General features: G+C 39.9%; 4 protein-coding genes across 16 annotated transcripts; 2 read left to right on the top strand and 2 right to left on the bottom strand.

The window, feature by feature from the left end:
- The first annotated feature begins 77342 nt into the window (after positions 1-77342).
- On the top strand, positions 77343-89848 carry IRAK1BP1 (interleukin 1 receptor associated kinase 1 binding protein 1). 3 transcript variants are annotated; one of them, XM_052781671.1, is made up of 5 exons: positions 77547-77634; positions 83076-83292; positions 84139-84204; positions 88378-88508; positions 89530-89848. In XM_052781671.1, the coding sequence occupies exons 2-5, from the start codon at positions 83176-83178 to the stop codon at positions 89798-89800; spliced, it is 585 nt and encodes a 194-aa protein (XP_052637631.1). In that variant the 5' UTR covers positions 77547-77634; positions 83076-83175; the 3' UTR covers positions 89801-89848. The 3 variants fall into 3 exon arrangements, with proteins under 3 accessions (XP_052637630.1, XP_052637629.1, XP_052637631.1); XM_052781669.1 differs by lacking the exon at positions 83076-83292 and having other exon boundaries at positions 77346-77634; XM_052781670.1 differs by lacking the exons at positions 83076-83292; positions 84139-84204 and having other exon boundaries at positions 77343-77634.
- A 16076-nt stretch (positions 89849-105924) lies between these two features.
- On the bottom strand, positions 105925-227906 carry PHIP (pleckstrin homology domain interacting protein). 2 transcript variants are annotated; one of them, XM_052781667.1, is made up of 40 exons: positions 227706-227906; positions 227491-227549; positions 227266-227295; positions 227038-227097; positions 216378-216528; positions 216173-216271; positions 205710-205870; positions 191824-192045; positions 191119-191219; positions 184079-184149; positions 183172-183272; positions 183016-183056; positions 181769-181867; positions 179548-179701; positions 178475-178609; positions 162448-162576; positions 157029-157254; positions 153880-154017; positions 152636-152819; positions 151950-152073; positions 143267-143407; positions 142303-142379; positions 141319-141550; positions 137978-138097; positions 134219-134326; positions 133684-133808; positions 133397-133479; positions 128701-128812; positions 128426-128487; positions 126746-126901; positions 124660-124780; positions 122492-122617; positions 120450-120522; positions 120001-120051; positions 119553-119702; positions 117744-117896; positions 115411-115574; positions 114655-114935; positions 114181-114342; positions 105925-112308 (listed from the first exon to the last, which is right to left on the bottom strand). In XM_052781667.1, the coding sequence occupies exons 1-40, from the start codon at positions 227749-227751 to the stop codon at positions 111665-111667; spliced, it is 5472 nt and encodes a 1823-aa protein (XP_052637627.1). In that variant the 5' UTR covers positions 227752-227906; the 3' UTR covers positions 105925-111664. The 2 variants fall into 2 exon arrangements, with proteins under 2 accessions (XP_052637627.1, XP_052637626.1); XM_052781666.1 differs by lacking the exons at positions 105925-112308; positions 114181-114342; positions 162448-162576 and having other exon boundaries at positions 114616-114935.
- Positions 227489-230337, top strand: LOC128139388 (sterile alpha motif domain-containing protein 1-like). Of its 7 annotated transcripts, none has more exons than XR_008234360.1 (3): positions 227513-227569; positions 227902-228368; positions 229080-230337. XR_008234360.1 is itself a non-coding variant. In XM_052781668.1 (3 exons), the coding sequence occupies exons 1-3, from the start codon at positions 228548-228550 to the stop codon at positions 229559-229561; spliced, it is 360 nt and encodes a 119-aa protein (XP_052637628.1). In that variant the 5' UTR covers positions 228434-228547; the 3' UTR covers positions 229562-230337. The 7 variants fall into 7 exon arrangements, 1 of the variants encoding a protein (XP_052637628.1); XR_008234363.1 differs by lacking the exons at positions 227513-227569; positions 227902-228368 and adding an exon at positions 228432-228746 and having other exon boundaries at positions 229080-229209; positions 229498-230337; XM_052781668.1 differs by lacking the exons at positions 227513-227569; positions 227902-228368 and adding an exon at positions 228434-228746 and having other exon boundaries at positions 229113-229209; positions 229498-230337.
- Positions 230338-246392: 16055 nt separating this feature from the next.
- HMGN3 (high mobility group nucleosomal binding domain 3) lies at positions 246393-272330 on the bottom strand. 4 transcript variants are annotated; one of them, XR_008234357.1, is made up of 8 exons: positions 272115-272330; positions 257314-257364; positions 251377-251406; positions 250660-250707; positions 248223-248336; positions 247920-248105; positions 246976-247708; positions 246393-246553 (listed from the first exon to the last, which is right to left on the bottom strand). XR_008234357.1 is itself a non-coding variant. In XM_052781664.1 (7 exons), the coding sequence occupies exons 1-7, from the start codon at positions 272127-272129 to the stop codon at positions 247695-247697; spliced, it is 372 nt and encodes a 123-aa protein (XP_052637624.1). In that variant the 5' UTR covers positions 272130-272329; the 3' UTR covers positions 246393-247694. The 4 variants fall into 4 exon arrangements, 2 of the variants coding, with proteins under 2 accessions (XP_052637624.1, XP_052637625.1); XR_008234356.1 differs by having other exon boundaries at positions 246393-247708; XM_052781664.1 differs by having other exon boundaries at positions 246393-247708; positions 248006-248105; positions 272115-272329.
- Positions 272331-288358: the final 16028 nt, after the last annotated feature.

Below are 288358 nucleotides of genomic sequence, written 5' to 3'. Positions count from 1 at the left end.
AGAAGGTCAGCAATGACACAAGCCATTACTCATCTCTGGGACGTATGTTTTTACCTACCCCTTTTTCTCATTATTCCATCCAAGCAGAGAGAAGGAGAACAAAAGGGGGTTCCTTTTCTCTCTCTGCTTTCCATCAGGCTTCTGTATTACCCCTCAGCAGGGGTGAACACACATCTTTTATCACATCTTGAGTCAGCTGGACAAAACCCATCAGGCAACCTCCACCAGAGAGCATGCAACACAGAGTGACAAGCGATGCGAACAGGTCTGCGTGCTGCTGGTGCTAAAGTAACAGCTGACAGATCTTACTCCCTTTCTGGTAAAAGAAGAGTCACAAACGTGAAATAGCTATTGCTTGAAAAGTTGCAGAAAAAGCTAAATTCATCTCTGGGCCTGCATCCAAAATCCCAGGACACAAAATGGCAATGTTAGTACATAAAATCTGCAGAGCAAAACCATGAGCTCTGTCCATCTCTAGCTGAAACAAGCTCTGTGTGAAGCCAGCCAAGCCCAAGTGCTTGCTAGCACTTTCAAATAGGTCAGATCTCTTGGCTGCTGCTTCTGGGATCAGTCTTAGGGGCATCTGAACTCCAGACACCAGCTGGGCTGTCACTGCTAGCCTGGCCATTTTCTGTTGAGTCAGTAGTGCCAAATAAGTTGGTTGCATGGTTTGGAGCTGAGCGAGTTCTCAATCACACAAATACTCTCTGCGTTGCTGTTGTTTACCCCAGTTTTCAGACCAAAAACCTTTCACGTAGGTCATATTCAGTCTCCTCCCATTCTATTGTGCCATGAGACTTGCCAGTAAGCTCTGTTTGTTAAACAAAGCTGACTGACATTTCTGAAAACCTTTCTTAATGGACCAGCCTCATCATCATAACCTCAGCAGCTGGATGCACAAAGCTCAGAGAGATTTGGGAGCAGTGATCAGCCACTCATTCTCTTCTGCAGAAACCCTTGCAGCTTTCTCATTCCCAGAATGTCAATGTCCCTTCTGCTACTGCGTTAAGCAACACACTGGTCGGTGTTTGTGCACCCTCACTCCAGGCAGAAGGCAAAACTGTGTGCCTAATGCAATAATTAGCTGTGCATGTAGGGCACATAACGGACCTTACATGAGGACACAGAAAAAGCTAGCAAAGGAGCTGCCCCATCCACAGACACTGAAGTGCTAGAGGAACTGTGTTCTCAACCACGTTTCATCTTCTATGTTCACACAATCTTTCAGATCAGCTTAAATCCTAACTTCTGAGGGGCATTTTAAAGATAAAGCCCAAGATTTTGACCAAGATTCAGTACATGGAAGAAGTCACAGTGAAGATATCGGACCTCCCCACAATGTTTGTACTAAGCCACTATGATTGTTAAATCACTACAGTGAGATGCCTTGAGTCTGCAGTCTGCAGGAAAGAAAAAAGGCTTATTTAGGTCAATAGGAATGTTTTTCTGCTGTCAAATGATGGTTCAAATTTGGCTCCTTTAATGGGACAGATGCAAGTGTAATTTAGACTAAGATTAGGCACTAAGGATATATTTCAGGCACTATCTAGCCTTACTGTATCTCCTTCCAGTTCTACGCTAGCAGATAAATAATGCCTGTTTTTCTTGTTTTGATAACTCTATGGTATAGCCATTTATGTTCCTCCAGGGCCTGAATCTACAGCCTTGGATGCACATTAGCACCAGGCACTTGAGACTATTGTCACCACATTGACAGTTACCCCAAAGCCCTGATTACTGAAATACCTAGGAGTTTCAGCATTGCATTTAATGGGGGAAGTTTTAGATCTCGTAACACAGAAAATTCTTACCAGAACCAATATAAGGAAGTCAAACCTTAGTAAACTAATGTCAAGTGAGGCCAATAAACAATCCTTAGAAGCTAAAAATACAGATCAGCCATTAAGAGAAAACAGTTTAAAATTATGGGGGTTTTTACTATATATTTTTTTTAATTAATCATTCATTATATGAAAGGCCAAGAAGGAAATAGCACGCTTGCTAAACTACTTCACCATTGATTTTTAAACAGCCTCAGGTCATGGCCGCCTTCATCTTTGAAGCACCTATTGAAATAACTGATGTGCCAAGTTGGGGACGTACCAGTCCAAACTCAGAATTATGCCTCACTTAGCGTTTCAATGATTTATCTTTCTGGTTTTGAGGTGCCTGATTTCACTTTATGCTTCACTTTGGACAGATGCTATTGAATTTGCCTAGAGGGGCTGTATTCAAGGAAGTGAAAGATGGCCTTGTGCAGATATATTTCTTTATTACCGTGCTTCTGAAACAGATCAAAAAATTAAGCGCATGATTGAGTAGAATATCACTGGGAAATGAAGTATAGAGCCCTGCTGACTTATGTTTGATTGCACTTCATACTTCAGGGGTGACTCTGCCAGAGACAACAGTCTGCACGTTGCTGTGTCAGCTTCTATCTCTACAGAACTGAGCCAGCCTCAGATCAGGGCTGTAGAGCAGAAGGACCTCTTTCCCCAGGGTCCCTCCCCAAGGCATTCAGTCTTCTGTTGTCCACCAGCCTCAGAGCCAACTGGTGGCACTTGGGGAGCACTGGGCCATTCTGGTGCCAAATGCTCACTTCTCCCTAGCTGAGGAGCAAAGTAATTAAATGAGCAGAGTGCCCGGCGTGGAGGGGAGGACGAGGGAACTGATGTCCAAAGAGCTAAGAGTGACTCTGCAAAAAGAACTCCCAGAAAGCTCCTAGGCAATTTGAAAGTTTTAAACAGTCCTCAGGGGAGAAGGGAAGCTGAGCTGAAGTTTCAGGTGATTCTTACCAGGGAGTTTTGCTGTCATAGGTGTGGAAAAACTGGTGGGATGTTCACACTTATTAATGTAGAGTGAAAGGCTGCAGGAGCTCATTCAGCAACCACCTTGTGAGCTTCAAGGGAAGGAAGAATCAGCCAGAAAATTTTCTATTAATTCTCTCTGATTCTCAAATCTTTTATCCTTCCATCTTTGACAGGATGGGTGTAAGGCTGTGGATGCTACGCTATTTCTGATATCCAACCTAACGATTCAAACTGAAGCCTGGGAGAAAGAGTTTGCTCATCCCATACAGGGATAGTTCTGTCACCAGCTACCAGCTGACTCAGTAAGTGATAGCACGGTGTTTCTAACTTAGCCAGCTTCTGATTTTACCCAATGTTTGGAGTTAGAAGAATTAACACCAAAGTAGCTTTGCTTGCCACTAACCAGTAGGTGAGCAGCTCACCTTCTGGTCTGGAATATTCACCACATTTTACTAAAGCTATGAAAAAGTACCTGTTTTGCTAGGAATATATAGGTCACAATTGAGGTTCATAGATAATATTACTTGTTTCAGGACACAGGATAGCAAAGCAGGCAGCTGACATCTGATGCTGTACCTCTGAGAAATTGATGTACCAAATAAAACTTCTGCACATTTGCTGCAGCTGTGTACCTATGAAAGAATTCAGCTATGTTTCCAACCAGTGTCTCATGCTCCATGTTTTGGACAATAAACTTCCTTTCCATCTCTTAGCAGCTCTTTATTCCAAGAAAAAAAATTCTGAGTAAGGTTGTTTTGAATGATTCACTGTGAATAAATCTGACACATTTAGCCATTATCCTCTTTGCAAACAATCTTGTCTTGTATGAAAATGTCAGTTATTCTTGAGAATAAGAGAAGAATACATAAAGAAATGTCCGTTTCAGGTAATCCATAAATAGGTAGCTAATCTCTGCTTGGCGTGTGACTGGCTACGTTTCACACAATACTGTTTCTTCTCCCCAGACAGATCTTTTTAGAGATTCAGTGGAGAACAGTGGACAAATAACAACCATCTAAAACCAGCCAGCATTCTTGTTCCTCTGCAGCTACCACGTTTTTGACATGAATACAAGTATTCAGACATAGAAAAGACATTGTTTTACAAACAAAGAATTGTAAAGAAATACTTTGTCTGAGCAACCATTCAAACTTCTAATAAATGTTCACAATGTTTTCCCTATAATTCTAGTAATGAGCATTTTAAAGTATTATCATATTAGCCTGTGCACTTGCCTCTCTGCTCCTCTGTAATAAGGTAGGACAGGGTGTCAGATAACTTTTCAGTCTTCCCTATTACAGGTTATCAGGCTGCTGATGCCAAGAAGTGACAAGGGTGCAAGTACGGGCAGTGTCTGAGGAAAGTGCTGCACTCCCCAAATTCCCGCACTCCCCAAATTCCCACACTTCCATCCTGATAAACCATGAAGGAAGTTAATACCTATAGAAACACATACTTAAGATACACAAAACACTTAGACATGGAGCTTTTTTTGCTAAGCCTCCTCAGTGCATCCAGGTTTCAAAACACTACAGAAAACATACCTTGACCTCAAGAATTTAAGCGGTGATTTAGCTCTTCCAGTGTATTTTTCTCTAGGCTCAAACACAGTCTTCTAAAAATTTTGGATGTTTAATTTAGGGTGCTATGAAAAACATGCTGAACTGAATAGTATCAGCCACTTACTTACCAGTTTGAGTAATGTTGAATGGCCTTTATTATGTTCTGCTACCCTCTGTGTTCAAGCATCATCTTCTTTTATAGCCCTCCTATTACTCTATAAAGTGGAGGAAGACAATATGTTTTCAGAACTTTTCAGAACATACACGAGTCAGGTGCCTCTAACACACTTGTACCTTCTTTAAAACTACTGATTTTAGAAAGGATGAGCAATTCTTCATTTTCTTTATAGGGTGATTGACATGTTCATTTTTGCTCACATACATACGAACTTTGATAAGAATTATGATATAAGAATACTTCCCCACATTAGAGCAGCACTTTCACGTGGGAATAAATGCAGTATCTTGCCTAAAATACCAATAATTACACCGTAGCTAAAAGGTAAGCAATGTTAGTACCTGATATAGCATTGCTGCTACATGTTATTGAACAGCCACTTAACCACTGTTCTGTTTGACAACTGTAGAGTATAATTATACATTACTTGAAAATGTTTCTTTTGCAAAGTGCCACTACAAAAAATCTTTTTTATTTTAAAACGACTAAAACACCTCAAAAAAAAAAAAAAATGGCCTGCTGAGCTGAATGCTGCATTACAATCAAAAGTAAATCTGTCACTAATTGAATTAACATACAGGATGATAAATGTGGCTAATACAAAAGACCTATGGGATTGAACTCAGACAGGGGACCCAATGACCAGTTTTCACCATTCTCCAAGTGGATGTGCTGGGACAAAGAAAATGGGAAATGGAGAGGGAGGCAGCACACTCTGCAGGGCTAAGGTTAGGGCTGGATGCAGAAGAGACAGGCTGTAATTCAAACCCTCCCACTAACTCCCCCTGGGCCTTTGGAAAACATGTAACCTCACTGCTCCAACTTCACCAGTTCTGGAATGGAAATAGAAGTTTCTTCTTCAGAAGGATGTTAGGAGGAAGAGCTGGCTAATCCTGTGCTTGCACAAACACCCGCTTTTCTCAGTTTCAGCCTCAAATGGTAATCTGAGAACCATTTGAGGCAGGACTGCCTGCAGACTTTACCCATAGCTTTGAGCACCAGCCTGTTTGCATGACCTTTTGCCCAGGGCCAAGCTTGCTCTGCCTCCCTTCCCTGTGATGGGGACGCAGGCCAGCTGTGCCCAAAGGCACTGTGGTCTCCTGTCTCTTAGCCTGAGCACAGCGCCCTAGAGACAAAGCTCATCTGCATGCAGCGTTTGCTAATGATGAACATCAACAAAAATAGAGGAGGCTTTTTGGATGCAATGTAAACCCACTGGTAAAGGTCAGAAAAACAAGGTCTAAATATGGTTATTGTGAATTTTCCTGACGTCTCACTCCAGACCTGTTGCTGCAGGGCTATTTGCAGGTTTTTTATTCACCATCTAGTACCAACCGTTGTGTCCCCCTGTTTCCAGAATCTCAGGCTCCCCCTGATGTTGAGCCCAGCCAGCATCTGTGACAAAGAGTTGGACTACATTCCTCCTGGTCTGATCCAGAAAGAGACCTCTTGTGACCCCTCCTAGAAGTAAAATGATAGCAATATTTAAATTCTTAAGCACTGAATTACCACCTTGCTTACAGACACACGGAGCCAGGAGCCCATGAAGTAGTCTACCCATGAACAAAGACTACCAGAGTCTCTTGTTTATTTGATTGGAAAGCCCTCACCAAGAATTCAAGACAATAAACTTCAGGTCTTAGAGATCAGGTTATTATGTGACAGCACCCCCTTCTATAGTATATCCTAATTGAATTTAACATCGCACTACCTCTCTATAGAGAAAGGCAATGACAAATTTTATTTTGCTACAGAATACTCAGAAACATATCTACAAGATCACAACCAGATTACCCTCTTGACAGCAGTGATAAATGATTGTCATTTTCATCCTTTAAAGAACTTTTAAAGTAATAAACTAGTGATCCTAGTGCTCCAGTAAATAAGCGCACATTTTGTTAGCCCTCTGTCAAAACTAACAAAATGGCCACACTGTGATTGCCCTTACCAGAGACACAGCCAAGCGGGAAACACATCTGCACTGGTTGCCACTTTACATTACTTGATAGGACATATCTATCCTAGGAAATTTAATTAGTTATCTGCTTTCTGGACACTCTGACACTGACCCCAACTGGTACAGAATGGCTCATTACCATGCTATAAAATTCTTTTACCCTTATAAACAAGGTGGCACCATCCAAACTGCTTATTGGGAATGGGTTAGGCTAATTCCCAAGTGATGCCCGGGGATGGTTCAGGAGACCAATACTTGCCTCGGGCCAAACCCATTCAAAGGACCATTCTGACAATTCAAGAACATAGACAATCACAAAACCACAGAAATATTGTTTGAAGATGACTTAATCCAACTTCCTGCTTGAAACTGGACCATCGGCACCACTAGTTCAGGTCTGCCATGTCTTCATCCAGCCACGTCTTGAAAAGATCCAGGGTTGGAGATCTGACAGCCCCTATGAGCCACTTCACTATGCTTCTGGTGAGGTCATTTTTCTTACAGTCCAACCTGAACATCTGAATCACAATCTATGGTTATTACCCCTTGCTGCACCCTCTGAAACTACCAAGAAGAGCTTATTGACAACTGAACACAATTTCATTTACTAATCTATTTATCGTAAGAGCTGAGCAGAAGCTCTGGGCCTGGGCTCCAGAATATGGATGAGGAAGAGATGGAACCATGGCAGAAATAAACTGCACAAATTGGGGAGGTAGATGACTTGAAAAGGAGCCCAAAATACCTCACTTTTGAAAACACCATCTAGAGTGATTGCATCCACTAGAGATTTGAACAGAGATGCCTTTCAACCTATGCTATGGTTTTCCCACAGCACACCTCCTAGCCCCTTGACATATTCCTTGCCCTTCTCCCATCTTTGGTGCAGGAGGTCTTATGTCAAGAGAGAAAAGTTTGGGAAAATGTTTGTCAGCATCAGAGCCAGCAACCACAATAACCCCAGAACAAATTACAAGCCACTGTTTAGACTGGCAAAGCTGTCCATTGGATGTTGTCCAGCAGGTTTGATTGACAGATTATGGAGCATTGACAGATTATGGAGTACGACTGAGACTGCCGTGCAAGTCACTGGTGGCAAAACTACTGGCAAAACAGGGTGTAGTTTGGTGTCAGGAGGACACTGACCCCTGTCAAGAACAACATCAATGGCCACAGGGAGACACGAGTCAGGATGCGCAAGTTTGCCAGGTTCAGGGCGTAGATGCTGTCCATCGTTACTCCATCAGTCACAGGCTTTGACATTAACCCTCTTAGGGCTTTTTTCATGCACATGAACTATTGCATCAAATTGATGGGATGAAGAGAAGAGAGGTAGGACTGAGCACGCAGCGAGCAGCTGCTGGTACACACTGCTGCAAGTGTGCCAGCATCACTGGGAGGAAGGAATAAATCACCGTGCCGTCTGGCACGGCGGCTGCTGTGGAAGAATGGCTGCTTCCCCGCTGTGCCGAGAGGCGAGTACCGAGAGCTGAGACATGTGGTCACTTCCAGGTCTTCACATTCAGCGGTTTGGCTTGAATCCATTGCAGACTCTGTGTCTGCAGGCTGAGGAGTCTCACATCCACGTGCATCCCTCCTCCCCACGCTGCACAGGGAGTCCTCAGAGCCTGCTGGCACTGCCTGTGCCACCACCTCTCCTCTCTGCCGCTACGTCGAGCAAACCCAGTACACCTCAACCTGCACCAGTCCCCTCTGCACCCGTCCACCGGGCATCCTCTCAAAGAAGTTTTTGACACCTTAGAAAGAGGAGGGGGAGAAAGGGGCGGCGGGGGAAACTTGTAGAAAATAAGGAGTCAGCAAATCCATGTTGTTAAGAGCGCTGGTGAAATGCGCTGTTGCTGGTCTTCTTTGTGGGGTGTTTACACTACAAAGTATCGGTCACTACTGTCAGGCCTTAGGTATACATGTCAAATTTCCCCATATATATATATATATACACACTCACTTACTATATGAATGCACTTTAATTTTGTGCGAGTCCCTCTAAATTTAGCTGAACCTGAATACTTCAAAAAGTATATAAAAGAAAAAATAAAGTCTAAGCTCACATCAGCCTAAATTGCTAAAAAAACCCCACAACTATATCTGCAGTTTGCCATTGGTGTTCTCGCTGCAAGTTCATTCTACACATCAGTCAGTTAGGCATCAGAAATAATGCCATGTGATTCGCAGAATTAAACACAATAGTACATTTCATTTTGACAATACCTTACAAGCACTCTTCAAACATTTCAGGCCCAGTGGAGACTCACAAATAATCTTTGACAAATACAGTGGAAAGATTCTTTTTTTTTTTCTCCCTAGCCCTTTGGGAATATGAGGAAGAGACAGCCATCAGCTGTTAACCTGAAATCCTTTACCCCATTCTGCCTGGCCACATCAATGAGCTGCTGGATTTCAACCCGCTGCTAGTACGAAAGATACAAGCCTCAAATCTTGAAATAATCATATTCACCCAAAGAAAGCTGAGCTCACATGACAAAATACTCACAGCCATGCCTTAATCCAATATAACTAAAAAAAAAAAAAGGAAGCTATTAGTTTGGTTTCCTATCCTCTTATTTCCGGGAAATCTGTCCATCAAATTTCAGTTGCTGCTCAGTGTTGCCTTCACCACAAGACGATCAGCATGACATGGGAGCTGTCATTTGTCTTTCATTTCTAGACCGTATTACAGATGTGATGTTATGTGATTACAGGAGATCAAGTGGGTGAAATCCTGTTTCATTTCCCTGAAGGCTGCAGATCATCCTTATATAAGTTGTTGCGGTTTCTAAGTGCTTCTCCTGCTGCTGGCTTTCATCCTGTGGTGTAAATAGACCTTCCTTGTCCCTGGGATGAGGGTACCCACGGGCACCCCATGCAAGGACGCTGTGCAGGCATGTGTCCCCCGCAGCCAGAAGGCAGCAGGGGGAAAAAATCATATTTTGCTCTCCAGATTCAGATTTTGGACATCTTGCACAGTGCTTCCAGCACTGCACAAATTCTGTGAGATTCTGGCACTCCGTGGGTTGTCAGCAAGCCTTTATTAAACCTATTCAAAAACCACCTGTGAGCGTAAAAAAAATCTGAGCCAAGGGAAAACAAAAGCCAAACGGAAAAACCATTTCTCCCTTCATAAACTCTCATGGGGAGAAGCAGTTTCAGGTGTTCATAAAGTCCTCCCGCCAGGAAGAGAGAGAAAACCGAGCTTTGGAAACTGGTCCAGCTCATCACCTGGAATCCAGGTACGTCCAGTGCCCTGGCCACCTGCACAGCTCCTGGCCCCACTGCCCAGCTCACTTTCTTCTTCCAGGTGCGTGGTGCAAGCCAACGAGCAACTTAAATCAGGGTAGATGCAGATAACAGACTGTGTCTTCCCACAACACGCTCGCACACGACTGCCACCTGGTAGAACTAACCTGTCCGGCAGCAAGCGGCGGGGATGTGGCCCTACTTTTGGGGCAGTTCTCACATTGCTGAGCCTGACCAGCCCTGGCAGCAGAGCACCAGGACCCTTTGGGTCGCTCCATCTGGGTGTAAGTCACAGCCACCTAATGACATCTGCCCGGCTTGAACTAACCGAGGATAATTACATCCGTGCAAAAACAGAACCGAGGAAAGAAATAACAGCCTTTCCACAAAGCAGTAAATTGGAACTTGATCGAAGAGCCATGAATATGAAATCATTTCCACAGGAGTTACCTGATTGGGTCTGAAAAGACAAGCAGGAGCAGCCTGCTGGACACGTATTTATGAAGGATGACTCCTTCATTTTTATATACGTATATAGATCCATATACTTAATAATTAGTGTAGCGCTACAGAAGCAGTCTGAAGTGGAAAGCCATCATTGCTTAACTAATTTCTTGAAAAAATCTTTTCTGAGGAATATGAAGGAAACCAGGAATATGAGGAAACAAGGAATATGGGCCCTTCATATTCCTTCTCCACCAACATCAATTACAGGATAATCCTGCCCATTCCCTTTAGTATCTGTTCACGAACCTGTAGCCATATTCTTTTTTTGCCTAGTCCCTTTTTGAAGCTGCTGATAACCTTCTGCCTCCATTAACTCCCATGGCAATGAGTTCCAGGTCACTACGCACTATATAAAGACATAACTTCTCTTATGTGCTTCAAGCTAGTTTCTCACCAGTTTCAATGACTTCCCCAAGTTCTTGTATTGAAGGAGAATAACAGTTCTGCATTCATCTCAACCACTGTCTCCATGATTTTGTAAACCTCAGCCATATGCCCCAAAGCTTCCCCAAACTGAAGGCCCAGCTAGTCTGCAGCTCCTTCATCCCCTTCATCATTTTAGTTACCTTCTCTGTACTTTTTTAAAGTCCACTCTGTCCTTTTTGAGATGCAAACATGAAAATTGCCCACAGTATTCAAGTTGTGGGTGCTCTAAGGTTCTGTATAGCTGCAAAATGGTGTTTTTCCTTTTGTAGTCAATACCTGATGATATACAGTCCTTTAGGGTAAGATGGGAAGGATCCTTATCCTGTCTTCAGACCTACAATGGAAAGCTTGAAAACAGCTCTGTAAGTGTTATTTACTCATTCTACAATATTTTTGTGTGTGTGTTTCATGATCTGGAAGCATGTAGGGCGCAGTGTCTTTTAGCAGTATCTGTTTGTTGCCACTTTACAGGAATCTATCCTGCCTACAAGTTTCTGAGGAGTTTCTGAGCCCCCGTGGTCCCAAATCAAACAGCAAGGCTGAAGTTTGGAAGTGAAGCCTGTCTTCTTATTCTGTGTTTTTACTATGTTTATGGTCATTTTAGGCTAATATGCTTGACTTTGCAAATTAAATGAGCTAAGAGACATGGCTCGGCAGACAGGTGGTAGCTCAGCATGCCTTCAATAACCCAGTCCCTCTGGCCCCAAACCTGTCCAAAATTGGAGAGCTTAGCCTCTTGCTACGCTTTATGCACAGCCCATTGCTCACAGAAGCAATCACTTTTTGTATTTTTGGCTCTAAAATGTTCAGATTGCTTTGAGCTAAACCTAAGACCTACTGAATAAGTATTTCTAGCTGATGCCTTTATAATGTTTGTTGCACAGGAGGAAAAATTCAAGAAGAAAAATAAAAGCATGTCAAAAAGGATTTAGGAGTTTGCATGTATGCATATATGCATGTTTATGCAAAACTTTGAAAATGTGGATTTTAAGACCCTATTTTTCTTGGCAGCAGAAATATTTGTGTTTACAGGTCTTAAAGGACACACATCACTGAAAGTCACAGTACTAATAAGAAGCCTAGAACCAACAAAGGATCAGCCTTGAAGGAAAATAAAATTATTCTCAAGCAAAGGAAACAGTTAAGCTAGCATTTGATGTGCAAATCTTTGAAGGTGGGGGTTTTTTTTTCCTTCAAATTCCACCATAATTGGAGAACCAGGCATTAAAACCCACAATACGCGTTTCTATTCCTATCTAATTTTTCAAGAAATTAGTTAAGCAATGATGGCTTTTCACTTGAGACTGCTTCTGTAGTGCTAGACTAATTATTAAATATATGGTAGGCATTGAGCATTCCCCCCCATCAATATTAATGATGAATTTAGGTTAAAAAAATTGCCAGTTTGTACCTTGTGTTTCATGAGCAAATGCACTGACACTTGCTTCAGGATTCTTGTTCTGCACTCTGTGGCTGAATGCCAGGTATAAATAAATTAATCAGGTTATTAACTTGGCCCACACTATGAATTACAACTCAGCACACAGCAAGCAGAACATCTGAAACTTGCCCTTCTGACCTGCAGAATGGCTAGAGAATTGGCACAGCAGCTCCGAGGCACGGGTACACTTTCCAAGAGCTTTGAAAGTCAGCCAGCGCAGCAGCTCAGAGCACATGCCTGAATCCAGTCAAACCGAAATATTTTATCAGAAGCCCATCAGCGAAGGCCTTCACTCCCTCCTCTGACCTTTACCCCTTAGATGGGAACTGTCTCCAGTCACTGATCCCTCCAATTCATAAGAAGCAGCATAACTGACCGTGACTATTGCCATATAAATAATGAAAGTTTCACCTGGCGTGGCAGGTGCTTTTGATGAAGGTAAAGTTAAGGGCGGTTATTTGGGAAAATTATGCATTGTCAAAACATAATGAACATGTTTGGAAAGCAGAGATGAAAATAAGCCACTCAAAACAAGCCTGCCAAAAGAGTCAAAGGCTTAATATTAATCACATTTGGCATCCCAGCAGCAAGACCAGCAGATGGACTCACTCAACCTGTTGGTGTGGACTTGGTAGTAGGACCCGACCAAAAGCTGGAAGAGGATGGAGTCTGGCGCTGGGAACGACCCCTCTGTCATCAGCAGAGAAAATGCAACAAGCAGGCTCAATAACACACCAAAACGGTGTCGAAAAAGCACCACCCGTTCACCAGGTGGTGAAGACATAATATGGAGAAGACCCAGGAGGTGCAGAGAGCACTTCTTCTTGGCGCTGGGTCACTGGCCAACATGCGAGGGGGCTTAGCCGTAGGGTGTCCTGCACCCCCTCTTCTCCTCCCTCGCTGCAGGGTGAGTGCTGGGAAGCAGTCACAGCACAGCAGGGGCTCAGAGAACAGCTTGCCGCTTCCTTTGCCAGTGGAAAGAGAAGTTACGGTTTGGTCCACACTATGGAAGTAGTTATTTGCAAAGAGGAGCGGGAACTAAAGCTGGAGTCTAGAAGCATCTCGTGGAGTCCGGGAAGCGTTAAAGTGTGAGGGAAGACAAAAGGGCTGTGAAGGATAATGGAACAATATTACAGAACATTTCTGCTTATTTTTGCTTTGCTTTCTGTTTGCAAGTTCTGAAAGACTTCACACTCTATGCTAGTCAAAATCACAGGACCTTGAAAGTCTGATTTACTACAGAGCCAAAATACAAGTTCAGTCGTTTTAAATGATAACTTTCAATTAGTTTGAAACTGAAGTAGGTTAGACTCCAGCTTTAAATATTTTCTCATACACAAGCAAATATATGTGATTTACTGTGTATTGCTTTTATGATATAGTGCGACGGTTGTGCATAGCACTTTGATATATTAAGTGAACATTTCCTGCCTTATAATTTTATGCTGTAAAATGAAATATATGTATGTATAAATAAATATATGTAGGCATATACTTTTAAACACATAGATCCCAGTGCTGACAGCACAGAAGTAATGAAGTTGGCTTCCCACCTGCTTAAAACAGCTGTCAGCTTTGGCTGGTCTGAAAAAATCAAGAAGAATGTTGAAAAAATCAGAGGGAAAGTTGCTGCTATTGATGACAAACTGAAGTCTATGTTGGGGGAAGAAAATATGCCAGCTGAAAAAATAGTTTCTGAATTCTTGTGAATGAGTTGCTAAATACAAGCTTAGTCAATTAACAAGCCATTCTTCAGCTGCACAACAGATAGCTCAGCGCGGTCACAGCTTGCCTTGGCCCTCACGTTACGGCACAGTCTGTTTCCCGAGACAGTGCATGTGCAAACACACGCACGTTCTACCAGCTGCCTTCAATAAATGAATACAAATAGTCAAAGGCACTGAAAAGGCCGGGGGAACCTGATCAGAAATTAATAGCTTAGGTCAGGTTACCTTCAACCTTTCCTTCCAACATGCAGTACAGGAAATTTATGTATTTCCTCACAGAAGAAAATTGCCTTTGATGGGTGAAATACACTCCGTGTGTTCTGATTCAGCATCAGTTACCATATGTTGCAGGTTTGGTTGATTACCTCCTAGCTGGACTGTTATTAAGCTGCTGTGAAGAACACCCCAGTCCTGGGTTCCTCCTACGTGTCTCTTTACACCAGAAGTGTGTGGCGGGCTCTTTGCCCCATTAGCGTGCCTTGCAAACTCCCCAGGTAGCTGCCCCTTCTCTGGCACCATGAAATGGGCAGACCTACAGTCCGTATTCAATCTGGGATGGGAACATTTGCAGTAGTTCATGTCCTCCTTCTAACGTATGAGCAAACTTCACACCACTCACCCAGGCCAGTCCATCAGAGGACAACTTGGATCCTTGCTCTGGATTGCAATATCCCATATCCCATGATGTGACTGTGAACCCATCCTGGTATGTTCTCTTAAGAGTCTTCTCAGAATTTTCAGGACTTTGACCAGAGGTAGGACTCTGTGCTGTTCACCAACTGGTAGAGCAGAGGAGACCTCAAACTAAAGCAGATTCGCCCTTGCTCCACTGTCAGACTTTTCAACATCTCCAAGCTATGCAGCAGTTGAATAGAAGTTTTCGGAAGGCTAGTATGGATGTCAAATCTAATGATGACGAACACTTCTGAGCATTTCAGCTCTCTATCCTTAGATCACTTTCTTATCTCAGAGGTACATGCTAGGTTTCACAATAAACAAACTGACGTCTAATAGGAATGTTTCTTTTAAAATTACGAACTCACGGGAAAAGAAGGACATGGCATAAATAATTTCATAGCAACGTAGGAGAAAGAAGATGGCCAAGACTCCATGGGAAAGCCCATGCTGGAGCAGTCTGTGACTGAAGATCGGCCCACGGAAAGGACCCAAGCCAGGGAATTTTGGGAAGAGCTGAAGCTGGTGGGAAAGACTCACATTGGAGCAGTTTGTGGAGGACTGTCTCCCGTGGGAGGGACCCCACGCTGGAGCAGGGGACGAGTGAGGAGTCCTGCCCCTGAGGAGGAAGGAGCGGCAGAGACAAGGTGTGAACTGATCCCAACCCCTATTCCCCGTCCCCCTGCGCCACTGGGGGGGAGGAGGGAGAGAAAACTGGGAGTGGAGTTGAGCCAGGAAGGAGGGAGGGGTTGGGGGAATGTGTCTGAAGAATTGGGTTTACTTCTCATTATCCTTGCTTTGATTTGATTGGTAGTAAATTAAATTGATTTTGTTTTTTCCCCAAGTTGAGTCTGGTTTTTGCCTATGACGCTAACTGGTGAGCGATCCCTCCCTGTCCTTGTCTCGACCCACAAGCCTTTCTTTATATTTTCGCCTCCTCATCCCACCGGGGGGGAGGCTTAAACCACAACACTATGGAGAAAGCATGTTGACAGAGAGGGAAGAAGGGAAATAGGTACAGTTCCTAACCTGTGGTTTCCCACTGAGGTTAAAGGCTAGCCAGGGTAAGGCTAAGTTTCTTCTACAGGTACTTCCAGATGGTGACTCAGAGAACCTAAGTTAGGCTCCAGCTCTGAATTACTGTCAGAGGATGCTCATTTCTCCACCAACCACAGCTGAAGTTTTGGAAGACAATCCTCCTAATCTCGCACCTAGGCATGACTATTAAGTTTGGTAGCTGTAAACATCTCCAGTAGTTTCAGTCAGTCTTCGCATGTGCTTTCCTTGGGTCTGTGGCCAACCTACAGACAGTAGTCTTTTCCCTAATGTGGGGGAGGAAACTACTCTTTGGCTCAGTAATTTGGACCCATTTATTTCAACGTTGTTCATCATCCCTCTTGCCACCCAGGAAAAAGTGGAATTCCAAAGAAATTGAACTTCATTAATTAAGCCAGAATATTTTTTTTTCAGAACTATTACTGGAGAGGATGCAATAGGAATTGCAAATCATCTGTTACATGTCAGGAGATTTCGCCAAAATATTTTCAAAAATAATCATTTCACGGTGCCTGATTAAGTAACACAGTTTGAACATCCCTTTCCAAATACATGCTGTGCCTTTTTAGATTCAATTTTTCAGCCAAGTAAGTGTTTCTCTGTCACAAGCTCCTCAGCTCTTCTAAGAAACTTCTCTACATAAAATTATCCAACCTTTCTTCATTGATCACATGTGCTTATTAACTTTACCACATATTAACTCTACCAATATGTCTGCATGACACAATGCAGTGATGCACAGAGAAATCCAAACCAGTTCCAAAGAAACCAGAGAGGCACCTGGGGCTGCATTAACTTGTTCTTTACTTTAAGACTAAGGCATCCAGCCTTGCAAGTGTCCTCACTGCTCCGCACTAGGGCTGCCGCTCTGGCTCTGGTTCCCAAAGTAGATGATTCATTAGATTGTACTGCGTACATACCTTCTGCCCCTAGATTTCAAAGCAATGTTTTCTCTTGTATGGAGACAAAATAAGTGGGAGTTACCAGAATCCTGCAAAAAATATTAGGCCAATATTCATTTACAGAAAGTGGTGAGTACGAGACAACAAATCCCATGGAAAGACCCTCCAGTCAAACGTGGCATCTGGTGTCTCTATGCCCTAGGGTGGTGAAGGCTTCTTCCTTTTCCACATTTAGAGGTTTGGATGAGGAAGCCAGGCAGTGACACGCTACTTGGAGCTGTGCTGCGAGAAGGAAATGTGGCTGCGAGGCATAAATTAACACTAGAGTGAATAACATTAAATTATATTGAGAAACACTAACTTTAGCAGGCTGAAAGTTTAAGGCTGACATTTAGTCTAAGCTAGTTGCCTAAGCTCCCTCTTTCATGGGGACAGTTGGGTTCCTTAGAGCCTAATACTCATCCCAAAGTAAGTTGCTAAAGTAAATGGAATGAATCACTGCCTGTCTCTACATCAGCTAGAGAAAGAGCTTGGAAAGTACTGAAGCTGGTAGCAGATATCTAGGGGGGTGGAATTACACAAGATGGACATACGGAGGGCATCAGGCTTCACAGATGAACTATTCCCTTATTATCCCCTGGTAAGGACTGCCACATCTTTCAGATCCCTACCACGTGGGTTTCCCTTTAAGTCCCAAGGCAGAAAAAAAGTCTACCTGCAGGTTCCCTTCCGCACTGGGAAGCATCACACTCAAACAACATCACTTCTTATTCAAAAACCTTTCAACTGAAGCCTGCTTCAGACATCTCTCAAGATGTGGACTGAACAAAGATTTTTTTTTTTATTTGCTTTTGCTTCCACCTGATTTCTATTCCTCCCTGGTAAAATGTTACAAGGCCATTAATCAAATCTAAATTTAAATAAAAATCCTATTGCATTATCTTTTATTGTTGGTACTATTGCTCTCATAATGCTGAATAATGTTAATGATGTGCTTGTGTGCGACCAAAGGAAAAATTAAAAAAAAAACTCATAACTGGAACTTCTTGTTTCACATTGAACCTAGGAAAGCTTTTGCTGGATTAGGTATGGCCTGGACTATTTTATTGCAAAATAATTCAAATTTTCTTTTTTATTTGCTAGAAAGGCTACTGATAAACAATTATTTTATGCAGAATACCAAACAAACTATAGCCGTATACATATCTACATAACCCCGTTATTAATACATTCTTGATGGCAGTAGAGCACTTATGCATATCAATCCTCTTGCAGATAATTTATACATTTTCAACAGGGGTGTTGCATTTTTCAATGCAGGGTCTAACTCTAAGGACTGCCATGCCTTTGTACCAGTGCAGTCAGCATTTTGCCAGGCTGGTCCTTTTACCTCTTTGCTTTCATCCACTTCTACATGCCTTTTGTCTTTCTGTTTGATCCTATCAGCACTGAGATCAATGACAAAATTCCTGCTGGGAGCAGAAGGAGATGCTATCTTTGTGATGTCTAAATCCAATATTTGCCACCATTCTTCTCTACACACCAGCTGCAAACACACATCTGCTCTTCTAACTTGTCACTTTTAGATCTTTCACTGTTTAGGTCTTTTCACCATTTAAAACAAAGATGACAACAATACAAACATGAAAAACCTTTCAAATAATGCTGCCTTTTATTAATGTCCTCAGATTTTTGCAGTTTATTTTCTAATCCCATTTCATATGTACACAAGTGCACTACAGGTTTAGCTACAGAAACCCTGCAGTACAGAAGGTCAATTTCTCCATGGTTTTCACAAAAGCTGAGCAAGCAAAGTTCAAGTTAGCTGGACGTTTGTGGGTTTTCAGAGTGCCTAAAATACACCCACTTATAAAAAGCATCAATATGGCTATAAAAAGATATCTGACTTCAGCCCCTCAGATGAGGAAAACCGACTTGAAGATTTGCAGATTGTAAATTCGTCTATCTTGAAACTTTCTTTTTGTCCAACAGCTCCTTTGTTACAATACTGTGATGATTCCTCTTGAGAATAGACTTCTCATAGCCTTCACACAGGCAGAAAAAATTACATTTTTTTCCTTTTAATACCAGCTCACTAATAAAAGGAAAGTAATTAACAATTATGCGTATTCTCATATCATTTTTACCGTCAAAGAAGGCATGATACAAACACGATTGCTCATCTCACTAAACATACTTGTAAAATCACTTTAATAACGAATACTTGCCACTGGATATTGGTTTTAATCCAGTTAAGATTGATGGTGGATGAAAGAGCAGCAAAGTAAATACCATTTTAATCAAAACAACTGTTGTAACTGATCTCTGCTATTTCACTACTGCCATCCCCTTCAGCAAAATGGAAAATGAAAACTATTTCTCTGGTATTTTCACACCTAAAATTCAAGACCATCACTTCTGTAAAATAAAACAGAACTCTTTTCATTTGCTGTTTTTTGAATCCACGTTAATTCTTGTTGTAAAACAGACACCATGGGAAATATAAAATTTTAAGCTGCATTTTCTGTTGGACTGGTAAGTTAGCACACAATTCACTGATGTTTTAAGTTCCTATGTTATCACAGAGTTTAAGATACTTCTCAACATGGCAGTCCATTTATGTACGTGCAATTTCTACAGATTTCATTAGGTTTGCTTGGACCAGGACTGTTGCCTCCAAACAAATGTTAGAGAACCAGCCATGAAACTGGTCTGTGGATATGAATTTGATATAATTTGGATCACTGGAGGACTTTCCAGAAGATTGGAAAATCGCTAATTGTACACCATTATCCCAAAGGGTAACCAGAAATACAGGCATAATGTGATGCTCTGCAAAAAGATGGGATCATTTAGGAAGGAATTAAACATTCTAAAACCAGAAGGAGAAGTAATGCCCATCAAGATGGTTTTATGGAAAACAGTTCATTATCAAAACCAGTTTTAATTCTCTAATGACTTACATGATTAGTAGATAAAAGTAATTACATAGACATAATATATTTAGATTTTATTATTGTCTGTGACATAATATTATCTTCAGAGGGGGAAAAAAAAAAACCCCAACAGATTCAGAGGGTCACTCACAACTCATTCACAAAGTCCAGGAATAGAAAATAAAGAAAGATAGAACTGAAAAGTATTTTAAGAAGTCATTTAGTCCATCCTCTGCCAAAATGCTTCACTGTCCCAATGTCTTTCATGGAAGGGGTTTGTCAATCTTGTTCTTAAAACCTTTCATTATGGAGATTCCTTCAGATCTTTCACATCATTTCTATCTAAGTTTTCACAATCTTTTCTACAAGAGCAGATATCCCCCCTACTTGCCTCAGGAATCTTTTTAATCTGTGCCCTTTTTTTTTTTTCTTGAATCTGGAGCTTCAGCAACGTGAAACGAAACCACAAGGTTACACCAGACACGGTGTGCTTCCCTAGGAGGGATAGACGGATGAGGGGGTTAAAATGAGGACCACAATCCACAGGGAGTGTGTGGCTCTATGGAGCACTGTCCTATCAACATCAGCTTTGAACAAATGTTCAAAGACTATAAGGCAGGCAAAGAATGTTTTTTTTAAAGTTGTGTTAGAATTTGGGCTTTAAAAAAAAAAAATGCTGGTTTATTTTTACTTACATTCTAATTTGCCTTTGGAGTAAGTCTGAGTCATGACTTTGAGTTTTTCATTTCAATCACTACAACTAATAACTGTTTGGGGCGGGGGGGGTGTCTTTCTAAAATAAGGGAATCATCTCCTGTAATGACTTGTTTCCAGGAGCAAAGACTTTGACTGAAAACCAAACCACTGCATAATTTGAAAAATATTGTTCCTCATAAAAGAGCTGGCAATTTTGAGATGCAGTGCAGCTTTCCAGAAATAAGTGGGAAGCTGGAACTACATAGACATTTTATCAGATAACATGAAAGAAAACAGAAGCCATCTCACACTTCTTAGCAGGCGCAGAGGAGAGCAGGCGTCACTTGGCAGCTGAGGGATGGAAATGGCTTCCCACATTTCAGGGCTGTCCGGTGTCCGGAGCTGCTCCAAGTGCCACGGTTATTCACCAGCAGTGCTGGACCTGAGGATTTTCTAATATATCCTGGCCCTCAGAAATTTGGGAACAAAGATGTGGACAGAGAGAGCCAACATCTCAGAAATAAGGGTGTCTATTAAGCTTTCATCTCTATGCCTAGGGATCTCAGAAAGGCTTGGATCAAAAACAAACAGGGAGACGCCAGGAGCTTCTGGTGAGACACACAAAATTTCAAAGCTTATAAAAAGAAGACATTTAGTTGGCTCTCTCTATTACTAGTTACATGTTCATACCCCTTCAAAAAAAGATAAAGACAAAACCTAACCTAATGGTCTTTTTAGCATACATAGTTTCTGACAAGTTTTACTACTGTCTTTCTTATACAACCTAAATGGAAAATGGAGTTTAACCAAAGCTACTGGAAGGGGGCTCCTGCATGAGGGTGGGGGGCATTGTACAATTGTCACCTCCCAGCAGGTCTATAGCACTGTTTCATACAACGTCACCACCTGGGATGACTAGGAAGGGGACAGTCATTGAGCTACTACCTTGTGTCTGTGCATGGTGTAATTCAGTTTGACTGCCACAGCAAAAATGCAGCTCGTGCGAGATGCTAATGACAGGCTTCTGCAATTCATTGCTTTCAACAACAATTTATTAGCTTGGATAGACTCTAGTAGGGAATAAGGCATTTTACTTATGAGAATATATTGAAATAAAGGAGAAATAATACCATCAAAATGCAACCATGCTGTTTTCATGACCAATCTGTGGGGGCTTCCACCTATTTAAAATTCTAAGACTTTTTTAGAGCGCTCAGCAGTGCTAGTGACTAAAATGTTGGGAAATGGCTCCTAGGGCATAAAAAGGGCAAGGTAAAAAAGAGGGAAGACAACAAAGAGAGCTGTCGCTCCTCCAGGCATAGTAGCACTTATTCCCACCTTGGGATGCAGTTTGCAGATGCAGAGCTACTACTTGCCTTCCTTATCCACTATGATTTCCATCAGGACTTTATCCTGTTCTGTACACAAAGCATATTTAAAGAGAAAACACACTGAATATACACACAAAGCACTGGGCAGCAATTGTTCTTGCTAGCTAGTTACAGGCTCAAAGTGATGTCCAGTACCAGCAGGAGATAGTGCTGGCACTAGGGAGCTTACGCAGAAGATTCTTGCAAAATGTTTTTGGCCACTGGCCACTAAAAACCTTCATGCTCCCCTAAATATGAGCTGTTTTCATGTGGAAAGGCTTCAGTATTTCACAGGAGTGAGGTTTGCACATCGCAGGCAGCTCTTTACCCCCAGAGCAGGAGGAGGTCTGATCCCTGAGCATGCAGCACCTTGCTCCAGCTGGGGACCCCAAAACTTTCCCAGCAGACGGAGGAGGAGAGCCGGGCCATCCTCGCACACATCTACCTGGCTCACTCCCACACAGCAGACATCCAAACTGGGACGGCCGGCACAGCAAAGGTGGCTTCAGCATCACTCAGGTACTGAACAAATAACAGCATAAGAAGAAAAACCAACGTCAGCTAACCCAGGAGGCTGGAGACTGTGGAAATTTTGTGTCATTTTGTGAACGACAGTGCGGTGGCAATTGCTGAAGAAAAGGTGGAGTGGACGATGGGCAGTTATCTCCTCAGCCCATCTAGTGTCACCATTAGCTGCTTACAAGTCGGCTCCCACCGTGGGTGCGTGTCGTGCCAAAGTACCTGGAAAGAAGAGGATCCTTTTACGTTGTCATGTGCAAGAGCAACATAAAGAAATACAGACTTCCTACCCTTGCTTCTCTGTATTTATAAAACTACCTGCCTTCAAATAAAAGGAAATGTCTCTTTCTTTAAGCTTTTGATAGATTCTGTTACAAAAAAGAACAATACTGGAAAGAAAGTTGTAATATGAAATTGTCTAAATGGAGATACAATTTCATCTCGCATGATACATGAGCTGAACACTAATGACATCTCAAGAGTTTTTAATTCCAGTCAAACCAAAATCATAATTAATTACCTCAGGAGGCTGCTAAATGCCCACAGCACTGGAAAGCCTGCAGGAACTACTTCAGTGCATCTGTGCCATAAGACTTAAGTACAAAATCTTAAAAATGTAAATGATTAACGAGGTCTCATCAGCTCTCCTTGGAGTGCCAGGCTTCTCCCAGGTTTTCCTATGGAGCCCCACTCTCCCAGCACGCAAATACACACACACGCTGTTAGCATAACGTGGTTGCCATGGAATTGATTTTAAAAAGCAACATGCAACACAGCCCATTAGAAAATACTAGGAGACCTTGGGGGAAAAAATCAGCCTCAGTTCAAGCCACTAATGTTAGTGAGCTCTTGATGCAACATACATTTGCTGAAACCATCCACAATCAATTACTGAGACAGAAATAGGAGTGTGGAAAGCAAATGCCTTTAAATAACAGACTGTTAAACCACGACATGCACTTAAAACTGTTTCTTACTTTTCTTTCCATGGGACAGAGCCTCTTCAACTGGTTTATATACAATTAAACCCATATTTCCTATGGGGTCCTGGAGGCTTCTTTAAGAAGAAGCATCAATCACTTTTCACACTGTGGCAGAGTCCTGGTTAAATAAAAGGTGTAAATTTAAGGTGTAGAAGTGTTCCAGCCTCGGGTAAAAGTCCGTAAGATTTAGGAGTGTTATTGAGGTTTTTGGAAATGCCATGTTAGCATTTCCTAGCAGCTTGTTTCCCCGAGTCTCACTATCTATAGGTAAAGCAGAAGAGATTGTGAAAGAGCAGATCTATCCCAGCCATTTATGATGCTACCTGCTGCCCAGTTCTGCCTCCACGCAGGGGGGGCCACCAGGCCCAGCCCCACATTTCGGCCACTCACCAGAGCATTGCCTTGGGACTGCTGAATGCTGCACAAACTAGATTAACACGATTCATTTTTCTTCCCATCGCACAGGTTCTGTCATGCATGAGTTGAAACCAGCGTGCAAAACAAAGGCCAACTATTATGCAAAAGAAAGAAAAAAATGTAAGGTTTAAATTTAAATCTGTAAACAATTACCAAAAAAATCAGACTGACTACAGAGGATGGATAACCTTAGAAGTATGATGCTTGTGTTCACTTTGAGTTATATCTTGCTGTAATAACCTGGTAAACCAAAATATGAAATAGATACTGGCAAATTAACAGGTTATTCAATATTAAATTAACTGATAATTAATATGATAACCCCTTGTTTTCAGACACTACTTCTTTTATAAGCAAGTTTTTTGAATTTTCAGTATATATGATATTTCCAACCCTAAACGGTTCTCTTTCATCATTTAAGAGAAAGGCAAAGTGACTTGGAGCACAAGAGCAGGAAACCAGCACTAGAGAATTCCCTCTCAGAAGGCATTTAAATTTTATGTAATAAGCAAGGCCTATGACAAAAGTACGTGTAATGTAATGTAATTGTATCATTTTTCAAAGTTTTACATAATGACTTTCTGTTTCTAAATAGTACTTCATTATTGGAAGCAGGAGAATGTAATTGTTCTCTAGGTGCTGCTGTTAGCTCCTAAGGGCACGATCAATCCTGCTGAGACATATAATTCATGCACTGTTTGCTTCTGATACAGCTACATTTACGAAAGCAATGGAGTGATTAGATTCCTCCAGAACAAATGTGTCTATAAATCCCTGTGTTGCAAATATTATTAACAGCTACATCCAGCAAAGGACTTGGGCCACTGGCGTGAAGCTGAGGCAGAGCTAACAGACCTCCAACCAAACCATAATTTAAAAACAAATAAAAAAAATTAAAAATCCACTCCCAGCTATTGCTTAACCCTGGACACATTTACAGTTAGGAGGCACCCTCCTATCTAACTCTAGTCCATTCGGTGCCTGAGGTGCTGCTCCAGCTCCTGCTCAGCAGGAACTCTCCGAGCTTCGCAACCCCTTTTCCCACGTGAGGGAAACCAGAGTCACGACTTTAAGCATCCTTCTGCCACATTTTTGGAAAGATTGAATCTGATAGGCATTTAACGCAGCATGAGCAGAATTAAATGCCTTCACAAAAAGTAACCGAGGACACTCATAAAAAACCAATGGCTATTTTAGCAGTCAGCGGGTGCTCGTGAAGGGAGATCGCTCTCTGCAGCACCTCAAGCCAGAGGAGAACAGTGCCCACAGCTACGGCAGGCTAAACGGGACCCTAAGTAATGAGCCAGGTACACACAGAAATTACACAAGCTGAACAAAGGCTAAGATTCATCTCTCCAAATTAAGACATCTGCATCGGAGCTAGCTGGAGAAAGATGAGTGGTTTAGGGCATAATTCATCTCATTTAAGGAATGTACCTAAAACTCATGATGTGCATCACTCCTTGGGATTGTTTTTCTCACACTGACTATAAAGAGAGCCCTAAAAAGCTAAATCAGATATAAATGGATGCACTGCAGACTGCTAAAGTTAGCTGAAATCAGTCTTGCACCAAGCATTTATTAATAATTTAACTAACCAGAAACATGGATAAAAGTGAGTCAGTGCATTGTTTTAATATTATTTATGTTGCCATTGGACTGTGCAGAGAGCAGAAAGATGAAACAGAGACTGAAAAGACATAAATCTTTCCTAACCATGGAGAAAGCCATATTTATGTATGTCCTTGTACACAATAATACCGTATCGATTTCCATCAATTCCGCATAAGCCATTAATATACAGAAACTAAATTCTGAAGTCAACAATTTAAAAAACAACAAAAAAAGAGAGTGGGAGCTTTGATAAACCTATAGGCTCCTGTGACAGTCCAAAGAGATTTTCACATGCAGCTTTGTAACAGTACAATTTTTATTGAGTTCCACGGACACTGTCAGGGAATCTTCCCAGGACATGAATATAATCAGTTTGTTTCAGTACATTTCCAGATCATTCTTGAAGAAGACTGATATTATTTACCTTACAGTACAGAAAGGCTGATTCTCAGAGCTTTCTTCCCATTTGCAGCCAAGGTATATAGTGCTTACAACTGTACTGAGTTGCTCTTTCCACAATGGCCCGTTTCCAACATGTATATAATTTAAGAAAAGACCACCTATATGAAGGCATATTTCCAGTGTTCATGCAGCATCTAGTAGCATGGAACCTCAATCCCACATTTGCAGAATTGAAACCTAAATTTCCTGTAGGATGACATAGGCATTTTTATACTTTAAAAGCAAATGAGAACTACACATCTACTTTAAAAAAAAATACCAATGTCCCATACATCACCTCTTGTTGACAGTAGTCTCTAATTTAGAATATGTCCTCACCCGCCCCATGCATCTCACTAGTATATCTTTTGCTTTCTTTGGCACATAGTCTGCTTTCCAGGAAAGCATCACTGATTGTCTTCTGAGTGTTCAATTAGCTGGTACCTCAGACAGGCCCATATTGTAATTTTCCTGCAAATGACCCATTTAAGGAGAGCCAGAGATGATAACTATCACAATATGTCATAGAGAAAAAAAGACAAAAGAAACAACAAAAATCAAGGGAAACGGTTGGTAAATCCCCAACTGGGTTTTGCAGTCCTCATTAGAAGAAATAAAGATAAGAAGTAATCCTTAATTGAAAGAAAGCAGGATTCAGAGACCAGCACTCACAATTCATCTGTTTCATCTCTGCTTTCTCCCTGAGCACAAGCCAGCTCCGGCATATCTAACGTTGACTGTGTTGCCTATGGTCTTTTTTAATTACTCATATTTTAACTTTCCTCTTTTCATTACCTGTTTTCCCATACTAATCACAGCTTGCTACCTATTTTTTTTCCTTTCATCTGCTATCATCTCCTCTTAAATTTCATTTCGTTAGTGTTTTCTTTTTCCTGCTTCAGCTAAGCACCACCTGGTTTAGGTGTGAGCTCGCACACGTGCCCTCAGTCCGCGCGGTGCCTCCAGCACGAGCAGAATTTGGTTGCACAGCAGAGGCAGACCAGATTCGCCATGAGCGGAGGAAGGGGAGACGTCAGCAACAAGGATGAGCCTGTGGGCTTCGGGTGAGAGCTTGACACCCCCCAAAAAGCAGGAGTGAGTGACTGTCCGAGCAGGAGATGGGGATAAGCTAAGAGAGCTAGTCCTACCTACGAGGGCGTAGGCAGAGCGGGCATCTTGCCTATCCACCATCAGACAAGACCTTCTCTTTTTGCTCGCTCTCTCTTTGCCTTCCCAGCCCCCTGAGCACGCACCGCACCCCTGCGGTAGGGTCCCAAGGACGTTACTCGCTCCCTCATCGCAGCCATCCGGTGCCACACTGAGCTTTGCTCTGTGTTTCCCACACACGCGGACACGTAGGGCACTACCGTGGGCCCCAAACCAGCCCGCCCCGGGGTCAGTAGGGTGTCGGAGGGTGGGTATAGTCAGTCCCCGTGCCACTTTGGGACTAACCAAAGGCATCTGAGGAGGCATCTGAGGAGCCAGCACAGGCAGCGTGGCTGGCCACTTCGCAGGAGGGTGGGATGCTCCTCCGCAGCCTTCAATGCTATTGTGGCCCCGAGGCACAGCAAGACTTTCCCCCCCTTCTCTTTTTGGTGTCTCACAGCTGCTTTTGCTCTAAATCAATTTCCTCCACACCCAGCCATAAACTTCTCCCAGCTCCAAACATTGTCAGTGGCACGTTCTCAAAAAATTGCACAGGGAGGAGGAGATGGGCTTAATATATTTGATTCCCAGTTTGACAGATTGGGCCCACTCAAACCTCTGAGCAGTTTAACAGTAGTTATGTTGACAGTAACCACCCAGGAGCATAAATACAAACACACTCACACAGCACTCGGTAATCAAATGGAAGTAATAATTTAGCTCACCCAGTGGACAAGAAAAATTAAAAACCTCGGGGGAATAAAAATTAAAAACCTCGGGGGAGGACTTGTGATCCCCCAAGTCGTATTCAGTGGCATACCCTCAACCTCCTCGCAAACCCAACCACAGAAAGGCTAATTGTGCTGTGCTTGTCCAGATTAATGTGTTGCAACCCCAGGTAGCACTCTGAAGATTTAGCCTCCGAGCTTTCAGGCAGTAATTTTCACTCTCCCGAAGGAAAAGGAAAAGTCACACCGGTTTCTGCAGTCCTTCCACTATCAGCAACATACAGCAGCTCCAGTACCACACCAAATTCAGTCAGGGAACCACGAAGAGACATAAAACTTTGTCGGCCTTCCCCGTCCCTCTGTATTGTGGGACCGCAGCCTGAGGGAAGCTGAGGGGTGAAACGATTTAACTAGAGCTGGCCTGGCCTTGAAGAACACAGGCTGGGAGTCCTCCCAAGGTCCCTTCCATCCCTGTTTCCTATGATTGCTGACTGGTCAAAGTAGAGCAACTCCTAAATGCATGTTTAACTTCTAACTCTAACCTCTTAAAAAAAACAATTTAAAATAGGTAAGAAAATAGTCTTAGCCTTCCCTCTAACTGGAGGATGTCCCCCACTTTAAAAAGAAGAAAAGATTAGCACTTAGATGACATTCCTAAGACAAGTTCAGACACTACATGAATTGCACTGTTTCCTTAAAAAAGTTATAGCACTGGTGCTTTTTGCTAAAAATTGGTATTGCTTTTCATTTTCACAGGGACTTTTTATTTCTGGATCTCAAGGCCCTTGGCAAAGGTAAATAACCGCAAAATAAACCTTTGAAGGAGCACAGTTCTAGCAGCTATGTGTTGTATGAGAAATTGGTTACGAATGTATAATTTAGGGCTTCAAGGAAAATTTTAAAGCCAGGTATAAATTAAGGACCTAGTACTGCTCTCGCTGAAGTCTGTTAGAACATGACTGGACTCTAAATGACCACTGGAGGTTACTGTTTCCCCACAGAAATTCAATGAGTCCAGCATTATGCTAATTCTTTTCAATTATTAAAGACAGGCATCCTTAATATCAATGGCTGCAAATTGCTCCCACGTATGGCAAGCTGTGTTGAGTGTGTTTCGGGGTGGCAGAAAGCAGGGGGCAGGGAGAGGGTATTTGAGCATGCAAGCATAGAGATACAGTCGGAGAAAGATTTCTTGTTGCTTATTATTATTATTTGTTATTAATATATGTATTACCCCACAACCTAGAAACCCAACATTTACCAAGTTTCTGCTGTGTGAAGTGCTCTACAGGCTGGAAATGCTGCCCTAGCCACCCACAGCCTTAGCGAAGAGACAACAGACCGTTACAGGCGGATAAGAACCCATCAGACAGTATCGACTGGCGTGATAGACAACAGCATCCGCATGCCAGTGTCCTCATTGTCGCCACATCCTAGCAGAAATTACAGACGCAGAGAGCTATTTTAAGGGAAGATCCAAGGGGGCACAATAAAGCTGGTTTGCACATGTTTACAGAAGTTGCTCCGCAGTGCATTGGGCAGTATGAGCTTTACTGGTGTGCCCCTGAAAACGGGTGAGCAGGTAATCTTGACCTTCTGGGGTGACTGGGGCAGCAACCAACATCTTTAGTAGGAATGAGAGATGCCAGGCTGGCTAATACAACTGATTAAGTCTGTTTTCATGTGTTAGCCACCGTGGGTACCTTGTATTACTGCTTTAACATGCCACTTCACCTTAGAGGTTGTGAGAAGGTGGTTATTTTAGCATAGATGTACTATCATTCTCCTTTGCCCGTATTACTTCTATTCAGAGCTTGCAGAATTTTTCCGTGCAGCACTGGAGAGCTTTAGGTACCTGCTGCAAACTGGGGATAATAATTGCCTTTTTTCTGTCTCACTTGTTCAAAAGCAAGCTCTGGGAGGCAGATGCTGCCTTTTAATACCCATTTGTGAAACACCTGTATGACAGATCTGGACAAGGGCCCCCAGAAACTCCTTCAGTACAAGTAGTGAAAACAATAATAAGGTGATTCTACCTCTCAAAATATCTTCAAAGAGTAGACACGGACCATAATATTATAAGTCATGTCAGAAAGAGCCTAATGGCGGTTTACCCACAAGAACCTGATCCTCTCCCTCACTATTGGCAGCCAAAGGTGCCTAATGGCATGTTAGAGGCAGTGCAACAAGAGAAGATCAATGTGACACAAAAAGAAAAAAAACCCAACCCAGTGGTGTGTGGAGAAAGCATTCAGTCAAGCACAGGGGAAGCAGCTGCTTTGTCATCTGTAAGGCTCTGTAAAATACCACCATCTGAAAAGAATAAAAGAATTTTAAAAATAGCACTCCGTTTTCCCTTCTTTAAAGATTTGTCACTCCCATCATTTTCTCTTCTACAAAGTTCTCCTCACCATCAAAGCCTTTTAACTTTAATATTAAAGTGACATATCAGTTTTTTCCTCTTTCCTTTTATTTGCGGGAGTGGGGGAGGATTTGAATATTTTCCTTCGTTGTTGGATTTATTTTCTTCAGTCTAAAACCGGTTTTGAAATTCTAAGCAGGTTTAGAAGCTCTAGTAGAAATTCAACAACCTTCTGTTTATTTAATAAAAAAAAAAAAAAATCTGTGATTTAAATCTCTGTCATACTGTGCAAGGGCAGTAACATAGTCTTTGCAGCTATTTTATTGAAAGTCTTTCTGCAGTTAAAGCAGGACTAGGCACAAGAGGCAGCTCACCTTCCAAGGTGTTGGGTCTGGTTGTCTCCCAAACACCTTCCCCTGGCACAGACTGGCATTGTCAGTTTGGTAGTAGGATACACAGTCTTTCTCCTTCCAGTTGTCACTTTGCATCTGGGTGAGTTGGCGGTTGTTAGTAACCATCACCTCTTAAACAGGTACTGGATAAACACTGAAGGCCAGACTGTGCTTGGTATGAGCCATTTCGTAACCCTTCCACCAGGACCTGAGTGGAAACAGTAATAGGTGGGTTCACATTTAAGGGTAAATCACCACTACAGCATCATTCAAGTCCTCACCCAGAGACCAGGGAAAATTATCCTGATTCAATGAGCAGTGCAAATGACTCAGTGAGCAAACTGTCCCCACTGGCAAATAGGAAACAAATGGCTTAACAAGGAATATTTTTATTAAAGGCAGAAAAACGAAATGCCTCCAACAGGCAGATAAACAGGGTAACAATAAGTCATTCTCAAAGCAGAACCATAATTTATAGTCTTTTCTTCCACGCCAGCTGGATGCCTTTCCCCTTCTCTGCCAGCGTTCACCGACGGTGAGAGCTTTTTACAGCCTTTCAACGCCCCATCCCAGCTGAGCAGGCTGGTTGCGGGTGGCCCTCGGCTCTGCCCCAGTTGCTCCATCATCCACCACCTCCCGTCCAGTCCTTTCTGCTCCTCGGCCGGGCGTGCGCGTTACCTACACAGCACGGGGACATCTCCCCTCCCGCCCTTCTGGGTGGTGCGAAGGACTCGGCTGGAAGATGCCGGTTCTGCCTTTCTGAGCAGCCCATGAAAGAAAGCAGATGTCACCCACCTCTGAGAGCAGAGGCAGCCAGCGAACAGCCCCCGGAGCCGCAGGACGTGCTGATGGCTTTCCCATGCCTCAAGAAAAGCGACTTCTGGGAGGGAGGCGAGGAGGAAGCAGGCGGGGGCGAAGGGAGGAACGAGATGTGGGAGTCGGTCCCCTGGCAGGAGTGAGAACGAACAATCACGTCCAGATGCCCAAGCGGAGTCACGATGCTGAAACTTGAAAGGAAACAAGAAAACTCAATTAGTGTCATACTTTTTCTTTTTTGCAGGTCTGGGAGCTCCCGGAGCGGGTGAAAATGTAGCATACACGCAGCCTAGACAATATTGTGTTTTATCAAGGGCAGAATAGAAAAGAATTTAAGGATTCCTTGTTTCCAGTGGGAAAATCAGCCCTGTCCTGTACTGCAAGTACATCTCGGCAAAGAACGCTGCTACCGATAAAAGTTCATGTAAAATTTTGAAGGAACGATCCCCAAGAGCCTTGAATATTAACTTTATAGGACTCAGTTAATGTCTTTGTTGCAGAGAAATGTAAGGCTGATGGAGACAGGACTGGCAAGTTCTGAAGCAGCTCTTGTAACAGTAAAGAGTTGTCTAGAGCAAATAGCGTCATTATCAATAAAAATGCCATTTCGTTTACTGCAGTTTTTGTAAGGATGCCTATTCTGTTCACAGAAATCTGCTGTTGATTGGAAAAGCCAGCAGTTTTCAAAGTAGTGACAGAAATTACCTGCCCTTCTCTGTATCTAGCATTTACTTTCCCCCCTTCATTTAGCTGCCTTGATAGCAAAACTGATTTAACTAAATTACTGCAGCCTGCTCAGGCAGACACAGTTATATCAATACAAAGGTGTTAATATATTTATAGGTGGCATCAACTAATACATCAACATAGTGGTTATCCAGGTTTAAATACATTTATACTTCTCCCACAATCACTGGGTAGAGGCAAGCCTTCTGAATAAACAACAGCTATAGTAAGCATGCACAATAGTTGGTAAACTTTTAAATCAGCTTGATTTGATTGCCAAAGTTGAGATGAAAAATGTCCTCCAGGCTACTAACAGCCAGAAAAGTTTTTAAGGTGAAAAGTGGCATTTTGCTGGTGGATTTATTTTAACTCCAGAGCTAGACACGTTTCAGACAGTGCACACTGACAAAATGACACATTCAGTGGTTCCGCTTTGACTGTGACCATTACAATATTGCTTGATCCTGTCCCTCTTCTTCTAGTGATAATTTCTTTTATTTTTTTTCCAAGCAGAACAAACAAAGAGTGTGCGTGCCTTCTTGTTCCACCTTTGGGCAGCACTAGGGCAGTGGGGGGTTGGCTCATGATGATGTGAAATAACCAGTAAACAGATGGATGTATTACAGCAGAGCTGGCAATTATCAGTTGATAATGAAACTGTCAAGGGTTATCTAAGAGGGGAACATGTCCGGCCATGCAGAGTCCCAACTAATCCATAACTTTTGATTACCTTGTCACCAAATAGTTTAACATGTATTCAATATCATATTAAACTTAGCTCACAATAGAGGGGCCATATGTCAAAGCGTTCTTCAAAAATTTGGTATTGAAATTTTGATAACATCTTGATAAATTATGCAGTTAATTTGGCCGTATATTCTTAAAACTGACAGCAGCGGCTGTTTGAAGCTCTGAGCATGCAGTAACCATTCCGATTTAGATGAAAGGAGGAGCAGAGAGCACAACTCACCCATTTCAGAGAATGCTCTTCCTAATTGCAATCAAAGCCATCTAAGAGTTCTTTGTAGAGTAGGTGAGAAATTTTTCAATTAATGGCTCCCGCCTACCCAGTGGCAAATCTTGACTTGCTAAAAATTTTTGTAGAGAAGACTTAGCCCTGGTAGTTTTCTTCATATTAAAAAAAAAGGAAATGCAAGTTTTCAAATTGTTGTATGGCTTTATCTGAGGAAAAAAAGTTATAATTTGTGTATTCAAAGTATTTTGTTTTGAAATTTAAGCAAAACCACCATATACATTCACCCAAGCTGTGTGCTCTAAAAATTTTTAACCACAAATGTTTCTGAGATTTTAATTTTGCCTTGTAACCAAAAGGAACATTTTTGAAACTTGAAATCCTCCCACTTGCCTCTCTTTTTTTTTCCCCTTCTGACAATTAAGTTTTGAATAGTTTGCTTCAATGGACATAGAAGTCACAGGTGGGGACAACTGTCAATGGGATGTTTTGACATGGTCTCATCCTTTTTCTCCAAAATGAGTTTTCAGCAAAATAAATAAAATTTGAAAAGACAGTGAAAATATTCCATCTAATTTTTCTTATCAGCTTTGACCATGTTATTTACCTTTTCTTCCACTAACATGCTGCCTGTTTCCTATCTCTGTTTTGATCTCTTCAGGTTTGCTAAAAAAGCTTGGCTACAAAAATACTACATGAGAGAAGTCAAATATCTGAGTAAAAGATAAGCTCAGCTCATTAGTAAGTTGCCGTGCAGGAGGAGTCACTATGCCCCTCTTGCTGAACCATTTCCACGGGCAATGTATTGCAAATTTATCACGAATATCTTGAGACAGAAGAAAGTAATTACTGTAGCATTTTAAAGCCACAACACTTTATGAAAATTGTAGATATTAAATGTTATTGGTCCTACTAAATCTGAGATCATGCAGGCTGCAAGTTCGTCTGGTGAGAAGCAGAGAGATGTGTCCCCATAACTCTGATAGAGTACAGCTTTACTGCCACCTTTTTCCACAGCGCAAGTTAGGGACCTTATTAAAGGAAGCACGTAAATTCATAGCTTACTTCACTTACTTATAAAGGAATAAAACAAGTCTTACTCTTTAACACGTTATGCCACTTGGAAGGACTCTGGCAGCCAGTAGATTGTAATCTGGGTTTTCCAGAAAGAAGATATCTACTCAATCTCTTTTGATACAGCTCTCAGTGGAAATAGGCATTATGTCAACAAAATTACTTATTTTTATCATCGAATCATGTCTTGAAAAAGATGTGATGTTAAAGGTTTATCTCTTAGCTGAGAGAAGAAAAAAATAAAAAAGAATGGGACTATTATTCCATAGTCAATCTGAATCTAGTTAACTGTTACCTTCCTCTCTGGGTTATGACTTTCAGTTCTACCACCAACAAATTTCAGGTTTATCGTGGTTACAGTTGGGAACCTCAGCCCTTTTATGGCTGGTTATCTCAGTCTCACAATCCATTTGATAACAACCTAATCCATTAGTAGTTACCTTCCCACTTAGGACCACAGCCGTTATTTCCCCTCTGGTACATGAACAGACATAAAAATAGTGAAGAAAACTCAGGGAACAGACTCCACATCATAGAGGTCATAGTCAGAAGTCTTCTATGCAATAAGCAGCATCAACAATACCTAAATTAATCATAACTGACAGCGCAATACAATAAATAACTAAATAAAAGGTTCAAACACAACGATGACACAGTGGGAGTAAAGAAGAAACATTCAATGTTTCTCTCAGGAGAGAGAAATTAAATGCCTAGCTCTATGAGCAGCAGAGATGATGAAACCTGATTTCCTGCAGATCTGTATCTCGTGGCTGTGCTCTCCTCTGGACTCTCTGATGTCTAAGCAACAGGACTCCACATCAGCTTCTCCCCTGATGAACCTTCTCCTTGAACCTTCTGCCTCCTCTTCCTGACCAACTATTTTTACAAAGCTTGTAGGGGTTTATTATTTTTCTTACATCTTTACCTTTCTGACAAGCTTGGATGAAACCAGCTCACATGTCCAAAAGTTTGGGGCCAGTGTTGGCAGGACTGTGGACAACTGCTTAACAGCCAGACAGACAAATGCAGCATGTTTTCATAATTCTTGTTTGCTCAGAAAAAAACAGGCTAAAATAAAAACCTGTCCTTGAACCAAAAGTTGGACACGTCTGTTATTTGCAGGGTTAAATGGAGAGGGGGGGAAATAAAGAGAGACAAACAATGAAGTAGGGCTACATGTGAAATTATTAAGGGACTCAAAGAGATAGAGATTAGATACAGATATGGAAAAAAGGAATTAAATTCTGAGAATACAAAGGTTGCAGTGGGAAAGGTTGATGGGGAAGGTGAGCTGGCTGATGAGATAAGGGGCTCAGGACCCTGACGGCCCAACGTTGTCACAGCCTCCGTCACCTCACCTTTCTTCTGACTTGACTTCAGTGCCACAAAGAGGCTGCAAATCTGTCAACATCCAGAAAACGCAGCTCACAGATGTCACTATATGGAACTCAATGTGGGTCACAAAATTGCCCAAGGACAGAACCAAGCTCAAAATCAAGGGGATTTGGGAGGGCTTGTAGGGATTATTTATTTGTTTTTCCTGTTGTTCACATCTGACATCTTCCAAACCATGCTGCTTTTGATTTATTTGTGGGATGGGGAATGACTTACATGTCAGAGGAAGAGGTGAGGGAGGGAAATCACCCGGTTTCCTAAAAATTACAGAGCAGAACTAGCGTGCCTGTGGAGGCAGAGAGCAGAAGAGGTGCTTAGCTGCCATGTCACCACGTGCCATAGGAGGATACTGAGAGGAGATGGCCAGAAAACAGCAAAGGAACCTCTTGCTCCACACCTGAGGGTTGGGAAGAGAGGAAAAGCCCTACATCTAATGGAAAAAACCACTGCCATGTGAAAACCAGTTCCTTGCTAATGACAGCAGGAGTCTGCTTTTTGACAGCCCGAAAGCAAAACTCTGCCTCATCTACCCCACAAATGGTCTGAATCACGTTTGCTGAGAGTGAAGAAAGGAGTCACAGGCACTATAGGAGCTGCTTATCCCCGAGCTCTTCTGTGACTCGTCTGTTGGTACCATTTTTGTCTGAATGATTCTCAGAAAACTTTTGAAGCTTACTAAGCAAAAAAAAATGAAAAGAGGCAACGGCATTTGCCATTTAACTAACATCTCTCTTTCTTTGAGCTATTCCATGCAAGAAGAGACAAAGCGAGCTGTCTGCTTTCACTTACCAATAAACTAATGTTGAGTGAAGAAAGTAACAAACCGTTTTTATGAACATGCATTCATTTTGGGTAATGGACTTTCTATACAGGATATAAGTGTGTTTGAATGCTCCCACTGTTGACGGTGCAGGTAGAAGCTCTGCCTCCCTGGGCTGTGGTGCTCCGGAGTTTCTGTCTGGCTACTGCACTGTGCTGCTTGCACTTCAGTCAGAGCAAAGGGGAAGGTTGTGGAGGACCGGTAAGTGACTGACTCAAATCTAGCTTGTGTTAGTGTCCGACTGCTGGCCTGTATGAAACTAATTTGTCTCCATAACATTTCATTATCTCTTTAATGATTAAGCTCAATCTCATCTAGATGGGTGTTTGAATAACACGTAAATCAGAGTACCACTCTAGTTAGAAATGGGCCAAACTAGTGCCAAATTCTGTATCATATTAAGTTTTCAGCAGGTTGAATTTTGAGGCACAAATCCAGATGGCCCTCATCAATACTTTGCAGCAGATGAGTAATTCTCTTCTGCAGCAAGTCCTGGTAAGCCACGTCCAAACTTAGGAGCCCCGTTTCCACTTGGACAGAAATGTTGAATTCAGCCTCTCCTCCCAGGGAGGGGGAGTGCAAGAAAAGGCCCCCACGTTCATGAAAAAGGCATCCATAAATCCTTCCTTCAGCAGCGTGAGCAGACATAGGTGAAGGTAAAAAAGACTAGATGTGAGCCCAAGCGGATGTTCTGGCTTTGCCCACAGAAAGGAATGAATGCAGTACTTATATCTGTGTCCTCAATGATAGGTAGGCATCTGCCTTGAACTGGAGTCAGCAGAAGCTACACAAATATTTACCTTTCAGATTCTAATCCCTAAAGCTGTAAAGATGAGATCCTGTGAATGAGATAAAAACACAAACCCTATTTAAAACAAACAAACAAATTAACCAACTCCTACCTGTTCCATCCATCTCCAACTAAAATTTACTACCTTGACCTTAAAGTTAAGGCTTTAACAGGGATTTGAAGACTGAACTAAATTAACTTTTCTTGTTGAGATATAATCCAGTAAGAACAGCATCATTCGGTTCTGTGCAGCACAGATGTACTCCGAAAGGGTTTTTTACAGAGCTGAGAAATCAGGCTTAGCAACACGGTGTTTTTCCCTCTTAAAGTACTTCAAAAGCTTTGCCCTGGACCAAGGCTTGGCAAGTCCTGCTGCAGGACTTGCACCTCCTCAGTCCTCTGCTTGCCAGGACTGGCAGCACCGACCTCCTCAGGTCACTCCCCCACTGCAGCCTGCCCCACGTAATCCTGAAAAACATTCCCAGGACATGCTGAGCAGAGAAATTACATCGCACAGCCATGACTCGTTTACACACAACAGCTCTCCGGAAAACACGAGGCAACTTCTGGAAGAGTGAGCCCTTGTGTGGTTGAGTGTATGGCAAATCTCTCAAGCTTTAATTTCACCCTGCTCCCAGTGCTGGGGGGCTCTGAACTTCATCAGAAAAGATGCTTATTAATGATTCAGCTCTGGGAACTCCAACTGATTTAAAGGAAAAAATGTACGCTTTGAAAAAGATCTGATGGGAATCTTCTCTTTCAAATCTCTCCTCAAGACCTGCTTCTGCTGCGACGTCCATCAGCCAAACAACAATCCTTACCTGTTACCAGCAGTCAGGGACAACCCACATTCCTTATTAAATATGTTTTCTGATGATTTAGAAACACCATGCTGGGCCCACAGATAATTTATGTAATCTTGTGATACCATCCTCACCTTCTTTCCTTCCTTCCTTCCTTCCTCTTTAAACTTATTTGTTACATTTTTTACAAGACCCTGTCCTCCTCTGGTGTTAGGGCACCAGGAGATGCTAGTGGCACTAATCCTGCAACTGAAGTTCTGCACTGATATCTGGGGGGGGGGGGGGGCTATGTATACATACTTACATGCATGTATAAACACTCACAGGCAAGCGTGTATGTATATATGTATATACACACACTTTCACATGTGCCCTCTCCATGATTCATGCTTTATTTGTTTTAAAATCTTAAAAATCAAAAGTAAACAAGCCAAAATTCTCTTCAGTAGATTTTTAGTATGTGATGGGAAGAATATTCGGGTTTTTAAGGGATATGAGTTAGTTCCCTTAAATATATGTAATTACATCACTTGAGAAATTAAAAATACTTAGCAGGATCAAATAAGAGACTACTTGTGTCAAAAGAACTATCTTTAAGGAAAATGTTCGAACACAAAACTTTTAATACTTTTTTCCCTTGGAAGTCATACAAGATAAAACCAAATGTGTCATCACTCTAAGTGAATTTTAAGAGGTACAGAATCACTGCTTGTTTTACTGCCTCTATATACATTGTAGAATTGCTTACAATATGAAAGATGTTTGCCAATAAAGTGGTAGGTAAAGCATGACAAGCTAAGCTGAAAATGCTTTTAGGCCATTAGCGCTAGGGACAGGGGTTGTTTATTGCTATGGATGACAGCCAGCCCTCTTTGAAATCAGTTAGAGCTTTGCCACCTTGACTTCATCCAGGGGTCTCAGTTTGATTACCTGGCTTGACTACTTCAACCACATGGTGCATGGAAAAATCAAACATAAGCAATAATACCGGCTCATTATCACATTTGGGGACAGAAATCTTTCAGTATCCTGTCAAGCTCGCATGGATTCTGGCCCCATTTATACAGGTGACACCAATAAAGTCACTGGTGTATCTGAGGGCAGCTTTACTGATTACGCAGCAAGCTCCCAGTTCACTCACGAGTGCAAGATGCTGTTCCACGGACTGCTCCCTACATACAGCCTATTGCAGTGAGACTACAAACCTCTCCGTTTGGATGCCCATCTTCACGCGCTTCTTTAAGAGGCTGTCGGTGACTTTTCTCCACTGCTGAGTAACATCGGCTGAGCGGCGCGCTTTGGCCATGAGCAGAAAGGACAGAGCAGCACAGTCCCAGTCCCATTAAGACCTCAGGTGAGAGCCTCCTGGTCCCAGCTTTGAACACAGTACCGCTTTCCCTCCCCCCCTGAAAGCTCTTTAAAGCTTTCACACCCAGCTGAATGCTACATCGGTGGCAGATTACTTAATAAAAGCAGCGGAGTGGAGCTGAAAAGAGTACGGTCGGGGGGTTAGAACAGAGATTTAGAAAGTCTTTGGAACTGCCTGCTCACAACCCTGCACACGTTAGAGCAGCCTTACTGCCCACCACTTCCAAAGCCACCCTGGCACCGGGGACTTTGCCCACCCATAGGACTTTCAGCCACATACCAGCAACCAGGAGGGAGGTAAGAGCTGACGCAGTGGTTTCTTACTATATGGAAGTTTCCTCAACAAAGCCGAATTCCCTAATGCCTGAAAAAATAAAAAACAAGTGAGTTTCACACTGTCCGGACAGCATGAAGCTGTCTCCTAGAGGAGAGACCTCTGTTCTGTGCTGCCCTTCAGATTCCCAAATAGCATTTCCCTTATCAGGTACCAAGGAGCATTCTCAAAATTCACTGTTATCAGTCCATATGAGAGAATACCAAGGTCAGAGACAGCCAATTTGTAAAGCTGAGTTATGCTAAACAGAACACTATACTACAAATTAGAATATTATACTAAAACCTTTGCTGCTGGAAAGCCTCCAGACATCTTACTATGTCTCAGCACCGATCTGAAGGTAAGGATTACTCATCACCTTCTGTTAATCAGGCTAACAAATCAGGTTACACAGTAAAATGGCTTTTTTATTAGAAGCCCTTGACTGTCACGTAGATTGAGCAGCTGCTCAGAGGATGGTAGTAGCTGCTGTGGCTGAGACAGTGTCATTCTCAGCTCCCGTTTCAAGCCATTTGTGGTATTGTGGAAAACAGTATCAAAAGTACATGGCAGAAATCATTGCAATACACTCAAAGAGAAATAAAAACTGGAACAGCTGCACCAAGTTGATGATTTAAAATATATAAAAGCTATAGAAATCAGGTGTTAGGGAGTTAAAGTCTGGGGAGAAGCTTGCAAAAGCTGCATAAAGAAAGGTCAAAGCTCACCTCTTTCCATCTGCTTTTATTCTAGTTGTCTACTTGCTTCTTGGACCACGCAGTGTGTTTGCAGCCGAGTCTTCTCCTGGCTAAGCTGTGGATTTTCTCTAAAGAGTGTCTAATCTCCCTGACCAAAATCTGAGCCAGCACCTTGGGCTTCCTGAGCCGTAAGCCACCCAAATGCCCGTTTCTGTCTCTAGGGACACAGAAAATAGATGTTGTCCAGTAAACTACTTACCACTGTTGCTAAACTGCAGACCAACTCCAAGTTTTCATGCACGCACTAAATATTTTGCATAATAGAAGAGTTCAAATACACTGTTCCAATATAGTGGAAAAGCTCCCGAGCAGAATTTAAACAAGCTTATTAAACCAGACTTGACATGCCTCCAGAACAACATAAACCAAGTGGTGTTCCAAAATATGTCCTGAAAAATCACTATGACCGACAGAAATTACTTCAAAATTACATTATCTGTGCATTTAGGTTGCAACTCTATTCAGACTGAATTAGGTCCCATTGAATGTAATGGCATAGACTCACCACCTTCATCCTTTATTTGCTATCTCCTAGAGTTTGGGAATTTTTTTTTTTTATAATCTACAGAAAGGGACAGATGTTAGTGTCCTTGTAACTAGCAGGCTTTCCATATATACTTATGCCCATAATGCAGCTTCAGCACAGCTTAAGTATTACTTTTACTGTCAAAAAAACCCCGATAAGAACAAATTCACCTGAGGGTGTGCCAGCTTCCACCTCTTTACACCATCAGAAGGAGGAAGAACCATCTCCCGGTCACTCAAAAGGAAAACAAATTCCACAGATTCTCCTTCACTAGAGGGGAATTTGAGGGGTGTTAGGCATTCATGAGTCACACAGACTTCCACAAAATTCTCTCCTTACTATCTTGCAGGAAAGTCTACGTCCCCAGAGTGCATCTGCCTGCCAAAGGAGTAAGCCATAGGAAAGGGATTTATTCTATCCCCACTTAAATACTCATGTAAAATTAAATAAATATTTGCCACGCTCTGCTGCAACCAAGTACATGGGAAGAGCAGCGCAGTGCTCCCCGGGCGCACACTGCCACAGAGGTGGTGAATGGCAAACCGGGGCTGGGTTCACCAAAGTCCCTGAAACTGGGACAGGCATGAACCTGAAGTGTCCTGAGCAAGTCCCTGGCGTTTACCAGTCACCACCCTGGCTATCCTTTGTGTACCTTATTTCACAAGGTATTCTTTTGAGGAAAAATAATCTATCAATTTGCAAAAAGTGATTAAAGAAATCTAAAGGAAACTAAAGTTTCCATGTGTCTCTCAACTTTTGTAGCCTCCCTAAGAAAAAATAATGTAATAAATGCCTACCATTTGGTGCAATGCAGTGTATTCCAAGGGCGAGAACTTTTGTTCTTCAGAATTATTTTTATAATGTCACCTCTGCCAGGAATGATTTAAGAGCTTCCAGATAAAGGAATGAATTTCATCAGAGGCAGAGAGATCACCTCAAGTCTCCCTTTAGCTTCTTGATGAATAAAACACCCTCCCCAGTCCTCTCCAGCATCTCGCTGCTACTCTCAGAAGTAGGACTTTAAAGCAAAGGAAATTATTTGTGTCTCTGTCTAAAGGACATCTTTAAAAAATTAAGAGAGTAAACATAAATGCATGGAGTAGAGATGACTTTGTTGACTAAGCTTTAGACAGCTTTAAAAGTGAAACTATCTAAAACCAAGTGTATCCAATCTGCTCCTCTGAACAGCTATTACTACATAACACCACCGTGCCTGCTGCAAGTGAGAACAAATAGTACCTCACATTTTCAGAAATTGAAGGCTGTCATATCATTTCAGGTGTCTGGCATGTAGGAATTGCTACTTGCCATCGCCAATGGCTAATTTCCACTCCTACTTGCATGTAGGAATTCTCTCTCTAAAACTAACTTATACTTCTTCCAATGCTAGATACAGCAGAGTATCATCTGAAAACTTAAATAAAGCCAATTCCAAAGGGCTTTCAGTACAAATTTCCCTCTCTGAATAGGGAAGATTCCTGCTGAGACTCACCCACCAGGCACTTCCTTCTCCAGTATCTATCAGTTCTTCTTAGTAAATTCAAATAAATAGGCAAAGGAGAAATGGAGCTGGGAAATCATTTGCAATTCACTCCTTCAGCCAACAGAAGCAGCTGCTAAAAGAGTATGTGAATGGGATCTTCCCTCATTGTAATCCTTCTGCATAGCTCCAGTAAGGAAAAGGAATCCTAAATATTGCATGGTCCCAGCCACGAGTCACCCAAAAAAGCACTATGTTGGGTGGCCAGAGGCTGGGCTTGCAGAAGTCCCTTGGACAGGAGCAAGGATGAACCTGAAGTGTCCTACACAAGTTCCTGGGGTTCGAGGGGCACCACTCTAGCTGTTCATGTAGCTTATTTTGAATATTGAGGTATTCTTTTCTATTCCACCAGGATCTTTTCACTCGGAGATGCTTGATCTAGAAGGATATTTTGTACAAGTCTCCATAATCTCCATAGTCATCCTACTTCTTGTATACAGACAGCAGAGGAGCAGCATTGTTGGGTTAAGCTCTGATAAGGAAGGCCTCAGCTCACACAGCACTTACATTTCCTAACAGCTTATGTTAGAGAAAGAGAAACTCAGACTGGCACATGTTCAGGGAACACCGGCTAGAGGACTGGAAAAAATGGAGATTCATCTTATAAGGGGACACTATTACAAAATTACTTATTCAGCTTAAAAAAAGCAAAGACGCCACATCCTGAGACAGGGAGCGATTGTGCTACAAATACTTCAGAGAGAAAACAGAAGAGAACTTTCCAAGCTCACAGACAGTGTTGGCATATGAAGAAAATGGTTAATAAGAAATGAGATTTCCAGCCATCTGGAGACTGAAGTTCTGGAACAGATTTCCAGAAAAAAAATTCTAGGAACCAAACAAAAACCCCCAATCACTTTCCAAGATAGGGCTGGGTGTGTTTGCCAAAGGGGATTATTTGGCATGGTTTCTCACAAGGAAATCCACCTCAGTACTGTACCTGCTGTTCCCAAGCTAGGAATAACCTACAAACATTTCTAGGGAATCAGAGCACCCAAAGGCTGTTCAAGCAAACAATTGGTCACGTCAGCCTCCTATGAGGTACAACAAAGCATTATAAGCAAACAGTGCAAAATACCTAGGAAAAAATGTATCTGAAATATTTAAGCATGACGAAGACAAAATGAAAGCTTTAAATGTTCATTTTAGGGAAAAGAGCTATCTACAGTGCACAGTGTATTGAAAGGCAAGGAATGCAATTAGTGCTCGCTGCTGTATTTCAGGAGTCCTTGATCATTTCTTCTTTGCATGTAATTTACATATTAATACTGGAAATGCCATTTGTTTGTCCATTGCATTGTCACTCTTTGATAAGCATGTGTCATTAATGCATACAAATAAGGAGCTTCTACCTGTCTGCTAGGAAACGCAGCCAGAAGTTATTTACAAAGAAGTCATATTCAGTCCATTTCATACCATAATGAATCACCTGCCTCATTAGTGGACACCTTTCCTTCCTCCACACCAAGCAGGTAACGACCCTGACAGCAGAGCTTGCACTGCTTACCGCATGCTGGGTAATAACGCAAGAAGACTTTTGGCTATGAGACCAACATACAGATGTGCTGGAATTGTGCCCACGTGCCTCCTCAAGGCACCACCTTGTACTTACGTTCCTTACAAAAAACAGAAGTTAAAACCCAGCTTTTAAGAAAATCAAGGCTTAGGAGGCAAAAAGAACGTCCAAGACAGTGAGAGGAGCAGAAGCACTGGTGAAGCCTGAAAGCAGGGCTGGCTGACAGCTCACCAGAGCCACAATCTCCCGTTGGCAGAAGATCGGAGTCGCGGCAGCCACCTGAGTCCTCTGGCCCAGGCCAGCCTTTGGTCACCCAGTCAACAGTGAAGAACACTTTATCCATGTAACCAAGAGAATGGATGGGAGCATAAATATTTTAAGACACTTTGGTCAGACTAAAGGTCCATTTGTTCCTGTAGCCAGTCTCTGGCAGTGGCTATCAGCAGATGCTACTGCCAGGAAACATGGCACATAGAAAGCCCCGTTGACCACAGCTGATCTTCCCAGCAAGCAGGTGATTGAGGCTGCTCTGTGCCAGAGTTTGTTCTTGATGGCCTTTCTTCTCCAAATCCATCCAATTCGCTCAACGCATGTCTGCTTTTTACATCTGACACATCATATGGCGATGGGTTCCTGAGCTGTATTACAGGCTGTGTGGAAAAGTAGTTCCTCTTGCTTGTTTTAAGCCAGATGTCTAACAGCACCATTACACTGCCCATACTGCACAGGCTGTGAGAGGCAGGGAATGATCATCCCCAGCTGAACTGCACCACATACACCTCAGTAGTCTCTTTCCCAGGCTAAAAGCCATAACTCATTTAATCTCTCCATGTGCAGAAGCCATTTCAGATTCCTGGTTAACCTTATTGTCCTTCTCTGTATCTTTTCTAGCTCTACTATATCTTTTGAGATTAAGAGATCAGAAATGAGCTTTCTATTCCACACCCTGTATATGTAACAGTGACAAGGTGATGTTTTATCCTCCATTCCTTTCCTTATAACTTCTAATGTTCCATTTGTGCTTCAATTATCATTGATCATTATAACGATTTTTTTTACAAAATTATGTATAATAACTTCAAACTGTTATAGCTAATAGGAAAATTATCATTTTGTATGTATATTTGGGATTGGTTTTCCCAGGGGCATTACTTAAGGTGTATGGGCCCCAGGCTTCATCTGCCGTTTTTATTTTACAGTCATTTAATATCAAGAAATCCTTCTAATGCTATTTGCAGTTGGTCTGAGTTTTGGCTATTCTGAAATATTTTGTCTGATCAAGCACCAGTTGTCACCATATCACTCACCCCCTTTCTCAGATCTCTTAGGAATACACTAAACAGCACAGAGTCTGGGACTGTGGACACTCCTCTCTATTGTAAAACAGATCATTTACTCCTACCCCGTGGCTTCTTTCATTTAACCAGTTATTAATCCATGACATCTTAATGTCATCAAGAGCCTTTGGTAAAAAGCATTGCTGAAAGTTTTTGGAAATTTGTTATTATTAACTGCATCACCCTTACTCATATATTCTTCAAAGAACTAGAATAGATTTGTGAGGAATTACTTCAGTCTACGAAATCTGCTTTGACTCTTCTCCCTTATGTTGTATTTCACCTCTCTACTCTTTTCTGTCATTTGTTACAGCTTCTACTGATTTGTCCAGCACAAAAGTCAGAGGTACTGTTCTGTGGTTCCTCAAATTCTTTCTGCAGCCCTTTGATAAAAACTGGTGTTACATTTACCACTTCACGACCATCCAAAAGAAAAAGAACATTTTAAACAATAGGTTGGAAGCTACAATTAATTGTTCAGCAAATTCAGCCCTGAGTTCAGTGGGTACATACGGGGCTCATGCTGCCTGATGTCACCAGTTTGATTCTTCTCTTTCCACTGACTTTTCTAAACCCTCTTCTGGTGTCATTTCATATTGAGAGAGTTCCTCAGACTCACCTCCTATAAAGAAAGGTTTTACAGTAGGACATCTTCCCCAATGAATGTCAAAGAAAAGAATTCATTTTAAGCTTAGTTCCCTGCTTTCACTGGGATCCCTGTAATTGCCTTCTGCTGAGTTTGAGATGTCAGTATCTTCATTTAAAATCACATACTCTAGTTCATACCTCTTCATTTTTTAAACTTCTATTACTGGTAGAAAAGTACTCATATTCATATGAATTTTTCCAGTACATGTGAACTTGATCAGGCTGCCTATTTCTGTGTCTCATGCTTAAATAGATTTTTTTTTTTTTAATAATGAGCAGTGAAAGTAGGGACCTTATTTGCCCACACATGATCAGTTACACAGCCTCATGTTTTATAGCATCTTATACCTAAGTGTAGGAAATAGTCCATCCCAGAAGATCTAACAACCTCAATGATGAAAGACAACAACACAAAGAATAAATTCGAGACAGCTAGAACTTTTACTCTTCTGTAAATTAGTTGCTCCCCCCCCAAAAAAACCCAAACTATATTTAAATTAGAAGGCTAGACTATATTATTTAGGCACGCTCTTAAATGCAGAAGGAAGATTTATGTTTCTGCTCTGGGTTTATCATAGGTCCCTGAAGACACAGCAAATGTTCAATGTCATATTTTTACTGTCATATGCTGTGATTTTTCCTGCCTGAGAGACTCCAGGGAATATGCCCTCTGCTCATCTGCAGTTGTGAAAGTATTTAAGTTGCCATTTGTACGGTGAACAAGTAGAAGGGAATGAAAGCACTAAACCATCCTTCTAAAACCACACAAAATACCCTGGCTGAAATTAACACCACCATTTCAGTGCTTGCTTACAAAAAGGAAACACAGCGTTATCTCTCTCCAGTGATACTTTTTCTTTCACAAGATATCAACATTGGATATTACTTTGATGATGAAGCTGACAAATGATTTCTATTCACAGTTCAGCATCCCCAAATATTTGTCAGCAGCTTTTGCTTCTCCTTACTTCTAAGTAAATATTTTCCAGCAGCATTATGGCTAGATCTATTAACTCTAACGGCAATCTTATCCAGGCCTTTTAAAAAATATGATGGTGGGTTTTTCAGACATATCTACTGAGGAACTTCTGGCTCTAAACAGGCCCTGCCTCAGGCACACAACCACCAAGCTGCTTCACCGCCTGGGCCAGCACCCTGGTGTCAACAGCTCAGAACTGCTCTTCTGCTCATCTCTGACCCTGCACGCACCCACGTATCCGACAACAGCAGTGGGAAAAAAAGCCTGTATAGACACACATATATGTACACGTGTATGTATATCACCCTTACAGCCCAACAACTAACATGCTGCTTGAAGGTTTGGCCTGAGCTGAAGCCCTGAAGAAGATTTTCTCAATTATTACAGAGAAAAGCTATCTTGAAAGCAAGCAGAGCCCAGTCACCGTTAATAACTAGTGTGTGCCTGCATGCTTCTTGGGCAGCTCACAGGAAAACCACAGAAGAGCAGCCCACCAGCAATGTGAATGTCAGCAAGTTTATACAGAAAGAGTGCACGCACTTGGCATCACGGGGACACAGGTCCAAGCGCTCACTTCGCCTGATGTGGGTCAGGCTGTATGCATACCGAGAGGGTGCCTCTGCTACCCAGCTGCTGCTATTTGGGAAGGGAAATCTCATTTTCTTTATGAAGGACATTGGCGTAACTGCATGACTGAGATAAGCCTCGAGGAGCAAGGCCAAAGGTGGGGAGGAGAAGGGCACCCATTCTTGGGATCTCATCCCTCAGCAGCACGGGCAGACAAGGACTGAGCTTGCAAAGTTTGGAGAGACCAGAGCTACCACACTGACCAGCACTGGGGAAGCAGCAATACCGAGAGGTCACACCAAAGTAAATGCTCCTGCAGGTGTGGGCACCTTTTTGTGACTTACCTGGCTGCAAAAGCCCCTAGCTGCCAAAATCTATGATCTTTTCTCACTACTAACCTCAGTGGGACTACTTACCCAATTAAGGACTAATTGCATGAGAAGGGATGGCTTGATGAGGTTCTTAGAATTCCATGTTTCTGGTCAAGTCATCAACTGATGTAAATTAGCACAGCTTCAAAGAAATTAGTTAAGTGATGCTGAAGGTCTGGCTCCTGCTATCTGTGTGTTTTAGAGGGAAGGTAAGAGAGACAAAGAGATTTTGTATGAGAAAATTGTGTCTACTAACATATTAGAATTCTTGTCAGCAGACTAATAGGTAAAGTAGACTAGTAAGGTATAATTTATTTGGATTTTCATTAAGTTCTTTTCAAGGCTATTAGGGAAGCTAATTAGTCATGGGTTAAATGTCAAAGCTCTGTCCTGGGATTTGAAACTGATTAAAAGATACAAAGGTAGAGAATTTAGGCATGCAAATGGTGAGAATTTAAAAGTAGCTGTAGAGGGGCAGTATTATTTAGTATATTTAAGTTATTGGTAAACAATCAGGAGATAAATTGCTGGGAGTCTATTTGGATGACACAAAAATGTTGAGGTGCATCAAGTCTGAAGGAGATTTGAGGATTTAAAAAGGATGTAAGTAAATAAGCAGATAGTTATCATTTCTAAGACAAAGGGACACTGGAACAACCTGCTCGTAATAAGAGCAAGCACAGTCACCAGTTGTCCTGTCCTTAACATACCTGAGGAGCAGCTTGAGCAATTTAAAATGAGCCTCGGCTGAAAAGTGGGAGAAGTCCATCTCCTTTCACAGAAAATATCAGTTTGTGTGGTCATTGCTAAAGCACAAGTCAACACTGGAACACCTCTCCTATGAGGAAAGGCTGAGAGAGTTGGGATTGTTCAGCCGGGGAAGAGAAGGCTCCAGGGAAACCTTATTGTGGCCTTTCAGTACTTAAAGAGGGCTTATAAGAAAGATGGAGGAAGGCTTTTTACTGGGGCCTGTAGTGATAGGACAAAGGGTAATGGCTTTAAACTGAAAGAGGGTAGATTTAGATTAGATGTAAGGAAGAAATTCTTTATGATGAGGGTAGTGAAGCATTGAAACAGGTTGCCCAGAGAGGCTGTGGCTGCCCCATCCCTGGCAGTGTTCAAGGCCAGGTTGGATGGGGCTTTGAGCAACCTGGTCTAGTGGAAGGTGACCCTGCCCATGGCAGGAAGGTTGGAACTGGATGATCTTTAAGGTCCCTTCCAACCCAAACTGTTCTGTGATGCTATGAACACTGTTATCTTGGCTTGGTTTACTTTTTAATACACAACTGCTACCCAGGTATTTATTCTGACAGATTATGCCTCTGCGGCAGTGTCCTTCCTGCAAGCAGCAAAGGGGCGAGTTCTTGGGGAAGCATCTGAGCTGTGGAATCAGGAACGGGTCCAGTGACACACTGATTGCAATGCATGGTGATGCCTCCTCACAAGCTGATTTCCACACAGGGGAAACCCAGGTGCGGGGGTCAGAAAAAATTCACAGCACTCTCTAGCCAGGTCCTCAGACTGAAGATACAGAAGGCCCAAAAGCACGTCCCAAAAGTAACAGTGCAAGAAGCAGTACTGGACATTTCATGGATAAGCAATTTTGGAAAAAGCTACAGAAGTTATACATGAGTTGTAAGTATTGAAACCTCAAGTTTCTCCTTGTTTTTAACTGTGCTGTAGGTGGGGATCAGGCTGTGCCTGTGTGCCCACCCAGTCATGCCCAGCAGTATGCATTTAGTCATTAACTCCCTGCACGATCCATGAACTCCCCAGCCAGTCATCCACGTAGATGAGATACTGGACTGGCTTTAGAAAGGGACTGACTAGAAACTGGGTGACTGATTGAAGTCTCAGCACCCTCACAGCTAAGTGTTCAATGGACTGCTGCAGAACCCCTCCAGCTGGGGCTTTTGGACACTTCTAGAAGCAGAATTGCAAGTCCCAGGCAGCTCCTGCTCTGCCTAGTCCAATTTGTGTACTTGAAGGTCTTGTTTAATCTCCTGGATGGGGTGACCCTGCGACTACCAGGCAGTTCCTGCTGCAGAGGGGATTGTACTGTCCACATGGTGAGTAATTAATAAAAACTGCTCCTGCAGATGCAGAAATGGTCACATAGGACAGTCTCCTGTACACTGTTAAAATAATAGTGATGGACCATGCATGTGCTGGAGTGGTCACATAGGACCGTGGGCCAGCTGGGTTAGAAGAACTGATCAGAACTGCAGTCCAGAGTCTCACCCCATCCAGCTGAAGGCACTGCTGCAAAGACCTTTGCAATGGAGACTCGTGTCACCACTGGGCAACAATCAACTCCTGCTTGAGAGACATCATTGTCCATGACAGCATTACCCTCATGCAAGATCCCAATTAATTCGGGATTTTTTTTTTAACAAACTCTCTGTGAGTGTTTGTGCAACACAACAATACTGCTTGTCATGACGCCTGTTTTGCAGCTATTTATACACCAAATATAACCTTGCCGATTAATCCAGAGGTGACAACTCAACCAAATGGATTGGCCACTGTAAGTTTTGTTTATTATATTTATGCTGGGCCGCATCGGTTATGATGTATTACGACAGTATTTTCAACTTCCCTCATTTTGCTTTGTCTTCTCCACCTTCCAGAAACTGGCACCCCCCTCTCTTATGAGAGATAGAATAGTCCAGAAAAAGTTGGTTTAGTTTGGCTCCAAAAACACAAATATAATAAAATCAGCTGCCACATCCCAAATACATCATTAGAGCTAATGCAAGCCCACCACCAGGACACCCACAACTCTTATCTGAGACTATTGTTAAGTCTCGCCAGTGTTCTCCAGCAGCAGACTCTCAGCATTGCCGCCAAGATCTTCATGTGGCCTGAGCTAGAGAAGAGAAGCAAAGCTATAAGCCAAGTGCTTCTTTCAAATCAGCCCTTGTGTAGGAGCTGCCAGAAGGGGAAATGGGTCACGGCACACGACAGTCCTGAAGTGCAGTGGAGGGAACAACGTTTCTTCTTGCACCCTTCCCAGCACGCGAGGGCACTTGAGTTTTTCCTTCCTTCCTTCCTCCCTTCCTCCCTTCTTCCCTCCCTTCCTCCCCTTCTTCCTCTACTTCCCTCTACTATAAAATCTCTTTGGGCTGGACCACAACTGTTGTGGATCTGTTCAGAGAAACCCTGCAACTGCAAGTGTTGGTCTGGGAGAAGCAGCTGAGTGTAAAGGCAAACAATAGTTCTTTTAGTAAATTTTCTCACCGCTATTTCACACTTCTTTGGGCACAAGGGCTTCAAGAAGATGAAGGAGTCTTGCATACCAGCATTTATATAAAAAATTTTGCTCCCCACTGACCTTGAGTCTTGCATATCTGTGGGAGATGTACGGTATATAATAACAGCAGTGCTGGGGGAAGTTCCATTTAGCCAGTCATAGCTTGCACACAGGTAAATGCATTTTATCAACTGTAAGCTTTCATTTTCTCTCGTGGGTTCACAGGAGCCTCATATGACATTTTTTCTAAGGAGAAAACAGAACTGAATGATCTGTCAAGAAAAGAACCCCATAAAGCTCACAATTAATTCAACTCTGTAATATGCAGAACACAGGCCTGAAAGCCAATTTAAAATCTTCAACGTAAGTGTCGTGGTTTAACCCCAGCCAGCAACTAAACACCACGCAGCCGCTCACTCACTCCCCCCCACCCAGTGGGATGGGGGAGAAAATCAGGAAAAGAAGCAAAACCCGTGGGTTGAGATAAGAACGGTTTAATAGAACAGAAAAGAAGAAACTAATAATGATAATGATAACACTCATAAAATGACAACAGAAATAATGAAAGGATTGGAATGTACAAATGATGCGCAGTGCAATTGCTCACCACCCGCCGACCGACACCCCGCCAGTCCCCCAGCGGCGAATCCCTGCCCCCACTTCCCCGTTCCTATACTAGATGGGACGTCACATGGTATGGAATACCCCGTTGGCCAGTTTGGGTCAGGTGCCCTGGCTGTGTCCTGTGCCAACTTCTTGTGCCCCTCCAGCTTTCTCACTGGCTGGGCATGAGAAGCTGAAAAATCCTTGACATTAGTCTAAACACTACTGAGCAACAACTGAAAACATCAGTGTTATCAACATTCTTCACATACTGAACTCAAAACACAGCACTGTACCAGCTACTAGGAAGACAGTTAACTCTATCCCAGCTGAAACCAGGACAGTAAGATCAAAAACTACTACAAAAGGTTGTAAGTATTTTTAAACAGGAACGTTCTCTTTGGGAGTCAAACTACTCTGCAAGTTGACAACCTTCTGTGTTCATACTCAGTAGCTTCCCTTTGAAGCAACTTTTCACATTGAGATCTGACGGAATAACTTAACATTACAAAACAGGAAAGCACTATTAATTATGCTTATTATTTTGAGGGTTACAAAAATACAGTCACAGATAAAGACCTCAAGATGTGCACAGCCTAAAAAAAATGACTAGTTCCTGCCTTACAGAGATTATAGCTGATATATAAGAAAGCAAGTGGACAAAAATACACAGGAAAGCAATGCAATAAGGAAAAAAATATCCATTAATTAGCATCCTATTTCATGGGGTCATACATAAAGAAATAGCACGTCAACCAAGTATTTGTAAAAGTTCCCTCTTAAACCAATGTGTGGTTAGATTTGGGCAGGGACATTTGAAATAGGATGCATGCGCTGTCAGCACCTGCCAAATGCAACCTCATTATCTGAGAACAGCACGAGATGGAGAATGAAATAAAATTCCAAATTTAATCAATGTTGTCTACGAACCAAAAAGCACTGATAAGTAAATCAGTCAGATGACTGAACCGTATGAGTATAAATGTACAGTCAGACAGTGAGGGATATCAGCAGAAGAAAATTCTTGGCATTTTAACATTACTGTGATATTGCACACAGTAGCTATATTAACTTAGCTAAACTTAAAATTGCAAACACATAGCAAACCTAAAGCTCAAGTTCTCCTTAAAATCAGACAAGAAGTGGTGTTTAGACTTTTCATTAGCCTGCTACGCAGAAGTGGATTTCATACAAAATTTATATCATATCCATATATCCGTTTCTCTTGCATGTTTGCACCCACTGCAGAGCACTTTGTGAAGGATAAAGCTTCCCAAGCACATGGGTGCTTTGCAGCTAACTCACAGAATACATCCCTAAGTTTGTGCAGAATGTGTGGTGAAATCATGGCGTTATTTCTTCGGCATTAGTTAACAGCTCTCTGGAACAAAACACACACTTGTGGTTGCTCATGACATCTAACATACCACTAAGCCCTGGTCTGTGGCTAAGTCAAAGGATGAAGTCAACAAGAGACCCATAGCAGCTACTTAAATGTTAAATAAGAAAATTTTCATACTCATCAGTTAAAAATATAAAGATAAAAGTGTAAAGGAAGAGTCACTTTTTCTGACAGATAAAAAAATTGAAAACAATTGTTGTGAACTTCACTTTTGTCTGTAGCACCTCTTCCTTTAGTTCAGTGTTAGACTTGCAATTTTTTTTTTTTTAAAGGTGCTGGTGCTTCAGAAAAAATAAATGAACTGGGGCTATTTCAATGACTTCTGTGGTGGTTGGAACTTACCTTATGGGATTAGCTGCCCAGACGTGATATTGGAAATATGGGTCCTGCGAAAGAGAGTATACCTTTATTCAGGTCCAATGGCATGATATATTCGCTGCTTGGAAGGAAGGATTTGTTTAGTGACACTATGCAGTCTGATTATGTGACACTGTGGGGTACCAGGAATAAACAGAAATCAAAGACAGCACCATGAATGGAAGAACAGCTAAAAGCTTCAGCAGAGACACTCTGAAAAAAGGGGAAGAAATGATATAGTAGAGCCCTAAACAGCGTGTATCTCCAAGTAAACGTGTGCCAGAAAAATGGGAGGATTGTCAAAGGAGAGGTTTAATTCTGGCAATCTCTAGCTGTGAAGCAGCGGATGTGTTTCACGAGTTTTCAGTTAATTTGGACAGATGAAACTACAGTGCAAAGGAACTCTGCCTTCCATGCAAAAGTGATGCTCCTGGCTGGCTGGCCCCAGGCTGGACACCCCAGGGGTGGGCAAGCTGTTTTGCTCTTTCCTGGGACCCCTGTCCTACAGAAATACCTTAACGATTAGGTCAGTCCCATAGAATTTTAGGCAACCTTTAAAAGAGATGTAAATAACAGCCTTCTTCCTTCTGCCCCTCTTCCTTCTCTTTCGTTTCACATGTGCCAGAGCACCCGGTGGGAGGTGGTTCGAGTCCTTTGAGGTGGAGAAGGGAGTGGAATCGCACCCCACGTGGAGTACTCTGCCCACTCAGAATTACACAATAAAGACTGTGTGTAAAGAAGACACTACTACTTTCTCTGGTAAGGTCCTACAGGAGATGACTGTTGCTCCACGTCTGAAGAAAATTTCTGGGGCAAACAACTTAGTCCAGCCTGTCTGGAGGGCAGCACCTTCCTGGAGGCACAGCTTATTTCCAGTTACTCCTCGCAGTGATTCAAGACAACTTTCCCCTCCAAGTGCTGACCGTGAATCCCTTGGGAGGCAGAGGACAGGCACCGTCAGGCCCTCCGCCGTGGATGCCTGTATGGCAGCAGGAACCCTCAAGCTAGACTATACAGAGAGACCCTCAGCTCTCCAGCACCCAAATCTGTCGCTGGAGCTAGGCTCACGTCACCGCGTTGCGTCTCCTGGAGAACCCCTCGGGTTGGCGTTGACACACGATGAGTAGAGCGTACAGAAACCTACGTTACTGCTGCTGGTGCCACGCGGGGATGGAAAGGGTTTCTGTCACCACCGGGGCCAGGCAGTTTAATGTTCTTTGTGAGCGTTGTGTTTTCCTTCTTAAAAAATATTAGGATACTGACTTTTAATGCTCCCTGATTTGCATATAACTAAACTATGTTGTGTGGCAATTTTTGCTTTGTTTTCTTACGTATTATTTCTATTGTTGCCATAGTCTTTTGAGATTTGCCATCTGTGCCCTAAGCATTAAAGAACTCACTGGGATGCCACTTATCTTAATCTTTTTTTGACATTTTTCATATACAAAGTTCCCTGCATAGTGACAGGTTCAGTATTGTTAAAAAACAGCAGGACAAAAACCCAATTAAACTTGCAATTTTCCACGGAGCAAGGCACACACGCAATATGCCTGCCAGATGACTTGCTCTGTCCTTGCCTGTACAGGACATATCTACAAGAAGATTTTCCCCTGTGGGCACAGCACGTCCCATTTCCTTAAATTCTGCTATCTTTCTGCAGAAGAGAAATATAAATAAAACATATCCATAATGGTTTTCTTCACCTCAAATATATATACTGAATTTACATGAAGGGCTAACATTTCAGAAGGCTCTCCAGATCTCTGAAAGCCACCTGCGCTTTCTGTTGCAGCTTCCTTGTACACACAAAAAGAGTTACTGCTTACCATGTTGTTCAGGCTATTTTGGTGGGTAACTCCTCCATACATATGTAATCATTTCATTTCCACACATGCAAGAGGAAGACTGGACAGACGTTTATGTTCACAAAACTGGACTCCCCCTTTGAGATCCCATCTGCGCTTCAAAATCAATCATATTAAGGAACTCCCGGTGTGATTCACAGTGAACCTAAGCTCTGATTAGCAGACCTAAAGTGCAATTTGTCTCCCACCATTTCAGCTGTCCACAAGCTCAACACTCAGGGTAAGCAAGTCTTCTCCATTCCCTCCATACTCAAAGGAGTATTTTTCGACAGAGGTTTCTTTCTGCTCAGTGATTCATCAGCACCTCCTGTTTCAGGATGGGCTGAGTCATTTTCTGGCTGTCTCTCTCTCTGTCCACTGATTAAGAGCCTAGATCACTTTCTTACTAAACAGCTAACTTCAAAGCAATTAACATGGGGACAGATGAATCTTACCCCCAATTAAATTGTTGTTCTTCAATTCAGGTACTGGTTTTATGTCAGGGATGACACTATGACATAAATCCCAGGGAACTTGGGTAAAGTAACACTCCTCTGAGAGTCAAGAGTCCAAGAGTTTTGGTGTTAATCTCTGTTCCAACTATATTTATGCACTTATAACTAGAACGCAATTAGATAAAAAGCATGAATACTGATAGGAGTGACACCTTTCTCCCAAACTGTGGCTCTTACCACTACCCAGCAGTGTCAGGTCCCTTTTTCTCTGCATCCATGGAAGCTTCCACTCCTGGCTACCCAGTGGTCCGGCTGCAATGGGACAACTGCAGACAGCATTTGCTTAGAGTGGTAGTAACCCAGCAGAAAGGCACTTTCCATTTTGCCTGGCTGAGAGCTGAATTGTTACAAAAAGGAAAAACATCTCTATCACTCCCCGAAAAGAACATTAGTTTCCTATCCAAAAGCTCATCACCCGAGTCCATGAAATAGTTTCAGGCTGCAAATCCCACTCTCACCTAAGCATCAAGAGGATGAGGAGGCAGCGAGACGGTTCTGTTTCCACAGGCTGTTTCAATGTATCCCTGTGGGCTGTCTATTGCTAACACCAATCCTAGATGCCTAAGGGTCCCTATTAAATTCAGAAGGAAATTAAGTACTCAGCATGAGCTTACAAATAATATTTCCAGAACAGGTGCTTAACATGGGGTCCAGTGTAAAACATAGTACAGAATTTCGGTGCCTGGTCTGTTCCTGAATTGCTGAATATCACTTCCCTAGGAGTCTGGAGACACCTTGTGTGGAGATCACAGATAGGTACTGATGATCCCTTTTACAGACGGTAAGTGCAAAATCCATGAAAGAAGCCATAGCAACCATACTTTCAATGGATTGACTTTCATAGTTAGATAGAACATTTCTTTGGATGGATTATCATGTAGGCAACCTACTGATCTTTGGATTTTTTAAATAGAAATTTCCTTCAGCCATGCTAAAGAAAAAGCATGAGTATCCAAATTGAGATGGATTTGCTCACTGCCCTCCAACAGACTCATACCATGTAAGTGAATTTCTTTTCTTTTTAACTTAGTATCACGATTAGGAAAGGAATTCAGAGGGTCTGTTGACTGGAGGTCTATTGGCAGAGGGAGGGAAAATAATTCTGATCACTCTTCCAGACAGGCAAAGAATAATCAGACCTACAAAACAGTGGTATTTTAACCCTCCCAACAACCAGGTGTTAGACAGCTCATTGCAGTACAATCTAAGGGAGATTAAGGCATAAAATAACCTTTAAGATGGGTAATGCTTTTGAGGATCCTGCTGCACCAGACACAAGGTTTTCCTCCATCCTGCCTGCTGGGTATGTCTATGGCACACTTCAGCACAGTGGTACCCAAATTATCAACCTAGCCTGTTCGCCGGTAACAAGATCCTATTATCATTACCATAGCCCAGATATTCTGCTCCTCAGCATGAATGGCTCCCGTATCGCCCCAGCTACCCTGCTCGGGAAACTGCAGCCCTTCACCCGGGCTATCTGGCACAACGTTGCTTTGTGCCCTGCGCGCAGACCCCACAGTCATAAGGGAAGGGGAAACGACACCGTCCCAGAACAAGCTGTCAGCCCACCACAAACTCTTACCTGATAGCAGAGAACAAGAGGTCCTAAAAAAGCTGTACACACAGGGGGAAAACTTCCTGGAGGTATCTCCTGGATGGGCAAGGGCAGAATGAGCCAGGATCGCTTGCTGTAAATGACACAGTCCCTTACCAAGTTCTCCTTACTTGAACTTTCTCTCGCTCCTGGAAACTTGATATAATATCACTTTTATTAACCCAAGGCACAGCTCAAGAGTGATCGATAAAATAGACTAAACACATAAATCTTTATTCAAACATCTGAATTTGACAATCCACAAATGAATAGCATAAAGCAGGTGAAATCGGGCACGCACGTTGGCATGGAGAAATCCCCACAGAGCAGCGTTCCTCAACCTACAGTCTATAAAAGGTAAAATATACATCACCAAAGAAAAAGGGACGATTTCCATATTATGCATTCAAAAGATGAGAATTGCATTTCAAAGGCCTGAATGTGCTCCTAGCACAAGGGAACACAGCTCCTTTCACCTTCAGAAAGTGAAGCGTTTATTTATGCCAAAACCTTTCATCTGTGAAGCCACTGCTGGAGTTATATCAAGCATTGGACTAAGGACACAAAAGCACATGAATCCCCATTCAATATTTGGGTGAATACGCTTGCTCATGCAAATTGTATCCAGCAAACTCACTCCCAGCTTTTGTAAACATCAAGAAAAATGGTGTGTTTGGGAGGAGTTTATAACTTCAATAGTCAGACACCTTGTTCTGCGACTTTTACTCCCAGTTATTAACCCTTACGAACGAGGGTTGTTTGTATCGGTCTGAGATCCAAAACTGAGCCAGCAGAGTCGGTCTTCTATCATCTGCCTCACCACAACATTGCACCTGCATTAAAATAATGGCTCAGCATAAGAGTGGGCCTAAAATTCCAAACAGATCAAAATTATATAGAGATTTTTTTTACTTATATATTCATGTTTAATAATTTAGTTCATCTACTGTGACTAATGAAGAGCACACTTTATTTAACATGTTTGCTGAGTTACTAGAGTTTACAAAACCATCTGGGATCAGTGCTACTTTGTGTATTCACATTATTAATAAACTATACAACTGCATTTTCCTTTGCTCAGGGGATATGTGCAGGTCTATGTTTGAATCACATGTTTGTATTTGTGCTCCAAATCCATGAAGATACAGACACAAAGACGAGCACCCACAGTCGTTCTCCTGCAAACTCTAAATCCTTTCATTGGGCATGACATGAGCAGCAGGCTGTAGCTACACCAAAGGTAAAGTGTGGCGAGTCAACCCGGGAATGGATATAACTGGTTTACATAAAAGTATTTCCAGCTTCCTGCTTAAACCTAAGGAGGAAAATGTGTATGTAATTTGCAGAGTTAAATTTCTGAAATATGTTCTTCTTTCCTCCGTATTTCTCAGTCCAGGAAACTGCATGGATTACGGGCAAGAGCCTGCTCACCGAGGAGAATCGCTAGTGCTTTCTCAAGCGCTAGCCTCAAAACCAACGTAAGAGAGAAGGGAAAGGATTATTTCTTATTGAAAACACATGAAACGGGATTTTAATTTTTCTCTGGCATTCTTGCTTTTGGCTGATTCATTGTTGTACACAGATATGTTTATAAGGAACAAAGAACAATATTTATTCAGAACTCAGTTTATTCAGAACTGAGTTTATTAGTCAAGCTAACCCTCAAGCTTTGGAGGAATTAGTGCAGGGATTCAGAAAGGATATTGAAAGACTGTTTTGATGAGTACCAGTCAAAATATTTCTGGAGACCAGAAATCTAGGCATCTTCTTAAGACAATGAAACAGATAAAGAAAAATTTACCTTCATAAATTTTAACACCAAAGCATTCCCGCAACTGCTTAAAATTCTGGCTAACCCAACAGAGAACTGCACTGAAAAGAAACTAACTTATTTTTATATTTGGCAAATGTTTTTACTAACAAGCATTTTAATTAATTAATAATAATCTTTTTAAATATTTTACAATACACAGTGGACTATTTCATTATTTTATATATTTTGCTTTCACATTTTGCTGACAGCTCATATTAACTTCAGTAAGAAGCATGGCTCTACAACCATACCAAATAGCTTACTGTATTTTTTAGAAATACCCATAAGAGCAGAATCAAACATTCAACATGTAACTAAAATAAAAGTAATATTTCTATTTGTCACAGAGCTGACCTTTTCTTAGTAGATGGTGTAGGTAGGATCCAACTCCACTTGCTACAACAAAAGTGGCTTTAATTTACGTATCTGATTCTAGCGAAGAACCTGGCTCTATATATATTTAAACTACTGTCAACTTCAACCTACATTATGTCCCACCATAATGTTCACAGTATTTCATGAGCAGATGTATTTTATTTACAGTTATTTCTTCTCTTTTCTTGCCTTGCTGTAACAAACACTTTGTTCTCTCTCAGTGAAAAAAAGAAAAAAAGGAAAAAAGTACAGAAACCAAAGCCTCTATCTCAAATGATGATCATTTCCAAAACAGATCATGTGTATGTTACCAGAGATGCCTCCATTTGGACTATTAATTTCCTGAGAATTTTTGTTTTCAACGAACCAAAATGTAGCACTTGAATGAAGAGATATAGTCTACTAAAAATAATAGTATTTCTATTCTAATCAAATAACTTTATTTCAAAACTGAGTATGAAATCATAAATTAATTCTATATCCAAGTCTAAATTTTCAAAAGCATCTAAAGATTAACTACCTTTGTAGTGCAAATATATTTTCTAATTAAATTTAGAAGCTTAAATGTCATTGATGATCAATGAGATTGAGGGTCCAGTACGAAAATATTCATCCTTAAAAACGCAGTATTATGGAAAACCCCACTATGTAACCACATATATTTTTAGAAGCCAAATACCTTTAAGAATCCAGCTACCAGTAAAAAAATCGCCTTTGAAAATGTGAGAAAAATGAACTCAGCCAACTCAGTAACCAAGCTGTCTGAACAAATTAGGTGCCAGTTTTACTCCTCTATGGCAGTAAAAAGAGGGTACCTTTTGGTCTGAAGTGCTTTCCTTCTGCGTGAAGGACACAACTATACTCTGTTCTTTATAATAATATGAGGAAAGAAATGAAATAATTTCTGTACGCATTCTCCTGAATAACTATTGGGCCAGATTTCTAAAGATATGCACTAAATCCAAGTCAACTTTGTCAGTCTTTGATTTCAACAAGAATGTGTTACCTGGACGCCGCCCTTAATCCAGTCTTAAGAGCAGCAGCTGGCATGTAGGAAAACCATATTTGAATTCATGCTAACCTATTGTTAGAAGGGGTGGAAGGAATAATAGGAGATATTTAAACTATTCAGGAGGAAAACAGATGTGCAGCTGAACTTTGAGCTGTATTCTTACTGCAAGTAATCTGACTAAGAGTTTATTCAACGGCAATTATTACTCTTGAATCAGAAAATTCTGTTTTTTCAGAGAAAGGAGAACTTATTTCACATAAAATGACTAGATATCTGTTTCCTAGCTTAGATTTTTTAGAGGAAAGCATAGTGTAGACATCCCAGTGTATCAGAAGGGTGCCTTTTCAAGCCAGCAGACCTACCTGCAATACTGTCTTAATGGCTAGGAGGAGGAAAGGGGAGAGAGCAAGACAGCAGTAGCAACAGCTACTTCTACAGATTCCCTTGACAGGGATTTTCTAACTTTATCATCTAAAACTCAGCTGCCTAAATGTCAGCTAGTCCCCTGGGCTCCTTTATAGTCAAAGCAGAGAAAGAGGCACCTCTAGAAGGCAATTCATCTCATCCTAAAGTAGATATCTAAGACAGGTTCAATGAATCACAGTCTCATTTCTTTCTTATCCTATGGCTATGAAGGGAATGTGACAAGTTACTTTTAGATCCCCGAGTCTGCTAAGATGATTCCTGCCCTAGTGTCATTTTTCACGCCACTCTGAAACTGTTGGATTTTCTTCACCTTTGTGGTCTTTGGGTCTTGGTTCCCTTTCTTGCCACCGCTGCCAAGCTTCATGATGCCTGACCTGACCTCACTCACTGACCCGAGCCAAAGCCCACTGGAAGATCCTCTTTGCTGTGACCGATCTTTGGATCAGACCTTAAGGGAAAAGTAGTACAAGGGCAAAGGCACTCATCAAGATTATTACAGAACAGCAAGTCGGTTTACTCTCGTCTCTGCAGGTACAGTTCTCCCTTGAATCTTTAAGACAGGGCCAAGGTATTGATTAGCCCACTTCAGCCCAGAAGGTTAGCAGCTTTTTGACCTCATATTTTGTGCTGTCATACATAACTTGATAAACTGCATCAGAATTGCTCCATATGGTTGGCGTTCACTTCTGGCCAGTACAAAGGTCAATGAGAGGTGCAAGACTCTCTCAGAAAACTGTATTGCAAGAGTCTTTCTGCAACAGTTTGATGAAAAATGGACTTTCAGCCTGAATTCTAGAATTCCCTCTATTCTAGAATTAATCAGAATTTTATTAGATTTGGGCAAGATGTAAAAATGTTGTATTTAAATGTGTTCATGCTTGTCATTGAGGCAAAATCACATGATTAAGTGATATTTTTTTCCCTCTCTTGACAAGAGGATCAGTTGAGCACATGAACAGTCAACTATTTCTAGTATCATACAGCAGTATCATAAGAAAGCAATTATAGCAGAGGTTGCATTCAGTGACAATGTATGAAAATTTTCTCAAATTTTCCACCGTAAGATTAATGGCAAAGATTTCTTACTGAAATAAAAAATACTTTGTGCTGTGCATCAAAATAGCTTGTATCATTCAGAATTGTGGGGAAGAGGAGCCAGAAGATAAAATAATCTGGAAAACACGTTATCACCAAACAGAAGCTGTCAATCATGTTACTGCACTGAACATTACAAAAATGGCAAAAAATTGGACCCTGACTCAAGAACATCCATTCTCTCTGCATATATGAGAAAAACAAAGCTGTTTTATACAGATAATTTACTGACTTCCTTATATTAACAGAATTCTCATTGGAAGGCAGCTTTTATCAGAACAGGAATCTGAAATCTGGAAACTTGTTTGTAAATTATGGTCAAAAGTGGCCCACACCTGAAGTGAATGGGTAAAGATGGGTAAACATGAAATCCTCAAAAACTATGGAAGCCTACCTGAGAGCTTCCAACTCTGCAGATTCAAAAGGCTAAGAACAGGAATAAAAAGTACCACTGCCCTTGAATTTTCAGAAACTTACCATATAAATAATAATAATAATTTTGTGCAGAAAACCCATCCACAGTTCAAAATAATTTCTAAGCAGCCTGGAGGAAAACAATTCACACTTTTAGTTCAGGTATATTTACCAATGCATATGCTTCTATCCATCTATCTGTATGAATCTATGTGAGTTAAACACACCAAGGTGAACTTCATTAAATAAACTTTGATGTTCTTTACATAAGTGAATAAAACCCAAGGATCTTTATCACTTTGTCACAGTAAAATGTACCATTATTGTAATTTCATTATTATGCCATGCCATGCATTTACTATTAGAAAGTAAAATACCATAAATATTCAAATCTCCCAGTCCAACGTGGAATTTAACACCAAAGCAAAAGTATTAGCAAAAGGAACAGAAAGCAGTAAGTTACTTCTAAAGCTACTCTGTCTTTCTCACAAATGTGGAGTAAATGGATGATTTAAATCTCAAACTGGAGTCCATTTTTCCTACAAGTAGTCTTGTAATGAACATTTAAGTTTTAAACCTGGTCAAATAACTGTGAAGTACTTCTTATGGTGTATTTATTACCTTTGCTCTTCTACATCTATATGTATAACTGTTATGCTACTCAGCTGCATTTTTAATACGAAGGCTAATTATGTTTGAGCAATATTGTGCCACCCTATGCCATGTAGTTGAGTTTAAAAAGTCTTGTGCAGCTTTTGTCAATAGAATCATTCATGTCCTTGACAGTAGATACTGTCATCCCAGGACCATTCATCTATCTTAAATACCTGTCTCCAACAGTGTCCCATAGCAACTGTTTAGAGAAAAGACAAAAATACAAGGCATGAATAGAGTGATTTCTCCATGCTACACATCCCAAGCAACCAGCAGAGTTCTTGAGACTTCCTCTGCAGGAGGTCATATCCAGACCCTGGCCTCCATTAATTTATCATAAAAGGAGTTATTAACCCATTTATTAATCCATTTATCCTAGTGTAAATGTAGATAACAGGTGTGATGGATTCCATATGTTTTGTTCAACATTTGCTGCTTAATTCATGTTAATACAGCACACCTCTAGAGAATGACTGAGTCAGGTGAACTTGTTTGGAGAGGAAGACTGCTCCAGCACTGGTATACCACCAAGGGAGAGGAGATTGCAGGGTGGAAGAACATGAAAGAAGAAGGAATAAAGCACAAGGAAGAAAGGAGAAAGGAGAAAAGGGGAGAAGGAGAAGGAGAAGGAGGAGAAGGAGAAGGAGAAGGAGAAGGAGAAGGAGAAGGAGAAGGAGAAGGAGAAGGAACAACAACAACAAGAGAATGAATGCTCAGGAAGGGAAGACTACAGCACAGCAGAGACTCAGGGCGAGTCTATGTTAGGGTGTCTGTTTAGGCAGGAGTGTGCTTTTGAAGAAAATCTTTCAATTGTCACCACTTGGTGTGCTTTGGTTTGCATCATGGAGTGGTGGATAATTGGTGGATGGTTTGCATCATGGAGTGGTGCATCATGGATTCCTTTTGGATAAAAATAAATTGGAAGATGCCCTCCAGGACTTCAAGTCCTAGCCTTAAAGGAGTATTCTGTCCACAGGACCACACCAGACTTAGTTTGAAGTACCTATGCATAGTGTGGGTAGCGGGTCCTCAGCAGCAACGGCTCCGCTCCACAAATACAGCTACTGGCTCCCGCTACTTGCCTATGAAGATGTAGCCTGACAAACTCCCCAGTGGAGCAGAGGCTGGCACAGCCAACCCTCAAAGGTGACGGGGTGACCAGAAAGGACTGTACAGACTGTGCTGCAACCCTCTATGCCTCTCGGTTGACTGAAACCATGTTTGGAAGCCAGGACCTGCCTTCAACACCGCATTGGGCAGGGAAGATTTTTTCTTAAGATATTTTTCTACTCTGTTTCACCTAGGCACTTTATTTTCTTAAAAAAAAGATCAATTCATCTACTTTTATTCTCAAAAACCCCTGTTTTTTTAGTTTAAAAGCCCTTTTGGCCTTCAGGGAAGCTCACTATACAGAAAAATCCACAGCAGATCCATTCCGGACCTCTGGCCAGTTTCAGGTCCCATTACAAAAAATTTTAAAGGGACTTTTAAATAATAGATCATACAGTCCAATACTGATAATATTTATGACTGCAATCCTAAGCATCTAGGAGATGAAGCCCTCCTTTTTGTCAGTGAAATGAGAGTATAATCCATGCTTACACTTTGTTGATTGTTGCTAGTCTTCCCTCAGGACACTGGGATGATGCTTACTACAGCCATACGCATGAGTGGCATTACTGATACAGAGCCCACAAATGCTATATCATGGTCTACAATGCAGAGAAGCTGTCTACGCCACGTGTGAGCAAACACTGTGCTGAAAACACATATGAGAAAATACCCCCTTGACCTTCCCAGAAATATCATTATTAAAAAAATGCTGAAGTAATATCAATTGACTTTTGCTTTTTATTTCCTGAAATGTTAAAATCTTGATTGGAAGGAATCGGGTACATATGAACTACAGTGAAACAAGATATTATACCTCAAAGATGAAAATATTCATATCTGATTGTAATCCATCTCCCGGCTTACAGACCTTCAGGGAGCAGGACAAATCCACATCATCTTTCTAAATGCCAATTTTGTGTTTTGACTTCTGGCTTAGATATCAGATAAAAATCACACATAACCACATAACTCCCTAGCTATTACATTAATGCAGATGCTGAAAAGAATAATTTTGTTGAGTGAAAGTCATCATGAACTTAGGCAAACATAAAAATTTCTTCCACGTCTACCTTTCCCTGCTAAAACAGAGCTTAGGCAATACATTGCAAGTCATGTTAGAAAACGTTTATTGCTTACTGTTGCTTTATGTTAATTTTACTTTGTTTGATCACATAAAGCCCTTACTGGTAAGTGATATGTGCATTTATAAGGCACTTTCAGATCTAAGGATGAAAAGCACTAGCTAAAAATGCTATCATGATTTCCACTGCAAATGATTCAGAAAATGTGAATCTTTTTGTTTGAGAGGAACATAAAGTATACACCGGAGCTATAGAACGTAGCTTTAAATACTAATGTAAAGTCATTACTGAAAATTCCAACACAGATGTAATGAAATTATTGATGCTGAGAAATTACACACCTATATTTTGCAAGTAACCCATGCATTCTCTTTTTTAGCAATGCTTAAGTTGGAGAAATCCTACTGGGATCAGCCTCCTGAAATACAGCCCTCTCTTTTTCTCCAGCTTCTTTTCATATAGTTATCACAAACAGTAATTACATTTATATTCAAAACTCATTTCCCTGCCCAAGAAGAGGCAGTTGCGTGTGTCCAGGTCATAACTCTGGACTGAAAGGTTACGAGAAGACCCTAGAGCTCAGGTGCTACTAGAGCACCCAACAAAACTTTCCCCAGGGCTCACCAGCTCTACCCTCCTCGGGCCAAGCACAGCCCCTGGCCTTTGGCTAGATCTGCCAACATGGGTCTAAGCCCACAATAACCTGTCCTCCACACTGGAGTTTAGCGGTGGACGATCTTAACAGTCTCTTGTTCATGTTGCCGATGCTTCCCTAGGAAGGCTGTAAAGCTGCGTGTGCATTACTGACGTGGTTGTTTCGACCTACCTTGTTCCTATCAGCACATGATGTCGCATTTAATATGACTCTAAATTTGGAGTCATTTTCATATAGCACAGATAAAAAAGTATGAGCAGTGAATTTCAAGCGCTTTCACGCAGATGGCAATGCGGTGCGAAACACTATTCTATTTTCCCACACTCAGATACGAAAGTATAAATGTCACATAAACTGGAGATTTTCCTCTGAGGAAAAGAAAAATGCAAAAAAGTTAGAGACCACTGCCTAGATGGAGCTCAGCAACCCCCATTTTGTCACTTGTTATACAATCATGTTTACTGCAAGCCAGTGGGTTGATTCACTTGAATGTGTCACTCGAAACTACTATATTTTGCAATCTCTTACTGCCATCTTATGCCATTTTTTGTCACTGCACAACCCATGACATACTAAAAATTGTCAAAGAAATGCTTTCTCATATACAACATTTCCTTTCGTGTTTGTCATCCTATCAGCTCATTATCATCTGGCCCTCATTTCTGCACCCCCAATTCTGCAAGAAAATACTGAACACTGAATTCTCTTTGAAGTTGATGAGAACCGAGAATGCCCAGCACCTTTGAGGATCATGTTAGAAAGGCTAATAACAAGCTCTCCCGTTCAAAACTATTGCTTTTCAGACATGTGGCTTGATTCTCATTTGCACTGATTGACTCCACATTTCCCATTCCAGTACTGCATAGGGACTACAAAGTAAATGAAGGCAGGCCTGTAGCTTTCCTTCTGTAAAAAAGATGCCTATAAATGGTGAAAACAGATTCACAGTATAAATTATTCAAGCAAAAATAATTTACAAAAATTGCTGATTTAAACAGCGTTAAATGACAGAACACCAAAATGAGTGAGGCACAAGAAAAAATAGTGGACTACAATGAGCTTTACTTTTAAAACAGGGGGGTTTTCTCTCAAAAACTACTGTAAATGACATTTTGGACTTCTATGGGTGTCTTATTTCTTGAATTCCACATCAAATTTCCAGTTTATGGGTAAAGGAACACTGCTGGGCACCCTACCAGCAAAGTACGAAAATTCAACCTAAACTCTAAGAGTTAAAGTGGGTTTTCTCCTTTCCTGGTCCCATCAACTCTAAAAAATTTTCTACTAGCCAAGGTATTTCCCCAGCACTATCTGTAAAAAACACTCCATTTCAGTTCTGCTCTAGACATTGATGGTTAGAGCTCAGTAAAGAAAGTATCTCGTGGCTGATATATTAGAGCAAATAGATTCATTTCTCTCCCGTTCCCTTCTCCCACTCAGTTGTGGTTTTGTTCTTGTTGCTGTGCTGATGAAAATTAACATAGAGCTCAGCTTCTCAATACCGCCAATGTAAACAAACCTTCCAATTCACAGCAAATTCTGCAATCACATTTTATGCCACATAAACTCCATTTTCATAAAATGCATTGACTTCAACCATTCCCAGCTATTGTAATCCCAAAGCACAATGTTGCAAGACAACTAACATTTGTATTGATTTGTCTATATGTGCTACAATAACTCCTTTTAAACACACTTCAGGGATCACTCTCAATGACAATGCAATCAAATGAGAGATGCAAAGTATTTCATGGTTTGGCTTTTACTAACACTGGACCAATTCCTGTGTCTCACTCAAAAATACATTCACAGGAGAATTAACTAATGCAGTAGGACCCTACCATCTAAAAGCAAAATTATCTTCTTCTGTGCTCAGTTTCCTGAGAGACTAATATTACCCAAAAAAGGACAAATTGATGTGATGTTCTCCACTCTTAGACATCATTTCGCCCTTGTCACAACCCTCTGCTCTGTGGCGTACTCCCGCGTGGGGAAATCTAAACAGTTGTAAGTCGCTGCTTTCTACTTACTTGCAAGGAGAAAGAGTGCAGAATCAAACCTTGAAAACTCCCCAAACATGCCAGATTGGTATAAACAGAACCATATGGTTAATCTTGCAATTATCTATTTTCCTTAGTATTTGTATAACTCCCTGTGCTCTGTATTTTTAAACATAAGAGACCTCATTCACCATTTCAGGTGCAAAACAGGGCCCTTACTGTAAAAAAGGCATAATAGAGTCATACTCAAGGTCATTAAAAATATTGGCACTTCCCCCCCCCCCCCCCTCCAAATCTAAACCTAGTTAATTAAAGGTCTTATTACTAGAAAAAGAGGAAGAGTAAATATAGAGAAAAGTAGCATGGATTAACAAGGCCAACCTATTTTTCACTGATAACACTGGTCTCCTGAAAACTGCAGGGAAGTACAGTTAGCAGATATGAAGTTCAGCTAATATTAAAATAGCAAAAAATACTTATGTTTTTAAACAAAATGTAGTATCATAGAATGGTTTGGGTTGGAAGGGACTTTTAAAGGTCACCTAGTCCAACCCCCCTGCAGTGAGCAGGGACATCTTCAACTCGATCAGGTTGCTCAGAGCCCCGTCCAGCCTGACCTTCAATGTTTCCAGGGATGGGGCATCTACCACCTCTCTGGGCAACCTGTGCCAGTGTTTCACCACCCTCATTGTAAAAAATGTCTTCCTTATATCTGGTCTGAATCTACCCTCTTTTACTTTAAAACTATTACCCCTTGTCCTGTTGCAACAGGTTCTGCTAAAAAGTTTGTCCCCATCTTTCTTATAAGCCCCCTTTAAGTACTGGAAGGCCACAATAAGGTCACCCCATAGCCTTCATCTTCTCCAGGCTGAACAACCCCAACTCTCTCAGCCTGATATGATATATATGATATCTTTTTATGTGCTATGGGGACACAGATTATTCAGTGGGGAATTCAACTTCAAGCTAAGTCCACAGACATTATAGTACAGAGACCTACAATAAAATAACTTGCTAGCTTAACTTCAATAGCAAGCAAACACATACTCTAAACCAAAGATGATGCATTTGTAAGGCTGAAGAGTGAGTATCCTACACATCCCTAGGTATGCATAAAGTAACCATGGAAATTTTAGGTAAAAAAAAAAGTTTCATAGTACAGAGAAAAATAAACTCGTCTCTCTATTGCACTTTAAAAAACACAATTCATTGTTTGAAAAAAAGAAAAAAAAAAACCAAGCCTTTTTCTATGTATCTTGCAAGGCTTTTGAACTGATCCTGATTACATGCTACTTCACATAAGTGTTTAAAGATGTTAGTCCCTCACGGTTACTAACTACAATGACAGTCTGCTCCATTTCACAGCTACTTCACAACTGCTTAAAAGTTTCTTTACAAATCAGTCACCTCTACCTCTGAATTAATTTTACACTTAATAGCAATATTGCAAATCTCCAGATTCATAGTCCAAGCATGCTCACAACCTTCTCCTGAGATACAGCTTTCAGATAATAGACCTCTACCTTGCTAGAACTATCGCCCTGATACCATCTGCTTTGACAGCTCTTCTTCTGTCATCCCTTTTTCTGGCATTTGCTATGCATTGCCCTACTGTCTCTGCAGGTCTTACCTGTTCCATTTTCTCTCTCTGGCGCTTAGCCATTTTTGATTAGGGAGCCTCCAGAGCTCTTCAAAAGCATTTTTATAGGCAATTTTTCCTGTGGACATTTTCTCTTGGCTGATCTTTGAACTGTGATTTGGCTCTTCTCCTGCTGTATCATTTATATTTCCACTAACCCAGTTGCTGTTGCAATTGCAGTGGCTATTCTAAAACTATCTATCTATCTCAGACATTCCTGCAAAATTATTGAGATATCATTTCTTTAAATCTTAGTTACTAAGTGATCTACATTGTATGTTTAGTTACTCATCGGCAAGTCACATTGCACTACTTCTTCTATTTCGAACCCTAGAAAAATCTCCGCTAACCAAAAACAAGATCCGGAGACATAGTTCCCAATTCTTCCACCCACTGGCAGTTTCACCAGTGCCTATGGGTGGAAGAGAAGAGAGCCTATGGGTTCAGGGAGAAAAGCTTTTGGTGGCAGGCTCCTAAATTCCCCTTGCATTTAGAAACCATGCTGAACTGTCTTTTCTGCCAGAGAAATTGGCTCTAAAAACACATACAAAAAACATTCAGGAAGATGAATATTAGGCAGCGAACACTGGTATTACGGCTCTATAGGGTTTCACTCCAAACCACACCATCGCGTATACTCTGAGAGCTATTCTAAGTCTTTAATACTAGGCTTAACTTTTCCTAGGCAACAGGGTTAGGGTTTCTAGGGAAACCTTTTCTGAGGAAGGACATGAAGAAGAGAGTGATAGCACAGTAAATTTAGTCCTCCAAGAAATTCCAGAGAAGTGGGGGAAATCTGTAAAACGTAGAGGGGAAGGTGAAAAACACATCAGTTGGATTGAGTAGAGTGAGCTGGGAAAAGGAGGGAAGCAAAACCCACAGGATATAGCCAAAACCCAGGGTCTTCAAAGTCAAGAATTTGAACTCTCGTCATGGTACATGAAAGCACACCAGTCTCTTGCTGTCACCTGCCCTGGTCTGAGTCTCCTACCTCTGCTTCCTCTTCTCATTCAAATTCTTGCATGCCATATTTCAGCTAATTTCTGGATTGTCACACCCTCCCATAGCTATTCTTGTATCTCCCCTTTACAGCACCTGCAGCTTAATCTTTTAACATGTGTATATTTAAAACCAGTATCTGTTATAAGCTTTAACATGCATCTTTACAGTCATTTAGTATATTCATCATTTCAGATCAACAGGCATCACTGACAATAATTTTAGTCATTAAGAAGATCCATAACAAAATCAAAGTCACACCTTGCTGCAAATATTAAAAAGCTGTGATACCATGCACTGGAAAAAAAAATTTAAAAAATTATGGTCATCCAATGACTGACCTAGTTTTAAAGTGATCAGTTTTTACCTTTTCCTCCACCAACTGTGTACCAGCAAGCTCTCATCTGAATTTACTTGGGAGCTTGGGAATGAAAAACTAAGGAAAGGAAATCTTTGGTCTGTGCATAGTCAAACTATGGATTTCCTTGATGCAGGAGATTCAAATTATAGGGTCAATTCTAAGAATGACTGCCTGTGTAATCCTACGAAAGCTAACATGTGCTGCATTGCATACCCAACTAATCTTATGATTCAAGACATTAAACTGTAACTTGCCCTGCTGAAAAAGAAGCTGGTTTTTCTCCATGTCATGGTGTTGTAACACTGGGATAGGCTCAGTATAGTTAAGTAAATAAATAACATGTAAGGGAAAGAGTACTTTTTAATTTAAAAAAACCATTCTCTAATTCAAGTTCAGATAGACAATTTTTAAGCACTGATTTTTAAAATTTTCTTGATCTATTTTCCATTGTGTAAATTCCATTACATTAACAGAAATGCGAGTGAGCAGACAAATTCCAGGAATAGGACAGATAAAAGCTGCCCTGGGGAAAAACAGCCCTGGGCCCACACACTTAAGAGTTCAAGGCTTGTTGACAAATCAGACCATACCCATGAGCAAAGAATAGGGTCTAAGAACCGAGCCCCAGAAGGAAATCCACTTGGGATAAAAACTCCTTTCTTTTGCATTTTGAAGCTGGGACAAAGGTCTCTGCAATCAGTTGTGAGAGAGGGAAGTCAAAGAGAGGGTGCGTGGGGAACCTCATCTGAAATTAAGGAACTGTGCTTGGAAAGAGGGGGACTACAGTCTCTTAAAGCAGTGCTTCTTCATTGCTGCTGATTATAATTAAGTGCTGAGACAGCGTATTCCTTCAATCTCCTGACAAAAAGGATAGAAGCAAACAAGAGACAGTGAGGACAGCTAAGGCACCAGGAAGTGAAACAAATAATATCAGAGGGTCTTTTTAGAAGTGGGTAGCCTAAAATCTGCCAAGAACTGCTTGGAAAAGAATAGACCTGTTAATTTCTAGCCTCTTTGAATCTGCATTTTCTGTTAATCTAGGTGGCATGTAATTTAATCTTTTTTTTTTTGCAATCAGAATAATTAATCAATAAATATCTGCCCAAGAACAGCAAGAGGCTCTCCAAAATAAGACATCTTTTTGTTAAGGCAACAGTCTTCTAAAAGTTCGGTCAGCTCACTTCTAAAGTTCTGAAAGCTGTATGGCCTCTTACGGAGGTCAGAACACAGGGCTTCCTTTTGGTCTTAACACCCAGCATTCTGTAATTCTCCCCAGTTGCATGCTTACCTCCACAAAATGCCTTTCAAGTGTTTCTGCTGAACATGTAATTGCTGTAACAGCCAGGTTCCCAGTGGTGAAATTACCGAGGTATATCGCCTTGCTAAAAAGGAGTATTTGTGGGCAGTTAACATTAAGATGATAAGCAGTGCATATATGTGAGAAGTATACATGTACGTTCATTTACAGTTATTGTGAACTTCTAAGAAAATATAAAATTATAGACTGGAGAAAATATATATTATTTCCTTCATAACTCACAAAAGCTCATAACATTTTAAATAACAACAAACTGAGACTCAGTATTAAAATTGTTAAGCATGTAAATTTTAATTAAGAGTTGCTTATAGTATCTTAACTTACACTTTAATTATCAGATTCTGGAGGATTACTATCTTTAAGTTATGAATTTATTTATAATTTATTTTTTAAATACTGCTCCTTTTGCCACCTAAATTTTTGGCAAAGATTTATTGCTTACAGAGAATAATTCCAGGCCATTTCCTCACAAATGCAATACTGAAGACCACTTCAGGGAGTCATTTAGCCTTTCTGTAATGTTCATACCCTTCAACACAGACTGTGATGTTTTTCACTTTTAGGTGCTGCTGAGCACAGAACACAAGACATTTCAGTGACATCTACCACAGAGACCAGATTTAAATCTTACTTCTACCAGTCTTAACCTAACTTTCTCTCTGACAGCATTACTAATATCAGTATGTTCCATGATTTAGGGCTTCATTCAGTTGCAACCAAAGACAACCACAGTCTCTTAAATGATTTCAGTAGCAACTGTATTAAGTTCTTTACAGTTTTACAGAAACGGTCAATAATGATTTTCCGATTTTTTTTTTTTGTACTGTGGGCTTTCAACCAGTAGACTAAATCGACATCAATGGCTAGCTACAGTCAGAGAACAATTTCATTGCTCACATTGTATGTTAAAGTTGACCTAGAAAAACAGAGTAAAGAAATCTCCACTTTTATTAGCAGGACCAATTTAAAACTAGAAAAAGTCATATCACATCTGAGCCCAGCCTAAGTCAGTTGTTTTGTAATGGAGTCACCTCTAAAATCACTTTATCTTGTCAAATCACTATTTAGGAGGAAGCCTGGGAGGCAAAGAAATGACAGATGTCTTTTCTGAATCTGTGAGATGCTGAGCTGTTTAAAGGAAAGTAAAAATGTAACGAATCCATTCATATTTTCCAGCAATACTGCCACTTCCCATAGTTGGGCTGCAAATTCTACTCATAGGAGTGTGTCTTCCAGCAAGCCACATCTAGAGCAGAGACTCACCAACCAACCTCCTGTGCTACAGAAATTCCTAACAGCCCTTGGAAACTGTAGGCAAGGTCAGAATGAGAAGACTGAAGGCATTTCTCTTTTTCCACAGACCTCTGTATGTTGTTAAAGGGAAAACCTCTGTTTTGCTTTGAAATTCTCACCAGCCTCCCCTCCTGTGAGCCCTAGTATGTTCCCCTCAAGCATCAGCAAGTCTCAGTTACTCTCATTAGTCCATGAGGGGAAAAAAGCCTCCTGAGGACACACGTTTCCTTAAAATAGGAGATTTCACAGAAATCATCTAAAAGTTCTACATTGGCTCCAGCTTATCCAGTAAATTTTGATCTTGGAAATAAAACACCAGCAGGGTCAGGGCTACTAATTTTATTCTTTCTTCTATGCATGTTTCTTCTTAAAAGATATAAAATGCTCAAGCAAATGTTTGGAAGTCTTTGGTGATTGTTATCAAGTTAAGAATTCAGTAATTTAGAACTCTGACAAATTAATTTCAAGTTTTGAAGAAGAATTTTCTATTTTCTCAGACCTAACCTTCTCAATTTTGAGTCTCTCATGGTTTTGAAAAGGTAACAAATCTGGCTTACAGCGGATATTTGCCCTACAGAGTGGTTGTCAACACCATGTAAGAAGTGGGTGACTGACCAACTTTGCATAAAACCATTGTAAGGAATAACCAAGTAACACATAGATATGACATAAGGCAGGCCTCCATTCATTAAATGCTTTACAGTGCAGTAAGTCAGCATCTGAGACACATGACAGAAAGACATCAGTCAACATGGCTACTGCAAATTGTCCTTTCAGAAAAAAGCGTTTGGCAGCAGCTTGAACAGAAATTTCCTCCTCACACACATTCCAAATCTCCAAAAATCTTACCTCACTAAATAAATCCAGCTCCATTGCTGAAAGTCATAAGCAATATAGCACTTCACTGCTACCACACAGAAATAGATCCAAACATAAAACCATCTGTTTCCTAAGGAAAAAAAAAATCCCACACACAAATTAGCACCTTCTCCGTCTCTTCAGTCTGTTGTTAAGTTTTCAAATTCTTAATTCAACTATAAGTTAGCAGAATGATATTCACAATTAAATTAGCTTTTCCAACTCTGAAACAACAGTTTAATCCATCATTTTCAGAAATGCCTCCTACTCAAACTGTAAGTCAGAAAAAGCTTATTATCCATAGATTTGGCTTTATATTCAAATTCTGAGCAACGGACTTTCAACATACCAAAACTGGAGCTTTGCAAAGTACCCTCAAAGAGTGCAAAGTAAAAATGTGGCTATAGTTATTAAATTATCCTTAGCGTATGATGTTCTGACAGTGCATGCTAACTACTCAATAACGCTTGACCTTGTTTCAGAGAAAACTATTTTTTCATAGATTAATTTGCATGGAAGGTAATTTTATAACCAGCCTTAGAAAAGGTCTTCTAGGATTCATCCAATTAAGCTCTTAATTATGATAACTTTTTGTAGTATTTCTACAAGACCCACTGTGTTCCTGGAAAGTTAAGGATCATACAGCATTGAATTATGAAGTGCGTAACACATACGAGATTTCTTTGCACATCTACATATATGCATGTAACTACTCCAACAGATTTTGTCCGATACAGGCTGTCTTTAGTAAAAGGCAAATCACTTTTAATCAACGGTTAAATCAGAATAGTCTTGAACACACAAAACCACCCTGGAGAATACACAATTTGGCTTCATAACATTATCCAACACTTCTTTAAAAGCTTTATTGATGATTTCTTGATAAGCAGCATTCAATACTTCAAGTGTGTCTACTGATATTGTAACATATTTAAGTAAATCCTCTACAAATATCTTGGCTAAACAAACAAACAAAAAAAAGTACTGCTGTGACAGACTACTTTCAAAAGCATTTTTAACTCCGTGTTTAATGAAAGAATTTGTTTCTGAGGAATAGACATTTATAATTTCCTCTCTACCCATTTTCCTTTTACATTTTATTTCTTAAAGTTAGCAATGCCCAGAATTTATTCATGTAAGCTCTGAAATTGATTTATGTTAAGTGGCTAGGCACTAATATTTCTGGGTTCCGTTACAAGCTTCTTCCTTGTCTTGTCATATAACTTTGATCAAAGTCAGCTACACTCAAAATTTTAGGAGTGCCTACTTTTGGTTATTCATGCTGAGAAACACGGAGTGTCATCTCCAGAGGTAATGAATACCTAACAGGTTCAATCCATTTCATTTGAAGCTTTAAGTGTTCAGCAAATCTGGAGAGAAAACCAGATTCAAAGACAGAAGACCAAAAAGCGATGAGGCATGCAAAAGTCATTGATACCTCTTAAGGTAGATGTGACATTAATGATGGGAAGTTTGTACAGAATCTTCCTAATGATGGGACATGGAGCACACACCGCACCAATCAGACTAATGAGGGGAAAAAAGACAGGGCTTCATTTCCCTTAGTATTTCTCTTTCCTGCCACCTCCAAGGAATCTGCATCTGACTTGTAAAATCAGGTCTTGATGTCTTTACATGTCATGTTTTTACCTAGAAGGAGAGTATAGCAATATTTATCTGTATCATGTCACGCAGACTTTCCAATGTTTGCAACGTGAATTCTGAAGGCTGCAAAACCTTGTATAAGCATACAGTACCATCAGCTCCCAGCCTCTGTGCCAGATTCCAGCTTTCAGGTAATCAAAACACAACATACCACAAATGTAAACAGTAATGATATATCCAAAGTCCTTCCCAAGAATCCTCATACAAATGAGACCAGACATACAGAGCTAGTCACTGAGCTAGTCATTTCATAGTCACTCGGACAGGCTGGAGAACTGAGCTGAGAGGCACCTCATGAAGTTCAGCAAGGGGAAACGCCAAATCCTGTGCCTGGGGAAGGAACAACCCCGTGCACCAGTGCACACTGGGGCCTGACTGGCTGGGAAGCAGAAAAGGACTTGGGGGTCCTGGTCGACAAGAAGTGGATCATGCACCCACGTGGCAAAGCAGGCCAACAGCATCCTGGGCTGGATTAGGAGAAGCGTTGCCAGCAGGTCGAGGGAGGTGATCCTTCCCCTCTGCTCAGCACTGGTGAGACACACCTGGGGTGCTGGGTCCTCTTCTGGGCTCCCCAGTACAAGGGAGATACGGACATACTGGAGAGAGTCCAACAAAAGGCCAGGAAGTTGATGAAGAGACTGGAGCACCTCTCCTACAAGGAAGGGCTGAAAGAGCTGGGACTGTACAGCCTGGGGAAGAGAAGGCTCTGGGGGATCTTATCAATGTATATAAATGCCTGATGGGAGAGAAGGAAGACAAGGGAGACCGGCTCTTCTCAGTGGTGCCCAGGGACAGGACAGGACACAAGGGACGCAGATTAAAACACGTGAAACTCCACGTGAACATAACAAAACACTTCATTTTTACTGTGAGTGTGGTCAAACACTGGCATGGGTTGCCCAGAGGTGTTCTGGAGTCTCCATCCTTTGAAATACTCAAAGCCCAACTGGATGTGGTCCTGGGCAACCTGCTCCAGCTGACCCTGCTTGGGCCAGGGACTGGACCCCCTCTCAAGAGGCCTCCTCCCCCCTCAAGCAGTCGGTGATTCTCTGAGAAGCCCGGCTGCACCCCTCCGCCGTTCCTGGGGAGAGGGCAGCGTTAGCAGGGCTCGGCCAGCAGACATTAGCAAAGCCAACGCGTCTGCCACGAGACCCCTCGGCGGAGAACCAGCAGCACTGACGCCAGAATGGTTTTTCATCCGGACGTGCTGTGGCACAACAAAACCCATCCTTCCCTCCACAGACAGCAACTGCAACCCTTTCTCCAGCACTCCTCCTCACACTCTCGGGTCGCTCCAGACCTTAATACGCTGGGAAAATACGGTAACAGGTCAAAACCGGCAGAAACGGGACCGCTTGTCCCAGAGGACGTGCCCCTACACCCCCCTCCCCGCCCCAGCCTTCCCCAGGGCTGCCGCCCAGCCGCCCGCGGGAGGCGCCCTGCCTCGCTAACTGTCATGGCGGACCCCCCTAGGCGGGCGGCAGAGGCACTTCCGCCTCGGTACCCATCATGGCGGGAAGGCGTCCGGGTGACGGCGAGCGGGAGCGGAAGGGAGGGCGTCACCTCAGCGCCTCCCTGGCTGCAGCGGGCGTCGGTTGCCATGGTGCCGTGAGGCGCCCGCCGCCATGGCGCTGCCCTCGCCGCCCCCAGCCCGCGTCTTCGCCGAGCTCCTCCCGGCCCCGGCCCCGGCCCCGGCGCCATCCGGGCGGGAGGTGCACGTAAGCGGCAGCGCGGAGCTGAGCGCCGGCCCGGACCGGGCGCGGGTGTCGCTGCGGCTGGGTAGCCGGAAGGAGGCGGCCGGGGCGGCGCGGAGCAGCGTGGCCCGCCGGCTGGAGTACATCGCCCAGAGCGCCCGTCAGCGCGGCGTCCCGGTGAGAGCCGCCGCCCGGCGGAGGGAGGGAGGGAGGGAGGCAGGCAGGCAGGCAGGCGGGCGGGGGGGGGGGGGGGGTGGTCCTCCGTGGCGCCAGGCTTGGAGCGGGGGTGGCGGGGGAAGCCGGGCTGGGGCAGCCCTGAGGGGAAAAGGGCGCCCGCCGGGCTGCGTGGCTCGGCCCGGCCGGCGGGAAGCCGAGGAGTAACGGGGGTCGGGAGGGCGCCGGGGGCTGCCGTGACAGCCCGCCTGTGGTGGGGAGGCGGCAGGGTCGCCAGCCCCGGCGGCAAAGGTGGAATGTGGCCCCTCGGGGCTCTCCGACGGGTCGCTCGTTCGGCGTCTGAAAACCGCCCTGCTTCGACTGTTTCGCCTGCGGGTGTGGTACGGCGTCCTCACGGCTGACGGAGCGGTACACGGCGGCCTCACTTCACCTACACGTCCGCGTAAGTGGCGGTGTAACTGTGTGATTACCACAGCGGAGCGACAGGCGCCTACGCAGCTTTTTCCTCTCTCTTCTTCTTCCCTTTAAGTAGAGAGGTATGAAAGAACGCGAGGCGTGATCAAGGTGGCTGAAGTGACAGAAGCCCCTTGTGGACTCAGAAAGTTCCTTTACCGTAATACGTTTTTTGGCCTCAGGAAGTCGTTTTATGGCAATGAGAAAAGCATAGTCTTGCCTTGAAAGCTTTGTCCGCGCTGTAAATGCTCCGTAAGGGTGGTACTTGTCCTAGCAATCGTGCTGCTGATGGTTTTGGATTTTATAAAACGGTTTTGGGCAGTGTTCCACACCTAGGACCCTTAAACACACTACAAAGCTGATCTTTGATGGAATAAGTGGTTGCTTTTGAAATTTACTTACCATTGGAGCTCCCTGGGAAGTTTGTGCCTTTTTGGTGTATTCACAAACAAGCTGGGGAAAAGGGAGGTGACAGACTTTGCTATCAACACCAAATTATTCAATGTAGTAAAAACGAAAAAATTGCAGAAGGGTTTAATGGTACTGCATGATGTTACAGGGGAATTCAGTATTAGTAAATGCAAAGTAAGAGAGTAAGTTACTTGGCCTGAACAGTAATATGCTTACAGTTAAATGGCATGCACAGGTCTCAAAAGCTGCATGCGTTTAAAGATAAGAGCTGGCTCCAACTTCCCCCCCTGCCCCCTCCCCAAACCCCCAGGATTTACTGTTTTCTTTGAAAACTGATGGTGATGCTGTCTTTTTTTTTTTTTTCTGTAGTAGCCTACTAAAGCATTTGTTCCGGAATAAAGAAGAGAATAAAAGGACCCCTTAACCCCTGATTTAGGAAAAGGTGATATTGCAGCTATGGGACTAGAAGGCAAGGAGACATGGAGGCTGCTGTGGGCTAGCCATGTGATCCTGCTCCCTGCATTTTTCCCCTTTGCACAGCTGGGTGCACGTCTGTCACAGGGAGCACAATTCTGTTGCCATCAGAATTACTTGTTCAGTCAGAAACCACGCATTTTTGTATGGGATTACAGGTTGAATGCATTCAGTTTCTATTAAGTGAGTTAATAGGAGTTTAAAGTCGAAGACAAGGCAACTCATCATGCATTCATTTTTATTAGTAGAGAAAATTATAAGCTTTGTACCCACCACCACGGTGACCTATCAGATCATGGGGTGTTTTTCATCCTGGCTGCAATTAAATAGCTCCTCAGAGTGTGGATAGGTAAGAAAAGATAGTTGCAGATATTTAACCTACAGTGAATCTGAATAACCGACTTCCACATTTGACGTGAGCCTGATTGAATTAGGATAGCATGGAGCATTCGACACATGGCGGATGGCACACAAAAGGAGTAGGCAGGATGTGAAATAAGTGAGCGTGCTTTAGAGGGGCTCTGTGCACTACTTCAGGCTAGAAAAAAGAATTGCAAAATGAAGTATGACCTGGACAAACAAATGGTTATATTTGGGTATATGCAGTCAGATTCAGAAATGTAATGGGACCAGGTAAGCAGTGGTGGTGTAGCCTAGCGGGAGAGTGGACTGTTTTCACAACGTCAGAGCATTCAGTGTCTTATCATACTTATAATAATTTCGCAGTAATCTTTTGCTGTTTCAGAGATGCCATGCATTGGAGAATGGAAATGTTAGTTTTTTCTACTTACTTGAGGGACTGTGAAATGCTGCTTAAGTTGTGGGTTTCTCAGTGTTAGCAAAGTGTTAGCTCTAGGGAACTCTGAGAAAAACAACATGAAGTTTTTTGGTTTTTTTTTTTCAGAGTAGTTCCCTGCGGTATAATTTTTAGTGCTTTGTTCCATCCAATTTTAAATCACTCCACTGCTGGAGCTTTTATTTGCCTTGTAGCTTTTCTACTGACAACTCTCACTGCTGGCAATTTGTTCTTAACTGCATTTGCTAACATCACTTGTAGCTAATACCATTCTAGACCACTGTAAAATTAATATCTCTTCACAATCTCCATACAGTTCTAGTTTTTGCAAGCTTATCTAAGGCCTCTTTAGAAATTGGCTGGCTATTCTATATATTTATTTTTAATTAATCCATAGAACAATTTCCTTAACCTTGTTGTTGCTATCATAGGAAGGCTGTGAGATCAGAAGTGCATAACCTTTGCAGCAGCAGGAGCTTGCATTAGCAGCTTGTCAGGATGCCTGGGGGCAGCACCTAATTTCCATATATATTTACACAGGATTTTAATCAGAAATAGATGCACATAGTAGCATTTATTTATAGAGTGCTGTAAGTATATGCAGCACTTCAGAGCACAGAATCTGCTTTGAAGGCTGCAGGGAAAGTAAAATCAATGGGGAAACCAATCTCTCTTACTCAGCCCAGCTGCTCAAAAGTAATGTTTTTTTTCTCTTTCTCTAGAAGCAAACTGATTTTATATTTACCACCTGTGATTTATTTGGGGAGTGCTGTGGAGATGACATTTGTTTTCTTTACTCACTGTATCTAACAATTGGCATTGGCCATCTGGTTTAAAAATAACTGTGATAATATTTGTTGTACCGGTCAGAGTATTTATTTAACAAAATAAACCAGTTCACAAACTATATCCAGTTGACTCCGGCTTAAGAGTTTTTCTGTACTGGGATATATCCTTGGATATATGTGCAATATTCTCCATATTTTGAGCTTGTTATTTAGGAGTCACAGTTATGGATGCACATCCATAGAGTCAGTGGAAAAAAAAAAATATTTTGAAGTTTTGCTCACTCAGTTACAAAATCTTCTAATTTCAATATCTCCTTGAGTAAGAAATGTAGAAACCTGCATAAGGCATCACCTTTTTTAGAGTACCGCGTATTTTAAGAAATATCCCAAAGTATCCTTACATTTGCTAAGTACAAATCTGATTTTTACCTTTCTTAATGAATGGACATTAAGCAGCAGAAGCTTCTTCACTGTAGATTTTTAGGCTGTCATTCTGTCCGTCTAATGCCAAACAGAAGAGGCAGAGTGAGAGGAGGAGAGGCTGGGGCACAGGTACCTGATGCCTAGCTGGGGTACGTGCTGACTGTAGGTGCTGATCATCCGTAACTGTCTGGGGACACTATGATGGATGGACTGTTAGGAGATGTGAGCATACATCAAGACTCTCATGACCCATTTCTTTAGTACTAAGAATAAAACCGCTATGTTGAGGTGGAAGAAGTGAACTCTTTTATTTGTTTAAATACCTTCATTTTTTCATAATGTAAAGTTATACTGGATATATCAGTGCAAATGTACAAGTAAATTTTAAGACTTGTTTCCAGGTGTCTCCAGATTTTTTTATTTATAACTACACATATCAGCGTAGCTTACCACAACGGTGCATTAGCGTATGTTTCCAAACTATAAACACTTTCCCTTGCTAAGGCTGGTCTTGTGTTTCATAAAAAGGTCTCACAGGTTTGTTAACTCAGTAACTGGGAGCAGAACATGTAACTTTATCTGCAGATAGGCTTTTCTCATAGTGTATTGTTATATAGCTGTCTCCTTGAAGTGTGCTTTTGCTAAATTATCTGTTTAGTCTTTTCTCTGTTCTGGGGAAAGGAGCAGTCATTCCTGTAAACAGCGACGGTGTCGTGAGGGTGGACACGATGGTCCTGTGAAGAAGATATTGTTCAGAAATAGCAGATAGGGAGGAGGAAGGGCCATGTAAGATTTTGTTCTGTTGAAAAGAAGGAAAATATAAGGTAAAGCACAGTTCTAGTCTTGATATTATAAGCTCAGTGGGATATTGACTGTCTTTTTCATTTTTGTTTATAGAGTACCTGCAGCAGTGATGGTTCATGTCACTGCTGGCTCAGAAAACGGGCTATATAAGCAGAATGCAAGTGCGGTTCTGTTAAGGATTGTTCAATGGCTTCTGGGGTAATTGAGTTATCACATAACAATGTTATATTGATTTAATTTTCCTACTGTGATTCTTGGCCCACAGATTTAGAAAATAGAGAAAGTTATTCCCGAAGTCCAGAATACTTGAGACATCAGAAGTGTAGCTTTCTGTAAGTCACAATGAAAACTTTTTTTCCTGTGGCTACTGCAATCAAATGGATAGTTCCTCAGCCAAAATATGAACAGTAGGCATAAGCAGTAGGAAAAAAAGCCTTTTGCTTTTGATGTAGTCGAAGTCCTGATTCCAATTTAAAATTCTATCATCACCTACCTGTCTTTTCCCTATCTTTGTCCAAACACCCCCTGAACAGGAATGAAGTATCTAACAGAAGATGTATCACAGGAGGCCACCTTGTTATGGCTTCAGCAATTATTTCGTCAGTTTATCTTCAATAACACGTACAGCTACTGTCAAATCTGGTGGGATAAAAATTAGCTGTAAGGGAAATATTGTAATAGATGGCACAAAATGATCTTTCACTCCGATTGCATTGATCTTGCAATAGTGCCTGGAGCCACAGGATGGCACTGTCCTTAAATACACTGGGAGCTTGTGGAGGGCAAAACCAAATCAAAAGACCTTAATCCGTTCAGCAGGAAAGAACTTTTGTTTAAAAAGGATTAAGGAGCGGGGACAAGGAAAAACAAATGCACTTTTTCTCTCTTTACTCTAAAGTTTTATTACAGTATAGTTATTTCTGTAAAATACGAGTTGTAGAAGAAAGCTTTTTTGTGTGGTTATTCCTATGAGATACATAAGAGCTGTAGAAAAAACCTTTCTTGTCAATCGTAATTGGATTCTATCATAAATAGTAAGATTGCTCCATTTTGTAAATTAAATGAGGAGTTGGTGCTGGACTGACTTGAGCGCTCTTTAGCAAACCACAGCCAGCCACGCTGCCAAAGTACCTCAAACATATGACTGCAAAAGGGGAAATATGTTTTTTAGGTACTAACTGGCCCTGATCCTTGCCCTTGCTAGAAGAGATTATCCAAAAATAGGACTGTTGTGCTTGAATATGAGCACTGCCAATCAATCATAAAATTAAAATTTAAAAATTTCTTTCTTGTAGGCTGCTGTGCAATGGTAATTATGGATCTAATTTCCATATGATATTTTAAAAGGAAAATGCTTCTCATGATTAATATCATTTATATAAAACTTAAGCATGCATGCTACATGATAAACTTGAAGATTTGAGCCTCTGTAGGAAATACTCTGACGCAAAGCATCTTTTGAAATGTGTCGACACTGAAAGCAAATACTGTTTTCCTGTGCAAATAAATTTAGTAAGTAAAACTTCTTCAGCAATTGGAAGGCTTAGTATCTGCTTTCCTACAGTTCCTGGGTATTAAATGCAAAGTTATATTTACAGTTAAAATGAAAACTGTGCTTTTTGTTGTGTTATAGTAATTGTACAATAAATTGTTCATCCAAACTGTTTACTGAAGAGCAAAGTGGGTGAAAGAAATGTGATTGTTACACCGCTAGCAAGCTGGTCAAATATTCAGATGTAACTGGAGTTATTCTGTATCTTAGTTTAGTATCTTATTTATACGTCTTAACAGGATTCGCTAGTGCTCTGTGCAGCCATTATGTTGAATAATGTAGCTGCTGTTAATGCAAAAGTGTCACTGGTGGAATAACCTCTTTTAAGGGTTACCATTCTGCTAGAATAACCAGTGCTCAGTCATTGTTCACATCACCTTGCTACAAGCTGCTACTCTTAAAATATCTTAAAATAGGGGCCTGAAAAGCACTTTTCACATACTAACTTTCTGAAAACAATTGAAGCTTCTAGTTTTTTGAACCAGGTGAGTTTACCGTTACACACTGATACACACAGCTTCTAGCTAGCAGTCACTTTTAAGACCTAATTGTTTTCTTCAAGTGAATAGCAGCGAAATTACATTATAGAGCTACTGTATAATCTACTGTAAATAATGCCAAGAAGTCTTTAACACCCAGCTAGTTCTTAACTGAAGAGATTTGCATGGAAAATTCCAAGTTTCTGTTGCTGAGTCATAAGTAATAAGCCCAAACAGTTAAACTTTTACAGGACGCAATGAACATACATTTCCAACAGATGGTTAATTTCTGTCTTTTAAGATTATATTACTGTACTTTTGTTTTAGGAAGAAAATATGACTGTAACAGAGGATTTCAGTAGAGTAGAAAATACTTACCAAATGGAAGCAGAGGTATGTATTCAACCTAACCAAAAATAATAATAAAAAAAGAATAAGAAATGTTGCAAGGACTAATGAAAAATTGCAGACTGTCTTTCCTCATACTGAGGAGTAGATGTTCTCTACGGTAAAGGCAGCATAGTCCAAAGAAACTACTGAAGGACTGCAGTTTAAAGCAGAGTTCAGCTGCAGTCTTCTGTTGTGTGCAGAACCTGTTTTTTGCTACTGTAATATAAAAGGAATTATTTTCTTCTCAGATTAATATGTGCTTTTTAAATATTACACGATGCTACAGAAGGGAATATTTGGTTCTGGGGCTCTAAGGTGGTTGTTCTGTGGCAGTGTAAGCTCTCCTTCACCCATAGCCCTTCCTGCCCTCTGCTTTTTGCAGGGAGTTGTACTTAAGTGATCAGGTGATAGGTCAGTTCAGAAAGCTGCTCTAGTTAATAACTTTTCTTTTTCCCAGGTTAGCTTTTCTTTTTTCCACTATTTTAGCTCCCTGAACTGGAGGCAATGCAAGGCAGAGGACAAGAGTGGATGGGGGACAACAGTGGCATGGCAGCCCTAATCTAGATCTGTTTAAGCCACAGTTGAACAGCACCTGGACTTTGATCTATTCTACACGACTCTGCCATCAGCTTGCTGCAAGTAAAGCAAAGCTAATTGTTTCCTAGGTAATTGACTTGGAATTCTGTAGGTAAAAAGTGCTGCGTGAAAGCTAAATATTATGGGAATAATCCCATTGACTTCAGAAGCAACTCAAGGGAGCATATTTTTGCACATTCATGCTATAGTAAGAAATAAATGCTGTGCTGGAAACATTCACTGAAGGAAGTGATGTGTTTTCGGTCCATGGATCTTCTTAGAGCATCAAACTTTAATCACTACCCAGCAAATTTACAGATTCTTATGAAGTAAACCTGGAAGCCTGCAATAAAATGATAGCTGTTTCATAGAGCTGTTGTTTACAATCCCCTAAAACAGGGTTCATCCTCTTTAGTTTGCTTGCTTTAAGGCATATTCTCATCTAAATAATAGCAATAAATACAGAAATAAGAATTCAGAGAACAAAATTTGGATTTCAAAATGAGACTTAAGATACTTAAATGGTATGCATCAGTGTCCTGAATGACTTTAACTTCAAAATGTAGACACCTACTATCATGAGAGCTTAAATCACCACGTTTTTTAGATGAGCTGTACTTAATAAAACTATATTGAATTATTAAATTATTATTTAGGCTACAGACAACCTTAGGCTTACAACTTGAGTCTTAATTGGTAACTTAACCAATCATCTCTCTTCTGCTATTATTTTTTATACAACAAAGATTGTACGTGGAAAGCTAATCACGTGGATTTAGTGTTCATTTGTAGGCAACTTGGACCAGCTGTAATTGCTGTTCAAAAGTTGTATGGTTGCCTAGGACCTGGGTGTCAGAGCTTGAAAAATCTAGCCATAGTACTGCTGGTTTGGCTGCCCTGTACACTTAAGTAGCAGTATGGTCGCTCTTTATGCAGAGATTAGTTTCTCCTTGCTTTGCCCTTTATGTATGTACTTGTTTCATTAGTGCAGCTTCATAAACCAATGAAGTTCCATTGACCAGCGTGTTTGCATACTTTAGCAATATAAATGAATTTCAAATTAATTAACTTCCATTTGCTTCTTTACTCGAGAGTTTGCAGTTATATTTGTGTTATATGTAAAGTCATGGAAGTCATGCATTATTTCATTCTGTAAACTCTTTTTACCATTTGTCTACTGAAAGAGTTTTTAGAAGACTGAAGAAATTCCAGACAAATAGCTATTTTAAGGTACAATTAAGAATTCAAGATGCACTTTCAACTGCAGGGAGATAAATTTTAATTCATGCTATAACAAAGGAAAATACGCAGAAGAATGAAGTTGTTTGAGATCACAAAGCTCTGTAATTTCTTAATCATAATAGTTCATTTATTGCATGATGATCTCATGGGATGAAGATTATGTTGGTTTTGTGCATTTCTTAATATACTTGCCTCCTTATAAACCATAACTTCTTGTCCTTTACAGCTTTACCCAGACCTTATAATGTCCATAATGGTTTTTCATACCCTCATATTCCTTTTTTACACTTTTTAACCTTAATCATAATTTTATTGAAGAATTTGAAACACTGCTTTGCACTTTAATTCTCAGGTATCCTCTGTAAATGTAAGTAGAATTTATTGCATGTAGCTCTAAATGAAAACTGTGATTTTTAGGAGGAAAAAAGAACAAAATTCACAGCTATTGCTCAGTTGTTTTCTGCCCCTGAGGGTATCTGATTACATGCTGCTTTTTTAACAACAAAGTTCCTGAGTGCCCAGAACTGCCCCAGTCTGAGCAGCTTATCTCTTGCCTTAGACCCACAGTTCTTTCGTTTGATCATTCTTATGTCTCATCCCCTTGAGGGAACTAATCTTGTAAACACTGATAACCATCTGGAAAACACTATGACAGTCCTCATAGTGAGACTTTCAACTTTCCACGAAATGCAACTGTGACAGTTTTTTGGCAAAACACTACAAGAAGATGTGTGCTTTTTATACATGGCAAGAACTCCCACTAAAGAAAGAAATCTAGGTTTAGGCTCATATTCAGTCTTTGTTCAAACTGGTACTGCACCTTCCAGAAAGTGATCCAACCCCCAAGTTACAGACAAAGGGTGTGCAGCTAAGATTAAGATGCAGACTTGGTGCAGTTTTGCACAACAGGTGTGACCCTTTGTCGTTGTAGGAGATGGAATTGCCCTGCCACTCCATCATGGTCAGTTTTTAAGGCCCTGTGTCCAGCTTTGGCTCAGCTGTGTGAAGAGCTACTGAGCCAGTGCAAGGATTCAAGCCAGCATGAGGTACATGTACTGCGCTGAGAGGCTACCAAGGGTAACAAGATGTGTGCATTAATTACTTTGTGATAATTGTCGATATCCATTTTTTACCTTACCCTGTATATGAAGTAGCCCCCTCCTCTCTTACTGAGAGATTCAACTTCTTGAATTACCTCATTTTCCACAAGGTAAATCTATGGTATGCACACAGGACGCTACCGCAGTGCAGCTGACATGCCATAACTTGGACTTCTGTACCATACACCTTTATTGGGATACATTGCTGTAAGGACTGCAGCAATCACAGGGGTGACTGTACGTCACAGGGAATTTTCTTTACCACAGCTTTTTTTCTTGCCCTCCTGTTGAAGCTGTATTACTGTGCAAAAAGAAAGACTCAGGGATAAGAGAGAAGGTGAGCCTGACTTGGTGGTGAGAGCACTGTACTGGGAAGTGAAGATGAGGGTATAGTCCTATAAAAGAGTTTGGGACCCACGATTTCTGATTCCTGAATGCTGTAGCAGCTTGGCATCATTGCTTCCCTCGTGGCGACTGTGCTCTGCCACAGAAAAAGGCTGGCTCCTGCCTGGGAAGTCACCACCTCGCTGGCACTTCCCCGCAAGGAAGGCTGTAGGGCTCTGGATCCAGGGCTGATTGATAGTGATGCCTGCTTTGTAGCACTTGCGAAAGCAGCTGAATTCCTGCTGCATCTGTATTTAATGTTTCTTATTGCCAAAGCCACAGACGGCTAGATGTTTAAACTGTTTGTAATCCAAGTCTGAAGTGCCCTGTTCTCTGTAGGCACTGGAGTGAGTCCTCAGCCAACACAGGGTTTTGAGCCCACTGCAAGATGGACTGGGCTAGGTTTAGTTTAGTCTCATAGTTTAGGTTTCTTGAACCTAATGCTTGGAATTAAAATCTAATTGTCCTTCCTGGACAATGGTTTCCATATCATTTTGCTTGGGCTTCTGCATAATTAACATCTAGTAATCTAAATAAGGAAGAGCTGGGATGCATCTAGTCACGTGTCCCAAAGAGCACATTCATGCTTCAGATTGCCTACATACCAAGAACGCCCTACTTCCTCACAAAAGAGCATTTCTTAATCCTCAATTTTAAACCATTTTATGAACTTTGTTCTGTTGCAAACCTAATGATAGACTCTAGGGCTATATAAAAGTGTTGTAAGTAAATAAATGTTGGAGTTACATACAGGACTAGTATGTTTAGTTAGTTTGTACGTATCTGGCTTTATACTGGTTTAAATACAAAAGTGTTGAATCATGGGGGAAAAATGAAAAAAAATTACTTCTGTGATGTCTGTGTTCACTCCCAGGTCTGTATTATATTCAGCGATTTTGGAAAAATGCAGAATGTTTGCAATCTACTCATTGAAAAGTTAGGAACCTCTGTTACCATCAGTCCACCTCATTTCTACCATACACCAGAAGCTGTAGACACCCTTCGGTAAGTTCTCTCCCATGTCACAAATTTACACCCTCAGATAACTGTTAATATGAATACATAATTTATACTGTTTGTAATAGGAGCAAATAGTTTCCTTCATACCTATTAAAATTTATGTTCAAAGATTTCAGTATTTGTTTTAAATATAACTTACAAATTAATGCTGTTCAACCTAGAAGATACAGCTTGTTCTTTTTACAGTGTCCCTGTGCAAAAGTAGAATGTAGTAAAAAATATTTTCCCACTGATTACCATTGGGAGTATAATCTACTGTGAATATTAGGTCAACAGAATTTGACTTTGGTTACATCAGCAAGTATAGATTTAATTTGTATTTATTCATGAAGGTACAAGTGTGTTACCAGGTGTTGATAATTCTAAGTACCCTTGCCAATTCCCATTACTCTTAGCTGCTGACATGACCTGAAAAGAACCATGTACGGTGCTTGTTCAGCACCGAAACGTGAAGCTCATGGTCTTGATATTTTAGGCGTTAACTATTCAACGTCCTGCTTCTCCCATTGACATTGGCGGGGCAGAGAAGTTTAATCTTGGTTTGGGTTTTGCCTCTTCTTTAAAGAAAAGAATCATGCCTACTCCAAGAAGCGAGCTCAACTAGCTGCTGCTAATGTTCTGGAGTTGTCGGAAGTGTATCTCAAAGGCATCTACGCAGGAGCCTGGAAATCAAGCCAGTGAGGTTTAATGTGCTAGTATGCCTTGCAGCTGGGCCACCCAAATGCCTGGAGCAAGGGTTGAACTCTTGCTCTGTACCACACACCACAGATGCCTGCAGCATATAGGTGTTAGAAATGCTCGACCCTAGCTGATGAGGATGCTGATACTCCCTCCGCACACTCCTCCCTCAAACTCCAAAACTACCACCCAGAAGCTGGGGGAAGGTGATGTGCCTTACATCTATGCAGTTAGAAAAGCTGAGGCGTTAAAAACAAAAATGCTTGGCAGGAATACTTGTACATCAGTTGGCCCTGCTTGTTATTGTGCTGCTTTTTCTACCTCTCAGCCGTCAAGTATGTGTGGCAGCTGTTGGAAACACACGGCGGAAAGCTCAAGAAGTCTGTCGACTGTTTGGCCAGTCATTGGGAAAACCTTTATTAATAAGAGAAGAAGAAACAAAAGAATGGGGAGGCCACACAGACAGTTGTCTGTCGAACTCCCCAGATTCACTGACTCTGCAGGAAAGAATCCAGAATGCTACTGCTTATGCTTCTTGTAGAGTGTTTGCTGTGTTTGAGATAAAGGGAAAACAAAACAGAAGAAACAAGTTGCTCTAGGAACTTTCAAATCCTACACATTTTCTTAATAAAATTTTTTTGCTTTGAGTTTTTTGTTGTTGTTTTTTACTTTATTGTTATGGTAGCAAGTATTGTTAAGAGAGGATATTAAGAATGAGGTTTGTGTAGTGAGCCAAAGTAGAGGGTTTCTTAACATATCTGTCTGGGTGCAAAAAAGTAGACTAACTCTTCTCTTCTTTGCATGTGTCATTTGAAAGCAGCACAATGAATACTGCATTCAGCTCTGGGGCCCCCAACATAAGAAGGATGTGGACCTGTTGGAGTGAGTCCAGAGGAGGGCCATGAAGATGCTCCAGCCCCCTGATCACCTCTCCTGTGAAGACAGGCGGAGAGAGTTGGGGTTGTTCAGCCTGGAGAAGAGAAGGCTCCAGGGAGACCTTACTGCAGCCTGCCAGTACCTAAAGGGGGGGCTTACAGGCAAGCCAGAGAGGGACTTTTTCCAAGGGCATGTAGTGATAGGACAAGGGGTAATGGCTTTAAACTAGAAGAGGGTAGATTTAGATTAGATATTAGGAAGAAATTCTTCACTGTGAGGGTGGTGAGGCACCGGCACAGGTTGCCCAGAGAGGCTGTGGCTGCCCCATCCCTGGCAGTGTTCAAGGCCAGGCTGGATGGGGCTTTGAGCAACCTGGTCTAGTGGAAGGTGTCCCTGCCCATGGCAGGGGGTTGGAACTGGATGATCTTTAAGGTGCCTTCCAACCCAAACCATTCTGTGATTATGTGCATGCTTTTGTAGAGAGGGTAGTCAAAGTATTGCAGGATTTACCTACTACAGCCCTCCCCAGAAATATTTCAGTTCCTGTTGGCCTTCATTTAGCTCTATCCCCTAAAATTAAGGTTACAATTAATTCTGAAAGTACAGCTCTTAACTGTTTAGTTTCTTCCTCTGCCCCCTGGAAAAGGGCAAGATATTTGATGTGCAAAACCTTTGGTACTCCTAGCTGAAACTGAGCTATATTTAAACCTTTCCTCCCAAAGCTGGAAGGAAATTAATCCCCGTCCCAAGTCATGGTAAACTGAACATGCAGTGTGTTTGCTTCTAACAAAATGGATTGTTCAACATATAACATGCTTAGGAATGTTTTATTTCATCATAGGAAAAAATATACATTAATTTTATCCTGGTGTCTTATTTGCTCAAGTTTAAAAAGGAAATACAAACACGAGTACTTCAGTCATAAGGATAGTTTTTTTTCAACCATGGCTGCATCATGTATTTTGATCCATCACATCCACTGAAATAGGCTTTTGTATCAGGGTGATGTACCTGAGGAAATAATATTTCAGTTGAATAAGCACCAGAATTAGCAATAAATATAAACTGATACTTAAAAGAATCATTAAAGTTACTACAGTTAACTTTTTGAAAACTCATGATTAGTTTTTAAATACATTATGTACATAGAGTTACTTTCAGTGGGATCTTCCATGTACCTTAACCTAATTTATGTCATCAGAACAGTGGTGTTCTCAAAGTACTGTACAAACGTTGAACCTATCTCATGAGATACTACATGCTAGACCTACACTGGCATTGATGTTTTGAAGTCGGCACTATTTCTTATTGAAGTAGTTGCCACTCATTTGTTGCTCGTAGAGCTATTTGTTACTTTTTTCAGCTGGATCAGTTATCTAATCCAATTAGGCAGCAGGAACAGTAAAGCAGCAGTCGGGGAAATGCTGAAGACACACAAAGTTGATGGGCTTAGGTTCCACGATGTCCAACTTGAAGGTTCAAATCCACAAAGGGCAATCCAAGTTACATGCTGTGTCAGGATGCAGAAAGCCTACAGTGAGGGGGTTAGAACTGTCAACTGGGAAAGGGTTAGGACAAGTCTAAGCATTTTCCCATTAGTCTCAACTCTTCAGGAAATTGCCTATTAGGCTGTAGGAAAGGCTGAGTGAGGGCAATCCACAGACCTTTTCAACTTGAGATACAGGCATGACTCACCATTTGCAATTAATCGCAACTAGACAACTTTCAAATACCTGATTTTGTGAACTTGTTACCATCAGTTCCCCTAATCTGTGGGGAGAATTAGCCCATCATGCAGGTGAATAAAGCAGTCTGATATCCTAAAGGCTAGTTTACGCAAGGTAAATGTTTAAGGTGAACTATCAGTTTCTCCCCATGGACTATAAAGGAAACCGAAGGTAGCCAGCGGACTGACATAATGAAAGGTGCATTTTTTAGACACGTAAGTTAGAGTGGTCAGAACCCAGTTTTAAATACTTATGACACTTATCTGGGACAGCATAGTTCCCGCTCCTAAGTCAGGCACGTTAGCACATTTTGTATTACAATCAGTGGCTAAAAAAAAAGCAAGGACTGGAACTAAGGCTTCTCTCAAATAAAAGGGGTAATAGTGTCACACTGTTCGGCCCCATCAATTGAGGGGGGTCCTTTATGTGCAGTGGCACAGTTTCAGGAAAGAACATGGAGAGCCTTCAGGCCAGCCTAACTTACACCGTTCCTCTCGGGGGTTCTCCTGAAAGGCGAAAGATGCCAATTTGAATCTCCCGTGTTTGACTAGACCAAGCATCTCCTGTTAGATGAATGGTTCAGCTGCTTGCTGTTATTTTAAATACAGATACTGCCACTATCTACTATTTAAAAGAAGGCATCCACAATAGCACTGGATCACTTGCAAAAAGCCGTTTGTATATGGCATGCATGCTTGAAGGCTGTTTTCCAGATCAGTCTGGGCAGCAGCTGAGCAGAAGCTGATTGAAATGCAGATTTTTCAGAGTGGAACTGAAAAACCAATGTACTTTGCTAGAGCCGGTACAAAAAGATTAAATGACTCGTCCAACTTTGATAGGTCAGTGAAGTCCTAAAACAAAAGTACATAACAGAAGTCTTGTTGCTAAAACACTTAAAAAACTAGGCAGTCAGACACTCTGAAGTAGGCAGTACCTGGCTTTGGTTATTTATCACCTTCCAAAAACACATACTTGAAAGTAGAGCAGCAATTTGTTTATCTGCTTTCTCTATTAGTTTTCACTAACTTTGCAAAATAGACAGATAGTATCTATTAAGCCAAAGGTCAGCCAACTTTTAAACGCACAGGATAACAAACAAGTTGGAACTGAATAAAAAATGAATACTACCTCTAATCCCAGAATAATAATTGTTATCTCTTCCTCAGGAATGTAAGCTGTAGATTTGCCAAATCCATTTGCTTTGTTAATTAGAATTCAATAGTGAGGAGTATCTTTTAGATCCTGTAAAAATAGAAGGAAAATAAATAGCCTCAAGGGGAGGTGATGACTGAAGATTGCATTATGTAATCGGTTAACTCTCACCAGGCTTACAGAACCTAAACCCACTCCATATACACATACAGCAAGTTCATTTTTACGATCTCACCAACATCAGTTTGGAAAATTAAATATAAAGCAATCAAACCTGTAATATGTGAAGTTCTTGGCACATCTGAAACATTTTTTAATAGTCAAGATTTTAATTAACATTTTCTCCCACAGATCTTGCAAGAAACATGACTTAGAATATCCCTGCTTTTTGTATATAGGTCCTATAACAATTTGTTAGTCGCCCTTCTTCCTTCACAAGTGGCAAGAGAGAACACCGGAGAGAAAGAGGCAAATTCAGAACATAATACCACCTCTGACAATCTCGGTCCTGATCCTGGACAGCACTAAGGCAACTTACATGTTTATATAAAAATCTTCCAGCCAAGAAAGGAAAAGTGTGGCTTACTATTATTTTTACAGTGCCTATGAAAACAAATCGTGGGCCAGGGTCCCACCATGCTTACTACTATCCATAAACATTCCTGCCCAAAGTAACCCGCAATCTAAATACAGAAAAATGATGGATGAATACAGACAGATAACTGGAGTTTACGAAGCAGTTTGTATCGATCAATGTGACAGGCAGTGGCCTCTGCTCAACAATTTAGTAAAGAACTGAAAGTCAGAGAAAGGCAAGGAAAAGTTGGGGTGAAAGCCTGGCTAATGTTTAGAGGGGATTTGCAAGGACCAAGCTTAGTAGTTGCCTTGCAAAGGTCAGAAGGCATTTTGCATAGCTGATGCATGTAACATGATAGGCAAAGGCAAGTTAAAAAAACCCAGAAGACACACATTTAAACCACGTCATGACTATTGAAATTAAAAAAACAATAAAGATGAACACAAGGTCACGGGGAGAACAGAACAATATAAGGAACATAAAAAGAATCAGAACGCCATAATGGGGAATTCATGGGTGTTCAGTTGGTGACAACAATACTGAGAGGAGAAAAGAAAGCAAGGATGCAGGTGTTTTAGAAGCCAAAGATGAGTGGCAGGTGGATAAAATTACAGCGGGGAAGGAACAAAATGCACAAAAGAGGACTGAATGTCTCCCAGCTGAACATGAATTCTCTGCTACAGGCAGAGTTTCTCATTTTTTTCTCATTTTCAGTCCTCTTTGACTTAATGATTAGTGCCTTCCTGCCACTTAAGCAGGGTATGCAGCACTGCATTATCAGACCAGCACTGTCAACAAAGATTTAGCATCTGATTTTCAAATACAACAAGGACTTAAGCTAGAGAATTTCAAAAGCTTCAAGAATTGTAACAAAAATAAGTTGTTAAATAGATTTACATTCCAAGTATTCAGATCCCCAGAAACATTGCTTTCTAACTGAAATTCATTAAACACAAAGGATTACTTGCCTTTCTTAGGTGCAATGGAGATGTTACCAATTATGGATGATCAGATAAAAGATGTTAACAGCCTCTCAACTTTAGTAACACACCAGGAGAAATCCATTCAAACATTGTAGGTTCACACTGCTACTGTAAATACAACTCTGTGTATTAAAAGTGAATCATCTTAATTCGAGACGTGTCCAGTACAACCTTGACCAGCGAAGCTTAACCAGTGGTGCAAAAGCAAAACTCTGCTGGGACAACAGCGCAGAAGAAGTGGAGGTACCGCTCAGCTGCACGGGTGATATGGGGCTCTTAAGTATTTTCCATTCAGTTAGCAGGAAGTCTGTCTGTAACAGTGTTTCTGAAGGTTTTTTAACCTGAGTTATTCTGTGTATGTATTACTAAAGCAAGAGTTTAATAAATTCAAACCTGTTTTGCTGAAGGATATTTGGTTGTAGCCATTCTTCTGGACTGTTAGCTTTTACATGCCATCCAACAATGACTCCTGAAGAGCCAAATCTTTTGTGAACTATTACCTGTCCCCCACTGAACTGAATATATTCAGGCTTTGGACTGTGAACATGAGTTGATTCTAGTTTAACAAAAAAAGAGACTTAGCAAGGATAAGTGTTTGAGGAAGTATATTAAACATTTAAACAGAAACTCTTCTGACTTCTGCCAGAAGAGAACTGACAACTAGACTAACAGGTGAAGACAATTAGACTAATAGGTGAAGTAAACAAGGGAATAGGTACTTTGGTTTTTTCCCCCCAGAATATTACCGTGATATTTGACAAAGCAGCATCCACTAGGGCAGGCATTTTTCTATTTGTATGCCTTTGGTATTACATAGGAGTCTTAACAGAGTTTTGGAAAGTATAAACACATGTATGTATTAACAATTACATAAGCCTTACAAACTATTTTACAGTGCTTACACATACTAACCGATTATGCCATTACTTTTCTCCAGTTTAGGTCACACAATTCTTCTATTCAGTCTGATTGCAGGGAATTATTTTTCCAGAGGCAGACTGATCAACTGTTTCTTTTTCTTTTTGTGAAGTTGATCTAAATCAGTTCATTTCTGTCAAGTGAAAGCTATACCACTGTTTCATACATCAATACAAAATAGGCACACTCAGATCTATTCGATAAAATAGATACATACATATAGTATATCATATTGATGCTGTTATACAACACAGGGTGAAAAGGCCTTGGATTTTACATTTTCTGTTTTGCTTACTGAACATTATCAATAATGTTTAGAGAGAAGGAGGGGGAAAAAAAAAAAAAGAGTACCATTTACAAAGTATGTAAGGAAATCCACTATAGAATACCTTATAGATGACAACACCACAAGCAAAATCCAAAGGATTGCAAAGACTCCAATACCTGCAAAATAAGAATGGAATGGGTTTCTGCTTCATTGTCGCCACTTTTAGTTTTCTTTTCTCCATTGTACCAATTCCCAAAACGTAAAATTAATAACCCAACATTCAAACAAGTTCTTTAGAAACTGAGTTTTAGGATAATGGGCCTTCTGATTATTACTATCTTAAGCATTTGTCTGAATAGAGGGATACTGCAAAGCCTTCGATACAAAATTCTTCACAATTTGAAGCCCAGATGAGAGTTTTACATTAAAACCACTTTTAAGAAAAACACAAGAAAAAGAAATTTGTTCCAACAGGAAAAAGAGTGTGAATCTAATTTCTTTGGATATGTAACTCTACAGGTGCATTAGAATTTTTATGTTTTTCATTGCTATTGTGAAAATGAGAAAGTGTAAAGAAACTATGAGCAAACTGAACATTTCCTGGGGGGGGGGAGCTTTCAAATATTCCTTCTGCTGGCAATGTAACAGGAGCAGTCTATGAACGGATGTATTTGGGTTAACATTCTCCATCCATACCAGTCAGCAACCTGTTGGTGCCAAAGAACTATAGGTCGTCCTAGTCTCTTTCCTCTTTTATGGTGTTCACCAACTTCCCCTCTTTTCAGTCTTACTCCCTTCACCCTGCCTGGAAGAAGTAAGAGCAGGTTCCACAACTGTGCAAACAATGCTTTTTTTAAAAGTCTTGGTTTAGCTCAGATCTGTAGGAAGACTTAAGGTTGACAAATACCTTTTAACAGAAACAGGAATGGGCAAATATCGTGACTTGTCAGACTGCATTGTTGAAAACAGCAGCTAATATAGTATGTTTGGAAGGTCTCAAATATCACTGTATTTTTAGGATAACCAATTCTTCACATTATAAGATATTCAGAAGACACAAGCAGCTCCAGCTATATACAAATAATCAAAAGATCATTTGGTCTTTGAAGGCTCTATCTTTAGATAGATATGCCTGGAGCTTTCCACGAAGCTGCAAAGCAATTTATGGTGAACCTAAGAAAAGCATGGTTTCTCTTTCCATTCATACACCATCCCCCTAGGTTTTCCTGGGGGCAAAACTAGGTCTGAATCTTCCACAGTTCAGAGGACTTGACACCCTTGATTATTGTACATGGATCAATAATAAAGGATTTTTGAAAGTCCAAACAAGGTAAAACCTTTGGAATATTTCTACTGTACAAGAACTAAATCTCACAGACAAGCCCTTTAACCTCCCCAAACAAGTCCAAGCAACTGTCGTCTTAAATTAAAATGGTGTATATATAAATGGATATAATTTTACTTTTTCTAGACCAACTCACTGTCACGTGTCCAATAATCAAGTTTCACCTTCTTCCTAAACACACAGATTTCCCATCTGCATTTTCTAACTAAATTTCAAGTTTTCTTGAACTACCATATACAGCATAAGATGTCCATCCCATGTTGTAGGATCTGATCCTACAAACACGTAGTTGCTTACAATCATTAATATGGTTGATTATCCTGATTCACAATCAGATAAATTTAAGGTGGAGGATAACATGTACAGAAATACTGCCATGATTTACATTTAGTTTCACATGGAGTTCAAATTGCATGTTTGTGTAGAATATAGGCACAAGTTTTTCTTAAAACTGGTAGAAAGTTCCAAATCAGTCTCAACAAGCAAATGAGAGACACTTCCTCTTTGTTACTTATTTCACTCCTACAGCACACCTTCCTGTTAAGAAGAGGCCGTGTTTGAAATTTATCCTTAAGTGTAGACAGTATGTAACATCCTACCTTGTCTGTGATAGCCACAGAGTTCAATGATCTGCCCACGCATCCAGACTCAGGTAAGATTTTGTAAAGCTGCTCCAAGGGGCAATTATTCTTCAGTAGTAAAAATGATCATTGCATTGTTTTAAAAATCTTCTCTAGTATTTTTATATATATTTTTTAATATTTAAACTTTAAGGCTTCACTTCTGTAGTGAACAGGAAAAAGAAGTCAGTGACCAGGAACAAGTTCACAACCACACAACCAATGCACTACACAGGCTGCACTGTTAAAACCAAGTCACGGAAGTCTCTCTTCGCATGGTTCATCTTCAAAATACCAACATTTGCCAGTGGTTACCACTAGCAAATATTTGGACCTGATGTAGTATTCTCCGTTTTACATTCGGAAATAGATGTGGGCGACCCTGTCAATACATACTTCTTAATTCAATGTCATACCAGGACACCGTACTTACTCTATTGGGTTTGCGTGGCAAGGTTTTGGTGGCGAGGGGGCTACAGGGGCGGCTTCTGTGAGAAGCTGCTAGACGCTTCCCCCATGTCCGACAGAGCCAATGCCAGCCGGCTCCAAGACGGACCCGCTGCTGGCCAAGGCCGAGCCCATCAGCGATGGTGGTAGTGCCTCTGGGAGAACAGATAAGAAAGGGGGAAAAAAACCCTGCACAATGGCAACTGCAGCTGGCGAAAGGAGTGAGAAGATGTGAGAGCACCAGTCCTGCAGACCCCAGGTCAGTGCAGAAGGAGGGGGAGGAGATGTTCCAGGCGCCGGAGCAGAGATTCCCCTGCAGCCCATGGAGGACCCCATTATGACTGCCTTAAGTAATTTACTGTGAAAGAGTTTTTGTTGGTCAAGACTCTGTACTGAGTCATACTATGCAAGCGAACCTATTTTAACAGTAAGCGTCAAACGGTAATGGAAAGTTAGAAATAGTCTTACTAATCAAACACTTCATTTCCCCCTTTTCAAAGGGACATAACCCATAGTAACATATATTGGAATGTCCAAAAGCAAAACGAGATTAAGGCACAGTTGTGCACTCAGGCAGATTATACACAGATTTTTATGTGAAGAAAACAATGGTTGTTATTCAAATTTTGAAGGACATCTTTAAACAACTAAATACAGTCACATTAAGCCACAAAAATGCCTGAGGTATGATTTGAATGTTGTTTTCATGGAGGAATGGCCAATGTGTCCCACCCACACTCCAACTTTCCAGGACAAAGTGTCACTGGGGATGAGAAAGAGAACTCTCTTTTAAATACAGTAAGGAAGGAGAGACTTACAACCTTTCTGTTATTTGGATGCGCTAAGCAGAGTCCGTTCTGTACCACCGGGATATGAAATAGCGCGCAGGAAGCGCAGACAGCAGCACGCAAATCTGCAGAGCTGCAGCTGCATTGATGGGAGGCATTCGAACAGGAACTTTCTTCAAAGACACTTCCCTGCTCTCTACTATGAAAAGAGGAAGGGAAAAAAAAAAAAAAAAAAGAGACAAAAAATGTAGCCGTCAGCTTTGTTAGCTGTGTAGTACTTCAAAGTTTCCTTCAGTTTGTTTTGTTGGTTCACAAGACAATATACAATCTGCACACACGCATTTCAGTTACAGCCAGAGCACACCTAAATTGGGCCAAACGGCATTAGATTTGAAGGTACTTATAAAAAGCAATAGAAGACTAAAGTAGACAGCTTCACAAGACAAAGCAAACAGAAACCTGGTTAAGAGTTATACAGACATCTCTCTCATCTGGAAACAGAAAAAAGAAAAAAAAAAGGAACCAGGAAGCTGTATGGTTGTCCAATTTGCAATGAAAAGCTGCCCTCCATGAACAAAAATCATTGTGTTGCTTTATCAAGTGCATTAAACGTGTCCGACATATCAGATTGATGGCCTCAAGAAAAATCTATTTACGTTCAGTGCTTGTTGCGCATATGACAGAACAAAGGGGAAGGGGGAAGGAAAAGAAGGGGGAAGGAAAAGAAGGGGGAAGGAAAAGAAGGGGGAAGGAAAAGAAGGGGGAAGGAAAAGAAGGGGGAAGGAAAAGAAGGGGGAAGGAAAAGAAGGGGGAAGGAAAAGAAGGGGGAAGGAAAAGAAGGGGGAAGGAAAAGAAGGGGGAAGGAAAAGAAGGGGGAAGGAAAAGAAGGGGGAAGGAAAAGAAGGGGGAAGGAAAAGAAGGGGGAAGGAAAAGAAGGGGGAAGGAAAAGAAGGGGGAAGGAAAAGAAGGGGGAAGGAAAAGAAGGGGGAAGGAAAAGAAGGGGGAAGGAAAAGAAGGGGGAAGGAAAAGAAGGGGGAAGGAAAACAAGAAAAAATTAACCTGCAAAAATAAATAAAAGTTAAGTAAATGATATTTGCGACTCCCTTATTTACATCCTTTTTTTCTGTGAAGGTGGACAAGCGCCTTTAACCTGCTATGAATAGAAATCAGGAGGAAGTTCTCTAGTGTGAAGTTTATGCAAAAGGCGTCATGTTTTAACAGAAACTTTTAACCCAGGCTCACAGCGTGCCTGTAACCACCCTGCTGGTATTTCAGAGAGCACTTAGTGGTGGTCCCTGGGCCTGGTTTTGTCACGGATGAAGGCGTCGCTGAAACAAAAGCGTCCTGCATGGTTTCGACAGCGCGTGTGCCAGCCGTCAAGCAGAGCCTCCCTCTGGGCTGCTGCACGGGGTCGAAGCCTGTTCACGAGTCTCCTCTTTGTCAGGGATTTCTCTGGGGTAAATTCAATAGCAATCAGATTTGTTGATGACACCCAAATCAGAGCAGGAGCAAACAAAAAGATAAGACTCGAACTGCAAATGACCCACAGACATGAGAGTAACGGGAACATTACAGACAACAGGGGAAATTCGGCAGTAGCAAATGTTGAGTCTTGCCAAGGGAGAGGAAATGTTCTGGCCGTCTCTTTTTGCTTACTGAGCACATCTCTGTAAAGGGCGGGTACCGTGAAAAAAAGCAAAAATGTTATCGAGCTGTAGCTAGTTCAGTAATGTAGCTTACTTTTCATTGTGTCCTCAGTAACATATCGATTCATTATGTCTCTTCTTCATTAATAGGGCCTGTAGTTATAGGACAAGGGGTAATGGTTTTACACTAAAAAGAGGGTAGATTCAGACTAGATGTAAGGAAGACATTTTTTAACGTAAGGGGGGCGAAACACTGGCACAGGTTGCCCAGAGAGGTGGTAGATGCCGCATCCCTGGAAATATTGAAGGTCAGGCTGGATGGGGCTCTGAGCAACCTGATCGAGTTGAAGATGTCCCTGCTCACTGCAGGGGGGTTGGACTAGGTGACCTTTCAAGGTCTCTTCCAACCCAAACTGTTCAGTGATCCTGTAAGATGGGAAAAATCATGCAGCATCTCCCCCACTATGTCGGATGGAGCAGAGGAGCGGTGTTAGCTTTTAAGTAGAGCACGTTGTTGGCTTGAACAGTTTGACTTGGTGCTTGGGCTGAACTGAGTTGTCTTGGGCAGTGGTTTTGAGCCTGGGGCCCATGAAAGATAATTAAGAAAAGCAAGCATAATATCAGGCGGCTTACATGAAGCATCCTGGGGCATGCGGTCAAACAAGGATAATCCATTTTTCTAGTGCATAAAGTGCTTTGAATTCCTGTGCCTTAGCTAGGCAGGAAGCTAAGGGAAAAAAGCATCAAGATTTGGCAGTGCTGCTTTCCCTTCTCCGTTGCTTGTGTTGCCACTTGCTGTTCTTCCTTTCTCCTGCCGTCTCAGGGTCTCCCCTGAGACCCTCCTTGCTTAGGGACTGCCTGTGTTTGTCAGCGGTAAGGCTGTACAAAGATAACGAGTGGTTGGCAAAAATTACAACAGTGATTTCAAGACAGCATTAGTGGAAAATACATCATGTGGGAACTAAGTAACCAGTCTTAGGGTTTTGTTTCTTGGTGGATTTAAACCTGTGCAACATAGCAGGTATGCCCAGTTAAAAACTCACATTAATACTGACCTGGACTAGAACTACAAACTTAACCTAAGAAAAATATATTTTTAAAACGTAACCGATCCAGTTGTTTCTCTATAGATAAAATATAATAGAAATAGCTTTGCTTGGATAATTTAACCATTATTCTTCAACCCCATTAAAATTCCATTATAGGGGGAACATAACAGGTTAAGTTTTCTGAAGATATTTAGGAAAAGCTTATCACAAACATGTCACAGACCATGGCCACATCAACGCAAGAGAAGATGCCTGCTTTTCTCCTACGCTGTCATTGCAGTAACAGAAGAATGAGTCTAGGACCCAAACAGGAAAAAAGATTGAAAGAATTTATTTCTTCTAAGAGCCCCACTTTCCTTCCAAGCCTAGGCAGCATCAAAAGGCAGAACAACTTTGAATAACAGGAAGGAAGAGAAACAGGGACAGAAAAGGACACTTGGTGTCTGGAAAGCCTTTCTCCAAGTGGATGCTCAGTGCTCAGACTGCTGTGAATAATGTTTCTAGCATTTAAATGGGCTAGCTAGGTTTGAAGGCAACAACTCTCTGAGGAAGAAGTGATAGAGAGGTTGAGATGATACTTTTGCTATTACTTGAATAGAGACAATTTCCTGCAAGACAGCATATTCCTACCTAGTGGCAGAAAGGTTATTTGTGCAGTGGGAAGTCTCTCCATACATTCATGACATGAAAAAAAATTCAAAGTTATCGGTGAGCTGGTGAGGAAGCTGCTCAAAGAGGAGCGTTTGCAATCCTTTTGCACATCTCTGGCTCGTATTAGAGATCTCTGCAGTCATCTTCTGGGCAATGAGGGTCTGTCCAGCAAGTAAGGAGCAAGGCTTCCACTATAACAACATTACACTATATATATGCTTATATACTTTTCCTTTAAGGACGAGGTACATCACCTCATGTAATGGGTTGAATTATGTTTTACTGGCTTCTGGTGAAAAAATGGCTGTGACATGACAGCATCAGCGGGGTGTCAGGTGGTTTGAAAGCAATCTAAATCCACACACTTTTTTGTGAACGATACATGAAGTGGTGAAGAGGTGCTGAACCAGGTTTTTTTCTCTCTCTGCATCAAGTCTTTATCTGTTCTTGGCAATGGTATGATTTCAAGTTAAGATTGCTGAAGTCAACCTTTTTATTGTCCGGGACTAAATATGTACCTTTTCAAAAACTAGAAAACATTTTCTTCCTTTTTTTTTTTCCACAGCATGCGGAACTGTTAATCAGCAAACTGCATTTCTGCCATGAGTCTTCCCTGACAATAACAATCCCCTGAGGAGGAGAGAGGAGGCTTAACAGGGAGTCAAGGGCATCAAGGCAAGTGCAAAAATAAGGTCAAAAGCTCACAGAAGTTTTACAAGAATGTAAGTTTTGTAAAAAGGCTAGACACAATGCTACACAGACTGAAGCATTTTCTTGGAACATTTCCAAAGCCAGAGGAAAATTACAACTTGATGAATTAGCATGTAAGAAAACACCACTGACCATAAGACAATTTCAGATGATCTACCTTTCTTAAGACAAAGCGTATTTGAATTTTCTAATCATTTTCCTAAACAATTTGACCTCTCATTTCCCTTAGAACTTTATCAGTTTAGTATTAACATACATTTTACAACCTGAAACCCTTTACAACCATTAAACAGAATAAAAGTTTCGAGTATTAGATTTTTAATCCTTCCCAATGTACTTGTGCATTCCGACTAACCAATGTAAGTGAAAGACAACAATAGTACAGAGAGCACATACATCCAGCTCTTCATGTTGAGATTCTAGTTCGGTAAAAATATGCAGTGTATTGAAAGATGCTGGCACGATCACTAATTAAAGAGCTTAACTGTTTGAAGTAATTTTGTTCTGTAAATGTCCTCAACACAAGACCTTGGTGAATGGGCAGGTTTTGACAGCTGTATTCCCTTTCTTAACAGTTCATGGAAGCTTACTCCACCCTCCTTAATAATAAAGAGAATGCAAATTTTGAATTAGGATGCTCAAATATGAGAAAAATAGCCCCACTAGATTCCTCTACTGTAGAATGTAAACAAAGTAATCCTTTCTAGTGTTTTAGTCATATTCTAACTACCTTTGCATTTTAAGTTAGTCTTTATTATTTTGAATATCCTTGTTCAAAGTCAAATTCAGAGACGTGAGACAAAGCACAAATTAACAGATGAGGCTGCCTGGCCCCTGAATACTAAGACTTAGTTTGAACTTGGTATCTTCAGGAATATGCCTCTGCAGAAACTTGATGCTGAATGAATTGATTACCTGCCTCCACTCGTTTCCTCATTTTTTCACCCATGCACCTACACGCCAAAGTAAAATGAGAGGCAGATAGGACCAAGTTTAGGTAAACCCTTCCCATTTCTGAGACAAGAAAAGGAAGCACGAAGGAAATTTTTATGGCTGTTACCAGGTTAGAAACAGCATTCCTGAATACTCTACCCTGTCCTCCCTTCAGCACACCCACAGATTTCAAAGTACGAGAGAGAATTCATAAATCCTCACTACGCTCCTGTGAAAGAGCCTATTGTGCAGGTATCTAACACAAGATTTGTCTGAGCTAGAAAAACAACCTGACATTTTGGGCTTTGAGTTTACTGTCCACAGTAGTAAAATCCACAAAAATTGTATTTTGCATGCTAATTTTGTGTACAATAACTCAATTATATGCCATTTAAATTCCAGTCACCTTCTACGTTGCTTGCTGGCTTAGTTCTCTGGCACTTGCTTTGCTTTCACGTGCGATTCAAATAGAAACATTGATTAATTTTTAAAGCCATTACATTTTGCTCATTTGTCTTTGGGAAAAATGACAAACGCACGCTTTTGCAAAGCTCATATTGATTGCTAGAGCAGGAAAGAACACAGGTTTTGGTACAAGAACTTTTTGCTTTGGAAACAAAACGGTCAACTTCAAGGATAATTTCCTTCATTTAATGAGCATTATGATCTAGCAGGAGTAAATGGTATTAACAAGGTAACGAAGCATTAGTACTGGCACAGTCAGCATCTAGCTGTCAGATACCAACATTTCACAGCATGTTAATCCTAAGCAAAGTCTTGATTCCTACTTAAACAACCACACAGTAGGTTTCAAAAAGACACCTGTCACACAAGTGAGGAGAGAACTGGGATAAAATTGTATTTTAAGGATTCTGTACAAAGTTATATGGAAAAAGATCTTTTCAAAACAAAAAAAATCATGAACTGCTTAAGACTATTCACAGTAACAAAACTAAAGCCCTGGACATGGGGTGGCTTGTTTTTGGAAGAGCACACCACCATTATAATAATGCTGGAATACTGAAGATGCATATGCAATAGAACTACCACCTCCAGTACTTAACAGAAACATGGAAGGAAGCATATATTGCATTTTCAGTATTCTCGAATTATTTCTCTCCAAGCAGAACATGCCAATTACTAAAACTCACACAGATACTTGAGACAACAGAGATTTTTCCTCATATGCTAAAACAAGTTTTGGCTTTTCCAGGGAACTCGGTTGGTTCTGCCAGGACCATTCCCTGATCCCATTGCTCAGCAGCACACGTACCTGCATCTGTGAGGCGAGTAAGGGTTTCTTCCATCACCTCCTTGCAATTTCAGGTAAGGTACATAAGCAGGAAAAGATCACCTGATAAAGCAAATAACACGTCAAATTAAACAGAATCCACATGGTGCAGTATTTGAAATACCAAATATTTCGTCTTCCATCTATTGAGCGGAAACATGCAGATATAAGCAAACCAACCCCACAGCATTGCGAAAACACGTCCTGTATTGACTTTTCTGTGCATCACCCGTTCAGGGCAGCTAGACTGGAGACCAGTACCCTACGTGCAGGGAGGCGGGGGACTTCTCTCTGCTTAGTTGTTTTTACCTTCTTCTAGCGTTGTTGGGAAGCAGAGATTTCCACATCGACTGGATGTAGCTCTGGTACAACATCTGAACAGGGATGGCTTCTCGGGAGGATGAGGGGTACCCTGCCGCACACGTGGAAGTGAACTAAGAGGACTGGTAACAGGGCGTCTTCAGTGCCAGATGCTAGTGCCTTTCTATTGCCTCCAGAACTGCAGGGTTTAGTGAAAAACCCTACAAAATAGCAAATTTTGATCTCTGGCAGAGAGTGCTTTGGTTGTCATGATTTCGTCTGTTCCCACATAATACACTATACACCATACTACCATATGCTGCTATACTGTATTCCACGAGGAGTCAAAACAAGCCGCTTTTAGGCTGTTCTGAAGAACCCATAAGCAACTGTCCCATAACACAGTAAATCACTAGATAGAAACAAACACTGTTGGACAGCTTAGAAAAACATGTTTTCTATTTATTTAAAAATAAGTTTGTAGTTACTACATTGCAGTGACAGTAATTCTTACACATACATTCTAGTTTGTATAAAAGGATTCAAAGTATTATGCATCAAAACTAACATAGAAAGTGTCCACATAACAGTAAAGAAATTTCCAATCCATATGTACAAAAAGAAAGGGCACTGTTATCCTGGTGAGATACTTCAGGTTATAACATGATAATCCAGATTTCTGGAAGAAAAAAACCTTGATAAAGCTGAAGAATTATAGTTTCCAAAACTGTTACTCATTACATACAACAGATTTGTGTTTTACATAATTCTGTACAAAATAAGCATAATTTTAAATCTGAAAATGTGTCAGTTTGAAAATTAACCTTTCTAGGTCATTTCCTTGAAGTTGAGCTCCATTCTATACATATTTAAACATTATGACAGAATTTAATTCACACAAGATCATTATCCAGTTGTCTGCCACACTCTGCAGTTTTAGTATGGTCCAAAAATGTAACTTCTGTATGGTCTCAATGTATTAGCAAACCAACACACGCAGTTGTAAGCACAAAGTAGTACATGTACATCATACAGGCATGTGTACATGATAGGTACTCATATTTCTTTCTACTCCTAATTTGTATGACCTCATTCTTTGTTCTTTCAGGGCAGAAATTCATAGTATAGTACTACCTTCCCTCCCTAAAATGTTTCGTTTGCATTATTTGAAGTGAATTTCCTGATGTATTTATCTGCATTAAAAAGGATCCAAATGACTACTTGTCTCGCTACCTACCTCCTAAAAGCTATATTTATTCACCTTCATTTTACTGCAGCATATAAGGTTTCTCTCTGGAGTGCCTTGAGGCTGTTATAACCTTGGGAAAAAAAGGGGGGGGGGGGGGGGAACCAGCTAATCACCTTTTTCTGCAATTTAAGATGTCTTTTAATCTAGCTTTCCTGGCGTGTTTCCTCCTCTAACACGCTGTAAAAATTACACGGCTAATTCCCACATTAAAATTAACACAAATGCAAGAGTACCTGGACATTAGCTCTAGTTTAAAAGCTACCTGTTATTTCCCCCAGACATAGTAGAAAGTGTACAAGCTGTATTCCTGATTCAAAAACAGGAAACTACATAAGCTGTCACTACCAGATTTGTTACTGGAAACACATTGTCAAGCCTTGGCCAATTTTATGAAGTTTAATACGCTTTCCTCTGCATATGAACAAGCATGTATATACAATAATTTACAGCAGAAAACTAACAGCCCTTTTATCAGTTGAATTTCTAGGTCCCCTTGGAAACAATCTGTTACGAGAACTTCAGGGGTAAAAGAAAATATATTATATAGTAATTTTACACAGTTAATTTGCCTTCATTAGGTAGTAAACAGAAAATGAGCTTTTGCTGTTTCTAGGTGAGGTTTTAAAGCCCTCTACCTTCTGTATCACAGCACTGTTGCAGAGTTGTATTTAAATTCTTGTTAAACACTCAACTCTCTTCTTTAAAAAAAAAAAAAGGCAAAAAGGAAAACCTTTGAAAAACTACTGTGGACAAAATATACTACATTAGAGTAAGGTAAGGACTCAGGACATAATGTAATTATTGTGGTATGGCTGTATCTTGACTGACCAGCAATATGTTAAAATTACCTCAGCAAGATTCGCATGCTTCAAATTAAATGCGAACGTTGATGAAAGTGAGCTTACAAACCTCTAACCTCCAATCTACTATGTAAGTACAGGGTGAAAGGGTCCCATCCAGTTAAGCCTATTGCTTTTACAGAACCAGTCAACCATTTAACATGTGCCTAAATTCAAATTACATGCTAAAGCATTTACTTGTAGTCCTTGGACCAACAAATGTGAGCAAAAGATTTAACAATGCGGTGTAAAAATTGTAACGAGCTTGAAGTTACCAAATGGACAGACTATTTTTTTGTTGTATGTAGTTTTTTGGTAAGACAAAAGCCTCTGGCACAGAATCAGAATTGGTACTTGAAAAATATTTGTACAGCAATACAGTGAATAAGTTGTCTCTACACTACAATTTTTTTCTTTATAGCTATTAATATATCCTACGTGCTGCATCAGGGTCCTTTATCAATTAATAGTTTTACAAATATTAAGCCATAGTAATACTTAACTCAACCAACTCAATCTTACAAGTCTATCAACAAACTGATCACATGTACAAACCAGACACTGTACAAATAAACGTATGTAAATCTATATCACAGCAGTCTAATCACTGGAGGAAGACATTTTTCTGTGAAGTTGTATCACTGGTCATTGCCGAGTGACAAAGAGCTCTCTAGTTCAATATTGACAATAATGAACACTACTGTGGTAAAATTTAAGTTCAGTTCCCAGAGAACACACTAACAACAGAAACAAAATGGCTAAGAGTTGTTAAGTATGTTAGGCACAGATACAATGATTTCTGTTAAACATTTAGAGCACACTGGTATCACAGAAACAGAAGTTATTTCCTCATCAGTAGTTAGAGAACACACTGTTATTATTAAGATACCACTCAGCGGTAAATACCAATTTTAACTTTTCCCAGTATAGAGCAGAAATACCAGAACAGTATCCTCATATCCATGTCAAATATAAATGAATTTAATGAATAAAACTGCGTTAATTGCTGCCAGGTCTGTAAGATTGTTTGTGTGTATATGACTATGAACCTATGTTATTTACAATGCAAATGTTAAACAAGCACATGAGATTTTGATACTCCATTTTCTGAACCAGTTGTTAGGTACTTGAGATGGCATTATAAATCATGCACATAACTATAGTTCTTAAAATTATTTCAGAACACTGACCAATAGTTTATTGCTCACATTAAAAAACTTAAGACTTTGTAATCAAAAGCTCTTTTTCTGTGTTGATACAGTATGCCACAACAACCTCAAATAATACATTTTTCCCCGACCAAAATGCACAGTCTGATGGTGACTAAAGTCTCATAAATAAAGTTTGCAACCTAGTGAAATTAAATTATAAAAATATAACTTTTAAATAAATCTGGTATTAATTTCTAATAAATTTTTAGTGTTGTTTCTATAAAAAAATTTGACCCAAATTATCCACGATTTATTTTAAAAGGAAAAACATTAATGTGTCTAATATGAATTAAAAAATTACTGGCTAAAGTCACCAATATTACTAGGTGGGAAGCAGTACCCATGTTCTGCAGGTAAGGCCTTCTATTCTCGTAAAATTAAGATGTACAATTTTCTACCTACTGTTAAGGGAACGTATATTATTTCAGTCTCCAAAACTTACATACAAGGTATTTTTGATATATAAATATATACATAAACATGCCATATAAAACATTATTACAAATGGAGTAAATACAGAAGCTGAATTTTAGATATAACCTATTTCATATATTACAATGCAGATAACATCAGGAAATTACACATTTTCAAATGATTGCCTTCATCAGTGAGATTTGACAAAATTAACAAGTAGAATCAATTAGCTTTGAATTGTGAAGCTGTATTGCAACTGTACAACCATAGCTTGTTATCTTACCACATGTTTAGTGACTCCATTTTAATTGAGTGATAAAGAAATACTTGGTAGAAAAAAAATAAATATACCAACAAATGAAATGCAAACTAATCCCTGCTCCCCAAATTCATATCCATAACAATTCAAAGAGGGTCTGGAAAATATTTTAGTCATTTTTTGTAGCAAAATACATAATGAACTACATAAAACTAGGTATGGTGGATACTAACTTGCTACCCACAGTAGCACATTTCTACTCCTCTTGGTGCCAGATGCCAATGTTCTTTGTCCAAACATTTAGGCTTTTTTTTGTAACAGAAAATAAAGAGTGAAGAACCAGGCCGCAAATACGTATACAGAATCTGTGCAAATTTTAGGTCTTAATTCTGTATGCCCTCCCTTCCAGATATTGCAGATGATGTTTAAAAAAAAAAAAAAATATTAAGTAAGGGTGTACAGAATTGAGGTTTCATTTCATTTATTTTTTCAACTAAGTTAGGGTCACACACACAAAAAAAAAAATCTTTCACACTACCCAAACTTCCAAAATAATGTATAACCAGAAAATTTTGGTTACATTTTTGTACCATACCAGATCTCAGAAAATATGACTACTTCTGTATTTTTTTCCTTAAAACTGGACAATACTTTTTTAAGTGATAGAAAATGGTATTAAAGTTTGTTTGTAAAGGTATAAAATAACTAAATGTACCATAAACAAATAAATAACTGCTTTTCTTTTCCAGAGCAGTACATACAACAATACATTCCCCTAAGTCATATAGTTATCATTTACAATAGACAACTTAATTTTACTAAGGATGCAAGAAATAATAGAATACAAGGCACAATCATTAAATGGAATTTTTCTTTAGGGTGTATATTGACTTATGTCAGCGTGATATACCATAAAAAGTGCAGAAAAAACACAATGTGCAATGAGACCACTGTATAAAACATGATTGCATAAAAAGTGATTTGGCCTTTTAACCTTATTAATTGAAAATAACCAATCTTCCCCTTAAAATTAAACTATAAAGTATGACATTTTAAAATTTATTTTCAATTCTAGTGCTATCTAAAAAATCCTGAAAAAAATTTATACCTGGGTAATATTTTATATGTATGTGTTTATGTATATATTAATATATACACATACACTCTTCTCTGTAGGTCATTTTAGCCTCTTAAGCATGTCTAAAGTTGTAGAAACAACAATCAATCTGGATCAGAAAGTAAACATCATAATTCCATACCTGTCCTGTAATTTCCTTGAATCCTTTAACCAATTATACATTTTGTCTAAAACATCTCTGTCAAAGGACCCCACCAGTGCATTATTTTCTACCAAAAGTACCAAAAAGGATACATTTCAGAACAATGTTAACAACTTACTATTTAAAACAATACACAGCTTTTATCACTGCAAATGGTATGCTGTACTGACACTCAAAAAGAAAGAAAGGCTTTCCACTGCACTGATTCTCAGTCTTTGGCACAATAAACAGAGATTTAGTGATTGATACAAGAATCAAGGTCTGAAAAATTAGACATTAGTCAAACTTTTTCCAATGTGGATATATATATATATTTGTGATTACATTTTTGCTATGTTTGGCAGAACTTGGATAAACCAACAGCCTGTGCTAGGCTTCTTTTGCAGTTGAATGTTCCATCACAACTGAAATTAAGCATTTTCAGATCAGCAAAGTTTGGTATTTTTGTATTGAATAGAAATGTGAGTGAATTTACTGCCACTTTTTGCCAAAATCTGCCTTCCTAGGCAACTTGACTTTACAATCAAAGTGTACCTTGCCTGGTCAAAAATAGACTTCTGTTTTCAGTTTGTGGCATTAAAAGTTCTATCACCTTTTTTTTTTTTAATTGTGTGGAGATACTACGCACTACTCGAGCAGAGTAGCTCTCAACTCTGTACGTCAGTCAGAAATTGCTTCAATTATTCTCAACTGTGAACAAAATGACTGTTGAAATGCATAACCTATTTGGAGGGCAATAAATAGCAAAAGTTTAAAATATATATTTCTTTCAAAGAATGTTCTTTCAGTTTATTTTTTGCTAAATTTTTCTCCCCAAATCAGAACATATTCTTCTAACCCATAATAGCAGCAGGGAAGCAGAAGTCTGTTCTGCTGTTCCTTAACTGTACCTGCTTCATAGCATTCTGAAGTAAAACCCCTGGTAAAAATTACCAACCAATTAAATTAGCTTTTGCTTTTTCAGTCAACTTTCGGACTCTGCCTCTGCTAGATGTTCCAAAAGTTAAAGAGGTGTCTTCAAACAATAGCTGCCTTTGCTCTTCCTCAGAGTCATCTTCATTGTAAAAGGCTGTCCTCCTACCCTGGTTTCTAGTTCTCATGTGAGGTTCAGAATCTTTAAGCTCTTCAGACCCCTCCTCCATAGGCTCATCTATCTTTTTCCTCCTGCTTCTTGTTTGCATTTTAACATTTGCAGGAACTAAGAGGTCCGAGCCTGGCTGATGGGTCTTTATCCTCCTTTTTGGCTTTCTACCCCCACGGCCTTTTTTTTGTAACAAGTCTTCCTTCATATTATTTTCAGAAAGAGAATTGCATGCAGTAGAAGCAGAGGCTTCTTCTGGTATATCCCTTGTGGTCTGGATTGTATTCTGCTCTACCACCTTTTGCTGTTCAACTATTTGTAGCTTTTTTGGTTTTCTGCCTCTTTTCTTGTGCACCACTTCACAGCTACTGTTATTAGTCTCCACCTTCGGTTTCCGTCCAGGACCTCTTTTAACTGGAGGTTTTGAAGGCTGTCCTCCATGGCCATTTACCTGAATGCTTCCCGATGCCAAAGCATTATTCCTGCAATCTGCTGTAAAGAAATGAGAGTACCTATCACATAACAGATTTGCATTTACATTCATTTTCACACTGCCTTAATAAAACTCAACTAAAATATCTGAATGGATTCACAGTGATCGCCAATCTGTCAAAATCTAACAAACCCAAAGTAGAGCTCAAAGAGCTTCATTCCAGTATGCAATGAGGACTAACTTCTAGTTGCGTTTAGTTCAAGCTAGCTTGAAGAAACAAAGAAGAAAAAAGAGAGAGCGAGAAAAGAAAAAAGAAAAAACAGAAAGAAGGAAAAAAGGAAACAGCTCAAGTGTTTTTCTTGGCTGATACGGTGGACAGAAACTCCTATTCGGTATTTGCAACAGTAAAAAGTTGCTCAAAAAGCATTGCTGCAAGGATTGGGAATGCTTCACAGCAGGTCATCTCTGGAGAAATTAAAAAGTTTCTTTCAGCCTGAGGTAGCATCCTTTATAGACAGTTCATTAGACCAGGTTTATTTCAACAACAAGCAAGGAAAAGGGTAGAAACATGGGAGACTAAGACACACACACACAAAAAGGCATGCCACTTGCACAGATTTCTCACATTAACAGACACACGGCAGAAGGTATTTTCTTGGAGACTTTTATGGGCTATTAGTTTTTCTTAGGTAAGTGGTACTGAACCTCCTCAGCGAGGCATGTCATAAGACCTCTTATGGAAATGTTCTGCTACCACAGCCCTCGCCTAAAACAAGACCAGGAACAGATTTAGAGCCGGCATGATAGTTCATCCAGTCCTTTGATGGAACATCCATGCACAGCTCCTGCTGTTTTCAAATGTGCCCCATCATGCACTAAAAGCACAAGCCTCCCCTATCATACAAGCAGATGTGCAGGAGAGTCAGGATCATGTCAACAACATGACCATGATCTCTGACATGACCAAACATCCAGTTGTACAATGGGTGAATATTTAGCCATGCAATGTGGTAACAGCTGAGGCCTTTGTGAGAAAGCTTGCAAGGAATGGACAGATGATTTAACTTATCAGACCACAAGCTGCTTTTTCAGAAGTATGGAAGAGTAAGAAAGAACAGATAATCCTCAGGGAGAGGAGGACTACAAGGAGTAACCAGATTAATTAGGTGGGGCCCAATTTGCAGACTACTGTTTCTCCATCTCCAGAGAAAAGACACTTACTGGATCTACCTGCTTCACAGCAGCTTCATAACAGTTCAAAGCTCCTTCATAAACAGGAAAGCTTTTACAACTAGGAGATCTTGTTTCAGTCTCTGCAGAAGCTTTGAGTTTTAAGGTATCCAGACATCAAAAGACCAAGCAAGTTCAGTCAGAAGATTACATGATACTTGGTCCGATCAATCCATACAAATATACTAAACAAAAGCAGTAAACACTGCATAGTTCTCTTTTGATGTGGCAAAAAATGAAAGAACGAACTTGCAGCTAGGATGCTCTGATCTTTATGCTCATGGTTGTGGAGAGTGTCATCACACTCAGCATTACTGACTCAAATATAACCCACATAAGTTTTATTACGTAAAACCCGCAGGGTTTAAAGTGTGACCCTGCAGAAGTCTGCTTTGTTATGAGTTCTCAGATTCCATGACCCTTGTAATAATTTAAATGAAGGTACAGGTACGTTAACATATCAAAACTGGCTAGACAACACAGTTATCACACCATGGAAATGGTACTGAGTAGTCAAAATCGTGCTAATTTATCAAGAAGGAAACTAACTGTGACTTGAGTTGTTCCATTAGACTTCCCTATTCTGCTAAATCATAATGCATACTAATTTCCCCACCCACAAATTATCACAACTAAAGTACAACACTACAGCCACTACATCAGTAACTGGGGGGGGGGAAAGTTGCAAAGAAACTTCGTACCTTGTTGATTAACAGTGGAAGATTTTACTTTGCGCTTGATCTGCTTCTCTTTCTCGGGATTTTCTCTTGCGGAGTTATTCCTAGTGTTATGACTGTAATCAGATTGACTAGGGATTGATACAATATTCTGGTTCTTGGAATGTTTGGTTGAATCCTCCAGTACTAGAAGGGCAAAAAGAAAGTATTATTCAAGTTAAGTAGTTTATACCACACTCAATCTTATCTGGCTAAAAAGGAAGTCATGTTCTACTACAAACAATTTGAATCAGTGATCGAGAAGTAAGAAAGCTTCTTGGATAAAACAACATAGCCTAACTTGTTCAGTTTTCCTCTGAAGAACCTCAAAGGCCCAGCAGCTTGAAAACAGAACCAGTCTTAATTGAGACAAATACATTAGATTCCCAAAAAGCAAGTTTTCTGTTTAAAAACATTCGCAGCTTAAAAAAACCCCAAACAATCAAAAAAACAACTTGCCTGACTTTCCCAACGCTGCAGTAGTATTAGGCTTTGTAATTAAAGGCTTTATTGTTAAAGGCTTTGCTCCTGAAGAAGTAGATGGTTGCTCTGTAACAGCCACATCTGTTATCCCCCTATTGCTTCTAGTGCGCACAAGGGAAGAGGTTTCAGCTGCTTTTCCATTCATCTGAGGTGGAGCATGTCTCAGTGCTGTTGACCGTGCAGGTGCAGAAGATGAATAAGTGGCAGAAGTTTCTGCCTTCAGCTGAGGTTTTATTAATCTCCTCTTCCTTTCAGGGCTGCAAAAGGAGTAACAATTTGTATCCCAGGTGACCACTTTTTTATTTTACAGGAATAAATAAAATTAAATGCTAGTGTCTGAGATTGTGGGAGTAAAACAATCATCTCCGTATGAAGTATGTTAAAAATATGACATTTACTGTGGAAATTCATGTAGTTTTGAGCCTCTGAAAAGTGAATCTTTACAATAAATGCTATAGTTACATGACAAAGCATGATGCTATCACTATCCTAACGATGCTGTTTTACTGTACATGTTTAGCAGTTATTTGAATTTTAAGCACTTACACTAGGATAGCTCTAAGTAAAGTTTAAAACTCTTCCACATCATAGGGACTTGCATGTCAAAGCTATCATTCTGCAATATAGGGAATAGTAAAGGAAGTATTAAGAAAAAAAACACACTAAATTCTACTGTTTAGGTATGTCAAACTTGCGCAGCATTTCATGAATACTGTAAAGGAGTTAATGTACCTGGATGCAACGCTACTGGAAACTGAGCTGCTTCTACTTCTTTTTTTCCTTCGTTTCTTTATTGTATTTCTTTTGTGAAAGCGTAGGGCAGATTTATAATCCGATAAAATAGAACTTATGTGTTCTTCAAAGAAAGCAGAAAGGCGCAAACTCATGCTGTAAATCTAAAAAAGAAAAGCCAGTAAACAAGTAAGTTTTATACTTTTCCAAAGCATCACTTTACTTATTTATCGTTGAACAATAGCTAGAGAAGTAAACTGATTAATATGGAAATGTTTTAAGGAAATTTACAGTCTGTCTCAACAAATTTACACTAATCCATGTGTAGGTTTGCTTTAACTATTTTCATGGTTTTGAGAAGTGTATTACAACTGAAGATCACGCACAAAAAGAAAAATTAGAAAAGTCACCTTTTCAACTGCCTTTCCAGAACGCATCCCTTTATAGCTTCAGCAGAAACGACAGAAAGAGATCCTTAATGGTATTTTACTGTATCTACCCAGGGTCAAGAAATGTAATTTTCTTCTGTATCAAGTTGCATTCTTATATCCTATATTTGAACATCAGTCTAGTCCTCTTATGGATGAATTGATACTACCAGTGAGTTGGTTCCAACAGGTACAATAAATGTATTAGAATTATGTAGACGCACATTTTTCTTCTTTGGTTTTCTCCCTCTAGCCTTGGATGATTTAGAGAGAGACCCAACCAAACTCAGTTTAGATCACAACTAGTTATTTGAGCGCAGTTGCTATTAATTCCGGAAACAAAAAACACGGGAGTGAACTGTCTAGATACTTTAAGAGGGGACACGGCACCTTCTTAGAATACGAAACACAAAGACAATATCAAACAGTTGCCTACCTAATGACACACCAGACAAACTGAGTGCCAGACTAAACCGTACGTGTGACAGATTCTGCTTGCATTACTGGAGAGGACATCCAAAGAAATTTCGTAAGAAAATATATTAAAAAACCACATAAAAAATGTATGTCTAATGTGCCAAGTAAAAAAAAAAAGCTGACGGGTTTAGGTTTACTCTTCAAGTAAGCATCAGTGATGTAAAGTAAGGTGCTAAAAATATCACTGAATGACAAGTCAGTAAAAACATCACCATTCAACAACTATGTGTTGCATGCACTGAAAGTACATAGGTTCTAGAATATTAAAATTCTTGACACCAGAACCTTCCATTTCTAAATAAAATAAAAAAGAGCTACAAGTTTACTACTACACCAGTCTGTTTGGAAGAAACGTGAAAAAATACGAAAATGTCAGAAGAATCTGTGAAACCACACGGAACTAAGATACTGTCAAGCATTTTCCTATCTTGGTTTGAGGAGATCAAGAGGAGAAAGAAAAACCACAAAAGAACTCATACCTGCCCAAAAAGCCCTGCCCTTTGATGCAACCAAAAGACAAGGGACTGGTTCTTGGGCAGCCCAAACAGCGAGTGGGATTGGCTATTACTGACTGAAGAGAGATCTGTCATTGATCAGTTCTTCTTGCCAATCACCTACTAAGGAATTTTTCCCTGCGTTTAAGACAATGAAGTCCTGATGATTAATTTGCTATTTAGAACAGCCAAACATAAAAGCTGTTAATAATTCTAGTCTAATACCTAATGCATGTTAGTAGAAGAAAAGCTACACAGAAGCCTTGAACATGTGTAAGCATACATTTATAACTTTCACTGCTAACAGGTACTGCACCTACAAGTCAATCTGAGGGAAAATATCAACAACTCTACCACTGGCAGGGCATTTCAGTAACAGCTCAGTAAGAATGGCTTTGTAGGCTCATGCTTTAAGTAAACAGTTCAGTTTCCCAGAGATCTTAAGTGCTTCATTACAATCTCACTGCATGCTGGTGAACAGCAGAGAATTTCATTATCCTCTACTCTTTATACCTGGATATTTCAGCTTGGCGCAACCTCCAAAGTGGAGGATTTTGGGGCTCTCTGTGTGTGTGTTCTGAAAATCTAGTTTCTTCCCCAAAATATCTGTTAAAATTCCACTATTGTAGCCACAATCATGTTTCTACAAATCTTTCCTTCAATGTGGCTCTCCCTTTAGATCCACGTTCAAATACTTACTTTTGAAACACACTTACAGAATACCAGAACTTCAGGCATTTAAACAGCATACATTCCTCTCCTTTAAAATACAAAGCTACACTGCTTTCTCAGAAATATTCATGTTTAAAGATCAGAAATAAACTTGTTTTTAAACTAATCAATTACACTGTCTCTCTGTTTTTCTGTCCTGTATTTTTCAGATATAAGTATTCCTTCAAACAACAACAACAAAAAAAAGAAAATGAAGTCTTACCCTTGATCTTTTACTTGGTGTATAGGCCTTGGAATTGCTGAAAATAAGTCTCACATCTTTACATAACTCCATCGGTGACTCATAGTTGCCAGCTTCCAGTGTTTCTCTAACAGTAGCAAAATCCATAGGAGTGTCAATAATATCTCTATAATCCTGTTAAGAAATAGCAAAGCAATGTATTACAATTTTTTTTTTCCCCAAGCCTTAATGTATCATTTTCATTAGGATGCATTTGATAAACCTGTTTAAACCAAACGTCCTCTTTAAATAGGTATGGAAGACTGCTGAAGACATTTTGCTCCTTTCTACTCATACACAGCATAACTCCTCACAGACATGCTCAACAGGATCACGGTTAGAAGTTAACTGATACAAGATTTAATTCATTTTGTAAACAGATTTACTGAAATACAGAGCTCAAAATTTTGTATCCTAAGGCTTATATTACTGACACACTGTTATGAAGACAACCGTGGTATGAAAGTGTGACTGCAAGCCTTCTGGGTGGCTTAACAGCTCAAACTTGGTACTAAGTCTAATACTGTTTTTACATATTAGCTTTAAAATATGAAGTTTGAATATTTGAACCTGATCAAAGGTTTAGCACATCCCTGCTGAAACCTGAGCAGTTTCCCAAATGGAGACCTGGCAATTTAGGAAAAGTAGTAATAAAATAATGAAAGCCCCACAGGCTTAAATAGGACCCCGTTCAAGCCCATGACGGAACTTTTTTTCTAGGCTATGGAAGAAACAGGAATATCCATATGACAAAGAGCTTAAATACCAAAATTAACTAAAAAGTTAACTTAATCCATCAGAGAAAATAGAACCTGTGTGAGTGCCTCTGAACATTGAACAGGTTTGTGACACCAGGGAGCAGTGTTTCATGCCCAAGCCTAGTAAGGTGCTCTCTTATTAGCTCATTTGAGGATCTCAGAGACAAAGGGCCGCTTGTGGTTGGCCACAGCACAAAGTTTAGGTTACTTCAAAAATCATGGTGCCTGAAAGCTGCGAAAGTCTCAGGAGAGACCTGCTAGTAACTTCCAAAAGAGAAGCATTTCTTTTCTCTAATTGGGACAATTAATTTCCCCCAAGTTCATCACCTTAGAGTGGTATTTTAAAGAAAAACATAGGATATGCTAGAAGAGCATGCAAAACCTTTGCTTTGTTACTTCAAGTAAAACTAGCCTAAAAGGCTAAAAGAGATCCAAGGCAACAAGACTTCTGTGTTAAAATATTCTGTAGTTACAAATAGCTGCTCACTGCTATCTGAACTCCAGTGTAATCATCCAGGCAGAAAGCAGAATTTGGGAAGTCATTATTACTACAGTTAATGGTTCACTACAGTTCCTCAGTGGGTACTTTTTCTGCATCAAGCCCAGATGACTGTGATATGAAAATTACTTTTAGTTTTTATACTTCTGAAATTAAAACAAAAAATGATCCATGACAACATTTGTCACATGCAACAACCAAACATATGCACTTTATGTATGACCATTTTCCACTCAGAAAAGGAAAGACACATCTTAACTGCAAAAGCTGCAATTTACTTAACACAGGCACTCCTGAATATAAAGCATTTTGCAACTAAAGCATTTAAGAGAGCAGAAGTACAATTTCTTTTGAAATTATTTTAGGAAAACAATAAACATTATTATCAGGTGACAACCAAGGACTGAAAAAAATTTCTGTCAACAGAGCTGCCTAAAGTTTCAATTAAAAGAGTTGGAAAAATGGTCACAGTTGGAAAAAAAGCCCCACCTAACAACTGGATTATAACCAGCCTTCCTGTTCTAAAATACTCACTGGATATTCAAGGAGATCCACTGGTTGTCGAAACGGTTCAGAGTCTTCGCACTGAAAAATGAGATTCAGCAGCTCCTGGCATTGCTTCTTCCATGACTGAATGTCATATGACTGAGCTCTATTACGTAGCCGCCGCTTTGGCTGATGATCCTGAAATGACAATATTGTCTGGTATATATTAAATGAACTAGCTGCTTTTACAAAATCAAATGGAAAAGGTACCCTGCAGGACATAAATTCTAACTAATGAATTCGTAACATGCAGCAGCACAGACAGAAATGCTTTTACATTGAACAGCTCACTAGAACAACACATCACTTTAAGTTCAAAACTTTCCAAAAGCTGACATTACAGGATAATAAAAACATTTTCAGTTTTGCATTCCTTTGTTTACAAATGCATTTCTAATTATTTATAGCACTATGAATCATAAAAAAAAAATTTTACCTTTCTTTTTCTAGTGGAAGTTCCTGGCACATTTGTATCTTTCTCTTCTTCCTTTGAGCAAGATAATGAGTCGCATAAAAAGGTTAAAAAAATACAAGCATATATGAGTAGGTGAGTTCTTTTATATTTCACTTATAATTTGAGTCTTTACAGTTCTACCCCTGTCCCTCTGCGAAGCATTTCATGTGACCATCAGTTTTGAGAACGCCTCATAAGTCTAAGAAGCATGTATATTCTCCAGTAAACTGTTAAAGCTCTCTGCACTAAAGGAGGAGAGGAGGCTGGATTTTTACCCAGTTTCCCAGCTGACAAAAAGAAACATTGAATTGACAGAGAAGTACACCCCACTCCCTTACACTGACTGAAAAAAGTACTTTCGTATCCAGTAGGAGACAGCGGTCCTGTTTCTCCAGTCTTTCAATGCCAATGTCTAAGACACAACCACTTACCTCATCAGAGTCAGACAACACTTTCTTCTTCATTGCATTGTACAATGGAATTATGTCATAGCAACTCTGGTCTCTGTGTAAAAAGAAATACACGCTAACATTTATTTTTGATCTTCACCTATGGAATCAACTGTATTTTGCCTAGGATAAGGACAATGTTTATGAAGCCATTCCCAAATAAAATGATAAAGTGTTTAGTGCTATATGAATACTAAGAGGACTGCAGTAATAAGAAAAGCTAATCTTCTGCTCAAAGCTGTAAAATATTATCTGCACTTTGTAAAATATAGACCACTTAACAGTGTCAGTGTTTTAAAATTAAAAATCATAATCCTTTACCATGAATTTATTAGCATCAGAAAAATCTAATACTATACCACATAAAGGGCTTTGGAGGCCACCTAGCTTTGAAAGAAACACTACAGTGGATTTAGTGTACAAAAGTGCAGTTTAATTATTTAATGCATTAGCACCCACAATGTAAGACATTTGAAATGTTATGTTTATTTGTGTAAGGCCTAACACTGTTATTGTATAAACCTGCATAATTAAATCAGCAAAACAAACACCAATTTTCAATTCTTGTATAACAAGGCAAACCCCTACACAAAAGCAAGCCCAAAGGTGTTCTGCTATGTAGCAATACAAACCACCAGAAAAAAGGAGTAAACACTCAGCAACTCTACACTGGAATCATAATCCATAATACAGGCCACTGCAATTATCACTAGAACAGCAGGGGGAGAAGGTGAAAAAAAATAACCAAGCACCACCACCCCACCCCCATTTTCTGCTGTTTAAAAGACTTTGGTAACCTAAGAGACTAAGCCTTAGATTCTCAGAAGCATCTAGATATTTCACTCTCATTAGGACCATGGGGGTTTGCCTTCCATGGTCTAGGACTTCCACCCTACAGTTAGAATCCTAAAAAACAAAAAGTCTGGGCTTTATATGCATTGCTAGCTCACTTAAATGAGTATATTAACAGGCAAAAGCTGTAAGACATTATTAAATAAGAATATCCATGTGTTGCACTAATTTAGCTAAGCCAATTAAAAACACACACTTTGAAAAACCCTGAGCTGCTTAATTAATCAAACAAAGATGTTAAAGAACAAAATGAGTAATAGAGAAGCCCTTTAGATACACCTTTAGGAACAGATATGTATTTCACTAGAACTTTTAACATCTGAAGCAGTTAAGTATTTTTCACTCTCCAGCCAGTATCAGAAACCACAGGCACTGAAGTTATCAAAGATTTATGTATAGAATCAAAGTCCTAGATTTCCAAATACATAATGCAATTCTCATGTTTTTAAGAACACAAAAAATAAAGAAGAACAACATTCAATTTAACACCAAGAAACTAAATCACTAAAAATGTAATGATTTTTCTTAAACTAATGAAGTATCTTGCCATTTCTACAAGGTGGGAACAGCGGCATTCACTGCGTACAAGCAAATCAAGGCAGTGGACACACTCATAAGCTCTCCTTACAAACTTTAGGTCTGCAGATGTGTCAACTGACTGTGAGAAATCTGAAACATTGCTCATCGAGTTTTTCTATAGACAAAATAAAAAAGAACATTTGAAAAAACTATTTCTGTCAACTACAAAGCCTCCAATTTTTATTTTGCATCTCAAACACCATTTTCAATCACATAATAAATTTTAAAGACTTTATAATTAAATGCCCACAATTATATTAACATAGGCAGTATTCAAACTCAAAACGAGAATTCCTCTTACCTATAAATATATCACTCCATGAAGATACTCAGACCCATTTTTATCATTTAGCAGAAAGTCTCTTGAAATAAAATGCCATGCCAATCTATGCCAATCAATGTATTATAAAACTTCATCTTGTTTTGCAAACTTTTGTATTCTTTGTCAAGATAAGCTTTATTCTTTTCTGCCCCAACAGCAGACAACAGACTTATTCAAGCTGCAGAACTATCTCACTTTAAAATTCACATCTTAAAAGGCTAAATACCTTGCTAAGAGACAGGAATAACAACAGACCTACTAAGCAACTCACTTTATGAAGTGTAGCAGAAGATCTGTGACAAATTTGGCAGATTTGACAATAGGACTTCCAGGTTCATTAAACGTGCGAGTATTATGTTCTATGTACCGGACTTCCCACATTAATGAAGAAAGGCGCCTGTATACGAAAGGAGGAAAGAGGGGAGGGGGGAAAAAAAAAAAAAACAACAAAAACCAGACTTATTTCTAGCAATGTATATGAAACAGGAGAAAAAGCTTTACATCCTTCTTCCAATGTATTATCCCATTCATCTTTTTTACATTAAATCTGAAAACATGCACACTTTGATATGTTGCCCTGTATGACCAGCAGAAGGCAGCTTCCTCAGGCTTCCCGCTCTCATGTTATGTCCTGAGTTAATTTATACAAATAGCTTTAAGAATATACAGCTGACACTCCTTGGGAAAATTCAGCTGTGATGCTTCAGCTTTTATTATTCCTTTATGATATACATAACCCACCCTATATGACCTCTTAAGTCACAGCTGAGAATTAACAAAATAGTAATAAAAAAGTTATTAAAAGTATACATTTTTCTAACAGATAGACAACAATCAGATTTCCTCACATAGCTCTGATTTAATGACCCGACTACAGAATAGCCATATTATGAAAAATGATGCACAAAAGCAAAAATAACGGAAAAAAATTAGATCCAAATCTAAAAAAAGATACAATAAAAAAAAGAAAATACATACTATTTCAAATAAAAAGTCAGACAGCATAGAAGTTATAAATATATACAATCTTCTATTTTCATATTAGCAAAATATGATGAAAAAGAAATGCTGCACAAGTGTTTTGTAGAGTGAAGAGGGGGATCATTTAACATGTTTAGCATAGCGTAAGTGTTTAGATGGAACTTAATCACGTTTATGGGTCCAGCATTTAGTTCTATATAATGCCAGTAGTGACTGGGAAAGATCGTATTTTTTCTGTTTTGTTTTGCATTTTTTAAAAACATACAGGCATGCTAAGACTACTGGTTTAGAAGAGAAAAAATATGTTTTAAGGTAAGCCTCGTGAAAAGCGACCAAAATCACCTGTGATCTGAACAATCCCTCCTGCAGAATGCCAAGAAAAAAAATTTCAATGGAAAGGACAACACAAGGTGGTTGCTTATTACCTAGCCAGGCCTTGGCAATACCACAAACTACTAAAACCAGGTTTACTGAAGGAGGTATGCTGATTACCAAAAATAACTGCTTACTCTTTTGACAAGAGAAACAAAATCCAGCAAAAAGTCTTTGCCACCTCTGATTGCAAAGTAGGACATTATAGAAGTGAAAGCTGGATTACCTTGTATCACACAATAAACAGGGAACAATAAGTGTGCATTATTGCATTATAATGTGCAAAAAAACCAGGGCGTTTTTTGAAAATGAGAAGTAATTTTAATTCAAAATTCAATCTTCAGTTAGCACGCATGAAGTACTACAAATTAACTTTGAAATTTGGCCCAAAAGAAAATGCTATCCATGTTTATTCAAAACAAGTATTAGAGGGACACTGATTTTCAAGCCAGAAATATCCCAAGAACCAAAGGAAACAAAAGTAATTTAAAGGAGCATACTCCTACAGAGATAATATTTACTGCAAAAAAATATAGCAATTGCAATCATAGTTCAGGAAAATATCAAAACAGTGTCAAAAAGTTAAAACTTATTTTTGTTGATGTGCAACAATTCAGAATTTCAAGGCCGATAATTTAAGAAGCTATTTTCTGTGTAGCTCCTTAAGTGATAATGCAACTTTTTTTTTTTTTAAAGTGCATTAGGACAAAAACACTTGACATATTTCTGAGGTTTCTCTTATTAAAAAACAGATTAAAAAAATTATAAAGTAGAAACTTAATTCTTTTGACTAAAAGTCATTTTACTGACCTAGTCTCTAGTCCTGCAATTTGAATCTCACACGGAACAAGTAATTTGCATAAGCAGGAAATCTGAATGCCACATAATTCTAAAATACATTTTGGAGAAGAGATGTTCAATCCTTTTTAAAGTTTTATAAAGTGGAAACCTAGATCAAGGATAGAAGATGGGAGAAACAGAAAGTACACACCTGTTCCCATCTCCTAGTTGGGTATTACAAGACAAAGAGCTACCAAAAATATGGTTAGCAGTATTTCACAGCAGGAACTGAGACTTGGATCTAACCTGTAAAATCTGCTTTCCAGTCTTTGTTTAATGGTACTGAGGTCTGTGGGATATGCCACAACAGTGCAATACATCGGGTAAGCTTGAAGATCCACAGGTGCCACAAACGCAGAAGCAATATCTAGATGAAAAAACCCAACACAAACAACAAACAAAAAAAACAAACCCCAAAAGTTATATACCACAAAAGTCCCTTAGCAGTTTCAGGATTCACCCCCTGCAACACATGCCATTTCTTCATGTTTGAAACACATAATACTTTCCCCAAAATAACAACAACTACTCCTCTAGATATTCTGAACAATTTGTGATGTTCTACATATAGAAGTGCTTGCGAAGGTCTATGCTGTAAGTATAATCCCTGCAGTGACTACCCATTCTGTCATGCATGAAGCACCACATTCCTCAGAGACACGGCAAGTGCGTGCAAAATACACACATTTGAAAAGTAGATTTAAATGTATAAATTATACAAAAATGAAGACATGCAATTCAGTATTGTTATTTACAACACAGGCTCATTTAATTTGGTTTTATACTGCCACTCTCCCATCTTCAAAGCAATTCATTAAATTCTTACCATAAAAGTTACAGTACTATTTCAATCTCATTAAGATATGGGGAAAATCCACAATCAAAATAAAATAGAAACACAATCTCCTGTGCCTACCTAACAGCAAAGAAGCCTTCTAAAATCAATCCACCATAATGCCAGAAGACTGCTGAGCAATTTAAGTCTGTGCACCTACAGAAACTTGGTTTTTTCCTCCTGTGCTTAGAAGCATCATGAGTGCTTAGACACATCATTCTAACATTTTATACCTCAAGGGCCAATACCATAATACAAAAACATAAAAAAAACTTTAAAGTCTCTCTTGAAAGTCTTTAAAAACAGAAAATATGTTGTTGCTAAACAGACTGCTCTTCTTCTAAAAGCTGTTTACTTACTCTTATGAACATTCTAGCAACTGCTACTTTGTACCGATATGCACCACATATGCTATAGTTAAATCCGAAACTAAGCAGTATGCCATAAAACATAATGCAAAACGTAAACCCATTACTCTCAGACACAGTGAAAACAACGAAAATTTCATTTCCTCACGGGTTTTTTTTAAATGAAATTCTGTAATTTGGATTACTACACTGTATGGATATTTCCTTTCTTTTGGAAGCAAAGGGAAGTTTCTTATGCAGTATGTCACCAAAAAAGCCATAATGTGGGACATTTAGGTATCAGAAGTATTTTGAGAGTTAACGAGTTTTCTGGCTTTTTTGAAACTTGTCTTACCTTGCTTCAAGTACTTAAAAAATCAGTTAAAAAAAATAATTATCTGTGACAATTTATATATTTACTTTATGACCATTGTTACCCCAAAACCTAAGACTGCTGACTTAACACAGTTTGCTCATCACAAAATACACAAAAGACTTACGATTCAGCCTGTATTTCATTGATGGATCTCCATCTCAGACACCCATCTTTGATCATGGAAATGTTGCAGTAATGTGCTAAATGTTTTAACAATTACTTTTTCAGAAGCTGCCTGTAAAGAGTAACTGCCCTACAACCAAATAGCAAAAGGCTTTTCTTAAGTTAATCAGTTACTTTTTCCTCAACATTTTGCACAACTAAAGCAAACGGGAATTAGAAAAGCAGAAATCTACACATAGGTATCCATTCTCTAAAAGTACTTAAGATTCCTCCCCACCCCTCCCCCCCGCCTGTAATATAGTTAATATTCTATTCATCATGAAGTTTCAATTTTAACCCCAATAAGAGCTTGTGGCAGCTACAGTAAAAAACCAAGTACTTGTTTTTAGCATGTAAAACCCAAACCCCTAGCATATATCAAATTACGTACCGAAAAGCAATAGTCACCTTTGAAAACAGTAGAAAATTTAGGTTTTCTATGTACTCACTATATGAAAAATTTAAAAATGTGCAATGAGAAAGTTTTGTTCCAGTTAATCAAGAAGTAAAAGGTGTATTTTATCACATTCATTTTGGTAATTTCAGAGGTACACATGAGCATAGTCTGAAAAATACAACACAAAAACATTTCCCATATTATTCAGGATTTACCTAGAGTCATGAGTTGGTTTATCCCTGCAATAATTCTGTCACACTCCTCGTCTCGGGTCCTGGAACCCCACTCTCCATCAAGAGGTTTGTAGAGCAGCGTTCTACGTTCATCATCTGTTAAAGGAACACTAGTGCCCAGTTCTTCTGGAAACACAGCTAGAATGTAACATGAAAACTAAATAAAACATAGATCTTTTGTATCTTGTGTAATACATATACCTGTAATTCAAAGATATATAACATCATTTTACTAACCAAAACAAATGCATAGTTCTTGATTTGCTCAAAGACCTCCAGTACCCTTTCTGTATATTGTTGTATGTTAAATTTAAATCCTTACAATGCAGTTTGGTGTAAAGTCCTCCATGAAACAAGATTTTTTCCTCTTCCAAATAGCTAATTGTAGAATTTATTTTAGAGCCAACTAATACACTCCTTTATCACAGTTAAAGTTTGTGTTTTGGTATCACTTTAGTAGTTTGTTTGGGTTTGTTTTTTTTTTTTTTTTTAACCCAAATTCTTGGTAATAAATTATTTTGGTAATGAATGGTTGATAATTTTCAGATGGAGTTTAAGATAATGACTTTGATGATGCTAAAACATTCTCCAGGCAGTGGTTCCACCTTGTCACAGTTTTGTGAAGTCAAATGCTACAAGCAGAGCTCCTGAGCAAGCAAATTAAAAGTGCCATCACCCTAGCATTCTTGAGGACCTACCAACTTTGACAACTCATAACCTAACAGCAGATTTTCAGTATGACACAAAGTGCTCCTCTTAGGAAAAAAAAAAAAAAAAATTAAAGGAAGGTGTAACAAAAGTCAGTATTTGTGGATACAGTAAAAGAAAAAATCAGGTTCAGGTTTGGTTATCTGCCTATTTTAATTGACTATTTTAGTCATGCTATCACTCTAACTTCTGTATTTTACTTATGACAAAGAGGTACCCATTAAAAGAAGGGTTGAACTGAAATGAAAAGTTGAAATGGACACGTTTACAATTTAAAATAAGAATTATTTACAGTTACTTATGAGTGACAATATTATCAAATGTTTCCCAGGACACAAGGAAAAAATGGTGATTCTACTACATTTTTTAAACCAGACTCATATGAAATCTTCCAAAAAAACCTAAATGAGGAAAGAAGAAATACTACGTTCTTGCCTGTGAACAGTGCCCATGCTATGCTGTCACTCTGCAGCATGTCTATCTGCCACACATGCTGGGCCAGACAGGGAGCAAATTCTACTATTATCAAACTATCTCACAGGAGCATGTTGCATCTTCAATGCACTGAATGTCTGCAGGCATGCTGACAGGTCTGAGAGCAGCCAGTTTCCTCAAAGCTGACACAGGGCACAGGTTTATCTTCAATCCCTCCCTAACTGTACAAAAAGTTAACTTCAACTGTACCTCATCTGTTAGAAGGTTTTGTAACATTTCTGTCTATTTCCAACATACACTAAGTATGTCTAAGTACAGCTGTATGTTTTTTCACAGTTCATTTATCTTGATTCGCTTTTAGCTTAATAATTGATTTATAGATGTTCTTTAAATGCAACTGGTTTGTGGGCCTTTCCCCCACTCCCCAAGAGAAACAGGATTATTTAGGTAAAACCATTCAACTTTTTTTTCTTCTTTAAATACACTCTTAAAACAAATTATATTATTAATGTACCATACCGTTACTTGGTATCAGCTCCATGTCCCAGGGGCTCATCTTCTCAGTATCACCATTGTCCCAGCTTAAAAACAACCACATTTAAATTATCTACTAATATTGCTTCAACAATGTAATTATTTAATGTTTGTAACATAACTTATTTATATACCACAGAGTATTATAACAAACTGGTACAGTGAGATGCATGACTGAATTTAATGAAAGCAATTTGCTCAGTCAGTACTTCAAATGAAAAAACTAATTAAAATAAAAGATCGAAGATAAATTTGCTAACCAGACATTGTAGCACTGAAATAAGCTATCAGGATAATCAGGCTGAAGAGGCTCCTGGCTTTCAATTGTTCCAAACCACCAAGCATCATCTATCACTGACCTGAAACGATCACCTAGGTAAGAACACAAAATAATTTCATCAATACAAGGCAACTTATTCCTCCCAAGAAAAGCAGGTTTTTGGATACCTTTGGCTTGATCTTGAATACAGAAATCCTTTTGAACACTTGTAGCATCAACAGAAAAACATGAGCCACTCAGTTTTTAAAAAAAATATTAAGTACTTTCTGAAGGCTGCTTTTAAACCAAAATGAAAGTTAATATGGCATTAAAAAAACCCCAATAATTTGCAAATCTATCTACATATTCTTTATATATGAATTTATATCTTAATTTCATATAAAAGGTAAGACATTTCAGTGGTGTAACTTTAAGACTCAAATCTACTTGCATTAAACACTACATGCTATCTTAAAATAACTGAGCACTGTGACACTTTTGTACAGGGAATATTTTACATGCTGCTGAGCTCCTCCTCCTTAGTTTCTGAAGTGCTTTTTCAGCTACCCAAATGTAACTCGGAGGTTCATTCCCTTTACTATGGAGACAATCTGACTAATGAAAGAATAAAATTTATTAAACCTTCTTCAAAAGGTTAGCAAAGTAATTTACTATGACTTGAAATGGTTTCACTACTGCAAAGCATTCGCCTAGCTGAGAAAAAAGGTCAGAAGCATTATAAAAAAATTACACGTGTGAATACGTGTATTACATGCCATCATAAATTCTAACATTTTCTATAACACTTGCCACAGAATTTAGAAACAATTTTTAGTGAAGTATTCAGCTTGCTCAATACAGGAACAAATGTAATTTAAGTCTGAGATTCCAAGAACTGCACATTTTTGTTTTCATGGGGTTTGAATATACATACACTTTCTCAACTGTTGCAATGTTTATTCTATTTCAATACATCCACACTCTGCCCAAATGCTTGCTGCAGTTGTCTGAATTTATAGGAAGTAAATATATTATACAAAATGTTCCGCTGTCTTTACTGCATTGGGGGGGGGGTGGGTGGTTTAATGGATTGCAAGTAACTCTAGGACAATTACAAAGCTTCCATTAATAGTCCTAATTGTGCTGAATGTAATAGAACCAAGTATACCAGAAATATCTGAAATGCAAGATCAAAAATGTAAATAAAGGCTGATGCTTTATTTTAAAGGAATAAATTATTCTGAAGAGCTCTTAAAGTACAGTCTCCCAATATGGCATTCCCTAGTGATCAGCTTTACAAAGAAATGTGTGTAGGCACAACTGTGAGTGCCTTCATGGGGCTGAACATTAGGCAGATCAAAACCACTTAAAGGAGTGTATATTGGCAGCCACTTCCGATTTCTCAAGAGCCACAGCATTCCTATGGACAGAATGCTAAAGCAGAAAACAACATGATTGCAGAAGCCCACAGAACAATCTCTTAAATCACTATTTTTCCAATGTCCTCTGTGTTACCTCATCTATGTGGACAGTAGACCAAAATTCTTATTAGAAGGATTTAGCATAGTTTTCCAGAACTGTGTATCACCAGATTAACGTTAGCTTGATGAAAATATAAAATGTATGTTGAACTGAAAGTGGCTGCTATGTAAGAGGCAGGTATGCACACTGGTCTAAGACATACAGCTAAAGCTGCAGGAATCCTACTGGAATAGCTTTCAGCCCAAGTATTAATCTTGTAGTTAAACTATAATAAGACAAAGACATGCAATAAATAGAATCTGAGCAGAAATAAGAACTTTTCACTTCTCAAACTTTCTAAGTTTGTTCCTTCTGAAAGGATTCATACATTAACATACATTTAATATTAAAAAATATAAATATCACAGATAAGCAAATACTCTTCCCTAAAACAAACCAACCCCAAACAACAATAAAAACACCCCACAAAAACCCTACAAAAAAATCCCACCAAAACACCAAGGATTGTTATTGGTTAAAAGATCAATGTTTTAATGACTTAAAGTGGAGTCAGAAAATTTAACATCCAGTGACTCTCCAAATAGTAGCCATAAAAACATTGATTTGTAGTCTAAGTGCCAGAAATCATAAAAGATAGTAACAGTAGTCCTGAGAAGACAAACCAGCAACTGCAAGACATGAAAAAAAAATACCAGTTTGTTGATGAAGAGCTATGGTTAAAGTTCAGACAACTCAAGCATGTCAGATAAATCTTGGCAATTTCAGATTCATGTGATTAAATAGTCAGGAACAGTTTCACGTACAGTTCTAAGGCATTTCTCCTCATCTTGGTTGAAAACAGAATCTACTTCCAAGGAACAGTTTTATATTGTGTTCCACACTGCAAAAAACAGTGCACAATTTGTTCCAAGTACATAAGCATACACTAGTAAAATATCCAAAGCGTCAATGTAGAGAGCAGAGTAGCACTCTGGAAGACTCTTGGAAGAGCTGTAACAGTTTTAACAGCAGTGTCTTTGCTATCTCTGCTTTAGCATTTCATATGGTCTCAAAGGAGATGACTATTTTACCACTATTTTTACCACCCAAACAAGGAACTGAAGAATGAACTCTAATACACACTTCTCAGAGTTACAAGCTGGTATTAGACACTACTGGCCTGAAACTCACATTGTTTACACTGAAGGCTTGATAAAAGGTTCTGGCACTTTCCGCACTTCTTGTAGAGCTTTGATTCTTCCCACACTGCAAGTTTCTAGAAATACAGTTGCCAGCCCAGGAAGGAGATGCTGCTACCTGTGCGCATAGTCTTAAGAGCAGCAACGGTAGCATTTCAAAGTCCCTCCTCTACTCCTGGATTTCTATCACAACAGCTGACAGATGACTTCTGCCTAGGCTGTTCGCATACAAGGGATGGCAGTCATTCTTCTACTGCTGGCCACGATCTTGTGTGAAAACATGTATGGCATGGAGGACAAGACCACAGATCCATAACCAGCAGGAAAGAGCAAAGCTTGGTGACATATTAGTAGATGATGACCAATCTTGTCTCTTAAGGGATCTTTAAACTGAAATGATCTTTAAAGAAGCAATCAAGGTTTGCACTTCCTATTGAATCAGAAGCCTAGGATCTTTACCAAATTCCCTACAGAGTTGAAGACTAGCTGTCTTTTCAGACAACTTAATGTAAAGTATGAGATGATATGGAACATATTAATATGGCATCATGTAATTTATATATTTACTGCTAAGGCAGACATCCTAAGCAAGGATATCACAATGTACATCAAAGGACAGGAGATCAATTCACCTTTCCTGGCAGAAAAGTCAGGTAAGAAACAAAAGAAAGAGCATTTAACATCCAGTTGTGCCACTTCTTCAGGTTACTTAGCTAAAATGAACTTAGGAGAGGACAGCACTTTTAGAATAGTGAACACAGACTAATGGGGCAGCATATTTGCAGAAACGCATGTCCTATCAGTTGTTTCTACACAGACAATCAGATACACCATAATGTTCTTGCATTAAAATCCTCCATTATCCTATATGATGCTTTGCCTGAAGTGGCAAGAAATGCTGGCAAGTCAGCTGTGTACATGCTACCCACAGCTCCTGAATGGAAGAACTGCAGGAATTGAGTTGGTACAGTAATCACTGCTACTTTACAGAAAATGTGTTCAACATTGAGACCTGCTTTAAATAAAAAAAAAAAAAAAAAAAAGAGGGAAGGCTATCAATATTTCACTTTTGGGAGCATGTGTCACTTTACAGAATATACTGAGATACTGGAAAGGACTTAACAGTGCCTGTAATTCTGTAAACATGGTATCACATACAAATTTCTCTGTTAGGGGAACAAAGTTCATCCTGAACTCTGAAGAATGAGTAATACTTACTTAATCTTTTAAGTTTCAGGGACAATCTAAGGCTATTCTTATGAATGAGAACATACGTATTTCCTGATCTCCTGAACAAAACCAACAGCTTAGAGGACCATTTTGTCATAATGCAGCTTTCTCTCCCCCTAGTTAAGATTTCATTGTTGAAAGGTGATCTTTGTTATTATATGGAAAAGATGACCAGGAAATAGATCTGACTGGAGAACATGCCTGTCACGGACATTCTCCAGTATCCAACACTTCGAAATAACTAAGCACAGGCAAAGTAAAACGAATCAAAAACATTCCCACATCACACAGCAGTGAATTGTAATTATATACACTTCAATGAAGCTAAACCATGTGCAGTTTAGAGCAGAATTCAAACAAGCATTAAGAGACGGGAAGGGCATTCTCTTTGAAATTCATCATCTCTAGACTGTACAAGTGGTGGAGAAGGTGTTTCCATATTTCCAACAGAAATTCCAGAAATTGAAATAACAGTAATAAAAAAATTCTAGTAGCAATGCAGTTGTAAGAGGACCTTCAATCAAAAAAAAAAAAGTATTCTTAATTCCTCTCTGCAAACACACAATTGAGATTGTCTTTGCACCTTCTTTTATAGATCACCTTCAGTATTTTGTTTGCTTGCTGTAGCTCCAGTCAAGGACAAAGTAGGACTCCACATCCAAATATGGACAGAGTTTATTCTCCAATTTCAGCACAGTACTAGGATTTATTTACCATAACCTACTCTTTAATAAGCTATCATGAAAATAGGTAGACACTTAGAAAAACAAACAAACAACACACCAAAAAACTCCCCGCACAACTCACCTATATTCCATCGCCTATGTTTTGCATCATCAAACTGCTGCCTCAAAACTAGGAAATCTATGACATCTGGCATATCATGGTACCTAATTACAACAGAACACACAACTATTAAGCGATAAAACGGCAAAAGCATAAAGTAAAGCACTTCATAAAAAATTAATGCTTTGAATTAAACACCTCAAAAGCAAAACCTCAAGTCACAACATTAATGATAGCTTTTAACTTTCAACCTCACCCCACCCCCCGCAAGAAAGCCCCCAATTTTAATATAATATGGCTTTCCTTACTTCATGGTGAATGATCCTCCAGTTAGTTTACCCGTATCAGGGTCAAGAAAAGCTAGTTTAAGACAGCAGAGAGTAGGCAATCCCACTTCATACTTAATCCCAACTATTTTCATCAGCTCTTGCTCCTGGAATAAACAAAATGTTACGTACCACCACTGAAATTAAGATGACTATAACAACTTTCTAAAACATAAAAATATGGGTATACTGAAAAGACCAGATTTCTGCCAGAACATGTCAAAGTCAAGTGTCTGAAATTTAGTCTTTTAAAACAAGCTATTATTTCACAATGTAACTTGTTTGAAAAATATTTTGCTATGATGTGTAACCACCTCATCTGCTCAAGCAGATGCAAAAAGAAATACAGTTTAAGGTCTGATTTTATTTGACTATTTATTAAGTTAACTTTTTTGTCTTATCTTAAAATATTAAGAGCACAACATTAGAAACATCTGTATCAAGAATCTTCTTTCAGTTAGTTTCCAAACATGTTTTAATATTAAAGATACAAACAAAAATGAAAAAGAAGCCATACTCGTAATTCCATTTTATGCCATGGTTGTTTCTTGGGGTTAATACTATATATTTTGTTCTTCTTAGCCATTACAACATATGCTTCATGACCTTGTCGGAAATAGTAGACCTAGAAGTGAAATGTGACAGTTATCTAACAAAGACTCTGAGGAGCTGAAATGCCAGTATATCACTGCCATACAATGTATGTACTTTCTATTTTATCAGCAATTTTTTTCCATTCTGTTTTCCTGAAAAAGTCACAGGTTCTCAAAAAATTAAGTGGTGGACAATTAAAGCTGGTATCATAGAAACATTTACAGAAGTAGGAAAGATTTAGAACACCATTTTCCCTATGAGCAAAATATCCTAAATTATGCATGTGAGACCAAAACGAAATCAGTAACAACATCATGTATTTATCATCACACTACAGAACAATTCAATGACAGTAACATGAATTCCACTAATCCACCTGGTTATTCATCACTGTAGGACAGCCCTAAGATGACAATCAAGTACCACTAAATTCACTATCTGGCTAATCGTATCTTTTTTGAACAAGAAATATATTCTAGAAAGAAAACTCAGCTGTTTGTTATTGTTCTGGTAAGATTTTGGTGTTCGCTTCCATACCACTGAATAAACAGCCCAATAAAGACATGAACAAACTGAACACAGACATTTCAAGTGCTGATTAAAAATTTTCAAATCCTTCCACTCTAAATTTCCACGGTTCAGACATCCAGAGTCTATTAGTTTTACTTTGATCTTATTGTGTATGATACCATGTGGATGAATGTTTTTGTTATAAACCATCACTGTAATGTAGTAGTAAGGTGAAAAGCTTGAACATATATTCAAGGAACATATCTGAAATGCAAAACAGATGTTCCTCAAACTAATTAGAACAAAGATCTGATAAACAGCTGTATTCCAGGTATGATGCATTCCAAATAAAAAAAATCCTCTAAAAGTGCCCCAAGCCATAAACATGGGCTTTCCATCAAGTAGGATGAGGGAACAGTAGCTTAAATGTAAAGGTCTAACACAACAAAAAAAGCAGAGTAAAAAGCCCTCAGTAAGTTTTAAAATACATTTCTACAAATAAACACACTAATATTTGTATTTCCACATGCCTTCCAAAACTGTTGTATCATAAGACATTATAAACAACTGTCTGTCAAGTTTCTACATTAACAGTTACTGAACTTTCTTAATTTGTTTGTTTGTTTTAAATGGAGGAGGACAGCACCAAATTTTTTTTAAACTCTTGTTTTTCAGAGTATTCGATATGCAAAATATCCTCATAGGGAAAAAACGCACAGTAGTTACAGAAGGCATGAAAGCAGTGAGAATCTCCTATGCACTGTCAGAATCTAACTGGCAGGAAAAGGAACAGAGGCTAGGAGAGACAGATCTAAAATATTTCCGATTTAAGTTACACTTGCAACGTTGTGACAATTGTTTCACATACCTTCCAGTGAATCAAAACAAAAAAAATCCACTTAGTGGCACAGGCTACAAACAATTCCTCCTACACTTACTGTTTCTGCTAAACCTCTACATAAATTCAAACCACTGTTTACAGAAGTAAAACATTTTTATTTTGTAAATGGCTCTAAGCATTGCATCTGCTGTTAGACGAACAAATTAGAAAGATATCTGTGGAAAAAAGAACTTACGCCTTTTTCCAGGAAATTATATTTTTAATCTTGATAAATTCCTGCTTCTGCATGTTTGTTGGAGTACCCAGACAAAACTGTTCTTTATCGTGTTAATGGCAGAATACTACAACAAATATGCATTGCATTTCAATAATCAGACAGGGAAATTGCAGTCCAATGTGTCTGGTGTGTTTCCACTGTTCCTCAAGACACATCACAAAGGTCTGTAAATGGCAGTATTCAGAAAGGGAAAAGGGATGGTATGTGCTAGTCTTATGCACTGAGTATAACTAAATATAGCACTACTGTTTTTTCTTACTTGTTTGTACAGCTGTAAGAGAACGAATTTGAAATATCTCTCCTCCCAAATCTTATAAAACATACCAACCATCCACCAAAATGTTCGAAGGCCACACGAGACCTCTTCTCATCATATTTCTCTAAAACCGATCTTTTATTTCTGTGGATCTCAAAAGTAACTTTCTAGATGAATAGCTTCTTTTCACATCTCAAGCAAATCTGGGAAGGGCAAGTATCAGAGATGGAATTTTAGACAGAGCAGCTTGATTACAAATGTACTCTCTATTGGTGTAACTACTCCTACTTTCTAGGCACAGGACAGGAATTTCCTGTTCACCAATACAAAGCATTTTTCAGCAAAAGGATGCAGCCTACTTAGATATTCCTAGTACACACTGCACATGCTATTCAGCAGGTGCCAAACCAAACAGACCAGTTTATCTTACTAAACCGATACGATGTTAAAGCCTCCAGAGTAATATGGTACAGATAAATCCTTGGCTGCTTCACTGTATCCAGATGGTATCAGGCACCAAATATATTTATTTGGACTTGATCTTCTGAACAGCACAGTCTTCAAAACATGCTTGCTGGAGGGTATAAATACATAAGCATTTTCTCCAGTTGCAACTCTCAACTTGAAGTGCTCCTTCCCTCCCTCACTAGCAATGCTGATATAATTTTTGCATAGCTGTGCTGTGAACTGCATCAGCGAAGTGATCCAGTAAAAACAGAACTGCTTGCACATGCAACCTCTGCTCCCAATTCAGTTTCTAAGGTGGTGCCTACAAAAAGCTCTAACTCAGGGCCAAAGTTAAGCAACTTCACCATGTCAAGTATTTCTCAAAGTACATTCTGAAGGTGTGAGCTATACAAGAATGCTGTTTAGCACCTCAGAAACACGCTGCTCCCTGAAGAGTCAACAGACTACACGTTACAGCATAAGCTAGCTATTTCCTCTTATTTTAAACTGAGGGGATTTTAGGAAACATGCACAGAGTCTGGTTTTCAAGATTGCCTTCTATCTGACACTACTTATTCATACAATTCACTGTAATGGTCACATGCTATATATTCCAAAGTAGAAACTGGTGGGTGTCCTTTTGCTACTCTATTTTGAGACATCTGGGCAATGTTTACAAAGTGTTTACAGTCTAGCTCATATAAAACACATATATACAAAACTTCGCTTCTGGTTTTCTGTTGTGAGAGACCAGTAGAAGTTTTCTGATATCAGAAACACAAGTGAAAAGGACAATATTAGAGTTTTTCTTCAGAATAAATTAAAAAAAAAAACAAACAAACAACCAAAAAAAACCACCCCAAAAACCCCACCAAACCAAAACAACACCACACACAAAAAGCCACCCTCCTCACAGAGGTTTAATTCCTGGTTTTTACTTCAAGTCCCAAACCGAAGTTTTCCAAACAACTTAAGTTTGTATTTGCTTTCTTACCTATTCTTCAGCGTACAAGACGCTCTACAACTAAGGACTAGTTTCACTAGATAAAGCATCTCACACAGCTTGTATACATGTGTCATTAGGAAATGAACACAGTAAACATAGTACAAAAAGGAACCTTACTGCAACAGCATGGAATAAAAACAAGTTATAGCAACACTGTGCAGAGTATTTTTTAAGTATGGGAAAGACTAAAGGAAGTGAAAGCAAATTTTAGCCAGATCAAAGAATGTTTTGAAGAAAATCCAAAATATTCCGATAATAAATCTCTGGAAAAAATGCACAGATGAAAATAAAAAAGGCAAAAACAAGCTGAAAGAAGCAACAACACAGAGGGAAAAACTACAATACCTCATCTCCCATCTGTGGCACAAATGGGCACCGACGAGGAACAGTGTCTGTAATCCATGCCGAAGGCAGCCATTCTTCCAGTGTCAAACCATTTTCTGCCAGAACTCCTACAGCCAGCCTCTGAAGAAAAATGCACACAGAAGATTAATATGAATAAACTAACATCTGGGGAAGCCTTCTATTTTGGGAAGTTTTTTATTAAAATCAACTTCTATTTCTTAAGTATATTTAATGTAAAAAGGAAATTATTGCCAGTGTGAAGATAAATCTTACTTAACTGCTTACAGTAACACCAAGACCAAAAACATTAATAAACTGAAAAACTAAGTGAGTTTTTTAGGGTTTTTTCTAGTTTGTTGGTTTTGGGGCTGGTGGTGGCGCTCTTCTAACGAAGACTGAATTTATTAACACTCCAGTAACTACATCTCATGCCCAAAAAGATAAAACTGAAATATGCCATTCTCTTTAACCAAATTCACAGTTGCCTTGGACCATAAAACACTACAACTATACAGCTGCCTCCAATTAACGAACCCCACAAAATGAGGAGGAAGAGATTAACTAACATAAATAGAGGTAAAGCATGTGGAAATGACCCGGATTGGGTACATCCATGTTACCCACTGGCATATTTATTGTAATGTGCTGTGGAACTGCATTTTCAAATGGTACATCCACATTATGTATTTGTAATGATGCTCACTGCAGCTGCTGCTCCTAGGTGCTCGCTGCATGTCTGTATCTAATAGGCCAGATAAAGCAGTTTTTGTACAACCATTCAAGCAAGGTTGCTTTGAAGTTATTAACAGAATCTTGTGTGTGTACAGAAAGCAACCTTGGACAGTTGTACAGAAATGCACTCCATATAGCCACTGATGGAAGACTCTGCATCCTCAGACTGCAAATGGGATACTCCAACTATAACTCCAATGCACAAATTCAAATGTGGTTTCACCAGGATGGGAATGGCTTTGAGTGCACCACTGGAGCACCAGTGGGTACCACTGGAAAAAGCATACACACAGTTAAAAACAAACAATCAAAACAGAACCTCTTCATTGCAATAAATCACTAACATAGAAGCACCTTGTGGATTTTGAGGTTCAAGAAGTTCTGTCCTGGGAAAAACTGGTGCACTGCATCAGAGCAAAGCCTATCTAGCTCATTGGTGAATTATGGGAAGGTAGTAAGAAACAGCCTTTAAACAGAAAATCTCCCCTTGTTATAACTTCACACATTAATTATCAGTTTAAGACCCTCTGGAAGCCAACCCTGAACTCAGTTAATCATCAGGAAGAGACTAGTCCCAGTGAAGTTGTCTAATCATTTCTGAAACTCTACTAAATCCTTTAGTAATTAGTTCCACAACCTGATTACATGCTCAGGTGGTTTGGGGTTTTTGTTTGCTTTCAGGGGGTGGGGTAGAATGGGGAATGGGCTCTTTTTTGAGCTTCATGTCTGTGTCATTGGGTGTTACATCTCACTGTAACAAAATAAGGAAGGAAATCATTCTGCATTTATTCATTTCTAAACCATTCATAGTTTTATGTAAGTTTTTTAATAATATCTCCTCCAAACTCTCTCCCTTCTAAGAGTCAGCCTCTTTGTGTCTGCCCCAAAGAAAAAATACTCTGTACCCTTTGATCTTCCTGGGTGCTCCTTTCTTGCCCTTCTTTACTGCTGTATCATTTTTTAGATTGATTTTTGGTGGAGGGGGATTAGAAATGTAAACACCATTCAAAATCTCGACAGCCCATGCATTACTACAGAAGAATGACATTCTTTCTCCTTTCTTAATTCCCAAGATTCTGTGCCTAGCTACAAAGATGGTCAAAACTTCTTTCCTCAATGGAAAAACCCTAATTTTGATTCAGGTTCAGGAATCGGGAAGAACTTTCTACCGGTAAGGACTGTGAGCTCTCTGCCTAATAAGGAGGTAGAATCTCCACCACAAGAAACTTCAAAGACAAATATCTGTCAGGAATGACAGGTATAATTAATCCTACCTAGGGGCAGAGGGAAGAGGGATGATTTTCTGATATTCCTTCCAACCTAGTATTTTCTTGTGATTCAAGAAAGGAGCAGGTGATCTTTAAAAATCTGAAATATCCAAGTCAGATATTTTTGAAATCAAAGACCTCCTGTATCTCGATAACTGGGACCAAAACGGATGGAAGATTCCCAAAACACTCAGTTCAGCTTTAATCTAAGTGGAAATACTAGTCTCATATTTTATAATAAAAAACTATAGTAGAGGTTTCAACCATTAAAAAACAACAACAACAAAAAAAACCCCACCACCATCTATTTTCCTGATCTCATACCTTCTTCTGGTTTCAGACTGTGTAAATACCAAGATACTATTAGTATTGACACTACAACCAATGACTGCGTACAATACACAAAAAGTAGCTTAATCAGAGTAAAGACTACCACCTAACGTCCTGCACGTCACACCAAAGATTCACAGTAAAGCTGATACTATTCCAACCTGCATATTAAAACAGCTGTTTTGTAAGTCTGCCTTCTAATGAGGGCTGAAATAACCATCTTAAGGAATACCGATTGATGACTACTAATCTTATAAATATACAAAATACAGTTATTTAGTTTCTTAGATGTTACAGTTGGTTTCATTGGGTATTGCAAAAATAGAAGCTATGAGCTTATGAAAGCAATTAGTATCTACCAGATAGACCACTTCTGGGCTCTGTAAAGAAAGAATGAAGAAACAAAGTTTTCTGATCTAATGCTTAATTAAAAACAAAACAACCTCCCAAAAAGCACACTGAAATTAACAAAAGTCACTGAAAATTTCCATGTACTGATGTAAACTGGAATGATGCCATTGTATTAGAAAGCAAACAAAACACAGACAACAATAAAACCCTGATCAAGTGAAAATCCCCTTGATGAAGCATAGTGGCAAGCATAATGCAAGTATCATACATGGTGGAATTGACAGAAAAAAATTACACGATTGCACAGACCTAAAAGAAATTGCAATTAAGCAGGAAGACAGTCAGTACAGCTGAAAAAAATACAGACACATGTTACACCACTACTACATACCTCCACAGAAAGGAAGTTTCTGGTCTGAGAAAAGATGGTGTTAAGGACATTAAAGTGTTCCTTAAGTGAAACGCATCATATTTAGGAAGTGTATCATTACAGCAATCTATTATTTGACTTACAAAGGTCAGTAATTATCATTTATTATGAGTAAAAGTCATGATGTGTTTTCAAATTAGACAATATTAAGTTATATACGTAACCGAATCATTCATCTAATTCTAAGACGGTAGGACTGAGCATCCTGTAATATACAAACAATATCTAACCTTTTGTTTTCTCTCTTTGGGTTTCCTCTTCTTTGGTGATGTTGATGGTCCATCTTTCTCCTCAATACCTTTTTTCCTTTCCTTTTTCATTTGCTTCTTTTGTTTTTCAGGTCCTTCTTCATCCTCTGAACTACTTTCTGCTTTCTTTGTTTTAATTTTAGGAATTTTCTTTGGTGGTTGCAAATTGATTCCTGCATCTGCTGTCCAGTCAGAATAATCACTAGAGTAGTCACTACGTATGATATAGCAAAGAAAAAAAGGAAATTGAAAAACAAAAGTTAAAAAGCAATTCAGAGTGCATTGAATTATATAATATAACCCAATACAAGATTACAGTTAACAGTCTAGATAACTACAATATTTTAATAGTTAAAACCAGTGCCTAAAACCCTATATTCTATCTACAACTTAAATGGTAGTAAACCAAAAGCCTTGAGATCATTCAGTCTTGCAAGAAGCTTAACTCCTAGCATCACTGGAAGTAAATCCACTGTTTACTTGGTCAATTCAAGTCGATACATGTTAAAGTCTGGATATTGTTGTCAGGACTTCTGGTTTTGAATAGCTTTGAACAAAAGTTAACAAAAAATAAATCCGCTAAAGAAGAAACAAAGGATGGGTTGAAGCTACATCAATCTTTGCTCTCTAATTTCAAACCAAGGGCCAGCAGAGGCAGACACACAGCTCAGACTGACAGTCATAGGAAACTGCTACCACTTGCCTGAAGTGTGCATGTGCCTGTAAAGAACTACACTCCTGCAAAACCAATCGGAAACAATCTGCTTGTGGCAAACAAGGATGAAACCTTCCCTAAGTTTTAGTTAGTAGTATAGCTGAATATTACATCCTGAAAGTTTTAAGTTCTATTTCATCTTTTCTTCTAAATGTGCACAAGTTTTAGTTATTACTTACTAACTGTTGACAGAGAAGATTATTTAAAATTTATCAGCAGGACTCTTCTTTGTAAGATATACTGTCACTCACCTAGAACTGCCATCACTGTGCCACGCTCTTTCATCATCTTCCGATGTTCCACCACTGGCAACAACTACTTCCCCTTCCTAACAAGAGCGGTGGGGGGGTGGGGGGGCGCAAGTGCAGAGGGGGAGACAGGGAAAAAGAAAGCATTTACTTTGGAACTCAAAAAAGTCGTAATACGTGACAATATGACTAAGACTCTTCTAGGCTTTTTATGTGTTACAAACACATAGCATTATAAAAGCTTTATGTTGTTAAAAAGGCATTTTAGTTTGCAGGTAGTTACTTTAATGGACTTAATTAAATGAAAAGAAGTAAGAAAATATCTATGCCTGGACAGACACACAGTGTAGAGCAACATTTTTTTAAACACATAGCCAGTGGAGACCTGAGTGCCTCTTAATCTCCATTTTAAAAGGCTAGCTTACCTTTTTGAAAATTATTTCTAAACCTTTTAATGTAGTATTTCCACATCTTTTCAATTAACATCAAAGAAAAAACCCAGTACAAACTTTATATACTCTTATTACTCACTTCTCTACTGTAGCTACAGAAGCACAGCATGGTTGAGGCTAGAATGGACCTCTGGAGGTTGTATTATCCAACCTCCCTGTTCTAGCAGGGCCACCTAGAGCCGGTGACCATACCTGCTAGGCCATATGGGTCATACTGATACAGGCTTACAAATACAGGGAAGATTTAACATCGCACACATACACTTTGCAAAATGCCCTTACAAATGAGCATTTCTCCCTTTTGTCGATTACTTTTTAGTCAAAACTAAACACATACAACAGCATGTGAAAACCTAATTCAACATTTCAACATAATTTTTTGAAGAGGTGAAAGAAAATGCACAATGAAAAATGTAACCTGAGTTTCCACTAGAAACAATGTTTAATTAGCTGAAGCAGGAGCTTAACGAGTAGAAATGGAATATATAAGATTGCCTTATGAATAAGGATCTTACATCTGAGGAACTATGCCCATTTTCTAACTCTTCAGCAGGCCTTGCAGTTTCTTCTACCGCGTATCTCGTACGGTAGTTGTGCTGATTAGCTTGTTGTTTTCTTGAGTCGCTGGTGTCTAGTAAATGATCATGACAATGGTTCTGTGAAGACACAAAAGTCAAAATACATCATTTTTTAGTATACATTTTATTAATACATAGCATTTTCTTTAACGATAGTATTCCAGGAAGCAACTTTTGCAGTAGCAAAAAGGTAAAAGTTTCACCATCACAGCCTACAAGTCCAAAATTAAAAAGCTGCTGAAGAAAACACTCCACATGCATAGTTAGATATAAGCACCAAGCAGTTCAGTATATTCTGGAAATAATTAAAATTTCTTCCCAGATATAATAGAAAATTTTTATCTTTGATTATTAGAACTCTTCATTCTCTGCAAGGTACATATCAGTTAACTACTGATAGGCTGCTAAGAGGTTGTAACAGCTCAAAATTACACTAAAAATGGCCATTAGAGGAAAGGGGACTCTTACAGAGAACTCCAAAGTGTGTTATTTTGCAACTGAGGGGTCCGACCTGTTAGAAGAGACCCATACAATAATAACATCCCTTAGCATACAGAGATGACTGTTAGCAGGTAAAGGCCTTTACATGGTATGATGACGCATGGAAGAGTTCAAATGAATGAGTCAGTTGGAAAGAATCTGAGTTCTTATGAAGATTAGAAGAATGAAATAAGGCGGTAATTAAGAAACACTTCACACCCCAGCACAAAGAGATTTTGTCCCTCCTGTAGAATATACATAATGCAAACACTTGCTCTCAACACAAAGTGTGTAATCTTGTATTAATCCCCGACCCCTGGCAAAAAAATAAAGAGCTATGATCTCAGTTTCAAGAGTTTTGTGCTCATTTTTTCGGCATGCATATTTGAACTTTAGCCTAGGTCAGATCCGTTGAAATAGTTTCTGGAGACATTTCTAGATGTCACAAAAGGAGGTACACTTCCCCAGTGCTCTCTTTCTTCCATAAAGGAAACCTCAGATATCTATTAGGTGCTGATATGGTTGAGAAAACAGTCCCAGAAATGAAGCAAGCAGAACTGGAGCAAACCACAGAAAGATACTAATATCAGAGCCTTCTAGAAGGGCAGACTGCTTGCACCTATTACTCTTGGATTTTTTTCTTTTGTAGGAAAGAGAAGGTCTTTTCTGTCATGTATGATGAAAGTTGGTTCATAAGGTTACATTTTCTTGTCGAGGGAAAAAAAAAACACAAAACACCACACCCACTTTTTGGTGAAAACCGTACTGAAACTTGGCTAAGCAGCAGTAGCTAAGATTTGGGTTTCCTTAGCCACAACAATTTTCCTTAAAATGCAGAACTCTGATAGCTAAAGCTTTTCTTCTATCCTCCCTGTCAGAAGATACACACCTTTTTCAGGCATTGACTGCAACAGTTTAGTAGGGTAGGCCAGCACGCCAATCTGTGCAATTGCGTTACAGTTTTCAACAAAACACATAGGACCAAACTGCTCTATGCTCTATTCAGTGAGCACTGTGTTTCTGTTGTTCTGTCCAGTGAATTCAAGTTGGGGAAGCTACCATTGAGAGCACAGCTACCAGAGACACTTCTAATGGGACTGCTCAGCAATCGGCATTTTAACATTGCCCAAGACTTTTGAGACCTGGGGCATTCCTTCTTCTGGATTCAAACTGGCAGCACATACCAGATCTCCTGAAGCTGCTCTGACCTGACCCAGTACAGCTCTGAGGCAGCCCTAAGACTAGTGGCTGAGCCCATCACACAGCCTTCTGGGGCTGCTCACTTCTCGTCATGCTCTCAAGATTCACTGCTGAAGCAGAGAGGTCACAAAAGCCAGCGTTACAGCAACTTGCTGCTGGTACTGAATTGTGACTTTTTTATTATAAAGCCCATCTGCCTCTTAGCATCATGAAACATGGTATGAGGAAGCACGGGCAACAGAATGTTATCACATAAGCCCAATGAAACAAATTAGTCAAGTATCCTTCACAATAATGAGGATGTATTTTGCAGAAGCTACATTACAGCCTGACTGTAATGCTCATGTCTTCTTTCTAGAAACAAAAGTCCTAAAAATTTACATCCCCATTTCTATTCAGAGGTGAGATTTCTCAAATGGTTATTATAAATACAGCTTCTCCCTACTTATACTAGAACTATGGACCCCTGGAAAACTGAAGCACTTTGCATTACGCTTTGGTTTTGGAAAGAGTTCTTCTCTTTTGGCAGTTCAAAGCTTGAGGGGGAAAAAAAACCCAAAAAACAGCCCCAAACCCCCCAGAAGATCATTCCTTCATGAAAGCAAGTAACATCACTGTATAAATACTGGGCCATAATGATGCCAAAGGGTACCAAACTGCTTTGTGAAAGATGCAATGCCAAAACAAGAATGGAGGAAAAAAACCCGCGAAAACAAAACCACAAGTAATTATCCCTAAGTAACAGAATGACAGAATGATTGAAGTTGGAAGGGACCTCTGGATGTCACCTTGTCCAACCTCACTGCTCAAGCAGGGACCAGAAAAGGGACCGTAAGGTATACGTACATCTTCCACATCTTGTCAAAAAATGTATTTTACCATCACTCCTATTCAGCACAACTTTGCCAAAATCCGATGAGAACCTGCAAGTCAGGCAGTCCTTTACTTATCTGGGGGAGGGGCGGGGAGTGTGGAGGTTTGGCTAAAAAGATAAAGCATTACAAGCTTTTTCTGACAAAATGGAATCTATCACCAACACGTTCAACATTGACTGAGGAAACACAGTTGGTCTTCCCCATACTCCAAGATATATATATATATCCTAAAGAAAGACTTTGAAATTGGGACTCTCAACTCTAACAGAAGGCTCGGAAATAAAGCCACGATAACCTGTGATTTGAGGTTCAATCACCTCTTTCTCTCTCCATACAATCTGATGAACAGTCATATATGCTGACAAGTACCTTGTATCATATCCAAGGCTTCCAGTCAATATCAGAGCACATCTATAGATACATTAGAAACTACAGCTGCTGTCAGAACAGTTTTTCTGCAAAATACAAATGATTGCATTTCCTGTATTTGAGAAGGACAGATACAAACATGTCATCTGGACACTGCTGAGGGTCTTTGTAACACCATTGGTGAAACATACAGGGGAAACTCAGTGGTGTCCTGACAACTCAGACCACTGCATTCTCTGTCCTTACGACCCTGACTCCACCAGGAAACACAGTTTTGCTGCACATTCATACAGGGTCACAGCAATTTTGGAAAGCTTTAGCTATAGCAGTTTCATAGTATTTCTTCACCAGCAGTATCTGTTCTTTATTTGAAAATGGTTCCTCCTTCCTTAAGACAACAGGAATTAGCCTCTACTACAAAGTTAAACAGAGGCAGGGCACAAGCATATGTCCAGTATCAGAACCCCAACATTAAACAGATGTTCACAGCCTCTTTAAGACAAATAAAGGAAACTGGTTTTTTTCTCTGCGTATACTTTTCAGAACATTACATTTGAAATGTTATGCTGAAAAAAAATCAATTTGTCAAGTAGCCTACATAACTGTTTTCATTCTTGACTAGATACGCTATTTAAATTATTCAACCCAACATTGATCTCTGAACTTAAATTTTTCCTTACTGAATTTCAGTTCTTATTTTTCTGAAAAGGGGTATTTTTGCATTACAGATGTCATTAATATATACCTTTGTCCAAATTTAACATTCTTCAATGACCACGAGTTTTCCCCAGACAACAAATACAACAAATCCCCCAAGCTGTCAGGGCATAAAAGCAGTTTTTATTTCACAGAATGGTTGAGGCTGGAAGGGACAGCTGGAGGTCATCTTGTCAAACCCTCCCTGCTCAAGCAGGGCCACCCAGAGCCATTTGCCCAGGATCATGTCCAGACAGCTTTTGAGTATCTCCAAGGTTGGACACTCCACAGCCTCACTGAGCAGCCTGTGCCAGTGCTCAGTCACCCTCACCATGAAGTGCTTCCTTAAGTTCAGGCAAAACTTCCTCTGTTTCAGCAGTTTGGGCCCACTGCCTCTTGTTCTGTCATTTTCTCTTTGGCTAAAGAGCATCCTTCCGTATTCTCCTCAAGTTTGGGTCAGTACTTGTAATTACTTAGTTTTTACTCTTACCACATCACATACACGTGAGAAATTACTGAGAACTTTCCAAAAGCAGTGAAGATAACAGACACTAGGCACTAAGTGCTAGTCTTTTGGGTTTTACATTATTCTTCTCTTAACATCTTGCCAATTTATCTGGAAGTGTTTAAATAACACGTAAGTGGAAAAATTACTACTTTTGAGGAACACAACTAAGCTACCTTCAGCAAAACAGCACACACATTTCTCGTCACTGGTTTCTGTTAGTTTCCAATACAGTCATTTGCACCTGTCACAACAGAGGCCTATGCTTACTTTTGTCCATCCATAACAATCTCCAATCTTAATTCTCTGAAATTTCTGCTTCTAATTTCCACTTAATGGTAATGAAAATATTTCCATTTTTGGTTTTTTTGGTTTTTTGGGTTTTTTTACTACAACACACACCAGATCAACCCTCTAGCATACAGAAATTTCATGCTCTTTTAATATTTATTAAAATGCTCTGTCATCCTAGTAGTTTAATAAACTAATACTCTAATTACTTGGACTGGGAACATTTACCTAAGCATGTTATTTACCTCACTTCTCATCTTTGGCATGCACCTGGGAAAAAAAAATAATTTGAAATACAGTTCCACTTTGGAAATGCAAAAATTCCAATGCCACATTCTATCCTCTGCCATTAAGTTTTTTTGTTTGGTTTTTTAAAGTGTTTTTGTTTAATAATGATCAGAGAAAACCCTATTCCTCACCAATGACTTTGAAAGTCAAAATGAGTTCTTCATTCGACACCCAGATTAGTGATACTAAATACTATTCAGGTCAAAATACCCAAGCTTTTAGGCTTTCCCACACAACTCCATTAGTCCCTCAAGCAATCACATACAAACACTTCCAGTGTGACCTGTGTCAAAGAAATATGGGGTTTCTAACTTTAAATACCAGAACACTTATGTGACTTCCATCTAAGTTGCAGATACTGTTAAAGGAGAAAGACTAAGCTATAATTCTGTACTACTTTTAACATAACCTATAATGACCCTGGACTAAATATTAGTAATAGGACTTTGGAATCTCCTCAAAAAGTAATTACAGCTGCTCTGTGTTCTTCCTTACTGACCTACACTTTAGCTAAAATGCTAACATTTGTTCCTGCCCTCCTTTTCATTTTACTTGTGTATTTTTGACTCCTTTCAGTTAGAAGGGAACAGAAGAAAAATATTATTTTATCGTTATTATATGAACAGAACTGATAAATTTCAAAAGTTGATATAAAAATTACTACTTCTTACTGCTATGAATACAACTGAATTTGCATATGAGGACAATGTTTTAATACAAGCCCTGTTTACTCTGTTCCAACACCAGCTGACAGTACTGTAGAATGACATACTTTCTAGAATTCTTGACGCTGTAATTCTTAGGTCTATAGGTTACTAGAAGACAATGTTTTCCCCTGTATTTTGAGGTGTTCCCCATCTCTTCTAGATCAGAAATTCTCTCATTAAACCCTTAAGAATTCACTATGCAACACAAAAGGACTGTAGTCTCGCAACACTACTGTAATTACAAGGTATTATTATGAAAACCTACTGCATGCACTCAAGGAAAAGGAAGATTTGTACAGTACTTTCCAGTTCTATCTTCGACCTAACACAGCTTGTATTTAAAGCCACATCGTCACTGTAAAGAACAGCAACAGAAGAGCTGATATAATTAAGTTACTAATTTCTATTTAAAAAACCCCTAAAAATAGAACACAACAGTTTTTGGAGTGCAGTGAGTCTTGCTTGTCTTCCAAGGTGTGTGTTTATTACGGACACTACAGAAGACGACAATTCCAATTCACCATTCCTATTGTTCAGACACTACTGAGCAAAAGCGTTGCTCATGCTAACCATAAGCAACAATGAAAATTGCTAAAATCTGAGCAGCTTTATTTATTTGGGAGACTCAATCACTTGGGATCAAGCACCGTTGTCTTCTTGCAGACTTGCTTATTTAAAGCTCATTTGATACCTATTCATTTCTGAATCCCCCTGAGATTTATCTCAAAGGATTTGAATTACTGTACTACTCAACAACCCGAGTCCTCCAAAAAGAGACACATCTAATGAAGAATGAACTGTGGAAGAGTATGAGGTTTTTGTTCCAAGATACCATAAAAAAGTATTCTGTAGGGTTTAAAAAGGATTTATTTAAATGTTCTGATAGCGTTAGTGAATTCTGCAATAATTTCTATATGGAAAATTTACTGAAATATTCAATTGTAGAGACCATGACTGTCTGCTATTTGCTGCATTTCCTCAGGACGAAGGTGGGAAGTGACTAAAGGATTTACCAAGTTATCTTTCCCTCACGTTCTGGGCATCAGAATCCAGATCACAGACCCTCTAGGGACTGAGATAAATGAAGGACACATTCTTCTCTGGGTAAATATATGAAACTGAAGAAAGGTTTTCCTAAGCTAGCTTTTGCTCTGAAGGATTTTAAGGGCATAAATATCCACAACAAAAATATGGGGCTCAAAAGGATCCAGTGCTACCTTTAAAGTTTGGAGACGAAAAAAATTTCTCCTCTTGAGGAAACATTTTCAAAAACATCCGTATTAAGTTACTTTGTTTCAAAGATGGAATAAAAGTAATTGCTGAAATGAAAATACTGGACCAACTAGCTTACCCTGCTATTTTTACATCCTAGTGATATTTTAGGAAAATGGTAACCCAATTAGAAATTTAAGGGTAAGTTGGTATGAATTCACATTATCAGGAAGGATCTTTTGACTAGGCTGTAGCTCAAGAAAAAGAAAAAAAAAGAAACCCTTGAGCAGTGCAATCATTTAATTAACCTAAAAGGAAGTCTATAATTCAGCACTAAAACAAATCCCCTCAAGACAAGAAATAACTTTGTTAAAATCTGAATTTGTGAGGCCCATTTTCTATTATTCCCGAGAGAAAAATAAGAGTTAAAGATTTCTGATGTCCTGGTATTTCATTAATGAGCCCTGCCATGGCCACCTCCAAAACCGTAAGTGGCATAGAGCTTCTTCCCTCTATGTACAAAAACTGGAGATACAATGAAAAAATATTTGTTTGCTTTATCTTGGGCAAACACACTTAATGATAGTGACTGCAGCATTGAAATTAGCGTATCGGTATCATTTCTTAAGATAGCAATGCACACAATTTTAATGTAAGGAAGAAATTGAAGAAAAATTTAAGAAATTTAATAAAGAAATTGAAAATTATTAGGGGACTGTTTGGGGGTTAAGGAGTGTTCATTTCCCGTCTTTTCAAAGCTTTACTTTGGTTGAGTATGAAAAAAGAAGCAAAACTTAACACTCACATTTAGTATCAAGTAGAAACTTGCCCATCTCAAATTTACTCTTTCTACTGCATATAAAATTAATTCATCATTATTAAACAATATAGAAGCACTAATTTGAGATGCACTAAGCATGTGAAATTTACTTTTCAGATTGCTTTCAATCTTCGTCCCTTCCTCCCCAAGAAAGTGAATAATAAATAGCACAGGCATTAAGTATGGTACTCTGATAAAGTTAAGAGCTGCACAGTCTTTTGTATACTTGTTCTTAGTATTTCATTTCTTCATTTTTCCACCTTGAACCCCATAAATGATTTTTACTTTTCAATGGACAATTTGCAAGCATTCTCTACGGCCTGTAGTTTACTACGCTTTTGACTAAAGGTGAAACAATCTCATCTGAAGTAAGCGTACTACAAAACCCAAAGCATGGGTTCTCCTTCACAGTTGCTTAAAATTTACTTCCTTTATTACAAAATATAGTTGGTTATTTAGCTAGAAAAGCACAGATGAGCATAAGATGCATAGATAAAACTAATTTCTAACAAATGATATAAAATGATTTTTGTAAGTATAGAATATACATCCTTCACATTTTCTTAGCAGCATATAAAGGCATAAGATTACATTTTGCAAGTTCTATGAAAACATCAAGTCAGTTATGACAATTTCCTTTTTAATACAACTCATTCCCTTCTATTTTGTCTATCCTGTTTTCTTCTTTTCTGAGAAATATACTCCAGCTCTAGCAAAAAGCAGGACTTAGAAATACCCAATACAAAACCTCAATATGATTATTGGGGTACTACGAGAGAAAATACCCAATTCTGTATTTGGAGATGTATTTAAATGTGTTACGGTTAAGAACTGTGACTTGAGTTTTAATCGAACCTTTCCCCAGAACAGTATGTCAAACAGTAGACAACAGTAGCAGAATGTATTGATTAATAGTGACAGACTCCCTACAGCAAATCATGTCCCTAACACCAGATTTGCAGGGCTTCTCATTTAGGGGGTTCTAAAAGCAATCCCCATTGTTTATTCAGAATATAGTGAAACATCAGTAGAGACATGCTTCCTCATTTTGGGGAGGTAAACAAACCCCTGCTTTTTAAATTTAAAACTAAGAAGAAGAATGTAAATTTATATGGCCTAACACATTGAGTTAAAATTTTATGCTTCTTACTGCAATAAGGTACAAGTGACTATTTACCTTAGAGAAAGTAGGTATTTTGTTTTCCCTTTGAATGTGACTCGTTATGTGTTTTCTTTTCTCTTCTGACCGATACACCCTTACTTCCTCTTCTCCCTTTGCCGTTCTCCATTCTTCCTGCCTACTGGAAAAAGAAAATTGAGATGTTAACTTTAAAGCAAAATACTACAACTGAGAGGATCCATTCCAAATCAAGGAATAAGCGTTCAACATTTATAACGTTCTTTGAACAGTAGTTCTTCTCTTTACAGTCAGAATATGGCTTCAAAATTACCCTTTCTGAACAAAGTAAGAATTCAATCTTATTTCAAAAAGCTAGAACAGTTTATGTTTGACTGTGGCTAGCAGGGGTTTTCTGACTTATTGATATAAGAATCATCACAAGAGTTAATTACTGAACGAAATAATGTTCCAGTTTGCAAACCAAAATTCACCTCAGGCACCTAATGGATTAGGTCAGTGTCCCAGCCATAAAATGCCATATAATGGCAGGAACAAATGGAGTTGAAACATACTGTAATCTTATGCTACAGGTCAGAAAACACTGAGGCAGCTAGATCCCATTGCATATACAAGTTAAATTACTCCATCATTTGTTAAATAGTCAATTTTTATTCACAATACTTCTGTTCAATTTAATCAAGTTCACCAGACTAAAATTCACTGCAGACTTGTCTTATGTTTACCTGGCCACACCAGAAGACAGTTCAGGCACTACAACCCTTCGACTCCATGCCACAAGGTCCCGCTCAGTAGCTATTTCACTCCTTGGTGCGTTGCTATGCATCTGACGCACACCTTCAATTTGTCCACTACGTCTTAAACCTATATTTGGTGGCGAATGTACTTCTGAGGTAGAACTTACAGATCCTAAAAAAACCAAAAAGCAATAGTTGTACTTGATCTGAAATTCTAAGGCAAGAATTTAAAAAGAAAAACTCAAAATGAAAGGAAAGAATTTTACTTAATCTATTACTTCAAAAGAAATAAAATATTAACTGATTAGAACTATTTCAGCAGTTTCTATAGTCACCACAACACACACACTTAAACAGCTACAGGGCTGCAGTACTCTGTTTAAAAATTCACACTGAAAAGGAACAGATGTATGAACAATCTGAAGCGAAGCAAATGTTTCATTGGTTTTTCTTTGAAAATGCTTTTGAAAACATTTCTGTGAAGCTGACTATTGCTACTGCACTCTAGTTCTGTATTATAAAACAGTGAGCTGTCTCAATCAGTATATTCCTTAAACAGTCTTCTACCTTCAAAAAAATGAAGCCACAACACTGGAAATTACTAGGAATCCACACTGTAAAATTTACAGACAAGAAATTGAAATGTTGAAAAGATAAAAAAACAAACAAACCAAAACAAAGCCACACACACAAGATCCTTCAAGCACCTACATTATAGCAAAATTTCAACATTTTCCCACATCTTTCCACACACAAGCTATTCTTGCTTACTCACGTAGATTGCCAATCATGATTTTTTAAGGGTTGAAAACTACTGTGTAATCTCGTGCAAGACACTGAAATATGGAACAGCTGTACGAAGAAACAAGCAGCTCCTTCCTCTTTTCTCCCTCCTGTTTCCTTATTTGAGACAATTCAGCTTTCAATCAAGTAGATGGTCAATTCCAGATTAAACAGTAGGGCAGTTACTTCTAAGGGAATGCAGTTGCTGCAAGTTCCCTGCATGAGCAGACAATAACTTTAACAAAGATAAATTTGTAATGTTAAGTACCGTGAGATTTTGCAGAAAGGTAAAAAAAGATGGGAAAGCTGTATTATTTTCTATGGCTCCATACCTCCCTTCTAGTTGTTCAACAAAATGCACAAATCATTCACAATAATGTGATTTATGTTTTTCCAACTCTCAGCTGCTTCAGAAGAAAAGCCACAACACCCAGCCCCCAGTAATCTACCTCTGCTTATCCGGCTGGTGCTACTCGTTCCTGCCTCCCCAGAACGTCTCTGGTCCTGCTCTTGCTGAAGTCTTTGAATCATGCTATCCAATGGACTAACTTCTTGATTTGCTTGTTGACTAAGAACTTGATTCAATCCTGTGAAGTAAAATATACAAGAGAACAACGCACAGATGTTGATTTGAAGAACCAAATGTTATAAACAGCTCATCTAAAGTTTTAGCTTGGAAACTTACATGTACAGTATATAAACACATGTGTAAGTATGGGCTAATACATATTTTTCTAACAGCCATTTTTTAAACAGGACAATTTTTTTCTTAATACATTGAGAGCATTATATATTCTGGAGCAGGGTCAAGATGATCATATGCCACTCCCAATAAAAGCTTAAATTTGATCAAGGGCCAGCAAGTCACAGAAGTTTAATACAACTGTTGTTTGTCGGCTCAGTCAATGTAAATTGTTCAAATGTGTGCTTAGCCTGCCCCAAATGCATTATAAAACACTTCAGTATAAGCCTCAATCAAGAAGGTCTAACTCAATTAGAAACGAATTACCTATACTGGAGAACACCAAGCAGTAAAAATGCTTGATTGAGCTCCAAACAGACATAGTGATGACACAGGTTAAGTAATGCTAACTTTCTTTGGTATGTAAAACAGTCAAGAAACCTCCTTTTGGGTAGATCTCTTGAATAAAAGACAGGAAATAGTTCTCAGAGAAGTGACTACAAGATGATAATATTGTTTCTGTGCAGCAAGCAAGATACACAGCATGCAAGCATAAACAACACAAAACCTCTTGTCATACTCACAATGGTCACAAAAAAATTGAGAAGTATGGAGAAAAAGGCAAGGGTTACAGTACTGACTTGAAAAGGAAGTCAGATACCTCCACACGGAAGTTAGATGGTGGAGTGGAGTGCTGGAAAGCTCTGGTCAAGAGAAGCAGAACTTGCAAAAACTTAGTAATGAGGGATGACAATGTTTGAAGAAACAAGCTACAGAAATTATTTTTCCAGCACGATTCCAAAGAGGTATCATAGTATAAATTGCACTTTGCAAGATCAAAGACAAGATATTACAGTAATTGTGCTATGAAATGAAGAGCTCTGATTATGTGGCTAGGCAGAAGCAGCCATCTCTTAATAGATGATGGTATGCAGAAAGAACATAAATATTTAAGATAGTGCTCTCAGGGCTTTAAGGTTATTGTAGTTGAAGTGAACTTCCCTGAAGCAGCAGAAGCTTGGAATCATGGAATGAGCTCTGGCATAACCACAGCTGGATGTCTTCTGACTCATGTAGTGAGACAGTCAGATTTATTTGGTGATCTCATGAGCAGACATACTGTCTACTGAAAACAATGGGCAATACTACTACTAACCCAAGAATGATCTTAAATAAGGAAACTGCTACCTAAACAAAATGAATGTTTTCTATGTACCTAGCTTGTGAGATTTTGCCTTTGCAAGTAACAGCAAGTTCTTTCTAAAAATGAAATAATAAAGATGCTGGTATATATTTGATTTTCTAAAAACATCTGGTTTAAAGGAGCTTCACATACATCTAAGCAGTAAAGCAAGCATCACTATCTGAATTCCTCCTACTCTTGTAAGCCCCTACAGAATACTTGACAAGAAATAAATTGTCAGTGCTCTGAGGGAGATCCACCAAATCCCATAATAAAGTTTCAGAAAGAAATGGAGCTTCCTTAGTGGAAGGGAACACATAAAACACTTGAACACAGTTTAGCTCTGTGTAAGACTGCATATATTGTTGCTAAACTGTAGAGAGGTAAACTGTCTCTCCATCATCTCTTTGGCTCTCTGTCAGCCTGGGTGATGGCTTCCTGCTATTAAACGAAATGCTATGGTCACCATCTTCCTATAGGCATTCATGTGTCATGCAACCACACCATTAAATTTAATATTGTTGGGTCTGTGTGCAGAGTCTGACTTGTTTCAAGACATTATATTGGAGAATGTGCCCAGGACATTTCCAAATTTAGAGAATTTCAGAATCACATGAATCCATGCTGTAACTGTAACAACGAAGTAAAATGGCATCCTTCCTTGGAAATCCGATTTAGCTTCAAAGCCTCTAGCTAAAAAGTTGGAGATAAAACATGGCATACATTCACTAGAAATTCACTAGGATTTTTTCCTTCTTACAGTTGCTTCTCAGGTAGCATTTATTCCTATAATTTTGGAGGAAATATGGAAATGCCTCTTAAAAATTATTATTTTAAGTATTCAGTGACTTATAATCCTCAGGTCTACAAATGAGGATAAAGAGATCTTTTGGTAACAACACTGTCAGTCAACCTTCCTGGAATGTCTGATACACCACAGGCTTAAGTATGGTGCAGGTATAAGCCCCTATTTACAGGCACAGGCAGTTTTCCCGTATTTTCAAGAATATCCAAATACTTAACAATGCTTATCTTGAAAACATTTAAAACTACTTTCACCAGTTACTGTTTGCTCATTCATACTAACATTGAAATAGTGACATGTAACAAGTAGGCATTGTTTTTACATCCCCACCCATGTGGACTACATTTAGGCAGTTTCCAACAGCCAGCCATTGGCCCAAACTATGCATGTTCCTCCCATGTTGTATGCAAGGAGATACAACTTTCGAGGAACTTCTTAGATTCTGAGTCTTCATCAAGTCTTCAGAGTTCTCTAACCAAACCATCAAAGCTTAATTTGAATGACTGCCTTCATCTAAAGAGAAAGAGGATTTTTGCATGCTTCAGGTGTTCTCTCATTTTTCTCTTGTAGGTGTTACCTGTTCTGACTGATCTGTGGAAGATCAGCCTATTTCCTAGGTTTTCTGAAGTAGGAAGTCTTACCCCAAAGAGATCAAATGAAATCTCACTCAGCAACATACACTGTTCCAATAATGAAATGAGCTCCAAGTTAAGTGGCATTGTAGCACCAACTAGTACTGACTTGATCAATGACAATACTGCAAGTGAAATTGTCACAAGCAATTAGTGCCAAGGACATTGCAATTCCTCCACACTACATGAACTACTATGCCCAGAAATGAAGAAAAAGGACGAAGTGAAAGGGAAAGGGTAGAACACCTGGAGTTAACTAGATAGGCTACTGTGTAGTGAAGTGAAATTTTCCATACCTGAAGATGTCACTCCCATCTGAGGAATAAGCTGTTCCTCCCTGCAGTTCTCACGACCAGGAACTAGTCTTTGATACCTTGCAGGATGAGGGTTGCCATCCACATCAACCAAAAATGGGGGAGGCATAAGGTGTGGAGCCTGCTGTGTCTGTTCATCCAGGACAAAGTTGTTGGCATCACGGATAAGGGGCCGATAATCACTATGAAAGAACATCTGATCTGCTATCTGTAAACAAAGTCATTTTGTAATTTTTTTAAAGAACCTATTAAAAAAAGCATACAGAAGATAACTGCCAAAAGTATTTTTAACAATGTTACTTGTGGTCACTTTTGCAAAAACAAGGTTATAAGCTGATCTGTTTATCTCATTTTAAAGGGGAAAATTTAGTGACTCCATGGTTCTTTCTTTTCTCAGTACTCCTTTTCTACATTATAGTGCAAGGAGAATAATCCACATTGTTTAAAGGTGGGGAGCATTTAAAGAACAGGGGAATAGGGCAATATTTAACTACTGGACGACAATCGACCAAACACAGCCTGGAAGTATTAAATAGTTTACAAATTTTCTTCTATACTCTGAATATATGAGTATATAATCTGATAACAAAAACCATGTCACAGACTTAGGAGCTATGGTGTAGGAAGAAGAGGAATAGGCAAGTATTTATCACATCATGTCATTGCCAAATATTTTAACAACAGCCGCCAAATGTATATATTCCTGTTATAATGCTAGATATATGAAAGAGTTCCAGTAGATAAAATAAAGCTGATCTAAAGTTGAATTCTCCAGGCTCAAAGTTTTCTTTTTTATTTCAGTCCACCTGCTCATACTTTATTCTAGATGACTTTCCACAGACACTCAAGACTAAGGAATTCTTTTGTCCAAATAGTATGTAAAAAAGGCTTATGCTCCATCCCTCATTAGCACATGCATCTCAGTATCGTGCAATCTCCTTGAACCACAAGGAGAAAAGAAAAAGAGAAGACAAGCTGACACATATACTACACATCCCAACACTACTACTGGCAAGCAAACCCCTTGGCAGCTCATGTACTCAGATTAACTTTGAACACATAAAAATAAAATAATAAAATCTTCATTCACGCAAATTAGATTTCCAGTGCAGTATAAAAATGATTAAACAATTGACTCAAGGCACAGAGATCTCCAAAAAAATCTTGTCTTCAGTGTTAAATACAGGTATTTGAGCACAGACAGAGGAATAAATGTTGCAGAATGTACTCTAGTTTCTGAAGAGCGTGCTCTATCATGACCAATCCAGTTTCCAGTAACTTGTTATGTAGAAATCAGTAAGGCAGAGGTTATAGGATCTGCTCAGAGGTCTGGTCTCTCACTGACAAAGGTCTCCTGCCCTGGGTGTGAGATGACCAGGAAGGGAAGACAAAGACAAACATCTATCATTTACAACATCAGAAAGTGCCTACATGCATCCACATGAGGTGCATAAATAAAAATTTAAAAAAAATCATAGGAATCACAGGATCTGGACCCCACAAAAATTCTGAAAAGTAACAACAAGAAGAAATTGGGAAACTGCATGGAAAGATGCAATGGCAAACAATTTACCTCAAGGATTCAAAAGGTTATCCTTACAAATTGCATACAGACAAGGTGATATCCCACTGAAGTAAGAAGCCCTGACTGAAGTCTTGTTGCCAGATTCTCTGTTAACAGAGGCTGAATGAGAAAGATAGAAGTACTTTCATGTGTCTGATTGACAGAATCAGGGCCTGCTTAACAACTTTGTTCCCTTCAGCTCAAATAGCTCTATATGATAAAGACAGAGGTCCTCTAGGAGGACTTAGGATTTTCTCCAGAATCATAATAGTAGAGCATCCAGTACTTTCACCTAGTGTATATTTTCCTATTAAGTACTTCCCCCTTTGAGAAAGAAGATTCCAATGGCATGATCATACAGACTGTGAGTTTTAATGTGCTGTGATTTGGCCGTACAGTTTTGTCTGCATCCGTGGTTTTGTAAGCAAGGGGAAGATCTGAAAATCCTTCCTTAGATTCAGTGACCTCTACCACAATAGTCTCTGGTGCGAGATCATGAAGGACTTCTTTGCAATTACCCTTCTGTGCACTCTGTACTGCACTCAGGTATGGTAGAGAGAGTAAACAACAATCTTCTACTCCACAAGATAAGAATGGCATTTCATGGAGAACCCAGGCTCAGACCAACTCTAAGGTAGAACACTGGAATGTCCCTACTGGAACCCAGGGCAACAACCTTATCCTCAGGTTATTTGAAGTCCTGAGAAAAACCAGAAGAATTAGACATTTCAGACAATCTTAAATGCATAATGTTCAGCAGACAACCAGTTAAAAGTACTAACAATCAGACCTATTTCTTGATATACTATTAGAAATCAAATTCATGACAATAAGAAGATACTACACCACCATTAGGACATACAAATCCTTTGTACATTTGGCTTCACAAACCCAGCTTGGGTTTGAGCACAAAAGCTTTCTACAAGGTTTGAGCTCTACAATTAAGACTCTCCTTCAGTAACTACACTACAAATTCAGAACACTCAGTTTCTCCAAATGGGCACACCTACACAGATGCAAGGAGATTTTCCCCCCTACTGCACCAATCCACCACACAGGAGCTGTCAACTTGGAACAAAGAACTATTGTTTGGGCAGTCTACAGGAACAAAAGCCTTAGAAAGCTCAGAGATCTAGTCCAATCTAAGATTTAAAATCGACAGAAAGCATCGTACCTTATGCTTTAGGACAGTTAGGCATTCCTGGATGAGTTTCCACCTAAGAAAGAACTTCTGAAATGCACGTGCCCTGTTGACAGTGAGCTCAGCTCATCTCTGATGATCTTCACACACTCAGAAATACCAGCTGAGATTGGCTCAAGGTTCCCTTAATTGGGTCAAATAAAAAAGGATCCCCAAACAAGCAGCCAAGGTATTCTTTTTTTTTTTACCCTACTACGGAATTACTCCACAAAAACATGTATCATCGAAACCGAGAAAAAAAAAAAAAAGAAAACCAAGGGGGGAAAAAAAAAAAAGGAAAAAAAAAAAGAGGAAAAAAAAAAAAGAAAACTGAGGGAAAAAAAAAAGAAAACAAGCCAAAACCACCCCATCGGCTTCATTGTGGCCAAGATCACACCGGGGAAAAAAAGCCTGGACAGTGGTTCAGTCAGCTAGGAAACACAGACACTATCTAAACATAGTATGAAAAAACATACACGTGGAAAACCAAGAGCTTGTTCTCTCAGCAGAGCTAACACTATCTCAGCTATAATCATTGTCCTGAGCAGAATTCACAAACGCAGGAATACTGAGCAGGTCACCACACTCCTTTCTTCTATAAAAATCATCCCCCAAGATGGATGGAAACCACTTTAAAGCAAAAAAACCTGCAGGTCCTACCAGCGCATATTCTCACAAGATGTCTGAAAAAAACCCAAGTATCTGAGGGGGGAGGGAGGGGACGGGAACGGGATGGGGGACAGACACAGGAAAAAGAACATTTATTCTCCAGCACCTACCCATCTGTAGTTACATTTTTCCATAAAACAGGTCAGACAAAAATGAAAGAGAAGATGGAACCAGACAAGAAAGAGATCTGAAACTTCCAAGCTGAGTTTTCTGAGAGCTGAAGACTGAGATTAAAGCAGTAACAAATCTAAGTCCTATTTGCTCCCATTTCTTCTATGGTCAAAAATGCCAAGATTACCACTGGCACAGTAACAGCTGGAGAGGATCATTTTAAATCACCCAATAAGTGAAAAATTTTAAACATAATCGTTTCTCAGAGGCTGCAGCAAAAACCCCAAGAGAACAAAGGGTCTGTAGAATTGAAGAAGTTAAAAGCAATTGTTTTCATTCTTCAAACAGATCTAATCCCTCACAAGGTAAATTCTCAAATGGCAGTGTAAAGGAAACTCCTGGTCTATCACAGCAAAGACAAAAAGGCTCTCTGTTTCAATTGAATTTCCAACGTTTCTGAGTAGCAGAGGACTACACACTTCCAAAATGATTGGACAGAAAAATAAACCTGGAACAATCCATGGACATGGTGAGAAAAATGTTTCTATTACAACAGGCTTTAAAGTTTGGAAGAGTAAGAACTCTGAAAGACAAAGACCTTGAAAATGATCTGATAATCCTGGTTTTCCTCGCTTGTGGTGTCTCTGCTCATCTGTTTTCTTTGGAATAGAAAGGGAAATGCACAGCTAGTAATAGCTGAGGGACAGCAACAGCAGCCAAGTACCAAATACTTCAAATCATAGTTGAGAGACAAGGAGGAAAAAAAAAAAATCCCCAATATGTAAATATTGCTGTAACTAGCATCAAAATAAGAGTTGGCAGACTACACAAAGAAATGCAGTGGCTTACAAGACAAAGATTAAAATTCCTTTTGCTCTCCCTCCTTCATGCCCCTCTGCATTGCTATTTGGCAAAATGCTTTCAAGGCCAGCCTGAGTCTAAAGATCCAAAATAGGAGGTAAGATCCAGAAGCCAGCACTTCACAAACAACCTTCAAGTATCAGCTACCAGAAGCAGAGATGAAAATCCTGGAGCAGATATGTCTGCTTAAGTCTTAGAAAGAGGGAGAAGAGACATGCCTCACCTCTTCCCTGGGTGGTAAAAGAAAAACTAGGACCTTGTGGGCACTCCAAACTAGGTGCCTGTATGGTTCATAGGGCATGTTCATCCACAGCGAAAAGAAATAACATCAGGTATCTTTACGGTCATGAGGGTCTGTGGCAAGACACCCACACTTAGAATACACAATGTAGACTATGACATTAGAATAAAGATGTAATATTTTAATCACACAGTAACAGTGGAACATTGCTGTGTAAGCACCAAGGCATCCACGACAGCAGAACTTCATTAACAGACATAAAATTGTATCACTAGAACATATAGTACATTTATTGTAAGTAACTGTCTCGCGGGTTATGCAATGTTTAAATACAGATAGCAGGAATTAGTTCTATTACGAACCCTCCCGCCCTTTTTTTCTTGGTCTTAGTTAGGAACCAGAAAAATATTTAAAACAAAATGTTTAACTATTATCAATTCCACTGCAGTTTATTCACATTATCCATCTGGACCCATTAGTAGACACTTGTAACCTCGTCACTTAAGAGAGTAGACAGTGACTGGGTAATTTAAAATGTTTTCTTTTTAAATTATTTTTAACTTTCCATGTAAACAGTAGCTTAATAGCACATTTCCATAGTTTAAAAAAAGTCAGTGAAAGAAAGCGCAATGTCAACAACAGGAATCTGAAACATCCCATATTAATAGCTCAAAACTGTGTTAAGATACACCCTCTTGAAATGAAGCTCTGAAGGAAAGTTTGCATGAATGCATTCAACACAGACAAACATTTTGATTTTCATCTTGCACTGTACCTTGTCATATTTGCTACTGGAACCAAAGCCAAAAATCAGAAGGTGACCGTGAGAATCAGTACATGCAAAATGCTGTCCATCAGGAGAGCACTTGCAGTCAAAAACTGCACCATGTCCTTGTCCTTCAATCTGAAATACATCAACATACAAAATAATTAAGTTACCAGAAATAAATAATTTTCAATTATGATTCTCAAAACTGTGGTGCTGATGTTGAAATTTATTATAAAATCTGTAAGACAGTATACTGCTAGATGGAAGTTACTTTAAAACATAGTTTACTTTTTAGCTATTCACTTTTCAGTGAATTTTGTAATAATGCTCATGAAAGATGCCAAATTGATAGTAGTAGAAACTGACAGACTTTATCCACAAAGCAGGCACAGTATAGGAAGTGAAAATAAAAGCTTCCCCTTGAACGTCCTGCTAATGAGCCTAACCAGAGAGCTGGGTCCAGTTCAGGGCTTAGTCACTACACCCTTTCAATCCTCTGCCTTTTTGCTAAGCTAGCCCAGTAGCATTGGCTGCTGTGGTGTTTCAGAACACCTGCCCACTAGAAAACGCACTGACATAGACAACCCACATTACGCAACTTAGCAACTGCCTATTTCTGTAATTTCTACTCCTAATTTATTGGAGTGGGGGAGGTGTAGATTTGTGTAAAAACTCCACTTTTCAAAGGAGAACTGCAAAGATTTTAAAAAAGGAATTTTTACCTGATACTCATTTTCTGTTTTCCAGTTCCATTAAGCCAGAACAAATGGGTTTTTGTTTTTCCCTGCAACCTGTCAATCAAGCAGAGGTGACCAATCACCACTCTGAATTTTCATGTCTTCAGCACCTCTTCAGAAAGCCCCTTTCTATTCTCCCCAGCAAAGCACTTTTGCATTTTCTTTAAAGAGACACCAAACAAAATTCTTTCCCTAACTGTGGCAGGTCTACATACTGCCAGAAAAAGCAGTGGTATTCAGCCTGCAGGCAGTACCACTATGCACTTCTGTAGCACCTTCCAGAGGCCGTCAGCATTATTTTAAAAAGTTAACGAACCGAGCCTCGAAAAACCTGTGAGGTAGGTACTGTTCTCACTATCTTACAGGCTGAGACAAAGGCAAGAAGTCTAAATCTTTTGCCCACGGTCTTACAACACATCCACACCCACACCCCTGCATATCCCCCCAATGGTAGAGGCTGCTACACCTATTACCAGTGCTTTCAGGCATTTGATAAAGGTCTGTCTTACTACAAGTACTTTCCATAAAAGTCAAATGAGTTTCTGGATTAGCAAAAGAGGAACATAAACTAATGAAAGTTTTATGTTCTACTTTGCCTATTATTCCAGAAGAAATGAACAGAAGTATCCTATAGGAAGAGATGGAAAATAAAAACAGAGCTTCAAGCAAGTGGCACTAACATCACAACAGCTAGGAATGCAGAATGAATTTAGGCTAAGCAAGATCCAACAACCAAGCCAAACTTACAACTTTGTGCTGCTTTTTGTATGTAGAAAGCTCACCATATTAAAGGGAGATGGTTTGGGGAGGTAGGTGGAAAGGGGAAGGAACTTCAGCCCAAGAATAAGCTTTGCAGATGTATAGTAAAAACTTGGAAAGGGAGTACTTACATAGAGATTTCTGCTCCCTTTCCCTTCCTCCAAAAAACTAAACATCAATGTATCAAGCTTCCTAACATTCAAGTCCTTCAAAAATAGAATTTCAGGGTTCTCCTAGAGCCTAAGATTTGAAGACTTTGTTTTACAAGGAAAACAAGGTATGTTGTGGGAAGACCTATTTGCTAACCATAGGGAGGGGAAAAATAAGAAATAGAAGGAAAAAAAATCAGACTATTAAGATGATGGGGTTTTTTAATCCTTCCCAGCAAGAAATGGTTTGGATGGACCATTTTCAAGAAACCCCTGGGAATTATAAGGGAAGACATTTCCTTCTTACATAAATGAAGAGTGATCAGTGCAAATTCAGTGATTAGTACAGTGCAAATGGTTTTACTCTAAATGTGACAGAACCTGGTTTAAAAACTGCTTTTGGAAAGAACAGCAGTAAGACCTTTTGGTACAACCCCTCAAGTCTGATGTACAATTACTTGGAAATAAAGATCTTTAATATCGTAAGAACAAAAATTACTGTTGGGGATAAGCTTCCAAGATGTAATTACTATTACAAATTTAAGAGCAGAGCCTGCCAGAGTGTGCTAGCCAGTAGAATTTTTTTCAAACAAAAATATTTGGAGATTAATAAAAGACACTTTACAACGGAATTTCTTCAACAATAAAGCTAACACAGAGGAGCTGGTCAGTTGCAAAAGGGGAAGCTGTAGTAAATCAGTGAAGCAGTAACTTCAGCAAGCTAGGTAAAGGATTTCAGCAAGAAGGAAGCTGCTTTCCCCACTCCATCCCTTTTAAATCAAAGATGCAAGAACTATGTGAAGACTGTATCCCAAGGAAGATAAACTGTTTGTTCTGCCTGGAACCTTCCCCAGCTGAACAAAGCATCAATAGTGAAGGGAAGAGACTGCTCATGAGAACAGAAAAAGCACTGGTCAATTAAGAGCTGTCCCAACAAAGGGCTGCCAAGAGTGAACATGTTAAGACACTGCTGATAGCAAAGCAAGTAGCAAGGACTCTTCAGCCACAAAGAAGAACCAGTGATGCTATACAATGAGGACTAAATTAGGATTACTTTTAGTCTCAACCCCAAGAATTAAGCTATTTGCCCGTATTTTCACTAGCAAGGAATGAGATGGAGATTGGTACATCACAAAGGGAGGAATGTTGATGAAATAAGAGAATGAAAAAGGGAAGTTACTCTTTTCCTCTCAGTTTTGAAGAGAGTTTATTGTTCTTCCCCAAACCAGGGAGAATAGAGGTGTGAAACTAGTACACAAAATAACATGTCTTAGATTCATAAAACTAATTTGTTGTATGAACACAAGAGTAGTACCACCTACCGAGAGAGAGAGAGCTCAATAATAAGCCTTTCTGACCTGGTATCAATAGGTAGTATGAAAGACTTAAAACCTACTTTTTAAGAAAAGTGAAAGACATGGGAGACAAAAAAAAAAAGAAAAAAAAAAATCAAGTAAAATGAAAATTAATCAAGAGTAGAGAGTACCAGACAGACTTAGCAGACTTTCTCCAGTAAAATAACTCAATTTCTTATACCAAGAAAATATAATTCATTCAACATCGCTAGATTTCACAGCCATGATATGGCACTGAAAACTTGGTTCAAATGGAACAGATTGTGATTAATAGGAGAAATGCAGAGTAGGTAAACTTGCTAAGGAAAGGATAACAGTTATTAGTTTTGGAAAGACATACAGAGCTAAGAGGATGTTATCAGTGAAGTTCCTCAAGCCAGGCCTTTCTGTTAGTGACTACAGAAAAAATTAGAGCCTGTTGATGAAATGAACATTAGGAAATCATCCACTGAGAACACATTTGAGACACAGCAGAAACGGTATCGACTGAAGCAATTAAAAGCTAACAGGACAAAACGCAATAGGCCATGAAACCTAGTAAGGTTATTAGAAATAACTTACTAACACATTTACTGCCAGAAAAAATAATGGAACTCAGTCTACACACAACGACACTATACATTTCTATCACGCCTTCCAACACAAGTCATCAGCACTGTTTAAAAAGTCAGTGAACTAAGCCTCTACTAGCCTGAGGTAGATAACGTTCTGTCCCGTCCTTCACATTAAGGGACTGAGGCAATTAGTTGGAAACACAGGGAGAAAGATCACTATGTATTCATTGCAATGCATCACATATAATGTAACAATAAAAAGAACACTATAATCCTAAAATATACCAGAAGTATATCCAGAAGAGAAAGCACATACATGCTAGACAAACAGACAACGGTAAGAACAAACTCTTCCAAAGCAATACACATAATTTTTGCTTCCCATGTTCAAGATAAGTAAATTTTAAGTGGAACAGCTACAAAGAAATGCTTCCACTCACCATGATAATGGAAAACCTAAGAGCTCAGCTTCTTCACATGGACACTAAGGAAAGAGGACTATTTTGTATGCCTATACAAAAAGACCTTTAGCAGGAAGAGAACTACTCTACTTAAATGCATAGGAACAAATGAAAATTAGCTACAAGCAATGTTCAAACTTGAAAACTGAAATTTAGATTCTAATGATCACAACAAAGGTATGCTAGAACAACTTTCTAAAACTAACAAAAAAGCAAACTTAAGTAGTTGTTACAAGACATATAACCTCTTTCATAAGTGATGAAACTACATCACAGCTGCTTGAGTCAAATCAGTCTCCAAGTATTTTGAAGTTCCTTTGCAGGTTTATGTTCTCCTTTGCTTTAAGGAACAATTTCCAATCACAGCATCCTTCCATGTCAAGCCAAAAAGTATCTACAGACTTTCTGCAAAGTTAGAAGAGGTTGCTGCAGATTTGGAGGAGTGGAAAGAACACTTAATTTTTAAGCCAGCTTAAAGAAAAAAAAAAAAAAAAAATCAAAATCAACAGGGCTTCTACACTGCTTCCAAAACAGCAACAAAGAATCAAATGGTACCAAGAGGACAAGAAGTAATTAAATTAAAACATTTACTAAAAATGTTTCTATCTTCCTATCACACAAGTTAGTTATCCACTCAGGAATGCTGTGTTTGTCTTGAAAGATAAACATATCAATGAAAAGATCTGACAGATCACCCACCCTATGGATGCCTGAAGCTATATAAAGGCTATATAAAGAGTATTTACAGCTGCTTTTTTTTTGTTAAAGAAAGTTTTTCTTAATAAACATCCTGCAAACTCCGTACTGGCTTCTACTTGGACTACTAGAGCATTACGCTGGCTTTGCCCTTCAGGATCTGCTCTTACATACTATTCAAAGGTGGAACCTCTCAAAAATTTCAAAAGCGTCTCAGTAGGACTACACTGACTGATTCAAAAATAACGCATCTATAATCTTACTCTAAGTCATTCTGTATTTCAGATGACTACAAAATCTGATCTAAAAATACAATACCATATAATCCTAGCAAAACTGGAAGTCTCTTCAGACTTTATGAAGACCACAACATAAGAAGTAACAGTTTTGAAATCTCTAGTTAACACTGGAGATTACAATACATTGTCCATAGGAGCAAGCGGTATATCTTTTGGACATCAGTCCAAAAAATCACCTCACGTGGCAGGAAATCCATGCACAGAGCATTCTGCTGAACTGCCTAGATGGAATCTGATCTTCCGTGTTGTTCTTCCAACAGGGACTCCAATTTTTTTTGGTATATCATTAAGGCTAAAACTAATCAAGTAGTTGCCAACAAAGATCTAGGTAGGCCATGCAGGTTTACTGATTAACAAAAAGGAAACAATGTTGTAAGCAATGTAATAATGCTGTTAGGGCTTCAGCGTTTATCAGGTTGCATTGAAAATAGAAGCAGCATTAGAAAGTAAGGAACCACATCACACATATCAGTAAAGATCAGACCTCAAAAGATGGGGCAGGAAAAACATTAAGATACACAGACATAAGGAGGCATAGCATAGGAATTGCCTGTAATGAAGTGTCCACACAAAAATAAAGGACAGAGTCAACAACCAGCTCTCTGAAGGAGCAGGAGCACACAGAAAAATCCGATTGCAACTTAGTAGCCTCTGCTTGATTGACACTTTGCAGGAAGAAACCCTTTTGACCTAGATCAGTTGATGATGCCATAATACTGACAGTAAATTCTAAGCAAAACAAGGATCAAACTGTACTAAAACATTCAAACAGTCATAAACAGGGGATGTGTGTGTCCAAATTCACAAAAACTAGACATCATTGCCATTATGAAATACATTACTACTAACACCTCCATGGGGGTTCCCAATTTTTCACTGATTTAAAAACATAAGACATGTGGGAAGAGGGCAGAGAGACTGGGGGTGGGGGGGACAACCACCAACACATCACTGCATCCAGATGGTCTGATTCTTCAACCGTAGTGCAGACTCTTCATTAACTTCTAGTAGGGTCAAAATTATACCCTCTATACTTTCCATTGTAGAAATCAGGAAAATTCTTACGGGCTGCCTGAACTTGACCTTTTATGGTCAAGTTCTTCATATGACAATTTCAGTCACTGCTTATGCTAATGGCTTCAAATAAATCTACAATATATCCAAAGCTCACAAAGCTAAGAAAGTGCTTCTATTAAAATTTTTCAAATGATACATTAAGTGTCAGAAAGTTGGGGAAAATGTATAAGCTTGAAAAAGGACCATGCAATGCAACTGCCATAAATCCTATAGAAGTCATTAAGGACCCACTTGAAAAGAAATGCACAGAACCAGGAATAGTACCAGACAACTTTAGACAACCAGCTAGCTACAGACTTGGGGACAAAAAACTCAACACATCAGCTTCAGCAATCTTGTCATTATTTCTTAATGCTTATATGGCTGAACTTTCAACCTTAACATCAACATGCAAGTTGTTTTTTTTTTTAAATATAAAACACTTATCTGCATTTACACAGATTAACTACTATCTGGCTATGAAAAGGCATATATTCACCATGGTAACTTCACATAGTGAATGTAAAGCAAAACTACTATGAATGTATCCACTTACTTCAAGCTTTCTCACTGGATATGTGACAGTACACATTTTCAATTTCAAAAACAAGCTTAATGATTTAAATACAACTACTGCTTTGCTGTATATCACTACATTTCCTGATTTTGTGTCAGCATTTCTAAGAAGCATAACCTGTTTCATTAAGACACCATTTGAAACAGCAGCAGCACTTTAGAGCTAGACAACTATAATCATCACGTAACCAGAAGAGGGTGGCCTTAACACAGTAGGTTAGTTATCTGCTTGCTGATTCTACTACTCCATTTGTTTTCAAAGGCAATCAAATTAAATAAAAGAATTTCAGAGATCACCTTCAAAACAAGCTTATCAAACGCATTTTTTGTTTCCCCAGCCAAAGGCTTCTCAAGAAAGAAGCAACCTGAAAAAGAAAACTAAAGACCAAAAAGAGTCACATTCTTTTTCTTTACTATAGCACAGTCGTAAGAGCTTGGGTCTAAATTTTAAGACTGGTCAGGAAATCAAGGGGCCTAAAATTAAGTTTGTGAGCGTTCACAAACAAGTTCTATTCTTTTGATCATACGAAAGCATTACATACTTCACTGCATAAAGTTAGAACGTAGTCTAATGAAAGCTAATGCAGCAGACTAGTAAGTAAATAAGGTTTTAATGAGCAGTCCTGCATCATCACAAGATCCTTCCAACACACCTTTTCTTCTACCTAACTTTTCTAGTGGTAACTGTTAATAATATGGTCATGTCTTAATCCTTTAAGTGTGAAAAGCAGATGCTGGAGTCTTATCTTCTCAACATAGAGACAGAGATCTTCCAGTGAAGTAAAACTTTTGCTCTTCACAACTATTACTTAAGGAATACCCAGACATAACCACTACAACCTTTTGTCTATCAAACTTTATTTACATGATTGCCTTGCTTCATGCACCTGACATAGATGTATAGAGATTAAAAAGGAAATTTAAATTTAATTGATAATTAATTTTAAAGTAACAACAATATATAGTCCTTTCTCTAAAAATTAAAGTAACACTGAGAAAGGCATTATGCATGTTTGCTTGAAAACTACATAAACAAGCTGTGGTATTTTTTTCCTTTTCAGATATCTTCTCTTTAATTTGTGGTAAAAAAAAAAACCAAAAAACATTAAGTTGGTCATGCTAAGCAGGTGACCAGTCTTAAGTCTTGCTAAGAAATCCTGACCCACTTTCTCAAGTACAACTCTGCAATTTATATTTCAGATAACAAGCACTGTCCCATCAAATTTGAAACTTCATTAGAGAAGCCAACCCAAGCTTCCGGTCAACTTGGTAAAATAAGAAATTCAATGCTGTGCAAAAGAAGTCATAACCCAAACGATTCTATAGATAAAAAGTTCACAGTCTCATTAATGGTTTTACCCTGCTGAGAAGCTACAAGTTTTTTTGGGTTTGGGGTTGGTTTGTTTTTTTTTTTCTTTCTTTCTTTCAAAGATTATTAACTTCTGCAGTACTTCCCTAACTCCAATCAAGAACATAAGCAAAAAGATCAGCCTACAAGTTTGTTAGCTCCACTGATACAGTAACTTATACCTTGGTACGGTATGTTCAACAACAGTTTATATTTAAGTACTTTGACAAGTTTTTCAGTACCAAGAACTTCAGAGCTGCTGTTCCCCATTAATGTACCTGTTAAAGGGAATGATTACATTTAAGTTCTGATGTGACAATATGATGCAAAGTCAAAATCACTTTATCTTGCTGAAAGGAACAATAACCATTTACATAAAGTTCCAGTAAGATGTCCTTTAATCTCTAAACTCCAAAAAAGAAAAGTTTTGTCCCCATTTTTCTTTTAGCTGTCACAAATTTTCTTTAGAAGAAAAAAAGAACAAAAAAGGAAATATAACTTTGTTTATGCAGTTAAATCCAGACTTTATCCTAAAATCTCAAGTAATTTGCTTCTGGGCTGACAATTTTAAATGAAGTTGGACAAAATCACATATTACTGAATTGATATTAAAATACCAACTGCAAAAACTTTAGCTTGTTAGAAAATTGACACTTTTCAATTCAGCTGCTTACAGTGTACCTGTTTTAACGTATGGTTTTTAATACAGATGGAAGAAACCATGCTCATCACTCGTCTTTGAATAAACTATTTCAACATTTTGTGAAATAAACACAAAAGTGTTTAAGTCCTTACTTTGTTTAAAAAGTGTTCATATTTAAGTTTCATCATCTGTTGCTAATTAATAAGCATATTGGAAAGAACACATGCAAGTCACAAGCTTCCTAGTTCTGGATACAATGCCTATTCACATAAAGTATAAGTAATGTATTTTACATGTATGCTGGTTTTGGTTGGGATAGAGTTAATTTTCTTCATAGTAGCTGGTATGGGGCTGTGGTTTGGATTTGTGCTGGAAACAGTGTTGATAACCCAGGGATGTTTTTGTCCCTGCTGAGCAGTGCTTACCCAGAGCCAAGGGCTGTTCTGCTCCTCACCCCACCCCACCAGCGAGGAGGCTGGGGGGGCACAAGGAGTTGGAGGGGACACAGCCGGGACAGCTGACCCCAACTGACCCGAGGGATATTCCAGACCATAGGATGTCATGCTCGGCATATAAAGCTGGGGAAGAAGAAGGAAGGGGGGACGTTGGGAGTGATGGTGTTTGTCTTCCCAAGTCACCGTTAGGTGTGATGGAGCCCTGCTGTCCTGGAGATGGCTGAACACCTGCCTGCCCGTGGGAAGTGGGGAACGGATTCCTTGGTTTGATTTGCTCATGTGTGCGGGTTTTGTTTTACCTATTAAACTGTCTTTGTCTCAGCCCACAAGTTTTCTCACTTTTACCCTTCTGATTCTCTCCCCCATCCCACTGTGAGGGAGGTGAGTGAACAGCTGCCTGGGGCTGAGTTGCCAGCTGGGGTTAAACCACGACACATGAAAGTGTGGGACTATTCATCATGAGCTTCCAACAGAAAAGGGCCTAGAATGAAAGCAAACAGCTAGGATTCTGGTACAGAGATCTAGATGAAAATATGCCCCAGTTAAAAAAAAAAAAAAAAAGTTAAGATAAAAATCACAATTTTTTTTCTAGGACACCTGAAAACCTGTAAGAAGCCTCATCGTACCTTACAGCAACTACAGCTATCAAAGACACTGTTGTCTTTCTAGGTCTCAGTGAAAAAGCATGTATTATCCCCAGGACCAGTGTTTTTCAAAAACAGCCAAGAAATCCAACTGTACCCTGTATCTTCTCCAACACTGATGCAACAGGCAGGTCAGCCTCCCCCTCAGGCTTTGCAATTTTAATGTTGGGGTTTTCTTCTTTTTTCTGATGGTTTCCATAAAAGCAGGACAAGGCATAAGAACAACAAACACAAATTCAAGAAGTAACAGTTACACTGCTGTAAAAAATGATCCACTATTCTTGAAGTACCAATCCGGTTCCCAGGGCAAGCAACATTTACTCAGTGACACAGAGGAGAACAATGGTGTTTCTGGGAGAGATTAAAGCTTCTCTTTCAGAAACGTAACAGAGTTCGTTGTCATTTCAAATGAAGCTGAAGGTGGGAGGGGGGAGAACAGGTTTGGTGAGGCTTTTTTTTTTTTCTTCCTCCTCCTCTCCTCAAAAAGAATCAGAAGGTTGCTTCAAATTCCTAGTTTACAGAGCTCAAGTTGTAATGCATTTCTGAAATATACTCATGGTATTTCTACATGCTCTGATTAAATGTGCTTTGGCATTTAGAAAAAGACTCATCAAATTCGCAACAGCTGAAGATATATATTGTGACCTTTAAGTGTCAAAAAGGCTAAGGTGGCTTAGCCTTTCAGCAAGTCCGATAAAGTCACAAAGGCAGGAGAATTTTGAAGAATTTGGATCTGTGAATTTAATACAAGATAGTAAAAACATTCTTTTTGTATCAGTTTTTCAAAGCATTCTTCAGAATACGATGAAAGGACTAAAGCCACCTTTGCATTGAGTTCAAAGTGGGTTCCAGAACTACCACTCACCCAGAGCCTGTTACAAAGAACACTGTAATACATGACAGTGCTCGGAAAGACTGTCTTAGCATTAAGGTAACGTAACAATAATCAGTCCAAATAAACTCTTCACAACCACTAGGAGGAACATATTAAGATTACAAGTAAGCAAAAGTCTGACTTTAACAGGCATCCAGGCACACAGGAGGCCCCTGAGGCACACGAATCATGTCAGATATAAGAAAGCCCACTACAGGCTACAGCAAAGCCTGACTTCTCAAAGATGCAACTCACAATGAGAGTCAGTCCAGTAAGACAGAAGAGCAACACCTAGTAGTGAAAGATCTTTTGCTGTTGGTTTTGTTTGGGGGTTTTTTTGGAAATCTGTTGACCAGAACCACCATTTTTTATTTAAAGGCATCAGTATTCCTCTTGATTAATTCCTACATTACACAAGGATTTCTTAAACACCGTAAGGCTAGTCTTTATCAAAGAATACACAAGCTTCCCGCTGCAGTAACTGCAATACCTACTTACAAAATCTGCTGCGTCAGGTATCAGATTCAGGCAAAGCAATTACATTCAAAGATACGGTACAAAAATCCAACATTCTACAGTGACAAAGACTGTAAAAATGCCTGCTCTCCCCTAGTCTTTCATTCTTGCTACTGTAGTACAGTTTTCATATTTTCAATGGCATACTTTTAAGTAACTGCAGTCACCATATGTTCCTGCAACTGTTCATAAAGCTATGCTGTAAACCGAATTATTCAAAAAAAAAAAAAAAAGGAAAAAGAAAGAAAAAAAGAACAGAGCTACAGGCCTGTACATATCCTGCAATCTTTTAGGAAACTTTTTTTTTAATATTCTTCTACAGGGCAGCCCACTCATGGGACAAGAACTATCAGCTTTACCACAAGAGAAACCCATACTCTTAAGGCTCCAGACAGAATGCCTTTTGCAAGCAGTCTGAATCAGTAGAGCTCAGCCTTGAGAGGTACTGCTTAAAGGAAAGCACACTTAAAGGAAGCCACCTAAGTCCAAAAAATAAAAATCAAGGCCAGCACTGTAACACCACAAACCTATCTGGGGTCAGACTCGAGGAACACCAGTACTTAATGTCCAAATTGCACCACCAACAAAAACCCAATCACCAAACCAAACAAAACCTGTGCACCCACCTAACATTATTACTAGGCACCTCCTTTTTGATCTGGAAGATTCTTAAGTCCCTGTAATTTTCTTTTTCCCCTCATACATTCTCAGAATTGAGAAACTTCTGCTTAGAGCCTACAGTAACTACAAGCGTAAGGCTAAGCTGCAGCACATAGCATCCAAGTGCCAACCCTGGCATTCCTAACAAACCAATAGTGTCAGGTCTATTAGGAAGTAACTTAGTGAGAACACCTGAAAGAAAACAGATCCTATGACAATAACTGAGTGGTGTACAGCTTTTATTTATGACTGAACACAGCACTAATTCTGCAAGTTCAAGAGCTTGCCTGAAGCTTGATGCCAAAGGCCATTTCTAACACTTCTGAATTTACCTAGAACATGATATCCATACCCAAGTAAACAAGCCTAGCAGAAGTGCCTAAACCTACAGGCTACAGATTCACATCTCTCCACAGTGGCACAACTTCAAGAGAAAGTTGGGAAGAAGGCCCATCTAGACATTTATAGCCGAGATGCCCTCCTGGGTAAGTGGCAGATGTTAAATTGAACACCTTGCCACTGAGGAGAGAACAGAATCTAGGTCTTTCATTTCCCAGCTCAACAGCTTAACATTAGTTAAGGCAATCCCAAAAGATGAGTGCCATCTGCTCCTGTGCCCTCCTTTTAGGAGAGCAGGGACCTCCCTCAGTTATTGGAAAAGTGCCTTACCACACAAGGGACCCAGATGTCTCATTGCAGCTTTTGAGTAAGAAACTGCATTTCAAATATATCTCTATGTACATTATCACGCAGCGGCTTTCACTGGACAGCCCACCATTCAGTGTATTTTTTTTCCTGGATCATCCACTAAAACACCTAAATCTCACACACTGCTCAGCAAACTGAGGATTTGGTAGGATACCGCAGTCCGCTCTGCAGACTAAGGACCTTGGTCCCCAACAACTTAGGTGCCACAACAGTCAAGTCCTTCACTGAACCTAGGCCCTGGGTAATGAGCCACAATTTAAACACTTCAAAGGCTTCATGCTGTCCTTCTGTAGCAAAAAGACTATTTTTGTGAAATACATAAGCTCTGAAACAATTGGCTGCAGCAACCATGTATGGTTTATTACCCTGTTTCTTCAGAAGTCTGCTAAATGCTTACTGTACCTGGGAAATACAGCATGTGAAACTGCCTGAATATTATAACACCAAAGCCACGACCTCATTGATTCCTTGGAAAAATGAATGACAAAAATGCACTGAGAATGTGTTTTTCATTAGCAGCTGTATTAAGTCAAGACTGGCAGGGATATTACACAGGCCACAAAACAACAAGTACCTGTATTTGCACATGCAATTTAAAACCATCCCAGGACTTATTTGCTGAATCTCGAAATTGCCTAAAAAGCTTTAACACTCTCACACTCTTGATATTTCTGTGGCAAATTTCACTCTCTGGGGTAGTGAATTCATCCCCTGAGTCTAGCTGACTCAAGTTACTGAATTAAGCGAGTTCTGAATGCCCATGAACTCTGACACTGAGTTACGTGATACTTACAGAACTAGATCAAATGAAGACTACAGGTGAAATGTGGAATATATAAAATATATACATACTTACTGAGAGTAAACCCATGTGTGTAGACAGTCATTTACGGGACTGAGTTTACTATTAATTATAAAGATCAAAATCTGGCAAACAGACCAAAGATGCTTCAAATTAACTATGACTGTCCCAATTGATTTAAAAGCAAATCTTAATTTTAAAAACCTGGGAGAGAATATTCTGTAGGACCACCGGAGTCTCCTAGTGCCACCTATCTGTAACCAGCAAGGCACAAATAAACTTTGAGTGCCCCATTTAAGTTAAATACAAAACAAAAAGTGTATTTGGTTACTATGGCTTTGCAATTTCACATTCGCTGACTGGATAAAATGAGTTAAGCCTCAAACTGATTGACACCTCTTGCATCCCTCGAATTTTGATTTTTTTTTGATGCTGACAATGAAGGAATTGAGGGGTGGGGAAGTGGAGCAGGGAGGGAAACAACTTAAAAATACCCTACTCTACTTTAGGGATTTGCCACAAGGCTTTAGATGTACCAAGCAATCCATCTTAGGATGGGAATACCTGACTGGACTATTATTAAGCTAAGTCATCTAAGATTTTGCTAATTCAACCAACACCCCCAGGGTCTGCAATTTTTTTAAAGAGGCTTTTGTTACAACAAAGTCATCCGTGCTAGTTCTGGTACCACAGACACTGTTTTATCAGGCAATGATAATAAGAGGTACTTGAATGGCAAAGCAGATACCTCATGTCATTCAACTCTCAGGTTTGGTTCCTCCAGGTGATGTTCCCTGTCTGATCCAAAAGAACCCAATCTGTAAAAATTTCCCATACCCTGAATACAAATACGAACACTGTTTTTCATAAGTATGAGACGACATATTGACCAAGTCAATGAAGGTAACAGTGGTTATCAGAGTAATTTAATAGTGGCTAATGTAATGATTTTCCCAGCTGATATGCCAGTTAGTTAATTGGGAGAAGACTGGCAGCTCTGCATGTATTCATGCCTTCCCTTAGTAAACCAGAACACTTAACATTTGCAGCTCTGCAGAGGTTACTATGCAATCAAGTCTCACAGTCTAGAAGCATCTTTCCCCACCCACCCACCCATATAAGAAAACCCCTAATTTCGACCCATGCCTTCTGAAGCATCAGACACGGAAGACTGGTTGGTGAAATATTCAGAGACTGTAGAGAGATGCCTCTCTTGCATACCTGGCTCATATGACTTATTCACTGGTTTGAGACAAACTGATTGCCAGATTTACAATTCCCCTCACCTCACACAGCAGGCAGACTTTCTCACATTCATTTCTAGCATGAAATACAGATTACTAGCTGCTGAGATCTGATTGTCTACACATTTCTCTGACTCCAGAGATCTTAAAATGTACGTGATTTTTACCCTTTTTAGGTGTTTGTGTTGCACTGCACCCTTGAAATAAATATCTCAGTCCTTCAGGGGGTTGCCTAACATCACAGGCATCTGTAATTTAGATTCTGATAGCTCTTAAGTGGACTTGTCTTATGAAGAGCAGATGAGCTCAGCCTCTTCTGACCTTAAATTTCATGAAAGCTATCATACATCCATCATTAAGTAGTAGTGAAAAGGCAACCTAGCCATGCAATGAGAACATACACCTCAACTGGTAACAGTGAATAGCACTGAGTAACAAAGATCTGTTCTCATAGCTCCAAGATGATTGTCTCTGATCCTTCGTAAGTTCAGTTACAGAAATCAATCCAGAGGGAACAATACTGAACCTAGGTCAGTGCTGAAGGAGTCTAGGCTGCTCTCTCTCCCATTAAGCTTGGCAGAATTTCCTCAGAGACTTTATGAACTGTACTGTACACTGCACATCTCAAAATCTTTCTTTAGGTTCAGAGTGACCTTCCTGGCTTGACTTCATTTTTAAATGCCCTTTTTCTTTTTTGTGAGTAGATCTATGGCAGGTCTCTTCTTCAGATGATCTTCTTTATGCTCCAAGACTGCCATTCCACTATGGCTGAAGGCTGGATGAAGCCCATTTGCCTACTCTCAGCATTCTCAATGATTCTTCATATTCTACAAAGACTTTGGTAATTTTCTCCGGGAGACAAAGTCTGAATTGCACAACACATCATTACCTTTTTGAGGAAAGATATGTACAAAGACCCACTTAATATCAAGAACCAGATGGAAATACCTATTGCATCCATCTTCCAGAAGAATTAGTTTAGCGCAGAACAGACCAAATTTGAAACCTGCATGTGGAGGAGCCCTACACAGAAAGGCTGACAGCATTCAGTCCAATGGGCCAAGGCAGCATACAACAACATTGTATGAGATCAGGTGACTCCTGAAGAGCTTTAGCCAGATTAAGAATTAGTAATGCAAAAATAAACCAAGTTCCACCTTGGTTCCCCAGGCAGGAAACAGAGCACTAAAGGAGGGTCTCTGTCACCCTGTCTCTTATGCATGATCTCTGACAATGTAACTAACACTCCAACTTCATGTGGATGAAGCATATAGAAAGATCACCCTATGAAATACAGCCAAAGAAACAACTTTTTACATTTTACAGATTTAATCTTTGCCCCACTAAACTGAACAGGAATTTCTCTTGACTTCACCGGATGCAGGATCTCACCCTGTACACAAATGCATGCTTCAAGATGGCCTACATAGGAATGTACTAAAAGCAAAAAGTTTAGAAAGGTTGCTTTGGCATATCTGCATAAAGCACAATAATTACCATGTTGAAGTAAGACCGGATTTTGACCCCTCTTGCCAAATCCCAAACTATGACATTTCCATCATGTCCAGCAGAGAAGAGAACTCTTGGATCAAATGGATGAGGTTCAAGTACAAACACTTCATCTTCATGTCCCTGAAATTAAAGATACAGCAAGATGAACAAGAGGGTTGTCTCACTCAGAAATTCAATATGGTAACACTAGCAAACCATATCATTAGCCTATGAAAGTGTCCAGCAAAGAACAACTACTTTGACCACAATTTTTTTTTTTTTTTTTTTTGGTAGCAGCATATTATACTCTTCTCTTTCCAGTTGTAATTTTAGGTTCCTAAGAGGTATGTCAAGTATGTCACCTCACAACAAGTATGTCTCAATACTTCTGCCACGATTTTAAAAGATTAGAGTTCACAACGTTCAGTATTTTTGGTCTTAACACTTGGCAGATTTCAATTTGTTTAGGCAGACTAGCAGTTAGAAATTTAATATAAACCCATAAAGAATCAAATATATAACTAGAAGTTAGAGAACAACATCTCCAAAATTAATACTAAATTTTAAAGCTTTGCAGGAAATATTTCCATCTCTAGTGGAGCATCTAGTTACCTTGAAATACCTATTTTCTCAGTTAAAAAAAAGTATCACGCATTAGTAAAAATGTTGTTTGATTTATTCTAGCTAGAAGACTATTTTTTGTGCTCATGGAATTATTAGGTTGCAGAAGTGTCTCTGTTTAAACAGGGCAAATTTATCCATTAACGGTATTTCAAAACATTTGTCACATTAAATAAAGGTAAAAAGAAATAACTGCTTCTCTCCTTCAAGATAGCACTTTTGGAAAAAAAAGAAAGTCCAAAATTAGTTGCAGACATCCTGAACAGCAATGGTTATTTGTGACTTTAAAGCTTTATCTTCTAATAAGCAGCTGACAGACATCTCTATTACACTTTAATTATCTGGAAACATTTGTTAAGGCAGTTTTCAGACAGAAAAAAAATGCATAAGGAAGAATTTTGATGATTCATACATAAAATTTGCATTCAGGATTAGTAAATCAATATGGAACACCTTACCATGAGAATATGAATGAGTTGGCCAGTGAAAGAATTCCAAACTTTCAGAGTCATGTTGTTTACTGCAGTTATAACAGAGTTGTCATGGCGGTCCCATGCCACCATGGTCACTTTCAGCTTTGTGATTTTATCTTCAACTCCTTGTAAACTTTGTCTAAAACAAAAGAGCAAAAAGTTTCAAAGCAATCCTAGTTTGCCGAAACATTTCTATGTCCCTGACAAGTGAAAATCCTTCTGTATTTTGCTTTATTATTAAGAATAGAAGCATTGCTCCTTCAAGAAACTTGAGAAATGCAAGATGTTTTCCATTATGTAGCACATAAAACCACAAAGAATTGTAGATGTTTTAAGAATGACTATAGGGTCCTCTTAATATCTTGAATATGCTGACCTGTTTTTCCAGAAAATGCCCTCTTTATACATGACCTAACCCAATTAAATTTGATAGCTACAGTATTTGTTGTGACATCTGAAGAGCGAGAATACAAACTAGTCAACCAGTGAACAGTAATTTGTCCTGGAGAGTATTTCTAGCAAGTAGGTACAAATATGGAGAGAAGTATTCTGATACCTTTAAATGAATTAAATTCTCAGGCTGTATTTAGTACTATACCATCACCCTTATATCACTTTACTGTCAGTAATAATGGTGCTTAATCTTGCATGTATTTTATTTTTGTCCGTAAGAAAACCAAACACTAGCCATCTGTAATATAATCTATAAGAATACTCCAAAATTACATTTTTGTCAGTGTGGTTTAAAGATGAATCATCATTGAATTCTCTAGCACATTAATTTCTGGGAAAACATAAACCAAATGAAACAATAGCATGTTACCACCATGTAGGCAGACAACATACAGAATCTTCCACATACTAAGCACTACAATACATTACACAATAGTAGATACTGTACAACTTGATAATAGAAAATGTAGTTATAGCCAGATTCCTTTCTAGATTCAGTGCAGAACCCAGGAGGTTTTATAAGCTGAATTCACTCTTTCCTTTCAGTGCAGCAATTTCATTTTGTTTGATAAAATTGTGCTTGTGCAGAAAAGATCAAATTTGGAACTGCACTTATCCCTCTAGTCAAAAGGACAGAACAGAATTCAGCTAAAGGTGCTTTACTGAAATGAGGAGTTCAGTTTCTCAAAGAAGATCAGCATTTGTGACTACAACGAAGAAGAATCCATTCCTATTTTTCCCAGCATCAGTTAAAACCAAGAATTTTTACAGGCTGCATTTTCAAGACAAAGTAACTCAGTCTCAAAGTACCAGTGTTTTATACACTCTTGTCTAACAGTTTTATATTCGTGTTCTGTTGAATCTGCCCATAACTGACAAAATACTCTCCGATTTAAACATCTAACTAAATTATACCTTATTTAGCCTTCTCTTCCATCTCTCTCTTGGTCTCTCAGACATCCTTCCACATGATTACTCCTGAAACCATTTTAATTTTTTTTTCTATTAAATATCATCCTTCAAACCACTCAGTATGATCAGTAAGGGGAAAAAGGTTTACCCCTTAAACCTATTATAAATCTTTCTAATGTATGTCAGTTGGAAAACATTTCCTCCATGCCAAAATAAAAAGGTGCAAGCCACAAATCCTACTAAGTTGTTCTCCATCTTCAAGCCTCTTTTGTTGCTTGTTCTAGTGTACAGAAGTTTCCCACACCTACAAAGCCTTGTAAATTCTCAAGATTGTTTTAACAAATGAGAACCCATTACACAGCAAGCGCTTTTCTTGCTCTGGCATGTGGTATGAAAGAACCCAATACTGCTTTCCTGGACATGCAGATTCCACACTATCTTTAAGTATTACTAAAAAGCAAGCAGTCTCAAGAACAGATCTGACCTGGTTTTCTTGCTCCAGAAATAAGTACCTAAGTAAAAAGCCATATAAATTTGACCTTTAACAGGTTTTGAGTATCTTTTATTCTTTTAATCTAATCAAAATACCAGTGGAGCTATTATCAGGACAAGCTAGTTTCCACACATGAATATGTAGTCAAATATTTGTTTTCACTGGACTTCAAGAGCTAAACAAGCATAATATACATTTAAGCAATAATAATTTAAGAAGCGCCCCCACCTTTTTTCCCCTTTCTCTCTCTCTCTTTTTTTTTTTTTTTTTAATCTTAAAGTAAGTTAGCAAATTATATTAATGGTCTTCAAGTATCTATCTGATAGCAGAACATTTTATATTACTTACCCTGCCGGGCGAGTAGCCATATCTAACAAAATGCTTTTCCATTCCCTTCTCTTAAATTGCCAGATTCGTGCTGTTCCATCACGGCTTCCACTCACAAATCTAACAAAAGGGGAAAAAAGTTACTCAGAGATCAAAGGCAGATCTGTACAGAAAAGGCACTTGAAAATTGAAGTTCCAGAATTTAGAACTCAAAAAAGGAAGCTATAAGTAAGAAGCCCAAACAGTGTCAGAATGCTGTACAACTGGTTTGGAATGAAAAACACTCCCATACCAGTAATAACGGAAGGCCTGCAAAGAGTGGAACCTGCTTCCCTACCCTGAGCCCCTTCCAAACTAACTGTACTTTGACCTTTGGTGCACCTTGCTGAGCTATAACACTGCTCTGGCCGAGGACACCATAACCCAATGAGCATTCTAAGAAACTGACCCTATCACACCAGGTAAAGCTATGGAAAAAATTTAAGGGGTAAAAACGTCTAAGGGCCATGAGAGCCCTGGAAGCACAAGTGCAGACATGATTTAAAACAAACAAAACATACTCCCAGTAAGCTAGCACTGTGTGTTCAGTAAGTACTATGACACTTATCTGAAGAAGTGTTTCCCAGCTCGAGTTTCTCCCCCACCTTTTTCTTCCCCCTTTTTGGGGTGCAGAGGTAGAAGGAAGAGAAAAAGGTGGGTGGAGCACAATGAAGCTTGGTTTACAACTATTTATATCATAATAAAAGTGTACATTAGAACATCAACTAAATGAAGTGTCAGAAACTTCGTAACAAACTGAACTGTCTTCTTTAGCATCCTCCACATTCAACCGCCAGAACTTAAAGTGAGACATTAAAAAGATTGGGCTAGCTAAACAAAATATTGTTAGATCTAGTTTGATAGTCTTCCTGTATCCAGCAGTCACTTAACTGAAAAAGGTTTAAATATATCTAAAAATGCATGTATTTTATATGTGAATATATATACACATATATTTCTTAAGAAGAAATCTCAAGTATTTTTATACTCCTTAATTTTGGCAAATTCAAAATACTTTAATCATTCATTACAATGAAAACAGCTGTAAAACTGAAAAAGGAGTACTATGGAAACAGAACAGTGAAAATCCAATAATTATAGATTATATTACTGGATCAACCTCAAAACAGAAAGCAATTTTTTTGTCCACAACTACTTCCAGAAACTGCTATTTACAAATGTCCACAATGTCCAAAAACCAGCTCTGAATAAATAAATCGTGTGCTTACCTGCTACTACTATTAGAAAACTGAATGCTGTCTACTTTGTCCTATATAAAAAAAGTAGAAAAAGAAAAAAAAAATCAAATGTGATTCCAAATTATCTCAATTTATCCAAATTATTATTTTAATCAAATACATATGTAATTTTTAAAAAGTATTTACAGTATGAAACTCCAACTCTGATATCTTCTCTGGCTGACCTGATCCAAAGAAATAAACCCTAATGATGTGATCTGTACTCCCAGTGGCCAAAAACATTCCACCTGAGAAAAACAAACAGATAAGTCTTAAGAAAAAAAGGCAGTCTAACGTTATTACAGTATTTTCAAACAGCTGTAACATCAAATACTTAAATTTATTCCCTCAAACTTATAACTGTATCTCATTTCAGCTATTCCTGTAACTAACCTTTAAGTAAAAACAAGATTTAGAAACTCAAAGGTTTAACTGGAGTTGAATTATTTCACATTTGCTGTCAGATAAATATGCATCTGCAGCTATATCTGAAAGATTAGCTAACTACAGTAATTTGTTTGTGACTAAGCCCTTAGAAGCCTCTATCTTAACAAAAACTGAATGGAACTAAAGCTCCAGTACCCCTTCTGAAAATAAGTTTCTGTCATTTTGATATTTTATCCAATTATTTATGTTGCATTCTTCAATTGCCAACTCTGGAATCAATGAAATTCAGACCATGAGAACCTGGTAATCAACACACTCTTGTCCCAACCCCTATAAATTCCATCTCAGATAAAGCCAACTCTCAGAATCACTCTAAGAAAAAGGTATATATCATGTTTTAAGAGACTTACAGTCACAAGCAACTTACTGTGAACATTTTATATTCAACTGTTTTCAAGAATTTCTGTATCACCAAGAGTTAATTCATAGATTCTGATTTTCTATTTTAAATATCTGGGGGTTTTTAATAGCTACTTTAACTCAATTCCATCTTATTAACAAGAAATATGCTACAGTAACTGTATTGTACTTCATTTTACTCTCCAAATGACTTCTTATATTGATACAAGGGAGAAAAAGGAAGAGAAAAAAAAAAAAAGTCTTTTACCAGCACTAAAAGAAGAACAGATCATTTGGACTCCGGGCCGAGGGCGTTCTGTAAACTTTGTTGGCCTTGGACTACAAATAGAGAAACAGTTAAATAATTTCCTAATAGGGCTTCAAAAAATAAGTCAGTATCTTAGAAATAAAGCACAGAAGGACAAAATTAAATATGAAGGAACAGATGGCTGCCCATCTATAAACAATTTTGTGTGACTATGCTTCATGATCTGATCTTTAGAAAACTAAGATATCCAGATGGACTAAGTAATCCATGTATCAAGGAGAGTTGTATCACAACTTAAAACCTGTTCCCCTCTAATATTGCTATACAAAACACTCTCCTTAAGTCACTGGCAAAGCAGAACAGACACTGGAGCCAGTTGCCCATGACAGTCAGTTTTAAACCACTGGGTGTGCTGGAACTCTGGTTTTCTCCTGCAGCACACGGCTGCTTTTACAAGAGAGAAACAGAGCTTCGCACTCTTTATAGAAAAGGATACAAAAGACATTTTAAAAAATTTGGAGTTTTTCCACAGTATTAGAATATACAGAATATACAGCATAGAATATACAGATTTCTTCAGAGGACATACATTCTTTGTGGGCTAGTTTCAAATAGTGCCCAAAGAATGTCAGGACAACAGCTAGAAGTCTGTAAGGAATTTTTACTTTATATGGCCTGTGCTTTCTTTTAGGCATTTCAGAACCTGATGTGCAAGCAGAACTAAAGCTTCAATGGATTTGGCACTTTAAGAGTGTATAAAACCAAAACAAATCAGATCTGGTTCTTCAATCATTACTTCAATTCTGCTCATGCACTGCAGCAACCTCAAATCAGTAGGTGGTCTTGCATAGTATGCCATCTGCAATCTTCACTCAAAGAATAAACCTACTAGAGAACAGCAGCATTACACCCACAAGTGTCATCACTAAAGATTTGTTTTAACATAAAAGAATCCATATTCATAACTTATTCAAAATTTTCTCTTTTAAAAGCAAAATGGTCCATATAATACATTTCAGCTGAAGGCAGATGCATAAGAGACCTTTCTCCATTAATCAGCTATTGCTCTCTCAAAGAAAGTAGTAAGCATTAAACCTTAGTTGCATAAAACAAAGCAATAGACACCAGGAATACCAGTTAAGAAATCGTTCTCCGAATTGTCCATTCAGTATAGGCTGTTTCTGTGTACTTTCCTCTAGGAGTTTTAAGCTAACTCCCTGCAGACTCACAACAAGGAAACTTCACAACAACATACACTAAACAAGACAAAGACCTATTCTACGGAACAGTTGAAACCCTTCTTAACTGAGATACTGACATAAAAAGAACTATCAGATGATTCAATATGCAGCTTACATAATTTGGAGCAAGTGTAAATAGATAAAAAGGCTGCTGTTTTCTTCCACTGTGGTTTGTGAACTCTGCCTTTGGAGTTAGGACAGCTGCAAAATAGAGCAAGTATGCACTTATGTTCTAGTTTGGATAACCAAGTTAAACCCTCCAACTTATGTCTCTCTAATGTGTGTTATTTTAGACATTAGGAGACAAAAGATTATGGCATTCTTTTACAATAGAGCAGACTGTAGTCTTTGCAAAATGACCTCTGCAATCAGTATTTTTGGGAAGCAAGGGAAGGGAACAAAAGCATAATTTCTCGCAACATAAAGAAACAAAGCTAATTGTTTTGCTTTACAAACATTCTCAATCCAATTATTAAGTGGCTGGAAGGCACCAAGATACCTTCACAAACATTTCACAGACAGGTCCAGAAAAGCCCTGGTAAACCATTTTCCTCCTGGAGGAGACCTGTATTAAGTTCAACATGAATCCAGAAATGAGAGGGGCTGCAGTCCAAAAATTAGCTGCACTCAGAACAGCAGACAAAGAAGCAATTTGGTCTATGTGCCCTCAACTAAGGGACACGCTCACCCATATAAACGTCTCAAGTTCATCTTCAAAATGCAGCAACAGCACAGGAACGGTTACCTAATCCAAGCCCTGCAGACTAACCTCACTCTGGACATGTAGTGGCTCAAGCGAGACTTCTTCCCAGAAAACAGATGTGTGATATAACCTCTCCAGATTAAGTCTCTGTTCACAGGCTAATGGATAAGGTTCAGCATATTTGAATTCTGATGTATGACCAGCCCTTTTAACATCAAGTGCCTTCTGCTTAAGAAAGCAGACAGGAAGTATCACACCACACTGATGACAACTGAGAAATCAACACCTTACCCAAAACAGGAACATTGAAATCATCAGCACATCTTTTTCCTAAGTTTTTTTCCTCTTTTTAAAATTATGGGGGAAAAAATAGAAGAGAAAAGCAGTATAGTAAACTCCTCTACCCAAATCTGTGAGACAGTTCTGCTGCCTTGTTCATATGGTCTGCCAGTAACAGACTAACACTGGAAACTTGTGATCCAAACAGGTGGCAGAAGAACAACAAGAAAACTCAGCATCTTTCTCAGAGAAGATACATATGGAAATATTTTGCAGTGCAACTAATTTAACTTTGAGCACTGACCAGTTGTAATAATTCTCCCCTAAACTTGAGCCAGATTAGTCTTCAATTTCTGATGACCCAAGGCTGATTTTCTCTCTTCTCCCTACTGTCAACTGATATAGGATCCGACTCTTGTGTTTTCTATTGCCATTCAGAATAGTAACAGGAGACTAAATATGGCGAAAGTCTTGATTGCCTAAATTTTAATTGTTTTCCCCATCTTGTTTGAGCCACATTCTTCGACTTCCTCACCTGCAGCAACAACCAACCTTACCATTCCTCTATATGGAAACCAAATTAATCTACCTGTAATGTTACTGCTTTTAGGCATACATGGTAACTGCCTGGTCAGAAATCTCCTCACTGAAAGAACAGGAGCACACAGGAGGCTCTCTAACACTGAAGAACATGCATCCACACTAGCCACAGAAGCACGTGAACAACGCTGATCACTCTCCTTTGAGCAACGTGAGAATTTTGTGGCCAGCCGTGCCAATGGCTGTTTCATCCTATGGCACCAAATCTACTGTAATGCGTCCTTTCACAGTTTATCAAAACAGAGCTCAGTCACCAAGCATCTCCTGTCCGGGCCATATGTGTGACCTAGATATTGAACATGCCTCAATTAACAAGGTTATCAAAAAATTGGGAGACCAACATGGAAAGCCTCTAATTTCAGAGATACTATTAATACTGCAGCAGAGCTGCTGGCAAAGCTGAATACAAGGATTTTTGCCATCTAAGAATGAAACAAAATAAACATTTGCAGAGATTAAAAAAACAAACGGAAAACAGAATTGGGGTAGGGCACTAGACATTAGAAGGCTTAAAGGAAGTCACAGTCCATTTTAATGGCAAATACTAGTTTTCAAGGTAGTGAGTTTTCCAATTATTCATTACCTGTTGAGATAAATAATTGCTCCATATTTTAATCTTGTAAGTGGGGAATAAAGAACAATTTCGAGTTTCCTCATCTCCTGAAGAAGCTGACAGGGAAAGAGTCCCTTCAGAGGGAGTTCCTCCCAGGAGGGACTAAGTCCCATTTTCAGTTAAACACAGGGAGTTGATCCAGTAGACTTAACCATCCAAGCTGGGTTCCACTGAAACAGTTTTCAGCATAGTTAAGAACAAAACTGATTATTTTTAATTTGAGAGCACACTGAACACAGTAGTGTATCCAAACGCTGCCTTTCCCATATTTCATTAAGAAGTTCAGCGAAGTACTGCTGGCACTGCCAATCGTCTTGAAACTACAATCAACCGCATGATCATCATGAGGCTACCCAGCATCTCGTTAATCTTAACTCCCTGCTAGATGATTCAAGTAGTGCTGACTATAAAAAACAGGGGGTGGGGTATATATGTTGTTGGTTTTTTTATTTTAAGCAGCTGAAATTTTAAGACTTCAGCACCAGTCCCCATTTAAAGTACTGGACAACTTAGTAACACACTTTTCATCACGGACAGCAATCGTATTCTTAAAGGATAGGCTGCAGTCATGCTCAGGAGGAGGATGAAATCAAGTTCTGACTTAAGCATGTGACAGCACCCCTCACCTGTACTACTCAGATCTTTTGGTCTTGCTTGAAAGCTCCTATTTCTCCTTCCTGGGGTGGGAGTGGTGCTAGAACCGAGATACAGGGCAGCAAGCTCAGAGCCTAAACAATTGTGGTAAGAAATCTTATTTTCTCTGCCAGCCTTCCTCTTTTTTAGAGACACTGAACAGAAGCAAGCCTGTATTTTTTACTATAGCGGTAAAAGGAAGGACAAACTTCCCACCCCACCAGTTATTTTCTCTTCCAGATAGCCTACACATCACGTTTTTAAAAAAAGAACCTCACAAAGGGCCTTATGAAAAAAATTAATGGGAATCTTTCTTTCCTTTGAGGCTCTTATCTTGCTGGCACTCGTTTTCCCCCAGCACATTACTGAATGGATGTGGAGGGAACCTGACATGTTTCCACAGCTCTGGAAGCAGATCCAGATCTAAAGATGTAAGGAAGTACAATCACCTCATCAAAAACTGTTATGACAACATACACTAATTACTGAGATGCACTGTCCACACAATGCAGCCTCCCTGTGGAAAATTACACTGGACTCTTAAGTTTCCCAGTATCATTTATTCTAGTTTACTGGAATAAGCATGACAACGCTTACAGTTTAGCACATTATGTAAAGCTTCCTGTAACTAACAAATTCCCCTGAACTAGTATACTGTTCAATTCCGGAAGAGCTATTTTAAGACTTTTCTGGGTGTCTGACTATTTTGATATTGTAACATACTATTAAGTTCCAGTCCCAAAAGACCTGTTTCTTATTTAGACTTTACCATATTTTTAACAAGTTGTAGGTTGAATCAAAAAGCATCAATTACTTCAAATACTTCACAGCTCTACTAAGCTCAAACAAAGATCTAAGACCAGTATCCTGCCTCCAAAGTAGCCAAAACTGGATGTGTAAGAGCAGAAAAAGTACACAGTGATGCCTTTTAATATCTTCATATAATGCATAATACCCTGTGGCAAGGAGTGTCATAAATTAACTGCATGTTTTGTAAAGAACCATCTCCTTCCAGTTTGGAATTGGCTACCTTCACTTGATACCCTCTAGTACAATAAGGGCAAACAAGCAATTACTCATCATATGCCCTCCTCTAGACACTCATGGCTGTACATGTCTCATGTTCATGCATTCATCTTTTTCCAGACTGAAGAAACACAGCTTAAAGGGTTCCTCTGTCTTTTCAAACACGATCTTTAAAATACTTCCACAACAAAAGGTAAGGATGGTACAAATTCCAGTCTCAAAACTTACTCTGCACTCTGTTGCTCAGCAACATGAATCACTGGCATGACTTGGGTTGCCAGACCACTTCCTTGCTGTACTGCACAAGACAGCTGAACTAATGTGTTTTCTCTATGCCACTGTCTGATCACATCTGCTGCAACTACTTATACATGAAAGCATTACTCAACAATCTTTTATTCCTTTAATATTTGCTAAGTGCATCTCACTGAAAATTTTTATTCTACATTTACGTATCACCATGGAAAGGAATTAGTTGAGAATCCCCTACCATAACTGACACCAGCTTTCTCACTCCCTAAGTTTTACCTCAAGACAAATCCCATCCAACTCCATGATTCATCCAAACATTCATGATTTCTAAATATTCATCTCCCAGCTTATAATAGTATAACCCACCTAAGTATCATGGATTCCACTATTCTCTAATAACATAATTTGTTTCAAAATTCAATTCCATAGACTCAAACTTTATTCAGGAAAAAGAGAAAAAAGGAAAAAAGGGAAAAAGTAAGAGAGAGAAACATGTGGACTCAAAAGGTTTACAAATCAGGCAGATTAAGATTTCATCTTGTCAACAAGAGCTCTGACGTTAGAGAACTTGGAAAAATAATGTGGTGGCAACTCCTCTCCTTCATACATTAAAAATAAGCATGTAAGCTGTTTTCTCCTTTCCTCAGTAAGGAGGAGAGTCTTACTTTGATTTCCGCATGCGCCAGGCAGCAGAGGATTAACAGCCTGAGAAGCAGCTTCATCTAGAGTATCAAAAAAGAGCCAAAACACCCAGAGAACACTAAAATAGTTAAGGCCCAGACAACTAGAGAAGTACCTAGGCAAACATACCTACAAGCCCTGCATAACCTTGACACACTGCAAGAAAGAGATTCTAACAGCAATTACCAAAACTACAAGACTATAGAACCTACCTGCCAGAAGAATATATCTCTAAGAGCACATCCCATCCCCAAAGCTAAATCACTAATGATTACTAAAACAACTATTTGCAATTTTAAGCTACAGGTGTTTTGCAATTAAGAAAAGGAAGGAGCAAAAAAGCATTTGAAAGCCATTGAACAAGTTAATTTAAAAAAAAAAAAACCACACAACTACCTCTATTTGAGGGTCCTGACAACATTTTTAATATCTTAAACTTTGAAGGCAGAAATTTCAGGCTCAACTTCAGCCACCAATACACAGCTGCCCAAGAATTCTACCTCCTACCATGCTACAGCAAAGAGCAACTAGGAAAAGGTAATACAGATAAGGAAAGAACAAACATAAAAAATACCCCATCCTAATTTATACTAGGACATTACCGTCTCTTAAAGAAAAAAAAAAATTGGATTTTCAAGTGTAAATTGCAATCATTTTTATCAACATAATTTTCATTTCATTTGGGATTAAGAGATGAGAACAGAACCAAAAAGCGCCAATTTTGACATCACATTAAAAAAAAAAAATCATTAGACTTTTTTACTAAAATAACAGAGAACAGCAAAACTGGGTATACAGTTACTTGCTTCACTCCACAAAAAGTTGTATTATCGATTTAGTCCTTAAAAGATAAGCAAGCAAGCTATAACTACGTCAGAAATAGATCATACCTGACAACCACACAGTGAACCAGCCAGTGACAAGTTTTGTTTAAGCTAAATTTTTCTCCAACATTTGTACATCATTCTTATTTACAAAAAAAGAAATAGCAACAAATAAAATAGCAACTAACTTTATTTTAAGGGTGCCAGCATCCCACAGCCAAAAGCATATTGTTCCATCTGCCCCGGTTGAAGATAAGTATCTCTTTGAGCCACTGCACAGCGGAGAGAACTGGGGGGAGGGGGGAAGAAAAAAAAAAGGTCTCCTGTTAATCTGTTCCAGATGTGCTAAGAAGTTCCTGAAGTCATTGACTTCTCACAAAAAAAAAAAAAAGTCTCAAACCATACTTAAGGAAAATAAATTGCAATGAACACGAAAATAACACGATGCTGCTCAGAGTCACTCTTTTCCTTCAGAACAACCCTTCTGGGTTACTTGCCAAAACACTCTGGGTTCTCCCTCCCCACAACCCAAGCTGTGCAACAGCATGCAACTCTGAATGGAAACAAACCGAAGTATTCAGCAGTGACCGCAGTTCTTAATGTACCTGTGCTGAGAATCACAGCCTGCAAAGGAATGATACTTCAAAACAGAACTGCCCACGTGTGTTGTGCAATTTTTTTGAACAAGGATTGTGTCTGGCATTTTTCAAGGGTCAGGCATTTTGACAATAAACACGTGTTATTTCACAATATGTATCGTGAAAATTCCTTCTCACTTCACAGCTTAGTTGCCAGGCACGTATTTTCATTACGCAGAACATTCTCAGGTGGTTCCTTTTTCAGTCAAATGATGCATTTTATTGCTAGGGTGAGTTCGCAAAGCAAAAACCTACCTGTAGCGATGTTATAGATGCACTGTGGCCCTGCAGAACTGCTAAGGGTGCACAAGTTCGAAGGCACCAAACTCTGATCATTTTATCACAGCTTCCCGCAGCTATCATGGTGTTTTCATAGTTCACTGCCATATCTGATATTTCAGCTGCATGCCCTCTCAGGGTAGCCAACAACCTTCCATCATCTGTTGCCCAGATTTTTACAAGGCAATCATCTGATCCCTAGAAGTAAGGTAGAAATCATTTCAACCACACCATTAGATGTTTTGATATTACAGTTAACTAACACAATGAACTGAAAAATAGAACTAGTGGCATACACAGATAAATATTCCCCCCCATGCTTTTAACAGTTTTCCACACTGCATTCAAAATACAAGATTACATTAATTCTCAACAGTATAAACAAAGCATGATGCATTTTAATACAGATCACAAATCCTACAGCAAGTTGGATTTATGCTCTTCAGTAAAACACTTTTTCCAAAACTCCAGCACAAACTGAAGAAGCTGTTGCAATTCATTAAAATGAAAATTTACATTAAATGTGAAAATGAATTATGAATTGATAACATGTTTGTCATTTAGCATTGTAACCACTTACGTTCCTTATCTTCCTAGTTAGATCTTCATGCCCTACCAGTGTTAGTAGTGTACTTGGTGTCCTGGTTTTGGCTGGGAGAGAGTTAATTTTCTTTCCGGTAGCTGACAGAGTGTTATGTTTTGGATTCAGTATGAGAAGAATGTTGATAACACACTGATGTTTTCAGTTGTTGCCAAGTAGTGTTTAGACTTAAGTCAAGGATTTTTCAGCTTCTCATGCCCAGCCAGCAAGAAGGCTGGAGGGGCACAAGAAGTTGGGAGGGGACACAGCCAGGACAGCTGACCCAAACTGGCCAAAGGGGTATTCCATACCATGTGATGTCATGCCCAGTATACAAACTGGGGGGAGTTGGCCTGGCGGGGTGGATCACTGCTTGGGAACTAACCAGGCATTGGTGGGCGCGTGGTGAGCAACTGCGTTGTACATCACTTGTTTTGTATATTCCAATCCTTTAAGTATTATTATTGTCATTTTATTACTGTTATAATTATTATTTTCTTCCTTTCTGTCGTATTAAACTGTTCTTATCTCAACCCACAGGTTTTACTTTTTTTCTTTCCCAATTCTCTCCCCCATCCCACTGGGTGGGAGGGAAGTGAGCGAGCGGCTGCGTGGTGCTTAGTTGCTGCCTGGGGTTAAACCACGACATATACTTACCACAGTAACAGTGAGGTAAAGAGCCTGTATGAACAGCTATTCCATTATTAAGTCAAAATACTATAAATCTGCTTTGATATTCACATTAACAAACACTGAAATGACCACTCTTTCTCAACAAACTTCAGAGGTTTCATCTACCTATTCATACTTAACTAACGTTTTGCTGGTCTTCCCACACCACAGTAACAGCTGCTTGCCTGTATACAAGTTCACAGCCCTAGCAAAAATTTCACAACTCAGCCCTTCATTTTTCATTGCATTCCTGCACCTCCCTGAAAGTCTTTGCACCTTGCTCAACACAATGACATTTGAACACTGCACAGAGACACTGACAGAGGAGATTTGCTGTAAACATTTATTTGCTTAGGTTCAGAAGCAATACAAAGCTGGGTGTTGGGTTTTAACATCTGGAGCACTGATCTGCTACTGGACACACACAGGTGCTGCTGCAAGTTACAATGTGACACCATCATTACAAAATTCCACCTGGGTTTTGACTCTTCCATCTACTTACAGTGCCTCTGCACAAGTTCAGCTAATATTTCTTCTTTAAAGAAGTCAGAAGGCAGGACAATACTATCGCCTTCCTTTTATAAAAAAAGGTATCCGAAGTACAGGGACCAACAGCCAGATTTTTAAAAGACTGGTAAGCACTCAGTGAACGTAAGCATCTAACGACCAAAAGTCTCAAAAAATATTTAGAGGCTACTGATACTATTTTCAACATTACAGCTTCTGTAAACAGGTAAATGACATATTTTCCTTATTTAGTACATTCCTGTAACTATAGAAATCCCACACTGCTGTGGCTCAATTTAGCTACTGTTCTGGGCAGCCCAATCCCAGGACACCTATACTCAGCTTAGGAAGTTTTCACCAACACAGCCACTATGTGTGAAGCAGAGCTGTCCCGCTGGGAAGCCAGGCAAACACTCCAGGAAACACTTTCAAAAGGAACCCAGACACATCCTGCAGTTTTTGGAACACATAAAAGGATTTGGAAAGCTTTTTTTTTTTTTTTTTTTTGCCTTTTTTTAAATAAATACTTTGTGTGGCAAGGTGTTGGTAGCGGGGGGGGGTTACAGGGGTGGCTTCTGTAAGAAGCTGCTGGAAGCTTCCCCTGTGTTCGAGAAAAGCCTATACCAGCCGGCTCCAAGACGGACCTGCCGCCAGCCAAGGCCGAGCCAATCAGCGATAGTGGTAACGCCTCTGTGATAACATTTTTAAGAAGGAAAAAAAGTTGGGACAGAGGTATTCTGCAGCCGGAGAGAGGAGTGAGAACATGTAAGAGAAACAACCCTGCGGACACCAAGGTCAGTGAAGAAGGAGGGGGAGGAGATGCTCCAGGCGCCAGAGCAGAGATTCCCCTGCAGCCCGTGGGGAAGACCATGGTGAGGCAGGCTGTCCCCCTGCAGTCCATGGAGGTCCACGGTGGAGCAGATCTCCACCTGCAGCCCGGGGAGGACCCCACGCCGGAGCAGGTGGGTTCCCAAAGGAGGCTGTGACCCCGTGGGAAGCGCACACTGGAGCAGGCTCCTGGCAGGACCTGTGGATCTGTGGAGAGAGGAGCCCACGGAGCAGGTTTTCTGGCAGGACTTGTGACCCCGTGGGGGGCCCACGCTGGAGCAGTCTGTGCCTGAAGGACTGCAGCCCGGGGAAAGGACCCATGCTGGAGCAGTTTGTGAAGAACTGCAGCCCGTGGGAAGGGCCCACGTTGGAGAAGTTCGTGGAGGACTGTCTCCCGTGGGTGGGACCCCACGCTGGAGCAGGGGAAGAGTGTGATGAGTCCTCCCCCTGAGGAGGATGAAGCGGCAGAAAATAACGTGTGATGAACTGACCGTAAACCCCATCCTCGTCCCCCTGTGCCGCTGGGGGGTTGGTAGAGAATCCGGGAGTGAAGTTGTGCCCGGGAAGAAGGGAGGGGTGGAGGGAAGGTGTTCTGAGATTTGGTTTTATTTCTCATTACCCTACTCCGGTTGATTTGTAATAAATCAAGTTAATTTTCCCCAAACTGAGTCTGTTTTGCCCATGACAGTAATTGGTGAGTGATCTCTCCTATCCTTATCTCGACCCACAAGCTCTTTGTTATATTTTCTCTCCCCTGTCCAGCTGAGAAGGAGGGGGAGTGATAGAACGGCTCTGGTGGGCACCTGGCATCCAGCCAGGGTTAACCCATCACAACTGACTAGCCTATTTAGATTACATTAATGCTGATGAACAATTTATTTCCCCGTATTTCCTTAACTTTTTATGTTGTTACTATAAAAAAAAAAAATAAATCCGTTCTCTACTTGAAAGGATAGCTGAATTCTACTCATTACATTAGTTCAGATTCAAAACTACTATCTGGGAGAAGGAGGGGAACAGCCTACCTGCCGTTACCTAACAATTATACACCCATTCTCATTTGTAACAATACCCTGCAAACCAGGCAACTTCCTCAGGCTTACTTTTCGTTTAGTGAACAAAAAGTTGTTTCTGGCTCACAGGCAGTTATCCACAGCAGTTTCTCTCTTCCTATGTCATTTGTATCAATTCAGACAAGACAAATATCTCTTAACACAACAAGATACAATACAGCCCCAGTTCTTGAAATAGTGAAAAGAAAACTGATTTTATTTAGGTACATTGAGAGAGCACATTTTTCTACAGATCACAAATACAGGTTGCTTCTCTCCAGAAGGGTCTTTAGCATCAGCAAAAAGGCTACTTTGGAGCATTAGTGACATTTTAACACAGCAGAATGTTTTGCAGGGGGACTCCAGACATGCAAAATCAAGATAATTTAAAACTTTACTGTGTATTTGATTTCTGGAGTGCCTTGGTAGGTAATTTTGATTTACCAGCTGTCATGCTTCTACTCTTCCTCAGGTGGGCATGACTTTTCTTTCTTCCCAACTATTCACCAGGTGCACCCATGAACACAGAGATGTGGGCAAGAAAACTTCTCCCACACCTCTGCCCTTGTCATTTTTGGCATAAACATCTGAGCCTCCAATTAAGGTTGTCAAAAAACCTCTTGTGTCGCTGCATACTCATTTTAAACAAGTACTTCTATTAAGAGAAGGTCCCTCATCCCTCAAACAGTAAAGTACCATTTGAGATTTCACATTTCTCTTTGGTCCTCTAAGGACACTGAGGCTGAGCAATCAGCATTACAGAAGAGTACTGCTCTGAACATTTAACGTCAACACTCAACCAAGGACTGCTCCCTTGTGCAGTCTCATTTAGTTACTGCAAGCAACAGCCCATTTCGACTTCTAAAAACTTTGTCATAAGGGGGATTGTTGCAGGGACGTGTCTATTTGACAAAGAAGATAAGGGACGCTTGTTAATAATTACATTTTCTGCCTCTTGGGTAAGGAGAGCAATGGTACAGCCTATATTATTTCTTCTTATGCATAAAACTTCCACACTGAGATTCTGTGGTACACATTTGCCTTATCTAACTGCTAGACTGCTACAGTGCCAGCACAGGGAAAACAACCAGAGTCTGTAGAGTTGAACAGTAATGGACAGACAGAATCACAGAATCACAGAATCATTGAGGTGGGAAGGGACCTCTCAAGATCATCTAGTCCAACCCCCCTGCTCAAGTAGGGTCAGCTAGAGAAGGTTGCCCAGGATGATATATCAACCATTCCTGTTTTATCTTCTGCACATTTACTGAAGGTACTCTCTGTCCCATCACTCAGGTCCTTAAAGAAAATGTGGCCTCAGTACCAAACCCTGTGGTACAACCCTAGCGACTGGTCTCCAGCTGGACTCCGTGCCACTAATCACAACCCTTCGAACCTGGCAGTTCAGGCCACTTTCAATCTCTGTCCACTTATCCAGCCTGTACTTCATCAGTTTGTCAGTAAGGATGCTATGGGGGACAGTGTTGAAAGCCTCACTACAGTCAGGAAAAACAACATCCACTACTGCCCCTCATACAACTTAGTCATTTCATCGTATAAGGTTATCAGGTTGGACAAGAATGATTTCCCCTTCGCAGATCTATGCTGATCACCTTCTTATTGTTAGTATGTTTGGAACTGGCTTTCAGGAGAATTTGCTCCATCACTTTCTCAGGTGATTGAGATTAATGGTCTGTAGTTCCCTGGAACAACCTTCTCGCCGTGCTTGAAGACAGGAGTGACATTTGCTCTCTTCTAGTCCTCAGGAACCTCTCCTGATCATCATGGCCTTTCAAAGATAATAGAGAATGGCCTCGCAATGACATTGGCCAGTGCCCTCAGCACTTGCTGGTGTCTCCCATCAGGTCCCATGGATTTGTGTATGGCAAGTTCCTTTAAACTTTCCCTAGCCTGATCCTCCTACACCAACGAGGAGTCTCAAGGACTTGGGACTCCTGAAGACAAGTCTTGCCACTAAAGATTGAGGCAAAGATGACATCGAGTATCTTGTCTTTTTCTGTGTCCTCTGTCACCAGGTCTCCTGCCCCATTCATCAACAGGCCCATTTTATTTTCCCTAGTCTTCCCTTTGCTGCTGATATACTTGAAGAAGCCATTCTTGTTGCTCTTCACATCCCTTGCGAGATTCAACACCAGGCTGTCTTCAGCTTTCCCAACCCCACCACTGAACTTTCAGAGAGTGGCTCTGTATTTCTCCCAAGTCATCTGTCCCTGCCTCCACCTCTTGCACACTTCATTTTGTGTTTGAGTTTTGTCAGGAACTCCTTGCTTATCTATGCAGGCCTCCTGCCACTTTTGCTTGCCTTCCTACACACCAGGATGGACCATTCTTCGGTCTGGAAGAGGTGATCCTTAAAAAACAGCCAGCTCTCCTGAACCCCTCTCCTCTCTTCCTCCAGACCATATCCCACAGGATTCTTCCAGGCAGGTCCCTGGACAGGTCAAAATCTGCTCCTCTGAAGCCCAGGGTTGTGATCCTGCTTTTTGCCTTGTTCCCTCCTCACAGGATCCTGAACTTCATCACCTCATGGTCACTGCAGTCAAGACCGCCCTTGACCTACAGTTTGTAACTGTAAGATCCAGCAGAGCATCTTTTGTTGTCAGCTCCCAAATGACCTGTGCCAGGAAGCTGTCATCAGTGCACTATTGCAGAAACTTCCTGGATTGCTCGCATGCTGCTGTGTTTCCCCTCTAGCAGATACCAGGGTGGTTCAAGTCCACCAGGAGGACCAGATCAGGCTTCTTCCAGTTGCCTGAAGAAGGCCTCATCTACTTCTTCCCAATCAGGCAGGCTGTAGCAGACACCCACCCCAATGTCACCACACTGGTCTGCCCTTTAACCCTCACCCACGAGCTCTCAGCTGGCTCACCGCCTGTCCCCAGACAGAGCTTCATGCATTCCCACCACTCTCACGTAAAGGGGAACTCCCACTCCTTGTCATCCCGCTCTGCCCCTCCTGAAGGGCCTGTATCCATCCACGGCAGCACCCCAGTCCTGTGAGCTACCCAACCCCACCACACCTCTTTGGTCCTGATGAGACTGTAGCCCTGCAACTACATACAGAATTCCAATTCCTCCTGCTTTTCTCCACAGTGCATGCATTAGGGTACAGGCACTTCAGAAGGGCACACAGTCAGGCTGATTTCTCAAAGCGTGAAAGCTTTCCCCATAATGCACTTCTTGATCTGTGTGCATACACTTGGGGTGGGCCCTCTTCAGCCCTTTTTGTTGTTTTCAGGGTTTCTCCTGAAACTACATCACCCCACATTCTTTGCTTACCCACCTGGTCTACCACTTCCTCACGTGATTGTGAGTTGTTGTCTCCCTCCCACATCTTTCCTACTCTAACACTCTCCTCACCAGGTTGGCCAGCCTGTTGAGAAAGATGCTTTGCCCCATATTTGCCTCTTACTCTCCTTTTCACATCCCTCAGTATCCATAATAAAAAGCTTCCTCTCCCCGGTATACTTTCAGCACCTCCACAAGTTAGAAATCACCAAAGCCCTTAATAAAGTTGTGCTAATTGGAATTTACTCTGTTAGTGCAGTCGTAATAGGATCCAAAGAAAAAAAGTACCCCATAGACAAAACTGCACAATAATCAAACCACCCCTTTGCTTTTACACTAGAAGTTCTACACCTCAAGCATGCTAGAGCACCTTACTAACAGGCATTGTTTTCCAAAGCTTTGGACTGTACCACAACTCTTTTCTGACCATTAATCTTCAATTTCTCCAATATCCTTAGGGTGTTGATCATTTAAAAAAAAAAAAAAAAAAGAGCAGTCTAGCACAAGTACAACAAATTCTGTAATTTCTCTTAATTTCATCTGAGCTAGGACTTTTGTAGTCCTTTTAACCACAACACAGCAACGTACTAACCCAATTTTTTGGCATTAACCTCAAGTCCTTCTGAATTACCTCAAACTTCTTCACATTGTATCCTCACAAACTGTAACAAGCATTTGCAGTCTTTGCTCTTTGCCCCATCATGTTAGACTGTATGAATATGAAAAGCAAGTGTTCAATACTCTAATTTCTGTTATTTCTCTTTTTCTCTGAAAATCTTTATCAAACCCTTGAAATGACTACTTCCTTCTAGATTACTGACTTTTTTTTGATTCAGATCCATTGAGCTAAGACTCAATAAATGAACCTACTATACATTCTATTCTGCCTTTACTGCTACTTTTAGTTCAGCTCAAATACCTGTATGAAAAGAAAGTAAACCACTTTCAGGAGTAAGTTCTAATTAATAGTCAGAACTTGGGACCTCCCACTAAGATGCTCACCTACCCAGAACATCTATGAGAAGAAAGAAGATTCAAGGACCTCTTACATTTACAGATGTTTAGCTGCATTTAAATGTAGTTGTTAGCATTTAATGCTTTTGAAAAGGCTCCTAATCTCACTCATATTGAATACCTTGAAAGAGACACACAATGTTATTTTTTTTTTTTTTAAAAAGAAAATTTTAAATTATTAGCTCACAGAATCTTTCTGACAACTGTATACACACAGGCTAATTTCAATTATACCTTGGATTTATTCACTTCTACTAAGTTGCTGAGAAGCTAAAGAGAAGGAAAAAGGAAGAGAAAAAAAAGTTGGTTAACAAGCTCAGTAATGCATACTTCCAAATCAATTCCAATGAACAAGTTAACACAGGTTCACAACAGAATTAGCAAACTTGCTGTTTAGAGCTTTATAAGCAGTTTAGAGAAAAAAGGGCCCTTTTTTTCCTCTAAACTCTGCTTATAAAGCTCTAAGCAGATTTAGTTTTAATCCCTTTGCTTCCTTAAAACAAACATACAAGCACTCTATAAAGCACTCAGATTTGGGGTTTTTTTCCCCATGCTACTCAATTAATAAGTTCATAACTGTTTCTGTGTTTCTAGATTCAAATTTGCACTGTATCTAAATCTTCAAAAAGGTTCAAACTCTACACCTACTTGATGCAATGATTACCTGAATAATAGCATCAGCTCATTCTGTTCTACTGTTATCATGATGTGAGACTTAAGAGTATGAAGAAGCTTGTGTATTCTTCTCAAAAGTGCAGTTAGCACCAAAAAAACCCCAAGAAGCGGAGGAGACAAAAACGGGATGGGTGTGTGTGTAAAACCAATGCCAACAAATAACAGCCTCACTGCTCAAAAGAGAGACCTGAAAGAAGAAGGGAATAGGAAACCCCAAACTTGCAAAACACTATAGGGGGTGGAAATCACTCACATGGGGATTAAACTCTCAAAGCAGTACATGCATGGGAACAGAACCAAGCCATTAATATTAATTGCATCATAGTCTAGAAATCTCAAACCACTGGTCCCATTTTTCTTGGAGCTGCACTAATTAAAACAAACGAACAAAAAAAACAACCCAAAAAACTCTGTCGACAGAACTATACATATTACATAAAACATGCTTCTGCAATTCTTACGTTGTACAGATCAATATTATGAATAAGCTACTGACTTTACAGTAAGCTTACAGCCTGCAGTCATTTTACTGGATGAAGAGATTGTTCAAAGCACAGAAAAAAAAAAGTCAACCAATAAACCAAACCCTGCATTATGAGACCCCCAAAAAGCTGCTTGCAGAATGTAACTGACGGAGAGCAACCTGCACAAAGAAAACTTAAAGGTGGAAAATCGTCAGCAAGAAAAAAAAAGCTAGTTCTGGGACCTAATGCCACGTGCAGGGTCCTCAGAGGTCTATTTAATAACAGCAAATCAAGCAAAGAAGATCAGCATAAAATGAGCCTGCTCCCTACCAGCTGGCTATAGTATAGCTAGAGAGGCATGTATACATGTACATCTCCATTGCAAGAAAAATTAAATTACTGTTAGCAAGTCTCAACAAGAAAAAAGGAAAACAACAAAAGGAAAAAAGGAAAAAAAAAAGGCTAAGGTAAAATTGTAAATTCTGTAGCATCTTGGCAAGATAACAATATTAGAGTTCAAATAAATTCACGGGATTCTATCTGAACTGAATGAGACAATTCACAGCTCTTAAAATACTGCTGCAGTTCTACTAGCAAGGGCATTGGCTTACACCACATCTCCTGCTTCCAAGGTTATGTCTACAACTGCTACGAATTACGTACCTATTAAAAAATATTTGTCAAAAGTGAATCCTAGAACAAATTCAGCACCAAGAGAGAACTGATGACATCATTGCCAAGGTATGGAGTAAAACTGGTTCACTTTCCTACTGTTACACAGATTTGTGGCCTGAAGTGAAACTGCCAAGAAATGTACAAATTAATCTTGGTTTGGAAATCTTACACAGACTATTACACAGCACTGTTTATTATTCCCTAGAAAGAGTAATCTCTGAGGAGACAGGAAGATAAAGGTGGGGAAAAAGGAGACGGCCATCCTTCTTTGCAGTCAGAAAGTTAAGTAGTGCAGGAACCAGAGAAGACAATGCTCGTTTCTATTACCCTGTGTGCATTCTGCAAGTCACACTTTTCAATCCAGAATACGCAGTCTCAGAAATAATTAGGTTTTCTTCACTGATGGCTGATAGGTCTTTTAGCTGTGTTTTTGCCAAGTAAAGATGCCTTAAATGTAGTTAATTAAAAAAAAACCCTATATAACCAAGACAACACAGTTCGTATAGTAACAGTATTTTTGTATATTCAGAAAAAAAACCAGGTAAGAGGTTGATCTTCAGAAATCTCTTGTGAAATCCCTAAAAGAATATAAATAGAAACAGTCATTGCATGACCTTGTGGTGCATTGACCCTGGCTGGATGCCAGGTGCCCACCGAAGTGCTCTATCACTCCCCTCCTCAGCTGGGCAGGGGAGAGAAAATATAACAAAAGGCTTGTTAGTCGAGGTAAGGACAAGGAAAGATCACTCACTAATTACCATCACGGGCAAAACAGACTTGACTTGGGGAAATTAGTTTCATTTATTGCCAATCAAATCAGACTAGGATAATGAGAAATAAAACCAATCTTAAAAACACCTTCCCCCCACCCCTTCCTTCTTCCCAGGCACAGCTTCACTCCTGGTTTTCTCTCCCTCCTCCCCACCAGTGGCACAGGGGGATGGGGAATGGGGGTTGGGGTCAGTTCATCACACCTTGTCTCTGCCGCTCCTTCCTCCTCGGGGGCAGGACTCCTCACTCCTCCCCTGCTCCAGCGTGGGGTCCCTCCCACGGGAGACAGTCCTTCACAAACTGCTCCAGCACGGGTCCCTTCCACAGGGTCAAAAGTCCTGCCAGAAAACCTGCTCCAGCACGGGCTTCCCACGGGGTCACAGCCTCCTTCGAGCATCCCCCTGCTCCGGCGTGGGGTCCTCTCTCCTCGGGCTGCAGGTGGAGATCTGCTCCACCGTGGACCTCCCTCGGCTGCAGGGGGACAGCCTGCCTCACCGTGGTCTTCCCCACTGGCTGCAGGGGAATCTCTGCTCCCCCTCCTTCTGCACTGACCTGGGGGTCTGCAGAGCTGGTTCTCTCACATCTCACTCCTCTCTTCTCCGGCTGCAATTGTGCAGGTTTTTTCCCCCTTCTTAAATCTGTTCTCCCAGAGGCACTACCACCATCACTGATGGGCTCCGCCTTGGCCAGCAGCGGGTCCATCTTGGAGCCGGCTGGCATTGGCTCTGTCGGACATGGGGGAAGCGTCTAGCAGCTTCTCACAGAAGCCGCCCCTGTAGCCCCCTCGCCACCAAAACCTTGCCACGCAAACCCAATACAGACCTACTTGCTAGTAGGAAAACTGCATAATGTCCTGTTTTCATTGCCTTTAGGCAAACTAAGAGCATCTTCTTCCTAGCAAAGATAACATCTCCCAGAAGAGTATGACTCAAAAATGTGCTGAGATTACTTTCTTTGCCTTTGAATTTGAAGCAGAACATAAACAGAACTTGAATTTAGAGACTTTCAATCCTTCAGAGGTCAGGAGGAAAAGGAAACAGTTATGATTGGTTCTAGAAGATGCATCATAAGTCTCAAACAGCCTCTTATCTAGCTAATGTCACACTGAATGCTGGAGGTTGTAGAGTAAAATCGTAGAGCAAGAATGATTCCCTATTGATGCAGGCAAATTTACATGCTTGGCAACTGACACTTCTGGAATGAAGTTTGGCTTACCTTTTATTATAAATTCCTACTTCTGCTTACTACACTAGAGACTTTAGAAATTGTAGTGGTCTAGATTAAAAATGAATTGGCACCATTTCATTATGCAGACGCAATTGCAACAAGACAGTTCATGACTCTATCCACTGACTACATCACGCCAGCTACAGCAACTTGGATTTTACTGGAATGTGGAATACAACCCATTGGTTTTCAATATGCCAACAACCACTTAAACATCTACACAAAAACCACTGGATTTACCTGAGAATGCAGAGGTAAGAAGTTCTGTCCCAGGCCCTCCAAAATAAAAATTCACGACCCACAATTTATTTCTATGGGCACTTTATTTAACACTAGATTGAAGTAACCATGATTTAAACTGGGACCTTTTTCAAGCAATTGTACCAGGACACCAGTGTATCTGCCAGCAAAGGACTGCCAGCAAAGCTCTGGGGTTGCAGAAGCAGTATCGCTCCCCTCCACTCCATTTCAGATCTTCTACTTTTCTTTTGGAACTAAACTGCTGTTACCAGTCAAGAGAATTCCCTCTCTTTAATCACTTTTAAATCAGACTGCAAAAAACAAGGGCATGTGCAACAACAAATGATCACTGCAGATGCACCCAAGAGGAAGTTTAGTGTATCTCTGGAAGAGGAAAGATTTTAGGAATACAGGAAAGTTTTAGGAAAATGAAGAATCAGAAGACCTCAACAGCGACTTTTATGCACTTCATCTAGGAAGCACAAACGAAGTTTTTATTTAGAGGCGAACAGGGTAAGCATAGACGATTTTTATACTTGGTACACAAAATCTCTAATCTATTCTGCCATGTCACATATAAAATAAACCCACAACAGAGAGTCCTTTTTCTGATAGGTTAATCATGCATAAACTACAGGACATAAGAATTTAATGCCTATGACTGTTGAGGGACTTAGCTTGCTGATGAAAGCTAAAGAAATATGAAAAAAGTCTCTGCTGTGCCTGAAGTAACAAGCAAACAAATAAACAGGTCTATTCAAAACACTGCAAGTGTCCCACCCCTGCCACCGCACATCCCTCCACGCAACAAAAGCAAAATGTATGTGGGTGAAAGGGCAAATTATATTTACAACTGCCTTGAAAGAATTTTAGAAGTTAGGACTGCAATACATAAAGTAGAACTGAACCGTACTTCCACTTGCATTGTTCCGAGTTACCTGCCATGAGGTTAGAAAAGACACAATCAAGCTCCTGGATCCACAAAGGTATCAATTACATACAGTGTTTGTGGGAAGGTAATAAATGCATCCAAAGTGTCCCAGATTGGCATGAGGTGTGTATTTATGAGATCTTTGGCTCTACTAAACTTGACTATTTATCTAGAAATCCAAATTACACTGACACCTATCTGTTTTTATAATTCCCATGCCTTGGGAAACTTGCAATTTCAGTACTGATTTCAGACATCCATCCAATATTTTTTTTTTTTTAACAACAACAAAAAAGCCAACAGTTAAAAATACTAAGAACACTGGTACAAAAAAAAAAAAAGTTCCTGGGATCTCATAAAGATAATTCCTTGTGAACCAACATCTGTTACAACACACCATGGGAGTTTTCAGCTTTCTAGCTTCCTTCAACGTGTGGCACCAAATCTAAGTGCATCACCAGACTGTTAAACTTAATACTCGTGCTTTAAATTTAACAAGAGTTAATAGAAAAGAGTCAAAATAATCTTTAATTACATACTGATTGTCCTCTCTGACTTCCTAATCAAATTCTGTGGTGGTGGTCCTTTCTTTTGCTTATGTTTTTGCTAGAGAAAACAAGTCCAGAGGAAAGAACCTACATAGGGTAAATCCTTTCCACTGAAAATAACGCGAGTTTTCTGACTGAACTACACAGATCAGCAATCACCATCACATCTAGCCTTTAGATATGTATTCCAAAATTATTTTAACATGCAAACCATGGCTATTAAAAAGCATATATGACAGTAACAGTAGTAAAGCATTTATCTACTCTTGATACACAACATCAGTATATTTAGGTTTTGGAAACAATTCAGTGACATGCTATCTGTACTTAAAAAAAAAAAATCTACAAAAATAAAGATTTTGTACTTACAGTAAATATTCGCCTGCCAGTCCGATCAAAAGTTACACAGTATACAGAAGACAAGTGTCCTAAAATTCGTTTGTGCATCTTCATATGTTGATAGACTGCAGTTGGAACAAGACGTTCAAGTCTGTATTTTCCATTTAGTTTTCTTGAAAACAGGGTATCCACTACCAAATGGGGAAAGAAAAAAAAAAGACACGGCATTTATATTGGGTTCATAAACTAAAATACTCCTCTGGGATGGAAAGTTTCTTTCAACACTGGACCACCTGCCATATGAACAGCTTACTATAGTAATTCTCTCATTTTGCCGCAGTTAGGGAAAAATACATACAAAAAAGTAGCCTATGATACAGATGTGCAAAAAAGTACCAAACTGCAAGCAGAGCATAAAGATGCAATACAACTTTCAATTTTAAGTGCCCAAACATATGCTTCTCACTTTATACCTACTGTAAGAAATTCAGGACGACTGAGACAGCTTCCATGGATGAGTAAACTACCTCAAATGTAACAAAGTCCAAGAGCTTCCACATAGCTATCATCTAAAGATCAGCAAACATTCAAATCTTCTCCAAGGCAACCTGGCTTCTGAGATTTATACAATCAAACATTTATCCACCACTTGCAAGACAATCTTTTTTTTTTTTTTAAGAATATTGCTACCCACTACAGCTAAACAAACAAAAAAACACCAAACAAAAAATTACATATAAATTTACCAAAACCTTACAGAAAATTCTGATTTTCACTAACAGAACCTTGTTCAAAGAGTTTGGGATTTTTTTTCAAGTTTAAAAGCTAAGAAGATCCAGGAGCAGGAATCTACTTTGTTTTAACAAAATGGAAATCTTCCATCAAGAACTTCAGCAAAGAAAATAAATCTCAGTGTTACTAATTTTAAACTGCTACTCATGCAATGATAAAGCAACAGAGTATAATACTTATATGCACGGATACATAGACATTCAGTCAAATGCTCCCCAGTATCATTAGACCAAAGAATGGCAATAGTAATACATTGTATATTCCACAGATCTGTGATAAAGCAGGTAATATATTCAGATCTACAGCTTCTGAATATGTGAAAAGTAAAAACATAAATGCCCAGCAATGTCCACAGCAATACACACACATGAAAAACAAGATCTATCAGTGCCAAGAGAGGTAGCTAATACTTTCATTACTACTCTGGTTAGCCATTCTTTATATGTGACCAAGGCTATGTCTGTACTAGCGAGCTGAGCAGGACCAGGGCAGGGGTCTGGGCACTGAATCACATTCACTTCCTAGCATCAACTGTGAAACACCTACAAACCTCTTGCATTGCTTGGTTTTGGCCCAGACCAACCAGGCACTGGCTCATGAGTCAGCACAGGTCAAACTACATTAAATGTGCAAACTGGATTGTAGCTACTCTGTAAGGAGCATAAGCGCTTAGTGGTATGGACAACTGCCAAGCCCACTGGCCTCAGGCCGTAAAAACAGTCCTAAAACATTTCAGTTAACTGCCTATGTAGCCTAAGGATTCAAGGAAGTTTTCCTAGTTCAAGACAGTTTGTGAAGGAACAGGATCATTAACTGTGGAGCAAGGCACTTTCAGTCAATGCGTCACTGCCTTAAGGCTCTACTATATCCTCTTCACCCTCCCCTTATACAAGAAAAAGATGCAGTTGCATTTGCTTTATGACAAATCTTTTCCTTGCCAACAGTCTACTTCAGACAGCAGGAAACCAAGATTAGTTCAGTCACAAGATAAATCTAGTTTTGGTTTCTGACAAATCATCCTACAGCTTAAAAAACAAACAAACAAGCAAAAAAACAAACCCCCCACCCCCCCCCAGAAAACCCTAACACACACATGCACACACATAAACAGAATAAGGAAGGTCTCTGTCACAACAATAAAATGAGCTTACACAACAATCTCAACCTACTCAGAAGTCACCTTTTGTTTGCTCTTAATGCAAGATGGAGATGGTTGTTGGAAATCAGCTTCTAGCAATGCCTTCAAATGAAACTGTAGCTCACAAAAACAGAAAAAAGCTTAACTAGAAGTTCAATTTGCAGAGATGTTCTGTCAATAAATCAAAACTGTAAGCAGACTCTTTAGGATAAAACAACCAATGACTTCATATAAGCATTTAGTTTTTAATATATATCTGAATTTATGAAAAACCTTTTAAAGTACTTGAGATAAATTTCAAGTTTGTTGGGTTTTTTTGTTTGTTTGTTTTTAAATCACTGAAGATGATTAAGTTTAACAAAACCTAAGCCAGTATTTCTGATTGTATTCTTGCTGATGTGAAGTGGTAATGGGCAACTTGCTACTAGTTCACATATCCCTGGGAAACTCAACAGGTGAAATGCCCCTTGCTCAGTAACAACCTACTGCAGGAAATAAGAGGCAACACGGTGATACTGGAAACAAGAAAACTGGGATCTATCTCACTCTTTGGCCTTCATCAAAACTTAAAAACACAAAAATCCGAAAACTGGTTAAAAATAAAATTAAGTGAATTAAAAAGTGATTTGACATGGAAAAAAACCAGTATTATGAACTTACATTCTATGGGAAAATTTTTTTTACCAACACCATGGAACTGGCAGGGGAGAAAGGAAGAATCAATCTCCCGCAGGTTTGAACACTGTCCATAAACATATAATTTTTAGAGGACTTCTCAAACCAGTTTTTTTGTTGTTGTTTTGAACAAAATTCTCACATCCACCATTGCTCTTCAATATTCCCTTCCATTTAACTACATTTGTATTTACTCTCATTGACTTTGCCAAGTGATCCAGCTTGATTTCTCTGACCTATTCCCACTTTTTATTCCAAACACTGACAACTCTAATGTGTCACCTGCACACTTTGCTAGCACAACAGCATTTATTTCTTTCCTCCAGAGTACAGGTAAAAATTTTTAAAAAGCTGTGTCTCAAGAATAAATTCCTGCAACCATCCAATAAAGTTGACTTTTTTGGTGCAAGCCAAGGTGAGAAAGGCTACAGTTAATAATGCCTTTGTACTCATTATAGACCTTTGGTTTTATAATGATCGTTGCCCATATCTAGCATCAACATTTGTAAGGCGTTATATGGTCTCTAATCTATTTTAGCTTGATTTTAACTGCATTTGGAAAAAAAGTGATTTTAGAAACCCTTGTGTCAGCAAGTCTAATATCTCCCTTGTTTTAGCCACACTAGCGGTTTTCTGTCTTTGCTTAAATTTTGCTTGGCCTCACACAAATGAGTCAGTATGAACAAAGGTGTTAATCACAGAGAGAGTGATAAGGTATAGGCAGTTAAACAGCTGCAGTGGGAGCCACAAACCATACATAATTAAGGGAGGGAAGGAGGATGAGACTTCATCCCAGGAAGGGTTAGAGAGCACTGGCTGGGCCTCACAGTGCGTCAACCAACATGAAGAGAAGGGTTGGAAGGAAGAAAGAAGAAAACAACAGAATAGAGATTGCCTGTTCCTTGCTGGAAAGGCACTGTGAAGTGGACACTGCACAGCAAGAACTCCCACCCAATGCCTGGCCAGCTAAGGAAATTAACATTAACTTAGCTTTACATGCCCGTCTACTCCTCACACATAAGATCCTGCTTTAAAAACAAACAAATAAAATTTAAAACAATCAAAAAACCCCAGATGTTACTAAATAGTTGTTGTGCAACACGGGATGACAATCTACCACTTGCTTCCAAATGACATTTTAGTTTCAAAATCAGGAGCCTTCATATTTAATAATGAAGCTAACTGATCAGTAGAAACCAATGCCTGAGAAAGCCACGTATTTTGTTGATGTTTTAAACATGTAAAAAACACTTTGCCACAAATTTTATCATTTAAGTTGCTCTCAATTGTTTACCAATTGGTTCCAAACAAAATGAATTGGCTTCTAGTTTTTAGGTAACTGGGCTCATCTTCATACAACATGACCAGCCTTAAAGACTGAAATGGTCTGACACCACAGAACGGTTGAGGTGGAAAGGAACCTCTAGAGATCATCTAGGCCAATTCCCCTGTTCAAGCAAGGTCAGCTAGAGCAGGTTGCTCAGGGCTGTGTCCAGTCAGGTTCTGAATACCTCCAAGGATGGAGACTTCGCAACTTCTCTGGGCAACCTGTGCCAGAGCTTTCATCACTGCCAAAAGGTGTTTTCTCATGTTTAAACTGAAGTTCCTCTATTTCCGTTTGTGTCCATCGCCTCTGTCCTGCCAGGAGGCACCAGTGAGAAGAGTTTGGCTCCATCTTCATCGCACCCTCCTATTTAGGTATTTATACCCATTGGTAACACCCCCCCCCCCCCATGCTTTTTCTTCTCAAGGCTAAACAATCCCGGCTCTCTTGGCTTCTCCTTGTATGACAGGTACTTCAACCCCTTCATTATCTTCCTGGTCCTTCACTAAACTAGCTCCAGTCTGTCCATGTCTGTCTTGTTCTGAGGAGCCCAGAGCTGGACCCAGCACTCCAGGTGTGATCTCACCTGCGCTGAGTAGAGGGGAAGGAACTCTCTCGACCTAACGGCAATGCACTGCCTTCAGCAGCCCAGGATGCTGCTTGGTTTTTGTGTGCAAGGTCACATTGTAGACTCAACGTCTGACATGTTCAACACCAGGACAGCCAGCTCATTTTCTGCAAAGCTGCTTTCCAGCCGGTCGGCCCCCAGTGTCCACTGGTGCATGAGGTTATTCCTCCCCAGGGGCAGGACTTTTGCACTTCCCATTGTGGAACTTTCATGAGATTCCTGTTGACCCATTTCTCCAGCCTGTTGAGGTCCCCCTGAATAGCAGCACAGACCATTTGATCCATCAATCACTCCTCCTACTTTCGCATTGTCTGCAAAACTTGGTGTTTCATCATGCAAGCTATTAATGAAGATGTTGAACAATACAGGCTCTAGTATCAACCCCCGGAGTACACCATTAGTGACTGGCCCTCATGCCAGTCACGGGAATTCATTCTGCTGATCATAACCCTTTGAGCCCAGCACTTCTGCCCACATCTTATCAGTCTGTCAGTGAGAGTGCTACAGGAGCCAGTTTAGAAAGCCTTGCTGAAGTCAGGATAAACAACATTCACTACTGTCCCCTCATCCTCCAAGCCATGCATCTCATTTAAAAGGCTATCAGGCTAGTCAGGCGTGACTTCTTCATAGATCAATGCCCAACTACTCTCAACCACATCCTTGTCCGTATTTGCTTCATCACTTGCCCAAGGACTGAGGTGAGGGGGACCCACCTTTAGTTCCGCAGAATCTCGTTCTTGCCCTCCTGCAAGACAGGAGTGACATTTGTTCTCTTCCAGTCCTCAGGAAGCTCCCCTGACCACCACAAACTTTTCAACAACAATCAAGAGTGGCCTTGCAATGACATCAGCCAGCACTCTCAACACCCAGGGGTGCATCCTATCAGCTCCCACGGACTTACATATGTAGTTTTGTTCCAACATTCCCTAACCTGATCTTCTTCCACCAAGGCAAAGTCTTTCTTGCTCCAGACCTTCCCCCTGGTCTCCAGGGCCTGAAATTTTTGAAGGCTGGTATTACCAGTGAAGACCCAGGCCAAGAGGGCTTTGAATACCTCAGCTTTTCCAGGTTTTTTGTCACCAGGTTCCCTGCCCCATTCAGAAGCAGTCCTACTGTTCCTTCTGCTGCTGACTGTATTGGGTTTGCATGGCGGGGTTTTGGTAGCAGGGGAGGGGCTGCAAGGGTGGCTCCTGTGAGAAGCTGAATGTCCTAATGAAGGTAAAGTGGTGGGAGTTTTCAGTGGAACTTAAGAAAGAGTATAGATTTTTCTCCCACTCAAAAGGCACGCAACAGGCACCAAATGAATGCCTTCAAAGTTTTAGAATGTCTCTAACTCACTCCCCACCCAAACAAGCAGCTCAGAGAAAAACAACAAATTTGGGGGGCTGAAAGATACAGCAGTATTAGCTATGCTGATTTCCCCCCGCCCCCAGCTTTCTTATTTTAGTTTTACCAAAGTGACCAATTCCATCATCTTATTTACATGGTCTTATCCTGGAATATGAAATATGCCTTAAAGATGGGGAACAGTAATCTGCCTTATCCACTAGTCAGTGATAAACCCAACTGAATTTTGTACCAAGTGTAAGTTACATTTTAAAAAAGCACACACAAAAATCATTATGGCTCATCTTCCATTTTCTTCCTTTCTGGAGTTGTATTTAACTAATGAATTTTCTATTCTGAAGAACAGAATCCACCTTCATTCCCCTTCCATTCACACAAAAATAGAACTAGATTCAGAAGAAACGTGGAAGGACACCTAAAGAACATACTTCACTTACAACTCTACCCACATTGAATCAAGTTTCATTAATTTGAGAGGCTAGACACGCCTCTAATGAATACCAAGGCATTCAGAGCTGTTAAAAATAATAAAAAAAGAGACTGCTAGACAACTCCTTTTACTCTTCAAGCTAGTAAGGCTAAATGTATCAAGCACTCAGTTTTGAGTTGTTGGGGGGGGTTCCCCCTTCTGTAAAGATGTCCAAGATCAAAAAAAGCAACGTAAATTGACTTCTACCCTCCTATCATTTTTCTCTTCAACTTCTAAGCTCTATACAGTACGCCAAGTCTCCTGGTTTATAGATGATCATCAACGAAGTAAAGTGGTTAACCTAGAAATCTGATCAAGCCAGAACTTGTCTCTGGGCATTTCATGAAGGTACAAGTATACCAACTCCTAACTGGACCATTTCTGAAAATATAAAAATTCTATATATATCTAAAACTTTACATATAATATTAATTTGCTCAACAAAAGTAACTACCAACCCTTACTAATTCAGAGGTGGGAAGTGAGATGTTTTGAAGGGCAGAAGGTAAAAACAAATGAAAGCTATACAATCTCAAGCATTTCCAAACTGTTCTCTGACTTCAATGCAATCCCACTTGCTTTCACTATATATTTACTCAGTTTGTATTTTACTCCAAGTATAAGTTCCGTAAGACTTCTACAGCTCATTTCTTCTCGCATAACAAGACATTTACTTCAGTATAATTCACTTTAGACTTGAATAAACATATGAAACAAGATGTTACTTTTACACATATCCTTTAACACAAGGTGGTCTTTTCTTTTTTTTTTTTTTTACTATAATTAACAGAATAATATAGTTACACAAAGTACTCTTAAGTTAGCTTTTAGGCCTAAAGTATTTACTATATTTCTAACAACAGACATCTACACCAACTTCCGAACCCCACATTCTCTTTACAGCCAAACCAGCAGCATCATTTAATAAAGAAACTGTGAGAAAAGTGCAAAATGCCTCAGAACTTTTCTTGAAGTGGAGTATTCAGTAAGACCATGAAATACTATTTTTGAAAGGCAGATTATTCACCAGTCAGGAAAAACATTCTTCACTGTCTGGTGCAAACAGCCAGTCTTATTCAGGTCTTCACACCTGAGTGGCCAGCTTCCCCAAGAGCTTTGAGCTCAAAGCTCTCAAAGCTTTATGCCTTGGTTCTGTGCTTTTTCAGCAGTTCCTGGAAATTACTGAAAGAGTTCTTTTTCTGTTTCTGCATCGAAGACGACGGGACCTTTAACAAAACAAATTATCATATGACATAGCTCTTTTGTTCTTAATTAAACGCTTCAGCAACTTTTTATAAGATATGTTGCAAAAGTGATAGCAACTGGACAAAGATTATTCCATATTCAAGTTTTGTTTCTCTTTATTATGTTCTAAAGATATTCTGTAGTTTTCTGGAGAAGTATATATTTGTACATATTTGCATAGAAACCAGCTACCTACAAGGCAGCTGGAACAACACACACAAAAATTTAATTCTAAAGAATATCCCATCAGCATCATAATTGCATTGATTCATCAGGCCAGGAAAAGAACGAATATTTTTGTATGTTCACTGAAATGTAAATTAAGTTTTCCTACACAAGATAGAAAGACTTCGGTATCTTTTTCTGTTCCTCAACCATTAGTGGGTCCTCCACCTGGAATACATACAGCCTGAAGAATAATAGGTTCCAACTTCTTTTTGTTGGGCAAATACATAAAATACAGCCTTCCCAGGGGAAAATGGAGAAGTTTAGGGAAACAGAAGAAAATTTTCTAGTTCAATTTATAAAAGAAGTATCATTCCAGTTCATGATTTCATTGAGAGGATCAGATGAGAATAGGATAAATCAAAAACAAATGCTTTTAACACACAGCTCTGAACCAGACATCCAAAAAATCCAAATACACTTCACATTCACTTACCAGCACTTATCTCAATGTTTGGAAAAGGAAATTATTGGTCATGAAAAAAGTGGTGTTGAAATAACTGTAATTTTGCAAATATTCAGTGTTCTGCAAAAGGTTCAATACAAGTAACATTTATTTAGAAAGCCTTACTTGTTCTTCCCTAAAAAAGAGTCTGAAAGTTATTTTTCTTAACATTTAATTCCACTACCATGGCAACTCTACAACTTTCTTTGAATTCCAGCTGCCATGGATTTCATACACTGGTCTTTTTTCCTTTAAATACTATATACCATGGACCAAGCTACAGTACAATGCAAAACAGTACTCTTCCATTCTGATTTCTCCAACATGTTTTAAAATGTATTCCCAAGTAAAGGAAAAGGTAAGGCAACCACTAAAGAAATCTCAGCTATTAGAGAGCTCTGTCCTCCAGTCACCTTGCAGAAATAGCTGCTAATCCAGGCCAAGATTTTCCAAGTTTAAAATCTTCAAGCCAATGCACAGCCAATCAAGAGGGGCGTTATTCTATTCAGCAACAAGCATTTTCTCCCCCACATCTAGAGCACAACACAGAAACAACTCTCTACATGAATACCAAAACAGAAGCTGTAAACAAAACCACACTGAATGGATGCAGGTGCTACATGACAGTTCAAGCGAACCACCTATGACCAATACGCATACTAGCTGAGGAGGTTCTGAAAACTTGGCTCTGAACACCCAGGAAAACCATGTTCTCTTCCTATATTCCAAGCAACTACAGAAATATCATGGAAAGCATGCAACTCGTGCTTTAAAATGAAAGAGCTACTAGGACACCAAATACTTTGCCATCTGAACAAGTCAAAATTGGCTGTGCTCAACTTAAGAGCTTCTTAGCTGTAAGCATGCTTCTGCTTCAGCTGTTACGAGAGAACTGTAATTCTCTGGGTAAAGTGTAATGGTATGCATTTTGAGATTTGATTTTGAGTTTCTTCAACATTAGAAATAATATAAATAGCCCAAATTAAGCTCTATCATATATATATACACATACATACAAAAGTACATAAAATATATATTTATCTCCCAATTAATGGAAAACTTACAGGCTACCAATGGCCTCCAAAAGGAGTTTAGAGATTGAAAAACTGTAATGGCAAGCTACCACACTAAAAATGCCTGTTGCAAAAAGCACCTGCCTATATATTTGTACACTGTTATTCATTAGTTCCCCAATATACCTTTAGTCTCCTCTTTTTTGCCAAGACCAAAACCTGTGCCTTTGCAGCAGCCGCACCTGATCAGGAGCCAATCAACTGAATATTCTCTGCCCACTGTAATCCAACACTGCACACCCATCTGAAACTACCATTTTGGTATAAACCACTACTGGTTTTGTATAATCCACACTGGTAATTTGGTCTTGATCACTCCCCCTTCCCTGGACATCAGCAGAGAAAGATGAAAAGACACAAGTGATTTTGCCCATTTTCCTATCCATGACAAAACAAAAAGGATGCTCCTTAAAGAGTCTCCCAAAATATCACACATCTTGATTCTTCTAGCAACTAAAAAAACATGTATCTTCTTGTTAAAAGGTTGAAAGCCAATGAACATGTTTTAGTGACCATATGAGAGCTTAACGATAATAACTAAAAAAGAAAAAAAGAAAAAGAATACCTCCAACCTCCAGCTTCCCAGTTTTTCAATGGTACAGACAGCGCATGTATGCTTCATGATATAGCACAGCAAACTGAAGCATAGCTACAACATTACTGAATGGACCAGAGAGAATAACTTCTACAAGACACTCAAATCTTTCCAAAGAAAACCATTACCAGTCTACATGACTTATTCTCCCCAACAATGGGTGCAGGCTATACTGTCCTGGTTTTAAGTTGTTATATAGTACTAATTATTTATCTACTTACAGCTTTATTACATCTTTAAGAAAAAGAGTTTTATTTGTATGTATTCACTGTTGAAATATATTTTATTCCATTTCATACTTCAAAGACAAAATTAGCTTCAGAGCAGAACTAGTAGATGCATTTACAATACCCTTCCCCCCCCCCCCCCCACTGGTAAATATGACAACACAACATCTTAATAAAAATAATACTAAAGGTAAGGTATATGACAAAGACAAATATAAACAGAGCTACTACTTAGCTCTCATCATCACAATAATCAATGACCCTGGAAGTTAGGTATTACAATGGCAATGCCAGAATAAAATTGACTTACCTATACTAGGTGGACTGCCATAATTTACAGGGGACTCTGGAGGCCTCCCACAATGTAGTGCAGCAAGAGCAGATCCCTTCCATACAACATGTTTGCAACCTGTTTTTAAAAAATTACACAAAAAATGTAGGCGTTTTTTCATGCGAAAACACAGAAAAGGCATAACATATCAAGAACTCTCAAAATTCTCATAAAATTTTCATACTTTTGTTCGTACGAAGCAAAGACTGTCTGCCAGCTCCTAATAATGTCTGCACTCCAGGGACACTTTGGGGAATTTCTTGCTCTAGAAGCGGTCCAAGCCGATGGCATATTTGAAGCAAGTGATCAGGTGCCAAGTGTCTGTAATATTTCACCTATTATATGAAAGAGCAAAAAAATAATTTGATAAGGAACATAGTATTTTTGAAGAATTACTGGTTTAATCTTTTTTCCCCATACTAATACACAAATTCATAAGAAAACTATAGTATATTAAGGATAAAAACAAATAATGACCTTTAAGTACAATAATTTGTTCCAGCTGGTCCTAATTAATTCTTTTATTCAGCACATGCCACTTCATACAAAGAACTGTTGGTATTTACTACTTTCTGACTTTAAGGCACAGTTGGTCATAGTCTAATAAGATCCTTTATAATCACAGTACAAAATGTATATAATCAGTATTATATTTAAATAGTGGTGTGATCAATTTAAGTTACTGTAAGATAAAGGTGAGACAAAGATTGTAAGGAGAACAACATTTACAGAATTTTTGGAAGATTCACATGTACCAAATACATAACATAGCTGTGTAGCAGACAATGCAAAAACATTCTGCCTCAACTCACCTAAGTTACAAGACCTTGTCAAAGCTCCACAACTGTTTTTTGGTTTTAATATCTAAAGCTTTTAAACAAAAATGTGGGCTTAAGTAATTCAACTTTAAAATCGGTCTACATGGTCCTCTATTAGGCTACAAACATGCCTAGTTTTTGTAACTGCTCAGTTTTCAACTGCACAATACTAAAACAGGCTCCTGTTATCAGCAACAATCTTCTCACCCCTTGATTATAACAATGTTGAACCAGTATTAATGACTGCCCAGACAAAATCAGCTCATTCTTTTGAACTACTATAATTCTAGATCAGAAGACCATCTTATATAACAAGGAAAAAAGCTTCAAAATGTGACAACAGTAATATCCTATTAACATAAAGCTTTCCATTAAGAAATAGCATTTTTTTTAAATGCATAAGCTATTGTCAGCTTAGACTATAACAAAGAGAATTTAAAATAATAAGAGGAAGGACAGAAACTCAATTTTCTTCAGTTCTTGTACAGGATTTGGCATGCAGTAGTTTTATCCTTCACACAGCCTGAGACATGTCTTCGCAGTTTTACTTTGCAGAGGAAAAAAACGTACTGCAGTAAAAGCTTGTGATGTTTTGTTATTCTGCAACTAGAGAAGGCTGTGACTGACATTTTAGGCAGAACGATGCTTCTGTATTACACCCAATTAACAGGAATATACCTCGTTCTTCATCAAATGCGCTCCTATCTTGCTGACACACTGTAATCGCTTCATATATTCTAGCAGTTTGTTCACATAAAGAGTACTGCTATCTGAAACCGAGGCTCTGGAAAAGCCTTGCTTACACCAGTAATTCCCATCAACAACAACACAACCTTCTAGTGAAGGAGGAAATGTTTTCTCTTTTGCTCCTGCCATGGTTTAACCCTGGCCAGCAGCTCAGCCCCACACAGCCACTCACCCACTCCCACCCAGTGGGGTGGGGGAGAAAATCAGAAAGGTGAAAGAGCAAAAACTCATGAGTTTAGACAAAGACAGTTTAACAGGTAAAGCAAAAAGCTGCATGGCAAGAAAAGCAAAATAAGGAATTCACTCGCTACTTCCCATCGGCAGATGAATGTTTAGCTGTTTCCAGGAAAGCGGGGCCTTCCTTCTGTGAATTATATTACTTTTGTAGAAGGCCTTGCAAGCTGTTTGAATTTGACTGCCTAAAAGTCAAATGACTTACAAAATTCACACAAGTGAAAAAAAGAAAAAGGATTTTTTTTTAAATATTAGTAATACTTTTAATAAAGTTACAGTTGATTGTGCCGCTCAGTTCATTTAAAATTACTAAATTCAATGTCATCAGACAGGCACCCTGTTAGAAGAGTGGCAAAAAATCATCCACTGAATTCAGAACTTGCTATTCTGATTCATTTTTTCTTACCAGTAACACGCAAATAAAACTTGCTTTTTTCTACTTAAAGGAGGAATCACAGTCAAAATACACGCGCTTGAGAGCCCTAAAATACTAGAACAGCCGTAAGAAGTGACAAAGCTATGTAGTTTCTGCCATCAACAGCCCTGACCCATTTCCTTAGCTTTTGTCTCCTCCGCTCCTATCAAAAGGAGCACAGAAACTTAACAAACACTGCCCTTCGTATAATTCTATCTGAAACCAGACTTCATGTCTGCAGAATCCGAACTTGTCTCTCAAAGATTAATAATTACTGATTTTTTTGGTTTAACCACAAATATTAGAACTACATATGCAATACAGTTGTCATTTTATCCTGCTCCAGACCCTTCAGTTTTACATATCCTCACAAATGCACAAAATCTAAAGTAAATTAAGCAAATCGGCTTTGACACGTTCCAAAACTACCGATAGCTGACATCTTGAGTCATACTTCTCATGATTTGTCATAAGCCATGTGTTCACTTTTTTATTTTAGCATAAACTAGGTAGGCTCAATTCCTCCTGCAGTTTTTGAAGCAAATGTTTTGAAAAAGGGGGATCTATTTGTATTATTCTTGCTCATAGCTATTAAAGATCTCATCTTAATATATACCTTACACCCACACTATAGTCTCTCATTTAAGTCCATTTGTGTGAAAACAGCTATTTATGCCAAGTTACACAGTAGTTCTGTGATGCTTCTGCACAGCATTTGTCTGAATAACCACTGTTCGCTACTAAGCAGCATTTGCAACCAGCTCATTAACAAACTGATTCAACAATACTAGACTGAGCTGTACACTTAAAAAAAGTGACACTGGCAATCTAAACACTTGTCAGTTCCAGAAAGTTTATAAAACTATTTAATGAACCATACACAGTCAATATTTGACTCCCAATTTCCTATATAAGACTAAGGCACACACAAGAAACTTTTAAAAATTAAAAAGGCTTCATTTTGCTGCAAAACCTGCTAGGGAAAAACCCTCTTATTTCATTATAGGTTTTACTTGGACTTACTTCTTTCCCTTATGGTCCTGCTATAAAGAAGTAAATGGTGGAACTTAAGTTTTCTCCAGGTAAAGTACTTCTCCATCAGAAAAAAAATAATTTTCTTTTAACAATACTAATAGAATAGTTGCAGTTGAAAGGGACCCACAACGATCATCTAGTCCAACTGCCTGACCACCTCAGGGCTGACCAAAAGTTAAAGCACTGTGTTAAGGGCATTGTCCAAATGCCTCTTAAACACTGACAGGCTTGGAGCATGGATGCCTCTCTAGGAAGCCTGTTCCAGTGCCAATTTGTATGTGTGACTAATAGCATTACAGTAAAAGTCACAAATGAAAGAAGTGCCTAACAGAAATTCACCTTAGTCCTGATTCCTCCCTTTTGAAAAAGGAAAACAAAAAAAAAAAAAAAAAAGAAAACCGCAGAAAAGAGAACCACAATGTGGTAGCAACAAGTCAAGAAGGGACAAAGTAAAGAAGTTTATTCGATACATTAAACAACAAAGAGTGGCTTGAAAGCCAAAATTATTTGGATTGTTCTTAGGTGGTGCAGCCTACCAGGAGACAATTCTTGCACTGACAAACTGTAAAAAGAAGCTAGAACCAACGTAAAATATAGCTACCACGCTCTGTCCTCCTCCTAAAACAAATAATAATTACAAAAAAACTCCTGTCAAGAGTACTTTTAAGTCAGATGTAAGTGAAAAAAAAAGAAAACTTTTTTTTTTTTTAAAATGAGTTTACAAGCTTTGTCAGAGACAGAAAAGCTCATAACAACTCAATAGAATGATGGAAATTTGTCTTGATATCAATCTGATTCCGAGAGGGGAAAGTAAAAGCAAAAGTAAAAGCAAAAAAACTTGTAACAGATGTACAAGTATTTAAAATTCATATAGCTCTAAACGAAAAGTGAAAACTGGACTCTACAAACAGGAATTTTAAAATTTTATGCCAAAACTGTGATGTCAAACAGTCTATAAACAGCACAGATTTTTTTCTCTGCCAGTCCCACCTAGCTGAAATTCTAGCTGGTTTCCTTCCTCCTGTTAGGCTTTCTGCAACATCTAATTCTGCTCTTTTCCTCCAATAGAAATGCACAGAAGATACGCTTTTACAAGTATAGTAATGAACTCTCTTTTTGTTTGAATAGACTTTTTACATAAGACAAGTTAATAACATTTCTTAAACATTACTGTAATAAAAATCAGAACTCTGTTAGCAAGTACAAAATTTTCAGCTCTTAAGCACAAATAATATTTTCTAGAAAATAAGAAGCAGCATTACTCTCAACCTCACCCTTTACCTACTACCCCAACTTTATTTATTCCAAACAAACAGCATGGGAATACAAAATATGCACCTACACTGCTATTTGGACTAACATTCAAATCTTTACTACCTTCGAAATAGACCCAATTCCTTATATTTTCATTCTGCATGACTCTGCAGAATAATTCAGCATCAGAATCACAATGAATGCATCTACAGAATCATGATTTGACCTAGACTCTTTAGTTAAATTTGTAATACATAATGCAGTTATTCGCTGCCAGTGTTTTGGACATCAAGTAAAATATGACCCTATTCTGGATCCTGCTCTAAGCACTGTGCATACCAAAATGTTCTCCAAAGTATTGTTGTTGGGTTTTTTTCTTCCCCCCATGCTAACAGTTAACATGCTTAACTACAAGTTTGACTGTAAATATCTTTCAGAAAAACACACTTCCACACAAGGCCATTTAACAACAAAATCTAAGTCAGTCAGCTAACCTATATTTCAAGATGTGAGAGCTCAATCTTACTATTACCAGCAGCTACCCCAGCTTTAACTATTCTGCTATGTAACATATTACCCAAAACAAGCTCCAAATTGAGTTACAGTAATTGTTGTACTATATCAGACCATCAATCTAATTGAGTACCCTGTACCACCAGCCACTGCCTTATCACTTTAAAATTAGGAATTGCAATGAAGTGCAATTACTTTTCTCTGAAGCTTTTTTTTGGGGGGGGGGGGGGGGGGGGGAAGCAGCCACAAACGACAGGGAGGGAAGAATTGGAGAATTAACCATTTTCCCCAAGGCATGTTTATTTCGCATGTACTTTCTCGTTATGCTTGAGCTAAAAGCATATGGATACTGAGCCACTATTTCCTACAGGACTGCCTACTATATTAATGTGAGATTACTTTTTCCTCTAATGAAATAGACCTATATGAAACCAGCAATCCCAAGAACATACTAGTTTTTCAACTGTTTAATGCTTTTAACAGGTGTGAGGCCAGAGCAGATAAAAAACTCAAACCTCAGTATAAACAGACTGCTACAAGCTTGCTACTTACCATATGAGAAGGTATGAACAGTAGTAGCATTTTCAGCCTTATGGCCTAAGATGTTCAACTATACCTATCACTGTAGCTATTGCCCATCTTAAACTCATTCATAATGTTTTGGGGGGTTTTTGTTGGTTTTGGGGTTTGGTTTGTTGTTTTGGGGTTTTTTTGTTTTTTTTTTTTTTTAATAGAAGGTACACCTTAGAAACTTGACATTCCTCTTTAGCCCATCTCTCATCAGTGTTTCTTAGTCTCAGTTTGAAAGAACCAGCACAAAACAGTTGACTTAGCCAATCCTCTTGATTACCTGTGGAACAAATAAACGTGTGGTACTTCACACGATGAACGACAGTTCCTCCTCATCAAAATACAACGGTTTGAACAGAGAGGCTCTAACATCGCCTGAATTCCCAGCTATGAGAATAATCTGTAGAACAGAAATGCTTGACTTTTAGAACTAAAAGGAAATCATTTAAGTTGATGTACGTCCAACAGAAGCACTGGTAATGAGACCAAAAACATTGCTAAGAACCACAATCATTTCACAGGTCTTCTTACCCCCAATGCCAAGTCTTTCAGCCCACCTTCCAAAACACTGCACAGACTTTCCCCAAAATACTGTTAGTAACAAAATCTAGATGATGACACAGCTCTCTGATTCAATGCAAGTTTTATTTTTGCTCCCTATTTCTTTGAATACCTTTACAGCACAAGATTTCCTGAAGAAACAAACCACTTACTACCTGGTTACTTATTGAGAAACAGAATTATTAAACAGTAACCACAATGCCGCCTAAAAAACTTGATTATGTTAGGTATTATACAAACAACGAAATACAGTGTCAATGTACTTAGTGTCCCAGTCCCACAGATACTCTTTGTAACTTCACATACCTTTGCATAACCTGAAAGAACGAACAGTGGAATGGCCTGAAAATAGCGTTTTGTCATTTTCACTTTAAATGATATTTAGTTATTGTGGGCAGGGGAAGAGGAAGGGACAAGTGTTAGCAAAATAGTAATAAACAGCTCCTGAGAACAAGGCGGCATACTGCCTACTAAACCCATTGCGCCACCTTCCTGCTTGATGTGAATTCCCTGCCTTCCTCCTCCTCAACCACCACCAACACGAATAAAATTCTAATTCAACAGAGAAAATGACAGTTACGTGAATATTTTGCATAAGAAAAAGTTAACACAATGGTTCTGATCATATACACTACGATGCTTGTGCCCTAGAAGACCTTTAAAAAAAAAAAAAACACAAAACAAAACCAAAAAACCCCAACACACCAAAAAAACCACAAACCAAAACCAATCAAACAAACAAACAAACAAAAAAACAACACCCAACCACCCTCTATGGTAGCTCTACATTGTTGCAGTGAATCTTAAGTCAGCTTCATCCAGCTGAAGTCCACTTTGCTCCCCAAAGGAGCAACCCCAACGCATTCCCCAAGCCCTTCACGTGCACTCGTATCATCTCCCTCATGGTGGTGGTAGGACCCATGTTGCTGCACATGAAAGGAGAGCCGAACTATCTGAAAAGGATTTTTGTACTGTCCTTTTTTCAGACAGTTCAGCTCCCTTATCCAGCTAACCACACATCTGGATGAGCACTCGTGCCTACACAAAGGATGCAGCAAAAATGCACAGCATACAATTAGAGCAGCTACACCCCTAGTGAAACTGCAACCTGAAAAAACAATTACCCTGGAGTCAAATGATGCACTATAGATTGTTCATGTATCAAGGTCCTACCAAACATGTTTTAAAGCCTAACTATACAACACTTAAACAACATCTTTAACCACAATCTACAAACAATTCACAAGGCTGCCTTGCTCTGCTAAAATGAGCTGTTAACTCTTAGAACTCCTCAATTTTTGTCCCCCATCATGAGAAATCCTCAGTCTTTCAAAAAGAACGAGAAAAATTGCTGGCTTACAATTAGTAAGTTTTCACAACTAATGCAAGAGAATACAAAACATCCTGAGATCTGTTACTGAAGAGTCCCACCATCCGTGGTACACCTAGGTCGAAAGTGGCCTACCAGGGACTCGATTCTCAGAAAGTCTTTGGTTATAGCACGAATAGAAATCTTAATACTGATGACGTAAAAAAGAGATGGGCAGTCTCAAGTAAGAGACTATACTCTCAAAGCAAGATTCAAGTGGTTTATACCACAAATGGCGACTGCAGAAAAATGTAATATAGAAACATTCGAATTCAAGAAAAATCACTTAAGAATATAAAACATAATGGCATTTCTGAACTCATGTATTTTCCTGCAGCATTAAAAGCATGCACAGCATGGTGTTAGGTTATACGAAAATGAAACATTTCTTTTCACTGACCCAACAGAAAAATGAAAGCAATTTACACAATGAAAATTGCATTGGATTTAACATTATTTACACAAATTAAGTTACAGAAATAAAATATCTAAGGCTGTAAATTTCAGTCTAATAACAGAAAACTAACTCTAATAAGAATTCCTAAATAAATGTTTTCAAAATGTGGACAAAACCAGGAACAACATCATCTCTTGAAAAGATAACCACCTGAATAATGTATAATAAAAGGCACGATTTTGCAGACAACAAAAGAGAAACCTGGGATTAAATTCCATCCCCTGTTACACGGAGCCTTTATTCCCTCCTAGAGTAAAAGTCAGACATCTAACACTACATTTACTGGTATTTTTACTTCTTAGCTTTTCTCCCTTCAGCCCCTTCTATGAAGTTTAGCGAAAGCTCAAGGCATTCAAGTCTGAGAAGTGGTACCAAAACATGACAAAACATGCCGTCCTCAGACAGAATAGTCAGCATCTTAGAGCTGGAAATTTTTTTTAAATGAAAAAAAATTAAAAAACAGAAGGTTAGCTCATCATCAGCCTCTATCTTACAAGCCGAAGATTCTTTGGTTTGAGATAAACAAGTTTTTGTTTAATGAAACAAGACATTGTAAAAGACACTTTTGTGTGAAATGTAACTGTCACACTGCAAATACACTTCGTGCCAGCCTTCACAGGCCGCACATGTCAAGTAATACAAAGTTCACAGACCTTTGACAACTGAAGCAAGAGCAGACAGAGAGGATGGAGAGAAGCATCAAGAACAAGAAACATCAAGGACATTTCTCCCCCCACCCCCCCCCCAACATCTAAGTAGGGACAAGGTGGAAAAGGGCGCACAAACATTTATCAGGAAGTCTAAGAAAACTTTGTTAGTAACAGAAGACTAGAAAAAGAGAAAGGACCTAGTCAGCATCACATCTCCAAATATATGTATCCAGGATCAAGTCCAAATTTTGAGGAAGTACATCTTACGTCATTACATACCTATTCTGACTAAATTAGTCTCTACCTGCGTTCCAACAAACAAAAGATGTTTCCTGGAAAGCAGGGTCTGAACGAACTTAGTTCTCATGAAGTCTTCTTCCTTCAACCTTTAAAACGTCTTTTTCCTCACTTCCACTTTCTTCACATCCTTTTATATTCCGACTACATAGAAGAAACCCAAATCCATTCCACACTAAGACTGCGCCTCAAATTCTTTATATTTTATAGGCTAGAAGAGAAAGATTCACGGTAAGTTTTACCGAGCAACTTCTGACCACCGTTTGAAATGGATAATAAGGCCTTCCAGTCTTACAAATAAATAAATAAGAATAGCATAATATGTCATGCAAAAGTATCGGCACTTTGGAATTCCCAACCGAGTTTCTTGATGATCTTTGATTTCAGGAAAATTGAAAAGTACTGGTACATATGAATATGTTTTCAATAAGTCAGTTGCTACCTATTCTGCCACACTACATGCACTAAAATGCCTGAGCCAATCCACCTCTTGCTCCAGAGAAAACCAATGCAGTAAGCGAACCCATTCCAACTACAGTAAATACCTATGATGCATACTGTAACATTTGTAATATAACTAAAATAACATATATGCCAACAGTCTTTATTGGACACGTTACAGATGGGAACCGTTCCGTCTCCTTTTGTGCGAGCTCAAAAGTTCTCCACATGTCTAAGTCTCAGAAGCACTGGAGTTCAGAACTACTAAAACCAGGCAAAAAGCCTGAAGGGAAATCTCGCTTTGATGAACATTACAAGCAGGGCTCAGTCTTCCTCTGAAAGAAATTCAGAGACTAAATTATACAACAGTGCACCTGTAATGAAAACAATACTAGCAACAAGTTGCTAACAGACACAATTCAGACATCTTAATTGCTGTTTTCTCAACTACTGTAGTTCACAACGTATTTGTAAAAAAATATCCAGGCCCCTCTCTGCCAGCAAGAGCTACACCGCTGCAACTAATGCCTTTTTTTTTTTTTTTAATCACTGACTGATCTACACCTGAGATGACAGACAGACACTGGGAGATTAAAAAAAAAAAAAAAAAGGGGGGGGGGCGCAAAACAAAAAACCACGTAAGTCAAATCTGCGACGCGAACTTGCCAAGTCCAGTTATTCCTACACACCAGACACCAGTCGTGTCTAAAAAACGCAAAGCCACACACCGAACCGGGACGGACGCCTCAAAACCAACCGGCTCCCGACGCGGATCCCAACCCAACTTGACGGAAAAGCGAGAAAAGAAAGAAAGATTAAAAAAAAAAAAAAAAAAACAAAAAACAATTCCCCCCCCCCTCCGTCACAGCCGGCCACCCGCGGCCTCTCTCCGGCGGAGGGAGCCGCCGCGGTCCGGTGCGCAGCGGCGGCGCGGAAGCATTGTGCGTGCGTGTGTGTGTGTGTGCGCGGGCGGCGCGGCGGAGAGCGCCCCCCCCTGCTGGCGGCCCGGCCGGTTCCGGCAGCTGCCTGCCTGCCTGCTGCCTGCCTGCCTGCTGCCCGCCCGCGCTGGCCCCGCCCCGCGCTGCTCCCGCCTGCCCGCACCACGTCCGTGACGTACCTCTGTTTCCAGCCCGGCGAGGCCGGGGCTCTCGCTTCAGGGCGCTTGTTGTTATTTACCCCCCGCGCCGCCGGCACCGCTCCGGAGGTACCGGCGGGGTCCGTCCCCCTCCCCACCCGGCGCCTGCCTTCAGGGCCGAGCGCGGGGAGGAGGAGAGCGCCGAGGGTGGTATTTTTCTTAAAAAAAATCTTCAAAGTTTTTTTGTGGTGGTTTTGTTTTTTTTAAGTTGTACCTTTTTTTTTTTTTCTTTTTGCGGGAAATTCAATTTTTTTGCTGGGCTGCTCAGGGAGAGTGAGGGGGGGAACAAAACAAAACAAAAAAAAAAGCAACTTTGCCCGCCGCACCGCGGCCGGCCGCTTCTCTCACCAGGTTCTCGTAGCTCCGGGGATGCTCCTTGCCGGTCCAGTCCGTCCGCTTGGGCAGCAGCTAGCGGTGGAGGGAAGAGAGGACAGACACCCCCGTGAGCGGCTGCCCTCCCTCCCCCGGGGAGCCCCCCAGCAGTGCCCGGGATGGGGCGGGGGAAGCGGGAGAGAGCGAGGGAAGGGGGAGGGAGGCCGCAGGCGGGGCGAGCGCCGGGTGCGCGGCGCCGCTTACCTCTTTCTCCGCCACTTCTCGGATCAGGACCTGCAGCAACAACAAAAGGAGGGAGGGAGGGGGGGGATAAGAAACGGGAGCCGGTTGTATGTTGGTTTTTTTTTTAAATAAAAAAGAAAGAAAGAGGACGAGGCTGCGAGCGCTCCGCCCGCCCCCCTCCCCGCCAGGCCCGGCGGCGCCATCCATCCATCCCTCCCTCCCTCCCTCTCTCCCTCCCTCCCCTACCTGAGCCGCTTGCTGGCAGGGTCCGTCCTCCAGAAAGCGAGCGATGAGGAAGTAGAGCTCTGAGGGGAGAGGAGAGGCGGTGAGGGCTGCAGCTCGCCCCTTCCCCGCGGGGCTTTTTCTTTCTTTCTTTCTCCCCCCCCCCCCCTCCCCGCCGCCCCTCTCTGGCCCCCGCTCGCTTCCCGCCGCCCCGCACGGCGGCTTCCCCCGGCACTCACCCGCTCGCAGCTCCGCCGTGTGCCTGCTGCCGCCGTCCCCGGACATGGCGAGGCGAAAACCGGGGAGGGGAGGGGAGGAAGGAGAGAGGGGAGGAGGAGGAGGGGGGGGGGGGGCTCGGGCCGCGCTCCCGCGGCAGCGTCGGGGCCCAGCGAAACGCGTCCGCCCGCCCGGTAGCTGTCACTGTTCGTTCACCAGGAAGAGTCTCGGCTCCACCATTCAACCCACGGGCAGGAGGAGGAAACAACAACTCACAGCAACCCGCCGCCAACGCCGCCGCTGCTGCCGCCGCCAGCCAGCCAGCCAGCGCGAGCGAGCGCGATCCCTCCGCCCGGAGAAAGAGTCCCCTCCTCCTCCTCCTCCTCCGCGCCCCCCTCCTCAGCCCTCCCGGCCCCTCGCGCCGCCCCTCCCCCCGCGCCCCTCAGTCCCCGGCGGCCAGGCGGGGAAAAGGGGAGGGGGGGGGGAGAAAGCTGGGTTCTCCTAGCCCCCCCCTTCTCCCGCCCCGCCGCCGCTACGGCGGCCCCCGGCTGAGGGGAAGAAGGGGTCGAGGGCGAGCGCTACGTGTTTTATTAGCGGGCGGGCTGAGGCAGAAGATGTCGGAGCGGCAGAGGCGGGGTGGGCGGGAAGGCGGCGGGCTGGCGGCTGAAAAGCGCTTTCTCTGCGAGGTGCGGGGCGGCTGGAGCGCGGAGGGATACGACGCACGGGGAGGAGGGGCTGCGGCGGGGCGGGTTGAAGCGGGCGGGGGGGGGGGGGGAGGTGGTCAGCGGCTATTCGCGGCGGCGGCGGGGAGGCTGGAAGTTACCGAGTTTCAGTGTCGCAGAAATGGGAAGCGAGCGAAGCCAAAATGCCCCCGGGGAGCGCGGCCCCGCTGGGGAGGCGGGCTGAGGAAGGCCGGCCCGCCCTCTCTCCTCCTCCTCCCCCCCCCTTCCCCTTTCCGCGGCTCCCCCGTCGCCAGGCCCCTCCCGGGCGCGGGGTTTCGGCGGCCCCGGGCTCCCTCAGAGCCCGTCAGGGGCCTCGGGGCGCTGAGGCGGTGGCATCTGCGCGTAAGTGTCGGTGTCAGGCGCTGGCGGTTCTTTTCTTCTTCTGGCGACATCGCGCCCGGGGTCGTGCCTTGGGTTTGGGGCGGGAAACGACCCCGACAAAATCACCAGAAACGCACTTTTCCGCCGTTGTTCGGCGGGGCTTGCCCGGGCAGCTCTGCCTGGGGCTGGGTGTCTGCTTGGGGCCGTCGCCACGGGGGCGGAGGGTGAAGGGCTGGCAGGGCGCTCGGTTTGAGAAGTTTCCTTTAAAGAAAAAAAAAAAACACACAAAAAAAAGACCAAACCCAAACAGCTATTAACGATTTTATTCATTGTTCTTGCCGCCAACCAAACCAGACGTGCGGGACTGACGAATCTTCTGGCTTCTAGGAGCGATGGCAAGAGGAGGAGGAGGAGGAGGAGGAGTGTTGTCAACGCGAGGACAAGCGAGGGATGGTGATGCCTGCAACCTATGGCTGAACTGGAGGTAATTCACTAGCGGATCAATAATGTGCCGAAGGTTCCTGAAAGGCTGCAACGTTGTACGGAGCCTGATTAGCGATCAAATCATTTATTTATTTAATGTTCGGTAGCGTGACGGTACCGAATAAACGTTCCGATTTGTGCTGTAACTGTTTATTTGCTGCTTGCAGTCAAAAAGGAAAAGAAAATAAAAGCAAAGCAAACGTCCACTGATAATTACCTTTAAAAAAAATCGGTATCCGATGAGGAAGGGGTTTAAAGGAGCTTAATTACTCATCTTTATGGTTTGCAGTGCATCTGTGCTTTTTCAGGTCGAGCTGGGGCCTTGCAAGAACGAACGTGTTTGTGGACAATAAGAATGGATTTAGCAGGGAACGATGTAAATGGGGGAAGCTGTCATTTTTTAATATTTATTTTGCCCCAATTATTAACTAACGTAACTTGTGAAGCGAAGCCAAAAGTATGTTTGAAATCATGTAGAAACCAGACAAAGAATATTTTGTGCATAAAGACCCTGAAGGTCTCAACTATATAACTTTTAATAAAATTCAATTGAAACTGTATTTCTGGGCAACTGAGGGGAGGCCGAGTTGAGCTTTTTTTATACATATGTTGCCAAGGTCCCCGAGCTCGGTGTACAAGCCTATTGCTTGAGCTTTGTGCTTGGCACGGTGAGAAAGCTTGCTGCAGCCACCCTTCTGCTTTATTGCACAAATGTGACCGTGAAAGGTTAGAGAAAGGAGGCTAAAATGTCACATATTTCCATAAAGTTATGTTACAAAAAGTGATAAAAATTAGATGCCTAGTTGCTGTGCGTTTTGACATACAATTATCAAATGTGGTAAAAATCATTAAAATCATAATCCAGCATGTGGTCTGTAATCGTGAGGGTAAATGTATTCTGTAGTACAGATTTTTTTTTTTTTTAAATAAAATCATGCATACTAGATTTGATCATTTGATCTGTAGCTATGCTCACTTTATATATTTCAAAATGTACGGGTGTCTCCCTTTTCCTAGTTTTTATAACAATAACCACTCTGTGTTGCAGCTTTATTTTAAATCCACACTTCAAATCATTGAAATGGCAATGAAATCGTATTTACCATCTAATAAAGATTTAAAAAATAAAGTGACTTGAGTCTTTTCTTAGCGATGTAAAATATGTATTGTAATATCTCTCATAGGTGGTTCTCGCAACAAAGGGCTACGTGAATAATGTGATTAACATTTTAACTTCCGTTGTTGTTTACATAAAAGAAAGTATACTTACATACGACATCACTAAAACTATAAACCAAGGAATAGAGAAATTTTAGCAGTTAGAGAGTCTGAAAGTAGAGGAAAACTATCCTGAATATATTGAACTTCCCTGTTCTTTTGGCAGCTCTTTCACTTTTCCTCATACAGTTTAAAATACAGCCCACAGAATCAAAATGTTCTTGGTGTTTTGACAGTAAAATAAGGATTGTGGGTTTGTTTTGGTTTTTTTTTTTTTAATTTTCATAGAGCACCAAGCAAAATGGAATCCCGGTCCCTGACTTGGGCCTGAGCACCGTAGTACTACAAATAATATTTAATAAACAGCTTTTACACACATACATTCCACCACTTCTTACAGATGAAATCTGATGGGGTTTTTTCTTTATTTGTGGCTTAACATGGAAGTCACACAGGCCACAAAGAAGATGTAGAATTATTATTGTTTGGTGATGCATGTTAGAATGAGTCTTAAGAATTCCTGCAGCAGTAACAAATACTCCATTAATTTTTCAGAGATATTTAAAAAAAAAAATTTTCCCTGTTGCAGTTAAATTGAGGATGTTTTTGTTATGTACACAAGTGCAGAAAAATATCCTCGTCTCTGAATTTTTACTATCTGATTGTTTTGCTTTCAAATAATTTCTTTCGTGTGATCTTGTCACCTTACATTATCCTTAAGTAAAAATAGATCAGTTCTGCTTTGTCAGTGAGATTTAATGTTTTTTTAGGAGATATTTCTACTCTGAAAGGTCTGCCTTAAAAAAAAAAAAAGTAGTAATGGAATTATTTTCCTTTTTCAGCTGTAACAATTGTTAGTTAAAATCTCAGATTATTTTAGTCTAGTAATTAGACTGTTTTAACATCTGATAGCTTTACATGCTCTTTTTGCAAATGTTGTGTTCTGTTATTTTGTGACTTTCAAATGCGAATATTCACACATGTTCACTAAAACAATTTTACAAAAAAGCAAGAATAAATTTTACTAGATTTTGCTGTTAATAAAATTGATACGTAAAACTTGCAGTTAGTTATGGACTGGTCCCAAGGGTTGTTTGTTTTTTGGTTTGTTTGGTTGTAGGGGTTTTTTTTTTCCCTACCTTGGCCTTATATTTTTTTTTCTTCTCCCCCCCCGGCCCCCAAAAGTGCTATAAGCACTGTTAAGTATCCAAATACAGATATGTTAGAATTTTCTTGAACTACTGGTTACTTTTGACAGATAAGATTGTAGTATCTTTGGTGTCTTCTTGATTTTTCTGTATCTTGATAGTTGGGGGGACTTTTTACTGATACTTTTTCCCTCATAATTGTTTCTGTCAGTTGTCAGTACAGTTTAATAGCTTGCAACCAGAAAGCGTGTTACTTGAAACTTGGTGGTGGCAGTTCTTGACATGAAAATCCTTTCTGTTTCTTGTGAAATTTGCTCTTTTCCTTTTCTTTATAGACAAAGGGAAGTATTTAGGGTTTGTAAATTGTTAAGCTGAACAATGTAGCTAAATATTTGAAGCGTGAAACTGGGGGGGGGGGCGGTTGAGAGAAACATAAAGCATCGACTAAGCTTTCCTCTGGTTTTGTTGGTTGGCTGGTTTGGGGTTTGGGGTTGGGTTTTTTGTGGGGTTTTTTTTCACCTCAAATGAGAATTACCACCACCAGTTGCTTGCCTTTTTGTGACTGTTGATTCTTACTCTTGAAACCGACCATTAGTCTTACAAGGGCAAGAAGTGAGTGATGGTACTTAGGAAGCCAGCCAACTTTTTCATTATTACCATGTATATTAAATACCTGAAGAAAGAACCAAATGTGCCAAAATACAGTACTACTATGACTAAATTCCTTCTGCAGTTTTAAACAATAACTTACAATTCAAGTAGCTTCACATCAAAATTCTTTTAAATACTCACTTGTTCATGCCTCGTGCCAAGAATATATTCTTCCTGCACCCTGCTTCCTTATAGAGTGCTTAGCCGCTGTGTGTTCTGCCCGTATCAGATGCTAAATAATGAACTATATGCTTCTATTCTTTACCTTTATTTCGTTTTTCAGTGCACCCATTACCATAGAACGTGGATGTCTTCCCGCTCCAGCCAAAACACACACCATTTCACCTTTCGTTTGCTTCTCCCTGTTGGTAAAAAGTAGTGTAGAATTAGGTATCTATCTATATTACCCAAACCACCATCAGAATTGACAAATTAACATTTTGTAAAAGCACACAAATAGATTAACCTCTGACAAGCACGTTTCTAGGTGTGCTTCTCATGTGCAGCTAGAAGAGTAAAGCAAAATCAAGTCACTTATGAAGACATCGTTCATTTTTGTGTAAGAATAAATAATAAACCGCGAATCTACTGTCAAGCTTCTGAAAGTAGATCTATATGCCATTTATATTTTGAGCAGTAAATAAGTCTGGCTGAAATTCATCCAATGACCCTAAGAACCTCTTTAGTTTGTTGTTACCCAAATAAATATGAATTGCACTAGCCATGACATTCTTTTGGTTTCACTATTATATCTTTGAGTACAAAAAACTTCCCTTACAAAGAGAAACTAAGAATTAGGCCTACGTAATTCCTACTGAATGAAGGAATTCTACTGTTTTATGGTGGGGTTTTGTTTGGGTTTTATTTTTTTGTTTTAAAGCAATTTAATTTGTGCTCCTGTATTTTGTAAAAGACCTTCGATTAAATTTACTGGATCAGTTTGACAGTACAACTTTCTATGCTGAATACATTCCCTAATTATCCAGAGAATTCTGAGAAAATGATTAAACTGCTGTACTTAATTGTTTGCTATTGGGCTTTTCTTCACAGAGAATCTTGGCTATTTGCCATGCTCAGTTTTACATCCATTTGATGTCTCCAAAGTTTTCTGAGAATTCTAAGGATTATGTGGATTTTTTTAAGTGGAGCTTTCAAAAAATTAATATATGGGGTGTATTTTAGAGGAGAGCTATTCCATAATGAAAATAGGAGCAGAAAGAAGGAATGTTTACTGTGTTGCTTTGTATATTGACAATTATTTTCTTAGATTATTACTTCTAGAAAACTTGAATATGTTTGCTGTTACTACACTTTCTAGTAAGGTATTCCAATATGCTAAGGCAATTTTTGCTGAGCAGAAGATTCTCAAAATAAGGTGTGTCATTGATTTGTTTCACTGGTTTCATATTAGAGTTCTAAGTCTAACAAGACTTATTTTAAGTCTTAAGTGACAAATTTTATTTATATTGATAAATTATAAAGTTTATTAAGACACAATTTAATAGTGTCCTTCAGTGACAATTTATCTTTCTGTTTCTCTAAATGAAAGTCTAGATTTCTGTTTAACCTAAAGTTTGAGGGCCATTTGTGATTAGGGGTTTGGATTTGATTATTTCAATTACAGTAGTAGCCTGTTAGAAATGCAACTTATTAAAATACAGATGAGGGGTTATTTGTCTGACTCTTCAGAATGGGGCTGGTTATCAGTAGCTTTGGTATAGATTTGGAATTGCCCTGAAGTTAATAGAGTGGACTATTAAAGATTTACATCTGTATAATAACTTGACTGATTCTGTCATATTCTGTCATATCAGAGATGTAGTCTGATATACTTGTTAATGTATAATTACAGAAAAGCCGAAGGAATAATATTTCAGTGTTTATAGACACTCATTGTGCAATTTAGATAAAACCAGAGGAGGCCATGAGAAATATCAGAGATCTACCCAGAGAAGAGATGAGCAGAACAATGTAGGTAAAATTTCACGATGTTACATTCAAAATAATCTATTGGAAGAAATAATATGAGGCAGTCGTGCTCCTTATGGGCTCCTAAACCAATGTAAGAAAAAAAGCTCCATTCGATAGCCGGTAGTAAATCTTTTAAAAAGACCATTCTGTTTATTACATATTCAACATTGAGAATATGGTAAGTTTTTTCTAGAACTCTAGGATGAGACCAGTGAGACGAAACAATGACACCTCTTCTGTTGGAATACTGTGTTGAGTCTTTCACCTTATCTCCGAAGAATTAGAGTTCAGAGATATGTGAGGAAAATAGTTAGGATCAAGAAAAAATGCTCTAGGAATAGGATTAAAGACAAGGAAATCAAATAAAATGTTTGGAGGAGGTAATATTTAAGCATGGCATACAAAAGTTCTCTGCTTCAGAGAAGATAAAGCAGGATCTTCTGTAAACTCCAGGACATAGTTCAAGAACTGAAATACTTGAAAGATTTCAAATTAAAAATGATGTTTTCCCCCATCACAAAGTATAGCCATCCTGGTTTTACTTTTGCCTCAGAAATCACTAAAGCAAGGATTTTAGCAGTCTTCAGAAGAACTGACGCTTCTATAGGTAAGAACATCCAGTGACAGTACACATACCTAGTTAGAAAGATCATTAGTCCGATCCAACACAGCCTTGCCATGTTTCTAGCTTTAAGACAACCCTTAGTTTTTCCTGAGTGTTGCCTTCCAGTGTTGTTTGAGTATTTTTATTTCTGTGTAGTTGAAATATCTGCTTCCCCCAAAACAGTAATGATGTAGTGCAAGTAGTACCAATATCTGCACTTACAGTAAAGATTTTAGTGCTGTTAGCTTTGAACCATTTGGCTGACAGTGCCTACTTTTGTGTAGCATATGTGATTTGTCAATCATCCATGAAATACACATCACTGAGATTCTGATCTTCATTTACTGTTCAGTCTTCCAAGAAAATACTGGGCTACTGATCCAGATTTCTCAATATTTTGTGTTCCTCTATAGCATCGACTTGGTGCCTTGAAAGGATTATTTTATATTTTTCAGTTTGCCCAGATAAACTGTAGAAGAGTTTTGGTGTGCCAGGTAGGCTTGGTGGCTAATTGAGATATAAATTGTGTAAGGTAACCACTGATTTAAAATCATTGAACCAATCTCTTGATTTTACAGGTTTTAGAATACCAGAGACAGGAAGCGCGATTAGACCACAAATGACCCTTGCATATACGTAATACTGGTTAAGATTTTTTGTTTACTTTCTTGTTTGTAACCGAATACTAATGTAAGATGGAGATTGGCATGTGTGCCTCCCTTTTCCAGGTGAGGACTTACCACAGGATTAAAAGATTGTGATCACTCTAGCTCAACTAATGTGTAGTTTTCCCATGCAAAGTGGAGCAGCTTATTTAACAGAGGCTAAGAAGAACCCTCTTTCAAGGATATTTACCCAGGTGGCTAGCTCATTCTCTTCAGAGATACAAAATACTGTTTTCTCTTCCCTGTGGAAGAATTTGAACTGAAACTGAATCCCTCTGCACACCAGAGTGGATGAAAACTACAGAGTTGTTAGATGAAAGGTACAGCCACCACTTTGGTTGGGACCTATTTTGGTAAGCGTGCTCTGGAAATACTCCATGAATGGGGCGCACAAGCGAGACAAGCAGAAGATTTGTGGATTGCAAGCTAGTTGGAACAGGCAGCTTTGGGCACACTCATAAGTCTTTTAGGCACCCAGAAACTTTTACTCTTGGAGAATTAAGTATCTACGTTTTGAATGGTAACATAACGTAAAGATTATTTTATAGTTAGTCTGTTATGTTCTCACCCAGCTTTGGGTCAGCTCATCACCGATGGGTATTCTTGCAACAAGCTCTGGAGCATTAGCACACTGTGAGTTTCTGCACGTGTGCGTTTTATTAAAGCTCAGGCTTCCAAGCTCAAATAAAAAAGGAATTGAACTTGATCATTCAGTGTCAAGTTTGACTACTACTAATTGCCTCTTGGCAGGCCCTTATAAGTAAAGCACTGAATAACACTAAAACTCAATCAACTAATGTAAAGAAACACGATGTCTTACAAAGACTAGATTGAGCATTTAAAGAAATACACGGGTATTTGTTTTTAACATAGTTCTAATTTTAGAGTTGGTTATTCTGGCTATAATAAAGCTACATTTATTTAGTCCATGTATCAGGTGTTTTGTATATAGGTTTGAAAGTGCTTTAAGAGAGAAATGACTCTGTAGGATTCATTAATCTTTCTACCTAAATACAACTGAAGTTTGAATCCCCTAGTTAAAATGTAAGTCATGCCAAACCTGCTTGTCGGCATTTGAGGAGTTGGGACCCTCCAAAATCCTTATCTAAAAATACCAAGGTTCTTTTTGTTTGCATGCAAGGTATTTTTGTTCTTAAAGAGCAGTTGAGCAATGTTTTAGGTTTTATCTGTTAGAAATGAAAGCTGAGGTTTTCAGTTTACTTTCTTCTAGATCTGAACAATAAAGTAGAATACCAAATTCCCCACAATTTGAGAAATAAAAATAGAAAACATAATTTCTCCCATGCAGTCTAATACAATTCATAAAAATCATAGGGTTTGAGAAGAACAAGGCGGGGGGGGGGGGTGTTCTGTTGAGCTGCAAGAGGAATTACCCACATGAAATCTAGGTAACATTAAAAATAATATACTGACTTTTTAAAGAAAGGATCACATGGATCCTGTTAATCACAGTTTCATCAGAACTTAATTTTCATGTCTCAAAGCTTAAATTTCAAGACATAGTTAAGTTTCAGAGAATTCTGGAAAATTTGTTTTGTACAAACAGAGAAGAGGGTTGCCTAATACATTACCAAAAATATTTCCTGCAGAGCCTGCTAGTTGTCAGGTTTTTCTAGTTTTGGTTTTGCTGTTTTTAAGGGATGAAGAAGGAGTGTAGCAAGAAAGTGAGAAAGTAGCGAATAAACCAGCAGAAGTCCAGGGTAAGTAAGTGACCTGTGTTATAGGAAAGCCATTTAAAAATGGGAAAAAGTAAAAAAAAATGGACAGTCCCTTAGAAAAACGTTATGGCAGCTTTCCATCCTTCAGGTAAATGGCCAAGTTAAGGAAGAATTGATTTATGCCAGAGTTCAGAGTCAGTACCTTAAAATCACAGAGGTTCCCCCTGAACTTCTACTATTGACGTTTCTGGTTACTGAGAGTTAAACATTACAGTAGGTTCTCAAACCCTAGCAGGACATTCCTTTTGCCAGACTGGCAAACTGGTAACGACAGACGAGGAGAAGCCTGAGGTACTCAACAACTTGTTTGCCTCAGTCTTCACTGGCAACCTCTCCTCCCACACCTCTCGAGTGGACGGACTGCAAGACGGGGCCTGGGGGAGCAAAGTCCCTCCCACAGTAAGAGAAGATCAGGTTCGAGACCACCTGAGGAACCTGAACATACAGAAGTCTATGGGGCCTGACAAGATGCATCCCAGAGTCCTGAGGGAACTGGCTGATGTAGTGGCCAAGTCAGTTGCCATGATACATGAAAAGTCACAGCAGTCAAGTGAAGTGCCCAGTGACTGGAAAAACACAAACATCACACCCCTTTTTAAAAAGGGGCAGAAAGGACCCTGGGAACTACCGACCTGTCAGCCTCACCTCTGTGCCTGGGAAGATCATGGAACAGATCCTCCGAGAAGCTCTGCTAAGGCACATGGGAGGACAGGGAGGTGATCGGAGACAGCCAGCATGGCTTCACCAAGGGCAAGACCTGCCTGACCAACCCAGTGGCCTTCTAGGAAGGAGTGACTACAGCAGCGGACAAGGGAAGAGCTACTGATGTCATCTATCTGGACTTCTGTAAGGCCTTGGACACAGTCCCCCACAACATCCTTCTCTCCAAATTGGAGAGATACGGATTTGATCAGTGGACTGTTCGGTGGATGAGGAATTGGTTGGATGGTTGCATCCAGAGGGTAGTGGTCAACAACTCAATGTCCAGATGGAGATCGGTGACAAGTGGTGTCCCTCAGGGGTCCCTACTGGGACCAGTACTGTTTAGTACCTTCGTCAATGACATAGAAAGTGGGATCAATACAGGCTGGGGGATGAAGGGTTGGAGAGCAGCCCTGCGGAGGAGGACTTGGGGGTACCGGTGGACGAAAAGCTGGACACGACCCAGCAATATGCGCTCACAGCCCAGAAAGCCAACCGTATCCTGGGCTGCATCAAAAGAAGTGTGGCCAGCAGGTTGAGGGAGGTGATTCTCCCCCTCTACTCCGCTCTGGTGAGACCCCACCTGCAGTACTGCATCCAGCTCTGGGGCCCCCAACGTAAGAAGGACATGGACCTGTTGGAGTGAGTCCAGAGGAGGGCCATGAAGATGATCAGAGGGCTGGAGCACCTCTCCTATAAAGACAGGCTGCGAGAGTTGGGGTTGTTCAGCCTGAAGAAGAGAAGGCTCCAGGGTGACCTTATTGTGGTCTTTCAGTACTTAAAGGGGGCTTATAAGAAAGATGGGGACAAACTTTTTAGCAGGGCCTGTTGCAGTAAGACAAGGGGTAATGGTTTTAAAGAGGGTAGATTCAGACTAGATACAAGGAAGAAATTTTTAACCAGGAGGGTGGTGAAACACTGGCACAGGTTGCCCAGAGAGGTGGTAGATGCCCCATCCCTGGAAACATTGAAGGTCAGGCTGGACGGGGCTCTGAGCAACCTGATCGAGTTGAAGATGTCCCTGCTCACTGCAGGGGGGTTGGACTAGGTGACCTTTAAAAGGTCCCTTCCAAACCAAACTATTCTGATTCTATGATGATTCTTTTCCTCAGACCCTGCATAGCAGTTGCTGACAATTTTAACAACATAGGGCCCTGGTGCTGTTTAAGTTATTACTTAAAACTTATTTTCAAAGTAGTAAATGTTCTTAAAAAATCAGGAGGAGGTATTCACCTACCTAATCCCATTTAAAAACAAAACACTGCACGCTGCTTAAATTCTAACAACATAGCAGCACCTCTGCTCTGTTTTTTCCGAAGTCCTTTTCTTTTGAAGTCTTCTACAAGTTCTAGCAAAACCAGTCCAAATTAGAAGCCCTAAATCCCCTTTCTTTGGGTCTTTTAATCTAAGCTAAGTAATTAACATTCAAGTAAAATCAGAAAACCCCTCAACTGAAATTGACTTTTTGATTTACGGTCCAGCACTCTCAGTGCATCCAAGATTTCGTCAGATTAAGTGTAACTCTGAAACGTGTTGTTCCCGTATTCTCCCAACCCTGATTTTCGATTTGAAATTTTTCAGCAGCCAGTGTCCTTGGATTTTTCTCCTCCCTCCAGGAGAGTGGTGTGTGCACCTCTCAGTTCATTCACTGTTGGATGTTTCCAATAGCAGAGGACTCTCTGCAGGAGGGCAGGTCATGGCATATTTACAGACAACAAAACTTTGAATTCCAGTACGCAGCAGTTAAGGAGTACTTGTTGCAGTATTCCTGCATTTTGAATTTTACCCATACTAGTAAACTGAAGGGTACTAGTGCCCACTCTACTTCTGAGGCCAACTGCCTCATGCCAGTGGCCGTATCCATGTTATTAAACTCTTTTATCCACGAAAGCAGGATGGCTGCATCTGCATTGTCAGCTGGGGCTGAGCTAACCCCTCAACCATGCCAAGGGTTGCTTGGGAGAGCGCAAGCAACCCTTGTGTCGCGAGTCCAACCGCAGGGACTCTCCTGACAACAATTTAACGGTGTACACAGCGGGCTTCAAGTCTCCAGCTCTGCTCCCTGCCACCTTTTAATTTGCTAGCATAGTCACAGCCTCTGCAACAAACCAAACCACAGACTGCCCATTGTGCTTTACTTCTAAAAAATCGGATGTCTTTTTCGTGAGGTATAGTACATAAAATACGGAATACATCCAACGCAGGTGTTCTTTTTTAGGAAGTTCTAGAGGCTGAGATAAATCCTAGCTAGTTTGTAACAAACCCTAATGCGTCTCAGTTCATTTTTGCTCAGCCTCCGAATTATTTGATTCTTCATTCTGTCCAGCAAATAATCAGAAAGTTCTGAAATGCTTAAAATGATCATAAAAGCTTCTCAGGGCCACACTACAGATCACTGAAGGAAGAGTTGATGTGGAAGAAAAACCTGGAAAATACAAAGTACAAAGCAGCTGAGAAGTTGAAAGAAAACAATGTAACATTAAATGGAGGTAAACATAAATTAATAGCTGTCAGGGAGATTCACAGCATGTCTCAAACATTTACAGTGTTCTGAACTGGTAACTACCTCTAGTTAGAGGTAGTCAAGAGCTGGTTGCAGTTGTTTGCAACAAATCTATTTAAAAACGCTTGAGGGATATTGCAAAGGAGATGTTACGTGAATCAAAGACACTGTCAGACCTTACTAGGAACAGGAAGGCTAGTGCATGAAAAGCACTGAAAAGAATCCTTAAATGGGATTTGGGCATAAAGCTTCCTGCTACGTTGTTCTTCATCTGGTGAAAATAGGACTACTGGGGGAACACCAAGGTTTGAAAAAAGTAATATATATCAGAGCTCTTTATTCACGGTCCAACAGTAACATAAAAGGTAACAATCTGCTAAACGTGACAGATGCGCTGTTGTAAAGAGAGAGATGACAGCAAATGCATTGTCTAATTGCTTCATGAAATAAAGGGGACAGTCAGCATCTTCCATGCTTGTTGATATAAAGCAAGGTTATTGTTATTAGTGATAAACTGAATCACTCATTGAATTTTGTAAGAATGCAGTATTTGTGCTGCAGGCTGCTTCCTACGCGTTACTTCAGGAGTTTTAGGATCTATAGACTTAAAGCACCACTCCACCATGAAAGGGTGAACCCAATGCCAACACTGAAGCATTCATCAGATAAGGAGCGTTATCGTTATTTTCACCTAAAAGATCCAGCATTTCAAAAGTAAGTTAAGACAACCCTGTGATCATGCAAGTGTGAATGGGACAGTGGCTTGACAGAGCCAAAGAAAAATGTCCTAACATCAGACACTGAAAACTCATGTGGCAGTGATCCCCCTTCCAGTTTCATCACTGAGGGTGACATCTACTTGGAAGTACAGTTTCATTTTTTGCTGGCCTTTGGGACACCTTTACAACTATATTCAACTGCTGCTATAATTGGCACTTGCAACTCAACATTTAAAATAGGTTTCATACACTTCCCCTAGTCCTACCGGCATCTCTACTACCAGAGAGCTAACCATCTCTGGTAATTAATTCCTATTGACATTATCCATCCACATCCACTATCTTCAAATAATTATTGCCAGCTTTCTGACTCACTGTGGTCATTTAACAGAACCAGCTGCCAAAAAAGTCCCAACCAAATCTATCCTTATGCAACCTCTCGGAAGCGAGCCCTTTCCCTGCTACTCGGCAGCAGTCACATCGCTCCCTTAGAGGCACTACCACTACGCGCACGTCGGGAATTCGTGGCCCACACCTCACCAACGGCTGCCGAGGCCAAGCAAACCTCATCTGGTGCACAGCCACTCTATAAAGAAGCCTCAGCGTAGTAGCAGAGGTGCGAAGTTCCCGAGGCCTTCTCCTGGCTCTCCATCTTCCTTTGCAATCTTCCGTCTCACCTCAGAGGCTGGTATCTCTTGTCACTGATGCAGATCGCAGACTTCTCAGTAGCATGTCGATGCCAGACAGACTGCTTATCCTGTGTGATCACCTCCATGCCAAAAAAGGGCATCGAAATTTTTATCTTCTATCCTCATTTTAAGATGAGGTGAGATGTTGCTGTAGACTTTCATTCACATCGTGGAGGATGCTCTGCTGCTGGCTTTGGAAGGGAGCCTGAACTCACTGAACCCTCTCACCACGAATGCCAGGCTTGGCTGGAGACTCGCAAAACCTGTTTTCAAATTGAGTATAATGCATTCATAAATCTGTGTAATACAATGTGGTAAACTTTAATAAACAGGTTCCGGGCGCTTTGTCTCAGAATTACCTTAGAGTTTCACATACTTAGTTCCCTTGGCAGGTGAAGCAGGCAAAGCTTCCTAAAAAACTCCAGAAGTTCATTAACACAACTAGTAGTTATCCTACAGGTGGAAATTTGGCACCGATACACAAATGATACTTAAGTGCAAAAATGCCCTCAAGAAGTAGAAACAATTGTTAAAGTTACAAGATTTACCAGAAGTATATCCCAGAGGAAACAATAAAGTACCCTCTATAACTGGATTGTTGATAAAAGACCCGAGATGGAAAAAAAGTAACATCCAGTGACATTTGAGGCTTGCTTACACATGCAAAGAATTCTGCTGCGTTTCGTACCTCTTCCTAGAAAAATGTTTCTCCCGTGTTGTGCGAGATCTCTTCCTCCGCACCCACCCACCAGATTACAGGGTCAGACTTCTTCCCCCCCCCAGCTTATCTGCCACAAAACAACATTGCTGCGCGATCGCCGCAGAGTATTCGCGCGTCTCCTCCCCCACATCCAACCGGGAGGGAACTTGCTTCCAACCTCACCCTGGGACAACCCGCAGCTGCCACAGCAGCAGCTCTCCTCCCTCTTGGGAATGACACGCAGCCATCCTCAACGTGACTCTGAACGGAATCACAGAAGTTCTCCAGACCCGCCGCTCGCTTTCTTATTCTCAATTCTTCTAGATGCAGCTGACGTACATACATCGGTTTCTTTATCTCTAATGGTTATGAATCCCTTCATGTTAAGAGTTCACAACTTCCACCTTCTTAAGAATATTCCCGATATACATATAACATCAGAAATTAGGAGGTTTGGTTTTCAGAAATCAGACCCTTAGGATATTTTATTCTGATACTTCTAAAGAAAGCTTAGAATGGCCTTCCAGCTTAGTCCCAGGATAAGGCAAAAGTTCTCGTTCTACAACCTTTATTTTGTGAGGAACTACAGTAACATTTCATATTCATTTTAGAAACAGACTGAGGACTTTGACAAGAGTGCTACTTCCAGTCACTCCATTGTCATCTTAAATTATACTGCTTTCCATTAAATTGTTCATTATTAGAAGATTTGTATCAGACAGCTTAGTACCTGAAATCGTCCAATACAAATTCAGTTTTTATGGGCCCCTAGTCTGAAATTTGTTTCTGTGTAAGAATCAAAACAGTGATAAAAATTCCTACAAGTTATACTACTGTAACTCAAATGCAGTACTAAAATTAAGCACAACGGCCTCATGCACTCACATTTCTTTTTTTGAGCATGAATTTAAATTACTACCTTTATCCTTATCTTAGCGGGTATGCAAATATCCTTTTCCATTCACATCTGGAAAAAACCCAAGACTAATTAGTGTCAATAGACAAATTTGAAATGTCATTTTTCACCAGAACTCATTTATAGGCACTTTCGAAGGTGCTTACAAGAGGAGAGTATTTTGCTGTACTAGCAAACACTTGTTGTATGCTTGGTACCTATGAACGACTTTGTTGCTAATACTATGGTTCATCACAAAGGGAGTAATATATCAAAATAGTTACTTCTCATCTTGTCCATTCTCTATAGGAAAGCCATAATTATTTCATTCTGATTTATTATAAATGCAGAATTGGACATTATAAAAGGCAACTGGTGGCAATTTGGCAATATCTAGCCAAGTAACAGCTTTATAGTAAGTTCAGAGTTTCTGAATAAAGCAAAAAGTATGTTTATTATGGAGAACAGCAGTAGAAAATTCTTGCCTTTACAAAAAAATACTGGCACTGAACATTCTAGTGCGTCTCCTGACTGTTATGTATGCAGCAATTTAACCAGCAGTGAAAGTATTCTTCAAGTTTTCCTACAAATAAAAGAATGATAATAAACCTTCAGCTAGGAGGATGACAGAGTTCTTGCCACTGGTTTCTAGACAGTCTCCTGTATCTTTTTGTGCTTTGATTCAAATATAGAAGTTTACCGAGTTATTTAATGTAAATTGACATAGTGGGCTAAATTGTCGCTTTAAATCTGATACCAGTCAGCTGCCCAGCAGTATTACAGATACAATGACACAACTGAAAATACAGGTCCAGTAAGGCAGCCGGGTCAAAAGCAATTTATTCAGAAGAGACACAGACTCCTTCACATTTCAGATTATTTTGCTCTTTCTCATCTGATGACACCTCACCTTTACAGAATACAGAATGGCCACTTGCTTCTCAGTTGTATAATCTCTTTAGAGTTCTATAAATTTTGTATAATTTCAGTAGAAATTTAATCAACATTGTGGCTGTTGAGGCTTGGTATCATGATGTACACCTTAGGATTGTAGAACTGCTTTATTTTAAACCATGTTCTCCCTTGAACATTTAAGTGACCTTATTTTCCCCTTCTAAAACTGCATTAAAAAAAAACCCAAAACACAGAACTGAGCATACAAAAAAACCTTTTCCTGTTCCACTAGAAATTTAACTCTTACATATACATGTCATTTATTCTAATAAGGGATCTTTATTTTCTTGCTATTCCTTCTCCCCTTCCCTACTTTTTTTTCATTTGCAGTTATGAACAGAACAAATAACTCTCAAACTTTGGAGAGTTGAGCAAAACGTAGCAAAACAACTTAATTTTCACTGCTGTTTAGCATAAAGATTAACTTTCCATTGGCATTCCCATTAAACGCTTGCATCTCATCTGCACAGTTCTGCATTCAGAAAAAGCTGCCTTTGCCATTTAGAAGAGACAAAATACCAAGTGTAACCTTGTGCTGACATATCCAGTTAGCCCAAGGTCAGTTAAGGATAGGGAAGCAGCAGAAAGTCACAACCAAGAGGAATTATCTAGAACTGAGGGAAGGTGGACCTTTAACTACTCAAATGACTTTTTTTTGATCATTCATTGTCTTGTTTCTGATGTACCTGCCTTCTTTAGACTTAAAAACAATCCATCCTTCCCAATTTTTTTTTTTTTATTAAATGTACCTTGAACTACCCATCTGTTACATCCCACAAAGGGCAAATACCACTTTCGGGGATCCCTCCAAACCTTGTGTTCAAGTGTGAAGCAGCTAGTCATTAAATACTGATGATGCAAGTTTCTTCATGGCTGAGATGCAGCACCTGGCACTTTCAAGTGCCACTTCAAAACTAAAATACTTACATACTTCCTGAAGGTGCTCTGCAGATCACCAGCTGCCCACGAAGACTCTAGCTACATACGTTTGAATGTGCAACCATTCTAATTTTAAAAAATGTGTTCTAGAACTTGATACAGTGCTTTGTAAGTTTTTCTGAAAACTTGACACACAGAGGAAAAAGATAGGATAGCATCACATTTACAAAGCACTTCTGAAAAACCAGAAATGTTAAGTGAAATCAGCAGGATAGTGTGTTTCACTAAACTTCACCCAAGTGGATTTTCTTTTGTTAAATGCTTCTAACAGAATTCTGGCACTGAGCTGAATCTCGTAATCTGGTCAAGCCGACAGAAGAATTTTGTGCCAAAATTACTAGGTTAGGATACTGTGTTTAAGGACCCAACTTCTGCCCACCTTTTAGGCATTTAGTAAAAGGAGCTCTCTTAAAATAAGCCTGTCCAGAGATGTGGCAGTGTCTTGTGATGCCCGTGCCTAAGTTAAATCTACGTTAAAAGGGCCACTTCAAGAACTCCAACTGTCTAGATAGGATTAGGCAACTAATCTCTCAGTTATCCACACAAAATGATGAGAGTATAGAGAACCCCTCCTCACAGGAACGATAAACCCGTAAATCGACAAATGCTTAGGAACAGCACTGATGATTCTGTGAAGAAGTTCAGACTGTTAAACTTCCCATGACTGTAGTGTCTAAATTAACAGACTTTCAACAGGGTCCATCAGAAAGCAAATCAGAAGTACTGTGCAGAACTACAAAGTACCTATCACCGAGTAACAATATGGACTTTCCTTCTCATTAGGCTACAAGTTTTGTTACAGCCGTCTGCCTTCCATCACCAAAAGCAGAGAATTAGTTTAAATTTTCCTCCAAAACTAAGTTCATGATGCAGAGAACAGCCGCCTCTTATTTGGCTGTAGCAAGCCTATCACAAGAGCACAGGTGGCATTCATCTCAATGCAGGTCTTAACTACTACTCTAGTTAGCATATAGGGTTTCGGTGATCAATCTTCAATTTTTAAGTATAGAGAGGCTTGGCTTCTTTTCTGTTTTAATTAAAAAAGGCAACTGGAGATTTCTTCCCAAAGAATAAATAGAATGCTAGGTCAGGCAACAGTCATTTATTTATTGACTTAAACAAGCAAAAGATATCCTCAGACATAATGGCCACCACTTGAGCAATACAAATCAATGTTACTGAAGAACAGGGAACATCTTTTCTCTCACCCCTCCCATCCCAGAAGTAACAATAGAAATACCAGGGCCCCTAGAGAAAAGAGAAGGAGAAAAATTATAAAAGGTGCTTAGAATGAGCTGCAGAATTGAAACATGGACACTAAAAAAAATCATTAGCTAATCTACCATATCACCACAATCACCTCAAAAATAACTTTCATTGTTCCATTTCTACCAGGTACCAAATATATAGCGCTGTTTAACAGCGATTTCAATGTATTAACAACTGTCCTCAGCTGAAGCAGAACAGCAATTACTATTTATATTAAATTTGAGGCTGCAGATAGAAAGAAAGGTTTCCACAGAGTACGATGCAAATGAATGAAAAGAGCGTGGGGGAGAAACAAAGCTACTTTTAAGTTACTGTACGTCCCTATCAATCAAGCAATTCATTCTGTATTGATAGCTCATTACAGACACAATATCCTGATAGAGTATGGCAACTCTACTCACCCTGTGACAGCATATCTGAAGAATGTATCTATGAAGAATGTATCTATAAGTCCCTTAAGTTGCGGGCCACAGAAAATCCCAGCCTCCTACTCCTGTGTGGGTATTTTTTAATCAGACATCAGCAAAAAAGCAAACAGACTGCATGCAAAACAATTGTTGCCGAATCATTTAGTCTTCCTTTTAACAGTTGAAAATACGAGTAAGGCATTCCTCAGATCTAGAGAAAACATTAGGAGGCTGTAGTTTTGCAGGCAAGGAGACCTTTTATTTTAATCCATTAAAAGAACCCAAAATAGTCAGCAGGTGGCCACATCTATCCATGTTTCATTAAAATCACATAAACCCTAAGTACAAAAGCACCACTGATTATTGCTCTAGAAAAACTGCATGAAAAATTCAAATACGCACAGTAAAAACATCACCATATGCACAAGACTTAATTTCTTAAAGCAAGTGTATGGAATGCTGATCCAATTTTACACATACCTTGCAATATTAAGTTGATATTTATATTACTTGGCAACAATGGGAATTTCTAAAAGCACTGTTATGAGAAGGGAAATGTTCATATACAGTTTAATATGTCAACTATCATAGTCCTAAAAAAATTAGCATTTACAAAATACTTGATAAAAATATCTTTTAAAAGTTGTCCAAGAGGTACATAAAATCAACCCAAAATTTTCATGATATTTCATTCATTCTTGTCACCTACAGATTCAGTTTTCTGAGCCTGTGGAGAAGAAAGAAATAAATTAATTACCATAGTGAATTGCCATTACATACCTAAACACCCCAACTACCCTTACTCCTTCGACTTCTTATTTGCAACAGCTCAGTTTCAAACCTATGTCCATATTACATTTACACAAACGAAACAGGTACATTCACACACTTTTCTTAAATTATCGGTCCCAGCTTTTCAAAAGCAATACAAGCCTTACCTGTCAGCTTCCATTGTTCACACTGAAAAGCACCACACTACTATCTGTTTCTATTCACTGCACACATGCTGAATGCTCTACCGTACCCTTAACTTTCACTGTTTCAATCTGCCCTTTTACTGACAGTGTGCTGGGTGGGGCACCTCTGGATGTTGAAACACTAACAGTTGAGCGAGAGATGCGAATCTGCAATAACATTATGGGCAATAAAAAGAAACATTATGAACATGCTATCAATGTCTGAAAGGCTGAATAATTAAAAAAACACTGATTCAATCAGCAGGAGGTATGTGTGGAAAGTACCTCTTCAGCTTTATTGTCACCATTTTCAGATGGTGTAGTACCTTCCTTTGCAGCTTCTTGTTTTTCATCCTTCTTCCCTTTAGCACCTTTGTTGGCCTTTGTCCCAGGTTCCTTCTGACAGAAGATTAAAAACATGGGCATAGACATTGTATGAGTAGCCAGCACCCTACATCTTTACCCAAAAACCTTCATATGAACTGAAAAGCAAATCTTGGCAAGCTGCACGTGCTGGACTGAAACAGAAAACCAGCTAAAGACTACCTGGAAAAATGTATATCCACAACAGTCATATAGAGACTCTCAAAATTTCTAGAAAATGCTGATGTCTGCTTCTTTATTGTTTCTGCTAATTTACAGGGATACAAAACCCCCTCAAACTACTTTGGTAGAGCTGAGCTGTATTATACAGAGGTATACACAAGATATCTGTATGAACAAATCCAGTTACAGTATATTGAAAGCTTATTCAGCCAAGCACAAACAACACAGTTTGTGTAACAGCACCACACTTTCAATTAACATGAAATATTAAATTAGATTTAAAAAATTAAGCATTTTTGTTGGCTGTCCTTTTGTTAGTTTAATAACATGTGATGCTCATTCCATGTCAATGAAAGAACCAACCAATCCACAGGGGAGGCAAACACTGATAAAATTCCATCTGCAGCAACACAAAGCAGAGAATTTATCAAAAGGAACTATGCTAACAGCAACAGTTTCATTTGGAGATTTGCTCTTAAACAATCCGTATGTTGAAGTCTACTTTTTTTTTAATCTTTGCTCTATGTACATTTATATTTATCATCTAAGACTAGTAGAGACATAGGTTAAGGATTTTAAGGGCAATGGGATAAAAATTTAAATGGTATTTAACTGACTATTTTACATTAGTATTTAAAGTAGTTCTGATAAACACTGTGGAGATCTTCCATGCTGATCATTTGCTCCAAATTCTCCATGCAAAATGGCAACAGTAGCTGTGAACAGGGATATTAAGGTCAGTCTCCCTTCCTTAACTACCTTTCCCCAGGGATCCCCAATACAGGAGTGGGGCAGTGAGGAGGGAGTGCCAGTAATCCTAGTTCCAGGGCAGCCTGAATTACTCCTTTCACACTTCAGCGTTACACAGCAGCTGTGGTGCTTAACTGAGAGGCTTATTGGTGGTGTGAGTATAGCCCTAACTCTTCACCTACGAAAGAACAAGCTAAGGACTTGACTTAGTAAATCCATGATCTGCAAGCTTTTAACACTAAAAATTATCTCAAATCCATACCATCTTTGGTTTTTTACTAGCAGGTTCAGAGCACACACTTGCTGTTTTCTGTTTAGAAGACCAAGATTAACATACTCTTTAAAATGTGATCCAGATAGAGTTTGGAAAAAAGCAGATTACCGTATTAAAAAGTTACTTAGAATAATGTTGTAAAGGATTCGAGTCGCCTGAAATGAGCAGTTTAGACTGACTCTGTAACAGCTAGCTCATTTCACAACATGTACATGAAGCTATAGAAGCTACCATATTCCCTTCTTTATTAATACTGTTTTTAAGAGGGGAGCAGGATGGACTCAGCAAGACTTTATTGGTAATTTCATTTGATAAATCGTAAAGTGTTCAAAGTCATGGAGTTTTACTTTTACACATGGACTATGTATCCTGATACTTGCCCAACTGAGATACCAATAAAAGGACTTGAAAAATGTAAGCATGAGGAGTGCTAGACTCAGTTTCCAGCATAATTTTTTTCCAATGAAGCAATTGCTCTTGTTTAACATTGCTCTTGGGCACAAATAAATCTACAGTTTCTGAAGTACGTGATTTATATGCAGAAATCCTGAAAAGGTATTTCAGACGCTAATAAGATTTTAATTTGACTATAACTGGCCTAGAAAACCCAAACCATTCAATTTAAATATATTTAATTTCACCTTTAATTATAATTGTGCATTCTCAGCAACGGCCAGGCTTCAAAAACAGATAAGAGTTTCTCACTATGAAATGAAGTACTGCCCTTCTAGACAAGGCAACAGGATGGCACAGTGATCTCAAATCCTATTGTAGAAATTGCTAGGTCTCAGGTAGACCTTACTCAGCCAAACCTGTACATTTCAGGAAAGGTATAGGAAAGGTAAATATTCTTCTTAAACTAGGAATTCACTACAAACTAACACGGTCTGCATATCAAACAGGCAAGACGTTTTGTTTGGGCCAGTAATGAGGCCAGGAAGGGGTGGAACAGAAAGAAAAGAATGATCTAATTTGTTTTTTTTCCCGGGGGGGGCGGGGGGGGAGGGGGGGCGGCAGCAGGGAGCTGCCGGGAGGGCAGGGAAGCCGATGCCTCACAAAAACGCTGTGAATTCAACTGTTTGCAATGCAAAGAAGTAGTATACTTGCTTACTATTGGCTACAGTGATGGCAACTAAAAAGAAGAGTATTTACCTTCGTGGTTTTCCTTGGTTTGGGTTCAGGTTTTGGCGGAGCAGGTTTCTATAAAACATTTTTAGTTGCACAATGTGTTAGACATATTACCAGAATCCAGGCAGCCACCTCCACACCCCAGCCTCCCCCGACCCCACACCTTCCCTTACTTCCTGCTCATTAGTATGCATCTAGAAAAAAGACTGAAAAACCTTAATGCACAAAAATGCACCTCATCGCTGTACACACCCATTTTCATTAGCTCATTCATCTAGCAGTCAAAGCAATTTGGGGGTCATTCTAAGAGTAAAATGTGGAGATAAGTAGTCACTACAAAAAAAAAATTAAAAAAAAAAAAAAAACGTTCTAACACAGAAGAGGAACTAAAACCCAATACTAGTAGTGGCATCAAATTAAGTCCTTAAAGGACTGCTCTTTCTCCTTCCCAGAGACGTAGCTGCATTTCCACAACTATCATCAGCCTGTAAAACGATACGAAGTCATACTGCACGTAACAGACAGTGTTGCACTGAGGTGGGGAAATACATCTTTTGTCAGAACAACCTGAAACCTGAAAACCTGAAACCAAGAAAACACAGATAACTTTAGCTCTAGAGTTCTTAAACATCTGTCGGCAAGAATAAAAATTGAATCAAGCAAAATATAACAAACCTGTTTGGTCTGAGAAACCATATGTGCCTAGAAAAGTATATACCAAGAGCTGTTACACATACTTACAGCTGACAATCTTGCTGATCGTCTTGTGGGCTACAGAGAAAGAAAAAAAAGGAGAAAACACTTTTATAGGCTCACAGCAAACAGTATCCAAAGCAACAAAATATCAGTCATTTCATGGTGACAGCATAAAACATGCCCCTACCAAAATACATCTCTATTGCCAAACACAATTCACATCTTCCTCACCTTGCATGATTTTAAAGGGACAAATTTTAAATTCTAAAGGGACAAAGTGATGTGAAAATCAGTAATAAAAACCATTCAGGAATTATAATGTCTAAATCTCCATATGGTTAATTTTTTTTTCTTCCCCTATTTTACAAGTATTTCCAAGTCCCTTGCTGCTCTATGAAAGGTTCACAAATACAGCAAGCTTGACTACCTGTGCACAGAGCACTAAACCTTTCTCATAAATACTTAGAATGATGTTTCTATAATCTAGCAGATGCTACTTGTAATAGCAGGTAAAAATACCATCTAATTAACAGCAGAATAAAGTTAACATCCTTCCCTAGAGGATATCAGTGTGCTGCAATTTCAAAACATGAAACTAAGTCCTTGCACTTCCTTAGTTCCCTGCACACTCAATCCAGTCCATGATAGTCCAGGTGCACAAAGACAGCTGCAGGATGAGAGGGAGAAATTACTTCTTCTATTTAAACACCATTCTCAAAACGAAAGAAGAAAGTCAGATTATTCTGCTTTCCTCCACTTTTACCACTTCAACACACCTTTCTTATTAAATTTTATTTCACTCTGTTCTTTGTGATAAATTTATTACTGAAGATGAATTAAGTCTTAGAAATAGTTGTAAGCTCATTAGTTTGTTCACAATATTTTTCTATTCATTAAAACAGATGAACCCATGATCCAGTTACACAGCACGGTTATCAGAGTTAAAGTTTGGTCTATGTCATAAAACTGGAATCACACTTGTAGCCAAAATAAAGGGACAACTCAACTGCAACAAATATCCAATGTAACACAGCTTAAAAAGTGAATCAAAAATATCTTCTTAATTACATATTACGCATTTAAGTTGAGCTGAAAAAACATGGCTCCACACATCTTGCAACAGGAAAAAGCTGTCGTTAATATCTGAGGAATGCAGTAATTTGTATTCATTGGAGCCACTTAAGTATTCTTAGTGGAAAGCAGTAGTGAATAGTTCAGATCTGCATCCACCAAAATAGAAGTCTTGTCAAAAAACACCTAAAGATATTTTCAGCTATCAAATATTTATGCATCATTAACAAAAAAAAAAAAAAAAAGCAAATCTCTTTTCTTGGCAATTTAATATATCAACTGCTTGTTAAGCAGCCTAGCACTATTTTACAACAGGTTAAATGAAGCATTTCACTTGGTCAAGTAATCAAAGAACTCCTAACTCAAGGCATCTTCTTTTACAAATCTGTTTTCTTAACTGATGATTTCTATCCCTCAGCATTTGGGTGTAGGAATGTTATGCTAGCTCTACTTTTTAAAGGATAATACGGTGTTTTAGATAAATTATAATTCCCTCCCATAATCCCCAACTGTTCCTGTTCCACAACTGGTTTCATAGAAGGATTGTATTGCCATAAGAAAGACAGCATAAACCCTCAGTTCCTTAAAAATGCCTGATGGGTAGGTCATTTTAATTCTCATTCAGAGTTTGTATGTATTTCATGTTATCTGATTATAAGGGAGGAACTGCAGTGAAGTCAGCAAAGGTCACATTTTAACATGCTTTTGCAACCCTTGTCCCCCTCCAAACAGCTGTACTAACCCAGAAACTAGCAGCTCACCCAACGGTCTGTTTGGCACTGCCCCACTGGCAAACATGTACGGAAAGAGTCTATAAAACAGAGCAGACACAGAACAACGCTTTGCACTTTTCTACTGCACCAGCTTCTGGCAATCTACAGTTGCGAACTTTCCAACCTAGATATTATACCCACATCATGTGTTTAATATTCCCTGTGGCTCATTTTTTCCATAAATTGGAATTTCTCTATAAATTTGTCTAATAACCTAGTGAACCCATTTATACGTTCAGTTTCCATAACATCCTGCGATGATGCAATGAGTTCCATAATAGGATTATGCACTGTGTGGAAAACAAAAAGCAAAACCTTCCCCTTCTGTTGCCTTTCCTTTAAACTTCTTGCTTCTTACTTTCACTAGATTCCTTCCGTTTTCAGGTTACATGAGTAATAATTCCCTGACTGCCTTTCTCTGTGTTACTGATGATTTTATCATGCCTCCGTTATATAAAAAGTCAAGAATCCTAGAAAATCTGGACTGTTTGGGGTTTTTGGGGGGGTGGGGGTCGGTTTTGATTTTTTTTTTTTTTTTTTTTTAAGCTGCATCCTCTGTTTGCTCTACTATACTTGGTGTCCTTCTCATTCTATCACGGCCTTTTTAAGGAAGAGTCGGGAGAACTTCATTTAGTAGTCCCACATCTGGGTGCACAACAAATTAATCTTGTGATACACTGATGTTTCACACTCTGTCCTCTAGTATTTTTTCCTATATTCTAGTTACCTTTTCTTTAGAAGAACTGTCATTTTCTAGTAACTATTCACAGTGATTTCGCAATCTCTCCCCAATTAACAGCTGATTTGATGACCATCACTGTCTTCCCCTCCCCATGTATTAATTGGCATTTCTCCATATTGAATTTGTGTTGGTATTTTATCACCTAGTTATCAGTGACGTAACAGCCTTCTCAGTCTCTCTCACTTAACTACCCTGACAATTTTTCATAAACTTCAGCAAAGTTTGTCATTTTTCCAGTACCTCTTCTAGATGATTAATGAATGTATTCAGCAGCACAAGCCCAAACACAAATCCTTCCAATACTCCACTGATAATTCTCCTCCATTATGAAAGTTAACTACTACTTCCCTACTCTCTTATCATATCTTTACCTGTTACCAATTCTTAGGAAGATCTATCCTTTAATCTATGCCAGCTTAGTTTAAGAACCTGCTTGGGGAGCCTTATCAAAAAGTGTTCTTTACATGCAAGTCAACTATATCAACTGGCATACTATCATTCTTAGAACTCAACTGCCTGAAGTATGACTTTTCTCTGCCAAATTAATGTTGACTCTCCCATTATACATTTGTCTCCATCTACTTTTTTTTTTTTTAAACTACTTTTGCAAGTTAGACTCACAGGCTTTATCTTCCAGAAGAATCCCTTATCTAAAGTCCTGGAAGCATTTCATCACCTTCAGTTACTCTGGTACTGAGGCCAATGCAAGCACTTAACAGTTTGGCAATTGCTGGTGAGTACTGTCTAGTTCTCACTCACACTCAATTAAAGAACGTCCTCCAGACTCTACACTCATGAGAAAAGACTCCACTGTGAGAACCTCCCTAAGAATTCTCCCTAGCAGGAGTTTCATTACCATTTTTCAGCTTCACATTTGCCATGCTGGAGGGTTTGTGCCTTTCCTCATTATTTCCCATCAACACAAAAAACACCTTTCAAAAATAATAACTTTCCCTTATTTTGCTATTAAGTCGTTCTGAGCTTTGGTGGGTTTTTGGTGGGGTTTTTTTTTTTGGGGGGGGGGGTGCTTTTGAAAAATAAATACACATTTACACATTTCTGGAAGCCTCTAGCATGGTATACCACAAAGCCTCTCTGCCACCTGAAACCACTAAACTTTTTAGCTGCTCCTTTTAATAGGCTCTCATTTTTAATAAAATTCCCTTTCTTGATATCAAATCTTACCATAGCAGAGTTTATTTGCACTTACATTCCTGCAAGAACGATGAACCTGAATATATTACAGTCATAATTACAGGATAGTTCTCTGATAACTGTCTTTTTAACTAGCTCCTACATACTACCAAGGACCAAATAAAGAGCTGATTATCCTTTCACTGGTCCTTTGATTTGTTCCTCCAGGAAGCAAGCATTTATAGTTTTAACTTTTTTGTCTTTGTAATGCCATCCCATGCCTTTTACCAAATCTCTGAAGGGTAACTGAAATCTCCATCAACACTGTTTCTGTCCTCAGAGCCTCTCTGATCTCCCTTAACATCCCATTGCCACTTCTATTATTGTGGTCAGATGACACCTGGCACAACTTCTACACTATATACTTCCCATTTACACATGGCTTGGCAATCCATAAAGGATTCTGCTGTACTTGTTGATACAATTAATCTAGAAAAATATTAAAGACACATAACAGAAAGCCATTCTACCACTAATGCAACTTAGCTCTCAACCCTATAATTTGTGCTGTGGCATCACAGTCTCCCAACAAATTTCTGGGTTGCTCATTTTACCAATGTCCTCATTTAAAGCCAGATAGTCCAAGTTGCCCGGATTTAGATTTGCAGCTTTTGAATTTTGGCTCAACTGTTTTCATAGGCATGAATTAAACAGGGCTTTATTTCTCAACACTGCTCTCTACCTTTTCAGATGCAAACTTTTATGGCTTCTGTGCTAGCCCCCTGCCCAGATAGGGAGCTCTGACTTCATCCTATGTACTCTAAGGAACTTGCCAGTCTCCCCTCAGATGTTTAATTTAAAATAATTCAGAAGATCTCCTCAGTGCCATCCACATAGGTCTCTTTTGGTTCAGACTGAAGTCACTCTTCCTACAGAAGTTCCACCTATTCCAAGAGCTCCCACAGTCTCTAATCTAATCCTACAACTATTTTCCTCATTCACACACTAAGAGCTACAGGTGTATCTACTGAGACTATCTTAATGTTGTGGGTTTTTTTCTGTAGCATCAACAGCCACTACTATCTCACCTTGACTGAAGACTACTCTAAGAGCCCTCATATTTCAGAGTCAGCGGGCTCTTCCCAGAGAGCCTGTGTATTTCTGTAAGCTTTTCAGTTTTAATTCTTTATTGTAGCAATCAGGTCTCAGATTTTTAGGGAAAGAAACTTTCACTTTTCTGGGTCTTGAAGAAATAATATTTAAACTTGGACAGAGAAAAACATTCATTCAGAGCAAAGGAGATTATATTTTTACTATGATTTAGTCAGCCTTTTCATACTTTATGAAGAAGAAACTAATTTGTCTTCTATGAAATTCCATAGGAAGATATTGAGGTATCAAAATCTATTCCTCTCAGACCTCCTTTCTACTCCACCTGTTTCTTTCAGGAGCTTACTGTAAACAATACTATTGTTTGAAATATTTTGACATTTCCACTGTACCATCTTTTTCTGCCAGAGCAACAACCAACTTCTCAATTCAGAAAGTGTAAAATTTCATTAGACTGTTTTTCCTGTTCAAATGTGCTCAAAGATTTACAACAAGGGCAATTAATTGTTAATTCATTTGAATATTCACCTACTCTTTTCAAGGTCCTGATTTAACTTTGCCTGCCACAAGAGATGACAACCTAAGAAAATGAATCCTCAGAATTCTCTACCTGTTTTTTAAATTTTCATTAAGGGCTGTGACACACTAGCAAACTTTACTGTAAAGGTCAAGGTATCACCAGCTATCTCCTTGCCTTCTCTGACAGAAGTTACCGTGCCCTTAAATTCAGACAAAGAAAACACACAATTATGTCAGCTGCTCCAGTTTACAGCCTGGTATCTTAATTCAAGACACCCTTCCATCATTAATAGTTTTGAAGTAGACTGGCTGAGGTGTGTGCATTAACCCTCTTCTGCCAACCCGCTAGAGACTGTTGCCACAAGATCCACCAGAGCTTGTCTATGAAAGCCCTAAGTGTTTCTGAAATTTATTTTGTGTACTACTAAGTTGTATGAATCCTCAGTGCACCAAAACCAAATTATGCCACATAAGCTACAAATGTGGTTTACTGTCATTATTCCCTCTGAAAACACCTCACTAGAAGTGCCAAAGCAAGGCAGTCTTCTGATATGCAAGACTGCAGATCTCCAGTTAAATAATTACATGCCACAATAAATTAAAAAACAAAACAAAACAAAAAACCACACTTGCCTCTTGTTTAGTTACTTTTGCTGCATCCTTGCCTTCAGCACCCTCTGGAGACTGAAAGAAAATATTAAGTCAGTGTTTTTATTACAGACTTAAAAGCATCCAGGCAACAGCAAAACAAAGAGTATGGTGAAGATTCTTCTTTCTATACATTGCACCAGTTTAAAGCAGCCTGGCAAATTTACGTTAGTATTTACAAGCAGCATTGTACCAAAGCCATTCTAGATTTTCCAAGCAAGAACACAAGGACTGATCATCACCAGGTACATACATATCATATCACACAGCATCCCTCAGCGGTCCCTCTAGCCAATTAACTAAAGCATCCACAGGCTCCAGTGGGAGCTCCATCTAATCAGCAGTTGGTAGCACAACTGGACTGGAAATCTTAGGTTTGCTCTACTAGGGCTTTTGAAATCCCTGAGAAATTTAACACCTTTCTTCCCAAACATGAACTTAACTAGTAATGAGATGTGATAAGATGAACCAAAAAAGCACAGCATTACTGAGATGAGTGATTTCTTTACCTCATTTACTCCTTTTGTGCCTCAGGCTCACTCAGCTGGAAGCTTTAACAGTATCTTTCCCTCATCTCCTCCATCAGAACAGCAAAAATCAGTAAAACACCAAGACATCGACAAGAAAGCTAGGGACAAACATGCTTCTTCACAAGAGCAAAGTATCAGCCCGACCACCTCTAACACTGGTCTTCCAGAGGTACTAGAGAAATGTTAGTTTAACCATCCGAGGCGGGGGGCGGAGGGGGAAGAAGAGGGGGCAATCAAGCTTCTGTCTTTTGTTTACAACTCAAGATGTATTACTTCACATTTTGCAAATGACTGGGTTTCCACCTAGGAGCAAGCGATTCCTGGAAAAACAGCAAGGAGCAGCAGCAGTTAAAGAACTGCAAGAACGGCATGTGTTTCAAAAAGGCATTTAACAGGCAGCAGAGAAAGCAATTTAGTTGCTGTCTCTTTTTTCAGTCAGTAAAGGAGCAGGCTAGTTATCTTTTCCTTTGTCTTTCGATTTCAATCCTAACCCAAACCTCCCCCTAGATTTTGACACGGAATGTCTTGGAGTTAGACATGGTTTGGAGCAGAGAAAGAGACCGGCTAGTTCGCAGCAGTTGACCGCTGCCTTCTCCTGGCATTGGGCTCTAACATACTTACAGAGAGACACTCTTCAACCCCCCGCCAGAGAATAAAACGTGCCTTTGTTACTGTGTGCTCTCCTGACAGAAAGGAAGCATGCCACAAAAGCAGCCGGTTTAAAAAAAGCCGAGGACTGATCATCTAAGTAGCTAGAAAACAGCGGGAAGTTAAGCGGCACTGTGCAGCGTAGAGCAACTCGGAATAGCAACCGAGTCAGGCATCCAAAATGGAGCCTGACTGCTCCCTACGCTACTGCAGCCTCACCAGCCGCCTGCAGGATTGTTTCAGGTTTGCATTCTTAAAAGCCTTTCAGTTTGGTTACTACCGAGTTGCTACAGCTTGATGGAGCGATGCTGGGAGCATCAAAAGGCATAAGGAAAACAAAACCAAGCAGTTCCGTGATCCCTGTCAGTAACACCGTCTTATTTCCTACAACTTCCCTCGTCAGCTCACGACACGGTACAAGCTCTGGGTATAGCTTCTCTGTAGTCCACAAATTCGTAACATCTGTTTCTCCTGTATGAATTTTCTCAAGTCTAACAAACTTTGCGCTGCACCCTTTTCCTGGGAGGGAACTTGAATAGCATCCTTCTTGTCCTGGGCACCTATTTATATGGAAGTTCTCTCAGATTTGATATTCTTTTCCTCAAGGTGGCCAAGAGGCTCAAGCCTTAACAGGGGTAGGGACAGAAAGACGGCATGATTCATTTCCTTCAGAAGCCAGGCTAAAAAACTCACCGTAAACAAAATGCAGCTGAGTGACACTCCACCATCGGGCTGTTTTACCCTGCTTCACTTTTAGGAACCACAGAGCTTTGAAACAGGGCTAAATCATCACAAGATGGCATTGCCACATGCCAATAGCCTTGCAGTAATTGCCCAGGAGCAAACTCTCGCCCTGCAACACTGCGCAGCTAACACACAGTAATCTACCCCATTCTCTTTAGCGGTAGTGAAAGACAAGTCTCCTACACTTCTGATAGACATGGCAGCCTGATTTTAGATGCCAATATTATTGCTTGACAACAGATTTTAAAAACTGCTCATGAGGCTTACTTCAAGGGGAAAAAAAATTATATTAAAATACTCTTAATGCAACCACAACCACTGTATGCTACTATGATATGTTACACAACATACTTCAATTAAGTTAACGAATTAGCTCAGCATTCCCTCTCAACTTAGAAAATCCAACAGCAATTCTGAAGGCCACATAACTTTCTCCACGGAGGGACATGCACAGTAGTAATCTCAGAGGTGTGAATAAGCAGCAAGGGCTTCTGACATGCTCTCATTTCCATTTCAGACCAGCTCCCTGCTCTCTGCAATCGCTACAAGTCCAGGTGTTTGGAGGCTGTGCTCATCTTCCCAGGGCCTTGGCTCCCCAGTATGCTGGCAGAGCTGCGTGGGAGGCCATGTCATGAATAAGGTAATTGATCCAGCTGAAAAATAGCCTGCTGCTTAAACAAATTCATAAACATTATAAATATATATACAAATTATAAATATATAGTCTTCCCTGCTCCAGCAGAATCATTTTACTGCACAGCTGCACAAACAATTGAGCCAGTACAACAGAATGAAGTGGCACGGGGCAGTTGCAAGCAGCCTGGGACTCTTTAAGCTGATAGACACACCAAAAAAATGTCAGATGTGGCTACAGCATATTTGTTAAAAGAAGAACAGAAACGTATCTTCCCTTCTGTGAGTCCTGCTTAGACATTCCAGTGAGCCCCAGCTGATATGGATCTTCATGCTAGTTTTTGCAGTACTTTCCCCTCTCCCTAGGGACCAGAGAGATTTGTACACGAACGGACTTGAGCCAAGCATTTGAGCCAAGAAACTTGGCATGCCACAAATGGTGACTGTCTGCGCTAGTACCTGAAAGTCACAGGACTTCTATGTAGATACCACCAAAACCTTAAAGTCCTTGTCCCTAATTCTTCCACAAGAGCCCACCCCCCATCTTTTGTCCTGGTGACAAATTACTGAAGGACCTCTGGTTTCAAAGCAACCAAACTTACTAAGTATAAGTAACCCATCCCCTTGGCATGTTTTTCCACATGACGTAATGCTATGGCTCACTGTATTTCACATGACACCCCAGTCACATTAAAATGCTCCCTGGATACTGTGCCTTACATCGTAAACTGTCAGGAGCGGGACTGTCCACACTGCAAGTTTTGTGCAGCAAAATCAAAGACCAATGCAAGCACTGAATCACTTGACAAGGGCAGTACTCCAACCTCGGTAATTCTTCAGCTGTACTCCATCATATGCCTGTATTATACTCACAAAGTAGTCCCTATAGGCCTGCTGTGCCTGATAGTGTATGGATGCCTGCAAGAGACAAGATGGATAAAATAAAAAAGCAATTAAGGACACAAATAATAGTGATTTCCCCCCCCGCCCCCCCCCCCAATCATAGAGGTACACAGAAGGAAAGAAGCTGACTGGCTAACTCTAAATATGCTTTTGACATTTAAACTAACAGCAAGTTTTAGGTTCAGATGACCACACATTGTGTCATACCTCAGTTAGCACTACATATTGGCAATAAGATTGTAAATTAAGCTGTAGCTAAGCTTTGTAAGATCTGTCAAAGCTGCATAATTTTTATGCCACAAGATTAAGCTGGAAGGTTGAATACAAGATTCCCTGTGTCTATCAGCAGCCAGCTTTTGGTTTTTTTATTTGCTTTTCTCCACTTCTTTTTAAGGACAACCTAGAAAATTATTTTGAGAGGATTCGGGGGAAAAAAAAAGGAATGTTAATAGCTGATAGAAAACATTTAAAAAAAAAATCAAAGGAATATTAAAATTGAGCTTTTTTGTATACACAGTTCTTGCATTTCACCAGCTGTGAAGTATACATAAGAGCCAGTGTTTCCACACACCAGGACAATACTGAGGTACCTGCAATGCCAACACCATTACAGAACTTAAGTTGAAAACAGAAAACTAGGTAACTGTTTTAAGGAAACATTTAATAGAACATACAAGCAAATTCCTTTTTTTATTGTTCTTAAGGCTGGTTTAACCTGGTAGAGATGTACCACAAAAGAAACAAAAAGCTTCAGTTTTTCTAATCAAAACCCTGCGATATAAGCAGGGTGTAACGAGAGTACAGTAACACAAAGTAGTGAAGTTATTGATATCTGAGAGATCCAAAGGTACATATTTGAACTTGCAGTGTCCAGCTTTTGGATAAATATTTCGTTTGTACTTAAATGAATGGATTGTACTATATATGGATGTATTATAAAGGAGTACATTAAAAAGCATGAAGAATGAGAATACAAGTATGTGAGAAGTAACACTCAGTACAGAACGTTGCTTATAAAATTAAATAGATGGTCATTCTCTGAAGGATCTTACTACTAGCTGAAACTCAACACCTTGGCTCTGATAGGACAGAAGTGAGTCCTTTAATACCCGCGTGAAAAAAAAAAACAACAAAAAAGCAGATACCAATTTCATTCTAAGTACCACGTTAAGAAGTTAGGCAGAAAGCCTTAACCGTCCTAGCACTTGAGTATTCTCTATAGCGTTCCCTCCCTTCTTTGCAAGCTGTTTTATTCAGCCACATCTCGATACGCTGCCTGCAACGGGATTTGCCTGTAGATACTTTCCTGGCTCGCTGTTCTAGCTGCAATTTCCATGATGTAATGCTTTGGTCATTCCTCCAACAACTGTTTTCAGCAAGCAAAATACGATAAAAGCTTGCAACAAAACCACAGTGCAAGAAAAGATGACGTATCAAGTCCTAAGCCTTTTTCAGGGTTTACTGCACTGTTTTCTAAAATTTTTCCTCCACTCATTTCCCTTTGAGTAGAACTCTGCATTAGACTAAATTTAATTCAATGAACTGTTTCCCCATACATGCTAGATCTTCTAATTATTTGTCTTCAGAGCAGCTTGAATTTCGTGCCAGTTCATAAATGTAATTAAAATGCTGTTTATTTCTTGGTTTAGATTAATTAAGACTACGTGCTGACTAATTTAACACCAACCAACTCCTTCAACACCTTCTAACCATTGTTTCCTCATTTAGCTCCTCCAGCATCTTACTGTTAACCTTTGTTTATAGCTAGTTCTTTGATCTGTTTTCAGCAGATATAACAGTGCCCACTGCCCAGCCAATGTGAATGAACTTTGCAAGTAAAATTAATTCTCCCTAATAAAAGCTTTAAGAAATCAGGTATTCTACCTACTACACCCTTTCATTTCTTTTTTCTACCAAGAGCCCAATCCTGGATTGGGAGGGGGGGGGGGGCATGCCACTAATTTAAAAACCAAGTAATTCTGCCAGAACCACGAATGAAGTACAGAATAAATCTAGTTAGTGGCTGGATTTTTTAAATACTTATCCAAAATGATATCTGTCTTGCACTCTTCCAAAAAAATCTGAGGGTGGTGGGGTTTTTGTACATACTGTATATATATATACGTACACATATTCTTCACTAAAAAAACCTGAACAACAAGAAAAACCCTGGTTAAATATTTATTCTTTAAATGTATCATAATCTTTTCTGTTTAGAACTATGACAATGAAATATTATACAATATGTCATTTTTAGAATTTAAATCCCTCCATCTCACATCTATTAAGAGCAGAATATTTAATTTTCTAATTCTTTGGGGGAGAATGTCAAGATCATAAAAGTTCTGAAAAGACAAACAGTACTTAAAAGTTTATATTTAAAGAAGACCATTAATATCCCCTGGTATTAATATGCAATTAGGGGAAAAAAAATCAGGGAAAACATTTCCTGATCAAAGTCTCCATTTTTGCTTAGAGATTCAAGCCAGAGTGACTGGTTAACATGCATTGCATTTTCAAAGAATATATAAGAAAATAAGAATACAAACTGCCTGGTTATAAACAAAATCAGTAGGTTCAGAAAATGCATTTTATTAAATTCCTTAATTCTTAACTGGTAACTTCTGTGAGCTTTATGCTCTTCCAGACAAGACAGAAGAGACAGAAATCAAGTGAGGCCTGGGGTACTTCTAGATATCCAAAACCAGACAGAATAAATGCTTTTCCAAAAGGGCAAATTCCTTCATTGTAGATTGAGGTTTTGCTATTCCCACTGAAAAGAGGTCAAAGATTGACCAGTATAATTTAAAATGCATTTATATTTGATGGGACATTTTAGAAGTCTCACAACTGGTTTGGCTTTTATTCTTCCTTCCAAGTTTGTCTTCCCTGTAGTCAGTTTTTTTGAATATGACATCTACCTATAGCAGAGTAAAGAAATAAGAGCAGTTTCTAGAGGCTCAGATTTAATACAACAGCATTGTAATTTAAAATTAGACAGACAGTTCCTTTTTCAGACAGTGAAGTAATCAGCTGCATTTTGAAAAATACAGATCAGCCACGGGAGCAGTGAGCACAATGCATTTGAAATTTTTCAGTTTCTCCTGAACACCAAACGTGAGAATTCAGCTAGGTATTAGGTAAATTCTTGTCTCAATATTTACTTAACTATTTTAATTCCACCATAAAATAAAAAGGCAGATTCGAAGAACATGATGGATGAAATCCAATCCCTAATAATATTATTTCCCTGACCTTTCAAAGCTGATGCTAGTTCTGCAAGTGAGATTAAGCTGATCAACTCCTGCAAGTCTACATACAGAGGCAGTTTTTAAAACCTTGAAGATTAGGTTCTGAAATCTGTATCTAAATAGAACTGATCAGATCTGCAAAGCAAAACTAGCACAAAGTCCTTCTGAAAAAAATAGGAAAAAAAATTATTTTATCTACTTAGAGATTAAATTTAGACAACTACTTTCAGGAACAAACGATTCCTGAAAATAGCCACCTCTGATAAAGAAAAGTATTCCGAATGACTGAAAAAAGGTGTATAATTCCTCCCCTCCCAGAGGGCATAACTGTGATAAAACCACAACAATCTAGAAAAGAACCTTTTTTGTTGTTGTTTCAACTAACTGGTACTACAGAACATGAAACCTCCAAGATGACGATAGCAGGTCCACAAGTAAGAGGTAGGTACCAAAGGCACAACTGGTACAGCACCTTAGATACACCAACCTCTTACATCCCAGTAATAATTGCAGCTGGGGTTAACAGGAGTATTGCTCTACTACAGCAACCAGAATGGAGAGCTTCATAGACAACCTAAATGCAGTTTCAAGAGAAGAAAAAAGTAAAATGTCTTCAAGAGGGTGCAGGTAGGATAAGGAAGAAACGATGCAGCAGAGATAAAGGATGTTTTCCTACTACAAATAGAGCACTGACACCTCTCCTCAACTCTGCTTGAGAGGAACAAAACACTGCACAGGTAAAAATGTCGTTAGACACTGGATTGCCAACTATGGAAGCACTCTCTCCTACTGCTAACTCGGGTAGCATTAGGATAACAGAGAAAGCTAGGTGGGAAGAGCAAACATACCCTACAGTCCCAACAAAGCCGGTGTTGATGGGAACATATGCAGTTTTTTGTTCAGGCAGATCCCAACATTCTTAGGGAACACAGCATTTTATATTTGCAGCTTTCACTGTTACCAAGTACACCCACTCTTTACTACAGGAAGACAGGAGCTGTATCTCCAAGTTACAGGAGTAATTAATTGAAAATTGGTAATTTCCAAAGACAGGAAGGGGAAAAAAACAAAACAAAACAAAACCCAAGCCCAATGCCTTCCCCTGCTCCCCCAATGGTCCAAGGATGCAATTTGACCACTGAGTTGTTCTGATTATTCTAATGAATAAAAGAATACTCCTCTATGCACTCTAAGTTAGGGACAATCAAAGAAAGGCTGGCTAAGACTGCCATCTGATGAATGCCTGGCTGCTGCTAAGAAGAATTCTGCCCTTCCCCACCTAATCATTCCTGCCAATAAGCCAGCTTAGCTCTTTGTGCCAAGGTATGGGAAGCTAGATCAGCAGGCAGGTCTGGCCAAAACCTACCTCAAACACATGTGATATCCCACAGGTTAAACCACAGTAAGGACAGGAATGAGTATCTGGAATTGCTTCTTTTCACCTGTACACACCAGCTTGAAATATCTGTTGAACTACTGTCCCAACGGTGAACTCCCACTCTGCCAATTTTGCTGACAATAAAAGTATAAGAGCATCTTACTTCTGCACGCAGCCAGTTCTTCATTCCCAGCTCTACTCCCTGTTAACAGGTTACCACACATTCATTGTGCCACTGTGCAGCATCTCTAAATTGGATCAGTAAAATGATCCAGGATTAAAAAAAAAAAAAAAAAAAAATTCAAAAGCACATTCAAACCTGTTAAGTAAATAAGCATTAAGAGGCTCATGGCCTCAAATGTAAGTCCAGCACCTGAAAACACCTCTTTGGCTACTGGACCATGGGATGAATCACTGTGCTAGCTTAGTGCAGTTAAAGAACAGAAAATAGATGGTGGCCATTACAATCCTACAAAGTGCTAATTTCCAAGAGAAACCTCTGGATCTGGTTTAGTTACACTTTACACAAAAGACAGTATTACAATCACGTCAAGCAAAACTCAACTTCATACAATTTCTCTGAAACAACAATACACCTCGAAACATACCAGGCCTATACGCAGCTACTGCTTGGGTATAAAACAGCAGAGGCAGTGAAGTTTTTCAAGATAGGCAGAAGAAAAGCAGCCTTAAACTAAACAGCATATACCCGCTACATTCCATTTACACACAGGACTTTATTTTTTAACCTTAACAATACTAATACTCTAGAATACAAAATAATATTACCCCTGTCATTGGAGTGTTGAACTACTGTATATAAAAAGATTACCTGCACCTGCTTAGTTTTGAACTCAGAGGTGATGACTTACAAAGTAGATTGTATTACTGGCTACATCTTATCAGATATCACACTTTAATGAGTCAAGGGAGCATTAAGAATGATTTTTAACTGACAATTCAGTCAAAACCTAAGAATTTTTAGGTTGCCCATTCACTAAGTCCAATTGCATTTCAGTGTGGTCTAAGAAGAAAATTTATATACATTGTCATCAATTGTTAATAAATGGGTCAGATTTTTACAGACTTGTATAAAATGATCAGAAACATTTTAGATCTATAAATCCTCGGTAAATGAGCTTTTAATCTCCACTACTCTAAAAAACACTCATAGCTAAAATTATACAATTATCTCTTTCTAAGCTATTTTAAAGTGTACCTTTAATATAAAACGTGGACAAATATTTGTTGCATGTACTTAATAGCCCTGTAAACATCATTTACTGTGACATGCCATAGCAGCATACTCAAGCCTGTTTCCTCTTCAGTGCCACTCAACACTGCTACACTGTATTATATCTAAGTGTACCAGGTGCAGATAAAAATTTGTGATCTTTTCTGCTTAATTTTTCTATGAAAGATGTGGATCCTTTGAGTCAGTCTGGTCAACAAATACTTGGAGTAGGCCAACTAAGCAGTTTGCAATTGCTTTAAATACATCAAGGTTTAAAATTCTCAATAGTTACAAATTTAGTACGAGTGGTACAATTTCTAAAACTGGTAAGTGACAAAACATCCTTTTCCCTTGTATTAGAAGACTCCTGCAATCTTTTAAGATGCTCTGACACCTCTGTTCTGTTTGCCTTGGTTGAATGTTAAGTGCATATCAGCGTAACAATCGTTTTACATGTCCCTGCAAAGGATGCCAAAGGTAGAAGCCCACCTGAGGACTCTGCTGGCATGATAGGTACAAGTTTGTCAGTCAGGGGTACCTCAGTGACACAGATGGAAAGAAGGTCATCTGCTGCTGCTGCTGCCTAGCCTGTATTCCAGTAGTTACTGAATGGTCTAGGACTGATCTAACGGGAAAAGTGGAAACTACCTTTTCAGAGCTCTGACTTCTGCTCTTAGTCCTCATGTAGCACAGGGGGAAAGGAGGAAGCAGCCAACATGGAACACAGCAGCAGTTCAAGTGAAAGTCTGGAGAAAGAACTGGGACAGAATGGGAGTGGGGAGAGGGCAGCAGCCAAGACATCTGGATCTGGTACTGACCCCCTTTCCCCTTCTAATCTACAATCACCTCCAGAGTGTGAAGTAAAATACAGAACCTTCCCCATTTCTACCTCCCACTGCTAACAGAGTGTGCCCTGCGAGTTGTGTTCTAGGATAAACTGAAGAGTGCCTCTGCTACAAGACCAAGAGCTTCCAACCTCAGTGATGAAACAAGTTGTTGGGAAGGTGCAGGTCCCCACAACATCGTTGGAGCTTTTTTCCTGCCAAGTAGCTTCAAAATGAAGATAACTTTAGCAGAAAAAACACTTATGTTACATATGGTATGTTGAACTGACATGGACTGATACACAGCTGAAGTATCAAAACACAGAAAAGGACATGAAGAGCTGAGCGGCACTTGAGTGTACTACATACTGCCGCACTATGAACGCAAACTCACCTGCTACTCTTTGCACAAGATCTACACCTCATTCCACAAACCTAAGAGTGACAGCGGGATCATTCAGAGCCACAGCAAACAGAGCTGTCATCTGCAGGACCCTCAGCTTCGTTAGTTAATTGGTGTTTGATTACATACAAGTTGCTCCAACAAAATTTTAGAGAACCAGTTATTATTGTAAGTTCCTCAGTCTCTGTGTACACAGCACGAAGCAAGATGACAAATTTGGAGAAGTAGCAACAAATACACCACTTGAGTGCAGGAGGTGTTTATTAGGGGGAATAAAAAAAATCAGGACAGACATCTTAACCTGAGAATCCAAGATGAAAGAAAGGAGCAGTCCAACAACTCGGCCGTTTACTTCTGTGCCCCATTTCCCTATCAGTGGATGAGGAACAACATTTCTCTTTGAATATCCATGACACTTGAGAAATGCAAACTCAAACACGCAGAAGAATTTCACAAAGAGAACTGAGTTTAGGTGCAGACAAAAAAGCCTAAGTAAAATTCAACAGCTCTAGGATAGTACATGTAAGAACGTGCATTTAACCCCAAGGATTAGAAAATACATTGATTAGATACCTGGTTGGCGAAACGACTAGCAACATAGGAGTCCCACAGGAAAACTATCATGTGATCATGTAACTAAATGCACTACCCTAGGACAACCCTGGAATATGGCACCTTCTAACTTCCACTAAAGCAGCAGCATTCAAAGCAAAATATTCAGAGCGTTTGTTTTTCTGTAGTAAATACAGCCAACTAGTCTCTCTGACTTTAAAGAAAGTGAATTTGCATAATGGAACAGGAACCTGCCACAGATGTTCTCTATTACATTTTTACAGCATTGACTGTACTGCAGAAACTAACATTCCTGACTACAAGAAGGCAGCAAATAGGCTATTGAAATGGCTAATTAGACCACAATATTTCTTATTTGCTCTGAAACAACAGCAATATTCAAAGATGTTATAGTTTAAAAAAAAAAAAAATTTAAGAAGAAAAAGGTGCATTTAGTCCTCACATCTGATTCAACTTCAAGTCTTTTCAAAACAACACATGAGGAGCAGGTCATGTTGCACAGAGTCATACTGAAGAACAAGTTGGGTCATTTTGGAGCGTAACCCCAACTAACTGACAGGCTCCCCATCCAATACTAGACAAGTCACCAGCTGCCCTATTAATATCCCTCAGAGATGGTGCACATTCCACTTAAAGGGGCAAGTACCGTTCATCCTGATGACGATCACATTAAAGCTGACGTACGTATGCTTATGCACATGGGTGTATGTGACCGTACCATGATTCTCCTTATCATGAGGTACAGAATGGTTCTTCATCCTTTTATGGCTAACACTGAGACGTTTTTATTGGGGCTGTTTCAAGGTCAAGGAGTTTTCCCAATGTGACCCAAGAGCTAATTCCAGCAAGACAAGCGACAGAACAAAACACCCCAATCCATTTCAAGGCGTTCCTTGCTATCAATACCACAACAAGCATTCTGGTTTATCCCACACTGGCATGCCATTCTTGTGAAAGGCCACATTCGCACCACAACATGTTATTACAACAGACAAAGGGTGCAGAAATCTGACAGAAGGAGTCCAGAGTTCAACCCCTTTTTGTTTTAGTACAGTAACCACTTCAACAGACAGAAAGTCCTTCCTTTTCCCCGTGATCCTCAAGCAACGAGTAACGATATCCCAATACCTTAGGCCGCAGACGTCTAGAGAAGGGGAGGCAGTCTACATTTTTTTGTTCATAATATTCATAATGAACATAAGGCCAGGGACTCAGCAACTGACTTCAGTTTACATAGAGATGAAAAGAAAAGCAAACAAAAAGGACCAGCCAGTTTAGATAACTAAGGCATGTGCAAAAAACAAGTACAGGTGGATTCATGCCCTTTCTGCAATATTATTTATTTACTTACCCCCGCAACTGTGACAATTTCTCATTTTGACTTTTTATGTTTACTTTATTGTAAAAAGTCTGCTAACAAAGTTTTACAAGTTAGAAATTTTAATAGAAGAACTGACTGTTAGCTGCACGTGATGGTTTTGTCTCCATGTGGAAGCTGACTGGTGTAATTATTCAGCTACTGCTGTATCACTAACTTCCCACTCTGTGGATGTTATTCTGGAATAAAATTGACTACTCTAGAATACTTACGGCAATTCCACTTTTCTCAAAAAGCAAAGCCATTAACGACACACTTTTCCTAGAACCAGTGCTTCCAAAAACCCATACTTCATATATAATCTTAAAATTTAAATGTTTGCCCCTACAGTGCTAAGTAAACTAAAATTTACTGTGCCATTAAAATTCATCTCCATCGCTCTGATCCCATACGCAACATTTCTATTATTTTTTTATAATCTTCTAGAAAGAAGACATGTTCTCATGGACTTACTACTCGAAGATAGTTTCTCTTAATAAACATTTCACAACAGACTACAAAAACCTACACAAGCGACTTTACCCCCCCTCTTAGGGAGAACAGCCTGAAACACTATCCATAGTGTAAGAACACAGGAGGGCAAAGGAACAGGGTAGGAAGTTTGCAAGGTTTCCAAAGTTGCGGAGAGTCCTATGGGCACGGGATCGTTTTCAACTTTTTCCTGATGACAAGCGACGGCACCAAAAGAGCAGAAGCGCACGAGGCCTACGCGAAGGTGCAAAGACAGACGAGCAAGGGGAAAAACTGCCCGATGTTCCCTAACTTCAAGCCCAGTTATCCCAATAAAGGCAATCAACCCCACGGTTGTATCCGTTTTCAGAACGGGAATCAGGTTCTTAACTATGAATTAAATAATTCAGCAGCGTACTTGACAATCTGATGTTTTGACGCCTCCCGTAAGGAAAGGCCAAGAACTGAACACCGAGCTACGTGGAAGTCACCATCTACCGGTAACTGTATTAAAACCGATCCGAGCCCCAGCCCAGACACGGTGTTTTGGGAGGCCACAGGTGACATTCGGGAAATCCCCAAAACCACAAACTGCTTTGCCTCGGCTGACCCAGTTAAAACCGAAGGGCTGCAGCTATTCTTTCTTGCCGAAGCAGGGGACCAGTGTCGAGCCTCTCGCCGCGCTCACTCAGGGCGGGCAGAAGGCGGGCGGTTAAGTTCTCTGCCAGGACCTCCGCGGGGCCGGACCGGACCGGGCCGAGCCGAGCCCACCACCGCCGGCCGGCCGGGCACCTCGCAGGGGAGGGGGGGCCGGCTGCCACCCCCCCCCAAGCCTGTCTTCTGCCAGCACCGCAAGCGCTCTCCGCAGCGAAGGCTCCGGCTTCAAGGAGGAAAGAGAGGGGTAGGAGAAAAAAAAAAAAATAAAAAAAAACCAAAAACCCCAAAACAACCCCCACAACGCCGAGCCGAAGGGCCGCCTAAGTTTCTCTCCCTTCGGGAAGGCGGTCTCGCAACCGGCCCCCGCCGGCGGCTCCCTGCCCCGAGAGCAAAAAAGAACTGACGGCGGTGGGAACTTGGGGGGCCACGGCCGTGGCTCCCCTCAGCCCCCCGCCGCCATGGCTTCCCCGGGGGGGGGGGGACGGACGGACGGGGAGCGGCGGGGTTCGCGCGCGCTCCCTCAGGAGGCGCCGCCCCCGGGGGGGGCCCTGCCCGGATGGGCGCCGGAGTTGGTACATACGGGTCTGCCGCGGGAGGCGAGGAGAAGGGTGTAGTTTGTTTTAAACATGGCTTGCCTCTCCTCCCCTCCTCCTCCTCCTTCTACCTCGGAGCCATCAACCCGGGCACGGCGGGAGGTGGTAGTGGGATCCGGTCGCCCCGGGTGGGGGCTGCCCCCTCCCCACCGCTCCCCCCACCCCACCCCCCCGCGGCGGCGGAGTTTGCGAGGAGGAAACTCCTCCCGCCGGGGGCCAGGGGCGAAGCCGCAGCTGCTGCAGCGCTTCTCCCCGGCGGCGGAGGGAGAGAGGAGGAGGAGGAGGCGGCGGCGGCGGGGGGGGGGGGGGGGGGGTAGGAGTTGTGGTAGCGACTTCACCCCCCGGGGACGGGGGCGACACCGCCCGGCGCGGCACCGGGAAAGTAAACAGGGGGCGGCGGCAGCGCCGGGGAGGGGTGGAGGGGGCTTGCAACAGGCAGCAAAATACCCGGGCTCGGGAGCAATCCGCGGGCACCGCAACGGAACGGCGGCGGGGGAGCAGCAGGCGCTCCCCGCGGCCCCTAACGCGCGTTTCGCCCACCGGCCCGCCCCCACCCCGGGACCCGCCGCACGCCCGGGGCGCCTTACCTTTCTCTTCGGCATAATGTCCCTGCTCCGGGCCGCGAAAGTAAAGCGACGAAAAGAAGCTCCGGCAGAAGCGCGGATCCGCCCGGTGGTGGTGGTGGCGGCGGCGGCGACACCGGCGTCGCTGGTGCCCGCAGCTCTGCCCGCGCCCGGTGCCCGCCGCGCCGCCCCGCCGCCCCCGGCGCCCCGGCAGCCCCCACCGCCAGCGCCCGCCTCGCCGACGGGGCGGGCGGAACGGAGCAGCTCCGGCTCCTGATTGGCTCCCTAATTGCGTCGCGCCCCCCTCTCCGGCGGGAACGGGCTAATCAGGGGCAGCCCGCGCGGGTCAGAGGCCGGGCGCGCGGGCGCGCGCGGGGACCGTTGGGGCGAGCGGCGGCGGCCCCGGGCCCTGTGAGGAGCGGCGGCGGCGGGTTCGGCCGACCAGCGCCCTCGGGGGGCGGCGGGAGCGGGGGTGGTGTGCGTGTGGGTGCCGCTTGAGGCCTGGCTGCGGCCCGCCGGGTACCGCGTCCCGCCCTGCCGAGGTTCTTCGTTAAAGGGTTGGGAAGGCGAAGCGGAGGTCCCGGCCCATCGGGCGAGGTGCGAGCGGCATCCGCTCGAAGAAACGACGGTGCTCGTCGTACGGCTGAATTATTTCAACCTGTTTAAATTTCCCTTCATTTTCTCCTCCCCCTGGTTCCGGTTTCTCCTCCTCGAGTGAAATCCGCTGCAGTCTTTTCCCATCGCGACCGTTCTCCCTGCTCAAACCCCGGCGTTTATTTTGCCGTGTAAATGCGTTCATCCCCCCGTCCTTCAAATGTGAGGAAGCTGTTTTTTCAAGTCTCCTCTTTCCATACCCTGTTGAGTCACTAGCGAGGCAAACCAGTGCTGCTGAGAGAAACGCTCCATTACGAGGTGGTGTAGCCAGTTCTTCAGTGAAGTCGGAATGCCAGCAAATACCTTTTTTCCAAAATTTTCGTGAGAAAAAGAAAAGCGATTGACTCATTATCAGTTTGAAACCAAATGAGCCCTCTTGAGCACCTGCAGAAGCAGAAGAACTGAAAGCAGAGGTTTGCCAAGGGGTTGGTCACCTGCCTTTTAGCCAGGAGCTAAGCACTTGGGATGCCACAAGGATGTGGCAGCAGCCGTAAGGCCTGATTTTCCCCTTTACCTGAGGGTATTTCAACTCATACCTCTTGTTCTCCCATAACATTATTTTGACAACAAACTACAGCACCTCTGATGTCAGAGAACTTAGATTGCCCTGTTGATACTGTTCCAACAGCTTTGTTGAATTTATATTAATTTGTACTAATGATTCACCAGGGCAGGAACCCAGCTGGGTTTGCTCCCAGTTAAGTGTGTAAACCACCAAACCAGGGAGTCACACCCACTTGTTTGCATGCTGCTTCCGTACATTTAAGTAGTTTATACAAAGTGGCATAGTTCCACACAGAAAGACAGAGAAACATGCACTTCAGCATGAGGTGCCTGTGCTAATAAAAGATTAAGTCCTGCCTTACACAGTGTAATGCCTGGGTATTGATTAACATAAGAAGGAAACAAGTCAGAATAACTCTATACCTTAATCTTTCTCTATTTCTTTTTTCACTTGTTCTCCAGCATTTTTCCCACATGTCCTTAATCATTTATGGATGATAGGAGCAAACCCTACAGCTTCACTGTGGGCTGTCCATTCAGAAAGAAAAAACTTTTTTTCCCCTCCATTGAACCTGAGTTTGGTTCAATGGAAACATCACACCTCAGGATGAAATCCCTTAGGAAAGTTGCTGCTCTGTAGAACAGTCCAGTTGGTCTCTTTCTTCACTCCATCAGTATTTTCTGGGTCACTACAGAATTGTTCTAGTCACTTTCTGTCACTAGAAGTCCTATCAGGTCTCTGGATAGTGGCAGGTTGTAGAGGAAATTCACTGACACATGAGAATAGCAACAAGTTGTTTTTCGACTACCCATATACTCAGCCCTCCTGTGCCTGTGTTACACTCTCTCTGTAACAGGATTTATGTTCAGACTGGCTGGCCTGCTGCTGCAGCCTTCAGTAAAAAAGCATGGGAATTGTCTGGTAGTTTCTTCTTTATGCAGCTGTTCTCTTTTTCCATCATACCTGACCTGCTGGTGTTGAAAAATACCTCTTGCCTGAAAAACTCTGCCACTAACAACAAGAAAAATGCTGATCTGTAGGTTTTCGAAAGGAAAATGCAAAAATGCTCTCTTCCAATGTGATGAAAACTTCTGTACCACAGATGTAGGCCATGCTAGAAAAGCCATATTTTGACCATATTTTTGGTGGTCATAGAATTTAGTTTATAGCTTATTTTAACTTCACAACTGTTTCTGTTTATAACTAAATAGGGGATGCAACTGTAACACAGTACCACTTTTCTATAACAACATTAGAAAGTACACAGATCAAAGTAATGTAGCCCCACATCACCTTTCATGTCCAAGGGATGTCACTTGTAATACAGAGCTGCCCAGATAGATAGCCTTGGAACTGTCAAAAGAAACATTATTGTGATCAGTTCCTTATAAAGGAATATGTGGCTGTAGGCCAATAAGTCAAAATGGTGGCGGTAAGGGGTGATGGATATACAAGCTAAGCAATCAACATACTTCTAGTTAGTCCCACTCTTTCAAACATAGGAACTCTGAAGTCTGGTAATTATTTTCTTTTATTATCAATATTAATATCTGGTGCTGTTTAGAAATTCCTGTTACTTCAGAACTGTTATTTTTAAGCAAAAATAATCTATGACAGTTGCCTTTGAAAGGAAACCTGTCAAGCACTTCAATTGGTATGAAGGAACACCCATAAACCATTTAAAATTAGTTTCAGAACAGCCTTATGGTTTATCTCTGAATAAGAAAAAAAAAAGTTCAAGTGCTCCACATTCACCACATTACTATCATGATGGTTTCCAAGTTATCAAGCTTTTGGAACACGTTGCAGTCCTCAGCAAAGCTCCTTCTACCATTGTTTCAGGGACATCTCTACCACCTTGAACCACTACAACCACACTTTAAACCTCTTGAACTTTCATTCAATAGTGCTCTGCACAAATACGGCAGGGAATAGCAGAAAACAGAGACATTTAGTAGCTAGCTACTACAAAACAGAAAGCAATGCCAACTTTTCTACCATACTAATCAAATAAAAGTGCAATCAGTTCCACATGCATATTAGAAAGGCAGTTGAATTTGGAAATCTAGTAATTCTTTTTTTTTTTTTCTGTAAATTTCTCCTGATTATTTGCAGAAGTAGAGCAGCTGGTATACACAGTTTCCATAGAAGTCAACAGGAACCACACCAATGAAGTTTGGAGCAGAATTTGGCTAACACCATATAACCCAGAGAACTTGGACTATTTTGGACACTTCCATGCTATGATCAGCCTATGAGTTGCTAACATTTAAGGTCGCAGAATCACAGAATGATTGAAGTGGGAAGGGACCTCTGCAGATTGTCTAGTCCAACCCTCTGCTCAAAGCAGGGTCAGGTACAGCAGATTGCTTAGAGCTGTGTCTAATTGGGTTCTGGCTGTCTTCAAGGATGGAGACTCCACAACCTCCCTGGGCAATCTGTTCCAGTGTCTGACCACCATGACAGTAAGTGTCTTCTTACATTCAGATGGAATTTCATGTAGTTCAGTTTGTGCCCATTGCCTCTTGTCCTGCCACTGAATATCACTGAAGAGACCCTGGGTCCAGCTTCTTTACTCCCTCCCATCAGGTATTTGTACACATGGATAAGATCCCCCTAAGCCTTCTTTTCTCCAGACTGAACAGTCACAGCTCACTCAGCTTCACTTTGTACATCAGATGCTCCCTTCATCATCTTCATGGACCTTTGCTGGACTCTGGTATGTCCATGTCTCTCATACTGGGTAGCCCAGAACTGGACATGGCACTCCAGGTATGTCTCACCAGGGCTGACCAGCCTGTAATTCCTCCTTGAAGACAGGAGTGACATTTGCTCTCTTCTAGTCCTCAGGAACCTCTCCTGATCATCATGGCCTTTCAAAGATAGAGAATGGCTTCGCAATGACATTGGCCAGTGCCCTCAGCACTTGCTGGTGTCTCTTTTCAGGTCCCATGGATTTGTGTACGGCAAGTTCCTTTAAACTTCCCTAGCCTGATCCTCCTCCACCAACGAGGAGTCTCAAGGACTTGGGACTCCTGAAGACAAGTCTTGCCACTAAAGATTGAGGCAAAGATGACATCGAGTATCTTGTCTTTTTCTGTGTCCTCTGTCACCAGGTCTCCTGCCCCATTCATCAACAGGCCCATTTTATTTTCCCTAGTCTTCCCTTTGCTGCTGATATACTTGAAGAAGCCATTCTTGTTGCTCTTCACATCCCTTGCGAGATTCAACACCAGGCTGTCTTCAGCTTTCCCAACCCCACCACTGAACTTTCAGAGAGTGGCTCTGTATTTCTCCCAAGTCGTCTGTCCCTGCCTCCACCTCTTGCACACTTCATTTTGTGTTTGAGTTTTGTCAGGAGCTCCTTGCTTATCTACGCAGGCCTCCTGCCACTTTTGCTTGCCTTCCTACACATCAGGATGGACCATTCTTCAGTCTTCTGAAGAAGACCCCCCTTCTCTTCCCCCAGACCATATCCCACAGGATTCTTCCAGGCAGATCCCTGGACAAGTCAGAATCTGCTCCTCTGAAGCCCAGGGTTGTGATCCTGCTTTTTGCCTTGTTCCCTCCTCACAGGATCCTGAACTCCATCACCTCACGGTCACTACAGCCAAGATGGCCCTTGACCTTCAGAACCCCAAGCAGTTCTTCATTGTAAGTGTTGTGGGTTAACCCCCGTACGCAGCTAAGCACCAGACAGCTGCTCGATCACTCCCCCCTCAACCCCAGTGGGACAGGGGAAGAGGAAAACAAGAGTAAAAGCAAGAAAGCTTGTCGGTCGAGATGCAAATTGTTTAATAAGCAAAAGAGAAGTGGAAGAAGAGAGAAAGAAAACAAAACAAGTGATGCAAAGGCAATCACTTACCACACGCAGGCCAAGGCATAGTTAGTTCCCAAGCAAAAGATGGCTAACCTCCCTAAGCCGCCACCTCCTCCTCTCCGTTTTTGTTGCTGAGCATGACGTTATACGGCATGGAATAGCTCTTTGGTTAGTTTGGGTCATCTGCCTGGTTCTGTCCCCTCCCAATCTATTCAGGGGGCAGGGGGGAAAAGCAGAGTAAGAAACAGAGAAAGCCTAGACTCTCTACAAACAGTGTTCAGCAATAGCAAAAACGTCAGTGTATTATCAGCATTGTTTCGGTCACAAATCTAAAACAGCACCATATGGGCTGCTATGAAGGAAGTTAACTCCATCCCAGCCAGACCCAGTACAGGAGCTACCAGATCCAGCTGGGCACCTATTGTTGTCAGTCCCGCAACAGCCTGTGCCAGGAAGGTGTCACTGACACATTGCAGAAACCTCCTGGATTGCTTGCACCCTGCCACGTTACCCCTCGAGCACATACTGGGGTGGTTCAAGTCTGCCAGGAGGACCCGGCCCTGCAAACGTGAGGCTTCTTCCAGTTGTCCAAAGAAGGCCTCATCTGTTTCTTTCTGATCAGGCAGCCTGTATCAGACACTCACCCCAATGTCACCCACGTTGTTCTGCCCTTTAACCCACCCACGAGCTCTCAGCTGTCCCCAGACAGAGCTCCATGCATTCCTGCTGCTCTCTCACATAAAGGAGAAGTCCCACTCTTGCCATCCTGCCCTGTCCCTCCTCAAGAGCCTGTGTCCATCCACAGCAGCACCCCAGTCCTGTGAGTTCTCAAAACATCCAAGCAAAGCAAGACTGTTTGGAAATATCTTTGGAATCTTCTGGAACCACTTCGGTTCCACAGAATCAAGAACAAATTAAATAATGAAAAAAAAAAAAAAAAGAGAAACCTGTAAAAAGGTAATTCTCGAGGGCTTGTTGAGCAAGCAAAACAACTCTTTTCGGATATCAGAGATTGCTGTAAGAAGAATCTTATCAGTTAGATATCTACAACAATCACTGTGATTTATAAAAAAAATAAAGACTGCAGGACAGTAAGTTATAAAAAGCTGAGGAGAATCAGGGTTCCACAACTAACAAGTCTGTTAAGCCTTCATGCAGTAGTACAGTACAAACACTCACCCTGGAGAGGCAAGTGAATATTAAAGTTAAATGAGAAGCACACCACATGGTTATCTAGCCCATTGTCAAAGTAAGGCAACCACCTGCCATTCTAGCTTGCTTACTCTATTACATAAATCCTTGAGGCAATTTATGACCTATTTATACAAGTGCATTGTTTTGCGTGACTTGCTGAAGCAAGAGCAAAGGCCTTCACCTGTCTCAGGTTCAGCAACACCTCCAGCTGTGATGCCTTCTAAATGCTAATATAGACACTAAATTGCCACAACTAACAATGTTCTTACAGTATTTTTCCTGTCCCTTGTCTGAGCTTCCTCCCTTCTAATCTCCTTGTGTACAAAAGCTGGACCAAGAAAGATACCGCCTTTTGAGATAAAGTAGTATTAAAAGTAGTAAATCTTGAATTAATCTGCACAGCCAGGGGAAGAGCCTTTCTGATCTCCATTAGGCAAGAACTCCAGAGAAGTGATTCTATCATCTTAAACCTTCTCCTGAGTCATTCTACTTGCAGTAGGCCTGTCTTGAGAACTCTGTCTATTATTCTATGCCAGCCCTTTCTAAAAGCAGCCACAAACACATACCTCTAAGTACACACTCATACTTCCAGTGTGATGTTAATATTTGTTTTCTGAATGTAGGAGACTTACCTTGAACACACTGCTTTCCTCATTTATTCTTAGCATGTCTAAGCCCTTCTAGAATGAAGTAGCTAATAAATGAGAACAGAGAAGCACCCTGAAGTGCTTTCCACATTGCAGTATACATCAAGCAGGCAGAAGTAGACCCGACTCCTCTTCAGAAGGCTTTAACAAAGGTCTTATGCATTGCTCCATCTACCACTGAACCCGGTGAAGATAGAGATTGCTCTTAGGTCTGTTGATATACCAACTTATGTGGCCACACCCTAGTTCACTACTTATCAAGGGGTCACAAGTATTTAGAAGTATTTAATTAATCAAACCATTTAATAGACCTGAGTCTGAGAGCAATCATAGATACAGTGTGGGGTTTGGGCAAATGCTAACCTCCAGTTAATGAGGCAGGGCAGTAATCTGTAGCTGGGGGCAATAGACTTCATTTAGCTGCTGCTAACGAACAGCCTGTCTGACTGCAGTTGTACTGCAGCATTCTAGCCTTCAGACAGTTAACTGCAGTGATGCCCCGTTTCAGTTGCAGCTTTGCTAGGTCAAGGGACCCCTCCACCTCCTTGACCATAAAAATCCTCTGAAAGCTGATGCCCTCAATTCCGCTGGGCCAGTCTTTCAAAGAGTCACTCTCTATTTTAGTTTGGGCAAACCAAAATGGACCTGCGAAGACCTGTCATTGAAAGTGAGTGGGCTTGGCTTATTTCAACACGGGTTGGAGAGCAATCAGACAAGTTACACTGGAGGAACCTGGGAGATGGAAATCTATGGTGGGGGTGGTAATGAGCAGCTGGGAGTGCCTCAGGTGTTCTTCACTCAGCCTCGCTACAGCCAGAACTAGCTGTGTGAACACAGAAAACTGTCTGCCCTTTAATTGATGGAGAGAGTTGGGCAGCTATAAGAGGTATATCATCCTGTTAAGGTTCTGAATGACCCTTTGAAATTGCAAAAACTGTGTAAATATTGGGAAGAGATTCATAAATCTAGATTAATATTTTCCTGATAGTATAGAGTAGCGTTTCCATCACTATCATGCTTCTCTGAAATACTACAGCTGATTGACAAAAACAGGGACGAGTTTCTTTTAAATTTTAAAATCAAGTTTAATTTTAAGGCAAGTTTAGGTAAGTGATAGGTCTTCTGTTAACATACAATGAGAAAAAAAACAACCCCCCCAAAAAAACTACTGACTTATTTCTGTTCCACAGCATTAAGACCTGCTGTCAATAATCAGTAAGAATTTAACTGTAGGGAATATTATAAAGGGACTAATTGGATCAGCTAAAATTTAATAGTTGTTTAAAAAATTCTCTAAATGTGCTGGGTATACATGTATTTACTTTGGTAAAAGGTAAGCGGGTTTTTTGGTGTAGATACTGTATAAAGTTCATCTTAGTTGAAGATGTGAGGAGTCCACCTTGACTAATGACAAAATGCTGCTACAACACAGCAACAGTAATATTTCTGAGCTTGTCACTTAGTGACACTTTGAACAGCTCAAGCCAATGCTTTTAATGTTCTTTTGAAATTCTGGACCAGCTGAAAAAAAACCAAGCACTTCCTCTGCATCCCCTATTACTAGTTCTTTTCAGTCTTTGCTTAGAGTTTCTCTGCTATCAATTCATCTGCCTCAAACTGGAAAGGTAGCAAGCATGCAAGAGAACGCAAACTGTAGCTGCAGTGGTCTGGCACAGAGTTCGTGAGATTACAGCAATGAGATTGCTCTTCTCTCTCCTTTACACTGAGGCTGCATCTGGTACTGGGTAAGAGGCTGCTGTTAGATGTTAAATATGAATCAGTCTTCTGTACTGTCTTCACACTAGGGATGTAGAAGTTAGTCTATTAGATATTTTGTGGCAAGGAAGTAGTGTAAATATATATTAATTAAGTCTTTCCATCTTCCTTGCATATGTTTTCCTGGGCTAACTGTGCTTGTCCCTTTTTGTGTATATTTCATGATAAATATGTTAATAAATAATTGATTGAGCTGACAGGAAGAAAAAGACAATGCAATGGAAACCTCATCAAACAAGGCCTTTAAAAAGCCAGTGTAATTTAAATGGGAAATCCTAAATCAACTGCTAGATAATGTAGTATGTAAACATATTAACCAGTAAGTAAACGTATTAACCAGCTACAAAGTCAGAAATTATGTTTGTTGATATATCAAAGTCTAGTCATAGCAGTCAACAAAGGCATGAGGAACAGTTAATGAAACTCAGGAAATAAAGGTAGTGTATCATTTTATGGACTTCATAAATTACAGCTTCTAAACACTTCTTTAAAAAAACATTGCCAGAGTGCTGCTTTAGAATCATTGTTGAAAAATATGTTTTGTTCTCAATTAGACCTAACCACTTAGGAGATTTAGAGGCATTAATGCTCAAAGAATGCTTAAAGTTCAGGAATGCATGATAGAACTGTTATTGGAAGAGTGCTTATTTCTGTACAGTAAACAGTATATAGACATGGTACCGAAAAAGCATTTGTTGGTGAAATTTTGTCACTATTTAAAAAAAAAATAAATAAACAAAACCTGTATAGGCATGCAGGCATGGTATATTCTAATAAGATATCTTTATGAAAATTTTAGTGTGTTAGATATGGCTGTATTGACAAAACTCTTTTTTTCTTTACAGCATACTTGCACTCATTCTTTTTTTTCATTACATGCAAACCCTTTTTTTTTCCCCTAAATTAATCTTATAATTATCCTCTCTAGTAAAAACAGATACGAGAATATAACCAGCCCACCCACTTCTGCTACAAGTTAGCTCCTAACGCCGTAAGATAAATAAAACCAAACAAAAATAAACCAAGCACCACCACCCTCCAAACCCACAAAACTTTACATCATGCATCCTCTTCAAACTGAGGAGACATCATTGGTGGGATTTCCCAAGGATTTGCTGTCAGCTATCTGCTGCCACTGAAAACAATGAAACCATTGTCTTTGATAGAAGCAAAGTTAGGCCAAAGCTGAGTGCTTCTACAAATCCTTTCCCTGTCAACGGCAAAGATGAAAAACATTTGAAAATAGGTATTATACTTAAAATGTTTACAACCCTATATGACTAGCTCTGTAAATGCCTTACCACAAACTGAACTAAAAAGAAACCAATCTTCCTGAAAATTCATATTGCTGCTTCTAATCCCCAAATGATAAACAATTAGCTATTGCATGCATTGTTATCTTAGGGGAACCTGTACAGCTGGGTGAACAGTGGAAGTCAGCAAATACAGTAACAAGTGTTTTCAGTGGGGAGCTGAAGGGATCCCATAGCTGCTAATTTAGGCATTTGGAATTTAAACAGTGGGGAACTTAGTGAGAAGATAGTTAGCTGGAGTTGACTGAAGGTCTCTTTTTGTTTGTTCATTTTTGTTTAACAACCAGGTATCCACAGCTGAGGCTATGTAACTAGTATGGCCTTTACTGATGTAGCAATGCCAAAGTCAGGGCATTGTAACTGAAAACTTCAGAGGTCTACACACTTTATAGAGTAATTTTTTCTCCAGTATGGTGATGGTGTAAAGCCTTACTAGAGCATGCCAGAAACATCTCTTAGGTGAGGCAATCACCCCCATGGGGACTAGCTTTGTATGTACAACTAGTGTGTCTCCTGGGTTTAATTTTCTTCATCCTAATTGCCAGCAGAAGTGATGATTGTTTTTTGAGGGTTCACAGTACTATCTCCAACAAAGACATTAAAGTATTAAAAGAAGTTGGGAAGCTGAGCCTAGATGTACTGATTAAGTGAATTTCTTAACTTCTCTGAGAAGAAATCAAAGCTGCTGAAGCACAGTGTGCTAATGTACTCTGAAAGCACTTCTACAGCATACTTTGTGAAGCTAAACTGCCTCAGTGTTTTGTGACAGTATCTCTATATGCCAGAGACATGTCTTTGAAGGGGAGGAGAGGTGAGATTTATCTGCTATATTGAGTGCCATTTATCTTTAAACCTTTCCTTAAATTAAGAAGTAAACTCAATTTTATATTTATACATATAATTATATATATACACAAATACAAAATGTATAAATAGGCATGGGATATAACATGTAATAGAAAATATAAGACAATACACATCATTGTATATTGTAATATACTGTTGTAATATATGTTGCATATAGCATGCTATATTTTATACACAGAATAGGATATACATATAGTTATGTTGTTGATTTAAGGGTTCTCTGGCTTCTTCACTGGAAGTTTGTCTTGGTCCTTAGAGAGGAAATGATTGGGGTCACAGCCTCAAGCCCACCTCTGCAGCTTCATACATTTGCTGTTCATCTGCTTCTTTGTTTCCCTTTAAATACCCTATCTGAATCTATGTATGCAGCTAGATTATGAGAAAGAAATTTGCTAGAATTACTGTTACCTTGTAATGCAGATGTAATACCTCTGTTGTGGAATAGGTGTGCCTGAGCGATTCTGTAACACACAGCATGTACTTCATGCTCCAGCATGAAGCAACCCGTTTTCAGTCAGCTCTGTTTGGTAGCCCTCTGTAACACCCTTCGTTATGCAATATAGACATGCTCTCCACTGCTGGCTAAAAACATTGCCAGGTTTGACCATCATGTTGTGAGACATAGAGAAGAGATGTGTATGAAGAATGAAATCCTATCCTTATTGAAACTAAGGGAAAAAAACACCCCAAACCTCTCATTGAATTACTTAGGCTCAAAATTTCAAAACACAAGATACAGAATTATATCCTTTTGTTGTTGAAGATTGTTGCAGTGTAGAGTTCAGACACATTCATAGGACATATCAATAAATGAAAAGACCTGTAGTGGTTGCCCTTGAAATGATACATATCCTCAGGATAAATGCAATACAACCACCATAGCTGAGAAATCAGTATCTTTCTTGAGAGTTTGCACCTCTATCTAAGAGTGAACATCACAGCATTGAAAGTTGCAATCCCTTTGATCTCGTCCAGGATTTATGAAATTTCTGTATAGGGTCAGCTCTGGTCCCTGCACTATGTGTGGTCAGAGGAAGGTAGCAGTGAGTGCGTTGTTACAGTCAGCACGCTCTAAGGTTTTGGCTTGTCTACACCTAGCCAATGCTGACTATAATTCCAGCTCTGCTCTGGGACTTAGGCATTCAACACTGTAAGAGGGATCTCTCCTCTCCTCAGGCCATGTGGCAGCAATGCCTTTTTAAGAATAGGAGCAGATCTACAAACTTGAGATCAGTGGTCTTTTGGCTAGGATTTCTGGACATCTGCAGCCTGTTGGAGCTGCAACTGCCAATAATTTATCAGCACCAGAGGAATGAAAAAAGTCTTTGAGTTCCAACCAGTGGAAAAGAGGATGTGATCATAGGCTTCTCAGCCTTAGGGCCTTTTACCCAGGAGGGGGGAGAGCTATTTTTTTAGTTTTTGCTCCAAGAACTGTTCATGAATTTTCTTCACTGACTGTTTCTTATAAAATGCAGAAATTGTCAAAGCAGAGCTCGGATTCCAGATGTTACTTTAAGGCCAACTGGGCTTCTTGACTATATTCCCTTTCTTCTCAGGGAAATAGAGGAACATCATGGTTTTGCTACCTCAGCTGGTGCAGGTGTGAGATAGGTGCTGAGAGGCTTCACATACACCTTCAGAAGAAACCTGAGAGATCTGTAGTGATATGTTCAGAATGAGCAGAGGTTTTCAGATTGTCATTTTGCACTTGGGCATCTCTTACCCAGGTTTGGGGCCTGAAATCATTGACCCTTCTTTTTTTTTATGTGCATATCAGTATTCAATTTGATGCATATCATCTGGATTTAGCCAATGTCACACAATATGGGCGAGATGGCAGAGAACAGAAAAATGAGACAAACACAACCTCACAGCTGAAAGCAGAACTTTTAATAGCAGTAAGGATTAGCTCACTTATGGAGCAGGTAACCGAAGAGTGTCCTCCAGTTTCAAAATCAAGAACAGAAGTTTTGCCAGAAAGTAAGTGTAGCCCAGTGCTAAATTACTGCAGTGGAGCACAAGAACTGAAAGATAAATTCCCATGGCTCAGTGCTAATATTAATTTAGACTTTTATGGACAGTGTCCCGCTGCAAGTGTAAGAGCTGTATACCTTTCTGAGGAGACACAACTTGCTTATGCTGCTTGTGCCTGGAATTGTTTTTCTGGTCTCTTCTGGTTTTAACTGCACAGTGTGAGCCTTCACTCTGGATGGGCATGAGTCAGCTCCAAACCATAAACAGTGTAGCCATGGTTAGTAAGCCTGAGCTACTAAGCCTTTGCTGATAGTGGGCACAACAAGTTGCATCTGCTTGGAGCACAACCAAAGCAAGCTCACATCTGCTTGGGAAAAAAAAAAAAAAATGTAAACATACCCTCTCTGTTCTTTTCCTGCTTCCTCCCCTGCCTTTCTCTTTCCCTCTCCCTTTTTTTTTCTTTCTGTCCCACCCACACACATCCACAAGAGCACCCACAGAAACTCCACCTATCTAAGCCCTCCACCCAGATAGTTCAAATTCCTGAGTGGGATCTCACAGGGCACACATTTGTTTAGAGTGGTAACAAGTGGCTGTGTTTTGGTATGAGGCCCCTTGCACAGTTCCTTATAACGAACTTGAACAAAGAGCAGTTGTTATATTCATCCGTTTCAACAAGGTTTTACTCAACCTAAGAAGTGTTCATTTTTGCCTACTACAGCTGACTGAACCCAGAAAAGGGTAATATAGGTCATGTTGGGGGGAAGCCCCTATGCTGAGCTCCAAACACTTTTTGGGGAGTTCCCTGTTCAGAGGGGTCACACTCACCATAAGTTTCAGTAAATCCACTATGGCAGGATGTCAGTGCCCTGCAGCTCACAGCACAGAATCTGGCTGTGGAAATGTCAATAGCAGCCCTGCTTTGTCGTTGACAGTGGCAGCCAATGATATATGAATTTTGAGTGACTTTTCATGTGGCTACAAGATCCAGGTTCCATGGGGTTTTCTCATGCACAGGATAAGAAACAGGTTACTCTTTCCCTAAATTTTCTTTTAATCTGCCTTTTCTTCCACTAGCTAGGCACTAATTATGTTGTACATCATCTTCTGCCATTTTTCTGGCACGAGCAGCATGCTGGCACAAGTCAGTGAAATTCAACATTCATTAAGGTTAGACTGTATTTCCTGTGCATTGCCTTTGTCTTTTTTTTTTTTCCCCTAAGATGATGACTTACAAGAATGAGACTAACACTTAATTTTACAACAGGAAGCCCTCCATTTTAGACAGCAAAGCTACATAAGCTGCATCTTGGCTATCATTGCCTTGATGCCTGGGATTTAGTTTTTCTGAGATTTGGGGATTTTTACTAGTAGGTTTTGAAAAGCATCAACAGTCGTAGTCACCTACACACTTGCACAAGGACTGTATTCTCAAGCAGTACTTTTTGACAGAACAACTATGAAAAATGTTGAGAAGTAAAAGGATCATCACAGAACACATCCCTTTCTTTTTAAAATGTATACTCCTTACAGGAGATTACTGATGGGTGAATATTAGAGCTGGTCTGCCTTTTATTTTGAAAGCTTGTTTCTCAGGGAAAGCTGTCTTCTGGCAAATTAAAGGAAATTGAGTTTCTCAGGATCTTATTTCCCCCTGCACAGAAGAAACTGATACAAAAGAAAGGAAGTTCGCTTACTCCTGTGAATTCTTCCTCTACGTATATGCATGTGTGTTTGTGTGTGATATTTTTATCCCAGTGGCAAAACCCAAACACATCAGGTGCAGACCCTATAATTTTCTTTTCTCATATTATCTACAGCTCAAGGAAACATCAGAAGCTGGATAAATATGTCTCTCCCTCTGTCACTTATTCCTGCTACCTGCTGGATGCCACAGGTCCTGCAGGTTCATCCACATGCTCTATACCTTAGTTAAATGTGGGAGGAATATTAGCGTCACTGTTCTAGTTGGAAGATACTTACACAGCTCCACTATTACAGCATAGTCGTAAGCTTTAACACATATATCTTCCATAAATCCATTGCTGTCAGACTAGCACTGGTATCCCCATTTAAAAAAAGGGAACAGAGAAAGAAAGTGTAAATGACTTGCCCAACATTACATATATGCATGGTCATGCAAAATCACATTTGTTCCCTGGCGGAGCAAGGCTTGATTTGTTTCACAAGCCAAAATAGTGCATTAATTTGTTTAACAAGCCCAAAATAGTGCCTTAACGCTTTCATTTCTAGATCAGTACCTTGTTATGTTGGAATTAAGTATCATATAGTACCTAAAACAAATACAGATTTCTCGTATCTGCCAAGTATATGCAGAAACTTCACAGTATTTGGGCTAAATGGGACAGTCAGGGATAGCAGATGGAGTGCAGAGCTTCACTTTCAAAACAGGTTTTGGGGCTTGGAAATGTCAGTCAAAAAAACCATCAAGTCCCACATGGTCTTACCTGCTGGAGAAGGTGAGAATTCCATTCCTATATCTTCTGCAAGTTAATTTCCTGTTCCTGCTCAACATCCTAAACTTTCACAGCCTGCACTCTAGGGCTATGCTATGCTATGAGGAGGGAGAATCCAATTAATTATGTCCTACCTCGCATTCAACTTTCAGCAAGCAATTATTAGACAAAACCTGGTTGAAGCCCTTATTTGATTTAGGAGGCTTGTGTGTCTTGGCATTCATCAGGATTTACTGATGTTGATAAATTGCTCTTCTCTGTCATGGCTCTAAATAGATATATATATGTCAGGTTTGTCCAAGGCTCCTTGCCGAGCCTTGATCTAAATGGTTTTTCATCTAGGAGTATGGAGCAGTTGTTCTTTTATCTCGAGCTGCGATATGGAGGTCAGAAGAAATGAAACTGGCATTTGTCTAATTACGAATTCCATTATTATTTTCTATCCTCAAACAGCTGGAGGTAAATCCACATGAGTCTGCTTCAGTAAAGCTCTCCTGAACCAGCATAGTAAGATAAATTAAAAGTAGCATGAACCAAGTATGTCCTAGGATATCTTTACATGCGATATCTAAGGGAGCCTAGGTTGCAGTCTGCAGACATGCTGTTGCTAGATCCAGTGCAACAGAATTGAAAGAGGTCGGTCAGGAATGTATTCTCTATGAAGACTCTGGGATGCTGCCTCCTTCCCCCCGTCCAGCACCTATTTGTGTTAGCTGCTCTTTGAAGAGTGGTTGGAGGAGTAACATGCAGGCAGATGAATAGGGGAGTATGGATATAGCTACCTGGTAGTACAGCATGAACTGATTGTACTAAGTTTGGTTTAGTTAAATTTCAAGATAATTGACAGGGTGCTCAGAGCCCTGGGGCACTTCTGCTATATTTTAAGCCAAAGGAAAACCAAAGAAAGAGGAAAAAAAAAAAAATCATGTATTTTTCCTTCCTTTCAGCCTCCTGTATTCCTAACCAGGAGCTTTCTAAGGTATTTTAACTTGGTTTTCAGACTAGTTCTTGAGATCATAGCCACAATGGGTAGGAGTCTGC

Source organism: Harpia harpyja, chromosome 3, assembly GCF_026419915.1.
Source record: "Harpia harpyja isolate bHarHar1 chromosome 3, bHarHar1 primary haplotype, whole genome shotgun sequence".
NCBI lineage: Eukaryota > Metazoa > Chordata > Aves > Accipitriformes > Accipitridae > Harpia > Harpia harpyja.
The sequence above is the reverse complement of the archived record's forward strand: the minus strand, read 5'-3'. Positions and strand labels throughout refer to the sequence as shown.

Coding starts and splice junctions, on each gene's coding strand:
- IRAK1BP1 (XM_052781669.1), top strand. CDS start 77,389: ATGGCGCTGCCCTCGCCGCCCCCAGCCCGCGTCTTCGCCGAGCTCCTC. Junction 77,635..84,138: donor CCCGTCAGCGCGGCGTCCCG/GTGAGAGCCGCC, acceptor CTTTTGTTTTAG/GAAGAAAATATGACTGTAAC. Junction 84,205..88,377: donor CTTACCAAATGGAAGCAGAG/GTATGTATTCAA, acceptor GTTCACTCCCAG/GTCTGTATTATATTCAGCGA.
- PHIP (XM_052781667.1), bottom strand. CDS start 227,751: ATGTCCGGGGACGGCGGCAGCAGGCACACGGCGGAGCTGCGAGCGG. Junction 184,150..191,118: donor GCTGGCACCCTTAAAATAAA/GTTAGTTGCTAT, acceptor CTCTATTTGTAG/TCCAAGGCCAACAAAGTTTA. Junction 124,781..126,745: donor AAACCAACTCATGACTCTAG/GTAAATCCTGAA, acceptor TTTTTCATCTAG/ATATTGCTTCTGCGTTTGTG.
- LOC128139388 (XM_052781668.1), top strand. CDS start 228,548: ATGCCCCCGGGGAGCGCGGCCCCGCTGGGGAGGCGGGCTGAGGAAGGC. Junction 228,747..229,112: donor TGAGGCGGTGGCATCTGCGC/GTAAGTGTCGGT, acceptor TCTGGCTTCTAG/GAGCGATGGCAAGAGGAGGA. Junction 229,210..229,497: donor AACCTATGGCTGAACTGGAG/GTAATTCACTAG, acceptor TATGGTTTGCAG/TGCATCTGTGCTTTTTCAGG.
- HMGN3 (XM_052781664.1), bottom strand. Junction 251,407..257,313: donor CAAAAGTAACTAAACAAGAG/GCAAGTGTGGTT, acceptor CTTTCTCTGTAG/CCCACAAGACGATCAGCAAG. Junction 248,337..250,659: donor AACCAAGGAAAACCACGAAG/GTAAATACTCTT, acceptor ATCTTCTGTCAG/AAGGAACCTGGGACAAAGGC.